Below are 223,685 nucleotides of genomic sequence, written 5' to 3'. Positions count from 1 at the left end.
CCTGGGTCCCTAGCACAGTTAGGTAGCAGTGCTAACCACTGTGCTGCCCAGTTGTAATAAGTTTTCAGAGGTGGTAGTCCCTTCACAAAGATTCCTTTATTTACAAGAACCAAGGACACTATACAGAATGCACTCAGTATGTAGTCTGCATCTGTGCCAGAGGAATTGACTCTCCTGTTTAAGTACAGAGCATAGGGCTCCCTGATCAGACCATCAATTTGACCCACTCTTTTTATTTATCAAAACAGTTACAAATACAAAAATACATTGCACTTTCAAAACCCATCTCGCAATTATAAAGGTAACACCTAACAGTATCAACAACAAACATGTCATTTAAATACAATAGTACAAACAACATATCACAACAAGAAACAGCTGGTACGCATTGCAAGTTATCCACAACCAGCCTTCCAAGGCTAAAGACAACTTGCAACAACAATAAACCAGCAAACTATGATATAAATAGTACCCAAGGCTAATGCCATCCTTTTACTGATAACAATATTCTCCCTTACACTAAGAAAAGGTTCACTGTGGGTTATCTTTGACTTTCCAGGGCATTGCCCTCCTTACTTTCCCCTTCCAAGGATTCTGCTCTTGGGCTGCACTTTCCGAGAATGACCCTTTGGGGATTACATCATAGTACAGTAACAAAACACCTCTATCACAATAAAATGACCATTGTGAGTCATCTGCAACCTTCCAGAATTTAACCATCTGAACTTTCACTTGCCCGATTAGCTTGTTCCCTTCTAATCGAGATTACTCTGCCCAGGGGTTACTTTATCGAAGGGGCTCACCGTCTGGGCTGCAGGCAATCCACAATGATAGATTATAAAACAAAAAATAATATTGACACAAGATAACAAACAACTCTATTATGCCGAAAATAAGCATTATAAATCATCTGCAACTCTCCAGGGCCTCCCAAGTTTTTTCCCTGCCGGGGGGTGGGGGGGTCAACCCTTCGGAGGTACTTTTGTCTGGGGATTACACATTGGGATTTTCAGCTGGGGTAAATGTGGGAAGCCACCGTGGAGTTTATCCGTCCAGATGTCCCTTCTGGATTTTTGGCCGGGAAGGGAGTAGGGGCTCCGGGGTACTGCAGCGATCATGGTATATATTGATACCAATGACATAGGTAGAAAGAGGGATGAGGTCATCCACCAAGAATTCAGGGAGTTAGGCAATAGACTAAGGAGTAAGACCTTTTGAGTTGTAATCTCTGGATTACTCCCAGTGCCACAAGCAAGTGAGAACAGAAATAGGAGAATAGCACTGATGAATACGCGGCTTAAGAGTTGGTGCAGGAGGGAAGGTTTTAGATTCCTGGACCACTGAGATTGTTTTTGGGGAAGGTGGGACTTGTACAAGTGGATCAGTCTACATCTGAACCAGGGAGGGCATAACATCCTTGCTGGTGGATTTGCCAGTGCTGTTGGGAAGATTTTAACAAGTTTGGCAAGGGGAGGGGACCCAGACTGTTAGCAGAATAGGGACACAGTATAACATAGAAAAGCAATGAGATTAGAAGGAATATAACAGTAGTAAGTTTCAAGGAAGTAAGACAAGGTTAAAGGGCCTCTACTTTAATGCCAGGAGTATTAAAGGTAAAACAGATGAGTTAAGAACAAGGATTGACACGTGTAATTTTGATATAATAGCCATCACAGAGACATGGTTGAGTGAGGGGCAGGATTGGCAGCTTAACATCCGGGGATGTAGAATCTTCAAGTGAGACAGAGGAGGGGGTAAAAGAGGAGGAGGCATTGCATTATTAGTTAAGGAGGCAGTTGCTGCAGTAAGGAGAGATGATATCTTGGAGGGGGCATCAAATGAAACTTTGTGGATGTTATTATAGACCGCCACAGATAGTTAGCAGGAAATTGAAGAGCAAATAAATATGCGCAACTCACAAAGGGGTGTAAAAATAATAAATATACTAAGTGATTTTAACTTTCCCAACATTAATTGGGATAGCCATCAAGTTAAAGGCTTAGATGGAATAAAGTTCTTAAAATGTACACAGGAAACCTCGTTAAGTCAATATGTAGAGGATCCACCAAGGGAAGGAGCTGGGCTGGACCTAATTCTGGGGAATGAAGCCAGACAGGTGGTTGATGTGTTGGTGGGGGAGCATTTTGGTAATAGCAACCACAACATGGTTCAATTCAAATTTGTTCTGGACAAAAAAATTGACAAGTAGCAGAAAAAGGTTTCAGATGGGGGGGAAGAGTAGATTTTAATAAAATTAGGCAGGATCCGGCCAAGGTAAATTGGAACAAGTTACTTGTGGGGAAATCTACAGAAGAGCAGTATTCAAAGATTAAATGGAGAGGGTACATAGAACATAGAACACTACAGCACAAACACAGGACCAACATGTTCCCTCTAGAGTAATAGGAAGGTGTAACAAAGCCAGAGAACCATGGCTGACCAGAGACAAAATGAGAAGAAGAAAAAGTACTGATTCATTATGAAAGAAAAGAGAGGCTTTTAACAAGTATAAAGAGAGTAAGTCTTACAGAGGCATCAGTAGAAAGTGCAAGATGGAGCTTAAGAAATTAATTAGGAGAGCAAAGTGGGGATATGAGAAAGCTCTGGCTGGTAAAAGTAGGGAAAGTCCTAAGATATTCTGTAAATATATCAATGGGAAGAGGATAACCAGAAAAAAAGTAGGGCCAACTAGGGACCTAGGGGGAAATCAGTGGGTGGAGGCAGAGGACATGGTAGAACGTAGAACACTCTTAGCAGTGTTGAGGAGCAGAAGGACCTTGGGGTCCGAGTCCATAGGACTCTTAAATCGGCCTCGCAGGTGGAGGATGTGGTCAAGAAGGCGTATGGTGTACTGGCCTTCATTAATCGAGGGATGGAGTTTAGGAGTCAGGAGGTAATGCTGCAACTTTATAAGACCCTTGTCAGACCCCACTTGGAATGCTGTGCTCAGTTCTGGTCGCCTCACTACAGGAAGGATGTGGAAGCTATTGAGAGGGTGCAGAGGAGATTTACAAGGATGTTGCCTGGATTGGGAGGCATGCCTTGTGAAGATGGGTTGAGGGAGCTAGGACTCTTCTCCCTGGAGAGACAAAGATTGAGAGGCGACCTGATAGAGGTTTATAAGATGTTGAGAGGTACAGGGAGGGTGGACTCTGAGGCTTTTTCCCAGGGCTGAAATGGTTGCTACAAGAGGACACAGGTTTAAGGTGCTGGGGAGTAGGTACAGAGGAGATGTCAGGGGTAAGTTTTTCACTCAGAGGGTGGTGAGTGAGTGGAATAGGCTGCCATCAGTGATGGTAGAGGTGAACTCATTGGTATCTTTTAAGAGATTTCTGGACGAGTACATGGGATTTAATGGGATTGAGAGTTATAGATAGGCCTGTTAAGTAGGGATATGATTGGCGCAACTTGTGGGCCGAAGGGCCTGTTTGTGCTGTAGTGTTCTATGTTCTATGCAATATTTCAAACCTGTCTTCACCCATGAGAATGAAGAGGTAGTTATGGAACTTAGGGAGAGACACAATGAGGCTCTAGAGAAAATTATCATAGGGAGTGAAAAGGAATTGGAGGTATTGACAGGCTTAAAAGTGGACAAATCTCCACTTTTAAGTACAGATGAATTGCATCCCAGCTATTATGGGAGGCAAGGGAGGAAATTGCAGGAGATCTGTCTCAAATATTTAATTCTTCCCTAGCCAAAGGGGAGGTCATGATGTGGAGATGCTGGCGTTGGACTTGGGTAAACACCTGACTCACCTGACGAAGGGGCAAAGCCCCAAAATCTAGTGGCGTTTGCTACCAAATAAACCTGTTGGACTTTAACCTGGTGTTGTGAGACTTCTTACTGGGGAGGTGCCAGAGGACTGAAGAACAGCTAATGTGGTCCCACTATTTAAAAAAGGCTGGGGAGACAAGCTGCGGAAATACAGATCGATGAATCTCATGCCTCTGGTTGGGAAACTACTGGAGAAAGTTCTGAAGGAGAGAATCTATCTCCATTTGGAGAGGCAAAGTTTTATCAGGGATAGTCAGCATGGTTTTGTCAGTGGCAGGTCATGCCCAATAAATTTGATTGAATTTTTTGAGTATGTAACCAAGTGGGTAGATGAGGGTACAAAGAACAAAGAAAGTTACAGAGCAGGAACAGGCCCTTCAACCCTCCAAGCCTGCACTGATCATGCTGCCTGACTGAATTAAAACCCCCTATCCTTCCAGGGACAATATCCCCCATTCTATTCATGCATTTGTCAAGACGCACATTAAAAGTCACTCCCATATCTGCTTCCACTCCCTCCCCTGGCAACGACTTCCAGGCACGCACTATTCTCTATAAAAAATCTGCCTCGTACATCTTGTTTAAACCTTTCCCCTCGCACCTTAAACCTCTGCCCCATAGTAATTGACTCTTCCACCCTGGGAAAAAGCTTCTGACTATCCACTCTGTCCATGCCGCTCATAATCTTGTAGACTTCTATCAGGTCTTCCCTCAACCTCTGTCGCTCCAGTGAGAACAAACCAAGTTTCTCCAACCTCTCCTCATAGCTAATGCCCTCCATACCATGCAACATCCTGGTGAGTCTTTTCTGTACCCTCTCCAAAGCTTCCACATCCTTCTGATAGTGTGGTGACCAGAATTGAACACTATGTTCTTCAGTATTCTCTTTACTTCAGTATTCACAGGAAAAGGATCTTGGTGGTTGTGGTGCAGGCTTGCAGTGGACTGAAAAGTTTGAGTATGTGGACATTAAGAAAGAGGATGTGTTGGAGCTTTTGAAAAGCATCAAGCTAGATAAGTTGCTGGGACTGGATGGGATATACCGCAGGTTACTGTGGGAGGCAAGGGAAGAGATTGCAGAGCCTCTGGCGATGATCCTTGCGTCATCAATGGAGATGGAAGAGGTTCCAGAGGATTGGAGGATTGTGATGTGGTTCCTCTATACAAGAAAGGGAGTAGAGATAGCCCAGGAAATTATCCACCGGTGAGTCTAACCTCAGTGGAAAGTTGATGGAGAAGATCCTGAGAGACAGGATGTATGAATATAGTATGATCAAAAATATTCAGCACGGCTTTGTCAGAGGCAGATCGTGCCTTGTGAGCCTGGTTGAGTTTTTTGAAGATGTGACTTCAAGGCATTCGATAAGGTCCCCCATGCAAGGCTTATTGAGAAAGCGAGGGGGCATGGGATCCAAGTGGACATTGCTTTGTGGATCCAGAACTGGCTTGCCCACAGAAGGCAAAGAGTGGTTGTGGTAGGTCTTTTTCTGCATGGAGGTCAGTCACCAGTGGAGTGCCCCAGGGATCTGTTCTGGGACCCTAGCTCTTTGTGATTTTTATAAATGACCTGGATGAGGAAGTGGAGGGATGGGTTGGTAAGTTTGCCAATGACACAAAAGTTGGGGGTGTTGTGGATAGTTTGGAGGGATGTCAGAAGTTGCAATGAGACATAGGTGGGATGCAAGACCAAGCAGAGAAGTGGCAGATGGACTTCAACCCGGATAAGTGTGTGGTGGTTCATTTTGGCAGGTCAAATGGGATGAAGGAATATAATATTAAGGGTAAGACTCTTAGCAGTGTGGAAGATCAGAAGGATCTTGGGGTCCAGGTTCATAGGACTCTCAAATCAGCTTCGCAGGCAGAGGATGTGGTTAAGAAGGTGTATGGTGTACAGGCCTTCATCAATCGAGGAATTGAGTTTAGGAGTCGGGAGATAATGCTGCAGCTGTATAAGACCCCACTTGGAGTACTGTGCTCAGTTCTGGTTGTCTCATTATAGGAAGGATGTGGAAGCCATTAAAAGGGTGCAGAGGAGATGTTGCCTGGGTTGGGTGGCATGCCTTATGAGGATAGGTTGAGAGAGCTTGATCTTTTCTCGTTAGAGAGATGAAGGATGAGGGGTGACCTGACAGAGGTGTATAAGATGTTGAGAGGTATTGATCGAGTGGATTCTCAGAGGCTTTTTCCCAGGGCTGAAATGGCTGCCGCAAGAGGACACAGGTTTAAGGTGCTGGGGTGTAGGTACAGAGGAGGTGTCAAGGGCAAGTTTTTCACTCAGAGGTGGTGGGTGTGTGGAATCGGCTGCCCGCAGTGATGGTGGAGGCGATTTGATAGGGTCTTTTAAGAGACTTTTGGATGAGTACATGGGACTTAATAAGATAGAGGGTTATAGGTAAGCCTAGTAGGTAGGGATATGTTTGGTGCAACTTGTGGGCCAAAGAGCCTGTTTGTGCTGTAGTTTTTCTATGTTCTATGTTCTATATTCTAAGTGCGGCCTAAGGTTCTATAAACATGACTTGCCAATTTTTAAACTCAATGCCCCGGCCGATGAAGGCAAGCACATCATATACCTTCTTGACTACTTCTGGTCCCTCCACTCCACACCACACCAGAATTCTCCATACCAGAACTCTCCACTCACCTGACGAAGGGTCAAACCCCATGTGCACTCCACTTTCAGTGACTTGTGTACCTGTACACAAGTTACCTGTAAGCCTAGTAGGTAGGGACATGTTCAGCGCAACTTGTGGGCCGAAAGACTGTTTGTGCTGTAGTTTTTCTATGTGTCTGTGTTTCTAGTTTTTTGAGGAGGTGAGAAAAATGATTGATGAGGGAAGGGCCGTAGATGTCATCTATGTGGTTTTTAGTAAAGCATTTGATAAAGTCCCTCATGGCAGACTGGTGCAGGAGGTTAGATCTCATGGATTCAAAGGTGAACTAGTTAGATGGCTACAGAACTGGCTTGGCCAAAGAAGACAGAGGGTGGCAGTGGAGGGGTCTTTTTCTGATTGGAGGTCTGTGACTAGTGGTGTTCATGATGTGGAGATGCTGGCGTTGGACTGGGGTAAACACACAAGAAATCTCACAACAACAGGTTAAAGTCCAACAAGTTTATTTGACAGTAAACCCACATGCTTTTGGGGTTTGCCCCTTCGTCAGGTGAGTGGAGAGTTCTGGTCCCTCCACTCCACACTACACCAGAACTCTCCATACCAGAACTTTCCACTCACCTGACGAAGGGGCAAACCCCAAAAGCTTGTGGGTTTACTATCAAATAAACTTGTTGGACTTTAACCTGGTGTTGTGAGACTTAAAAAAGGAAGATAATCAAACAGATGTCATTGTACACATTGGTGAAAATGACATAGGTAGAAAGAGCAGGGGGGTCCTACGAGACCAATTCAGGGAGTTGGGTGCTAGGCTAAAAAGTAGGGCCTCTAGAGTATCAATCTCTGGACTGCTCCCAGTGCCTAGTGCTAGAGAGGCTAGGAACAGGGATATTGTACAATTGAACACATGGCTAAAGGACTGGTGCAGGAGGGAGGATTTCAAATTCATGGATCACTGGGAAGTCTTCAAGAGAGAATGGCACCTGTACAGAAAGGACGGGTTACACCTTAACTGGAAGGGCACAAATATCCTGGCTGGGAGTTTTGCTAGAGTGTTTTGGGATGGTTTAAACTAATGTGGCAGGGGGGTGGGGATCAAAACAGTAAGTCAGTAAGCACAAAGGCTGGGGACGAGCTTGGGGCCAGGGCAAGGCTAGCTAAGAAGAAGAGCATTCTAGAGGAGGATGACCTAAGTGGGCCTGGAGATCTGGAGTACATCTGCTTCAATGCGAGGAGCGTAACTGGTAAGACAGATGAACTTAGGGCCTTAATGCTTACGTGGAATTTGGATGTGATTGCAGTGACAGAGACTTGGTTAAAAGAAGGACAGGACTGGCAGCTGAATATTCCGGGGTATAAGTGAGACAGAGGAGGGGCTAAAAGAGATGGGGGAGTAGCGATATTAGTTAGGGAGCATATTACAGCAGTGCAGAGGGTGGACAATTTAGAGGGGTCATGTAATGAGTCACTGTGGGTGGAGCTCAGAAACAGGAAGGGCACAGTCACTGTGCTGGGGGTATACTACAGGCCTCCCAACAGCCTACGGGAAGTGGAGGAACAAATATGTAAGGAGGTTCTGGATAGGTGCAGAAAAAATAGGGTTGTTGTAGTGGGAGACTTTAATTTCCCTGGTATAGACTGGAAAGTGCTCAGGGCTGGGGGTCTGGTTGGGGAGGAATTTGTAAAATGCATACAGGAAGGTTCTTTGGAACAATATGTAGATAGCCCAACTAGAGAGGGAGCTATACTGAACCTAGTATTGGGTAATGAGCCCGGTCAGGTCATCAAAGTTTCAGTGGGGGAACATGTGGCGAATAGTGACCACAATTCTGTTAACTTTAGGATAGTAATAGAAAAAGATGAGTGTTGTCCTACAGGTAGGGTGCTGAATTGGGGGAAGGCTAACTATAGCCAGATTAGGCAGGAATTGGTGACTGCTAATTGGGAGAGGCTGTTCAAGGGTAAATCCACATCTGGCATGTGGGAGTATTTTAAGGAACAGTTGATAAGACTGCAGGACAGGCATGTGCCTGTAAAAAGGAAGGACAGGAAAGGTAGGATTTGAGAGCTGTGCATAACCAGGGAAATTGAGGATCTAATCAAAAAGAAAAGAGAGGCGTATGTTAGGACCAGGCAAATAAAAACAGACGGAGCACTGGAGGAATACAGAGAAGGTAGGAAAGAACTCAAACGGGGAGTTAGAAGAGCAAAAATGAGTCATGAAATATACTTGGCAGATGGGATTAAGGAGAATCCTAAGGCATTTTATTCATACATTAGGAACAAAAGAGTTGTCAGGAAAAAAACAGACCTCTCAGGGACAAAGGAGGTGAATTATGCTTAGAGCCCAAGGGAGTAGGGGAGATCCTAAATGAATACTTTGCATCGGTATTCACAAAGGAAAGCGATGTGTTGACTGGGAGTGTCTCAGAGGGAAGTGTTGATTTGTTAGAGAAAACCTCCATTACAAGGGAGGAAGTGTTAGGTTTTTGTAGGGAACATTAAAACTGACAAATCCCCAGGGCCTGATGGCATCTATCCTAGACTGCTCAGGGAGACAAGAGGTGAAATTGCTGGGCCTCTAACAGAAATCTTTGTCTCTTCATTGGACACAGGTGAGGTCCCAGGGGATTGGAGGATAGCGAATATGGTACCATTATTTAAGAAGGGTAGCAGGGATAACCTGGGTAGTTATAGGCCGGTGAGCTTGACGTCTGTGGTAGGGAAGTTGTTGGAGAGGATTCTTAGTGATAGGATGTATGCACATGAAGAATGGAATAATCTCATTAGTGACAGACAGCATGGATTTGTAAGAGGGAGGTCGTGCCTCACAAATTTGGTGGAGTTTTTTGAGGAAGTAACAAAAACGGATGTCATCTATTTGGATTTTAATAAGGCGTTTGACAAGGTCCCTCATGGCAGGTTGGTGCAAAAAGTTAAATCACATGGGATACAAGGAGAAGTGTATAGATGGGTAGATAACTGGCTTGGACACAGGAGACAGAGGGTAGCAGTCGAAGGGTCTTTTTCCGGCTGGAGGTCTGTGACCAGTGGTGTTCCGCAGGGCTCTGTACTGGGACCTCTGCTATTTGTGATATATATAAATGATTTGGAAGAAGGTGTAACTGGAGTGATAAGTAAGTTTGCGGATGACACAAAGATTGCTTGACTTGCTGAAAGTGATGAACATTGTCGGACAATACAGCAGGACATAGATAGGCTGGAAAATTGGGCGGAGAAATGGCAGATGGAATTTAATCCAGATAAATGCGAAGTGATGCATTTTGGTAGATCTAATGTAGGGGGGAGTTATACAATAAATGGCAGAACCGTCAAGAGTATAGACACATAAAGGGACCTGGGTGTAAAAGTCCATAGATCCTTGAAGGTGGCAGCACGGGTGGAGAAGGTGGTGAAGGAGGCCTATGGCATGCTTGCCTTTATAGGATGGGGTATAGAGTATAAAAACTGGAGTCTGATGTTACAGCTGTATAGGACATTGGTTAGGCCACATTTGGAGTACTGAGTCCAGTTCTGGTCGCCACACTACCAGAAGGACGTGGAGGCTTTGGAGAGAGTGCAGAAAAGGTTTACCAGGATGTTGCCTGGTATGGAGGGTCTTAGCTATGAGGAGAGATTGGGTAAACTGAGGTTGTTCTCCCTGGAAAGATGGAGAATGAGGGGAGACCTAATAGAGGTGTATAAAATTATGAAGGGTATAGATAGGGTGAACAGTGGGAAGCTTTTTCCCAGGTCGGAGGTGACAATCACAAGGGGTAACAGGCTCAAGGTGAGAGGGGCGAGGTTTAACTCAGATATCAGAGGGGCAATTTTTCACGCAGAGGGTGGTGGGGGCCTGGAATGCGCTGCCAAGTAGGATGGTGGAGGCGGACACGCTGGGATCATTTAAGACTTATCTGAATAGTCACATGAGCAGACTAGGAATGGAGGGATACAAACAAATGGTCTAGTTGGACCAATGAGCGGCGCAGGCTTAGAGGGCTGGAGGGCCTGTTTCCTGTGCTGTACTGTTCTTTGCTCTTACTAGTGGTGTTCCACAGGGCTTTGTATTGGGACTTGCTGTTTGTGATATATATAAATGATTTGAAAGATGATGTAGCTGGTGTGGTCAATAAGTTTGCGGCCGACACAAAGATTGCTGGAGTTGCGGATAGTGATGAACATTGACAGAGAATACAGCAGGATATAGATAGGCTGGAAAATTGGGCGGACAAATGGCAGATGAAATTTAATCCAGATAAATTCAAAGCGATGCATTTTGGGAGATCTAATGCAGGGGGGGAGCTATACAATATATGGGAGAATCATCAGGAGTATAGATAAACAGAGGTATCTGGGTGAGGAAGTCCACAGATCCTTAAAGATGGCAGCATAGGTGGAAAAGTTGGTGAAGAAGGCATATGGCATACTTGCCTTTATTGGACGGGGAATAGAGTATAAAAGTTGGCAGATGATGTTGCAGTTATATCGAACGTTGGCTAGGCCACATTTGGAATACTGCGTCCAGTTCTGGTCGCCACACTATCAGTAGAACGTTGAAGCTTTGGAGACAGTACAGAAAAGGTTTACCAGGATGTTGCCTGGTATGGAGAGGATTAGCTGTGAGGTGAGATTGAGTAAACTAGGGCTGTTCTCCCTGGAAAGACGGAGGTTGAGGGGCAACCTAATAGAAGTTTATAAAATTATGAAGGGCATAGATAGAGTGAACAGTTGGAAGCTTTTTCCCAGGTTTGAAATGACAAACACAAGTTCAAGGTAAGGGGGACAAGGTTCAATACGGATATGCAGGGGACGTATTTTACACAGAGAGTGGTGGGGGCCTGGAATGCGCTGCCAGGTAAGGTGGTTGAGGCAGACACGCTAGGATCATTTAAGACGTATCTAGATAGCCACATGAACAAACAGGGAATAGAGGGATACAAATGGATAGTCTAGTTAAGAACACATGATCAGTGCAGGTGTGGATGGCCAAAGGGCCTGTTCCTGTGCTGTATTGTTCTTTGTTCTTTCTTTGTTTTTTGAAATAAGGGGACCTTTAAAATTAATTAAGGAAAAGTTAGTACTTCCAAAGTCAGAGATCTCAAAGTTGGATTATGTATCTGAGGTGAGAAAGATTAAACAGCTAGATGAATTATGCGAGGTGAATTATGCTCAGTAAATTAGCTAGTCAACATTTAAAGATGGCACAGTCCCGAATGAAGCAAGAAGCAGATAAGAAATCTAAAATTCATATGCTTGCTCGTGGAGGTAAAATATTGGTGTTATTACCAGTAGGAGATGCATTCAAAGCAAGGTTTAGTCCCTGTCAGACTGAGCAGATATTAAGTCAGGTGAATTATCTAGTAAAGATGCCAGAAAGGAAAAAAGTGTATGTCATGTGAATGTGCTGAAATAGTACTATGACAGAGAAAGGGAACTGGAGAAACAGATTTTAGTTAATGCCACTCACAGTGAAGAATCAAATTCAGAAGATGTGGATTTTGATGTACCTCAGAATAAATAGAAGAAATCCTTAAGGAATGGGATAGGGTAGTGAACTATCTGTCTGAGGAACAGAGAACTGAATTGAAAGACTTGCTACAGTGCTAAGAGGATCTATGGAGAAATTGGATGGGAAGGACTAATAATATAGTACACAAGGTTGACATCAGGAATGCTGTTCCGATAAAACAACACCAACACCTACCAACTTAATCCTCTCAAAGTCACGCCAGTTCAGAAGGAAGTAGAAAGATGCTATAAGAAAACATCATAAAGCCGAGTCAAAGCAAATGGAGCTTGCCAAGTGTTAGTTCCCAAATCTGATGGAAACCATCACTGTTTAGAAACTGTTTAGATTATCGTAAGGCCAACACTGTGACTAAATCTGACTCATACCCAATTCCAAGGCTGGAGAGTTCTGTGGAAAAATTAGGATAAGCCACTTACATCACAAAGTTGGACATCCTTTGCTGTTACTGGCAAGTACCTTTGTCAGAGAGAGCAAAAGAAGTTTCTGCTTTTGTAACTCCAAATGGGCTATAGAATATAAAGTGATGAAAAATGCACCAGCCACTTTTCAAAGGCTTATGAACAGAGTTCTTGCAGGATTGACTAATTGTGCTGTCTAAATAGATGCCTTAGTCTTCTTTAGCCATTCGTGGAAAGATCACATGGAGCATCTGGCAGAGCTCTTCGAGATATCATGGAAGGCCAAGTTGGTCATAAACTTGGCAAAAAACAGCATTTGCAAAGATGGAAGTGACATTCTTTGGGCACAACATTGGATACAGATGGATGACATGTAAAGATGAAGGCTATCGAGGAATTTTCTAAGACCATCCTCGAAGAAGAAATTGCTACGATTATTGGGTTGAATAGATTCTAAGGGAAATTTGTACCAAACCTTAGTAGTGTAGTGGCACCATTGACAGATTTGTTAAAAAAGAACACAAAATTTCAGTGGACAGAACAATGCCAGGAGGCATTTGAGAATTTAAAAGCACCGTGAACCACTGCATCCATTTTAGCCATGCCAAATTTTTTGAACCCTTCAAAGTCACCATCAAAGCAAATGTAAGTGTTGGAGTTGTGTTGTTACAGGAGGATGATGGTGGCATTAAAAGGCCAATTGGTTATTTTTCAAAAAGTTAAATACCCAACAGAAAAAAAATTCAAAAATTGAAAAAGAATTATTGAGTTTGGTAATGGACTTGCAACATTTTAATGTTTACGTTGCAAGCAATGCATCAGAGACAATTGTGTATACCAATCACAATCCTTTGACATTTTTGGAAAGATTTTTAAGGACAAGAACACCAGATTATTTAATTGGATCTCATGCAACAAGAATTTAGTTTACAAACTGTACTTGTTGCAGATCATGAAATTATTATATTTTATAGAAATGGTCATGTTCAATGTTATAGATAAATAAATTAGATTAATGAGCTATGGATCTAGTAATATAATGAAGTTCAGGTTGTGAAAGGAAAAAAATTGAAGCTAGATTTTCATGATGATGGTTTATTTCTTTCTTAAGGAGGGAGGTGTCACGAAGCTGGGTATTGTAATTGTAGATTGGGAGATAAGAAGTTAGAATTTGGTGTTTCTAAATTGTAAAATGTTGGGGGGGGTGGTGGTGGAGCATTGCTTGGTTCCATTAGAAGTTGTGCTTTTTTTGAGTTTAGAGATTTAAAATGTAAGTACATAAAGAGCCCAAACTGAAGTATAAGTATTGAAGGTGAAGCAGCAGTTTTTACCAAGAAAACAGGCTTTTGAATGTAACCAATCAGTTTGAATCAAGCACTTAGATACCAAAAACCTATTAAATTTAAATCAGATGGTTTTGACAACCTAGAACCAATCCTATAGTGGAAAATATAGATATGTCATAATCGGTATAAGAAGGGGACAGTGAGACAAAGAGGGAGAGCAACTGCTACCTGCCAGACCAAACAGTTCTCAACTCTCATTTTCTCGAGAGAGAGAGAGAAAATCATTGGCCCTCATAGCTTCATCTATGTCTTAGAGAAAGTACCATCTAGATAGCAAAGGTACCAAAGAAGATAGAAGTTCCAGACAGAAGAATCAGAGAAAGAACAAAATATTTTGGAAGACAAAAGACCTGGTTATAAGTTAGAGGGGGACTAAATTCTATTTTTGTTAATGAGTAGGAATTGTATTTATTTGAACAGCATACCATTGTTTTATTTGGAAATAGTTCATTTGTTGGAAGGGATTTATTTGGTTTGTTAATAGCTGAGTTAATTTGTTCACTGTTAATTAGATACATAAATTGTTATATAGAACGTAGAACAGTACAGCACATTACAGGCCCTTCAGCTCTTGATGTTGTGCTGAGCTATGTCTAAACCCAAGACCAAGCTATCCCACGCCCTATCATTCTGCTGCGCTCCATGTGCCTATCCAATAACTGCTTGAAAGTTCCTAAAGTGTCTGACTCCACTATCACAGCAGGCAGTGCATTCCACACCCCGATCACTCTCTGAGTAAAGAATCTACCTCGGACATTCCTCCTATATCTCCCACCATGAACCTTATAGTTATGCCCCCTCTGTAACAGCTACATCCACCCGAGGAAATAGTCTCTGCACGTCCACTCTACCTATCCCCTTCATCATCTTATAAACTTCTATTAAGTCGCCTCTCATCCTCCTCGGCTCTACACAGAAAAGCCCCAGTTCCCTCAACCTTTCCTCATAAGACCTACCTCTAAACCAGGCAGCATCCTGGTAAATCTCCTCTGCACTCTCTCCAATGCTTCCACATCCTTCTTATAGTGAGGTGACCAGGACTGCACACAATATTCCAAATGTGGTCTCACCAAGGTCGGGTATAGTTGTAGCATAACCCCACGTTTCTTAAACTCAAACCCTCTATTAATAAACACTAACACACTATAAGCCTTCTTCACAGCTCTATCCACTTGAGTGGCAACCTTCAGAGATCTGTGGATATGAACCCAAGATCTCTCTGTCCCTCCACATTCCTCAGAATCCTGCCATTAGACTCTGTAATCTGCATTCAAGTTTGTCTGACCAAAATGAACCGCCTCACACTTATCAGGGTTAAACTCCATCTGCTACTTTTCGGCCCAGCTCTGCATCCTGTCAATGTCTCTTTGCAGCCTACTAGAGCCCTCCACCTCATCCATTACTCCACCAATCTTGGTGTCATCAGCAAATTTACTAACCCACCCTTCAGCCCTCTCTTCCAAGTCATTGATAAAAATCACAAATAGCAGAGGACCCAGCATTGACCTCTGTGGTATACCTCTGGTAACTGGCCTCCAGTCTGAAAATTTCCCCTCCACCCCCATCTCTGTCTTCAATGAGACGGCCAGTTACTTATCCAATCATCCAAATTTCCTTATATCCCACATGTCCTTACTTTCTTCATGATCTACCATGGGGAAACTTATCAAACGCCTTACAAAAATCCATGTACATGACATCAACTGCTCTGCCTTCGTCTACACACTTAGTTAACTCCTCAAAGAACAGAATCAAATTTGAGAGGCAGGACTTACCTCTCACGAAACCATGCTGACTATCCCGGATTAAACTGCATCTTTCCAAATGGTCATAAATCCTATCTCTCAGGGCCCTTTCCATTAATTTACCAACCACCAAAATAAGGCTAACTGGTCTGTAATTACCAGGGTCATTCCTACTTCCTTTCTTGAAGATAGGAACAACATTCACCACTCTCCAGTTCTCTGGCACAATCCCCATGGACAGCGAGGACCCAAGGACCAAAGCTAAAGGCTCCGCAATCTCACCCTTGCCTCCCAAAGTATCCTAGGATATATCCCATCAGGCCCAGGGAACTTATTGAACCTCAGGTTTTTCAAAATTGCTAATACATCTTTCCTCAGAACATCTACTTCCTCCATCCTATCAGCCTGTATCACACACACCCTCAAAAACATGGCCCCTCTCCTTAGTGAACACTGAAGAAAAGTATTCATTTAATGCCTCATCTATATCTTCTGACTCCATGCACAAGTTCCCACTACTATCCTTGACTGGCCCTAACCTCACCCTGGTCATTCTTTTATTTCTCACATAAAAGTAAAAAGCCTTGATGTTTTCCTTTATCCGACCCACCAAGGACTATATATGTTAATTTTAGAGTGAGTGTCAGGGATTTTTTTTATTTAACTACTAGAAGTTGCTGAAGAACAGGTCACACCACTTCATACACACTTTTTACAGTAAAACGTAAGTCAAACTTTGTGATGTAAGTAGCTTGTCCTATCACACAATCTTTTCCACATAATCGTCCAGCCTTGGAATTGGGTATGAATCAGATTTAGTCATAGGATTGATCTTCTGATAATCTACACAGAATTCTTGAATACCATCAGGTTTGGAGACCAATATGATTGGTGAACTCCACTCGCTTTGCCTCAGCTCTATGATGTCATCTTTGTAGCATTGCTTCCACTTCCTTCTGAACCTCTGCTGCTTTGAGAGGATTGAGGTGTGGTCAAACAGGCCATCCAAACTGCCGATTTGTAAAGCACGCTGGGACAATTGGGCAAGAACTAAAACGACAGGCTGCAGTTTAAAAGACAGAGACAAACAGGCTGCAACCCGGACGTGTGAATCCACAGGATATGGGTCATCTCCAGGATCAAAGAGAATTTCTGGTCACACTAGGTTGTTTACCAGACATAAGGCCACCGTGACCCCTTATTTGGGGGGGAGGTATGTGACATATGTGCCTCCAGCACCTACAGACGTGGCCGTTGGGGACATACGCAGAGATTGGTGTGGCAGCACCCAATTGGGCTTTATTGATCAGGGTGATCAACTCCTGATCAATTGATTGGCAATGGCCAAAAGGGGTATGAAACCCAACCGGGTATAAAGGGTGCTGCACAACCAAGAATCTCTCTCTCTCTCTGACCCTATGAACGAGCTACAACAACGGTGAACATTGCCAGTGACCACCAGCACGAGGGGAGCCACCACACTCAAGGAAGGAAGTCCAGAGCCAGAGTACCAGACCAAACCAAAGGACCAGACTACGCAGACGACTACCGAAACCAGCACACAGATAAAGGCCAATATCTGCTTGGGTATTTGCGAGTCACGCAATGTTAAGTCAAGGTCTCGTATTGGACTTGAACTTTAGTATTTTCCTATAAGATAACTTATCGTTGGTTGGGTGGGTGATTATTGATTGTGTGGGTTTAAATAAATATTGGTTGTACTAACAAGACTTCTCCTCGCAGTTCTTTGTCCATTGTATAAGGGTTAAAACAGACTGTGCGGCAAGTAACAGGCACAACAAAGGCAATAGGCGTGTTGTTTTATCAGAACAGCATTCCCTACATCAACCTCATGTACTATATCATTAGTCCGTGAATCATAGAACGCTACAGTGCAGAAAGAGGCCCTTCGGTCCATCGAGTCTGCACCGAACACAATCCCACCCAGGCCCTATCCCCATATATTATGCCCACTAATCCCTCTAACCTACACATCCCTGAACACTAATGGGCAATTTCTTAGCATGGCCAATCAACCTAATCTACGCATCTTTGGACTGTGGGAGGAAACTGGAGTACCCAGAGGAAACCCACGCAGACATGAGGAGAATGTGCAAACTCCACATACACTGACCTGAGCCAGGAATCGAACCCAGGACCCTGGACCTGTGAAGCAGCAGTGCTAACCACTGTGCTACCGTGCCGCCCCATTCTATTTCTATATAGGTCCTCATAGCACTCTTCCTGGGACAGATAGCTCACTACCCTATTCCATTCTTGAAGGACTTCTTCATTATTCACATTTTTTTGAGGCACATCAAAATCCACATCATCTCAATTTGATTCCAAATTCTGAGTGGCAGTAACTAATCCCTGTTACTCCAGTTCACTTTCCTTGTCATAGTACTATTTTAGCATGTTCACATGACATATCTCTATTTTTTTTCTTATCTGGCATCTTTACCAGATAGAACATAGAACATAGAACATTACAGCGCAGAACAGGCCCTTTGGCCCACGATGTTGCGCCGACCAATTAAGAAAAAAGCAATGACCCTCTAACCTAAACCAATCCCTTTCCATCCGTAAACCTATCCACGGACCTCTTAAACGCCCCCAAACTAGGCACATCTACAACTGCAGCAGGGAGGGCATTCCATTCCCCCACCACCCTCTGGGTAAAGAACCTACCTCTGACATCCGTCCGATAACTACCACCCCTTAATTTAAAGCTTTGTCCCCTCTTGCTAGCTTTCTCTATCCGAGGAAAAAGGCTATCACTGTCCACCCTATCTAAACCTCTAATCATCTTGTATGTTTCAATAAGGTCTCCTCTTAGCTGCCTTCTTTCTAACGAAAACAATCTCAAATCCCTCAGTCTCTCCTCATAGGACCTTCCCTCCATACCAGGCAACATCCTGGTAAACCTCCTCTGCACCCTCTCCAATGCCTCCACATCCTTCCTATAATGTGGGGACCAGAACTGTACACAATACTCCAAGTGCACCAGAGTTTTGTACAGTTGCAACATGACGTTGCGGCTCCGAAATTCAATCCCCCTACCAATAAACGCCAAGGCACCGTATGCCTTCCTAACAACCTTATCAACTTGATTTCCAACTTTCAGGGATCTACATAAGAACATAAGAAATAGGAGCAGGAGTAGGCCATCTAGCCCTTCGAGCCTGCCCCGCCATTCAATAAGATCATGGCTGATCTGTCGTGGCTCAGTTCCACTTTCCCGCCCTCTCCCCATAACCCTTAATCCCCTCTCTTATCAAAAACCCATCAACCCGCGTCTTAAAAATATTTAGCGAGGCAGCCTCCACCACTTCAACGGGCAGAGAATTCCAGAGATTCACCACCCTTTGAGTGAAGAAGTTCCTCCTCAACTCCGTTCTAAACCGCCCCCCCTTTATCTTGAGGCTGTGCCCCCTAGTCCCACTGTCTTTTTTGAGCGGGAAGAGTCTCTCCACCTCTATCCTATCCATCCCATTCATCATCTTATATGTCTCAATGAGATCTCCCCTCATTCTTCTAAACTCTAACGAGTACAAGCCTAGTTTATTCAGCCTCTCCTCATAGCTCAACCCCCTCAACTCCGGTATCAGCCTAGTAAACCTCCTCTGCACTCCCTCCAAGGCCAAAATATCTTTGCGCAGGTGCGGTGCCCAAAACTGCACACAGTACTCCAGCTGCGGCCTCACCAATGCCCTATACAGCTGCAGCAAGACCTCCCTACTTTTATATTCAATCCCCTTTGCTATGAAGGCCAGCATCCCATTTGCCTTCCTGACCACATGCTGCACCTGCAAGCTGGGTTTTTGCGACTCATGCACAAGGACCCCGAGGTCCCTCTGCACCGTCGCCTGCTGCAGTTTTTCGCCACGTAAGTAATAGTCCTTCCTACCATTCTTCCTACCAAAGTGGACCACCTCACACTTGCCAACATTAAATTCCATTTGCCATTTCCTGGCCCATTCGCCCAGCCTATCTAGATCCTTCTGCAGACTCTCCACACCCTCCGCACAATTTGCCGTTCCCCCAATCTTGGTGTCATCAGCAAATTTCAACACCCTACACTCGGTTCCCTCCTCCAGATCATCTATATAAATCTATATAAATCTATCTATGCACATATACACCTAGATCCCTCTGTTCGTCAACACTATTCAGAGTCCTACCGTTAGCCCTATACTCTACACATCTGTTATTCCTGCCAAAGTGAATTACCTCACACTTTTCCGCATTAAACTCCATCTGCCACCTCTCGGCCCAGCTCTGCAACTTGTCCAAGTCTCTCTGTAAATTATGATACCCCTCTTCACTATCTACCACTCCTCCGACTTTGGTGTCATCAGCAAATTTACTAATCCATCCTTCTATACCCTCATCCAGATCATTTATAAAAATTACAAACAGCAGTGGCCCCAAAACAGATCCCTGAGGCACACCACTTGTAACCAAACTCCATGACGAATACTTTCCATCAACCACCACCCTCTGTCTTCTATCAGCTAGCCAATTCCTGATCCAATTAACTAAATCACCCTCAATCCCATACATCTGCATTTTCTGCAGAAGCCTTCCATGGTGAACCTTATCAAACACCTTACTAAAGTCCATATATACCACGTCAACTGCCTTACCCCCATCCACGTCTTTGGTCACTTTTTCAAAAAACTCAATAAGGTTAGTAAGGCACGACCTACACTTCACAAAACCGTGCTGACTATCTCCAATCAATTCAATACTCTCTACATAACTATAAATCCTATCCCTAATAATTTTTTCTAATATTTTGCCCACAACAGAAGTAAGACTCACCGGTCTATAATTCCCGGGGAAGTCTCTATTCCCCTTCTTAAACAATGGGACAACATTCGCTATCCTCCAGTCTTCTGGCACTATACCTGTGACCAACGACGACCTGAAGATCAGAGCCAGAGGCTCTGCAATTGCCTCTCTTTCATCCCAGAGAATCCTAGGGTAAATCCCGTCCGGCCCAGGGGACTTATCTATTTTCAAACCCTCAAGAATATCTAGCACATCCTCCTTATCTACTGCAATACTATCCAGTTTACAACCCTGTAACCCAGTGTTCTCCACAACTACATTTACATCTCCCTGCGTGAATACCGAAGAGAAATATTTGTTCAGTGCCTCTCCAATCTCTTCCGGTTCCACACATAACTTCCCACTGCTGTCTTTGACTGGCCCTAATCTTGCCCTAACCAATCTTCCATTCTTAACATATCTAAAGAAAGCCTTAGGATTCTCCTTAATCCTATCGGCCAAAGCCTTCTCATGTCCTCTTTTAGCTCTTCTTAACTCACTCTTTAACTCCCTCCTGGCTAATCTATAGCTTTCCAGTGCACTACCTGAGCCCTCAAGCCTCATCCTGACATAAGCCTCCTTTTTCTTTTTAACCAGCGAATCAACTTTTTTAGTGCACCACGGTTCCCTTGCTCAACCATTTCCTCCTTGCCTGACAGGGACATACTTATCAAGGACTTGCAGTAGCTGCTCCTTGAATAAACTCCACATTTTGGATGTTCCCAGTCCCTGTAGTCTCCTAGTCCAACCTATGCTCCCTAATTCTCTCCTAACAGCCTCATAATTACCCTTCCCCCAGCTATAACTACTGCCCCGAGGTTCATGCCTATCCCTTTCCATCACTAAGGTGAACGTAACCGAATTGTGGTCACTATCACCAAAATGCTCACCAACTTCCAAGTCTAACACCTGGTCTGGCTCATTTCCCAACACCAAATCCAATATAGCCTCACCTCTAGTTGGCCTATCTACATACTGAGTCAAAAAACCTTCCTGCACGCTTTGTGTAAAAACTGACCCCTCTAATGAGCTAGAGCTATAGCAATTCCAATCAATATTAGTAAAGTTAAAGTCTCCCATAACAATTACCCTATTACTTTCGCTCCTGTCCAGGATTGTCTCTGCAATCCTTTCCTCTACCTCTCTAGAACTTTTAGGAGGTCTATAAAAGACTCCCAACAGGGTGACCTCTCCTCTCCTATTTCTAATCTCAGCCCATACTACCTCAACAGACAAGTCCTCATCAAACTTCTTTTCTGTCACTGTGATACAGTCCTTGACTAATAATGCCACTCCTGCCCCCCTTCTACCTCCTTCTCTACTCCAACTGAAGCATTTGAACCCCGGAACCTGCAACAACCATTCCTGTCCCTGCTCTATCCATGTCTCTGAAATGGCCACAACATCAAAGTTCCAGGTACTGATCCACGCTGCAAGTTCATCCACCTTATTGCGAATACTCCTCGCATTAAAGTATACACATTTCAAACCATGCTCTACTCCATCCCCACGATGCCACGCTTTGCAGTCCTCATCTATGACCCCCTCAATTTCATCCCTGCTACTCAGGATCCCACCCCCCCCGAATCAGTTTAAACCCCCCTGCATCCCCCAAGATATTGGTTCCCCTCTGGTTCAGGTGTAGACCATCACTCTTGTAGAACATAGAACATAGAACATAGAACATTACAGCGCAGAACAGGCCCTTCGGCCCACGATGTTGCGCCGACCAGTTACAAAAACAATGACCCACTAGCCTATACCAATCCCTTTTCGTCCATAAACCTATCCAGAGATCTCTTAAACGCCCCCAAACTAGACGCATTTACAACTGCAGCAGGCAGGGCATTCCAATCCCTCACCACCCGCTGGGTAAAGAACCTACCCCTGACATCCGTCCTGTAGCTACCCCCCCTTAATTTAAAGCCATGCCCCCTCGTGCTAGCTTTCTCCATCCGAGGAAAAAGGCTATCACTATCCACCCTATCTAAACCTCTAATCATCTTATATGTTTCAATAAGATCCCCTCTTAGCCGCCTTCTTTCCAACGAAAACAACCCTAAATCCCTCAGTCTCTCCTCATAGGACCTCCCCACCATACCAGGCAACATCCTAGTAAACCTCCTCTGCACCCTCTCCAACACCTCCACATCCTTCTTGTAATGCGGGGACCAGAACTGCACACAGTACTCCAAGTGCGGCCGCACTAGAGTAGTGTACAGTTGCAACATTACACTGCGACTCCTAAATTCAATCCCCCTACCAATAAACGCCAAGACACCGTACGCCTTCTTAACAACCTTATCTACTTGATTCCCAACTTTCAGGGATCTATGTACACACACACCTAGATCCCTCTGTTCATCCACACTATTCAAAGTCCTCCCGTTAGCCCTATACTCGACACATCTGTTGCTCCTACCAAAGTGAATTACCTCACACTTCTCCGCATTAAATTCCATCCGCCACCTCTCGGCCCAGCTCTGCAACCTATCTAAGTCTCCCTGCAGACTATGACACCCTTCCTCACAATCTACCACACCTCCAACTTTGGTGTCATCAGCAAATTTACTAATCCACCCAACTATACCCTCATCCAGATCATTAGAGGTCCCACCTTCCCCAGAATGAGCCCCAATTGTTCAAGAACCTGAACCCTTCCGTCCTGCACCATCTCCTCAGCCACGAGTTCAAACTTTCCCTCTCTCTGTTCTTCTCTAAACTATCCCGTGGCACAGGCAAGAGTCCCAAGATAACCATTCTGTTTGATTTGGCCCTAAGTTTCCACCCCAACTCCATAAATTTCTGTTTAATATCCCCTTCCTTTATCCTCCCTATGTCATGTGTCCCCACATGAACTATGACTTGGGGCTGACTCCCCTCTCCCTTAAGAGTCTTGAACACCCACTCTGAAACATCCCGGACCCCAGCCCCTGGGAGGCAACACACCAGCCCTGAGCCCCTTTCATTACTGCTGACTCTCCTATCTGTCCCCCTAACTATGGAGTCCCCAATCACCAGGCCCAATCTTTTACTTCCCCTACCTACCTGAGCCTTCACAGCAGGCTCACCTCCAGAGCCCTGCTCCCTTTGGCTATCTCCAGTTGATTCTTCCTCAACTGTAGCCTCCAGGACAGAAAACTTATTTTGGAGGGGAACAGCCCTAGGGGATTGTCTCCCCGATTGCTTTTTGCCCCTCTTCCTAGCAGTTACCCAAGACTCATTTTTATGAGTGACTATCTCTTTGTAACTCCTATCAATGTCCGCCTCAACCCCCCGAATTATCCGGAGTTCCTCCAATTCCAGCTCCAGCTCCTTAACACGATCCTCCAGAAGCTGCAAGTGTACACACTTCCTGCAGGTAAAATCAGCAGGAACACTACTGGTGTCCCTCACCTCATACATACCGCAGGAGGTGCAGCTTACTGCCTGAACCGCCATCTCTGAAACAATTTCCAGGAGGGGAGAAAAAAAAACTTCCCACACACTTATTATTAGGTTAGAGGAGGGGGGAGGGTGGGATACTCTACCTGTGTAGAGGATCGGGTATCCTCCTTGTACCAATTTATAGGGTCAGAGGGACAAAAAAAAACTACAACTACCAGTAAGCCTCCTAATGACGACTTCCGGTTTCTAGCTAACTTAAAAAAAAGAAAAAAAAAACCACCGCTGCTCACAACTTTAACTAGAAAGAAAAAGTTAAAAATTTTTTTTAAATTACCTTAATCTCGACCTCCACGCACACCCAAATCGCTGCCTCTCCGTGCTGCTCCACAGGAACAATGAGATAATTCACCTGAGTTAACATTATCTCAATCTGCTAAGGACCACTAAACCTTGATTTGAAGGGATCTCCTACCACAGGTAATAGCACCAATACTTTATTCCCACGGGCAAATGTATGAATTTTAGATTTCTTATTTGCTTCTTGCTTCATTAGCCACCAGTGATGTGACTTTTTGAGTCCCATCTCATTATATGAGAAAGGAAATAAAGAGTAGGAATTAATGAGTGCTTTTCAGTAACTAATGGGGTGCCACAGGGATCGGTGCTGGGACCCCAGCTATTCACGATAAATATTAATGATTTGGATGAGGGAACAAAATGTAATATCTCAAAGTTTGCAGATGATACCAAGTTGGGTGGGAGAATGAACTATGACAAGGATGCAGAGATCCTTCAGAGGGATCTGGACAGGTTGGATGAGTGGGCAAGTCAGTGGCAGGTGCAGTATAATTTGGATAAATGTGAGGTTATTCACTTTGGAAGCAAAAACAAGAAGGCAGATAATGACCTGAATGGCTGTAATTTGGGAGAGGGGAGTGTGCAGTGGGAGCTGGGTATCCTTGTGCACCAGTCACTGAAGTTAAGCATGCAGGTGCAGCAGGCAGAAAAGAAGGCAAATGGAATGTTTGCCTTCATTGTGAGATGTTTCAAGTACAGGAGTTGTTGTGTTGTTGCAATTATACAGGGCCTTGGTGAGGCCACACCTCGTGTATTGTGTGCAGTTTTGATCTCATTTTCTGAGGAAGGATGTTCTCATTTTCAAAGGAGTGCAGCAAAGGACTGATTCCGGGATGACGGGACTGATGTCTGAGAAGAGATAGGACAAAGAGATAGGTTGCAGAGCTGGGCCGAGAGGTGGCGGATGGAATTTAATGCGGAGAAGTGTGAGGTAATTCACTTTGGTAGGAGCAACAGATGTGTCGAGTATAGGGCTAACGAGAGGACTTTGAATAGTGTGGATGAACAGAGGGATCTAGGTGTATGTGTACATAGATCCCTGAAAGTTGGGAATCAAGTAGATAAGGTTGTTAAGAAGGCGTACGGTGTCTTGGCGTTTATTGGTAGGGGGATTGAATTTAGGAGTCGCAGTGTAATGTTGCAACTGTACACTACTCTGGTGCGGCCGCACTTGGAGTACTGTGTGCAGTTCTGGTCCCCACATTACAAGAAGGATGTGGAGGCTTTGGAGAGGGTGCAGAGGAGGTTTACTAGGATGTTGCCTGGTATGGTGTGGAGGTCCTATGAGGAGAGACTGAGGGATTTAGGGTTGTTTTCGTTGGAAAGAAGGCGGCTAAGAGGGGATCTTATTGAAACATATAAGATGATTAGAGGTTTAGATAGGGTGGATAGTGATAGCTTTTTTCCTCGGATGGAGAAAGCTAGCACGAGGGGGCATGGCTTTAAATTAAGGGGGGGTAGCTACAGGACGGATGTCAGGGGTAGGTTCTTTACCCAGCGGGTGGTGAGGGATTGGAATGCCCTGCCTGCTGCAGTTGTAAATGCGCCTAGTTTGGGGGCGTTTAAGAGATCTGTGGATAGGTTTATGGACGAAAAGGGATTGGTATAGGCTAGTGGGTCATTGTTTTTGTAACTGGTCGGCGCAACATCGTGGGCCGAAGGGCCTGTTCTGCGCTGTAATGTTCTATGTTCTATGTTAAAGAACAAAGAACAATGCAGCACAGGAACAGGCCCTTTGGCCCTCCAAGACAGCAATTTGAGGTTGGTCAGGTATGTACTAAACTAAGAAAGCATTCATATACGGATACTCCACACCATATAGGGCTTAATGAGGATTGAGAGAAGGTTGTATGCAGTGTTGACCAGGTAAGCAGAATGGCCTGTTTCTATGCTGTACTATTTAATAAACTGAAAATATGCATAATAACATTTGAGACACTAAATATGTGATTAAAGGAAAATGAAGCATAAAGTTTAATATACTGTTGTGAAATGTTTTTAAAATTATTTAAACCTTTATTGGGACACTTCTTCTGAAAGTGAGATAGTGATTGGCACTTTTTAGCTTAGCTGATGAATATATTCAAGAGATAGATTTTTGTCAAGATTCCAATGGCATCAAGGGATATGGGGAGAAAGCAGATATATGGCATTAAGTTAGTGGCTCAGCCATGATCATATTGAATGGTGCAGCAGGCTTGAATGACGTACTCCTGCTCTTAGATTCTATGTTACTGAGGACATATTTTTCAGTGGCAGGTGAAATCCAGCTGAAGGGAGATATGCATGGTGCACATGCAGGACACGGGTTAACAAAAGAGGTTTGTAGCCTGATAAGAGGTCACAAGTGCTTCTTAGACATGCACATCTGGCAGCTGTAGAGAGTTTAGCCAGGGCCAAAGCTCTCAAGTCATCGGTAGGCAAGTTATCTCCAATGACAGCTTCACAGACAAGTTATTGAGGCACAATCACTCCCTTGTGTCTTCTCTCTTATTCCTATCTCTTCACTATTAGGGACTCAGAGCCTTTGACAGAACATCTCAGCCAGGCCCCATCCCTGTAACCCCCTAGGGACAGCAAGGCAATTTAACATGGCCAATCAACCCAATCTGCACACCTTTTGGACTATGGGAGGAAACCACAGCACCCGGAGGTAATCCACACAGGCACAGGGAGAATGTGTAAACACCTCACAGTCATCCAAAGCCAGAATTGAACACAGGTCCATAGCACTGTGAGGCCGCAGTGCCAACCACTGTGCTGTCCCAAACCAGACAAAGACTTAAAATGACTGAATCAACATCTGTCTATGACCCCGAACAAAGGAACTAACCTTGCAGTATCAAGGAAACCATGTATTATCATCCCTAAGGAGCCACTAACAGCCTTGTGGGTTACCCAGACCAAACTCAAAGAGGGCTAAAAAAAAACATCTGCATTTCAGGATCCAGGCTGGCCAACAGGAGTCTGCTCATCTGCCAAGAGAAAGAGTCTGCAACCTTTCCTTTAGTTCTTAAATGATTGCGACTTCTGACAATTTCGGGGACCCAGCCGAAGGATATGCATCCCTTGTCAAAGACAGTATGGGCCACTGGCTTGTGGAACCAGTAATATTGTGTTGCTGAACTGCTATTTTATCACCTGATGAGTATCCTTACAAAGAGCTCAGGTCCAGGTTAGAAATCTGGCCCCAGCTACACTGCTTCTGATGGAAATTCCATACCATCACTCACAAAACAGGAATGCAGAGATTAATCTATCTCATGATGTAAAGTTAACACTCACTGGAAAAGTGAATTGCCTAGCATTAGTTTTCAGCTCAATGATCTCTGTGAAGGAATGGTTCATTGGACTTTGATTCTTGATTCTGGAACAGATGCGAACCAATATTTATTTTTTCTGTGGTCTCTGCATTCTAAGCCTTTCTCTTCTCTATACCTCTGTTACTTTGTGAATGCAAGGAAGCAAATTTGCAATCCTCCCACGTTTTTAATGTGTTCAAATAAACTAACTCTATGAGTTCATCCTCTCAAAGTTGCTGTGGAGTTATTAATAGAAAGTTTGATCACATCAAAACTGAGGGGTTGGGGAATATGCCATCACCTTATAAAGGGGCAACAAATCAAATCATCTTTCTATTTACTGGTGAATGGTGAGAAAAGAAATTAATGTTGTTTAAATTCCTGTCTGTAATATCAGCCTTTATTCCTTCCCCTTCTTCATTTTCCTCTCCCTCCAACTGAGCAAAACCAGGTTCCCAGTACTCAGCTTGGAAATTGATTAGTTAACTTTAAAAATGCTAGTGTATAGAACTAAATAGAATGTGCAGCATGGAAAGAGTACATTTGGACCAAATGTTCCATACTCCCTTCACCCCTAAAACCATATGGGCAGATCCTTTTACTCTCTAGCCTTCCAAGTATTAAACTTGCTACTCTTTAACAGTAGGGCAAACACTTTTAGGGTAAACATTTCCTAACTTATGCAATTACTTCCCTTCAATATCTAGTTCCTCTCTCATGATATTCATTCACCTTAATTGTCCCTCCACCCCCCTCCCACCTCATGCTTCCATATCACATACTCCCATCCTTAGTCCCTTTCTCCTCATTCCAGTCCCTTCTCATCCTTATCCCTCTTCCACCCTGAACTGAGAACTTGTTTTCCAGCATTAAGATGTGATTTTTGTAACGTGCTACACATAAAGTGCTGAGAATCTGAAAAGGTGGGGGGAATATTAGAATAGGGCCAGGACGAGAAGGATATGACAGGAGTATTTTATCTGCAGAATACGGTCCAAAATTGCCAAGATCAAGGGTATAGGAAGCAGTCCACTGACAAGGGAGTAGTTAAAAAACGGATAGGAAGTTACCAATAAAACAGAGAACGGAAGAGCAGAGAATGACTGCTACAAGCAAGTGGAGGGAAAATAATAGTGGATCAGAATGAATGGAGAGATATGAATAGTGGGGCAGAATTCTTGACAATAAAGGTTCAGAATGGCTGGAGGGGGTTATAATGATGGCTCAGAATGCATGCCAGAGGAGTAATGGGATAAAATGGGTGGAGAGAGAGTATGATTGACCAGAATAGTTGACCTGAACAAGATATAAAGGGCAAGAATCGGCTAAGATAGTGGAAGTGACAGAAATAGGCGGGAACTTTGTAAAAAGTATTATATTTCATTAAAAATAAATTACAATTTTTTAAAACCTTACCCTGAATACTTGCAAAGTCTGAATCAGCAGTACCTAAAGGAAATAAGTCTTACCATACATAGGAGGATGGAAAGTAGAGGAAGAAATTGGCTGGATAAGCTATTTTTTATTGAGACTTTGACAAAATGAAGCAAGGTAATAGTTGTGCAACATAGAAAGTCTTTGGAAACATGCTACCTTTGTTGATTCTGTAATATTGTAAATCAGAAATGAGAAAGAAACAATGTCAGCCAAGCTTCCATTCCTAAGTATAATTCAGTGACTCCTGCTGAAATGTTCATGTGCACAAAAATCAGGAACAGCTTGGTTGTAATATTTTTCCATATTCATCAGCCTCTCGACACCTAGCCTCTCGGCACAGGTATGGAAATACAAGAGGGCTGTCAGTGCCTACAGAATGTCCTAGGGAGTGTCAACATTTTCAGGAGGACAAGTAAAAAATTTAAAGGTCAAAAAAGACATGGTTTTGTCTTAGACGTATTTATATTGGATTATTCTAAGCTAATGTTTATAAGTGAGCAAAGCTTCACAGTTAATCCAGATACCTCTGCATGAATGGCAGATTTAAACCTATGATGACCTTGGTAAATAGCCAACTGACATTCATGGCATTAACTTGCGTATGACCTAGCTGCTTTGCAGCAAGAGACTTCCTTTGCCTGATTGCAATCTGGTTAATTCTGCCGCAAAGAGTACACATGGATATCAGAAGGCTTTGGATGCTCTGAGAACCGTCATTCATAGCCAGAAAATGTCTTTAAGGGAGAATGGGAGAGGCAAATGTGAGAGAAAAGAAAATCAGAAAAAACCAGAGGGAAAAATGAGGCAGCATATTCCCAAGCCCAAGATTCCCAAACCACCAAAGTCCTGTCTGAAACTGGAACAAAGCCCCCAGCTCCAGAAACAGCATATTTGGAGCACCATAGATCCTGGCACTGGCCCCAGTGCCCCAAGAATAATGTGGAATCCAGCCTTTAGGAGCCACAGGCCTTGCAATTATGCAAAATCAAGGACTACAGAAACAGAACTGAGCCCAGTGTTCCAGAACCAAAACTAAACCTAAGACTCTGATCACGACATATGTGCCCATGTTCCAGATCCAACACAGGACCCAATCCATCCAGAGTCTAGCATTCCAGAACTGTCACAGAGTCTGGTACTCCAGACCCAAAGCCAAGACTTGGACTCTGGTCCCAAAACAGGTCCGCAGTCAACAGAGATCTTCACACCCTGACTGTGAAAAAAAGGCCATTGCTCCAGAACCAACAGAGTCCACTGACCTAGAACAGACACAGGGCTGAATGCAGTTGAATAGAACCTTGTGCTCCAGATCCAGCGAAGAACCTAACACTCTGGAAACAGTATAAAAACCTGTCTCCTGACTCAGAATAGAGCCCAGCTCTCCAAAAAGCAGCACCCAGTGTGCTTGGTAGCCAACAAAATGATACAATCTCTCAAAATTGAGGAACAAGGATCAGCAAAAGGCCCTGCTCCAGTGCCAGAACAGGGCCCAGTATTCTGGTAGCAATAAAGACCTAGAACCAGCAGAAAACTATACGCTCCAGAACAGACACTGAATCTAGCACCCTGAAATTGGAATAAAAATTAAGTGCTGGAAAAACATAGTAGGTTTGCCAGTACCTGTGGAAACAGAAGCAGTTAACATTGAGTCAATTACGGTTCAAGTCGGCAACCTTTCGAATCATAGAATCCCTACACTACAGAAGGAGACCATTCAGCCCATTGAGTCTGCGCTGAGAACAATCCCACCCAGGCCCTATCCCCATAACCCCACATATTTACCCTGCTAATCCCCCTGACATTAAGTGTCAGTTTAGTATGGCCAATCCAAGTAGCACGCACACTTTTGGAGGAAACTGGTGCAGCCGGAGGAAACACACGTACTTGCAGAGAAAATATGCAAACTCCACACAGTCATCTGATGCTAGAATTGATACCTGTCAGTGAGACACAGCAGTACTACTTACTGTGCCACTTACTTGTCCTGTTTTTATTTCACATTTCCACTATTCGCAGTATTTTGCTTTCAATTTACTCTGAAATTGGAACAGAGGCCAGTGTTCCAGAAAGAACAGTGCCAGTCCTCCCAGTACAGAAGCTATTTCCTATGGACAAGCCCTCCGTATACACAGGATTTTCTCAGATGAGGAGGATCGTGACAGACACCTCCAGACCCTGAAAGATGCCCTCATAAGAACAGGATATGGTGCTCGACTCATAGATCGGCAGTTCCGATGCGCCACAGCGAAAAACCGCACCAATCTCCTCAGAAGGCAAACACAGGACACAGTGGACAGAGTACCCTTCGTCGTCCAGTACTTCCCCGGAGCGGAGAAGCTACGACATCTTCTCCGGAGTCTTCAACACATCATTGATGAAGACGAACATCTCGCCAGGGCTATCCCCACACCCCCACTTCTTGCTTTCAGACAACCACACAACCTCAAACAGACCATTGTTTGCAGCAAACTACCCAGCCTTCAGGAGAACAGTGACCACAATACCACACAACCCTGTCACAGCAACCTCTGCAAGACATGCCGGATCATCGACACGGATACCATCATCACACGTGAGAATACCATCCACCAGGTACATGGTAAATACTCTTGCAACTCGGCCAACATTGTCTACCTGATACGTTGCAAGAAAGGATGTCCCGAAGCATGGTACATTGGGGAGACCATGCAGACGCTACGACAACGGATGAATGAACATCGCTCGACAGTCACCAGGCAAGACTGTTCCCTTCCTGTTGGCGAACACTTCAGTGGTCACGGGCATTCAGCCTCTGACCTTCGGGTAAGCATTCTCCAAGGCGGCCTTCACGACACACGACAGCGCAGAGTCGCTGAACAGAGACTGATAGCCAAGTTCCGCACACATGAGGACGGTCTCAACAGGGATCTTGGGTTCATGTCGCACTATCTGTAACCCCTGTGACTTGCCTGGGTTTGCAAAACCTCACTTACTGTACTGTCTGGAGACAATACACATCTCTTTAAACTGTGATCAGTGCTCCTTCCACTCACATTATCAGCCACTTCAGGTCTTGAACAGCAGGTTAGGTGTAAGGATTCGCATTTTAATCAGTAATCTCTAAACTGTCTGTGCTTTATATGCTCTGTCTGAGGCCAGAACTCTCCATTCACCTGACGAAGAGGCAGTCCCCTCGAAAGCTTGTGAGTATATTATCAAATAAATAGGTTGGACTAAAACCTGGTGTTGTCAGACTTTTTACTGTGTTTACGCCAGTCCAACGCCGGCATACCCACATCATATGTGGTTTACTTAGACCTTCAGAAGTTTTTCAACAAGGTCTCACACAGCAGAATACTGTGTAAAGTTAAAGCAGGTGGGATTGTGGGTAGTATCTTGAGCAGGATAGAAAACTAATTAGCAGATGGGAAGCAGATAGTTGGCATAAATGTTGTTTTTCCAATTGGCAAGTGGGGATGGGAGGGGGATGAGGGGGCGAGGTGATAGTGGGATACTACAGGGATCTGTGCTATGGTCTCAACATTATATATTAATGAGTTGGAAGAGGGAACTATGTTTATTATGTCCAAATTTGCGGATGATATAAACTTGGGTCGATGGTGTGTTGCCTCTCTGGTGCCAGGGTCAGGGACCTCTCTGAGTGGTTGCAGGACATTCATAAGGGGGAACGGTGAGCAGCCTGAAGTTGTTGTACATATTGGTATCAACAACATAGGTAGGAAAAGGGATGAGGTCCTGAAGAGTGAATATAGAGAATTAAGCAGAAGGCTAAAGTGCAGGACCTCGAAGATAGAAATTTCTGGATTACGACCAGTGCCACGTGCTAGTGAGAGTAGGAAATAGGAACATTAGGCAGATAAATGCATGGCTCCAGTATGATTGGATAAGCTGATTGAGTGTGCATATGAATAGCAGATGCAGTATAAAGTGGATAAATGTGAGGTTACTTCAGTAGCAATAATAGAAAGACAAATTATTATTTGAGTGGGTGGAAATTGAGAGAGGTGGATACTCAGTAAGTCCAAGTGAGGGCAACAGAATGGTGACACTGATTGACAATTGCAGCAAGATTTGCACAGGTGCAGTCACTGCTATCAGAAGGTGGTTTGTGGAGGAGCTGTTGTAAAAGGACATTTAAACACCAAACACTTGGGATGTTTCCCTCCCAACCTCCTCCTCCTCTAAAATAAAGTCACTGGGAGGACCACAAACAGGGAAAAGATGAGTTGAGATTCTTTTATCCTTTTACCTGTTTCAGGGCAATATGGTAGCAAGGACAGTGGTTTGCTCCTCCTGCCAAATGTAGGAAATTAGGGAACAATCTAGTCTCCCTGACAACTTTGTCCAGAGGAAGAGTGTTCAGCTGCAGCTCCTCACAGACCGCATTGTTTTGTTGAGGCAGCAGCTGGATGCACTGTGGAGCATACAGGGTGTAGAGAATGTGATAGACATTAATTATAGGGAGGTTGTCACACCAAGGTTCAGTCAGGTAGAAAGGTGACTGCCAGGAGAGGCAGGCAGGTAGTGCAGGAGTCTCCTGTGGCTATTCGCCTTTCAAACAGGTATACTATTTTGGATACTGTTGAGGGGGATAGCCTGTCAGGGGAAGATACCAGCAGCAGCCAGGCATGTGGTGCCACAGCTGGTTCTGCTGTAGAGCAGGGTTGGGCAGTAGTAATAGGGGACTCGCTAGTTAGAGGCACAGACAAGCGTTTTTGTGGTTGTGATCGAGACTCCAGGATGATGTGTTGCCTTCCGGTGCTAGGGTCAAGGACCTCTCTGAGCGATTGCAGGACATTCATAAGGGGGAGGGTGAGCAGCCTGAAGTTGTTGTACATATTGGTATCAACGACATAGGTAGGAAAAGGGGTGAGGTCATGAAGAGTGAATGTAGAGAGTTAAGCAGAAGACTAAAGTGCAGGACCTCCAAGGTAGAAATTTCTGGACTACTACTAGTGCTATGTGCTAGTGAGAGTAGGAATAGGAACATTAGGCAGATGAATGCATGGCTTGAGAGCTGATGCATGGCAGCAGGGTTTAGATTTGTGGATCATTGGGATCTCTTCTGTGGAAAGGTGACCTGTTCAAAAGGGATGGGTTACACCTGAACTGGAGGGGGACCAGTATCCTGGCAGGGAGATTTGCTACACCCACTTGGGAGGGTTTAAACTAGTTTGGCAGTGGGGTGGGACCCAAAACAGGAGGGAGACAGAAGAAAAGGTTGAGGAGAGCACAGAAGTTAAGGAGAACACATTAAATAGTAAAGGCAATATCAGTAATCCTAGTACTAGACAGACCAGGCAAAACCAAGACAGAGAGCATTTCAATGCAAGAGGCAAAATAAATGAACTCAGGGCAATGGGTGGGTACATGGGAGTGGGATATTATAGCAATTACTGAAATATGGCTAAGGGAAGGACAGGGCTGGCAGCTCAATGTTCCATGGTACTAGATGCTATAGGTAAGAGAGAGGGGAAGTTTTGATTAAGGAAAACATCATAGCAGTACTGAGAGGAGATATATCTAAGCATTCACCCACGAGGTCTATATGGGTAAAACAGAGAACAAAGAAGGGGGAAACCACTTTGATAGGGTTGTACTGTGGCCCCCAAATAGTTGGTGGAAAACTGAGGACCAAATATGTAAGGAGATTACACATAGGTCCAAAAAAAAGTATTAGCTTGGATGGAGAGAAATTTGTTGAGTGTATTCAGAAGGAATTTCTCATTCAGTATATGGATGGCCTGACTAGGGAGGGGGCAAAACTTGACCTCCTCTTGGGAAATAAGGAAGGGCAGGTAACAGAAGTGTTAGTGAGGAATTATTTTTGGACTAGTGATCACAATTCCATTAGTCTTAAGATTGCTATAGAGAATGATAAGTCTGGCCCAAAAGTTAAAATTCTAATTGGGGAAAGCCAATTTTGATGGTATCAGACAGTATCATGCAACAGTTAATTGGGGGAATCTGTGGGAAGCCAAAGGGATGTCTGGTGTGTGTTAACCAAGGTTCGGGCTAAGCACTCTTAGAGTGAAGAGCAAGGCAGGTAGAAGTAGCAAATCCTGAGATAACTCAGGGTATTGAGGCCCTTAGGGACAGTCAGCATGGCTTTGTGAGTGGAAAATCATGTCTCACGTTTTTAATTTAGTTTTTTGAAGGGGTGACCAAGAAGGTAGATGAGGGCAGTGCAGTTGATGTTGATGGACTTTAGCAAGGCCACTACATGGTAGATTGTTGCATAAGGTGGAATCTCACAGGGTCCAGGGTGAGGTGGCCAGATGGATACAAAATTGGCTGGATGACAGAAGACAGAGGGTGGTTGTAGAGGATTGTTTTTCAAACTGGAGACCTGTGACCAGCAGTGTCCCTCAGGGGTTGGTGCTGGATCCATTGTTATTTGTCATTTATATTAATGATTTGAATGAGAATTCAGTAGGCATGGTTAGTAAGTTTGCAGATGACACAAGATTAGTGGTACGTTCTTCACACAGTGAAGAAGATTATCTAGGATTGCAACAGGATCTTGATCAATTGGGCCAGTGGGCTGATGAATGACAGATGGAGTTTAATTTAGATAAATGCGAGATGATGCATTTTGGTAGATCGAATCAGGGCAGGACTTATTCAGTTAATGGTAGGGTGCTCGGTAGAGTTACAGAACAAAGAGATCTAGGAATACATGTTCATAGCTCCCTGAAAGTGGAGTCACAGGTGGACAGTCTGGTGAAGAAAGCATTCAGCATGCTTAGTTTCATTGGTCAGAACACTGAATACAGGAGTTGGGAAGTCTTGTTGAAGTTGCACAAGACATTGGTAAGGCCACACTTAGAATACTCTTTACAGTTCTGATCACCCTATTATAGATAGGATATTATTAAACTTGAAAGAGCGCAGAAAAAAATTACCAGGATGCCACCAGGACTTGATGGTTTGAGTTATAAGGAGAGGCTGGATAGACTGGGACATTTTCGTAAGAACATAAGAAATAGGAGCAGGAGTAGGCCATCTAGCCCCTTGAGCCTACCCCGCCATTCAATAAGATCATGGCTGATCTGAAGTGGATCAGTTCCACTTTCCTGCTTTCTCCCCATAACCCTTAATTCCCCTGTCTATCAAAAACCTATCTACCCGTGACTTAAATATATTTAGCGAGGTAGCCTCCACCACTTCAACAGGCAGAGAATTCCAGAGATTCAACCCCCCCCACTTTGAGTGAAGAAGTTCCTCCTCAACTCCGATCTAAATTGCCCCCCCCCACTTATCAAGGCTGTGCCCTCTAGTTCTGCTATCCTTTCTAAGCAGGAAGAATCTCTCGACCTCTACCCTATCCATCCCCTTCATTATCTTATACGTCTCTATAAGATCGCCCCTCATCCTTCTAAACTCCAACGAGTACAGACCCAGTCTATTTAGTCTCTCTTCATAGTCCAACGCCCTCATCTCCGGTATCAGCCTAGTGAACCTCCTCTGCACTCCCTTCAAGGCCAATATATCCTTCCGCAAGTGCGGTGACCAAAACTGCACAGTACTCCAGCTGTGGCCTCACCAGTACACTGTACATTTGCAGCAAGACCTCCCTGCTTTTATATTCTATCCCCCTCGCTATAAAGGCCAACATTCCATTTGCCTTCTTGATCACCTGCTGCACCTGCAGACTGGGTTTTTGCAACTCATGCACAAGGACCCCCAGGTCCCTCTGCACCATAGCACGCTGCAGCTTTTCGCCTTTTAAATAATAATCCCTCCTACTATTATTTCTGCCAAAGTGGATAACCTCACATTTGCTAACATTATACTCCACCTGCCAGGTCCTTGCCCACTCACTTAGCCTATCCAGATCCCTCTGCAGACTTTCCACACCCTCCACGCAATTTGCTTTTCCACTCATCTTTGTGTCATCAGCAAATTTCATCACCCTACACTCAGCCCCCTCCTCCAGATCATCTGTATAAATGGTAAATAAGTTGAGGCCCCAGCACCGATCCCTGCAGCACTCCACTAGTCACCAACCGCCAACCAGAATAGCACCCATTGATACCAACTCTCTGCTTCCTATTAGACAGCCAATCCTCTATCCACGCTAACATCTTACCCCCAACTCCGTGCACCCTAACCTTCTGTAGCAACCTTTTATGAGGCACCTTATCAAACGCCTTTTGGAAATCTAAAAACACATCCACCGGTTCCCCTCTGTCTACCACATTAGTCACATCCTCATAGAAATCCAATAAATTCGTCAAATATGACTTCCCCTTAACAAATCCGTGCTGTGTCTGCTCGATCAAACCATTCTTTTCTAGGTGCCTCGCTATTTCTTCTTTGATGACGGATTCTAGCATTTTTCCAACTATAGATGTGAAACTAACCAGCCTATAATTCCCTGCCTTTTGTCTGCTACCTTTTTTAAACAGCAGCGTAACATTAGCCGTTTTCCAATCTGGCACTTCCCCGGAATCCAGTGAATTTTGGTAAATAGTTACTAAGGCATCCACTATCACCTCTGCCATTTCTTTCAGAACCCTGGGATGCATTCCAACCGGTCCTGGGGACTTGTCTACGTTCAGTCCTATTAGTCTATCAAGCACTACCTCTCTCGTGACAGTAATCGCATTCAGGCCCTCAACTCCTAACATCCTTCTATCTTTAAGATCCGGCAAACTATTTGTGTCCTCCTCCGTGAAGGCCAAGGCAAAAAACTTATTTAAAGCCTCAGCCATTTCCTCATCTCCCACCGCTAAATCCCCCCCTCATCCTCTAAGGGTCCAACATTCACTCTAGCCAGCCTCCTCTTCTTTATATATTTGTAAAAACTTTTACTGTCCTTTTTTATATTTAGTGCTAGTTTAGCTTCATAGTCTACCTTTCCTTTCTTTATCACCTTCTTAGTCAATCTTTGTTGATTTTTAAATTTTTCCCAATCTTCTAATCGCCCACTACTTTTAGCCACTCTGAACGCATCAGCTTTTAATTTAATACTCTCCTTTATTTCCTTAGATAACCACGGCTGGTTATCCCTTCTCCTACAGTCCTTCTTTACCATCAGAAAATATTTCTGCTGAGTACCAAAAAAGATCTCCATAAAAATCCTCCACTGTTCCTCAGCCGTTCTACCAACCCAATCTGCGCCCCCAATCTACATTCGCCAATTCCGCTCTTATCCTATTGTACTTCCCTCTGTTCAAACAGAGGACACAGGTTCGGGACCCTACTTTCTCATCCTCCATCTGCATTAAAAATTCAACCATACTATGATCACTCGTCCCAAGAGGATCCCTCACAAGAAGATCCCTAATTCTACCTGCCTTGTTACACAACACCAGATCTAAGATAGCTCGCTCCCTCGTAGGTTCCGTCACATACTGTTCAAGGAAACTATCCCAACAGCATTCCAAGAACTCTTCCTCAAGCCCACCACGTCCGACTTGGGTCATCCAATCAATATGCAGATTAAAATGCCCCATAATTATCGCCGTTCCGTTTCTGCACGCATCATTTATTTGCTTGTTTATAGCCCGCCCCACCTCTAAGTTATTATTTGGGGGCCTATCGACCACACCCACCAGCGTATTCCTTCCCTTACTATTCCTTATCTCCACCCACAACGATTCCACGTTTTGCTCTTTGGAGCCTATATCGTCCCTTACTACCGCCCTGATATTATCCTTAATTAACAGTGCCAACTCACCCCCTTTTTCCTCCTGTCTATCCTTCCTAAACACTTGATACCCCTGGACATTCAGCTCCCAGTCCCTGTCACCTTGCAACCACGTTTCCGTAATGGCCACTAGACCATATCCATTTGTGCTGATCTGTGCCATCAGCTCATTCACTTTTTTCCTCTGGAACATAGAAGGCGTAGGATGATCTTATAGAGTTCTATAAAATAATGAGGGCTAATAGATCAGCTAGATAGTCAATATCTTCTCCCGAAGGTAAGAGAGTCTAAAACTAGAGGGCAGAGGTTTAAGGTGAGAGGGGACAGATACCAAAGGATCCAGAGGGGCAATTGTTTCACACAGAGGGTGGTGAGTGCCTGGAACAAATTGCCAGAGATAGTAGTCGAGGTGGGTATAATATTGTCTTTTAAAAAGCGTTTAGATGGCTATAGAGGGATATAGGCCAAACATGGGCAATTGGGACTAGCTTAGGGGTTAAAAAAAGGGTCAGCGTGGACAAGTTGGGCCAAGGGGCCTGTTTCCATGCTGTAAACCTCTATGGCTCTATGACCTTGGAGTCCTCATGCATCGGTCACTGAAAGTAAGTGGTACAACAGGCAGTACAGAAGGTAAATGGTAATATTGGCCTTCAGCCCAAGAGGATTTGAGTTTAGGAATAGTGATGTTTCACTGCAATTGTACAGGGAATTGGTGAGCTCACACCTGGAGTATTGTGTGCAGTTTTGGTGTCCTTATGTGAGGAAGGATGTCCTTGCTATAGAGCGATGCAGCAAAGCAAATGCTGATTCCTGGGATGGCAGGTCTGTCATACAAGGAGAGGCTACGTCGCTTAGGATTATAGTCATTGGAGTTTAGAAGCGTGAGAGGGGATCTCATGGAAACTTATAAAATTCTAACAGATTAGAGCTAACTCTGACATCCATCATTATGAAGTGTTTTGAAAGGTTAGTCATATCATGGATTAACTCCAACTTCCCAGATTGCCTGGATCCACTACAATTCACCTGCCAGCACAACAGATCCGCAGCAGACTCCATCTGCATGGCCTACACTCAATCCTGGAGCACCTGGATAACAAAGAAACTTATGTCAGACTCCTATTTATTGACTAGAGCTTAGCCTTCAACATCATTATTCCGCCCTCATGAGGGTGGCATGGTAGCACAGTGGTTAGCACTGCTGCTTCACAGCTCCAGGGATCTGGATTCGATTCCCAGCTTGGGTCACTGTCTGTGTGGAGTTTGCACATTCTCCTCGTGTCTGCGTCTGCGTGGGTTTCCTCTGGGTGCTCCGTTTTCCTCCCACAGTCCAAAGATGTGTGGGTTAGGTTGATTGGCCATGCTAAAAATTGCCCCTTAGTGTCCTGAGATGCTCAGGTTAGAGGGATTAGCGAGTAAATATATAGTGATATGGGGGTAGGGCCTGGGTGAGATTATGGTCGGTGCAGACTCGATGGGCACTGTAGGAATTCATTGATTCTAAGCAAAAACACTCGGGAGCTTCAAGTTTCTACATGTCCAGATCACCAATAACCTGTCCCGCCCCCTTCACGCTGACTCTATAATTAAGAAAGTCCAGCAATCCCTCTAATTTCTCAGGTGGCTAAGGAAATTTGGCATGTTTGCTATGAGTCTCACCAAATTTTACAGACATACTAGAGAAAGCATTCTTTCTGGTTGTATCGCAACTTGGTATGGCTCCTGCTCTGTCCAAAATCGCACAAAATAACAAAGGTTGTGAACGTAGATCAATCCATCATAGAAACCACCTATTCATTGACTCCATCTCGGAACAGCAGCCAGCATAATCAAGGACTCCACACATCCCAGACATACTTTTTTCGACCATCTTCCATCAGGAAAAAGATACAAAAATCAGAGGACACATACCAGTTGGCAAATAGCTTCTTCCCTGCTACCATCAGACTTTTGAATGGACCTACGTATAATAAGTTGAACTTTCTCCACATCCTAGCTATGCCTGTAATGCTACACTCTGCACCCTCTCCTTCTCCCCTATGTATTCTATGAATGGCATGCTTTGTTTGTATAGCTCGTAAGAAACAATACTTGTCACTGTACACAAATATAGAACATAGAAAAAAAACTACAGCACAAACAGGCCCTTCAGCCCACAAGTTGCACTGATCATATCCCTACTAGGCCTATCTATAACCCTCAATCCTATTAAATCCCATGTACTCATCCAGAAGTCTCTTAAAAGATCCTAATGAATTCACCTCCACCACCACTGACGGCAGCTGATTCCACGCACCCACCACCCTCTAAGCGAAAAACTTACCCCGGCATCTCCTCTGTACCTGCACGCCAGCACCTTAAACCTGTGTCCTCTCATAGCGACCATTTCAGCCCTGGGAAATAGCCTCTAAGAATCGAGGCACACAAGATGATCAGAGGGTTAGATAGGGTAGACAGTGAGAGCCTTTTTCCTCGGATGGTGAAGGCTAACACGAGGGAACATAGCTTTAAATTGAGGGGTAGTAATTATAGGACGGACGTCAGAGGTAGGTTCTTTACACAGAGGGTAGTAAAGGCATGGAATGCCCTGCCTGCAGCAGTTGTGAACTTACCAATTTTAAGGGCGTTCAAATGGTCAGTGGATAGGCATATGGATAACATTGGAATAGTTTAGGTTAGAGGGTCATTAGATTCGTTCCACTGGTCAGCGCAACATCAAGGGCTGAAGGGCCTGTACTGCGCTGTTATGTTCTATGTTCTATGTATCTGATCAATACCTCTCAACATCTTATAAACCTCTATCAGGTCACCTCTCATTCTTCGTCTCTCCAGGGAGAAAAGACCAAGTTCCCTCAACCTATCCTCATAAGGCATGCCACCCAATCCAGGCAACATCCTTGTAAATCTCCTCTGCACTCTTTCAATAGCTTCCACATCTTTCTTGTAATGAGGATATACGTGGCAATAACAAGTCAAATCAAAGACAGGACATATTCAGAAAGAATATTCCTGATGGGTGAGGGTGAAGGAAGAGTCCAGAGCCAGGGGTCATTGTTTGATGATAAAGGGTAACCCTTTTACGACTGACCTGAGAAGCAATCCTCACCCAGAGAGTGGTGAATTGGTGGAATTCACTACCACAGAAAGAAGCTGAGACCAAAATGTTGTGTGATTTTAAGGAGAAATTAGTGATATAGCTCGTGGGGCTAAGGGGATCAATGGATATGGGGAGGGGAAGGGAATCAGGATATTAAATTTGATGGTCAGCCACGATCAAAATGAATGGCAGAGCAGGCTCGAAGTGTGGAATGCCCTACTTCTGCTTCTATTTTCTACGTTTCTCTGAATCCAGATCTGGCACTCTGTGTCCTGGGACATGGGCCCGATGCAGCTCTCTGGACCCAGCACAGGACCCAATGTCCTGGGAATGGACTGAATACAGCCGTGCGGATCCCAAAACAAGGTCAGTAGGCTGGGACAGTAACTGAATCCAGTTCTCTGACCCAGTACTGAACTGTGTCCCAGGACAGGGACTCAATCCAACTCTCAGGACCCAGCACTGAGCCGAGAGTCCTGCAACAGGGACCGAATCCAGCTCTCGGCAGCCAGTGTCCCGGGACAGGGATCGAACCCAGTTACCCAGACCCTGGACACGGACTCGCTCTCTGAAGCCTCTCTGTTCAGACTGAGGGGAGATGAACCGCTCTATTGGACAGTTTCAGCCCCGCCTATTTGTCTGGTATTGTGTTTCGATTGGCCGAGGCGGCATTCTAAGAAGGTTGACTCGGCGACTCTGTTCCATTGTAGCAAAATGGCGGCTGTCATTCAGAATCGTCTCAAATCGTGAGTAAGCGAGTGAGGCATGGAGAGGTTGTCAGGAGCGCGTCAGTCCCTTGCTTCTCTGCTCTCCGCTTCTTGCCGCCGACATGTTGGTGTTCACCCTGAGTTTGTGGTCTGAGTGACCGTGACTCTGGAGAGAAGCTGTCAGCCTGCATGTTCTTCCTGAGCTCACCTTTCACTGTGGGGGCGGCCACCAGCTCTGCAATGGCAGGGGCCGCTTGCTGCCAGTTCTCCCTCTCTGTGCCGCTTGCTGACAACTCAAACTTCAGTGCGGGGGAGGGACTGCTGCTGGAGGGAGCTGGTGGTTGGAGTAGGGGCTTATCTGGTGAGGGGGTGTGTGTCTGAGGGAGGGGCTGCTATTGAAGGGGATGGAGAGGTTGGTGGTGAGGGGAGGGTTTGAGGGAGGGGCTGATGGGCAAGGGGTGAGAAAGGTAGTTGTGTTCAGCAAGCTGGCGAGTGGTAGGCCTGGGGAAGGGGGTGGGCATGAAGGGGGCGGGGGGCTTTTCCGGAGGAGGGACCGGGCTCTAGGTCAGGCTACGATACTACTTCTCAGTAGCTGTGTCTAGGAGTGAGCAGGTATGGTCACTGGCAGACAATTGTTTGCTTTTGTGTACCTGCTGTTTACAGTTCATGTCTGAAAATGAATTATTTGGCTTTTCCTCATATTTAGCTGTGCACATGTGGAAACTTCATTCTTATTTTGAGGTAGAACTGGTTGTTCGTGGGGCAGGATCTTCTCGATGTTGTATTAGCTTTTACAACTCACTTGACTTGTACTTTGAGATTTAATTTGAATAGGGTCCTATCAAAATATTTTGTGAACTTTAGAAGATCGGATTGTGCATGTCTTCATTCATCATCTGTGTAAGCTCAATGTCATCTTTACGTATAATTCTGTATTCAAGTGTTTCAAAGTTGCCTTTCAGGTGGCATTTCTGCTCTTCATCAGTTTCTTTTACATTAGATTTAGTAAAGGGAACAGCAGATTAAAATGTGTGTCTTGTTTCTCCCCAAAGGCTAAACGAAGAGATATCTGAGCAGGGTTATGTTATTGCTGTTCCTGCTTCAGCGCATTCCACGATGATCATTCCTATTAGGAAGAAGTTGGATTTATTTAGCACCACCCATGATTGAATATCATAGTTTATTCTTGGTTGTAATTGTGGAATTTTATTGCTGGTGGAATTTTCTAATATTGGCAATCAACACATACTGCAGTGGTCAACTCTGATGTGTTCAATATTAGTGTTTCACTATTATTCATTCCTCGCTTATTGCTCTGTGCTTTAATAATAGTTTGTTTCCCAGCCATCAATTTCATCTCTTTCCCATCTCTTCACAAACTCACTTCCCTGTCTGATCCTGGGCTGACTGTATGTCCATGCTATCGTTTTCACTCTAACTTTGCCCAATTCTGCTCTTGCCTCAGATTATATGCTACTGAAACCCTCATTCAGGTTTTTGTTACTTCCAGGCTAGACCAAGGCTCTTTGGATTTTTTTTGTTTTTTAAGATTTTATTTTGTTCTTTAAAATTTTATTTTATTACAAATAAGGCTTACATTAACATTGTAATGAAGTTGCTGTGAAATTCCCCTAGTTGACGCACTCTGGCATCCATTCGGGTCAATGCACCGGATTGATCTTATTTGCTGTGTAAACATGAGGTTATCCAAATCTCTGATGTCCATGTGTTACGTGATGTACAGCTATAATGTCCTAGTCACTCCTCGTTGCTTGGTTTGCCGATCTTCATTAGATCCAGTTAAACATGCCTGTATTTTAAATTTCTGATCCTTGTGTTCAGATTCCTATATTCCTACTTGCCTTTCCCTAACTCTCCTAAATTCCAACAATCTTCTTAGATATCTTCAATTTTGGCATTTTAAACACACCTACTCCTACCATCTCTATTTGTTGGCTTTACCTTCAGCTTTCTAGGTCCTAAGCCCTGGATTCCGCCTCTAATTGTTTCTACTTTTTGTGATGTGGAGATGCTGGCGTTGGGCTGGGATGGGCACAGTAAGAAGTCTCACAACACCAGGTTGAAGTCCAACAGGTTAATTTAGTATCACAAGCTTCTGGAGTGCCCTGCCTGCAGCAGTTGTGGACTTGCCAATTTTAAGGGCGTTCAAATGGTCAGTGGATAGGCATTTGGATAACATTGGAATAGTTTAGGTTAGAAGGTCATTAGATTGTTGCACCGACCATTGGAACCATCGAGGGCTGAAGGGCCTGTACTGTCCTGTTATGTTCTATGTTCCTTCCTCTGGTGAGTCTGTTCAAATAGACTCATCTGATGAAGGAACAGCACTCCAAAGCTCATGATACAAATTAAACCTGTTGCATGTTAACATGGTGTTGTGAGACCTCTTACTGTTTCTATTTTTTTTTACTTCTCTCCAACATTAAGAATCTCCTCAAAACTGGCCTCTTTGTTCAGTCTTAATAGTTCCTTATGCGATCTGGTAACAATTACTTTTTGTTTGATTTGTGTGCCCATGAGGCATCTTGGGATGTTTTACTATACCAAAGGCACTGCAGAAATTCAAGTTATTGAGTGCAGCAGTGTAAGTTTTTGAAGTGCTGACTCATCATTTTGAGCAAGTCATCAGCTGCCCTTTGATTTGATGATGGTTTGATTTGATTTGCAAATTTCTGCCATGGGTCTACGTGTGACTGAGGAAGCCATTTTTCAACATGCAGATATTTGGACATGAGGCAGGATATCCCATGTTGTTGTGGATAGTCTGGAGGGATGTCAGAAGTTGCAGCCTAACATAGAATGCAAGACTGGGCGGAGAAGTGGCAGATGGACTTCAACGTGTAGTGGTCCATTTTGGCAGGACCAATGGGATGCAGGAGTACAATATCAAGGGTAGGAGTCTTAGCAGTGTAGAGGAGCAGAAGGATCTTGGGGCCCGGGTCCATAAGACTCTTAAATCAGCCTTGCAGGTGGAGGATGTGGTCAAGAAGGCGTATGGTTTAGGAGTCAGGAGATAATGCTGCAACTTTATAGGACCCTTCTCAGACCCCACTTGGAGTCCTGTTTGCAGTTCTGGTCGCCTCACTACAGGAAGGATGTGAAAGCTATTGAGGGTGCAGAGGAGATTTACAAGGATGTTGCCTGGATTGGGAGGCATACCTTATGAAGATAGGTTGAGGGAGCTAGGGCTGTTCTCCCTGGAGAGAAGAAGGGTTAGAGGTGACCTGATAGAGGTTTATAAAATGTTCAGAGGAATAGATAGGGTGGATTTTCGGAGGCTATTTCCCAGGGCTGAAATGGTCGCTACAAGAGGGCACAGGTTTAAGGTGCTGGGGAGCAAGTGCAGAGGAGATGTTGGGGTAAGTATTTCACTGAGGGTGGTGGTAGAGGCGAACTCACTGGGGTCTTTTGAAAGATTTCTGGACGAGTATATGGGATCTAATGGGATTGGGAGTTACAGATAGTTTTATGGCTTGGTAGGTATAAATGTGATTGGTGCTACTTGTGGGCTGAAGGGCCTGTTTGTGCTGTAGTGTTCTATGTTCTATGTGGTAGTAAATCCAAAGTGCTTCTTTGCTTTCACAGAATCACAGATTACTACAGTGCAGAAGAGGCCCTTCAGTCCATTGAGTCTGCACTGATGCGCGAAGTGCTCTGACCTGCCCACCTAAGCCCACTTGTCAGCATTTGGCCCATAGCCTTGAATGTTATGGTATGGCATGCCAAGTACTCATCCAAGTGCTTTTGAAAGGATGTGAGGCATCCTGCCTCCACCACTTGTCCAGGCAGTGCATTCCAGACTATCACCACCCTTTGACGAAAAAACGTTTTTCTTCAAATCACCCCAAACCTACCTTCTCTGCCATTGGGACTTGGGAGCATGATACATTTTGATGGACAAGTTGTTGTCACTGAGTGATTGGTAGCAAGCTCTTGTTGGTAACTAATGTCAATTCTGAAGCACTTCAAGGTAGAGTATCAAATGGGAAACCTATTGCCTGGATTTACCTGTATGCTGTGGAGTTTCAGCATGTCTTTTGGCCATGATACCTTTCAAGTCCAGAATTAGGTATAGTATTGATAGATTTGGCTTTCACCTATGCAGGGAGCGCTCTGAAGTAGGACTGGGTGAATTCACCACCCTGACAATATTGGAGAGAGGCATTCCAGATCCTGTGGGAGATTCTGATCTGAGACACCCATGGGCCTTTGTACAAGGTGGGAGAAAGGAATCTAATGGAATGGAATTTGAGGAGGCTGGAAGAAGTATTCCAACTCTTGTTGCCATGCAATCAATTAGATGAACGCACTCAACTTCTCCTGTTGTTATTCTCACCTCCCATGACTTGCCTGGTTCCCTGATACTTATGAATCCCAGCCACTTGCTGCAAAACCTGTAAGCCATGTAAAACCACAGGCTGTCATATTTGTTATAATATCTAAAACTGCCTCTTAGAAGTTGGCTGGTTGCCAGCTTTCTCTCTGTCCTGCCTCCGTTGAACAGGGAAAGAAACAGGTTGAAGCTGGGACTCGGATTTTTAAAATTTTCACATCTAGTCTGAACCCAACGTAAAATCCAGTATAACAGTCACATTGTTGGCCAATTATTGGCAAATGTTTTGTTTACTATAATCTATCTCTGGTAACACAATTCCACTGAATTCTTATTTTACAAATTTGCATTATTTTCTTGTCTTAGAATAACTACACCATATTATGCTTAGGCAGATAACTTTTGTAAACTAAATCAATGGGCCAGCCCCTTACATAGAGTCTGTCTTCACCAATAGCTCATGGGAAATAGTAATTGGATTGTCCAACAATTATTAGGAAATACAGCTGGTGTAAACAATTTGCATCTATATTGTAGAATTTAGAAATAAATGATCAGTTTAAGCTTAATTTGTGTTCCTGTACTTGTGTGCTAAAAGAGAGTTAAAAGCTTCATGTTAAACAAAGATGCCTGCATTTTGTTAGTTTCACTTTAAACTTTGCCTGCACTGTAAGGGTTTATGATGTAAAATCAATTACAGGCGCTAAAATAAGTTGAATCTGTTGCTTAGCAATCAGAGGCTCGCACTGGAAGCAGTTGTTTTCAGTTTGAATCAGGTAACCCAAGATGCAAGAAGTTTTCACAAAAACTGCTAGTGTGGGCAGGAGAATGCAAGACCCAGTGCTGAAGAACAGCCAGATTTCAGGAAATGAGTGTTAGAATATGAAAAGAATAAAGAACAGAAATTTGAGAAAGGGTTCTGTTCAATAAAAGTCAGGAGCAGAGAGAGTAGCTCCCAGTTGAAGCAGAGCTGTGAAGTCGGCCAGCAAGGAGCCAGACATCTGAAGTAATTAAGTTGGTGACATCTTAATACAGCCTGTGAAACAGTGGTGTTCTGTTGGTGTGGCTGGGTAGCTGAGTGCTTGTATGGAATCTTGAATGCAGCTTGACTTTGGACATTGGCAAGATTTTAGAGTCCATTATTAAAGATGAGATCACAGAGCACTTGGAAGTGCATGATAAAATAGGACTGAGTCACATCTGTTAAGAGTTTTTTGAGGAGAAACAAGGAATTTAGATAAAGGAGAACCAGTGGATGTGACTTATTTAAATTTCCAGAAGGTGCTGCATGGGAGACTGTTAAATAAGTTAAGAGCCCATGGTGCTAAGGGTAAAATCCTGGCATGGATAGAGGATTGGCTGACTGGTAGAAGGCAGAGCGTGGGGGTAAAGGTGTCTTTTTTGGGATGGCAGCCAGTGACTTGTGGTGTGCCTTGGGTCAGTGTTGGGACACAACTTTTCACAATATACTTTAACGATTTGGAAGAAGGAACTGTTGCTAAGTTAGCAGCTGATACAAAGATCTGTAGAAGGACAGGTAGTATTGAGGAAACAGGAGGCTGCAGAAAGACTTGGACAGGTTAGGAGAGTGGGCAAAGAAGTGGATTACAATGTGGAAAAGTGTGAGGTTACGCACTTTGGAAGGAGGAATGGAGGCATAGACTATATTCTAAATGGGGAAATGCTTAGCAAATCAGAAGCACAAAGGGACTTGGGCGTCCTTGTTCGAGATTCTCTTAAGGTTAATATGCAGGTTCAGTAGGCAGTTAGGAAGGCAAATACAATGTTTGCATTCATGCCAAAAGGCCAGAATACAAGAGCAGGGAGGCTGTATAAGAATCTGGTCAGACCCCATTTGGAGTATTGTGAGCAGTTTTGGGCCCCATATCTAAGGAAGGATGTGCTGGAAAATGTCCAGAGGAGGTTTACAAGAATGATCCCTGAAATTAAGAGCTTGTCATGAGGAATAGTTGAAGACTCTAGGTCTGTACTCATTGGAGTTTAGAAAGATGAGGGGGGATCATATGGAAACTTAGTGCAAGGCCTAGATAGAGTGGACATGGAGAGAATGTTTCCGCTAGTAGGAAAAAATAGAACTAGAATGCACAACCTCAGACTAAAGGGACGATCCTTCAGAACAGATGGGGAGGAGTTCCTAGAGCAAGAGTGATGAATCTGTGCAACTCTTTGCTGCAGAAAGATGTGGAGGCTAGATCATTGAGTGTCTTTAAGACAGAGATGGATAGCTTCTTGATTAATAAGGGGATCAGAGTTGTGGAGAAAAGGCAGGACAATAGAGATGAAAAAATTATCAGCCATGATTGAATAGTGGAGAGTGAATGGCCTAATTCTGCTCCTATGTCTTATGATAATCCAGGGCTAAGAAATACTCGAAGTTTAAATCCTGGGTGTGGATACCTTGGGGAAGGCATCTGAAAGCCTTCTGTGGAAGAAGATTTCAAAGTTTGTTCTTTGAAAGTGGTGATTAGAAATCCTCCTGTGGAAGATGTGAAGCCAGTTGGCTTACAGTGTGACAAACACCTGGGGAGATTTGATGAGAAATTCACTTGTTTTTGGTGAATCTTTCACTTTGTTTCAGGTGCGTTAAATCTGATCACGTTTCACCTATTGGTTTACATGGACTGTGTACTTAATTCATCTAGTACTCTAATGTTTTCAGTAACTTGTTTATTGGGGGAGACAATGGCACAGTAATATGACAGAGACCCAGCATTATCATAGAATCCCGACAGTGCAGGAAGAGACCAATCGGCCCATTGAGCCTGCACTGACGACAAACCAATCCAAGGCCCAATCCCCATAATCCCTCATATTTTACCTACTAAGGGACAATTTACATGGCTAATCAACCTATCTGCACATCTTTAGGGAGGAAACCAGAGCACCCAAAGGAAACTCACATAGACATGGGGAATGTGCAAACTCCACACCATCACTTACCCAAGTCCCTGGTGCTGTGAAGCAGCAGTGTCACTGTGCTGCCCATAATGCTCTGGGGACTCATGTTTGACAAAGTACCTCACAAGAGGTTATTGCAGAAGGTCGAGGGACATGGAGTTGGGGGTAGGGTGTTAGCGTGGATAGAGGATTGGTTGTCAAATAGGAGGCAGAGAGTGGGGGTCAACGGGTGCTATTCGGATTGGCGGATGGTGACTCGTGGAGTGCCCCAAGGGTTGGTGCTGGGGCCTCAGCTTTTTACCATTTATATAGATGATCTGGAGGAGGGAACCGAGTGTAGGGTGTCGAAATTTGCTGATGACGCCAAGATTGGGGGAACGGCAAATTGTGCGGAGGGTGTGGAGAGTCTGCAGAAGGATCTAGATAGGCTGGGCGAATGGGCCAGGAAATGGCAAATGGAATTTAATGTTGGCAAGTGTGAGGTGGTCCACTTTGGTAGGAATAATGGTAGGAAGGACTATTACTTACGTGGCGAAAAACTGCAGCAGGCGACGGTGCAGAGGGACCTAGGGGTCCTTGTGCACGAGTCGCAAAAACCCAGCTTGCAGGTGCAGCAGGTGGTCAGGAAGGCGAATGGGATGCTGGCCTTCATAGCGAGGGGGATTGAATATAAAAGTAGGGAGGTCTTGCTGCGGCTGTATAGGGCATTGGTGAGGCCGCAGCTGGAGTACTGTGTGCAGTTTTGGGCGCCGCACCTGCGCAAAGATATTTTGGCCTTGGAGGGAGTGCAGAGGAGGTTTACTAGGCTGATACTGGAGTTGAGGGGGTTGAGCTATGAGGAGAGGCTGAATAAACTAGGCTTGTACTCGTTAGAGTTTAGAAGAATGAGGGGAGATCTCATTGAGACGTATAAGATGATGAATGGGATGGATAGGATAGAGGTGGAGAGACTCTTCCTGCTCAGAAAGGACAGTAAGACTAGGGGGCACAGCCTCAAGATAAAGGGGGGGCCGTTTAGAACGGAGTTGAGGAGGAACTTCTTCACTCAAAGGGTGGTGAATCTCTGGAATTCTCTGCCCGTTGAAGTGGTGGAGGCTGCCTCGCTAAATATTTTTAAGACGCGGGTTGATGGGTTTTTGATAAGAGAGGGGATTAAGGGTTATGGGGAGAGGGCGGGAAAGTGGAACTGAGCCACGACAGATCAGCCATGATCTTATTGAATGGCGGGGCAGGCTCGAAGGGCTAGATGGCCTACTCCTGCTCCTATTTCTTAAGTTCTTATGTTCTTATGATAGAATTTAAATTCAGTAAAACATCTGGAATTAAAGTCTAATGATGACCATAATTTGATTGTTGTTAAAACTCATCTTGTGCACAAATATCCTTGAGGGAAGGGACATAGAACGTAGAACATTACAGTGCAGTACAAGCCCTTCGGACCTTGATGTTGCATCGACCTCTGAAGTCAATCTAAAATCCATCTAACCTACACTATTCCAATATCACCCATATGTTTATCCAATGACCATTTAAATGCCCTTAATGTTGGCGAGTCCCCTACTGTTGCAGGCAGGGCATTCCACGCCCTTACTACTGAGTAAAGAACCTATTTCTGACGTCTGTCCTAAATCTCTCACCCCTCAATTTAAAGCTATGTTCCCTCATGCTAGCCATCTCCATCTGAGGAAAAAGGCTCTGACTGTCCACCCTATCTAATCCTCTGATCATCTTATATGCCTCTATTAAGTCACCTCTTAACCTTCTTTCTCGAACGAAAACAGCCTCAAGCCCCTCAGCCTTTCCTTATAACACCTTCTCACCATACCAGGCAACATCTTGGTAAATCTCCTCTGCACCCTTTCTAATACTTCCACATCCCTCCTATAATGCGGCCACCAGAACTGTATGCGATACTCCAAGTGCGGCCGCACCAGAGCTTTGTACAAGTGCAACACGACCTCGTGGCTGCGAAACTCAATCTCTCTACCAATAAAAGCTAACACACCGTACGCCTTCTTAACAACCCTATCAACCTATCAAGGAGAGACTGAGGGATTTGGGGTTGTTTTCGCTAGAAAGAAGGCGGCTAAGAGGGGATCTTATTGAAACATATAAGATGATTAGAGGTTTAGATAGGGTGGATAGTGATAGCCTTTTTCCTCGGATGGAGAAAGCTAGCACGAGGGGGCATGGCTTTAAATTAAGGGGGGGGTAGTTATAGGACGGATGTCAGGGGTAGGTTCTTTACCCAGAGGGTGGTGAGGGATTGGAATGCCCTGCCTGCTGCAGTTGTAAATGCGCCTAGTTTGGGGGCATTTAAAAGATCCGTGGATAGGTTTATGGACGAAAAGGGATTGGTTTAGATTAGTGGGTCATTGTTTTTTTTTAACTGGTCGGCGCAACATCGTGGGCCGAAGGGCCTGTTCTGCACTGTAATGTTCTATGTTCTATGTTTTAACCTGGGTGCCAACTTTCAGGATCAATGCATGTGGACACCGAGATCTCTCTGCTCATCCACACTACCAAGTAACTTACCATTAGCCCAGTACTCTGTACTCCTGTTGCTCCTTCCAAACTTCACACTTCTCCACGTTAAACTCCATTTGCCACCTCAGCTCAGCTCTACAGCTTATTTATGTCCCTCTGTACCCTGCAACATCCTTCTGCACTGTCCACAATTCCTCCGACTAGTGTCATCCGCAAATTTACTAACCCATCCTACTACGCCCTCATCCAGGTCATTTATAAAAATGACAAACAGCAGTGTCCCCAAAACAGATCCTTGCAGTACACCACTAGTAACTGAACTCCAGGATGAACATTTTCCATCAACCACCACCACCTATCTCCTTACAGCTAGCCAATTTCTGATTCAAACCACTAAATCACCCTCAACCCCATGCCTCCATAACTTCTGCATTGGTTACCATGGGGAACCTTATCAAATACTTTACTGAAATCCATATACACCACATCAACTGCTTTACCCTCACCCTTGTCTTTGGCCATCTTCTCAAAGAACTCAATAAAGTTTGTGAGGCACGACCTACCTTTCACAAAACTGTGTTGACTATCTCTAATCAAGTTATTCCTTTCTAGATGATTATAAATCCTATCTCTTATTATCCTTTCCAAAACATTGCCCACAACAGAAGTAAGGCCCATTGGCCTATCATTACCAGGGTTGTCTCTACTCCCTTTGTTGAACAAGGGGACAACATTTGCTATCCTCCAGTCTTCTGGCACTATTCCTGTAAACAATGATGACGTAAAGATCAAAGCCAAAGGCTCTGCAATCTCCTCCCAGAGAATCCTAGGATAAATCCCATCCAGCCCAGGGGACTTATCTATTTTCATACTTTCCAGAATTGCTAACACCACCTTCTTATGAACCTCAATCCTGTCTCGTCAAATAGCCTGTATCTCAGTATTCTCCTTGACACGTTCTTTTTCCTGTGTGAATACTGACGAAAAGTTTTCATTTAGCACCTCGTCTATCTCTTCGGGCTCTGCACAACTTCCCACTATTGTCCTTGACTGGCCCTAATCTTACCCTAGTCATTCTTTTCCTGACATACCTATAGGAAACCTGGTGTCCTTACCAGGCCTGGCCAACATGTGACTCCAGACCCACAGCAATATGCTTGACTCTTAAATGGTCTAACAAGCTACTCAGTTGCATTCTGCCACAACAAATAAAACAAAAAGAAATGAAACTGGACAGATCACCTGCCATCAACCTAGGCATTGGAAATGACGAGGGTAAACCCAGCCCTGCTGACTTTGTAAAGTTGTTATTGTGGCATGGGGGGAGGGGTGGGGGGGGGATGGTCACACAGGGAATCATACCTTACTGCTAATATCCCAGACACCACCAACACCATTCCTAGGTATGTCTTGTTCCACTGGCAGGACAGATCCAACAGAGATGGTGGCACGAGGTTGGAATGGAATTGCCTGGGAGTCCTCTGCATCAACTCTGTGGACCCCATGAAATCTCATGCGACCAGGTCAAACATGGGCATGGAAACCTGCTCACTACCACATACTATTGCCTCTTAGCTGATGAATCAGTACTCCTCTGAATACTAAAGAGTCATAGAGGTTTACAGCATGTAAACAGGCCCTTCAGCCCAACTTGTCCATGCCACCCAGTTTTTAGCATTAAGCTAGTCCCAATTGCCTGCATTTGACCCATATGCCTCTCTACCCATTTAACTATGTAAGTACTTTTTAAAAGACAACATTATACCTGCCTGTACTACTGCTTCTGGCAGCCCGTTCCAGATATTCACCGTCCCCTGAGTGAAAAAAGTGCCTTTGTGGACTCTTTTGAGTCTTTCCCCTCTTGCCTTGAGCCTATGCCCCCTAGTTTTAGACTCCCCTACCTTTGGGAAAAGATATTGACGATCTACCTTATCTATACCCCTTATTATTTTATAGAGCTCTATGAGATCACCCTAAACCTCCTATGCTTCAGGAGAAAGGTCCCAGTTTATCCAGCCTCTCCTTATAATTCAAACCGTCAAGTTCTGGTAGCGCTCTAGTAAATCTTTTCTGCACTCTTTCTCGTTTAATAATATCCTTTCTATAATGGGGTGACCAGAACCGTACATAGTATCACAATTGTGGCCTTAACCATGTCATATATAAATTCAACAAAATGTCCCAAGCAACTCCTGAATTCAATGTTCTGACCAATGAAATCAAGTGTGCTGATCTAGGAGCTCAAAACTGAGCCCACAGCACAGCATTGGATGTTATCAGCAACAGCAGAATTGTATTCAACCATAATCTCTAACCTCACAACCTGGCATATTCCTCACTTTACCATTACATCCAAGCCAGGGAATCAACCCTGGTTCAATGAAGAGTAACGCAGGAGGGCATGCCAGGAGCCACATCAGTCATGCCTAAAAATGAGATATCAACCTGGTGAAGTTACAACAGAACTACTTGTGTGCCAAACAGCATAAGCAGCAAAAAATAGACAGAGCTGAGCAATCCCACAACCAACGGATGAGATCTTGGCTCTGCAGTCTTGCCATATCCAGTCGTGGATGGTGATGGACAATTGAACAACTCACTAGAGGAGGTCCCTCCACAAATATCCCCATCCTCAGTGATGGAGGAACCCACAACAAATACAAGGCGGAAACATTTCTAACAATCTCCAGAACTGGTTACTGCAAAGACTAAGGGCCTTTCTCTGACTGCAGATGGTTGGGCCACAGGGAACTTATGCAGTGATGTCCTGGAGTAAAGATGATTGATCTCCAACCACCACATTCCATCTTCCTTTGTGCCATGTTTGGCTCCAACCAGCAGATGCAAACATTGACAAAAGCACTGAACTCCAGAGATCAAGGCAACATGTGGCACAGTGACACTGTGCTTAGCACTGCTGCCTCACAGCTAGGGACTGGGTTCCATTCCTGGCTTGGGTCACTGTCTGTATAGAGTCTACATGTTCTTGCCATGCTTGTGTGGGTTTCTGCCCCCACAGTCCTAAAGACATGCTAATTGGATGCATTGGCCATGCTAAATTTTCCTTCAGTGTACCTGAACAGGTGCCAGAGTGTGATGACTAGGGGATTGTCACAGTAATTTAGTTGGTGTTAATGCAAGCCTACATGTGACACTAATAAATAAACTTTAAGCATGTGAGGCATCAAGGAAACTTGCTGAACTCAAGTCAATGGGAATTGGCAGGAAAAGCAACCCCCCCCCCCCCGCCCCACCACCAATATTCCTTGATCCCTTTAACCCCAAGAGCTGTATCTAATTTCTTCTTGCAGTCAGACAATGTTTTGGCTTAACTACTTTCTGTTGTAGTGAATTCCAGTGAAAAGTCTGACAACACCAGGTTTAAGTCCAACCGATTTATTTGATAGTAAACTCACTAGCTTTTGAGGTTTCCCTGTTCGTCAGGTTCAAACTTAAACCTGGTGTTGTCAGACTTTTTACTGTGTTTACCCCAGTCCAACACCGGCATATTTATGTAGTGAATTCCACACATTCACCACACTCTCTCTGGATGAAGAAACCAGACCATTTGTTTTCTTTACTGCCTGTGTGCTTTTTTCAGTGACTGAGGCACAAGGGTACCAAGGTCTCACTGAGTATCCGTGATGTGGAGATGCTGGTGTTGCACTGGGGTGGACAAGGTGAGAGGTCACACAACACCAGGTTTGTTTGAAATCACAAGCTTTTGGAGCACTGCTCCTTCATCAGATGAAATGGAGCGAGGTATGCAGGCACAGAATAAATAGGTAGAGTGATGATAGCCCAACACTAACAGGCAATCAAGAGTATCAAAGGATAAGTACAGACAGTGTAGCTAGCTGAATAACAAGTCTTTAGCGGCCACTGAAGTGTTCTCCAACTAGGAGGAAACACTCCTGCCTGGTGATTATTGTGTGGCTGGATCATGGAGACACTGACAATGGATGAATGGACACCACGCTCTACCTCTCTCTACCTGAATTAGTTTGCACAGTGTTTAACATAATCTCTCTCTTTGTTTGTAATTATCTCTCTGCCTTACATCATCAGTTCTTGTGTCATCCTTCACTTGTTATACAGCCTGTTGACACTCCAAAGGTTAGGTTGATTGGCCATGTTAAATTGACCCTAGTGTTGGGAGATGTGCAGGGTTGTGAGATTATGGTCGGTACAGAGCCGATGGGCCGAATGGCCTCCTTCTGTACTGTAGGGATTCTATGATTTACACATACTGATTTATACTTAATTGCTTGCGTTTTTCTATTAGCACTCGTGATTACTTGTAAAAACTTGTTATTTAGAGAGCCTACACTCTGCACTTATTCTTTGACACTTGATTACCTGTCAATGTTGGGCTATTATCACTCCACTCACATTCTGTGCCTGCTCACCTTGCTTCACTTCACCTGATGAATGAACAGCCCTCCGAAAGCCTGTGATTTCGAATAAACCTGTTGGTATAACTATAACCTGATGTGTGATGACCTCTCGTCACTGTGTATCCACTCCTCAATTTACACCCATTCAAGTAATAATCTGTCTTCCTATTATTGCTACCAAAGTGGAAAACCTCATTTATTCACATGATACTGCATATGCCCACACACTCAGCCAATCCAAATCATGCTGAAGCATCTCGGCATTCTCCTCGCAGCTCACCCTCCCACCCAATTTTTATCATCTACAAATTTGGAGATAATACATTTTAGTTCCCTCTTCTAAATGATTAATATGAACAAAGAACAAAAAAAATTATAGCACAGGAACAGGTCCTTTGGCGCTCCAAGCCTGCACCGATCATGTTTAAATAAAACCTGTATGCTTCTGGGGACCATATCCCTCTATTCCCATCTCATTCATGTACTTGTCAAGATGCCCCTTAAAAGTCACTACAGTATCTGCTTCCACTAGCAACAAGTTCCAGGCACCCACCACTCTTTTTAAAAAAAAATCTGCCTCGTACATCTCTTTTAAAACTTGCCCCTCGCACCTTAAACCTCTGCCCCCTAGTAATTGAACTTACGCCCCCTAATACTTGACTACATGTAATGTGAACAGTGGGGTTCTAGCACAGATCCCTGTGGTACCCCACTAGTCACTGCCTGCTAATAAGAAAAAAGACCTATTTATGCCAACGTTTCGTTCACATTTGCTAATCAACATTCCATCTCAAGACATTACCAGCAATCCCATGCACTTACTTTACATAGTCTGTTATTTGAGACCTTGTCGAAAGCCTTCTGAAAATTTAAATAAACCACATCCACTGGCTCTCCTACTTATATCCTCAAAGAATTCCAACAGATTCATCAAGCATGATTTCTTCTTTGAAATCTACGTTGATTATACCACTGCTTTTCAAATGCTGAATTGTGAAATCCTTAATAATGGATTCTAGTAACTTGCCCAGTACTGACATTAAGCTCACTGATCTATAGTTTCCTGTTTTCTCTCAATCTCCCTTTTTGAATAGTGAGCTTACATTAGCTACTCTCTAATTTGTAGGAACCAGTCCAGAGTCCAAAGAATATTGGAAAGTAAATACCAATGGATCTACTATTTCCAGGGCTGCTTCCTTAAGCACTTTGGGAATGAAGATTATCAGGCTCTGGGGATTTATCTACCTTCAATCCCATCAATTTCCCAAATCCTTTTCTCTACTGATGTTCTTTCCTTCAGTTCCTCACTCAAATTTGTTTATCTCAGAACTTCTGGTCCATTATTTATGTCCTCCTTTGTGAAGACTGAAGCCAAGTACAAATGTAATTCTTTTGCCATTTCTTTATTCCCGGTTATAAATTCTCCAGTTTTTGACAATGAGGCCTACGTTCATTTTTGTCCACCTTTTTTCTCTTTACATATCTACCTGGACCTCAGTAGTTCAAGAAGTCACACCTTCCCAAGAGCGAATAGGGATGAGCAATGAATGCTGGTCCAGTGATGCTCACATTCCATAAGTGAATAACAAGGAAAATCCTTAAATCTATAGACCTTTACATTCCTTCACCCCATTATACCTTAATGTATAATAGTTAATCTTGTTTAAGGAAGTTTTATTCTTTCATTAAAAGTTAATCGGCAGTCTTGTGACTTTAGTTCATTCACATTTGCAAACAAAAAAGAAACAATGATCCATTGAGCTGGGGTTCCACTCCAAGATCTGACAGCCCAGTAGTGACATCAGCTGGGATCATAACACCATGTCAATCGCTCTTGTGAAATGTTTCCATTTGAATATGTGGTTCTTTGGGCATTGTGTTTGTGTGATGAAAGTTTTAAAAAGTTGTACTTATTAAAACATTTCCAAAAGATGCACTGAAATAACAAAGGGCCAGAATTTGCTGCGAAGTATGGTGAGCTTATTAGCACCCTTTTGTTATCCTATTTCATATGTTCTTAATGCCTATATCATTCAGCAATTTGTTTGTCCTTCAGATCCAGAAACTCACTCTCAACCTCTGAGTTCCAAGAAATTGCTGCATTTGCACTTACTAACTCCCGGCTTTGTGTCTTGTAACTAAGTTGTTTCCAGAGATTTTTAAAATTTAGTTTAATTTTTAATCTTTTTCTTTGTCACTTTTTACTTCTCAATCCAATCTTTCATCCCCCTTTTACGTTTATCTTTCCGTACCTAGCACAGGACAGCTGGCAGAATAGCCCCCTATGTTGTAACAATTCTATGATTCTATGGATTTGACTCTAGTACACTCTCTTCCCTTCCCATTAATCTTCTGTATCTTTCTCAATCTTCATATTGCATTGATAAGGAGATGGAATGTTGGTCCCGTTTGTTTAAGATAGGATGTGAGCAACAGAGTTTTGTCTACTATTTACAGAGTCAAGTTTACAATTTGTGGACTGTGGTGCTGGCCAGGATTTCGTTAGAATGGCCAAGTCTAGAGATTATCAGAAAGGCATGAATTAACATTTCAGCAGTAAATGAGTTGATACAGTGGCAATGTTAGGTGGTGTTACAAATATGGAAATGGGCAGTTTTAGTGTTGATGTGGAAATGGGGTTGAAAGCTCATTAAAGAAAATTGCTGAGATTTAATTCTTCAGTTTGTAGATTATTTGATGTATCTTGCCAATATATTTGATTTTTATTTGAAATTGCCATTTTTATGAAGTAATTGAGAATAGATTTTCCTTTTGTCAATATGAAGAAAATGTAACCATGTTTTTAATATTTTGTGTAAAATAAATCAGTGAGGTTATTTGTAATGAATTGTGTACCCACATTAATTCTTTATTAGGTTGCCCCTAATTTTCATCCTATGAAATATCAGCATTCCTGAAACTTAGTGTGATAGCCTGCATTAAAAAAAACAGTGTTCCTCATGGTATGTCTCATCTGTCTGTGAAGGACCAGTGGGAATTTGCTTATCACAGTGTTTATTCGAAAATCCCTGCCATTATCAATTGTTTCAAGAACAGGGGTACTTTCATTTTGCTGAGGGAGGGAATGAAAGTACTTTTTTTTTGGCTATTAACAAGCTTCCTCCTTAATTGGATATTCACTTTTGGATAAATGAGTTGTACCAATTTATATATTTTCTCTAAACGGTTATGAGTTCCCTTCTATTTTCTATCTCAGTGAATTTTCATTCCCCTTCTTGGTTATGGGTTGATGCTTTGTGCAAAGCAGCCATTATTTCAGCAAGTTGGCAGGTTTAAACCTGTTCCTGTTGACTTCACAAATGAACATTTTGTGGGAGGGTGCAGTCTCCTAGGATAGTGAACAGGTGTACAAACCCTGGCTGTTTTTGTTTCCTGATCCTTAACTCTGGTGCAGTTGTAGGGCAAGCTTGACGGGCCAGCTGGTCTTTTCCTGCCTAAAATTTTCATGTTGTTAAGCTGACTCATAGGTTAGTAAGAGAGAACCTGAGAGCTCATGGTTTGTGACCGTGGCAAACCCTGAGAGAAATTTGGGGAGTTATAGCATTTGGTTTGATTTATTATTGTCACATGTATCAGTATATAGTGAAAAGTATTGTTTCTTGCACACTATACAGTCAAAGCATTCCATACATAGACAAAGAAATGAGTGCAGAATGTAATGTTACAGACATAGCTAGGGTGTTGATAAAGATCAACTTAATATGAGGTAGGTCCATTCAAAAGTCTGATGGCAGCAGGGAAGAAACTGTTGTTGAATCAGTTGGTACGTGTCCTTAGACTTTTGTGTCTTTTTCTGAAGGAAGAAGGTGGAAGAGAGTATGTCAGGGGTGCATGGGGTCCTTGATTATGCTGGCTATTTTCCAGAGGCAACAATAAATATAGAAGAAGCAATAGATGGGAGACTGGTTTACTTGATTTTCTAGCAACTTAGCAGAACTTTTTTTTTCATTTGTCTATGTCAGTGTTGTGGGGTCAGTCTGTCACTCATAGCAGGTATTCTGTACACTTCTTTCAACAAGGACAGAATTGTGATGTATGTGTTTGTTCACTTTTTAAATGCTTAGCTCTGTGGAGCAGGAGATTTTCTTAATGTTTTCCTACTCCAGTTTAAAACACATTCATTCTTGGTGTGGGCATCACTGTTAAGGCTAGCATTTTGTTCTTAAGGTGGTGGTGACCCATTATCCTGAACTACTGAAGTCCACTGTATGGTGTGGTGTAGATAGTTCCACAGTGCTGTGAGGGAGGGAGCTCCAAGATTTTGACTCGGCCACAGTGAAGTCATGGTGGTATGTGCTTTGGAAGAAACTTAGAGGTCATGGTGTTTCCCTGTCCCTAGGCCGTAGGGTCTGTGGGTTTTGGGAGGTGCTTTTGAAGCCTTAGTGAGTTGCTGCCATACATATTTTAGATGGTACGCTATGGCCGTGGAAATCGATGTTTTAAGGTGTTGAATGGGGTGCTAATCAAGCGGACTGTTTTGTCCTGGATGGTGTTGAGCTTCTTGAATGTTATTGGAGCTGCACCAATTCAGAAAAGTGGAGAGTATCTATCACACTCCTGACTTGTGCCTCCCTTGGTGGGAGTCAGGAAATGAGTTGCACACTATCAAATTCCCAGTCTCTGACCTGCTCTTGTTGCCTCAGTATTTTTATTGTTGGTCCAGTTCATTTCTGGTTAATGGTGACACACATTGATGCGTATAATTCAGCCATGGTGCACTGACATTAGGAAAAGGTTAGATTCTCTTGTAGGTGGTAATTTCCTGATGCATGTGTGGCACAACAGTTACTCGCTACTTGTCAGCTCAAGTCTGTTTGGTTTAGTGACTTTGTGCAATGTGGCTTGCCATTGTCATGTGACCTCTGATGTCATCCTTGGTGTAAAAGACTTGAGCAGAAGCCATTTCACTTACCACTTGGAATATCACGTTAGGAGTACTAAGATTCAGTGGATTTTGACAGCTTTGCTTGTAAGCACAACAGATAATGTGATAACCCCAGGACTTCCGTGGGGAATCACTGATTGACCTCCCTGTAGTACTTGCTGAATGGGGATTGGTAAATAACTCACCAGGTGGAGCTCGTATAACGAATCGTGTATAAAGCAAGCTTTTGAGTGGATCCATAATTGTATTGTCCTGGTTGCGACCTGTTTGTGTTCATCATAGCCTTGTGGTTTTGTTTATTTTGTGCAATAAAGTACTGTTCCTTTACAACTGATTCATTTGCTGGAATTCTACTGCCCCGCCCGCCATGGGAATCGGAGCGGATGACAGGCAGACAAATGGAAGTATCGTTGATCTCGGGTGGGATTTTCTGGTCTCGGGTCAAGTGAGGCCATCAAATCCCACCCCTGGAGTTCTTTTGCTGGCAAAGGAGTAAAAGGAATGTTTTGGTAAGACACTGTAATTGTTGCGCTGGTGGCTGTGGACTTGCGAAGCTCGCGCTTAAGTTGTGCTTTAGCAATGCACCCTGTTCATCAGATCCTGGTAAGCCTGTATTGTGCAGCTTTTACAATGCCATTTTTTGGGAAATTGGAGCCATACAACGCAAATGTGGAGGACTGGCTATAATATGCTGAGAGAATGAGGTACTTATTTCAGGCTAACAAAATATAAGGAGTTAGCTGGCAAATGGGTCATCTTAATGACTGTATGTGGGACTTCAGCGCTCAATTTTATGAAAGATCTAACGTAACTGGCAACACAAGTTCCAAGACCTTTAATGAGTTAATGGAAATGATGGCAAATCATTACGACCCTAAATCTTCCGTTATCTTGCAATGATACAGGTTCAATACAACTGCTAGATTTGGGTACCATGGTGGTTCCGTACCACTGCTGCCTCTCAGCTCCAGGGTTCAATTCCCAGCTTGGGTCATTGTCTGTGTGGAATTTGCACATTCTCTCCATTTCTGCATGGGTTTCTTCCGCATGCTCAGGTTTCCTCCCACACTGCAAAAATGTACAGATTAAGTGGATTGATAGGGTAAATGCATTGGGTTGTGGGGATGGGGCCTGGGTGGGATTGTGGTTGGTGCAGACTCAATGGGCTGAATGGCTGGCTTCTGCACGATAGAGATTCTATGAACTCCATTTGCAAGGGAGCCTGTGATGGAATTCCTGACACATTTAAGAAAATCGGTGGAGTTTTGTGAGTATGGCCCAGCATTATCTGAAATGCTGAGACCGTCTAGTATGTGGCATCAATGATCTAGCCACCCAAAGGCTTTTAACAGAGCCAAATCTAGGTTTAAAAAAATCCATAGAACTGGCCTTATCCCATGAAAAGAGCTGCAAGGACCCATAGATAACAACATCCTTAGGCACTGGTAAGCCTCTGACTGCAGGTCCAGGTCCCTAGTTGAATGCACTCATGACCCCCAGGGCAAGGAAAAATGAGCAAACAAGGAAACCAGAAAATACTAGCACCAGACAAGAGGGGGTCCTATAATTTAGGGAGTGGCCAGTGCAACAACACTGTGCATGCAGCTGGGGGAGCCCAGTCCAAGTGAAGTTACCAAAACAAGCAGAACGTGCATCACTCAGATCAAAGGACAAAGCCACCCCAGACAATGTATGAAATAAATCAGGCTGAAGAGGAGGAACTAGCACAACTAAATTATGTCACCGCACCAAAGGTGGCACCAAGCGAATGGACAGCCATTGACCATGGAAGTGGACACAGGTGCAGCAGTATCCATTGTAAGGGAGCATGAATTTAGATGAGTACGAGCAGGGATCTCTTTACTCAAGCTGAGGAATGCAAAGGCAAGATTGACAACTTGCACAGGAGAACCATTGTGTAATTGGCACCACTGTAACCCGAGTCACATGAGCAACAAACAGTCCAGCTCCCATTGATAATGGTACAAGGACCAAGACCCAGTCTTTGGGGAAGGGACTGGTTACCAAAAAATCTGCTTGGATTGGTGGCAAATTTTCAAAATGAGCACTGGTAACTTGTATGAGATAATAGGAAAGTCCCCAGATGTTTTCCAGACTAGCCTTGAAAAGCTAAAAGGGGTCAAAGCAAAAATTCATGTTAGACTGGATGCTCAGTCAAGGTTTGTTAAGGCAAGACCAGCTCCATACATTATGAGCGAAAAGTAGAGACTGATCTGAAGCAATTAGAGCTGGGTATTATTTGATCCGTGCAATTTTTCAAGTGGGCTGCTCTGGTAGTTCAGATATTAAAGCCAGACAACACAATCTGCCTCTGTGGTGACTATAAACTGACAGTGAACAGAGCGTCTCATATGGACAAATATCCAATGCCACGAAGAGAGGACCTGTATGCAAAATTATCCGGAAGTCAGATTTTTCGCAAAGCTAGATATCAGTCACATGTACCTCCAGTTGGAATTAGAAGTGTCATCAAGAAAATATCTCACGGTAAACATACACAAGGGATTGAACAAACATACTCATCTATCTTTTGGGTTATCGTCAGCATGTGCCATGTTCTAAAGAGTAATGGATGGCATATTGCAGGGAATACCCTGAGTAGCAGTTTACCTAGATGATGTTCTAATCATAGGAGTCACCGTCAAGAAACACGGCAAAAATTTACAAGTCGTACAAAGATTTTCAGAAGGTGAGGTCAGACTGAAAAGGGAAAAAATGTGTTTTCCAAGCAGCTAAAGTAATATATCTCAGATACAGACTTGACAATGACGGTCTACGTTCAGTTAAGAAAAACATAAGAGCCATCATAGAGGCTCCAATGTCAAGGAATATGACAGAATTAAAACCATTTCTTGACCTCAATATTTTATGGAACGTTTATTCCAGACTTGGCAACCTTATTGACACCCCAACATACTTTGTTTAAAAAGACATCAGAAGCGGGCATGGAATGAACTGCAGGAGGACACTTCTTTGTGAGGGCTAAGCATCCATTGCAGTTGGATAATGTATTGACTCATTTCAACCCGGAAAGGCCATTAGTATAACATGCAATACCTCTCCCTATGGAATAGGTGCAATACTATTACACCGACGGAGCACTGGGATGTAGCACCTGAATGCATACGCCTCATGGACTTAGCTGATGCGGAAAGAAGATACGCACGTTGAAAAGGAGGGTTTGGCAATGGTCTTCACGGTGAAGAAATTCCATCAATATGTTTATGGTCGACATGTTAAGATTATAACATCACAAACCTCTTGGCCTTTTTTCGGAACACAAAACGATTCCTCCCATAGCGCCAGCCCGAATACAACGATGGGCACTATTATTAAGTGCCTATAAGTACACTCTGGAGCATAGATCAGGGGCACGTGTTGCTGATGCAGACACCCTCAGTCGCCTACCTTTGCTCATGAGTTTACTCTCACCTCCAAAATGGATGAAATCTTAATGGCATTAAACTTAATGGATACCTTACAATTTTGGCAAAACAAGTTAATAATTGGACTTGGAATGATCCCATATTGACAAAATTAAGCCGCATAATAGTAAATGGAGGAATGCGAGAATGTCACATGGCTTCAGGTATTGTGCTGGACAAAGTACCCAGAATTAAGTGTTAGGAGATGGCTTGTGGGGAGCACAGGTAGTTTTGCCACATCCCACCCAAAGGGTTATTCTTCAAGAATTCTGTAATGGCCATCCAGGGATATCAAAAATGATGTGAGAAGCTATGTCTGAGCCTGGCGTAGATGGAGACACAGAAGATAAAAATGCAGAATGTGGCAAGAAAACCAGATACCCTCACTACACCCTGGGGAACACCTATCACTGCTTCAGCCTGGATCAGAAGTTCCAGCTGAAAAATCTCAAAAGGGTCAAGTTGCAGAAATATTCATGGACAGTGTCAATGCATAGTGTTAAGCAAAGAACATACAATATACGTTAACCAAACCTTCTCTGGAGAGTCATGATTGGAGTGTTGGATTTCATTCTTGACTGACAGACTAGTAGTCATGTTTTGTGCTTGAACTGCCTTATCTACGCTTGCATTACATTTTTAGTTCCATTTGTTTGTTGAGTTGAAATGTAAGGCTTTTTGTAACTTAATCACAAGCAACAGCATGAGCTAAATTTGCTTATTCAATGAATTGTAAGAGCCGTTGGAGAAGTGAATGCAGGACAACAATCTACCATTGTGACTAATGGATTACAGTAGGCACCATATAAATCAGATTTGATTTAAAAAAAATAGTGGATATTCTGCTAGAGGAGTATCACTGTCAGTCATGTTGCGAAGTTGAGTAGAGTAATTGTAGATTGAGAAGTAGAATGTTAGAATTTGGTATTTGTAAGATTATAAAATATTGTAAAATGCTAAGAGGTGAAAGTGTTGCATGGTGCCTTTTCTGTGCTCAGAGTTAAAATAAATGCAGGTGCATATGGGGTCCCAGATTGAATAATTTATATCGAAGACCAAGCAACAGGGTTCCCTTGGGATCAGTCTTCCAGGCTTTTGAATTTTTATTGGAATTTGGCCAATCAATTTGAAACACAACAGGCTTTTGAATTTAAACAAACAGTTTAAATCAGGCACTTGGATACCAACAACCTATTGAATTTAAATTTGATGGTTTTGGCAACCTGGGGATATTGATATGCCATCGCAAGTGTGAAGGAAGAAGGCAGTGGGACAATAAGCAGAGAAAGCAACTGCCGTTTGCCAGAGTAACAGCTGCATCCGTGTCTTAAAAAGCCTTATGAATAGCGAAGACACAAATTTCAGACAAAAGAATCAACAGAGAGAGCCCAGAATATTCTGGAAGATGTAAAACCTGGTTGTAATTTACAGTGACTAAAATTCTATTTTTTTTTGCGAATAAGAGGGAATTGTATTTAACTAAACAGCATTCCATTAGAATTGTGTTCTATTCGGTTTGTTGATAGTTTAGTTAACTTGTTCACGGTTAAATAAATTGTTATTTGTTGACTTTAGAGAGAGTGTCAAGTAGTTATTTTGTTTTAACCACTAATCGTTGCTGAAGCGCAGATCGTAATACTTCACGCTTTTATAGATTTTATAACAGTTAGCACTCTGAGTCACACTCTAACTTGAATAAGAAGATTGTTGAAATCCCACTCCAAGACTTGAACACACAAATTGATTTTGACATTTCAGAGGGAGCATGCATTGTTGGAGGTACTGTCCTTTCAATGGGAAGACAGTTTGAGGCTCTTTTGCCCCCTCAGATGGATGTGAAAGATCTTTTGGCACAGATGAGTTATGAGGTGTCCTGGCGGTCATTTATCCTGCAATAAAAATTATTATATATAAAAATAAACAACTGGGGATAGGGCCTGGGTGGCATTATTGAGAGTGCAAACTTAATGGGCCGAATGGTCGTCTCCTGCACCGTAGGGATTCTCTGTCTGTCTGTCTGATCATCATCACTTTGCTGTTTGTGGAAGCTTGATGTGTGTAAATTGGCTGCTGTGTTTTTAACACGATTGGCAATGAAAAGTATTTTTGAAGTGCAAGATGTTTTTGGATACCTTGAGGTAGTGCAACACACTGTATAAATGCAGATTTGTCTTTTTAGTACAATTATTAATTGGAGACAAGTGCAAATTCAACCCCACCATTTAGGTGTTAATTAAATCTGGAACGATGACCATGAAACTCCAGAAGGAGAGCTGACCTTAGTCCACGTGGCCCCAAACCCTCAAAGTAGTTGACTTGTGACTCTCCCTGAATCAACACAGCAAGCTGCTTAGCTTAACAACACCACTGTGAAAAACTATAATTTACATGGACTGCAGTGATTCAAGAAGATAGCTCATCACCTCCTTCCCAATGACAATTAGGGATGAGCAATGGCTGTGCCAGCAACACCTATTTGGTGAATGAAATTTTCAAGTAAATATTGATTTTCTAAACTTTCAATAACTTCATGAGCTTGTCTTGTACCATGTTTTCCTGTCACATTTGTAAGGCTGAACGCTGTATGTGCAAGCATATTAATTGTAATTAAATATGATGGCCAGGTGCATTCAAGCCTGTTTCTCTGACACTATTTAGACTACTAAAGCCCCAGTATGGCAGACAGGAAATGTGTCTGCATTGCAGGCTGTTGTATGTCTCCCATTACATTGGTAAAAACAAACAAATCATCCTTTATCACCTCTAAGGTAAACAACAGATTCTTGGCTTTTGCAAATGAGAATTGCTTAAGCCAAGAGAGATGGAAAATCAGTTAACACTGATAATGCATGTTGATTTCTATTGGGGAGATGTACAGAAAAAGTGATGACAACTCCTGGGAGCTGGAAAAGATGCATAAATTTTTAGATAATACAATTTTTAACAAAAAAGTAAAGTTTTAGTTGCTCTCTAAATTACAACCAGGTTTTGCATCTTCAAGAATATTTTGGGCTTTCTATGTTCTGGGTCAATAACCAGAAAAACAAGTAAAATGGTCACCTATAAAACTAAATTGGCTGTGCTCTAACTAGAGTCCATATAGGACACCAAAAGGGACCTGGAAAGAACAAAGAAAAGCACAGGAACAGGCCCTTCGGCTTTCCAAGCCTGCGTCGACCGTGCTGCCCGACTGAACTAAAACCCCATACCCTTCCAGGGACTATAACCCTCTCTTCCCATCCTATTTGTGTGTTTGTCCAGATGCCCCTTAAAAGTTACTTTTGCATCTGCTTCCACTATTTCACCTGGCAGTGAGTTCCAGGCATCCACCATGTCTGTGTAAGAAGCTTGCCCCGTATATTTCATTTAAACCTTGCCCTTCACGCCTTAAACTTATGCCCCCGAATAATTGTCTGTTCCACCCTGGGGAAAAAAGTTCTGACTATAAGACGTAGGAGCAGAATTAGGCCACTTATACCATCGTGTCAGGTCTGCTATTCATTCACGGCTGACATTTTTCTCATCCCCATTCTCCTGCCTTTTCCCCATAACCCCTGTTCCCCTTATTAATCAAGAAGCTATCTGTCTCTGTCATAAAGACGCTCCATGACCTGGCCTCCACAGCCTTCTGCGGCAAAGAGTTCCACAGATTCACCACTCTGGCTGAAGAAATTCCTCCTCATTTCTGTTTTAAAGGATTGTCCCTTTAGACTGAGGTTGTGCCCTCTGGTTCTAATTTTTCCTTCTAGTGGAAACATCCTCTCCACATCCACTCTATCCAGGCCTCGCAGTATCCTGTAAGTTTCAATAAGATCCCCCCCAATCCTTCTAAACTCCAACAAATATAGACCCATAGTCATCAACTGTTCCTGATACGACAAGCTCTTCATTCCAGGGATCATTCTTGTGAACCTCCTTTAGACCCTTTCCAAGGCCAGCACATCCTCCCTTAGATATGGGGCCCAAAACTGTTTACAACACTCCAGGGCCTTATACAGCTTCAGAACTACATCCCTGCTTTTGTATTCAAGCCCTCTCGACATGAATGCTAACATTGCATTTGCTTTCCTGACTGCCGACTGAATCTGTACATTAACCTTAGAGTTACATGGATGAGATGGGTGTAGAGGGATATGGACCAAATGCAGGCAACTGGGACTAGCTTAGGGCCTCTTTTTTTTAAAAAAAGGCAACATGGACAAGTTGGACCGAAGGGCCTGTTTCCATACTGCATACCTCTATGACTATGATTTTGTCGAAAGCACAGAAAACTTCTGGGAGCCTGCAGTCAACTTTTAATGGCTCATATCACACGATTCCCCTCCCCACGGTCTTGCTTTGAGCCACTTGGATTGTTTTAACATTGCATTTCTAGCCTCACTATTCAATTTGCTGATTTAACACCAACTGATATGAACTCCAACAGATCTCCCTTCTGACCAGCAGCTCGTTACCATCTATTAACTCAAAGCCTGTTTGATTTTTAAAGTATCTGATCGTTTCCTGCCAAACAGTCTAAAAATAGAAACCCCATTCTGCTGCATTATTTGTTTCAAGAATTTTCATATTGCTGTCTTCACCCAGAAATTCATCTGCACTGAACTTTGCCACAGAAGAAGCACCCTCTGAACTTTGACATCTCAGACTTTGGAACACTCTCAAACTAATGTTCATGTGTGGTTGATCATAATTGTAAATCTACATTTTTTTTTCATCTTCCCTTTCTGTATATGTGGTTTGTGTCGTGAATGCTTTCCCAGGGTTGGAAGGTGAATAAACGTGCAAGTTTGTTGCAAGTTATTTTTAAATTTTATCTCTCAAACTGAGGGCTTGTGGAAACATACCACGTTCTACTTGATAATTTTAAAAACAGCTCTGCTAACAGACAGACAGGGAGAAGATCAAAATGTTCAGTTTTTGTCTCTCCTGTCCGTAACAACAGCCTTATCAAACAGCACTTTCTCAGAAATAAGCTGCTGACTTTGCTCAGTTTGGATTCCACCAGGGCTACTCACCGCCTGACCTCATTACAGTTTTGGTTCAAAGATAGACCAAAGAACTGAACTCGAGAGAGATGGGAGTAACTGCCCATGACACCCAGCAATTAACTGAGTGCAGCACATCAAGTAGCCCTAGCTAAACTGAAGTCAGTGGGAAAACCAGCCACTGGTTGTAGTCATAGAGGTTTACAGCATGGAAACAGCTCTTCGGCCCAACTTGTCCATGCCACCCTTTTTGTTTTCAAACCCCTCAGGGCATCTTGTTAGCACTGCTGCTTCACTGCACCAGGGACCTGGGTTCGATTCCCGGTTTGGGTCACCGCCAGTGTGGAGTTTGCACATTCTCCTCGTGTCTGCGTGGGTTTCCTCTGGGTGCTCTGGTTTCCACCCACAGTAAAAAGTCTGACAACACCAGCACCCACAGTCCAAAGATGTGCATGTTAGGTTGATTGGCCATGCTATTATTGACTGTAGATTCATAGGTTAGATGATTAGTGGTAAAATATGTACGGATATGGGGATAGGGCCTGGGTGGGATTGTGGTCGGTGCAGACTCTTTCTGTACTGTAGAGTTTCTATGATTTCTAATCCCAGTTGCCCGCATTTGGCCCATATCCTCGATACCCATTGTACCCATGTAACTATCTAAATGCTTTTTAAAAGACAAAATTGTACTTGCCTCTACTACTACCTCTGATAGCTTGTTCCAGACACTTGTCTCCATCTGTGTGGAAAAAAATTGCCCCTCTGGACATTTTTGTATCTCTCCCCTCTCACCTTAAACCTTAACTCTCTAGTTTTACACTCCTCTCCTTTTGGGAACATGTATTGACTATCTAGCTGATCTGTGCCCCTCATTATTTTATAGACCTCCATAAGATCACCCCCTCAGCCTCCTACGCTGCAGAAGAAAAAGTCCCAGTCTGTCCAGCCTCTCCTTTATAAGTCAATCCATCAAGTCCCGGCAGTATCCTAGCATATCTTTCCTGCTCTTTCTAGTTCAATATCGTTTCTATAAATGGTGACCAGAATTGCACACAGTCTTCCAAGTGTGGCCTTACCAATGTCTTGTACAACTTCAACAAGACATTCCAACTCCTGTATTCAATGTCTGACTGATAAAACCAAGCATGCTGAGTGCCTTCTTCCCCACTCTGTCCACCTGTGACTTCACTTTCAAGGAGCTATGAACATGTACCCCTAGATCTTTTTGTTCTGCAATTCTCCCCAGTGCCCTACCATTAACTGGGTAAGTCCTACCCTGGTTCAGTCTACCGAAATGCGTCACCTCACGTTTATTTAAATTAAACTCCGTCTTCCATTGTGATCAGCTTTGATCACACAGGATTGCAGAGCAGGCTCGAAGGGCTGAGTGGTTTATTCCAGCTCCTGGTTTCTTTGCAAAAAGGTCACAATATAATAGTAAGCAGGACTGGAATTTTCTCCTTCTCAACCAGCTGACTCTAGTTGTAGATGTCCACTGGTGTCTAGTATTCTGTACTTAATTTGAAAATGCAGTTTGCTTTCCTATACAATGCATATTGGAGGCCATTCCACCTGTTGAGCCTGCAACATGGACAATTCCACCGAGGTCCTATCCCCATAACCTTCTAAACTGTTTAAGGGACAATTTAGCATGGCCAAACAACCTAACCTGTGGGAGGAAACTGGAGCACCCAGAGGAAACCCAAGCAGGCACAGAGAGCATGCAAACTCCACACAGTCACCCAGGCAGGAATTGAACCCTGGTCCTTGGCTCTGAGTCTGCTTTGCTAATTATTGTGCCACTGTGTCGCCCTGTACCTTTTGCCTCACCAGACTCTCATACTGTGATGTTCGCAATTAGCTGGCAACTGTTTACAGTGGATAAGACTGAACTACCTGTTTTCTGTTTCTCCAGTTGTATTGCTTGGATTACATGAAGTCTGACGTTCAGCATAATCGTCAGGAATTCTAAACCTCTGTTAGTTTCAATTCAATATCTACTAACCAATATGACTGAAATTTGCCAATAGACAACAGGTTCAGAGGTGGGAGCTCAGGTACCTGAGCTACCCAATAAATCTAATTAGATATTCATTGCATTATTGAGAGGAGCTCAAATCCAATTTGGGCCAAATTTGTACTTGTGTTTGAGGCTGAAGAAATTCCTCCTCATCTCTGTTCTAAAGGATCGTCCCTCTAGCCTGAGGTTGTGCCTTCTGGCAGGAAAAATTAGAACAAGTGGAAACATCCTCTCCACGTCCACTCTTTCCAGGCCTTGAGTGCAAACCCAGAGTCCTCAACTGTTCCTTATATGACAAGTTCTTTATTCCAAGGATCATTCTTGTGAACCTCCTCTGGACCCTTTCCAAGGTTAGCACATCCTTCCTTGAATATGGGGCCCAAAACTGCTCACAATACTCCAAATGAAGTCTAACCAGAGCTTTGTATTGCCTCAGAACCACATTCCTGCTCTTGTATTCTAGCCCTCTTGACATGTTTGTAATTTTTATTAATGATCTGGATGAGGGTATAGCTGGGTGGATTAGTAAATTTGCTGATGACACCAAAGTCGGAGGTGTGGTAGATTGTGAGGAAGGGTGTCATAGTTTGCAGGGAGACTTAGACAGGTTGCAGAGCTGGGCCGAGAGGTGGCGGATGGAGTTTAATGCGGAAAAGTGTGAGGTGATTCACTTTGGTAGGAATAACAGATGTGTTGAGTATAGGGCTAACGGGAGGACTTTGTGGATGAACAGAGGGATCTAGGTGTATGTGTACATAGAACATTCCCAACTTTCAGGGATCTATGTTCTATGAGTGCTAACATTGCATTTGCCTTCCTAACTGTCGACTGAACCTGCACGTTAATCTTAAGAGAATCTTGAACAAGGACGCCAAGTCCCTTTGTCCTTCTGATTTCCTAGGCATATTCCCATTTAGAAAATAGTCTCTGCCTCCATTCCTCCTTCCAAAGTGCAAAACCTCACACTTTTCCACATTGTATTCCATCTGCCACTTCTTTGCATGTCCAAGTCCTTCTGCAGCCCTCCTACTCCCTCAATGCTACCTGTTCCTCTACATATCTTTGTATCATCTCCAAACTTTGTAACAGCGCCTTCAGTTCCTCCTTCCAAATTGTTAATGTACACTGTGAAAAGTTGTGGTCCCAGCACTGACCCCTGGGGCACATCACTAGTCACCAGCTGCCATCCTGAAAAATACCCCTTTACCCCCATGCTCTGCCTTCTACCAGTCAGCCAATCCTGTATTTATGCCAGGATTTTACCCTTAGCACCATGGGCTCTTAACTTATTTAACAGTCTCCTATGCAATATCTTCTGGAAATCTAAATAATTTATGTCCACTGGTTCTCCTTTATCTAAGTTCCTTCTTTCTCCTCAAAGTATTCAAACAGATTTGTCAGACACAACTTCTCCTTGATGAAGCTTTGCTGACTCACTCCTATCTTTACACCTCCAAGTAGTCTATGATTTCATCTTTTAATAATGGACTCTCAAATCTTGCTAATGACCGAAGTCAGGCTGATCTAAGATATTAAGAAAGAGGATGTGTTGGAGCTTTTGAAAAGCATCATATTAGATAAGTTGCCAGGACCAGATGGAATGTATCCCAGGCTACTGTGGGAGGAGATTGCTGAGCCTCTGGCGATGATCTTTGCATCATCAGTGGAGACGGCAGAGGTTCCAGAGGATTGTGGATGTTGTTCCTCTGCTCAAGAAAGGGAGTAGAGATAGCCCTGGAAATTATAGACCAGTGAGTCTAACTTCAGTGGCTGGTAAGTTGATGGAGAAGATCCTGAGATGCAGGATTTATGAACATGGAGAGGTATAATATGATTAAGAATAGTCAGCATAGCTTTGTCAAAGGCAGATCATGCCTTACGTGCCTGATTGAATTTTTTGAATATGTGGCCAAACACATTGATGAAGGAAGAGCAGTAGATGTAGTATATGTGGACTTCAGTAAGGCATTTGATAAGGTGCCCCACGCAAGGCTTATTGAGAAAGTGAGGGGGCATGGGATCCAAGGGGACATTGCTTTGTAGATCCAGAACTGCTTGCCCACAGGAGGCAGAGAGTGCTAATAGATGGGTCATGTTCTGCATGGAGGTCGGTCACCGGTGGAGTGCCTCAGGGATCTGTTCTGAGGCTCTTACTCTTCATGATTTTTATAAATAACCTGAATGAGGAAGTGGAGGGATGGGTTGGTAAGTTTGCTGATGACACAAAGGTTGGAGGTAATGTGGATAGTGTGGAGGGATGTCGGAAGTTGCAGCAAGACATTAATAGGATGCAAGACTGGGTGGAGAAGTGGCAGATGGAGTCCAATTCAGATAAGTGTGAAGTGGTTCATTTTGGCAGGTCAAATAGAATGGCAGAATATAATAATGGTAGGACTCTTGGCAGTGTGGAAGATCAGAAGGATCTTGGGGTCCGAGTTTGTAGGACGCTCAAAGCGGTTGTGCAGGTTGAAGTTGTGGTTAAGAAGGCATATGGTGTACTGGCCTTCATCAATCGAGAAATTGAGTTTAGGAGTCGAGAGATAATGTTGCAGCTATATAGGACCCTGGTCAGACTTCGCTTGGAGTACTGTGCTCAGTTCTGGTCGCCTCATTACAGGAAGGATGTGGAAGCCATAGAAAGGTGCAGAGGAGATTTATAAGGACGTTGCGTAGATTGGGGAGCATGCCTTATGAGGATAGGTTGAGGGAGCTCAGCCTTTTCTCCTTGGAGAGATGAAGAATGAGGGGTGACCTGATAGAGGTGTATTAGGTGTTGAGAGGTATTGATCGAGTGGACAGTCAGAGGCTTTTTCCCAGGGCTGAAATGGTTGCCACAAGAGGACACAGGTTTAAGGTGCTGGGGAGTAGATACAGAGGAGATGTCAGGGGTAAGTTTTTCACTCAGAGGGTAGTGGGTGTGTGGAATGGGCTGCCGGCAACGATGGTGGAGACAGATTTGATAGAGTCTTTAAGAGACTTTTAGATAAGTACGTGGAACTTAGTAAGATAAAGGTAAGCCTAGTAATCACTAAGGGAAGGACATGTTCGGCACAACTTTGTGGGCCGAAGGGCCTGTACTGTGCTGTAGTTTTTCTGTGTTTCTAATTGGCCTATAACTTCCTGTCTGCTGTCTCCCTCCCTCCTTAAACAGCGGTGTTACTTTAGCTACTTGCCAGTCTTCCAGGGATTCCTGAAAGATCACTGTTACTGCCTCCACAATTTCCTCAGCTAACTCTTTTAGAACCCTGGGGTATAGTCCATCCACTCCAGGTGATTTAGCCACCATCAGACCTTGTTTCTCCAGAACCTTCTCCTTAGTGATGACCACTGCCCTCACATATGCTCCCTGATTCTCCTGGAGCTCTGGCATCACACTGGTGCCTTCCACTGAGAAGACTGATGCAAAGTAACTGTTCTGTTCCTCTGCCATGGCTTTGTTTCCTATTATTATTTTTCTAGCCTCATTTTCCAGTGGTCCAATGTCTATCTTTGCCTCTGGCTTACCTTTCTATATATTTGGAAAAAAAACTCTTCCTATCTTCCTCTATATTACTAGCTAGCTTGCACTCATACTTCATCTCTCTCTGCGTGCACGTGCACACACACACGCCCACCCCCCCCACCCCCAACCTCCGCGCGCAATATTTTTTGTTGTCCTCTGCTTGCTTTTAAAGGCTTCCCAATCCTCTGGCTTCCCACTAATTCTTGCCACTTTGTGTGCTTTTTCTTTTGCTTTTATACTTGACTTCCCTCATCAACCATGGATGCTTTGTCCTCTCTTTAGCATGTTTCCACTTCCTTTGGGATGCATTTCTGTTGTGCGTCCTGAATAACCCCCCAAAACTCCTGCTATTGCTGTTCCACTGTCTTCCCTGCTGAGCTCCCTTTTCACTCACCTCTGGCCAGCTCCTCCCTCATGCCTTTCTAGTTACCCTTATTTAATTGTAATACTGTTACATTTGATTCCTTTTTTTCAAACTGCAGGGTAAATTCTATTGGAGTCATAGAGGTTTACAGCATGGAAACAAGCCCTTTGGCCCAAATTTCCATGCCGCTTTTTTTTTAAAACCCCTAAGCTAATCCCAATTACCTGCATTTGGCCCATGTCCCTCTATACTCACGTAACTATCTAAATGCTTTTTAAAAGACAAAATTGTACCTGCCTCTACGACCACTGACAGCTTGTTCCAGACACTCACCACCCTCTGCGTGAAAAAAATTGCCCCTCTGGACATTTTTATATCTCTCCCCTCTCACCTTAAACCTATGCCCTCTAGTTTTTAGACTCCCCTATCTTTGGGAAAAGATGTTGACTATCTAGCTGATCTGTGCCCCTCATTATTTTATAGACCTCTGTAAGATCACCCCTCAGCCTCCTACACCGCAGTAAAAAACATTCCAGTCTATTCAGCCTCTCTTTATAACTTAATCCATTAAGTCCTGGTAGCATTCTAGTAAATCTTTTCTGCGCTCTTTCTAGTTTAATAATACCCTTTCTATAACAGGGTGACCAGAACTGTACACAGTATTCCAAGTGTACAAGACATTGGTAAGGCCACAACTTCAACAAGGCATTCCCACTCCTGTGTTCAATGTTCTGACCGATGAAACCAAACATGCCGAATGCCTTCACTAGTTTGTCCACTTGTGACTCCACTTTCAAGGAGCTATGAACATGTACCCCTAGATCTCTTTGTTCTGTAACTCTCCCCAACGCCCTACCATTAACTGAGTAAGTCCTGCCCTGGTTCAGTCTACCAAAATGCATCATCTCGCATTTATCTAAATTAAACTTCATCTGCCATTCGTCAGCCCACTGACCCAATTGATCAAGATCCCATTGCAATTGGAGATAACTTTCCTCACTCTCCACTGTGCCACCAATCTTAGTGTCATCTGCAAACTTATAACCATGCCTCCTACATTTGCATCCAAATCATTAATATAAATGATTAATGATTTTATTAATTACTCCCTAAGGTTTCCTTCACCTTAAGTTCCCTAATCATTACACATCACCAAATCCAAAATTGCCTGTTCCTAGTAGTCTGTCACAAATTGCTCCAAAAAAAATCTTAGACATTCCACAAATTCCTTTTCTTGGGATCCACTACCCAATGCGTCAAAAATAATTTCAAAGTGAAATGGAATAGTTACAGAAAATTAACTTTTGTCCCTTTTTGAAGGCACATAAAAACCAGATGGAAGTTATTGACCACTGTATTTATCACCTTTCTCAATTATCACTGCCAATTCTGTGAACTATGGACATGTCCTGTACTGTGGTAAGCCAGATTTTTTTTTTATTTTAAATTCAAGTTGTTCAGGAATGAAATTTCTTTCCCTTTTTATAATCTGCTACTGTTTAGATATTTTACACATCTTGAGTTCTTGTGTAGCATTGACTGTAAAGGCATTCGTAGATAAAAGAAACCCTACAGTGCAGAAGGAGGCCATTTAGCCCATCGAGTCTGCACCGATAACAATCCCATCCAGGCCCTATCCCCGTAACTCCACATATTTACCCTGTTGATCCCTCTAGCCTACACATTCTGAGACACTAAGGGGCAATTTAGCACGGCCAATCAACATAACCTACACATCTTTGGCCTGTGGGAGGAAACCAGAGCACCTGGATGAAACCCATGCAGACACTAGGAGAATGTGCAAACTCCACATAGACAGTGACCTAAGTTGGGAATTGAACCCAGCTCCCTGAACCTGTGAGGCAGCAATGTTAACCACTGCCACCATACCCGTTCTGAGACATTTTTCTTTTAAGAGATACTTGATGCAACCACTGGAGGCTTATCAACATCTGTAAGCTAAAGTGGCTGCACCAATGCATAAGCAATGTGTTTACATTGTGGCTTATTTTGTTCCTTACCAATTGCTGGGACTTTTTTGGCACATTGACTTCTTGGCTGAACAAAGTACACAGTTCTGGGAAGCAGATGTCTTAGACCATAAGATATAGGAACAGAATTAAGCTATTTAGCTCTGTCATTTGATCATGGCTGATATGTTTCTCAATCTCATTCTCCTGCCTTTTCACTGTAATGTTTGATCATCTTACCAATCAAGAACCTATCCATCTGTGTCTTAAATGCATCCTTGATTTTCTACTGATTTTCCACCAGACCATTTGACACAATTTTTTGCTGTACCTGATTTAATAATTACGTTAGAAAACTTTTTAGTTTGTAAACTTTTTTTGTTTCTTTTTGTGAGATGTGATTAATTAAGAAATAGATTGGTTTTAACATTTGCATTATCTAATACTGCCAGAGTAAGAATCTTGGTTAGTATATTTGTAGTTTGCCACTGGCAGCGCAAAGAGCTATTGACATGAGAGTTGTTTCGGGCTGTGAATCATACACTGAACATGCTGATATTTGTACAGAAAAACCTACCCAGGAAATCTTCAATGTTTTTGAGACAGCATTTGGCACCATTAATATTCTGAAAAACAACTACACCTGAATTCATCAAATGCCCAGGAGATCCAGTGGACTGGTTGTTTATAGCTGCATTCGCAGAAGGCATTGAAGCCATGCAATATGTGACAGTTTCCCAGTGAAGCCCAGATTCAGTAGGGACATCGTTGCTTTTTGTATTATTACTTGTTCCTGGTTTGAAGTTTAACAGTGCATTTACGAAAGTGGAGGCTTATATATTTAAAACAAATTATTTAAAATCTTAAGTTGTAAAGAAAAATTCTAATTTGTGTCCCCAAGTTCAAACTAGTTCAATAAACATTGAGAGAGAGATGTCTAATATATGCAGCAACTGATTTAATCTATGGTTTTAGTGTGTGTTTTTAGTTGGATTGCAATTTCTGTCAGCACTTCCATTAAGCTATCTTGTGAGCGTGGGTATTTATTTTGTCTTGGAATGCAGTGAACAAGGGACCAGTTTCTGCAACTGATGGAAATGAAACCACACAGACAAGGGCCTTAGATCATATTTCAGGAGTTCAGATTGTTTTTTTTTTCAAACGTTTGTTTGAAGAAATCAAGTAGCCAGAGCAATTTCCATATTTTGTTTTTAGGAGGGGGTATTGTGGGGTCTGCTGGGAAAAGGAGTTTTTAAAGGGTTATGGCTAAAATTGTGAATTTTTTGTCTGATGAATGTCTTCATGTTGGAGACACCCAAATTAAAATATTTTGAAAGAAACAAATGCTTTCCTTTGAAAACTAGAACTTTGTTTTTAAATAATTGAATAGAGCTATTTAGTTTTAAAGTTTATTTATTAGTGTCACAAGTAGCACTCTAATGGAGTTACTGTGAAAATCCCCTAGTTGCCACACTTCGGCACCTGTTCGGGTACATTGAAGGAGAATTTAGCATGACCAGTGCGCCTAACCAGCATATCTCTCTGACTGTGGGAGGAAACCAGAGCACCTGGAGGAAACCCACACAGACACAGGGAGTAACCCCAGCTGGGAATTGAACCCAGGTCTCTGACGCTGAGAGGTAACTGTGCTAACCACTGCCCCTGTACTGCTCATCTGAAGAACATTCTATAAACTATTATACTTCCTTTGCTCACCATGGTTATGTTTTACAAGCATCAGTATTTATGTGGCTCTTCCTACTGTATTTGAACCCGGTACGTCCAGTTCAGGTAATCCATATTGTCCATAAGTCATGGTGCATCCAGTGCTCTGCAGTTGTATTGCCTGCATGCAAATTTTAGGAAGCTGCATGTGATGATGACTGGATGTTTTAATTCACCAGTAAATCTGTTAATGATGAGTTGTCTTCTGAACCTGTCATGGTATGATTTCTAATGTGGATTAGCGAGTTGACTGCTGGATCTGATTTCTGAATCTGTAGACAAATGTTCTAATGAGGTTTGCTGAAGAATAATGGTGAATGTGTAAAATTGACCATTGCCATACTTTCAACAGCTTGATTTTGGTCTTTAGAGTATTAGTTTTGTTCGAATTGGTGAGTAAGCTAGAGTCAGATCCTCATGGTGCTGGGAACAATTAGGGATACTGAGTTAAGAATGTCACACAAGGTGACGCAAACAAAGCACTATTGGTATAAGAAATTTGTTTTTTGATACCATTATGTTATTAATTGGTGATAATGCAGTCCATAACAATGCTTAAATTTGGACAATGTATGACAAAGTTAGTTGCTCTAAATTCTAGAAGTGACTTATAGTGTATTTTATATGTAGCATAGAGTCAGAGATTTACAGTATGGAAACAGACCTTTTGGCCCAACTTGTCCATACTGCCTTTTTTCAAACCTCTAAGCTAGTCCCAATTGCCCACATTTGGCCCATATCCCTCTATACCCATTTACTCATGTAACTGTCTAAATGCTTTTTAAAAGACAAAACTGGACCTGTCTCTACTATTACCTCTGGCAGCTTGGTCCATTCACTCACCACCCTGTGTGAAAAAATTGCCCCTCTGGATCCTTTTTGTATCTCTCCCCTCTCACCTTAAACTTATGCCCTCAAGTTTTAGACTCCCCTGCCTTTGGGAAAAGATATTGACTATCTAGCTGATCTATGCCCCTCATTATTTTATAGACCTCGATAAGGTAACCCTTATCGAGCCCCTTTTCTACTCCAGAGGAAAAAGTTCCAATATATCAAGCTGCTCCTTGTAACTCGAACCATCAAGCCCCAGTAGCATCCCAGTAAATCTTTTCTGCACTCTTTCTAGTTTAATAATATCATAACATAGAAAAACTGTAGCACAAACAGGCCCTTCGGCCCACAAGTTGCACTGATCATATCCCTACCTACTAGGCTTACCTATAACCCTCAGTTCTATGAAGTCCCATGTACTCATCCAGAAGTTTCCTAAAAGACCCTAACGAATTTGCCTCCACCAGCATCGACGGCAGCTGATTCCCCTAACCCACTACCCTCTGAGTGAAAAACTTACCCCTGATATCCCCTCTGTACCGACTCCCCAGCACCTTAAACCTGTGTCCTCTTGTAGTGATCATTCCAGCCCTGGGGAAAAGCCTCTGAGAGTCCACCCAATCTACATCTCTCAACATCTTATACACCTCTATCAGGTCACCTCTCATCCTTTGCCTCTCAAAGGAGAAAAGACCCTCCATCAACCTATCCTCATAAGGCATGCCACCCAATCCAGGTAACATCCTTGTAAATCTCTGCACACTTTCAATAGCTTCCACATCCCTCCTGTAATGAGGCGACCAGAACTGAGCACTACTCCGAGGGGCCTGACTAGGGTCTTATAAAGCTGCAGCATTATCTTCCGATTCCTAAACTCAATTGATGAAGGCCAGGACACCATATGCCTTCTAAACCACATCCTCCACCTGCGAGGCCAATTAGGAGTCCTATGGACCCAGACCCCGAGGTCCTTCTGATCCTCTACACTGAGTCTTACCCTTGATATTAGAACATAGAACATTACAGCACAGTACAGGCCCTTTGGCCCTCGATGTTGCGCCAACCAGTGGAACCAATCTAATGACCCTCTAACCTAAACTACTCCAATGTTATCTATATGCCTATCCACTGACCATTTGAACGCCCTTACAGTTGGCAAGTCCACAACTGCTGCAAGCAGGGCATTCCACACCCTTACTACCCTCTGAGTAAATATTATACTCCTTCATCACATTTGACCTGCCAAAATGGACCACTACATATTTATCTGGGTTGAAGTCCATCTGCCACTTCTCTGCCCAGCCTTGCTATCTATGTCTCGTTGCAACTCCTGACATCCCTCCAAACTATCCACAACACCACCAACCTTCGTGTCCTCGGCAAACTTACCAACCCATCCCTTCACTTCCTCATCCAGGTCATTTATGAAAATCACAAACAGCAAGAATCCCAGAACAGATCCCTGGGGCACTCCACCGGTGACCGACCTCCATGCAGAAAAAGACCCATCCACAACGACTCTCTGCCTTCTGCGGGCAAGCCAGTTCTGGATCCAAAAGGCAACAGCCCCTTGGATCCCATGCCCTCTCACGTTCTCAAGAACTCTTGCATGGGGGACCTTATTGAAAGCCTTGCTGAAGTCCATATAAATCACATCTACCGCTCTTCCTTTGTCAATGTATTTAGTCACATTTTCAAAGAACTCAACCAGGCTCGTAAGGCACAATCTGCCTTTGACAAAATCCTTTGCAATCTGAGATAACCTTCACTGTCCACTATGCCACCAATCTTGGTGTCATCTGCAAACTTATTAGCCATACCTCCAATATTCTCATCCGAATCATTAATATAAATGACACATAATGGTGGGCGCAGCACAGATCCCTGAGGCAACCACTGATCACAGGCCTCCAGTTTGAAAAACAACCCTTTATAACCATCTGTCTTCTGTCATCAAGCCAATTTTGTATCCATTTAGTTACCTCACCCTGGATCCCATGAGATTTTGGGTTATGCAACTTTGTACTATGGTACTTTGTCAGAGACCTTGCTAAAGTCCGTATGACTTTAGACAAAACGAGCTGCACTGCCCTCATCCATCTTCTTGGTTACCCCTTGAAAAAACACAATCAAATTTGTGAGACGTGATTTTCTATTCTCAAAGCCGTGCTGACTGTCTCTAATCAGTCCTTGCATCTCTAAATGCCTGTAGATCCTGTCTCTCAAAATACTTTCCAACAATGTATCCACCACAGATGTGAGGCTCATTGGCCTGTTGTCCCAGGCTTTTCCCTGCAGCCCTTTTTAAACCAAGCCACAACATTTGCCACCCTCCAATCTTACATATTTTATACTTTTTTCTGGCTAGGATTTTGGTAAAGCAAAACAGTAGGCTTCTTACATTTTCTACAACTTTTCATGAGCTAAAGGTACTCAACCATTTTCTCTCCAGGCACATACGTTTTGAGCTGCACTAGCTGCTTGCCCATGGCATTGTTGATGTGTAGTGATATGTACTCTGTTTTAGCAACTAAACATCCAAACTGCCTCCCAATCCCAGAGTTCTGTTGAATCTAATCTCTGCCTTTTCAAGGTTACTGATCAGTGAAGTCATCTAAACAGGAAAATCCTGAAATCAATTCAAAGTAAGTTGTTGAAAAAAAATTCTGGAAGCTGATGGCTGTGTGTGAATGCCTGCTCTTTGGAGAACAGAACAAACTGATAGCCTGAGCACTTCATCTGCTTGCTGTGAAAATGATATTGCCTATGTTTATAACCATGTAAGTTATTGACCAATTTAAAAAAAACTCACCATTAAATCGCTTAGTGTCAATTGTACAGCATTCTTATTCAGCAACATGAGGGTTTGATGGTGATAACAATTCTCTTTTTGTTGCCTGACATTTTGAAATGTTTTGTGATGTAAGCAAAACCCCAACTGTGGCTATGGTAGAATTAATTAGTGTTTTTAACTGATGTGGGGCAAAGAGTGCAAGCAGCTATTTAAAACATATGTTTTGAACTGGAATGTACCTACTTCCTGTTGATGGAGGAAGTAAGTAAAATTGATAAGGCATTGGATAGACTATCTGTACTTCAGTTTGTTCAGATACCAAGGACCAGATGAGATGCATCCAAGGATACTGTGGGAGGTGAGAATGTAAGTTGCAGTGGCACTGGCCATAACTTTTCAGTCTTCCTTAGACTCAGGGATGGTGCCAGAGGATTGGAGAATTGCCAATCTTATACTCTTTTTCAAAAAAGATGCAAGGATAATCCCAGCAACTATAGTTAAAAGCTAGTTAAACTTGGGTGCTGGGGAAGCTTCTAGAAACAATAATTTACAACAAAATTAAAAGTTAGTTGGGAAAAGTGAATTAAGAAAAGCCAGCATAGATTTGTTCAGGCTAAATTGTGTCTAACTGACATGCTGGAGCTTTTAGGAGAGGTAACAGTTTTCACAAGAATATATTTTTTCAAGGTAGAAAATCCTGGAAAAACCCATCAGGTCACCAAAGTTTTCTATTTCCACAGATGCTGCCTGACTTGTTGTGTTTTCCCAGCATTTTCTATTTTTGTTGCAGATTCCAACATCCTCAGTATTTTGCTTTTTTCAAATAAAATGTATTCTTTGATGGAATGTGGATAGTGCTGTGTTAGGGAGGGAGTTCCAGGATTTTGATCCAACAGCAATGAAGGAACACTGATATCTTTTCAAGTCAGGATGGTGAGTGGCTTGGAAATAACTTCCAAGTAGTGGTGTTCCCATGTATCTGCTGTTCTTGTCCTTCAAACTGGGTTTGGAGTGCGCTGTCTAAGGAGGCTTGGTAAGTTCCTGCAGTGCATCTTGTAGTTGGTACACACTGCTATCACTGTGCAGCGGAGGGAGTGAATGTTTGTGAATGCGTTGCCAATCAAGTGGGCTGCTTGGTTGATGTCCAGTTTCTTGAGTGTTGTAGGAGCTATGGTCATCCAGGCAAATGGAGAGTACTCCATCACACTCCTGACATCTGCCTTGGGGATGGTGGATGGGCTTTAGGGAGGCAGGAAGTGAGTTACATTCTGCAGAATCCCCAGCCTTTGACTTGCTTGGTAGCCACAGTATTTATATGGCTGGTCCAGTTCAGTTTCTAGTCAATGATAACCTCAGGATGTTGATCGTGGGTCATTCAACATTGGTAATGCTATTAAATGTCAAGAAGCGATGGTTAGATTCTCTCCTCGTGGATTCATAGAATCCCTAGCGTGCAGAAGGAGGCCATTCAACCCATCGAGTCTGCACCGACAACGATCCCACCCAGGCCCTATCCCTGCCTCGTTACCCTGCTAATCCCTCTAACCTATCATGTCTTGGGACACTAAGGGTTAATTTAGCATGTCCAATCAATCTAGCCTTCACATCTTTGGAGGAAACCGGAGTACTGGGAGGAAACCCACACAAGCACTGGGAGAATGTGCAAACTCCGAACAGACAGTGACCTAAGCTGGGAATCATATCCAGGTCTCTGGAGCTGTGAGGCAGCAGTGCTAGCCGTTGTGCTGCCCTTGTTGGAGATGATCATTGCCTTGCACTTATGTGGTGTGCATGTTACTTCCTATTTGTCAGCCCAAGTCAAGATATAATACTGCATTTAGAAATGGAGTGCTTAGCATTGTGCAATCATCAGCAAACATCCCCACCTCTGACCGTGTGATGGAAGGGTGGTCTTTGAAGCAGCTGAAGATGGTTGGGCCCAGGCAGTATCTGGATGGAATTCCTGCAACAGTATTAGTCACAAAATTAGGATGAAGAGTATTTTCCTTGGAGCAATTGACAGGAAATTTGATAGAAGTATATAAAATCAGGAAGTTTGATGGAAGGATTGAGGACAAGATGTAAAATAATGGGCAAAAGAAGCTAAAGCATTACAAACAAACTTTAATTAGAGGGATAATCCCACAAGTAAATGGCACTTTAGAGAGCCAGTTAGGGGACAATGACAAATGACATTAATAGATGACCATTACCCTCAAGAAAGCAACTAGAAATTGATCATGCACCACCTAGACCAATCATAGATTGATCACTCACCCCTTCAGCCAATTAAGAAATAGCCTTGCCTTATTTAGGCCAATCAGAATTTAACATCATTGATCACACTGTGGGTAGTGGCTTGGAAAGTGTTAAGCATCAGCTTTCACTGAGCAGGCTGCGCAGCAACTTCAGAAGTCTTTTTTGATTCAGTAGAAGGTTAGAGCTGAACTAAAAGGCAAAAGTGCTCACGGATATGAGGGTAACATTCACACGAATTATAAATATTTGCAGTGTAGTTTTCAAATGTTACTGTTCTTTTGTTTCATTTTCAAAAACTAACAGGAAACTTAGGGATGATGATCTGGGACAAAATAATTGGCACTTGGAAAAGCAGGGGTTAATAAGTGAAAGTCAGCTTGGATTTGAAGGCAGATTGTGTCTGGCAATCTGAGTTTAAAGTAAGAGGGTTGATGAGGGTAGTGCCATTGGTTTGTATAAGGACTTGCAGAAAATCATCAAAGTACCAAATGACAGACATTTTTGCAAATTTAACCACTAGAATTGAAGATTAGATGGGCGGGGCATGCAGAGGTATGAAATAAAGGGACAGAAAGCAGAGAGTGATGAATAATTGTTTTCCAGACTGGAGAGAAAGGCACTGCTGTCCTCTTTGGGCTGATATCAGGCCCTTTTTTGAAGTATTTAAATAAATGGGAATAGGGTATACCAGGCATAATTTCAAAGTTTTCACATGACAAAACCAATTTGGTAAATAATGAGGACAATATCAAAGGAGTTTAGGAGGACATGGACAGATGAATTTAACACCAGTTTCAATACATTTAGATAGGGAGACTGAGGAGACGCAATATAACTTTAATGTACAAATAGTATGCATGAACAGAGAGACCAGGGGTGGGAGAGGGGGGTAGTTGAAAAGGGCTTTTTTTTTACAAAAAATGCATATGGGCGCTTGACTAGTTGAAAAGGCCTTTAGGGCTCGTTGATTAAGTTAAAATGAATAGTATACAAAGCAATGAAGATTCTGCTAAAACAACAAACTTCATAAGAGATTGTTTAGGCCAATCTGGAGCACTATGTTCAATTCTGGGCACCACACTTTAGGAAGGATGCCAAAACCTTGAAGATGTAAGAGAGATTTACTAGGATGGCACCAGGTGAAAGTGGTTACAATTAAAGGGGAGAATGAAGAAGCTTGGATTCTCCAGAGAGCAGAGAAACTTTAGAGGAATTTTGACAACAGGTATTCAAATCATGAATGGTAAAGTAAATTATGAAGAACTTTTCCAGGGACATAAGCTTCAGTAAGCAGACCACACAGTTTAAGGTGATTGGCACAAAAAAGTTTTTTAACATGGAATGTGTTACCCTTATCAGGGCAATCACCACATGGACTTATTCTGATCTGGAATGCATTCCTGAGTAGATGGTGGAAAGAGATGCAATAGTAATTTTTCAGCAAGGAAATTAATAAATAACTGAGTGCAGTTTTATGGGGCTTGGTGGGGGGAAAAAAACAGGAGAGTGAGACTAATTAGAGTTAGAGCTAAAATTGATATGATTGGCTGAATAATCTCTTTCATCATTCTGTGATCCTATGGAAGGAAAAACAAATCTGTATAATATTTGGATTCTGCTTTTGGTAACTTGCCAAGTGGCACAGTGGTTATTCCTGCTGCCTCATGGTACCAAGGACCATGAAGTTAAATTCCAGCTTTGGATGACTGTGTAGAGTTTGCACATTCTTCTTGTGACTGCATGGGTTTTCTCTGGGTGTTCTGATTTCCTCCCACACTCCACCTGGAAAACCAAATTGAGTTTATTGGCCATGCTAAATTGCCCCTTAGTGTCCCAAAATTAGGGAGTTAGAGAAATTAGTAGGGTAGGCCATGGGTTATGAGGATTGGACCTAGGTAAGATGCTCTATCAAAGTGTTGGTGCAGACTCGATGGGCTGAATAGTCTCCTGCACTGCAGGAACTCTATTATTCTAAAGCAAGAGTGAATGGTGAGAATGGAAGAATTGCTATTAGAATCCTGAGTTTGGATGAGGTTTCAGAAGATTGTGACATCTTTAGAATATTAGGTGGAGTGAGCAAATAGATGGCAGATGAAGTTTGCTGCAGAGAAGTGCAAGGTGATTCATTTTGGTAAGAAGACCATAGAGAAACAATTTTGAAGAAGTGGTAAAATTCTAAAAGCAGTGCAGGAGAAGAGGGACCTGCTTGTAAATGTTCATAAGTTATTAAGGTGGCAGGACAAGTGGACACAGCAGTTAAGGAAGTCCAGGCTACTGTACACTTTATTAACGGGAATTGAGTAAAAGAGCAAGGAAGTTATGCTAAACTTGTATAAAACGCTAACTAGACCTCAGCTACAGTATTGTGCATAGTTCTGGGTACTACACTTTAGGAAGAATGTGAGTGCATTGGAGAGACTGCAGGAAGAATGTGAATGTGTTGGAGAGAGTGCACAACAGGATTGCAAGAATGGTTCTAGGGATGAGAAACTTTTGTTATAAAAATAGATTGGAGAGATTGGGACTCTTCTTTGAGAGAAGGCAACTAAGAGGAGATTTAATAGAAATGCTCAAAATCATGAGGTGGGACAGAAACTATTCCGGCTCATAAAAGGATCATGAACAAGAGGGCACAGATTTAAAGTGATTTGACAAAAAAGCAAGTGCAATGTTGGAAAAAGAATTTTCCCACAGTGAGTGGTTTGAGTTTGGAATACACTGCCTGGAAACATGGTGGAGACAGGTTCATTTGAAACATTCAAGAGGGCATTGTTTCTATTCAAATCACCATTTCAATGTGCAGGGGTGTGAGGAAAAGACAGGAGAATGGCGCTGTGTGTAATGTTCATTCAGAGAGCTGGTGCAGACATGATGGGCTGAATGGCTCCTGGCTGCAACACAACATTTGTGATTCTATGAAACTAAACTTGAAGTGGCAAGCAGTGAAGATGATACAAATTACCTGTAACATGACATTGTGAGATAACATTTTGGGTCTGCATGGCTGTTCTTTAGTGACAGATGAAATGACCATAGTTTTCTCGAACTTAACTCATAGCTAAAAACCTCCATGCTGGAACAATTCTGGTAAATTTCCGTTGCACACTATCAAGGACCATCTCACGCCCTTTCTAAAGTGTGGCGATCGGAACAGAGCTGGGCAAAGGTTCAATGTAGCTTCCTTGATTATGTACTTCATTCCTTTATTTATGAAGCCCAGATCCCAAAGGTTTTGCTAACTCTCCTGCCACCTTCAAAGACATATTTCTGTTCTTCACACTCTTTAGAATTGTGTGATATTGACTCTCCCGATTTGTCACTCTCCTGCCAAAATGCAGAAGGGATAGGGAGAGGCAATATAGGGGCAATATCGCATGATATTGGATTGGGTGGCATGCTTTATGAGGAGAGGTTGAGGGAGCTCGGTCTTTTCTCCTTGGAGAGACGAAGGATGAGAAGTGACCTGATAGAGGTGTATAAGATGTTGAGAGATATAGATCGGGTGGATTCTGAGGCTTTTTCCCAGGGCTGAAATGGTTGCTGCGAGAGGACACAGGTTTAAGCTGCTGTGGAGTAGGTGCAGATGAGATATCGGGGTGAGTTTTTCACTCAGAGGGTAGTGGGTGAGTGGAATCAGCTGCCATCGGTGGTGGTGGAGGCAAATTTGTTAGGGTTTTTTAAGAGACTTCTGGACTTAATAGGATTGAGGGTTATAGGTAAGCTTAGTAGGTAGGGATTTCATCCGCGCAACTTGTGGGCCAAAGGGCCTGTTTGTGCTGTAGTTTTTCTATGTTCTATATCTTTGAAGGTGGCAGGAGAGTTCAGGCCATGACTAGTGTATTGCATTCTGTTCTGATTGCCACACTTTAGGAAGGATGTGAGACGGTCCTTGATTGGATGCAAAGGAAATTTACCAGAATTGTTTCAGTGTGGGGGCTTTTAGCTACGCGCGTTAAGTTTGGGAAAACTATGGTCATTCTCCTTTGGGACAAAGGAGATTGAGGTGAGGTTTGAGAGAGCTGAACAATATTGTGACAGGTTTAGATAAAGTAGACAAGGCAAAATTATTCCCAGTTACTGTTGGTATGAGGACTAGAGAACACAAAAATAAGGTTTTAGGCAAGAGATGCAGGGATTGGTATTGACCTCGAACTCTGAGGGTGGTGGAGCTTTCAGCGATGATTTCAAAAAGGAAATTGGATTGATACTTCATAATGCGCTAACTATGTGAGGGGTTGTGTGTTTTACACAAAAGGAAAAAGTGGTGATTCAAACAACAGATTTGTTGAAGGAACTCTTGCCTGTACAGAGGACAGACCAAAACTAAAAGCAACACCCTAATGACACAATCAAATTGTGTGATCAGCTCTTAAAGCAATCATAACACACATCAAGAAAATTAACTTACAGGATTATTGACTTTAGCTTTAGCACTACATTGAATTTGTCCTTTTGGAGGGTACACATGCGTGTACGTGTATTTTGAACTTCCTCTAATGATAAACCGCTCCTTGTGTTGTATAGACTGGGAGAGCAGTTCTACAAGGAAGCCATTGAACATTGTCGGAATTATAATGCCCGCCTGTGCGCAGAGCGCAGTGTCCGCCTGCCATTCCTGGATTCTCAGACTGGCGTCGCTCAAAATAATTGCTACATATGGATGGAAAAGAGACACAGAGGTCCAGGTGTGTGTTCGTGTTAACTTGGATGTTTTGATATAGTTGATGCTGAAATTGGCACATAGGTACTTGGAATACAATTGTAGTTTTTAAATTTGGGCAGAAAATTTTAAAAAGTGATGTGCCCTCAAATCATCAATTTTCCTTTGCTGCTAATGTCACTTAATGCCACTGCTGGGGAATGAGAGGTTTGAAGTGAAGTACTGGTGGACTGATTAAGATTCTCTGCTCCATCATCCAACCTGTTCCACAAAATTGGGATACCCTGAATACCACCACTCTCACACTTGATATCCTAACTGAAACCAGGTGATCTCTCAAGTGAAACAAGAAAACAGAAACGAACAAGATTAAGGGAAAAACATCTGGGAAGTTCCCCTCTGACCCATTTAGGCAAGTGAAATGAGTTTAGGAAGTCACTGTAGCCGTGAATTCCTTGTATTAGCCATCTTTAGTACACCCGAACTAGTTTTGGTGTGCTCCACCACTCTTATTTCCCCAGGCTCTGTTTTCATGGAGCCATGATTGATGCATGGCAATCAAATTATAGGGCAATTTACAGCACGGAAAGATGAGACAAAAACAAACAAAAGTACGGCATAGGGACAGGCCCTTCAGCCCTCCAAGCCTGTGCCAATCATTATACCCCAACTAAATTTAAAAAAAACCTTCTGCCCTTACTCGGATCATTTCCCTCTATTCCCTCCCTATTCATGTGCCCATCCCGATGCCTCTTAAGTGTTGCTAATGTGCCTGCTTCTACCATCTCCTCTGGCAATGCATTCCAGGCACCCACCACCCTGTGTGAAAAACTTGCCCTGCACATCTCCCTTGAATGACCTTGTGGTCATTCCCCTTGCTCACAAGTACATGTTTTGGATACTGCTGTGGGGGGATGCCCTATCAGTGGATTATAGCAGCAGCAGTCAAAGCAGAGGCACTACAGCTGACTCTTAAGCAGAGAGTGACAAAGAGCGCCAGAGCAATAGTTATTGGGGACTCTATAGTTAGGGATGCAGACAGATGCTTCTGTGGATGTGTAAGAGACTTCAGGATGATATGTTGCCTCCCTGGTGCCAGGGTCCAGGATGTTTCTGAATGGCAGAATGCATTTTGAAGGGAGCGAGTCAGCAACCTCAGTATGAAGTTGTGGTACATATTGGTACTAATGACATTGACAGAAAGAGTGATGTGGTCCTGCAACAGCAGTTTAAGGAGTTAGGTAGAAAGTTGAAAACAGGACCTCTAGGGTTTTAATCTGAGGATTACTCCCTGTGCCACATACTAGTGTGGGTTAGGGTTAGGAAGATAATGCAGCTAAACAGCCAGTTAGGATGGAGGGTTTCAGATATCTGGACCACTGGGGTCTCTTCTGGGGCAGGTAGGACCTATATAAGGACAGGTTGCACTCAAACTGGAAGGGCATGAACGTTCTGGTGGGAGGTTTGCTAGTGTCACATGGGAGGATTTAAACTAGTTTGGCAAAGGGATGGGAACCAAAGCAAAGGTGAATTAGCTGAAGGGGAACCAGAGAGTAGAGCCGGTAAGACTCAGAAAGAGCAGGCAGGGTTTGGTTGCTAATCAAAGAGGGCCTGGTGGACTGAAGTGCATTTGTTACAATGCAAGAAGTGTGACAGTCAATGTAGATGAACTTAGAGCTTGGATTAGTACGAGGAACTGTGATTAGGGGAAGGACAAGATTGGCAGTTTAACATTCCAAGATACAGTTGTTTCAGGTGGGATGGAGGTGGATGCAAAAGGGATGAGCAAGTAGCATTACTGTAAGAAGAATATCACCAGCTGTACTGCGGGAGGACACCTTAGAGGGCTCGTAGAGTGAGGGTGGAGCTCAGGAATAGAAAGTGTGCAGTCACAATGTTGGGGATTTACTAAAGGCCACCCAATTGCCAGTGAGAGATAGAGGAACAGATATGTAGGCAGATTTTGGCAAGGGTTGTTGTGGCAGGAGATTTTAACATCCCCTGTATTGACTGGGACTCACTTCGTGCTTGGGGCTTGGATCGGGCAGACTTTGTAAGGAGCATCCAGGAGGGCTTCTTGAAACAGTATGTAGATAATGTAACTCAGGAAGGGGCCATACTGGACCTGGTACTGGGGAATGAGCCTGGCCAGGTGGTCAGTGTTTCAGTTGGGGAGCAGTCCCGGAACAGTGACTGCAATTTGGTCAGCTTTAAGATACTGATGGAAAAATAAGTGTAGTCCTCACTTAAGCTGCTAAATTGGGAGAAGGCTAATTCCAACAATATTTGGCAGGAACTGAAGAGTGTAGATTGGGGACAGATGTTTAAGGGCAAATCAACATCTGGCTTTCAAGTACAAGTTGATAAGGATTCAGGATCAGCACATTCCTGTAAGGGTGAAGGATAAGTATGGCAAGTTTTGGGAACCTTGGATAACGAGAGATATTGTGAGCCTAGTCAAAGAGAAAAAGGAAGCATTTGTCGAAGCTGGGAACACATGAAGCAAGTATAGAATACAAGGAAAGTAGAAAGAAACCCAAGCAAGGAGTAAAGAGGGGTAAAAGGGGTCACAAAAAAGCATTGGCCAGCAGGATTAAGAAAAATCCCAAGGCTTTTTATACATAAAGCACAAGAGAGAGAAGCCAGAGAGAGGGTTGGCTCACTCAAGGACAAGGGAGGGAATCTATGCATGGAGCCAGAGCAAATGGGCGAGGTATTAAATGAGTACTTTGCATCAGTATCTGCTAAAGAGAAGGACTTGATGGATGATGAGTCTGGGAAAGAGTGAGTAGATTGTTTGAGTCATGTTGAGATCAAAAAGGAGGTGGTATTAGGGTTCTTGAGAAACATTAAGGTAGACAAGTCCCCAGGGCCTGATGGGATATATCCCAGAATGCTGAGAGAGGCAAAGGAGGAAATTGCTGTAGCCTTGAGAGAAATCTTTGTAGCCTCATTTGAGGAGGTCCTAGAGGATTGGAAAATAGCCAGTGTTGTTCCTTTAAGAAGGGTAGCAAGAATAAACCAGGTAAGTACAGGCAGTGAGCCTTACATCAATGGTAGGGAAATTATTGGAGAGGATTCTTTGAGACAGGATTTATTCCTATTTAGAAATGAGTAAGAGGCAGCATGGTTTCGTGAAGGGGAGGTCGTGTTTCATTGACTTGAGTTTTTCAAGGAAGTGATGAAGGTAATTGAGGGTAGGGCAGTGGATCTTTGTCTACATGGGCTTCAGTAAGGCCTTTGACAAGGTCCCTCATGGCAGACTGGGATCAGAGGTGAGCTGGCAAGGTGGATATAAAACTGGCTCAGACAAAGAAGAGAGAGGGTAGCAGTGGAAGGGTGCATTTCTGAATGGAGGGCTGTGACAAGTGGTGTTCCTCAGGGATCAGTGTGGACCTTTGTTGTTTGTAATATATATAAATGATTTGGAGGAAAATGTAACTAGATTGATTAGTAAGTTTGTGGACGACACAAAGGTTGGTGGATTTGCGAGTAGCGATGAGGACCATCAGAGGAAACAGCAGGATATAGATCGGGTGGAGAGATGGCAGATGGAGTTTAATCCAAACAAATGTGAGGTACTGCATTTTGGAAGGCCTAATACAAATAGGAAATGTACAGTAAATGGCAGAACCCTTCAGAGTATTGATAGGCAAAGGATCTGAGTGTACATTCACAAAGTGGCAAAGCAGGTGGAGAAGGTAGTCAAGATGGCATGCATGCGTTCATCAGCCAGGACATTGAGTCAAAATGGCAAGTCATGTTGCAGCTTTATAGAACCTTGGTTAGGCTGCACTTGGAATGTTGTGATCACTTCACTACCAGAAGGATGTGGAGATGGTACAGAAATTACAGGATGTTGCCTGGTATGGAGGGCATTAGCTATGAAGAGAAGTTGGAGGAACTGGTCTGTTCTCACTGAAACGACAGAGATTGAGGGGCGATCTGATAAAAGTCTGCAAGATTATAAGGGGCATGGACAGAGTGGATAGTCAGAAGCTTTTTCCCAGGATGGAAGAGTCAATTACGAGGGGACACAGGTTTAAGGTGTGAGGGGCAAGGTCTAAAGGAGATGTACGAGGCAATTTTTTAGACAGAGGGTGGTGGGTGCCTGGAACTTGCTGCTGGGAGAGGTAGTGGAAATGGATACAGTAGTAGCTTTTAAGGGGCATCTTGACAAATACATGAATGAGATGGGAAAGGGTAGTTAGGGTTTTAGTTAGGTCCTGCATCATGGTTGGTGCAGGCTTGGAGGGCTGAAGGGCCTGTTCCTGTGCCGTAATTTTTTTTGTTCTTCGGCTCACCAAGTTGTGCTGATACAGATGCCTCTCTAATACTTTTGTGCCTCTATGTGGTCCATAAGTCTCTATTCCCTGCCTATTCATGTATCTGTGCAGATGTGTCTTGGTTGTTGGTGTAGAATCTGCTTCCATCATCTCTTTCGGCAGCACGTTCCAGGCATTCACCACCCTCTGTGTGGAAAAACCTGCCCCTTACGTCTCTTTTAAACATCTCCCTCTTGTTTTCAATCTATGCCCCAAATTTATTGACTCTTCAACCCTGGGAAAAAGACTCTGACTATCCATTGTATCCAAACTTGCCATAGTCTTGTAAACTTCTATCAGGTCCCCCCCCCACCCCAGTCCTCTGACACTCCAATGAAAATAATCTGAGTTTGTTCAACCTTCCTTCATAGTCCATATTCTCCAAACTAGGCAACATCCTGGTAAATCTTTTCTGCACCCTTTCCAAGGCGAAAACATCCTTCAGTTAGTGTGACGACCAGAATTCTACACAATACTCCAAATGTGCCCTAACCAAAGTCTTACACAGCTGCAGCATGATTTTCAATTCTTGTACTCAATACCCTGACCAATGAAGACCAGCATGCCATACTGCTTTCTTGACCACCTTGTCCACCTGGATCTGCACGCCTAGATCCTTCTGCAGTAGCTGTTCCAAACTACATCACCTCACATTTGTCCCAGGTTAAATTCCATCTGCTATCTGGCTTGTATAAACCCTTATAAACTTTAATCAGTTAACTTGATGCATTCTGGGAATCACACTAGCCTGACTGGCTTTTCAGAAATTTCTGCACAGACACAATGGACCTGCCAACGAATGCTGGCAAGCAGACCACCCCCACTGTCTCAGCAAAGGGGAGCATTCTCCTCCCCGGGATTGAAAGAACAAGTCACTGGAGGATACTCTTTTAACTTGGGAAGGTTAGCAAATGGTGTTTACAACCTTTTGAAGTGATTTGATTGACAGGTATGGATTACTTACCCCCTAGCATAGAAACATAGAAAATAAGAACAGGAGGAGGCCAGTCAGTCCTTCAAGGCTGCTCCGCTATTCATTACAATCATGGCTGACCATCCAACTCAATAGCTTAATCCTGCTTTTTCCCCATAACCTTTGGTCCCATTCGCTGCTATATCCAGCTGCCTCTTGAATACATTCAATGTTTTGGCGTCAACTACTACCTGTGGTAATGAAATTCACACACATTTTATAAATCTCGATGAGATCCCCCCTCATTCATCTGAACTCCAGTGAAAACAATCCTAACCTAGTCAATCCCTCCTCATACATCAGTCCTGCCATCCCCAGAATCAGTTTGGTAAACCTTCGCTGCATGCCCTCGAAGGCAAGAAGATCGAAATGGATACAAGATTGGCTTCTTGACAGAAGCTAGAGGGTTATTTTTCAAACTGGAGGCCTGTGACCAGCCATGTGCCTCAGGGATCAGTGTTGGGTCCACTGTTGTTTGTCATTCATATTAATTTGGATCAGAATATAGGAAGCATGGTTAATAAGTTTGCAGACGACACCAAGATTGGTGGTATAATGGATAGTGAAGAAAGTTATCTCCCATTGCAATGGGATCTTGATCACTTGGGCCAGTGGGCTGATTGGCAGATGGAGTTTAATTTAGATAAATGCGAGGTGATGCATTTTGATTGAACCAGGGCAGGACTTAATCAGTTGATAGTAGGGTATTGGGGAGAGTTACAGAACACAGATGTAGGAGTACATGTTCATAGCTCCTTGAAAGTGGAGTCACAGGTGGACAGGATGGTGAAGTAGGCAATTAGCATGCTTGGTTTCATTGGTCAGAACATTGAATATAGGAGTTGGAACGTCTTGTTGAAGTTGGACATTGGTAAGGCCACACTTGGAATACTGTGTGCAGTTCCGGTCGTCCTATTTTAGAAAGGATATTATTAAATTGGAAAGACTGTGGAAAAGATTTACTAGAATGCTATCGGGATTTGATGGATTGAATTGTAAGGAGAGGCTGGATAGACTGGGACTTTTCCTCTGGAGGGTAGGAGGCTGAGGGATGATCTTATAGAGGCCTATAAAATAATGAGGGGCATAGATAAGGTCAATATCTTTTCCCAAAGGTAGGGGAGTCTGAAACTAGAGGGCATAGGTTTAAGGTGAGGGGTACAAAACTGTCCAGAGGGGCAATTTTTTCACACAGAGGGTGATGAGTGTCTGGAACAAGTTGCCAGAGGTAGAGGCGGGTACAAATTTGCCTTTTAAAAAACATTTAGACAGTTACATGGGTAAGATGGGTATAGAGGGATATAGGCCAAATGCAGGCAATTGGGATTAGCTTAGGGGTTTAAAAAAGGACAGCATGGACAAGTTGGGCCAAATGGCCTGTTTCCATGTTGTAAACCTCTCTGACTCTAAGATGCTTCCTCAGAAAAGGAAACCAAAACTGCGCACAAAATGCGAGGTGTGACCTCACAAAGGCCCTGTATAATTGGAACAATGAGAAGTCTCACAACACCAGGTTAAAATCCAACGGGTTTATTTGGCAACACAAGCTTTCAGAGTGCTGCTCCTTCAACAGATGCGTGAGGACTTGTGTTCACAAACAGGGAATATGCAGACACAAACTCAATTTACAAGATAATGATGTAGTCTTCACACAAATGAAACAACACATTCCTACTCCTATACGCGACCTCTCGCAATGAAGGCCAACATACTATTTGCCACCTTTCCCGCCTGCTGCACCTGCATGCTTACATTCATCAACTGGTGCACAAGGACACCCAGGTCCCGCTGCACACTCCCATCTCCCATTCAGGTAGTAATCTGCCACCTTGTTTTTGCTTTCAAAGTGAATATCCAAATTGTACTGCATCTGCCATTGATTTGCCCACTCACCCAATCTGTCCAGATCATTCTGAAAGATCTTTGCATAGTCGTCACAGTTCACCCTCCCACCCAACTTGATATCATCTACAAACTTTGAGATGTTACATTATTTTCGCTCATTCAAGTCATTAATATATATTCTGAATAGCTAGGGTCCCAGTACCAATCCGTGGCACCTCAATAGTTACTAGCTAAAAAATACCCATTAATTCCTACTCTGTTTCCTCTCTGCCAACCAGTTTTCTATCCATGTCAATACACTTCCCCCAAACCCATGCACTTTAATCTTGCACGATAATCTCTTATGCCAGACTTTGTCAAATGCTTTCTGAAAGTCCAAATATACGACATTGACTGACTCCCCCTTGTCAACTAGTTACATCTTCAAATTTGTCAAGCATGATTTCCCTTTCATAAATCCATACTGACTGTCTGTCTGATTCTGCCACTACTTTCTAAATGCTCCGCAATAAAGTCAAACGATAATGGATTTAAGCATTTTCCCAATACCGATGTTAGGCTTACTGGTCTATAATTCCCTGTTTTCTCTCTACCTCCCTTTTTGAATATTGGAGTGATGTTAGCTACCATCCAATCTACAGGGACTATTCCAGAGTCTGTAGAATCCTGGAAGGTGATCACCAATGCATCCACTATTTCTAGGACCACTTCCTTAAGTACTCCGGGATGTAGATCATCAAGCTGTGGGGATTTATTCACCTTCAATCCCATTAATTTTCCCAGCACCTTTTCTCTAAAATATTGATCTCCCTTGGTTCTTCTCCACTAAATCTTGCATACTCCAACATTTCTGGTATCTGATTTGTGTCTTTTGCAAAGATGGAATAAAAGCATGTATTGCTCAGCCATTTCTTTGTCCCCTGTTATACGTTTTCCCCGTTTCTGTCTTCACCAACCTCTTTCTCTTCACATATATCTGTAGAAACTCTCAGTGTCAGTCTTTATGTTCCCTGCAAGCTTATTTTCTCCTTCTTAATCACCCATTGGTCCTTCTTTGCTGAATTCTAAACTGCTGCCAATCCTTTGGCCAAAAGAAATAATAGGTCCATCTGTATTGAATTCATCCACGATCACCGATATTCCCTGATCACATGCATCTCTAATTTTGTGTTTAATGCCATTCCCAACATCACCACTGCAGTTTGTGGGTCTATGTATGATACCCACTTATAGTTTTTGCCCCTTGGGATTTCTCAACTCTACCCATTAAGATTCCACATTATCAGGGATAATTTTTTCTCACTACATTGTGTTAATTTCCAGCAATGCCATTCCACCACCTTTTCCTGATCCCATCTGTGGTCACTCTGCAGCCTTGTCTGTGTAATCCCAATTATATCATACCCGTTTACACCTATTTGCGCAGTTAGTTCATCCACTTTATTGCAAATGCTCCACGTGTTAAGACGCACAGCCTTTTTAACGTCTTGCTGTCAATATTTTTCTCTCTAGCCCTGTTTGAATTTTGACCTTGGTTTCTCTGCCAATCACTTTTCTTATTCCCTTTCTACCTTTTGTTTTTGTCCTTGCCCCCTCCTTCTCTGACTCCTCCTTACATAGATTCCCATCCCCCTTGCATATTAGTTTAAACCCTCACCAACTGCTCTAGCAAACAGTGCTCTTAGGACATCAGGCCTAGTCCTGCCCAGGTATGACCTGTCCAAATTGTACGTGTCCCATCTTCCCTAGAAGCAGTCCCAATGCCCCAGGAATCTGAATCCTGACACCATCTCTTCAGCCATGTATTCATCCGATGTATCCTGTCATTTCCGCTCTGACTAGCACAGGACACTGGCAGTAATCCTGAGATCACTACCTTTTAAGATTTAATTTTTTTTAACTTCATTCCTCGCTTCCTGTATTCTGCTTTTAGGACCTCATTTTTTTTATCTGTCGTTTTTACTGGTATGTACCACAACCACTAGCTGTTCACCCTCCCTCTCCAAAATACCCTGTACCCATTCCAAGACATACTTGATCCTACCATCAGGGAGGCAACATACCGCCTAGAGTCTCATTTGTGGCCACAAACACCTGTTTATTCCCCTTACAATGGAGTCCCCTATAACTCTTGCACTGGCACATTTTTTTACCCCTTCCCTCTGAAATAGAACCAACTGTGGTGCAGCAAATTTGGCTGCTGCTGTCTTTCGCTGAGAGCACAGAGGGATCTAGATGTATGTGTACATAGATCCCTGAAAGTTGGGAATCAAGTAGATAAGGTTGTTAGGAAGGCATACGGTGTCTTGGCGTTTATTGGTAGGGGGATTGAATTTAGGAGCCGCAACGTCATGTTGCAACTGTACAAAACTCTGGTGCATCCGCACTTGGAGTATTGTGTGCAGTTCTGGTCCCCACATTCTAGGAAGGATGTGGAGGCATTGGAGAGGGTGCAGAGGAGGTTTACCAGGATGTTGCCTGGTATGGAGGGAAGGTCCTATGAGGAGAGACTGAGGGATTTGAGGTTGTTTTCGTTAGAAAGAAGGTGGCTAAGAGGGGACCTTATTGAAACATACAAGATGATTAGAGGTTTAGATAGGGTGGACAGTGATAGCCTTTTTCCTCGGATGGAGAAACCTCGGAGGGGGCATAGCTTTAAATTAAGGGGTGGTAGTTATAGGACGGATGTCAGAGGTAGGTTCTTTACCCAGAGGGTGGTGAGGGATTGGAATGCCCTGCCTGCTGCAGTTGTAGATGCGCCTAGTTTGGGGGCGTTTGAGATCCGTGGATAGGTTTATGGATGGAAAGGGATTGGTTTAGGTTAGAGGGTCTTTGCTTTTTTAATTGGTCGGTGCAACATCGTGGGCCGAAGGGCCTGTTCTGTGCTGTTATGTTCTATGTGATTAGTGCAGTAGACGGAGGGGAACCGGTGGATGTGGTGTTTTTAGATTTCCAAAAGGCGTTTGATAAGGTGCCTCATAAAAGGTTGCTACAGAAGGTTAGGGTGCACGGAGTTGGGGGTAAGGTGTTAATGTGGATAGAGGATTGGCTGTCTAATAGGAAACTGAGTTGGTATCAATGGGTGCTATTCTGGTTGGTGCTTGGTGACTAGTAGAGTGCTGCAGGGATCGGTGCTGGGGCCTCAACTGTTTACCATTTATATAGATGATCTGGAGGAGGGGGCTGAGTGTAGGGTGACGAGATTTGCTGATGACACGAAGATGAGTGGAAAAGCAAATTGTGTGGAAAGTCTGCAGAGAGATCTGGATAGGCTGAGCAAGTGGGCGAAGACCTGGCAGATGGAGTATAATGTTAGCAAGTGTGAGGTTATCCGCTTTGGCAGAAATAATAGTAGGAGGGATTATTATTTAAAATGCGAAAAGCTGCAGCATGCTACGGTGCAGAGGGACCTGGGGGTCCTTGTGCACGAGTCGCAAAAACCCAGTCTGCAGGTGCAGCAGGTGATCAAGAAGGTGAATGGAGTGTTGGCCTTTATAGCGAGGGGCGTACAATATAAAAGTAGTGAGGTCTTGCTGCAACTGTACAGGGTACTTGTGAAGCTGCGGCTAGAGTACTGCGTGCAGTTTTGGTCGCCGCACTTGCGGAAGGATATATTGGCCTTGGAGGGAGTGCAGAGGAGGCTCACTAGGCTGATACCGGAGATGAGGGGGTTGGACTATGAAGAGAGACTAAATAGACTGGGTCTGTACTCGGACTTTAGAAGGATGGGGGGGGATCTTGTAGAGACGTATAAGATAATGAAAGGGATGGATAGGGTAGAGGTAGAGAGATTCTTCCCACTTAGAAAGGATAGCAGGACTAGAGGACACAGCCTCAAGATAAAGGGTGGGGGGTGGCAGTTTAGATCGGAGTTGAGGAGGAATTTCTTCACTCAAAGTGGGGTGAATCTCTGGAATTCTCTGCCCATTGAAGTGGTGGAGGCTACCTTGCTAAATATATTTAAGTCATGGGTAGATAGGTTTTTGATACAGGGGAATTAAGGGTTATGGGGAGAAAGCGGGAAAGTGGAACTGATCCAGTTCAGATCCGCCACGATCTTACTGAATGGCGGGGCAGGCTCAAAGGGCTAGGTGGCCTACTCCTGCTCCTATTTCCTATGTTCTTATGTTCTCCCTTGCAGCTCTCCCTCTCCGCTCCTCCCAAAGATGAGTACCACTTCCCCTCAGCACCAAACTTCCACTCAGCTCCAAATTCTGCCTGATTGGTTCTGCCTAAGCAAAGAGCTTTGTTTTGTTTTTTCCCTTCTCACTTGAATGTATCCGGAGTACTTTGCAAACAATACAGTTAGAAAAAGAGGAAGTTAAAACTGGTAAAATATCTAACCTAGCTGCAATGTTTATGAATATTCCGCCTTTGATTGATAGGTGGACCATCAGAGCACTTCATAAGGATTTCACAGCAGCTGTGGACTGAGAAGAAGCAAGGGAATCTCCAGGGTAGTCCTGACAGATCCTTTCTATGAGAGCACTCTAAAAAAGGGTTTTTAACATCTGGACCAATCCCTCTTGTGAAATGGAATGCTGCACTGATTTTTGAAATCTTCCAAGTGTCCGAAGGATGTGGATGTCAAAATGACCAGGGTACTTCAAAGGTTTCAGAGGACAGTGGCAATAATGAATATCTTACTCCAGAATAGTATCTGAGTTCACCATCCTGAAACTGAACAAAATCATTCCCAGGGCAACAAGGACAAATGCAGCCACTAGACACCCATCCTGGAGGAGAGTCCTGAAGTCAAGCCCATTCCCCCAGCAGGAACCCACCCAACCTCCAGGTCCCTGGGTGATTCTCTCTCTGCAGCCTTGCAGTGACAGAGGGGCAGATGACCACACAACTCCTTGCACCCTCCCCACTGAGTACCAGGCGTCATGTCCATGTTTGTTACGATCTGTACCAAAGCCCACCTGGTGGGCTTCCTGCTGGGGCAGGGGCTGGTGGCAGGTGAATCTCGGGAGGCTACTGAATTGGTCTTCTAGCTTGTTGATTAGGATTTTAAAATATTCATCAGATTACCACCTGTTCTGGGTGGAAACCGACTGGTACTGGCAGGACAGGCTGGGTTTGCTGCTTGGCAGAAATCCCGTTTTTTGACCTGATGCGCAATTCAATGGGCCGTCGAGATTCCTGCTAGGGTTATGGGCCCAGTGAATCCTGGCCTATGGCAATCCCTTCCACTATCTCCACTTCACTTCCTTTTAATGACCTGGGTTACGAGCAATCTGGACCAGGTGAGTTATCCACTGTATCCATATGCAGCTTTTCCAGTACAGCCATCTCAACTTTTTCCCCAATCATTATCTCTACCCTCCACTCCTACATGTATGTTGTCAGATTCCACTTCCTTCGTAAACATTGCAAATAATTTATCAAATATTTTAGCCTTGCCCTGTCTCTCTAAGCATATATCCCCCTTTTTGTTGCAAATAAGACCACTTTCCCTATTACTATCTGCTCACAATTTCCATGTCAGGGGAAGGTTTTTGATTCCTTTTCATGTTGACTGCTATTCCATTCACATACTCTCTCATTTCCAGTCTTATTTTCCTCTTGACTTTCCCTCTCAATCTATTCTATTTGACTAGCCTCTTGCTAGTAGAATTCACCTGGCAAGCATAAGTCATCCTTTTAGTTGCATCTTAGTCACAAGGTGCACTGGGTTTTCTCCCCCACCTGCTCTCCTTGTTGGAATGATATTAGCTAGTATCTGGAGGATAATGCCAAGGAGGGTGGTAGAGGCAGGTTATCTCACATCCTTTAAAAAGTACCTGGATCAGCATTTGGCACATCATAACATTTAAGACAATGGGCAAAGTGGACAGGATTAGGTGGGAGTTCAGATGTTTCTCATGTGTTGGTGCAGACTTGATGGCTAGGAAGACCTGTATGATTTTCTAATTTTCTGATCTCTTCCTTAATGATTATCCATTGTTCCCTTACAGATTTTCCTGGTTTTGTTTTTCCCAGGCCAGATTCCTCCTTATCCTACTGAAAATTGCCCTATTCCAATTCAGCTGCTCCAGTTGAGATTGTTCCTTGATCTCCTCATTACAAGTCGAAATATTATGGGGACAATTTTACCACAAAAATTCTAAGGGCCAAACAAGCATGAAAATAAGAGAGTTTCGGGCCCTTCTTTTTGGTGAAGGGGTGGGGAGGAGATTGAATCTTATGGCACTTAGCTCAAAAGAAGAGCCACAATCTGATTCTTGCCAGCAGGTGGATGGGGCGGGGCCTAAGCTCTCTGGCAAGCCAGTTATTGACAACTAGAGGGCATTTATCTCCCTGATCTCCCAGTGCACTGTATCATGAGTATGCAGTGCACTGGGAGATTGTCACATCCCACTCTCCTGATTGCAACTCCCCCAACCAGAGTGCCTGGTGGGCACTATCAGGGTGCCAGGTTGGGACTGCTCATGGGGTACTGGCAAGTCAATCACGTCTGGCCCTTGTTTCTGGGAATCACGCATGAACCTCGTAGGCGAGAATCTCCAATGGTGAGGCCATTAAGGTAAATGAGCCCGGACGATTGCATCCCAGGCTCTCAAATTCATTTTTATATGATTAATTTAAATCAGCAATGCTGATTAAGACAGCAGATTGGGGCCAGGAAGACTGCTGAGGCGAGAAACGGAGGCAGACCCAGTTTTGGGCTCTTGCGAGATCTCACCAGTTTGCCACTTTGATCAGCTAGTAAGATACAGCATAGGAAATAGGCCCTTGGATCCATAGATTTTGGAGGGCCAAAGATCTCCCCCTATGACTTTACCTGCCTCATTCCCAGCGCTACAATGCCTTCCCTGATTTGTACTGCAAAGCCACCTCCTTTTTCCCTTCCCTATCTTTTCTGAACACAAGAATTAAATCAAGTGGTTTAACTAGTTGAGATATAAATTTCATGCAATACTTACATTCTGCTGTATTATGTGCTTCATATTAAGGGCGCAATTCTCTGATCTCTTTCATTCCACCCGCTCTGCCAGTGAGAATGGAGAATTTGGCGCTTAACCAAAACTCCATTCACTGCAGCGGTTCCCAATCATGGACGAGGTCACAGATTTCTGGCATAAATGTCAAGTCCTCACCACTTTTGTTTCTGCTGTTGTTTCCACAACATCATATCCCTATCTTGCTATCTGTATTTGTAGCTCAGCAATCTTTTTCACTACACTTTGTGTGTTTCTTACATTGTAATCCTATCTTTGCATTCCTTATAATCCTTCTTAATCCACTTCTATCTAATATTGAATTACTCCTTTCTCTAATACTGTTCAACACACTCATTTTATGCATCTTTTCTACTGCTATATGCTGGTTCCTGTTTCCCTGGCAATTTTTAGGTTAAACTCTCCTTGCTATACTAATGAACCTCCCCCAGAGGACACCACCTTACCCAGAACTAGTTCCGACACCCCGAGAAGCTGATGCCCTCCCTCCTGCACCTTGCCTCAAACAATATATTGACTCCTACTACTACTCCTCTTCCTTTTTCCCCAATTTTCCTATTTCTACTCTTGCTAGCTTGTGGCACTAGTGTGATCTAGAGATTACCATTTTGAGGTTTTACTTTTTATCCTGCCCCTAGCTCCTGAAAATATGACCATAGGACCTCTGTGTCATTGGTACTGATGTGTACCACGACTTGTGGCTCACTCTCTTACCCTTGCTGAATATTCTGGATCTTCTTCATGACGTCCTTTACCCTGGCACCATTCTAACACATCATGTGAGACACATGATGATGGTTACAGAAATGCGTGTTTACCCCTTCGAATAGGGAATCTGCCAGTGTACTTCTACAGTTTGCTGTTCCCTCCTGTGTAGTTATAGATCATAGATCATAGTAGCCCCTGGCTCCTTGGAGGACGGTCATGCTCGGCCCCGAAAGTGCATGCGAGCTCGAGGCTGCTCAAGTGTGCGGTGGGATCCCGTCTGAGCATTCCCCTGTTCGGACAGAATTTCACATTGGCCCAAAGCCTAGACACACACCCCCCCCCCCCCCGGGCCAGGTGCCCCACAGCATGAGCTGTCTCGTGGAAATGTCCTCCGTGCCTTTTTCCAGCATGCGGAGGCGTTTCCTGTACGGGCTGCTGCACACCTTCCACTACCGCGTCCTTGCCTGTCACCCGGATACACCTTGGCGGGCCTTGTTGCTGCCAGGCGGTGGAGGTCACTGTGCGGAGGGACCTCCCCAATTACATTGTGGATCTGGGTTGGAGGCTGCTACACGCAGCAGTGCCGCACAATCATAGGATTCACTGGTTCACGGGCTTCCAAGACTGCCCTTTCTGTGGCCTCGGAGTCCGTGGACCACATCTACGTTTCACGTTATACAAAGAACAAAGAACAACACAGCACAGGAAACAGGCCCTTCGGCCCAACGAGCCCGCGCCGCCGTCCTACTATCTCAGTGACCTATTCATGATTTTAGTCTACGCCTAACGTGCGAGGATCAGGGAGGTCCAATTTAGGGACAATTTTAGTACCCAATCAATCAGCCTAAAAGCACATCTTTGGGGGATGTGGGAGGAAACCGGAGCACCCGGAGGAAACCCACGCAACCACGGGGAGAACGTGCAAACTCCCACAGACACAGGCCCAAATCCATGTGTCCGCACAGCAACAGAGATAGTCTCTGAGCTGTCATGTTGCCCTCGAGATGGTCCAGTTTAAGCACACTAACGACATGAAGCAATAGGCAACTCCCGAAGCAACATCCAAGAGCAGCCCACTACAACCTGCCGCCTGCATGCCCCATGCTGGACTTAAATGCCTGTGGAGACAAAAAAATTCATTATTAAACAGGCAAAGACTAACATTCCTGAGGCAAAACGTATTCCCAAGCCTACAATGTTCAGTAAGGCCTACTATATCCCCCTATATGTAGCCCGCTCATATGGCTGTCTAAGTGACTCTTAAACAACCCTAGCGTGCCTGCTTCCACCACCTTACTCGGCAGTGCATTCCACACCCCCACTACCCTTTGCGTGAAAAACTGCCCTCTAATATTTGTCTTATACCTAGCCCCCCTCACCCTAAGCCCGTGACCATTGCACACCCTTTTTGATTTTCTCAAACACCTTTTTTATTGATGTTTTGGTTGCACTTCAGTCCCACGCTCCTGATTTACGGACACCTGGTGCAGAGAGGGGAAGGTTGGGATGCTGATTTTCTCGTGAACCTGCTCCTGGGCCTGGCAAGACGCAACATCAATAGGTCCGGGTGGGGGGGGCATCCATCCTGACTGTCTGCACCTCTACCGTGGCTACGTTCGCGGCCAGGTGTCCCTGGAGAGGGAGCATGTGGTGTCCGTGGGTACATTTGACGCATTCCGTGCCTGCTGGGCACCACAGGGGCTGAGGTGCGTTATAGACCCCAACAATCACATTTTGATTTGATGCGTCTTAAGTTTTCTTTGTATTTTTTGTTTTTGTTCGGGCTGTTCCCCTTCCTTTTGGGGAGCTGCCCCTTTTTACTTTGTCCTAATGTAATTTGAGTTTGTTTACTTGGTTTGACCTATAAAAGACCACCCCCCCCAGCTCCTTCGTGCCATGCGCTCATTTGAAGTGTTGTCACTCTCTACTCCCCACTGCCGATTACCTGTGTTTGAGAGTGGCACAAACCCCCAAAGCTCTATTCTTCCTGCCTCTTCCTACGTTTCCTGATGGCCACTCATCTATCATCCTGAATCCTTGCTGCTTTGGAATGGCCAGCACCTGGAACATACAATCCAGGAAACATTCATCCCTCCTTTGTTCCACAGTGATTCTGGCTGTCCTTCAGGCTCAGAAATCCAGGGAATCCAGATCTTGCGTTAAAATCTTGGAGACACTTTGCACGCATGTGGTTTGCAAAGACACATGAAATGTCCTAATATTTTAACACGGAGCAGGATTGCAAGCATTCAATCTCAGATCCCTGAACAGACCCAAGACAAATTTTCTATTCTCTCTCTAATTAACTAGTTGATATTTCATTTAAGTTGATTTTAATTCCTGCCTCCAGACAAGCTCAGCGTTAATTGTCTTACCCTTGCCTTGGATGGAATTTGTAATTTCCTGGTTTGAATTAGTTCAGGGGGAGAAAATAGATAAATACCCCCTAAAACAAAGAACAACACAGCACGGGAAACAGGTCCTTCGGCCCAACAAGCCCGCGCCGCCATTTTAACAATGTGCTTTTCCTCCTCCACCTTTGACCCATGTCTATGCTTATGGTACCCCCATTGGAAACCAGATTAAGGGGAGAATAGTTTAGGGACAATTAGTTATACCAGCCTAAGAGCACATCTTTGGGGTGTGGGAGGAAACTGGAGCACCCGGAGTAATCACTTACTTCCCTGTGATGTCACACTTAGCTTACTTTTCGAATGTAGTTTGTCAGCTCTGTGCACCCTGCAAGCTTTTTCGGCCTTGCTGTGCTCTTGCTCGAGGTGCTGCATTACTGTCGCTTTTTATCCCATTGGTCTTGCTGTGCTCTTTATGCCCAGGGAATTGAGTTGGAAATCTGACCCACTGCTCTGTGTTTTGAGGGGATACAGAATAAAATGTCTTAAGGGAAAATGAGTCAAATAATCAAGAATGTATATTTTAATGAACCACCGTATGCATATAGGTTCTAATCAAAGTGCGACATATCTCCTAGGATTGGCACCAGGACAGTTATATACTTACCCAGCACGCTGCTGGCGAAAGAGGAGACGCCTCCACCCCCCTGAAGATCCAAGGCTGAGGTTGTGTGAAATAAAGCTTGGTGAGTGCTGAAGTCTGTTTCTAATTCCATTGCATTTCTAGTAAATATTAATACATGTAGCTGAATTGCTTTAGGAAGAAGTGCTCTTGCGTTTTCCCAATTGATTGGCAATCTTCACTTAAAATAATTTGTAGACTTGCTGGTTTGAAGTAATTGACTGATTCAACAAAGCATTTTATTTTTTTCAGTTCATAAGTAAACTATTAAGCGATAAAGGATATTGGCAAAACATTGGTTCATATTGTCAAGTAACTGCTTCAAAAATATTACAATGTAAATTGTGCTTGTTTGAATTAGGTAGACAAAGAAGTAGAGCTTATAAGCTCATAAGAATAGGAACAGAATTAGGTCATTTGGTCCATTAAGTCTGCTCCACCATTCGATCATCGCTGATATGCTACCCGTCCCCATTTTTCTGCCTTCAACCCATTACCAATTAAAAATCTGTTTAACTCCTCCTTAAATTTACTCACTGTTGCAGCATCCATCAACCTTTTGGGGTAGTGAATTCCACAGATTCATAACCCTTTGGAGAAGCAGTTTCTCTTCAACTGTTTTAAATTTGCTACCCCTTATCCTATGACTATGGGCTTCTTGTCCTACAATGCCCCAAAAGAGGAAGCATCTGCTCCGTGTCTACTTTATCATCTTATACACCTCAATTTGATCTCTCCCGATTCTTGTAAATTCCAGAGGTATTGGCCAACACTGTTCAATCTCTCTTCATACGACAAACCCCTCATCTCTGGAATCAACCTAGTGAAACTCCTCTGAACTGCCTCCAATGCCACTACATCTTTCCTCAAATAAGGGGACCAAAACTGTGCACAATACTCCAAGTGCGGTCTCACCAAAGCTTTGTATTGTTGTAACAATACTTCTTTTAGTTCTATATTCTATTCCTTTAGCTGTAGATGCCAACATTCCATTTGCTTTCTTTATTATCTGCTTTACCTGCATGCTAGTTTTCTGTGAGTCATGAACACGGACACCCAGATCCCTCTGCACCCAAACACCCCGAAGTCTTTCACCATTTAAATAATAAGTCGCCTTCCCATTTTTCTGACCAAAATGCATGACCTCACACTTATCCATGTTAAACTCCGTCTGCCACATTTTGGCCCACTCTCCTAACCTATCTATATCCATTTGTAGGGTTCTTATTTCTTCATTGCAACTTATTGTCCCACCTATTTTTGTGTCATCTGCAAATTTGGCTATTTGTATCTCTGCATCCAAGTCGTTACTATAGATTGTAAGTACTTGGGCCCAAGGACCGAATCCTGTGGCACCCCACTAGTTACTTTTGCCATCCAGAAAAAAAAACATTTATCCTGACTCTCTGTCTTCTAACCAGCAGTAAAAAGTCTGACAACACCAGGCTTTAGTCCAACCTATTTGTTGTTGGACTAAAACCTGGTGTTGTCAGACTTTTTACTGTGTTTACGCCAGTCCAACGCCGGCATACCCACATCATTCTAACCAGCAGCCAGTGACCTATTCAAGCTGATAAATTACCCTTAATTCCATGTGATCTAAACTTGTGATTTAACCTTTTGTGCAGCATCTTATCAAACCCATTGTTTAGCAATCCAGATGTACTATATCTGCAGGATCCCCATGATCCACTTTGCTTGTTACATCTTTGAAGAGCTCTAGCAAATTAGTTAAACATGATTTGCCCTTCATAAACTTTCCAAATGTCCAGATGTTGCTTCCTTGATAATTGATTCTAACTCTTTCCCAAAAACAGATGTTAAACTAACTGATCTGTAGTTTTCCACATTCTGCTTCCCTCCCTTTTTGAATAAGACATTAGCATTTTTCCAATCCACTGAAACTTTTTGTGTCTAGGGAATTTTGGAATATCATAATCAATGAATCTGCTATCTCTGCCGCCAATTCTTTTAATACCCTAGGATGTAGGCCATCAGAGCCAGGGAAGTTGTCTGCCCTCAATCTCAATAGTTTGCTGAGTACCTTTTCCCTATTGATGCTGCTTGTTCTAAGTTCTACCCTTTCTGTTACTTCTGACTTGCCCATTCCTCTAGGAATGATGCTGGTATCCTCCGCCGTGAAAACTGAGGCAAAGTATTGATTTAGCATCTGTCATTTCAATGTTCCCCACTATTAACACTCCGGTTTATCTTCCAAGGGACCAACATTTACCTTCGCGATTCCCTTCCCTTTTAAAAATACTTAGAAGCTTTTGCTATCCTTTTTGATATTTTGCACTTTTTTTTTCGTAACTTACCTATTTTTATTACTTTTTTGGTATCCCTTAGTTCACGATTGTAAGTTTCCCAATTTTCCAGTCTGCCTTTTGTAATATCATATATCTTAGTTTTTTTTCTTTATATTGTCCTTGCCCACCTTGTTTAGCCATGGTTGTTCCTTACCCCCACCCCTGCCCTCCCCCCCCACCCTACCATCTTTCTTCCTCATTGGGATATATTATAGTTGTGAGGAATTGAGTATTTCCTTATCATCTGCTCATCTGCTGTCCTCCTGCCCACTCTACTTGGGCCAAATCTTTCCTCATGCCAATGTAGCTTCTTTGTTTAACTCCAGAATGCTAGAGTGGGGCTCCACTTTGTCATCCCCAAACTGAATTCAAAATTCAATTACACTATGGTTACTACTCTCCAGAGGATCCTTAAATATGAGGTCATTAATTCAACCCTTCTCATTATGTAGTATCAAATCCAGAGTAGCCTGCTCCCTGTTTGGTTCCACAACATACTATTCCAAGAAACAATCGCCAATATATTCAATGAACTCTGTCTCCAGGCTACCCTTGCCAATTTAATTTTTCCAATCTATGTGCATATTAAAATCATCCATGATTCTTGCCATACCTTTCCTGCAAGCCCTCAGTATTTCCTAGTTTATGCTGTGTTCCACTGTGTTTCTACTGCTTGGAGACTCCTCCCAAGTACTTCTTCCCTTTGCTATTTCTTATTTCTACCCAGACTGATTCCACGTCATGATCTCCCTTATGTCATTTCTCATTACAGCATAGATCCCTTCCTTCACTGGTAAAGCTACACCACCACCTTTTTCCTTTCAGTCGATCTTTCTGAAATGCTGAGTACCCTTGGATATTCAATTCCCAGATATGGTCTCCTTGTAACAATGTTTCAGTAATAGCCACCAAATCATACCCGTTTGTTTCTATTTGCGCCATTAACTTATTAATTTTGTTCTGAATGCTTCGTGCATTTAGATGTAAAGCTTTTAAATTTGTTCAACTGGTAAATTTTGTTACTTTTTTTGGTGCATAAAGACATTCACCTGTTCTGTCCCTCACCTTTACTGTCTGGTAACCATCTGCCACATTGCTAACCTGCACCCTTACCTCCTCCTTTAATTTAGGTTTTCTAAGTTCCTCTACAACTGAAACATCCCCCTATTTAGTTTAAAACCCTATCAACAGTTCTAGTTAGGCAATTTGCTAGGACTCTGGTCCTAGCATGATTCAGATAAGACCATCCCAACCAAACAGGTCCTTTCTTCCCCAGTACTTGTGCCAATGCCCCATGAATTCAAATCTATTTCTGCCACACCAATCTTTAAGCTACGTGTTTACCTGCTTAATCTGACCCTGTGACAATTAGCTCGTGGCTCAGGTAGTAATCCAGAGATTATTACCTTTTTTTGGTTCTGCTTTTTAATTTAGCTCCTAGCTGTTCATACTCCCTTAGCAAAACCTCTGCCCTTGTTTTATTTATGTCATTGGTACCTATGTGGACCACGACAGCTGGATCTTTATCCTCCCACTCCAAGTTCCTCTGCAGCCCAGGTGAGATATCCTGAATCCGAGCACCAGGTAGGCAGCACAACCTTCGGGACTCTCGATCCTGGTCACAGAGAACGGTGTCTATGCCCCAAACAATGCTATCCCCAATTACAACTGCATTTCTTTTCTCTTCCTCCCCCGTTTGAATGGCTCCCTGCACCACCATGCTGCAGTCAGCAGGCTCATTCTTCCTGCAGTCCCTGTCCTGGTCCACGTTAGGAGCAAGATTCTCGAACCTGTAACGAGGGCTGAGGCTTCTGCAACTCTACTTCCTGAATCCCTCTATCTACCTTATTCGCAGCCACACCTTCCTGTCCCTGACTATTGGCTGAATTCAAGTTAGTTCGTCTAAAGGGGTGTGACTGCCTCCTGGAACACAGCGTCCAGGTAACTCTCCTCCTCCCTGATGTGTCGCAGCATCCGAAGATCAGAATCTAGCTAATCAACTCTGAGCCAGAGTTCCTTGAGCAACCTTCGTTTACTACAGATATGGTCACTGGGAATCACAACAGTGTCCACCAGCTCCCACATTGTGCAGGAATAACACATTACCTAACCCTCCGTCCTTATTTAGTTTTGAATTTGTTTTTTCAAAACACTCAATCAGTAAGCCATATCTTCCCACCCTGTTCTCTGGCTCACTCCTGCTCAGTTCCACTCCTAAAATGTTATTTAATTTTGTTTTTAAAGCAATTGTTTGGTTGTTGCTTTTATTTCTTTCAGTCTCCAAATTGAATTGTAGTTCCACAATTTTGACTTTTACTTGTCTGCAACAGGCCTAAAATTCCAATTCCTTATTTTCTTGGAGAAAAATGTGTTTCCTGAGCGTAGAGATGATTCAGGTGAGATTTAATAGAGATGTAGAGTAGATGGAGAAACTGTTTCCAGTGGCAGAATGGCCAGTATCCAGAGGGCACAGTGTGCAAGTGATTGGCAAAAAGCCAATTTTTAGAGTTCTGATCTGCTTGAAAGATGGTTGAATTCAGTATTAAAGTTTCCAAAGAAAATCAGAAAAATCAAAAAAAAAGCAAGACAATGGGAAAAGAGAACAGAAGCAAGAATAATTGGATAGCTCGACCAAAGCTCCAAAGATGTGCGGGTTAGGTTGATTGGCCATGCTAAGAAATTACTCCTTTTGTGTCCAGGGATGTGTAGGTTAGAGGGATTAGTGAGTATAATATCTAGGGATATGAGGGTAGGGCCTGGGTGGGGATTGTGTTCAGTGCACACTCGATGGGCTGAAGGGCCTCTTTCTGCACTGTAGGGTTCTATGATTCAAGTGTTATCATAGGCATGGTTTGAATAGTTCTATTAATAGGGGGTCTGCAAAAATGAGTACTTGGCTTGATTTAAGATATAAAAGCACATTTGAGATCTCCATCTAACTCCTTCAAGAATTATGTGACTAGTTTACCATGAAACTTGAGAGTTATTAATTATCATTGTCTTCAGCCAGTTAAAGGTATTTGACTTAGGAATTTTCAATCTGAAATATGTATTAATGTTTCAAAGAAGAATTCTATTCACTACTGATTGGCACAAAGGTTGCCTTCCACTTTTCCCCATGCCCCCTGACTCTTCCAGAAAAGGTATGAGTAAGCACAATAACACTAGTTAGAGCGCACTCAATATTTTTATAGTTTGTTTTAAGAGATAATGCTATTTTTCATCTGTTATGCAGCTTTATTAAGATATATTAATGATGCTTAATGGCATTGGAACTCCTAATAAGTTAAAACCCAGAACAGCACCAGATTAAAGTCTAACAGGATTATTTAATAGCACAAGCCACTAGCTTTATGAGCACTGCCCCTTCATCAGCTGAATGGAAGCTGTATTCATAAACGGGGCATATAAAGAGACAAACTCAATTTACAAAATAATGGTTGGAATGCGAGTCTTTACAAGTAATCAAGCCTTAAAGGCACAGACAAGTGGAGAGAGAGTTAAGTACAGGTTAAAGAGATGTGTATTGTCTCCAGCCAGGACAGTTAGTGAGATTTTGCGAGCCCAGGCAAGTCGTCGGAGTTACAGATAGTGTGACATGAACTCAAGATCCTGTTTGAGGCTGTCCTCGTGTGTGTGCGGAACTTGGCTATCAGTCTCTGCTCAGCGACTCTGCATTGTCGTGTGTCATGAAGGCAGCCTTGGAGAACGCTTACCCGAAGATCAGAGGCCGAGTGCCTGTGACCGCTGAAGTGCTCCCCAGCAGAAAGAGAGCACACTCGCCTGGCAATTGTTGAGCGGTGTTCATTCTCCCATTGTTGTAGTGTCTGCATAGTCTCCCCAATGTACTATGCCTCGGGACATCCTTTCCTGCAGCGTATCAGGTAGGCGACGTTGGCCGAGTTGCCAGAGTATGTACCGTGTACCTGGTGGATAGTGTTTTCATGTGAAATTATGGCATCCGTGTTGATTGATCGGGCACATCTTGCAGAGGCTGCTGTGACAGGGTTGTGTGGTGTAATGGTCACTGTTCTCCTGAAGGTTGGGTTGTTTGCTGCGGACAGTAGTTTGTTTGAGGTTGTGTGGTTGTTTGACGGCAAGAATTGGGGGTGTGGGGATGGCCTTGGCGAGATGTTTGTCTTCATCAATGATGTGTTGAAGGCCCCGGAGAAGATGTTGTAGCTTCTCCGCTCCGGGGAAGTATTGGATGACAAAGGGTACCCTGTCTGCCGTGTCCCTCGTTGGTTGGTGCAGTTTTTCACTGTGGATTGATGAGTCACGCGCCATATCCTGTACTTTGAGGGTGTCTTTCAACGTCTCGATGTCTGTTGCGATCCTCCTCATCCAAGCAGATGCTGTATATATGGAGGGCTTGTCTGTAGGTGATGGCACCTTTAACATACTTAGGGTTGAAGCTAGAGAAGTGGAGCATCGTGAGCTTACCCATGGGCTTGCGATACAGTGAAGTGCTGAGGTGACCGTCCTTGATGGAGATGTGTGTGTCCAAGAATGCAACCAATTCCAGAGAGTAGTCCATGGTAAGGCTGAGGGTAGGATGGAACTTGTTGATGTCATCATATAGTTGTTTCAGTGATTGTTCACCATGAGTCCAAAGGAAGAAAATGTCATTGATGTATCTAGACAAGCCCTCCGTAAATGCAGGATCTGCTCAGTCGAGGAGGATCACAACAGGTACCTCCAGATGCTGAAAGATGCCCTCATAAGAACAGGATATGGCACTTGACTCATCGATCGACAATTCTGATGCGCCACAGCGAAAAACCGCATTGACCTCCTCAGAAGATAAACACGGGACACGGCAGACAGGGTACCCTTCATCATCCAGTACTTCCCCGGAGCAGAGAAGCTACAACATCTTCTCTGGAGCCTTCAACATGACATTTGATGAAGGCAAACATCTTGCCAAGGCCATCCCCACACCCCCACCTCTTGCCTTCAAAGAACTGCACAACCTCAAACAGACCATTGTCCACAGCAAATTATCCAGCCATTAGGAGAACAGTGACCATTACACCACACAACCCTGCCACAGCAACCTTGGCAAGACATGCCAGATCATCACAGATGCCATCATCTCATGTGAGAACAGAATCTGCCAGGTATATGGTACATACACTTGCAACTCAGCCAACATTGTGTCTACCTGATACGCTGCAGGAAAGGATGTCCAGAGGCATGGTACACTGGGGAGATCATGCAGACACTACAACAACGGATGAATGAACACCATTCAACAATCACCAGGCAAGAGTGTTCTCTTTCTGTTAGGGAACTCTTCAGTGGCCATGGGCATTCAGCCTCTGATCTTCGGGTAAGCATTATCCAAGGTGGCCTTCACGACACCTGGCAACGCAGAGTCGCTGAGCAGAGACTTGATGGCCAAGTTCCGCGCACATGAGGACAGCTTCAACCGGGAGTTTGAGTTCATATCACACTATCTGTAACTCCCACAACTTGCCTGAGCTTGCAAAATCTCACTAACTGTCCTGGCTGGAGACAATACACATCTCTTTAACCTGTGCTTAACCCTCTCTCCAACCACACTGTCTGTACCTTTTAAGACTTGATTACCTGTAAAGACTCACATTCCAGCCATGATTTTGTAAATTGAGTTTGTGTCTTTATATGCCCTGTTTGTGAACAGAACTCCCACTCACCTGATGAAGAGGCAGCAGTCCGAAAGCTAGTGGCTTGTGGTATCAAATACATCTGTTGGACTTTAATCTGGTGTTGTGAGACTTCTTACTGTGTTTACCCCAGTCCAACACTGGCATGTCTACATCATGGAAACAGGTCAGGCAGCATGTTTGGAGAAAGAATCTGAAGCTTGATACTGGTTGGGTTTCAGAGCAGGATGGAGAGGAGTAATGATCAAACAGAAGGACAGGATTCCTCAGATAGCTAGGGGACCTTTTTAAAATTCCTGGGCAGAGTTTGTTTGGGAGGATTGGAAATTGCAAGGGAGAGATGCTGGGATTAGTGGGAAGAGATTGAGATTGGGGAATCATTGATGGGTAGGACCATCTCTGGCAGTGGTCAAGGTGGGAGGCTATGGTTTTCGGGTTTGTCTTCTGGGGCCTGGAAGAAACACTGTACTGCTTTTGACCAAGAAGCAATGCTATAAATAAAATTGACTAATGAACCTGGCCCTTCTTGCCTCTCATCTGCTAGATTTCTCTGGAGCTAGGAAACTCAGCTGTCTGTGGTTAAATATGGAACACTGAAAAACTTAAACACTTAAATTCAAAGTTCATTTAAAAAAAGTTCCAATGATTGACCCACCACCTTGGAAGTTGTTGGTTTACCCAGTGCTGATTTTGCCTTTGTGCAAGTTAGAGATGGCCATGTTCAAGGTGGGTTGGTTCTATTTTCAGATTTTTAACATTGTAATCTTCCAGCCAAAACAAAGCAGTTAGCTTTGTTAACATTACCCCCAGAGGTTAGGGGGTTAACATTACATAAGAGGTTAACATTACCCCAGAGTTAGGATTTTAGGTTACGGACCTCTCACCAGAACTCAAAGTTTAAGATGAGCGAGTTGAGTTGAGGCAGGAAATAGACAGTAAATGGCAGAATCATTAAGAGTATTGATTGGCAGAAGGATCTGAGTGGGCAGGTGGAAGAGTCAATTACTAGCGGGCATAAGTTTAAGATACAAGAGGCAACGTTTAAAGATGTACGAGGCAAGCTTTTTTCTCGCTGAAACATCGGGGATTGAGAGGTGATCTGATAAAAGTCTACAAAATTGAGGGGCATGGTCAGAAGTTGTTTTTTAAAGTTTGAATTGCTAGAGGATATAGGTTTAAGGTGCGAGGATCAAGGTTGAAATGAAATAGTTGTGGGGGGGGGGGGGGGAAGCGTTCAGTTGTATGGAGAGTTCTGGCCTCAAACAGAGCATATAACAGCACAGTTTACAGATTACTGACTAGAATGTGAGTCTTTACAACTAACCTGCTATTCAAGTCTTAAAGATGACGATAATGTGAGTGGAAAGAGCATTATGCATAGACAATACACGTCTCTTTAACCTATGCATAATGCTCTTTCCACTTACATTGTCGGCATCTTTAAGACTTGAATAGGTGAACTCTCCGTTCACCTGACAAAGGGGCAAACCCCGAAAGCTTGAGTTTACTATCAAATAAATTGGTTGAACTTAAACCTGGTGTTGTCAGACTTCTTACTGAATTAAGGATAGCATCAGGGCAGTAGTGAGAGACAATATCGGCTCTAAGGAGCAAAATGTGGAATCAGTGTCGGTGGAGATAAGGAATAGTAAGGGGGAAAAATCACTGGCGGGTGTAGTCTATAGGCCCCCAAATAATAACTTCAAGGTGGAGCGGGCTACAAACAAACAAATAACAGGTGCATGTAAAAATGGAACAACAATAATCATGGGTGATTTTAACTTCCCATATTGATTGGTCAACTCGAGTCAGACACGGTGGACTTGAGGAAGAGTTCTTAGAATGCTGTCGAGATAGTTTCCTCAAACAGTATATTACAGAACCTACGAGGGAACAAGCTTTCTTGGATCTGGTCCTGTGTAATGAGATAGGTAAAATTAATGATCTCCTTGTGAGGGATCCTCTTGGAATGAGTGATCACAATATGGTTGAATTTCTAATACAGATGGAGGGCGAGAAAGTAGGGTCCCAAACCAGTGTCCTGTGCTTGAACAAGGGGGATTACAATAGGATGAAGGCGGAGTTGGCTAATGTAGACTGGGAACACAGACTAATTGGTGGAACAGTGGAGGATTTTTAAAGAGATTTTTCTCAGTACTCAGCAAAAGTATATTCCCATGAAAAAGAAGGAATGTAAGAAAAGGGATAACCAGCCATGGATAACTAAGGGAATAAAGGAGAGTATCAAATTAAAAACCAATGCATGTAGAGTGGCCAAAATTAGTAGGGAACTAGAAGATTTGGAAAGCTTTAAAAAAAAACAAGAAATCAATAAAGAAAGAGATTATGAAAGTAAACTAGCACAAAATATAAAAACTGATAGTAAAAGTTTTTACAAGTATATAAAACGGAAGAGTGCCTAAAGTAAATGTTGGTCCCTTTAGAAGATGAGAAGGGGGATTTAATAACAGGGAAACGAGGAAATGGCCGAAGCCTTCAAGTTTTTTTGTGTCGGTCTTCACAGTGGAGGACACAAATAGCATACCAATACTTGATGGTCGTGGGACTGTAGAGGGTGAGGACCTTTTAAAACAATCACTATTAGTAAAGAGTAGTGCTGGATAGGCTAATGGGACTAAAGGTAGACAAGTCCCCTGGTCCAGATGGAATGCATTCAGGGTACTAAAAGAAACATCAGAAGTAATAGCAAATACATTAGTTGTAATTTATCAAAATTTGCTGGACTCTGGGGAGGTGTCAGCTGATTGGAAAACAGCTAATGTCACGCCACTGTTTAAAAAAGGAGGTAGACAAAAGGCAGGTTAGCTTAACATCCATAGTTGGGAAAATGCTCGAATCTATCATTAAGGAAGAAATAGGACACCTGGAAAAGAATGGTTCAGTCAAGCAGATGCAGCATGGATTCATAAAGGGAAAGCCATGTTTGACTAATTTACTGGAATTTTATGAGGATATAACAAGTGTGGTTGACAGAGGGGAGCCGGTGGATGTGGTGTATTTCGATTTCCAGAAGGCATTTGATGAGGTGCCTCTCAAAAGGTTACTGCATAAGATAAAGGTACACGGAGTTGGGGGTAAAGTGTTAGTGTGGATTGAGGATTGGCTATCTAACAACAGAGTTGAAATAAATGGGTGCTTTTCCAGTTGGCAATGCCTCAGGGATCGGTGCTGGGGCCTCAACTATTTACCATATACATAGACAGTCTGGAGGAGGGGACCAAGTGTAGGATAACAAAGTTTGCGGATGACACAAAGATGAGTGGAAAAGCAAATTGTATGGAGGACACAAAGTCTGCAGAGAGATTTGGATAGGCTGAGTGAGTGGGCGAGGATCTGGCAGATGGAGTATAACGTGGGAGGTTATCCACTTTGGAAGGCGTAATAGTAAAATGGACTATTATTTAAATGGTGAAAAAAGTACAACGTGCTACTGAGCAGAAGGTTCTGGGGATCCTTGTGCATGAATCACAAACTCTGTTTGCAGGTGATCAAGAAGGCAAATGGAATGTTGGCCTTTATTGCGAGAGGGATGGAATATAAAAGCAGGGAGGTCTTGGTGCAACTGTATAAGGTACTGGTGAGGCTGCACCTAGAGTATTGTGTACAATTTTGGTCCCCTTATTTAAGAAAGGATATATTAGCTTTGGAGGGGTACAGAGAAGGTTCACCAGGTTGATTCTGGAGATGAGGGGGTTAGCTTATGAGGAGAGATTGAGTAGACTGGGCCTGTACTTTATTTTTTCACTCGACGCCCCCCCCCCCCCCCCCCAATAAATTGGAACGGTGAGGAATCCCCATACTCTACACATGTAGAGTATTCCCCCCCCCGCCTCCTCTAACCTAAAAAAAAGAGAGTGACTTAGAGTGAGAGCAGGTAAGTTTTTTTTTGTTTCTATAGTAAAGGATGTAATAGGGATGGCAGTGCAGGCAGTGCGATGTTCCTCCTGTGGGATGTTTGAGGTGAGGGACACTGGTAGTGACCCAGCTGATTACACCTGCAGGAAGTGCATCCATTTCCAGCTCCTTGAGGACCGTGTTCGGGACCTGGAGCTGGAACTGGAGGAGCTAAGAATCATTTGGGAAGCAGAGGCAGCTATTGACAAAAGTTACAGGGAGATAGTTACTCCTAAAAGTGATGCATGGCTGACTGCTAGAAGGGGTAAGAAGCAGTCAGAGCAGCGATTTCCCCCGAGGCTGTTTTGGATGCTGTTGGGGAGGAAGACTCAACGGGGGTAAGCCATGGGGTACAGGTCTCGGGAGTAGAGCCTGTCCTTGATGCTCAGGTGGGAAGGGGGAAGAAAAGAACAGGATTCGTGATTGGAGATTCCATAGTTAAGAGCACAGATAGGAGAGTCTGTGGGAATGAGCAAGACTCGCGGTTGGTATGTTGCCTCCCAGGTGCCAGGGCCCGTGATGTCTCTGATCGAGTGTTCGAGATCCTTAAAGGGGAGGGGAACCAGCCCCAAGTCATGGTTTGTGTAGGCACCCATGACATAGGTAGGAAAAGGGATGGGAATGGAAGGCAGAAATTCAGGGAGTTAGGGTGGAAGCTTAGGGCTAAAACAAACAGAGTTGTTGTCTCTGGTTTGTTACCTGTGCCGCAGGATAGCCTGGAGAAGAATAGAGATAGGGAACATTTGAACTCGTGGCCAAAGGGGTGGTGCAGGAGGGAGGGTTTCAGATACTTGGACGATTGGGGCTGATTCTGGGGTAGGTGGGACTTCTACAAAAGGGATGGTCTGCACCTGAACCAGAGGGGTACTAATATCTTGGGGGAGAAAATTTGCCGATGCTATTCGGGAGTTTAAACTGATTCAGAGGGGGGAATGGGAACCTGAATTGTAGCTCCAATGTACAGGAGGATGAGAATAGGGAGGTCATGGATAAGGTTTCTAGGTCGCAGCAGAGTATTGGCAGGCAGGAGTGTGGTTTGAAGTGTGTATACTTTAATGCGAGAAGCATACGCAATAAGGTGGATGAACTTGCAGCCTGGGACTTTGATGTTGTGGCCATTTCAGAGACATGGAAAGAGCAGGGACAGGAATGGTTGTTGCAGGTTCCAGGGTTTAGATGTTTCAGTTAGAGCAGAGAAGAGGGGGAGGCGTGGCATTGTTAGTCAAGGACTGTATTATGGTGGCAGAAAGGACGTTTGATGTGGACCTGTCTATTGAGGTCGTATGGGCTGAGATTAGAAACAAGAAAGGAGAGGTCACCTTGCTGGGAGTTTTTTATAGGCCTCAAAAGTTCCAGAGATGTAGAGGAAAGGATTGCAAAGATGATCCTGGGTAGGTGCAAAAGTAACAAGGTAGTTGTTATGGGGGACTTTAACTTTACAAATATCGATTGGAAAAGCTATAGTTCAAGCACATTAGAGGGGTCAGTTTTTGTCCAATGTGTGCAGGAAAGTTTCCTGACACAGTATGTAGATAGGCCAACAAGAGATGAAGCTACATTGGATTTGGTACTGGTTAATGAACCAGAGCAGGTGTTAGACTTGGAGGTAGGTGAGCACTTTGGTGATAGTGACCACAATTCAGTTACGTTTACTTTGAGTGATGGAAAGGGATAGGCATATACTGAAGGGCAGAAGTTATAGCTGAGGGAAAGGTAATTATGAGGCTATTAGGCAAGATTTAGGATACATAGGTTGAAGTAGGAAACTGCAGGGGCTGGGAACAACTGAAATGTGGAGCTTATTCAAGGAGCAGCTATTGCGAGTCCTTGATAAATATGTACCTGTCAGGCAGGGAGGAAGTGATCGAGCGAGGGAACTGTGGTGTACTAAAGAAGTTGAATGTCTGGTGAAGAGGAAGAAGGAGGCTTATGTAAAAATGAGACATGAAGGCTCAGTTAGGGCACTGGAGAGTTACAACTTAGCCAGGAAGGAGCTAAAGAGAGTGTTAAGAAGAGCTAGATGAGGACATGAGAAGACTTTGGCGGATAGGATCAAGGAGAACCCTAAAGCGTTCTATAGGAATGTCGAGAATAAAAGATTGGTTAGGGCAAGATTCGAGCCAGTCAGAAACAGTAGTGGGAAGTTGTGCGTGGAGCCTGAAGAGATAGGAGAGGCACTAAATGAATATTTTTCGTCAATATTCACGCAGGAAAAAGTCAATGTAGTCGAGGAGAATACTGAGATACAGGCTTTTAGACTAGACGGGATTGAGGTGTTAGCAATTCTTGAGAGTTTGAAAATAGATAAGTCCCCTGGGCCGGGTGGGATTTACCCTAGGATTCTCTGGGAGGCTAGGGAGGAGATTGCAGAGCCTTTGGCTTTGATCTTCATGTCGTCATTGGCTACAGGTATATTGCCAGAAGACTGGAGGAAAGCAAATGTTGTCCCCTTGTTCAAGAAGGGAAGTAGAGACCATCCTGGGAATTAGAGACCAGTGAGCCTTACTTCTGTTGTGGGCAAAGTTTTGGAAAGAGTTATAAGGGATAGGATTTATAATCATCTAGAGAGAAATAAATTGATTAGGGATGGTCAACATGGTTTTGTGAAGGGTAGGTCGTGCCTCACAAACCTTATTGAGTATTTTGAAAAGGTGACCAAAGAGGTGGATAAGGGTAAGACGAGCAACGTGGTGTATATGGATTTTAGCAAAGCGTTTGATAAGGTTCCCCATGGTAGGCTACTGCAGAAAATGCAGATGCGTGGGATTGAGGGTGATTTAGCAGTTTGGATCAGGCATTGGCTAGCTGATAGAAGACAGAGGGTGGTGGCTGATGGGAAATATTCAACCTGGAGTTCAGTTACAAGTGGTGTACCTCAAGGATCTGTTTTATGGCCACTGCTGTTTGTTGTTTTTATAAATGACCTAAATGAGGGTATAGAAGGATGGGTTAGTAAATTTGCTGACGAGGAGTTGTAGACAGTGAGGATGGATGTTACAGTTTGCAGAGAGACATAGATAAGCTGCAGAGCTGGGCCGAGAGGTGGCAAATGGAATTTAATGCGGAAAAGTGTGAGGTGATTCACTTTTTTGGTAAGAGCAACAGGAATACAGAATATAGATCTCGGTGTACATGTGCATAGATCCCTAAAAGTTGGCATCCAGGTTGATAAGGTTGTTAAGAAGGCGTACGGTGTGTTAGCTTTTATTGGTAGAGGGATTGAATTTCGGAGCCATGAGGTCATGTTGCAACTGTGCAAAACTCCAGTGCGGCTGCACTTGGAGTATTGTGTGCAGCCCTGGTCGCCGCATTATAAGAAGGATGTGGAGGCATTGGAAAGGGTGCAGAGGAGGTTTACCAGGATGTTGCCTGGTATGGTGGGAAGGTCTTATGAGGAAAGGCTGAGGGTCTTGAGGTTATTTTCGTTAGAGAGAAGGTTAAGAGGTGACCTAGTTGAGACATACAAGATGATCAGAGGGTTCGATAGGGTGGATAGTGAGAACCTTTTTCCTCAGATGGTGATGGCTAACATGAGGGGACATAGCTTTAAATTAAAGGGTGGTAATTATAGGACAGATGTCAGAGGTAGGTTCTTTACTCAGAGGGTAGTAAGGGCGTGGAATGCCCTGCCTGCAGCAGTTGTGGACTTGCCAACTTTAAGGGCGTTCAAATGGTCAGTGGATAGGCATATGGATAACATTGGAATAGTTTCGGTTAGAGAGTCATTAGATTGGTTCCACTGGTCGGCGCAACATTGAGGGCCGAAGGGCCTGTACTGCACTGTTATGTTCTATGTACTCATTGGAGTTTAGAAGGTTGAGGGGAGATCTTATAGAGACATATAAGATAATGAAGGGGTTAGACAGGCTAGAAGCAATGAGATTATTTCTACCTACAATGGAAACAAGAACTAGAGGGCATAGCCTCAAAATACAGGGGAGTCAATTTAGAACAGGGGAACTTGTCCCAGAGTGTAGTGAACCTTTGGAATTCTCTGCCCAATAAAACAGTAGAGGCTACCTTGTTAAATGTGATTAAGTCACGAATAGATAGATTTTTAACCAATAAGGGAATTAAGGGTTATGGGGAGCAGGTGGATAAGTGAAACTGAACCACTATCAGATCACCATGATCTTATTGAATGGTGGAGCAGGCTTGAGGGGCTAGATGGTCTACTCCTGCTCCTATTTCTTACGTCCTTATGAAAGGAGATGTACGAGGCAAGATTTTTGCAGAGGGTGGTGGATGCTTGGAACTTGCTGCCAGAGGAGGTAGTGGAAGCAGATATGATAGTGACTTTTAAACGGAGCCTGGAAAAATACATGATTAGGATGGGAATAGAGGGATAGAGTTGCCAGAAGGGTAGGGGATTTTAGTTCAGTCAGATGGCATGTTCGATGTCGGCTTGGAGAGTGGAAGGGCCTGATTCTCTGCTGTAATTTTCTTTGTTCTTTGTTCATCTGCACCTAGGAACCAGTAATTTGGTCACCCTTTCATTGTTTGTTTTTCATTAACTGAAATATCATTCTAAGACAAATTGTGTGCACTTTTTATTGTATTTAACTGATATGGGCCAATCTGTGTACTCATGCACTAACTTTTAAACAATTCCTGCAGTTCCTGGATTGCTTCAGCGAGTATTTCATATTACAGTGTGCTGAGGGTTTTCATCTTTATATAGCTAATGTGACAGCAGAGGGGCATCGTCTTGGGAATGTGCAAGCTTCTGGTGAAATTGCCCAGGTTTACAGGCAACCCATAAGAAGCCACTAGTAGCAAATAGGTTATGACAAAAGATAAACTTAGCAGAGCAGACTTGATGGGACTTACGATTGCACTGAAGCTCATCTCCATTCTTTTGCTTCTATGCGACTTGAGTCAGACCAAAAAACTTCACGAAGCAGATTGAGATATTCTGACTAAGTGATGTGTTGAGTATTCCCAAGTTTCCTTGGAACGTTCATAGAAAGTTGTTTTACGTAATCCTTGCTCATTTAGGTCGAACAAGAAACAGTTTGGCTATGGGCATGGCAAATTCTGGAGGAAAAAATCCATTTTTCCATGGATATGGAAATCCATAAAAATAATATTACCAGAATGTCAAGGCCCATATCCTTTACAGAATTCAGTGCCTTCAACAATTCGTTTGCAGATGACACCAAGATTGGTGGCATAATGGACAGTGAAGAAAGTTATCTCCATTTGCAATGGGATCTTGATCAATTGGGCCTGTGGGCTGACGAATGGCAGATGAATTTAATTTAGACAAAGACGAGGTGATTCATTTTGGTATATTGAACTAGGGCAGGACTTACTCAGTTAATGGTAGGGCGTTGAGGAGAGTTACAGAACAGAGAGATCTAGAGGTACATAGCTCCTTGAAAGTGGAGTCACAGGTGGACAGAGTGGTGGAGAAGGCATTTGGCATACTTGGTTTCATTGGTCAAAACATTGAATACAGGAGTTGGGACTTCTTGTTGAAGTTGTACAAGACATTGGTAAGGCCATACTTGGAATACTGTGTGCAGTTCTTGTCACCCTATTATAGAAAGAATATTATTAAACTAGAAAGAGTACAGAAAATATTTACAAGGACACTACCAGGACTTGATGGTTTGAGTTATAAGGAGAGGCTGAACAGACTGGGACTTTTTTCTCTGGAGCGTAAGACACTGAGGGGTGACCTTATAGAGGTGTATAAAATAATGAGGGGCATAAATCAGCTAGATAGTCAATATCTTTTCCCAAAGGTAGGGGAATCTATAACTAGAGGGCACAGGCTTAAGATGAGAAGGGAGAGATACAAAAGCAATTTTTTCACACAGAGGGTGGTGAGTGTCTGGAACAAGATGCCAGAGGTAGTAGTAGAGGCGGGTACAATTTTATCTTTTTTAAAAGCATTTTGGTAGTTACATGGATAAAATGGATATAGAGGGATATGGCCAAATATGGGGAATTGGGATTAGCTTAAGGGTTTCAAAAAAAAAAGGGTGGCATGTACAAGTTGGGCCAAAGGGCTTGCTGTAAACCTCTTTGATTCAATAACTCTGATTTGTTGGTATCATATGGAGTAAATCAAATTGGCTGAAAACTAGTATTTATGATGCTGATGACCTCTGGTGGAAGCTGAAATGGAACATACACTCAGCACTTCTGGCTGAAGACCTATGAATGCTTTAGTCTTTTGCGCTGATTTGCTGGGCTCCTCTTCATTGAGGATGGGGATATTTATGGAACATGTCCTCCTCCAGTGAGAACTTTAATTGTCCACCACCTTTCTCAACTGGATGTAGCAGGACTGCAGAGCTCCGATCTGATCGATGGTTGTTGAATTGTTTAACTCTGTCTATAAATTGCTACCTATGCTGTTTGTCTCAAGTGGTCCCATGTTGTTAATTCACCAGGTTGATGTCTCATTTCTGGGTATGCCGTTTTGTTCCATGCATGCCCTCCACTCTTCTTTGAACCATCATTGATTCCCTGGCTTGGTGCTATTGGAAGAGTTGGGAAGATGCTGGTCCATGTATCTGTACCATCACCTCTGCTGGGTCTATGCTATCCAGAAATGGTGATGGCACTAACTTGAGCGTTATCTGTAAGGTATGACTCTGAGCATAATTATGTCAGGTTGATGGTTGACCAGTCTGTGAGACAGCTCTTCTAATTTTGGCACAAATCCCCAGTAAGGAGGACTTTGCAGAGTTGACATAGCTGTGTTTTCTGTTGTTGTTTCTGGTGCCTAGGTCAAGTGATCTAATCAATTTCATTCCTTTTGTTTTCTTTGTACTGGTTGAATACAGCTGAGTGGTTTGCAAAGCCATTTGGAGGCTATATAAGAGTCAACCATATCGCTGTGGATCTGGAATCACCTGTAGGCTGATCCACGTAAGGACGGCATGTTTTTTTCCCTAAAGGACTTTAGTAATTCAAATGGGTTTTTATGACAATCAACAATGGTTTCATGGTCATCATGATGTTTGGTTGAATTTAAATTTGACCATCTGCCACGGTGAGATTCAAAGCTGAAGCATTATCCTGGGTGTCTGGATTACTAATCCAATGATAGTACCACTGCCACCGCCTTCCCCACATAGAGTCTTGGAGATATGCAGCCCATCCTTTTGAATAAGTGCCTTTTGCCATATAACTTGTTCCAGTGCCTCAAAAACCTGAAACCATCTTTCAAACTACATACTGACCCTCACTGTCATCTTATTTTTAATCTGATAAGAATGCAGCACTGGGAATAATACAGAGATTACTATCTTTGAAGTCCTACGTTTTAATTGCTTTCCTGGCTTTTGAAAATCAGGATGTAGGAACTGGCAAACTTCCTTCCGTGTCATTGGCACCAGCAAGTGTCACAACTGAGCTCATGCCCATGCTCTTGCAAAATATTCTGGATCCTCTCCATGGCATCCTTTACCCTGGCATGAGGAAAGCAACATACAACACGAGGGACTCATGATGGCATTTCCAGAATCATCGTATCCCTACAATGCTCGAGGAGGTTATTCGGTCCATCAAGTCTGCACCCAGGCCCTATTTCTGTAACTCCCTGACACTAGGGTCAATTTAGCTTGGCCAGTCAACCTAACCCACACATCTTTAGACTGTGGGAGGAAACCAGAGCACCCAGAGGAAATCCACGCAGACACTGAGAACGTGCAAACTCCGCACAGACATTGAACCCGGATCCCTGATGCTGAGACAGCAGTGTTAATCACTGTGCCACCCTGCTGCCCCAAACACACACACGTCTGTGTTCCCTTGACAATGGAATGTCCAGTAAAGGCTGAATTTTACACTCTGCTGTTTCCACTCGTACAGTCCTTTAGCCGTTGGTGCCAAATGGGGTGAGACCCCGTTTGGAATATTGTGAGCAGTTTTGGGCTCCATATCTGAGGAGTGATGTGCTGGTCTTGGAGGAGGTCCAGAGGAGGTTTACAAGAATGATCCCTGGAATGAAGAGCTTGTCGTATGAGAATGGTTGAGGACTCTGGCTGTACTCGTTGGAGTTTAGAAGGATGAGGAGAGACCTTATTGAAACTTACAGGATGCTGAGAGGCCTGGATAGAGTGGACTAGTATGAAAAACTAGAACCAGAGGGCACAACCACAGACTAAAGGGGTGATCCTTTAGAACGTAGATGAGGAGAAATTTCTTCAGGCAGAAAGTGGCAAATCTGTGGAATTCTTTGCGTCAGAAGGCTGTGGAGGCCAGGTCATTGAGTGTCTTTAAGGGAGAGATAGATTCTTGATTAATAAGGGGATCAGAGGTTATGGAGATGAGAAAAATATCAGCCATGATTGAATGGCACAGAGACTTAATGGGCTGAGTGGCCTAATTCTGCTCCTTTGTCTTTTGGTCTTTGGGTCTAAGCTCTGGCCTGCAGTAGTCAGAGTATCATCGTTTCCCACATTTCTTTGTGAAGTTGCTTATTTCCTAAAATAAATGAAAGGACACATCCATGTGTGGGAAGCACACATTTGCGCCCTTTGACTTTCATTGCATTCCAAAGCTAGAATGCTTAAGGATATTACGTTTAGTAAAACTCAGGGAATGAGGACAAGTACATAAAACATGACTTTTCAGAATAATTCTCTGCTTCAGTCCACTTGAGCTAAACATTCAATTTTTATTATTTGAAATGAGTGTTTTTATTAATTTTTTTAAAATCATGAATTTCCATACACACCACTTTTTGACATCCATAAGCCTTCCATTAGAATGCCAGTAATGCTTATGTTATGAATGGTTCTCATTTTTATGGTAACTCGAGTGGAAAGGTAAGATTTCCCTTGCCAACCCTCTTAAGACTATCTTACGCAGCTACGCTTTTTATCTTTCCACAAAATCTCTTTAAATTTGCTTAGTTGTACAGATTTTAGTCATTTATACCTTTAGAGAACAGATTACTGTACTATAACCAAGTGGGGTGAAGTGCTTTTGTAATGTCAAAGGGATAAAAATGCAGGATTATTGGGAAAGAGCGCAGGGCCAGGACTAATTGGATAACTCCTTCAAAGGTTCAGTGCAGGCACGATGGGCTGAATGACCACCTCCTGGTGTGGTTCTATAAGGTCAAATATGACCTAGAGTAAGAGACAAAAAAAAAGGTCTGTGGATGGAATTAGCTGCTGAAGCTGGTTTGATTTATTTCTTGCTGGGAAGGAAGTATCCTACTTGTATCCAATATTTTGTTTTGAAGGTTACTTTGTCATTAAAGTCTACATGTATGTGTATTCTAGCTTGCATGTTGCTAGTACATGCTGCTTTTCCCCTTCTGTAGGGGAATTCATGATTACTATTAGGTATATATAATGTTTTAATGGCTTTTGATCAAATATATGGGCTGTCTTTTTATTTCTATTGAATATTTTGGCTCCTTTGTTTTTCTTAATTTTAAAACATCTTTGTTGCTTTCAACAGATTTGTTTAGGTGACAAATTGCTCTGTTACAGCTGAGTTCTAATATTGGAACCCCAAGGAGTGGAAAAGTTTAGGGGCAGCATTTCTGTCTGAGAGTGGAGAGTATCCTGAAATAGATAGGAGTCTTGTCTGCATGAGTATTTTCATTTTTCCATTGCAAGCATTTCAATGTTACAATTTGTGGAGCAAAGTCCTAAAGTGCATGTGACAACGCAAAACAACATAAAATTGTAGCATAATCACTGATTAGGGATTTTGTTCATGGAATAAATTAGATGATGAATGCTATATTAAATTCAATACCAGTCCATTTGCATGAGAGGGTAAATGTTTTTCTTACATTAAAACATAGAACAGTACTGTACAGTACAGGCCCTTTGGCCCTCAATGTTGTGCCGAGCTATGTCCAAACCCAAGATAAAGCTACCCCACTCCCTATCATTCTGGTGTGCTCCATGTGCCTATCCAATAACCGCTTGCAAGTTCCTAAAGTGTCCGACTCCACTATCACAGCAGGCAGTGCATTCCACACCCCAACCACACTCTGCATAAAGAATCTACTTCGGACATACACCATGAACCTTTATGGTTACGCCCCCTAGTAACAGCTGCATCCACCCGAGGAAATAGTCTCTGAACGTCCACTCTATCTATCCCCCTCATCATCTCATAAACTTCTATTAAGTCACCTCTCATCCTCCTCCGCTCTAAAGAGAAAAGCCCCAGCTCTCTCAACCTTTTCTCATAAGATCTACCGTCCAAACCAGGCAGCATCCTGGTAAATCTCCTCTGCACTCTCACCAATGCTTCCACATCGTTTTTATAGCGAGGTGACCTGAACTGCTCACAATATTCCAAATGTGGTCTCACCAAGGTCCTGTATAGTTGCAGCATGACCCCACGGCCCTTAACCTCAAATCCTCCGTTAATAAACACTAACACACTGTAAGCCACCTTCAAGGCTCTATTTGAGTGCCAACCTTCAGAGATCTGTGGATATGAACCCCAAGATCTCTCTGTTCCTGCACATTCCTCAGAACCCTGCCATTGACCCTGTAATCTGCATTCAAGTTTGTCCTACCAAAATGTATCACCTTACACTTATCAGGGTTGAACTCTATCTGCCCAGCTCTGCACCCTGTCAATGTCTCTTTGCAGCCCACAAGAGCCCTCCACCTCATCCACTACTCCACCAATCTTGGTGTCATCAGCAAATTTACTAACCCATTCTTCCAAGTCATTGATAAAAACCACAAATAGCAGAGGACCCAGCACTGACCCCTGTGGTACACTGCTGGTAACTGGCCTCCAGTCTGGAAATTTTCCCTCCACCACCGCCCTCTGTCTTCTATGAGATAGCCAGTTACTTATCCAATCGGCCAAATTTCCTTCTGTCTGGTTGGCGATCGATGACTAAGGTGTGCCTCAAGGATCGGTGTTGGGACCGCAATTGTTTACAATTTACATAGATGATTTGGAGTTGGGGACCAGGTGTGGTGTGTCAAAATTCGCAGATGACACTAAGATGGGTGGAAAAGCTAAGTGTGCAAAGGACACTGAAAGTCTGCAAAGGGATATAGATAATCTACGTGAGTGGGCAAAGGTCTGATAGATGGAGTACAATGTTGGTAAATGTGAGGTCATCCATTTTGGTAGGAATAACAGCAAAATGAACTATTATTTAAATGGTTAAAAAATTGTAGCATGCTGCTGTGCAGTGGGACCTAGGTGTCCTATTCAGGAATCTCAAGGAGTTGCAGGTGCAGCAGGTAATTAAGGCAAATGGAATTTTGTCCCTCATTACTAGAGGGATGGAGTTTAAAAACAGCAAGATTATGTTGCAGCTGTATAAGCTGCTGGTGAGGCCACACCTGGAGTACTGTGTACAGTTTTGCTGTCACTTGAGAGCTGCCACTAGAGGAGATGCAGAGGAGATTCACTAGGTTGATTCCGGAGCTGAGAAGGTTGGCTTATGAGGAGATACTGAGTAGATCAGGGCTATACTCATTGGATTTCAGAAGAATGAAGGGAGATCTTATAGAAACATATAAGATTATGAAGGGAATAGATAAGATAGAAGCAGGGAAGTTGGTACCACTGGCGGGTAAAACTAGAACTAAGGGGCATAGCCTCAAAATAAAGGGAAGCAGATTTAGGACTGAGTTGAGGAAGAACTTCTTCACACAAAAGATTGTGAATCTGTGGAATTCCCTGCCCAATGGAGCAGTTGAGGCTACCTCATTGAATGTTTTTAAGGCAAGGATAGATAAATTTTTGAACAGTGAAAGAATTAACGGTTATGGTAAACGGGCTGGTAAGTAGAGCTGAGTCCACAAAAAGATAAACCATGATCTTATTGAATGGCTGAGCAGTCCTGAGGGACCAGATGGCCTCCTCCTGCTCCTAGTTCTTATGTTCTTATGAGTTTGAAAAATCTATTGCGAGCACACTATCTATATTTAGGTTTGGACTCTTCTTTCTGCAATATCTTCAGACGTCTTCAATGCTAAGTTACAGGCCTTAACCGGGTACTCCGGTTTCCTCCCACAGTCCAAAGATGTGCGGGTTAGGTTGATTGGCCACGCTAAGAAATTGCCCCTTCGTGTCCAGGGATGCGTAGGTTAGAGGGATTAGTGGGTATAATATGTAGGGATATGGGGGTAGGGCCTGGGTGGGATTGTGTTCGGTGCAGGCTCCATGGGCTGAAGGGCCTCTTTCTGCACTGTAGGGTTCTATGATCTTCTATGATTAATAACAACATTTTAGAAAAAGAACATATCAGCATGGACTTATTAGCCCAATTGCCCTCCTTATGGGCCACAATGGCCCAAATCTTCTGGTCTCCGAATCACAAAGACAAAACATACGATGGAAGATGTGCGTCAGGACCCTACGGAAATCTTGACCTGCTAAGCCACTTGCCAATTGCCCAGGATGTTTAAAGTTTCTATGCTATGATTCCCTGATGCTTGGAAGAGATTAATGCGACTTAGTTTGTGGCCCCTTTAAACGACAGTCATTTGTAGGTCATGTGACCAGCTTGGGATTTATTGGAATGGAGAGCATAACCTCAGCCCATGGAAATGTAGGGTATGGGTACAGGCAGGAATGAAAATCTTCTGTGAGCCCTCGAGGGGTATAAACCTGTTGCTGGTGTTGAGTTTGTATACTGATTTGCAGCTGTTGCTGTTTGATAACTTATGTACATAAGAACATAAAAAAATAGGAGCAGGGATAGGCCATCTAGCCCTTCGAGCCTGCCCCTCCGTTCAATAAGATCATGGCTGATCTGAAGTGGATCAGTTCCACTTACCCACCTTCTCCCCATAACCCTTAATTCCCTTAGCCCATACATACATTCTGATGGATAAGGGGCATCAAGAATCATGAGGTAGGCCTGATAACTTGAACACTGGGAGCTCTTTATTGAAGGTCTGCACTCATTCGCAGTCAGGTCTAAGACTGCCCAACAGGGTCCCACACTGGGAGAAACTAATTGTCCAGGGGTCACCTGACCCACAATCCTTTTTTAAAAAAAAGACTCCACACCCCAAACCCCAACATACAATATATACACATGTATCACACCCCACCCACTTAAATCCCAAATTTCTCCAACTGAGAAAAATACAAACAAGGAAGAAAATATATATATATATAATATATATGTCCCTTCACACAGTTCACAAGGTGTGCTTTCATAGAGGTTGTTTCCTCATTTTATGAACTCCTTCCAAAGTTGTCTCCTGGGTTTCTGCTGCTCAGAATGAAGGTCCTTTCTGACAGGCCATAGCTGGCTCGTGCCACTGATGCTGCTTTCGCCTTTGGAGTGATCAACTCCAACTCTGGAAAAACTAGGCTTGGGGAAACCCCACTGGGGCCAATGTGGACTGATGCGGTGCTGTGACCAACTGGTCCAGCTCATCCCTGGTTTGTACCCTGTAGGACAAAAGCCCAGTTGTATGATTCCTGGGAAGAATGAACTCTGCTGTCTGAAAAATTCTCGACTTTGCACTTCCTGCTATTCTGGCCATCTATCCCTCTTGGTTCCGTTCAATCATGTGTCGAGTCTCCTCTGGCCGCAGGAGTTTGAACGTGGATCTCAATTTTTGGTTGGACATCAACAAAGCCAGCGAGCACTAGGTTGTTGTGTGTGGTACACACTCAGAAATTTATCTGTCACCCTAGCAACCCCTCCCCTTGTGATGACTTTAGAAACCATTTCAAGGTCTGAACAAATCATTCCACCAGACCATTTGTTGCTGGGTGATAGTGCTGACCTCTCATTCTGGTTTCATGATGCTCCAGGTACTCGATGAAATCTTGAGCCACAAATTGGGGTCCAATGTCACGAACCGCTTATTCTGGATTGGGCAAATATTTCATTGAGTTTGTCTAGCATTGACAGATTTATGAGCGTTTAGAATGATCAGGAATAGTCAGCACGGCTTTGTCAAGGACAGGTCATGCCTTATGAGCCTAGTTGAGTTCTTTGAAAATGCGACTGAACACACCGAAGGAAGAGCGATGGACGTGGTTTACATGGACTTCAGCAAGGCATTTGATAAGGTCCCCCATGCAAGACTTCTTGAAGGTGAGAGGGCATGGGATCCAAGGGGCTTTGGCCTTGTGGATCCAGAATTGGCTTGCCTGCAGAAGGCAGAGTGTGGTTGTGGATGGGTCTTTTTCTGCATGGAGGTCAGTCGCCGGTGGAGTGCCCCAGAGATCTGTTCTAGGACCCTTGCTGTTTGTCATTTTCATAAATGACCTAGATGAGGAAGTGGAGGGATGGGTTAGTAAGTTCGCCGACGATACGAAGGTTGGTGGTGTTGTGGATAGTCTGGAGGGATGTCAAGTTGCAGCGAGACATAGATAGGATGCAAGACTGGGCGCAGAAGCAGCAGATGGACTTCAATGTGGATAAATGTGTAGTTGTCCATTTTGGCAGGACCAACGGGATGCAGGAGGACAATATCAAGGGTAGGAATCTTAGCTGGGTTGAAGAGCAGAAGGACCTTGGGGTCCGGGTCCGTAAGACTCTTAAGTCGGCCTCGCAGGTGGAGGATGTGGTCAAGAAGGCGTATGGTGTACTGGCCTTCGTTAATCGAGGGATTGAGTTAGGAGTCAGGAGGTAATGCTGCAACTTTATAGGACCCTTGTCAGATCCCACTTGGAGTATTGTGCGCAGTTCTGGTCGCCTCACTACAGGAAGGATGTGGAAGCTATTGAGAGGGTGCGGGGGAGATTTACAAGGATGTTGCCTGGATTGGGAGGCATGCCTTATGAAGATAGGTTGAGGGAGCTAGGTCTCTTCCTGGAGAGATGAAGGTTGAGAGGTGACCTGATAGAGGTTTATAAAATGTTGAGAGGAATAGATAGGGTGGATTCTCGGAGGCTATTTCCCAGGGCTGAAATGGTCACTACGAGAGGACACAGGTTTAAGGAAGCAAGCTGGGAAGCAAATACAGAGGAGATGTTAGGGGTAAGCTTTTCACTGAGAGTGGTGAGGGAGTGGAATTGGCTGCCGTCGGTGGTGGTAGAGGTGAACTCGCTGGGGTCTTTTAAAAGACTTCTGGATGAGTATATGGGATCTAATGGGATTGGGAGTTACAGATCGTTTTATGGCTTGGTAGGCATAGATGTGATCGGCGCAACTTGTGGGCCGAAGGGCCTGTTTGTGCTGTAGTGTTCTATGTTCTATATGTTCTGTGACTCCACTAATATGGACTTCATAGCCTTGACCTCTGGACACTTGGTGGGGGCATCCATTGCCACTAGGAGCATGCCACTGTTCTTCCACTGGTCTAGCAAAGCCAATGAGGATCCACTGACATGGCGATTTGGGGCCATTGCCACAGATGAAGTGGAAACAAGGATGTGTCTTCTGCACAAAAACGCAGGATTCACATGATCCCACTTTTTCTTCAATTTGTGCATCAACATTCTGCCCATTCTTGCTATTTCTTCTATTCAAACCTCCCCTGGGTGCTCTTGGTACATCTTGTGCACTTTCCTCCTAATGATGGGGGAATGATGACTGTCATACCCAATATTAAACATCCATCGAATAGACAGTTCCGATCTTCAAGACATATAGGACTGAGAATCTGAGTGGTTTCTACTACTCGACCGTCTCCTTAGGACAAGGTTCGCTACTTGGCTCATAATCATATCACTCTGTGCCTGGTTAGCAATTACCAAAACCTTATCTTCCTGTGTGAAATAATTATTTTCAGATTCTAGCCAGAAACATCTTTATCTCCAAGCAAAGGCAGCCTTGAAAGAGCATCCAGGTTGCTGTGTTTCTGTGACTGACAGTACCAGATCTCATGAGTAGACTGACAGCACCAATGCCCACCATTGCAATCGAGCTGCTGCCATGGATGGCATCCCAGTGTACAATTCTAAGATGAATGTCAACAGCCTACGGTCCATCAGAGGTATGAAATGCTTACCATATAAAAAGTGGTAAAGCTTCTTGACAACAAAGATGATGCCCAAACCTTTGTCCACCAGAGCAAAAACTCACACTTCCTCGAGTTTTTCAAGGAAGTGATGAAGATGATTGTGGGTAGGGTAGTGGATGTTGTCTACATGGACTTCAGTAAGGCCTTTAACAAGGTCTCTCATGGCAGACTGATGCAGAAGGTGAAGTCACATGGGATCAGAGGTGAGCTGGCAAGGTGGATACAAAACTGGCTTGGTCAAAAAAGTTGAGATTACTATCAAATAAACTGGTTGGACTCTAACCAGGTGTTGTGAGATTTCTTATTCGGTCAAAAAAGAAAGTAGCAATGGAAAGGTGCGTTTCTGAATGGAGGGCTGTGACAAGTGGTGTCCCTCAGGGATCAGTGCTGGGACCTTTTCTGTTTGTAATATATATAAATGATTTGGAGGAAAATGTAACTGGTTTGATTAGTAAGGTTGCAGACGACACTGGTTAGTGGATTTGTGGATAGCGATGAGGACTATCTGAGGATGTTTGCAAACTTACTAATCAAACCAGTTACATCTTCCTCATAAATTATTTCATGAGTTATTTGTGATTAAATAGTAATGCTCTTCTTAATTGTCCCTCTGAACTTGGAGCTCATGTTAGCATCTGGGAAATTTTTACACTGAAAACCTTCTGCACTCATCATTTCAGTAACAAGTCTCACAACACCAGGTTGTTCAACAGGTTTATTTGTTAGCAAACGCCTCTAGTTTTCAAAGGGTTGGGTACCTTTAGAAAAGAAAAAATAGTTATTTTCTTGCCTTTTTAACACATTAAGGGGTTGAACTATGAAGAGAGGCTGAATAGACTGGGTTTGTACTCGGAGTTCAGAAGGATGAGGGGGGATCTTATAGAGACGTATAAGATAGTGAAGGGGATGGATAGGGTAGAGGTAGAGAGATTCTTCCCGCTCAGAAAGGACAGCAGGACTAGAGGGGGGGGGGGGGGGGGCGGGGGGACAGTTTAGGATGGAGTTGAGGAGGAACTTCTTCACTCAAAGGGTGGTGAATCTCTGGAATTCTCTGCCTGTTGAAGTGGTGGAGGCTACCTCGCTAAATATATTTAAGACACGGGTAGATAGGTTTTTGGTAGGCAAGGGAATTAAGGGCTATGGGGAGCAAGCGGGAAAGTGGAACTGAGCCACTTCAGATCAGCCATGATCTTATTGAATGGCGGGGCAGGCTCGAAGGGCTAGATGGCCTACTCCTGCTCCTATTTCCTATTTTCCTATGTTCCTATAAACAGCAAAGGTCCTAGCACTGATCCCTGAGGAATACCACTTGTCACAGCCCTCCATTCAGAAACACACCCTTCCCCTATCTTCTTTGAGCGAGCCAGTTTTGTATCCACCTTGCCAGCTCACCTCTGATCCCATGCAACTTTACCTTCTGCACCAGTCTGCCATGAGGGACCTTGTCAAGGCCTTACTGAAGTCCATATAGACAACATCCACTGCCTTACCCTCATCAAATCTCTTTGTCACTTCCTCAAAAACTCGATCAAGTTAGTGAGACATGACCTCCCCTTCACAAAACCATGTTGCGTCTCACTAATACGTCCACTTATTTCCAAGTGGGAATAAATCCTTGCTGGGCCGAATGGCCTCCTTCTGTACGTATGGATCCTATGAACACTGGATTCCTGTAAATCCACTCACGATTTGGTCTATGGCACTCTGGAACACAGTTGGAGATGATGTGATGCCAAATGGAAGCTGCTTATAGAGGAACGAGCCCCTGTGTGTGAATATCATTAGCAACGGTTGTGAATCCTTCACTACACCTGTATGCAAATGGACCTGTGATAGGTCCATTTTGGAGAATTTCTTTCCCCCTGCCAGGCCACTAAATGTCTTCTCTGAGAGGAAGAGGGTATTGGTCCACACACAGGGCTGGATTTACTGTCACTTTAAAATCCCCCCACAGATTCTCATTGGTCCGTCTGATTTAATATCTGGAACAATTGATGTGGCCCATTCACTGGTTCCAGTGAACAAACTCAATAAAAAATTATTCTAATGGAATGCTGTTTAGCTAAAAACCATTTCCACTTATTAACACAAAATTAGAATTTTTAGTCGCACTCAAAATACAACCAGGTTTTATCTTCCAGATTTTCTGCCGCCTTTGCTGATTTCTTCTATGTGGAATGTCTGGCTTATTTTTGGTAGTTTTTCAATTCAGTTGAGGCTTTGAGTTAAAATTATTACTTGTAGCAGAGACTGTTGTTGCTTGTAACATAAGACTCCAATAAAAAAAAGTCTGCTGTTCTTGTCCTTGAATCTTTCCAGAAATGTCAAAGGATTGTGATCGATATATGCAATCGTTTCTGATGCGTTGTTAGTAATGTAAACATTAAAATGTTGAGGCCATTACCAAACTCAATAACTCCTTTTCAATTGTGGAATATTTTGTCTGATGGATAATGTGGATTTTTTGAAAAATAACTGGCCTTTCAATTCCACAATCATCCGCCTGTAACAACACAGCTCCAACACCTACATCGCTGGTGTTGATGGTGACTTTAAAGGGTTTCAAAAAATTTGGTGTAGCTAAAACAGGTGCAGTAGTTAACACTGTTTTCAAATTCTCAAATACGTTGTTCTGTCCACTGAAATTTTGTTTTATTTAACATCTGTCAACGGTGCCACTACATTACTAAAGTTTGGTATGAATTTTCTGTAGAATCCATTCAATCCCAAATATTGTAGCACTTGCTCCTTCAATGATGGTCTTGGAAACTCCATGATACCCTTCATCTTCAGTTTCATCAGTATCATCCATTCATATCTGATGTTGTGACCTAAGAATGTCACATCTGTCTTCGCAAAATCTGTTTTTGCCAAGTTTATGACCAATTTTGCCTTCCGTAGTGTCTCAGACTCTGCCAAACCCTCCATGTGATTTTTTTTTTCCATGAATGACTAAATGACACTAAGTGTAGACAATTAGTCAGTCCTGCAATAAGTTTGTTCATAAGCCTTTGAAAAGTAGCTGGTGTGTTTTTCATCCCAAAGGGCATTACTGTAAATTGATATTGCCTATCTGGGGTAACAAAGGCAGAAACTTCTTTTTGCTCTCTCTGACAAAGGTACTTGCCAATAATCACAAAGTCCAACTTTGTGATATAAGTAGCTTATCTGACTTTTCCCCCACAATCCTCTAGCCTTGGAATTGGGTATGAATCAGATTTAGTCACAGCGTTGGCCTTCCAGTAATCTACACAGAATCGTTGAGTACCATCAGGTTTGGGAACCAACCTGATTGGCAAACTCCACTCACTTTGACTCAGCTCTATGGTGTCGCCTTGTAGCATTGTTTTCATCTTCTGAACCTGCGCTGGTTTGAGAGGATTGAGCTGATTGGGGTGTTGTTTTATCAGAATAACATTCCCTACGTCAACCTCATAGTATATCATTAGTCCTCCCCATTCTATTTGTACATAGATTTTCATAACACTGTAACAAATCTTTTAATTCCATTTTCTGTTCCTGAGGCAGATAGCTCACTACCTTATTCCATTCCTTAAGGATTTCTTTATTATTCAATTTATTCTGAGGCATATCAAAATCCACATCGTCAGGATTTGACTCCTTACTCTGAGTGGCAGTAACCTGTTTCCCTGGTTCCTTTTCCCTGTCATGGTACTGTTTTGGCATGTTCATGTGACATCACATGACATACCCTATACATTTTTTTCCTGTCTGGCATCTTTACCAGATACTTACCTGACCACTACTCGATCTTATAGGGCCCACTAAACCTTGATTTGAAGGGTGTCCTACCACTGGTAATAGCACCAATACTTTATCCCCATGGGCAAATGTATGAATTTCAAATTTCTTATCTGCTTCTTGTTTCATTAGGTGCTGGGCCACCTTCAAATGTTTTTCACTAATTCACCCATTCTGTTTAATCTTTCCCTCACCTCAGATACATAATCCAATTGTGAGATCTCTGACTTTGGACCTACCATCTTTTCCTTAATTTTAAAAGGTCCTCTTATACATGAATATCAACTCAAATGGAGTAAATGGAGTCTATTCATTTGTTGCATCTCTGATAGCAAATAATATAATATAAATAATAATATAACCTTTATTCCAATCATTTGGGTAATCCTGGCAATAAGTCCTCAACATGGTCTTTAGGGCCTGATGCCACCTTTCCACTGCCCCCTGGGATTCAGGATGGTATTCATTTTGGGGTAAAGTGTCTGATGCTGAAACTATCTATGACCATCTCAAATAATTAGGCAGTAAAATTGGACCCTTGGTCTGACTGTCCCTGGGTAATCCATAATGGGTAAAGAAAGCAAGCAATTGCTCCACAACCCTTTTTGCCTTGATATTCCATTAAGGAATTGCTTAGGGAAACTTGATGGACACATCAATTACGGTTAGCAAATATTGATTCTCACTTTTGGTTTTAGGGAGGGTAAACGAGAAATTTTCTCAGGTATTCCCTGGGGTACTCTGTACTTGTTGAACCTCACTTAACCAATTACATAGACTCCAAAAGACAGTATATAGTTAAAGAACAAAACTGAATTTATTTGCTAATGCAAGCATCAGGAGAGAGACACAGTCAATGGAGGGTTAACTGTCCCCTCTGAGCTAATATTGCTAGGTAAAACTATATTATTCTGAACATTTCAATATCCCACCCAGTCTTGTCGATCAAACTGGAGAGCCTAATCACAATATTCAACATTATTACTTTAGCCAATAACGTTCCACCTGTCAACAGGAATAGGAGCTTATCGATTATTGCCCATGTAGGTTCCTTCCCCTTTACCTAGGAAACCTAACCCAGTTTTACCAGAAACCAAGGCCATTATTAACAGCTGTGATTTTTAATTGCTGAAAGGAGTTACTCTGTTGCTGGGCCTCCTTTATTAGCTTGAGAGATTGCTCCAGCCTCACAACCCATGAACGAATTTACTCCCTTAAGTAGCAGACCTAAAAGGCAGCAAAACTTGCCTTTTGCACATTCAAAAAAAGACAACAGAAGCTGCCTTTCTGTGCGCCATGGTATTAACAGAATTTGGCCTGTCTGCCGCTGTGTTTCCCATCAGGCTGCATTTCAGAACAAAGTTGGCTATATATACACAGTTTACGCTTAAGTCTTGGTTAATTTGTGGATATGTAGTTTTTGTCCAAGCACATTATGGATTTATTTAAGGCACTTTATAATTACCTTAATCTAGTCTATTTATTATTGTAAAACTAAAATAAAGAGCCTCTTATTAAGAATTCTAAACTATCCCCCATTAATCCCTGCTTTTGGCCATTGGCTATAGTCCAGGGTAAGGCCTCTAAATAGAAGTGTCCCAATCCTTATTCCTGCGTTCTGAAGGATGACTGGTCCCTTTGTATCCTTGCTTGCTCAACTTAACTGCCGTCACTGGTACTATCCCTTCTGTGGACTTGGGCAACATTGCATAGGCACACTTAACTACATTAACAAGCACCATCAATGCCAAGATCACCATGAAGGATATTGCAATCTCTTATAGGTTTTATGTTCCCAAGGAGCCCAGCCAGCCTGAGAGCCAACCACCCTAAGGTTGTTCTGGGTCTTTGAGTTTCTCCACCTCTTCCCTGATATGATTAACCAGCTTAATTATGTTTTTTGAGCTATCTGCTATGTACATGCAACACCCTGATCTAATCACTGCACAGGTCCCAACCTCTGCTGCCAAGACTTAATCCAATGTCAGTCTGTGTTGAAGTACCACAGTGCACGTGGCCACCATCTTGTCATTAACCTTAGCAAGGGCAGTTGCTGTATCACTGGCAATGTATTCCAAAGTGGAGCATAGAACAGAATTTCACATCGCTTTAGCTACTCTGTGTTAGGGAAACAGTATGCCAAAGAATCTTTCTGTTTCTGTATTAGCTCATCAATGTCTTGGCAGGGGAGGAATTTAGGAGTGTGATATACGTATGAATTACATATCTAAGGTAACACAACCCCTTCCATTTGACAGAAACCAAAGATGTGCCTTATCCCCACAAATCCAGTATGTTCCATTCAGAGTTGGATAAGTGTTGCCTCCTCTAAAGCAATAAGAAATATGGCAAGATTGTTACTTACAATCTCAGGCATAGCTAGGTGGTTTGATCTACCATGTGGTCACATTCATACATGCCTTTTGGTTTTGATATGATACATATCCCTTTTGGTTTTGGCGTTGGCTGTTTTTAAAACTAAACTAGGAGCTGGTTCCCCAAGGTTATAGATAAGTGTATTTGTGTTTATATGACCTAACTTCCCTGCACAAGACTCACTGTTAAGAAATTCCTTCCTTACCTCTCTACTGATTTCACTCTCCTGCATGTATGGAGATTGTGAACATACCCAACACTTAGCCTGACTAGTCAATCTGGCATATGTGTATGCCATATACAAATAAGTATTAACACATACCTCCAAGGGGAATGCTGAAGGATCTCAGTTGCTGATCCCACCCAAGTCTGTACATTCAATGCTGAAAAGATATAATCAAATACATTCGTTATAGTAATCTCTACAACTTCTATCTTACAATCAAACACAATTGTTGATCAATGTCAGGTAATAATACAGCTTGTTTACAAAACTTGCACAATCAGTGTGCCATATGCGTTCGTGACCTGACTTGTTCCTGTGTTGGGGGATGTTCAGTTCATCTTGATTGTAGCTGTGACAGGTCAGAGATCTTCTGTGCACGTAATCTGTAATAGAATTCCGATGGCCTCGCGACCTTAAATTTAGCAATCAGAATAAATTTGATCTAATCAGAGTCTCTTCACTTCTATTATAATAAATATTCAGTTGCTGGGTCAGGTTCACTATCTTGGGGCTTACCATCAGGGTACAGCCTTAACTGAGTCCAGTGTCTCCAGCATGGACTGCACCTGTCATCAATGAGGGCACATGTCTGCTGTGTAACCGGCCTTTTGGCTAAGATCAAGTGTAGTATTGACATGCTGCACTTGATTGAAGTCATTAGGTTACATTTCAGCTTCACTTGAAGCAATTTTTTAAAGTGGCATCTCGGCCTTTTGGCTGAGATGCAAATTAGATCAAGCCTTTCCACATAAAAAATTACAGTGAATAATGGAGGGGCATGATGTGTGGTTTCTGTATGATGTGGGAACTGGCGGACCCCAGGGTCCTTCCCAGTGACCATGTCTGCAGTAAGTGCAGGTTGCTGGAGGAGCTCCAGCTCAAGGTGGATGAGCTGGCCTCTGAGCTACAGACACTGAGGCTCATCAGGGGGAGAGAGGGTGCCCCTAGACTGGCTAAATCTAAGGGTCAGGGACAAAAGGGGGCTGCTGGGAGGAGGAAGGGGGGTGAGGAGCGGAGGCCTCAGCCTCTTAATCTGCATAACAGGTTTGAGGTTCTTGCTTCCAGTCTGGAAGAGGACGAGGCAGGTGAGGTTGGTGAGCAAACTGCACACGGTACAGTGATGCAGCAGGACATAGGCAAAGAGAAGGGGAAAAGGAACGTAGTAGTGATTGGAGATAGTGGGGTGAAGAGTATTGACACTGTCCTTTGTCACAATGACAAAGTGCACAGAAGGGTGTGTTGTCTGCCTGGTGCTCGGGTACAGGATGTCGCAGCTGGGCTGCAGAGGAACCTGGAGTGGGAGGGTGAGAACCCGGTCGTTGTAGTACATGTGGGTGCCGGCGACGTAGGCAAAGTGCGGACTGAGGATCTGGGGAGGGAGTATGAGAAGCTGGGAATGGAATTAAAAAGTAGAACCGACAAGGTGGTCGTCTCTGGGCTACTGCCTGAACTGAGTGCAGACGGGCGTAGGGTTGACAGGATAAAGGAAGTGAATGGGTGGCTCAGGGATTGGTGTGGGAGGAATGGGTTCGAATTTATGGGGCATTGGCACCAGTATTGGGGTAGGTGGGACTTGTTCGGGCGGGATGGGGTTGGTCTGAATCGTGCTGGGACCAGAGTGTTGGCGAATCGAGTAAAGAGGACTGTAGACAGGGCTTTAAACTAATTGGGGGGGGGAGGGTGCGAGGGTAGGTGACGCTACGAGGTCTAAAGTTAAGGATAGGGTACAGGTAAGGGAAGAGGCCAAGGATGTCCCAATTGGTGGCGTTACGGCAAATAGGGTCCAGGTGAAGGCTGGGATGAAAGCGCTTTATCTGAATGCACGAAGCATTCGGAATAAAGTGGATGAGCTGGTGGCGCAGATTGACACAAATGGATACGATCTGGTGGCCATTACAGAGACGTGGCTGCAAGGTGACAGGGACTGGGAGATGAATGTACAGGGCTATCAAGTGTTTAGGAAGGATAGGCAGGAGGAAAGAGGGGGTGGCGTAGCTCTGCTGATTAAGGATAGTATCAAGGTGGTAGCAAGGGATGATATCGGAGCCAAAGAGCAGAACGTGGAATCGTTGTGGGTGGAGATTAGGAACAGCAAAGGGAGGAAGACGCTGGTGGGTGTCGTCTATAGGCCCCCGAATAATGATCTGGAGGTGGGGCGGGCTGTTAACACGCAAATAAGTGCGGCGTGCAGGAATGGGACGGCAGTAGTTATGGGAGATTTCAATCTGCATATTGATTGGTCGACCCATGTTGGACGAGGTGGGCTCGAGGAGGAGTTCTTGGAATGCTGCCGGGATAATTTCCTTGAACAGTGTGTGTTGGAGCCGACGAGGGAGCGAGCTATCTTGGATCTGGTGCTATGTAATGAGGCGGGTAGAATTAGGGACCTTGCGGTGAAGGATCCTCTTGGAGAGAGTGATCATTGTATGGTGGAGTTTCTGGTGCAGATGGAGGAGGAGAAAGTGGGTTCCCGGACACGCGTCCTTTGTTTGAACAGAGGGGAGTACGGTAGGATGAGAGAAGAATTAGCAAATGTGGACTGGGGGAGTGCGTTGGAAGGTAGGTCTGCTGAGGAGCAGTGGAGGATCTTTAAGGAGATCTTTCTTGGTGCTCAGCAGAAATTTATTCCAATGGTCAAAAAGGACAGTAGGAAGAGAGGTAATAAGCCATGGATAAAGAAGGAGGTGAAGGAAAGTGTTAAATTAAAAGCGGAGGAATTTAGAGTAGCTAAGAGCAGTGGGCGAGAAGAGGATTGGGAAAGGTTTAAATGTCAACAAAGATTGACAAAGAAGTTGATAAAGGAGGGTAGGAGAAGCTATGAGGCTGGGCTAGCGCTTAATATAAAAAAGGATAGCAAGAGTTTTTATAAATATATAAAAAGGAAGAGGCTGGCTAGGGTGAACGTTGGTCCTTTAGAGGATGAGAAAGGGGAGCTAGTGGTAGGGGATGGGGATATGGCTAAGGTCTTGAATAACTTTTTTGTTTCTGTCTTCACGGAGGAGGACGTGAATAATTTGCCGGGTGTTAGCGATGGAAAGGTGGTAGGAATGGAGGGTCTTAATGACATTACTGTTACTAGAGAGGTGGTGCTCGACAGACTGGAGGGGCTGATTGTGGACAAGTCCCCAGGACCGGATGGAATGCATCCGAGGGTTCTGAAAGAAATGGCGGAGGTTATAGTGGATGCCTTGGTGGTTATTTTCCAGACGTCGCTGGATTCCGGGGAAGTGCCGGAAGATTGGAAAACGGCTAATGTTACGCCGTTGTTTAAGAAGGGTGCCAGGCAAAAGGCGGGGAATTATAGGCCGGTTAGTTTAACGTCTGTGGTAGGTAAAATGTTAGAATCCGTCATTAAGGAGGAAATTGCGAGGCATCTTGAAGGGAATTGCTTGATAGGGCGGACGCAACACGGTTTCATTAAAGGGAAGTCGTGTCTGACAAATTTACTGGAGTTCTATGAGGATGTGTCTAGGGCAGTGGATAGAGGAGAGCCGGTGGATGTGGTCTTTCTGGATTTTCAGAAGGCGTTTGACAAGGTACCTCACAAGAGGTTATTGCAGAAGGTCAGGGGACGTGGAGTTGGGGGTAGGGTGTTAGCGTGGATAGAGGATTGGTTGTCAAATAGGAGGCAGAGAGTGGGGGTCAATGGGTGCTATTCGGATTGGCGGTTGGTGACTAGTGGGGTGCCCCAGGGGTCGGTGCTGGGGCCTCAGCTATTTACCATTTATATAGATGATCTGGAGGAGGGAACCGAGTGCAGGGTGTCAAAATTTGCTGATGACACCAAGATTGGGGGAAAGGCAAATTGTGCGGAGGGTGTGGAGAGTCTGCAGAAGGATCTAGATAGGCTGGGCGAATGGGCCAGGAAATGGCAAATGGAATTTAATGTTGGCAAGTGTGAGGTGGTCCACTTTGGTAGGAAGAATGGTAGGAAGGACTATTACTTACGTGGCGAAAAACTGCAGCAGGCGACGGTGCAGAGGGACCTCGGGGTCCTTGTGCATGAGTCGCAAAAACCCAGCTTGCAGGTGCAGCAGGTGGTCAGGAAGGCGAATGGGATGCTGGCCTTCATAGCGAGGGGGATTGAATATAAAAGTAGGGAGGTCTTGCTGCAGCTGTATAGGGCATTGGTGAGGCCGCAGCTGGAGTACTGTGTGCAGTTTTGGGCGCCGCACCTGCGCAAGGATATTTTGGCCCTGGAGGGAGTGCAGAGGAGGTTTACTAGGCTGATACCGGAGTTGAGGGGATTGAGCTATGAGGAGAGGCTGAATAAACTAGGCTTGTACTCGTTAGAGTTTAGAAGAATGAGGGGAGATCTCATTGAGACGTATAAGATGATGAATGGGATGGATAGGATAGAGGTGGAGAGACTCTTCCCGCTCAAAAAAGACAGTAGGACTAGGGGTCACAGCCTCAAGATAAAGGGGAGGCGGTTTAGAACGGAGTTGAGGAGGAACTTCTTCACTCAAAGGGTGGTGAATCTCTGGAATTCTCTGCCCGTTGAAGTGGTGGAGGCTGCCTCGCTAAATATTTTTAAGAAGCGGGTTGATGGGTTCTTGATAAGAGAGGGGATTAAGGGTTATGGGGAGAGGGCGGGAAAGTGGAACTGAGCCACGACAGATCAGCCATGATCTTATTGAATGGCGGGGCAGGCTCGAAGGGCTAGATGGCCTACTCCTGCTCCTATTTCTTATGTTCTTAGAGGTGGAGCTACACCTACTCCAATCAGCTTGGATCATGTAGATCAAGCCCAAGTCAGGAGGTGAGAGTCCTGTCTTGTCAGCTTGGATCAGGAATGTCCTAACTTGTTGGGACTCCGAATTGGCTTTAATTTGACTTGATTGGACTGGAATAAAGTTTTAAAAAAATTTTTTAAAAACATGTCTGCTCTGTAACCACCACATGAAAAGGCACTTCCAAGCAAGTTCCTAGCCCCTTTTTGTCTGTCATGAGTTTCATCTCCTTATCCCCTGGTGAAGGCAATTTAGTCCAATCTCGGTGCTGTTGTTGCGTGATCACCTTTTTGAGAAAATGTAGATTGCCTATTAGATCCCTTTATTCATTCATCCCCTTTGCTATCCCTCAACTCTGAGGGTGACTATGGTATGTGAAACCTCTGCTTTATTCCCAACATAGGAAGACTTCTTTCAAAACCCTCCCTGTGAAAAGAGTTCTCTGATTCGAATCCAGCTGAAGAGGCATTTCCCCACCTGGGAATTATCTCATTTGGTAATATCACAGCTACTGTTGAAGCTGTGGCATTTTTATATGGGAATGCTCCAACCCATTGAGTAAACTGGAGTACAATTAGTAAACAGCATGCTTTCCCTGTACCCATGGTAATGGCTCTGTAACACAAATTGTAAATTTCCCCAGTGTCCTTTGGGTCTGGGCTGACTTCCCATTTTAATCTTGCAGGGATGTTCAGACACCACTAGGGTGCACTGCAAGCACATCTGACAATACTAACATGTCTTCAATAAATCAAACATTCTCTCCCTACTGGTGTGTACTATTCTGCGATAAATCATCAGCGAATGCTGTATTACTTGAGGAACTATTATTTTTCCTTCTCTGCTCCATGTTTCATAAAATCAAAAATCTAACAAAAGGGTCATCTGCAAACGTACTAACCACACCCCCTAAATTTTCATCAAAATCATTAATATAAATGACAATTAACAGGTGGGTCCAGCACCAATCCCTGAGCCACACTGTTGGTCACAAGCCTCCAGTTTGAAAAACAACTCTCTACAATCATCCTTTGGCTTCTGTCATCAGGCCAATTTTGTATCCATTTGGCCACCTCACCCTGGATCCAGTGAGATTTAACCTTGTGCAACAACCTAAAGTCCCTATATCAACATCAATTACATTGCCCTCATCTATATTCTAGGCTACCCCTTGAAAAATCTCAATTAAATTTGTGAGACATGATTTTCCAGTCTCAAAGCCATGCTCACTGTTCCTAATTTGTTCTTGTCTCTAAATGTCTGTGGATCCTCTCTCTCAGAAGGTCTCTACCTTCTACCAAATTACCTACTACAGATGTGAGGCTCACTGGCCTGTGGTTCCCAGGCTTTTCTCTGCTCTCCTTTTTTTAAACAAATTCACATCATTTGCCACCCTCCAATCTTCAGGCGTACGTGGCTGTTGATGATTCAAATATATCTGCTTGAGAACCCGCAATTTTCTCCCTTACCTCCCACAATGTCCTGGAAAACACTTCATCGCTTCAAAGAACTCTAACACATTTGTAAGTCACGATCTCCTATGCACACAGTCTTTTATGCACTTACTTATGGAGTGAGTTATTGTAATGGCATACTTGTTCAGGCTAGTAGCACAGTTTTTAAATACTGACCAGTCCACTGACTCCAAACAGCCCATAGGAGGTCATCCGATTCTTCAGACCAACATTGCACGACTTTCTTTGATGGATTCTCCCACTTCAATTTTTGCTTGTAAGCCGGGAGCAGGAGCACAGCCTTGTGGTCTGATCTGCCAAAATGTGGGCAGGTGGTAGAATGGTAGGCATGTTTAATATTTATGTAGCAGTGGTCTAGGATGTTTGGGCAGCTAGTAGAACAGGAGACATGATGGTGGTAACTTGGTAGTACACTCTTGAGCTTGGCCTGATTGAAGTCCCAGGCCATGATGAACAAGGCTTCGGGATGTTTCAGCTCGAGGCTATTTGTAGTGGTGTATGTGTTGTCCAGCACGATCTTCATGTCTGCATGGGGTGGGATGTAAGTTGCCACCAGGATAACGGAGGTGAACTCCCGCCTGAGGTAGTAGGAGTGGCATTTTAGCGTCAGATATCTTAGGTCCGGGGAGCAGAAAGTTGCCAATGTTGTTAACTAGGCACCACAAGGTGTTGATTAGGAAGCAGACCCCACCTCCCCAAGCCTTGTCTGAGGCTGCTGTATGGTCCATTGAGAAACCCTATGGTTGTAGGGCACTGTCCAGTGAAGCAAAAGTGAACCACATCTCTGAAACAGTGTACAGAGCAGTCCCTCAGTTCTCTTTGGAAAGTGAACCTGACTCTAAGTTTGCATAGCTTGTTTTCCAAAAATTGGACATTTGCAAGCAGTAAGCTGGGGAGGGGAGGTTTTGGGGACCATGTTATTTCACTCTCACTTGCAGGCTGCACTTTTCCACGCAGCCTGGAGTGACTGCTTCTTTTTGAATCTGGGAGACAGCGAGAATGGTTTGCGGTGTTCAGGGTATAGTTCTGTCCAATGAGGTTCTTCGCTTTGGTCAGCGTGCGGATGGAGGATTTGTTGCTTTACTTGCCGTTCCTGAGTTGATAGATGGACCTGCGCTGTTGGGCATTCTGGAGCACTGTCGGGCTGCGTTTTGTCTTTGCTGGCGATTTAATATCCAGGCCGTGCTCTGGCGTGGACGGGTTGAAAACTGCTAAGTGGATGATGTCCCTGGGGTCGCGGTCATGTATGAGTCCGTTTATTGGGATCCACTGGGCCACTGCTAGATTGGGGTCTTCCTTCAGAGGTTGGAGATCTCTAGACTTGCAAATAAATTTAAAAGAGCAGTGTTAGTGATTGTTGGGCTGTAAGAGTTTATTTGTAGGAATGTTGGGTAATTGTAGAAAGGGGGAGTTGAGGGAGTGCTTGAAGCCTGAAGGAGGTCGCAGCTGTCTGGGTCAGAGGGGTTGGGGGCTGGCATGGGGAGAGGGCTACAGCTTCAGAGTTGCAGGTCTGGTTGTTGGGGACCAGCAGAGTGAAGGTCCCAGCTCACGCAGCATTTTCCTGGCCTCTAGGAATCTTCTGAATATAGGCCCAGGTATGCAGGGCATTTTTCTGGTCTATGGAAGCCAGTGTAGAGGAATCCCCAGCAGGGACTACAACAATCAGATCCCTATCTGCTTCAAGAAGACTACCATCATCCTAATACTAAGAAAAACCAAGCAGCATGCTTAATGACTACCGGCCTGTGGCTCTGACATCTATCATTATGAAGTGCTTAGAAAGGCTAGACATGGCACGAATCAATTCCAGCCTCCCAGACTGTCTGGATCCACTACAGTTTGCCTACTGCTGCAACAGATGCCATTTCCCTGGCCCTGCACTCAACCCTGGAATACCTAGATAACAAAAATACCTATTTATTGACTATAGCTCAGCCTTCAACACCGTTATTCCACAAAACTTATCTCCAAACCTGTGGCCTATCCTTGGCACCTCTCTCTGCGACTGGATCATGAACTTCCTAACTCTCAGATCACAATCAGTAAGGATGGGCAACAACACCTCTCCATGATCATCCTCAACACCAGTGCCCCACAGGGCTGTGTTCTCAGCCCCCTACACCTATGTAAGCGTCCTTATACACCTATGACTGTATAGCCAAATTTCCCATCAATTCAATTTTCAAGTTTGCTGACGACACCACCATAGTGGGTTGGATCTCGAACAATGACGAGACAGAGTACAGGAATGAGATGGGGAATCTGGTGAATTGGTGCGGCGACAATAATCTCTCCCTCAGCGTCAACAAACCAAAGGAGATTGTCATTGACTTCAAGAAGCGTAAAGGAGAACATGCCCCTGTCTACAACAATGGGGATGAAATAGAAAGGGTCAAGAGCTTCAAGTTCTTAGGTATCCAGATCACCAACAACCTATCCTGGTCATCCCATGCTGACATTATAGTCAAGGAAGCCCACCGACGCCTTTGCTTTCTCAGAAGACTAAGGAAATTTGGCATGTTAGCTACGACTTTCACCAACTTTTACAGATGCACCAAAGAAAGCATTCTTTCTGCTTGTATATCACAGCTTGGTATGGCTCCTGCTTTGTCCAAGACCGCAAGGAACTACAAAAGATCATGAATGTAGCCTGATCCATCACACAAAGGAGCTCCCCATCGATTGACTTTGTCTACACTTCCTGCTGCCTCAGCAAAGCAGCCAGCATAAATAGGGACCCGCGCACCCTGGACATTCTCTCTTCCACCTTCTGTCGAGAAAAAATACAAAAATCTGAGGCCATGTACCAACCGACTCAAGAACAGCTTCTTCTTTGCTGCTGCCAGACTTTTGAATGGACTTACCTTGCATTAAGTTTATCTTTTTCTACACCCTAGTTGTGACCGTAACACTACGTTCTGTACTCTGTTTCCTTCTCTATGATCTGTATCGTGCGTAACGAACATTAATTTTCACTGTACACTAATACATGTGACAATAATAAATCAAATCAAATGCACAAAGCTGTGCTGACTATTCCTAATCAAGCCCTGTCTTTCCAAATGCCAGTATATCTTATCTTATCCCTCAGAATCCTCTCTAGTAACTTACCCACCATAGATGTTAGGCTTACCAGTCTATAATTCCCAGGTTTTTCTTTGTGGCCCTTCTTAAATAATGGCACAACATTTGCTACCCTCCAGTCTTCTGGTACCTTACCCTTGGCTAACAATGCAAATATCTCATGATGTGGAGATGCCGGCGTTGGACTGGGGTAAACACAGTAAGAAGTCTGACAACACAAGGTTTAAGTCCAACCGATTTATTTGATAGCAAATATCTCGGCCAGAGCTCCTGCAATTTCTTCTCTAGCTCACATAGTATTCTTGGATATACCTGGTCAGGGCCAGGAGATTATCCACCTTCATGCATTTTAATACGGCCATCGCCGCCTCCACTGGAATGTGAACTGTCCCCAATATATCGTCACTAACCTTCCCAGGTTCCCAAGTCGTCTTGTCTTTCTCCACAGAAAGCACAGAGGAGAAATATTCGGAAATTCCATTTGGAATTTCTCACCCTGCAAAAGTGCTGCCTTTCTATCCATGGATCTGCATTCCCAAGAGTACATTGCCAAAATGGCCAAAAAATCTTCAAGTTCACTTTTACTGCATTGATCCCCAACTCTTTCCTCAAAACCCCAAGCTAACAATCTGGCTTTGGCCCTGCGTATGTCCTTTTGGATATCCAACTGTGTGACAATGCTGGCTGTCAGCCCACGAATTGGTATGTGAGCCATCTCAGCTGTATTTACAACATGGGCTTGTGCAAGTGCACAAACTATGGGAGAGACTTATCTGTAATGAGATGCAGACAGAGAGGTGAGGCTATTGGGAATTTGGAGCTGACTGGGAATTCAGTGCAGAGGGGAAAGAGATGCTTTCTGGTTTTTTTTTCCTCCTCGCTTTCTAACTTTTAAATCCTAAGAGTGATCCTGCCGTGCTGCAATAGTAGAGGAGAAAAGGAAAAAGTTCAAGTAAGCATTTAATACTTCTATCTTTTTTTGTGTTTATAGTTTGAAAGGGTTTTATTTGGTCGTAAGGAGAATCAGGAACGAAGGGCCTGAGAGACTTGGATACAATCTGATATCAAGCAATTTCCAAAAGTTAAATTTAAAAGGATAAGCCATGGTATGCTCTTCGTGCTTTATGTGGGAATTTCCAGTGCCTGGGGCCAGCACGTGTGCAAGAAGTGCCTTCAGCTGCAGATCCAGGAAGCCTGAGTTTTGGAACTGGAGAGTCTCCTTGACCCCAGCACCAGGGAAGCAACATAATATGTTGCTTGTGACCACAGAAACACCTATTGATCCCCCTTTGAATTGTATGCCCTGTAACTATTGCATTCTCAGACTTCTTAACCCTCCCCTCTGCAGCAGACCCAACCATGATGCAACAAATTTAGCTGTTGCTGTTTTCCCCCTTCAGCTGTATCCAAAGTGGTAAATCTGTTTTGCAAGGGAATAATCACAGAGATTCTTGCATTGCCTGCCCAGCCCTCTTGCTCTGTTGGTGATCACCCATTTCCTTCCTGTCTTCGGAGTCTGTGGCCACCTCTCTATATCTGCTTTCCACCATACTCTCCATCTCACAAATGCTCCACAGTGTCTGCAGGTGCCACTCTTGCTCCAAAACTTGGGCTTCCATGAGCTGCAGCTGGAGACACTTCCTGCATATATGCTGGCCCCAAGCTTGGAAATGTTCCTGGCCTCCCGGATGGAGCACAAAAAGCATACCATGGCTTGCAGCTCTCGTGCCACAACTTAAATCTTTGGAAGATACTTCAAATCAGATTACATCAAATTCACTTAGGTGCTTCTTTCATGCTCTTCGTTATTGCTCAGTTTAATCTGTACAGATATAAACCATAAAAATGACCTCTGAAGCAATAAGTGATAAAACTACTTAGCCAGCCTTACCCACTACTTACCAATTATCCCTTTCCCTTCTGTCCTCTACTACAGAAAGGATTTAAAAATTAGAAAGCATGGTGAAAAAGTAGAAGCGCTTCTTCCTCTCCTCACTTAATTCCCACAGCTCCAAATTCCTAACAGCCCCGCACTCACTCGGGCTGTGGTCTCACTTCGGGTGAGATCTCTCCCACAGTTCATGCGCAAGCTCACAGACATCTTTAACAGTCTACTGGAAACAGGTGGGACATAGTGAAATGTGTAATTAATTAGCTTACAAGCACAGAATTGGGCACAAGTTTCTGCCATTCTTAACAGTGGGATAAGGTCTGCAAAACCCACTTGCCACCACGCTTAGTCTAAAAAAAAAAGGAAAATTCTCCTCTATAATTCTGAGAGCATTAGTTGGTTCACACTTACTGTGAGCAATTCGGGTCCTCCATGTTATAAATAAAATATATAGCAGCAGTGGGGGTGCAAATAAGGTTTGTGAGGACACTATCAAAACTGAAAGGTTCTCCATATCCGGAAAGATTGAACAGGCTGCGATGGTTTGCATTGAAAAAAGACAATGGGTAACCTGACAGAGGTCTTTGAGATTATGAAAAGATTTGTTAGGATAGATATAAAGATGATGTTCTACTTGCTGGGGAGACCTGAACTGGGTGTTGCAAATCCTAAGATAATCACCATCAAAGTCATTCTAGAATTCAGGTGAAACTCCTTAACCCATGACCACTTCCATTGTGAAGGACAAGGGCAGTAGATACATGGCAGCACCATCACCTGCAAGTTCCCCTCCAAGCCACTCACCATCCTTACTTGGAAGTTTATTGTCATTCCTTCCCAGCCACTGGATCAAAATCCTGGAATTCTCTCTCCGCACCCCCCCGCAATGATGTTATGGGTCAACCTATAGCACATGGACTGCAGCAATTCAAAAAGGCAGCTCAAGGGCAATGAGGAATGGCCAATAAATGCTGGCCTGCCAATGACGCCCATGTCCCATGAATGAATTAAAAAAAAGTATTTAGAATGGAACTCATAAGAGTAGTTGAGGCAACGAACAAGATTAATTTAAGAGAAGCCAGTTAAACACATGAATTGAGAAGGAAAGCTCTGTTTAGTGGAATCACATAGAAATATGAAAGATAGGAGGAGACCATTTGGCCCTTCGAGCCTGCTCCACCATTCGTTATGATTATGGCTGATCATCCAACTCAATAGCTTAATCCTGCTTTCTCCCCATAACTTTTGATCTCATTTGCCTCAAGTGCGATATCCAGCTGCCTCTTGAATACATTCAGTGTTTTGGCATCAGCTACTTCCTGTGGTACTGAATTTCACAGGATCACCTCTCTTTGGGTGAATAAATGCCTCTGCACCTCCGTCCTAAATCGTCTACCCTGAATCCTCAGACTGTGACTCGTGGTTCTCGACTCCCCCATCATCAGGAACATCGTCCCTGCATCTACCCTGTCTAGTTCTGTTAGAATTTTATAAGTTTCTATGAGACGCCCCCCCCCCCCCCCCCCCCAATTCATCTGAACTCCAGCGAAAACAATCCTAGTCAATCTCTCCTCATACATCAGTCCCTCCATCCCCAGAATCAGCCTGGTAAACCTTTGTTTGCACTCCCTTAGGACTAGAACGTCCTCAGAAAAGGAACCAAAACTGCACAGAATACTATAGGTTTGGCCTCACCAACCCCTGAATAATTGCAACAACATATTCCTGCCCCTGTACTCAAACCTGCTTGCTGTGAAGACCAGTATACCATTTGCCTTTGCTGCCTGCCGCACCTGCATGGTTACCTTCAATGACTGGTTCACAAGGGCTGCACGCTCCCCTCTCCCAATTTACAACCATTCAGGTAGTAATCTGCCACCTTGTTTTTGCTTCCAAAGTGAATAACCTTACACTTATCCAAATTATACTGCATTTGCCATTTAGTTGCCCACTCACCCAACCTGTCCAGATCATTCTGAAGGATCTCTTCAACGTCATCACAGTTTACCCTCCCACCCAAATGGTATGATCTGCAAACTTTGAGATGTTACATTTTGTTTCCCCATCCAAATCATTAACATATATTGTGAATATCTGGGGTTCCAGTTCCAATCCCACTAGTTACCGCCTTCCAATTTGAAAAGTACCCATTAATTCCTATTCTTTGTTTCCTCTCTGCCAACCAGTTTTCTATCCATCTCAATACACTTCCCTCAATCCCATGCGAATTATATTGGAGATCATCAAGAATATTGCACGATAATCTCTTATGTGGGACTTCATCAAATGCTTTCTGAAAGTCCAAATACATTAACTGGCTCCTACTTGTCAACTCTACTCGTTACATCTTCAGAGAATTCCAACAGATTTGTCAAGCATGATTTCCCCTTCATAAGTCCATGCTGACTCTGTCTGATCCTGCCACTGCTTTCTAAATGCTCTGCTGTAAAGTCCTTGATAATGGTTTTGAAAATTTTCCCCAGTACCTGTGTTAAGCTTACTGGTCTAGCCTATTTTCTCTCTATCTCCCTTTTTGAATATTGGAGTGACATTAGCTACCCTCCAATCTGCAGGGACTGTTCCCAAATCTACAGAATCCTGGGAGATGACCACCAATACATCCACTATTTCTAGAGCCACTTCCTTAAGTACTCTGGGATGTCGAGTTGGCTGAGGAAGTGTGGGAAGAATCCTGTGTGGAGCACAAACACTGAGGTGGATGAGTGCTATGCTGTTAATACTATGTAATCAGTCAAGTTACAAAGTCAACACTAGCCAAGGTTTCATCCAATTTACATTGGTTAGTCCTTGATAACTAACCCTTGCAAACAACATCCCATTCTTCATATATCCTTGCATATGTTGTCAGCTGCCAAATTCATTCCCACCTGTCCTGGAACTCTGAACCACTTCAATCAGGTTTTATTGTAATATGTATAATTTCCATTTTTGCATAGAAGGTGAGATCTCTTTAAAAAAGGATGGTGTGACAACGGAAGGGAGAACATTGGAAGCTCTGCTCCGTGGGGAGGCACTGGAGAAAAATGAATCAAAAGATGAAGAAGCCCTCAATGAAATTCAGGTCTGTCATTTTATCACTTCAGGGAAGTGGCAGTTGGCAGAGCACAGCTAATCTCTGCAACAAGGGTAACCAATCTTTATATTCACAGGAATTATTATATCAGTCTCTTGTCATCAGACCATTTGCTGTTTACTGAGAGTTGAACTTCTGAATTATAGAATTCCTACAGTACAGAAGGAGGCCCATTCAACCCATTGAGTCTACACCAACTCAGAGTGAGCATCTTACCCAGATGCATGCTCTTAGCTCACTTTCCAAAATCCCCAACACCACCAATTGGGTAAAATTTGTGATGAGCTTTAAACTTCTCTTTTATGACACAAAGTGCCTCTGACTGATATAATTTTGCCTTTCTCAAAATTTTGCCTTTGCACAGAAACTTTTTTTTGGGGGGGGGTTGGAGTGAGGGGGTTGCAAGTGATGATTGCTGCAGACAATGCCAACTCCAGTCTGCTCCATGCATAGTGTCTTGAGGTTCCACAATTGACTTGTTTCTAAGATGCTAGACATTGCAAAAAAGGTTCAATTGTGAAGTCAACCTGCCCTGTCTTGCTCTATATTCCTCTAATAAGGTATCGCATTAACCAGAAAATCTTAGTCATTTTCTACTTAGGAATATAACACTGGATTTGATCTTTAACATTTTTTAAATGAAGTCAACAAACCCTCATGAAATTATTCAAATTGCATTCAGGACTGGACTTGAATTGTTTATTTTATCCCCTATGATTGTATGGCTATGAAATGTGGATAACTTATAGCTATCAAGAAAAAAAGCTCAATAATTTTTGTGTTCATTGAGACATCTCATGGAAGAACAGAATTATGAAGACAAAGTTCCCAAATAAAGTAGAGGCATCTTTGGCTTGGGGCTAGTTACATACCTAAGGATTTGCTGAACCATGAAGTAGCCAGAGTAGGGTGGCCCAAGCTTTGCTTCAAGGATGTTCAAGGAAACATTGATTCTTGCATTTGGGAGACAGTAGCTGATCACAAAAGAAAATAGCAACATCACCAATGAGTCTGCATGCTCCACCATGAATAAGATTGGGTCTCTTTGTCCATCAGCAAAAGTGCACCATATTAAGCTATCCCACCCCCAATGAACGTGATATGCTGCGTGTCTATATTAAAGTCATAAAGTTATGTAAATGGAAGGATGTTGACAACGATCATATCCACTTTGAATCAATTCTTTAAGCACTTTATCTTCTTTGTATGTGTATGTTCTTCTTAATTTCCACCCCAACCTCCACAAGCCAATTGGCCCAGCTGGCTTTGCATTATTATTCAGTGTTGGAAACTTGTATTCTATTCTTCTGGCCTTTGACAAGAGAGCTATTGTATTTGTCTAATTGCACATTAGCAGCTGCTACTTTGATTTTGCGTAGTCAACAATTCTTTACTGTTTTCCCTGCAAGATGTACCAGGAGAAGGAATTACTTATTCCAGGCCTGCAATTAAAAGGGTGGCGCGGTAGCACAGTGGTTAGCATTGCTGCTTCACAGCTCCAGGGACCCGGGTTCGATTCCTGGCTCACGTCACTGTCTGTGTGGAACTTGCACATTCTCCTCGTGTCTGCATGGGTTTCCTTCGGGTGCTCCGGTTTCCTTCCACAGTCCAAAAATGTGCGGGTTAGGTTTATTGTCCATGCTAAAAATTGCCCCTTAGTGTACTGGGATGCTTAGATTAGAGGGATTAGTGGATAAAATATGTAGGGATATGGGGGTAGAGCCTGGGTGGGATTGTGGTTGGTGCAGACTTGATGGGCTGAAGAGCCTCTTTCTGCACTGTAGGTGTCTATGATACTATGAAAACAAATGATTACTGTTTTGGCTCACAAGATTCCCATTCTTTCAATAAACAAACTTCCTTCACATCCTCCTAATCTGTAGGCTTGTAGGTTGCAGGTCAAATTCTGCATAATCCTTGATCTTTAGACATTGATACTTACAATAATTTGTTTGGATCAAATCAGAAAAGAATTGCAGCAGATGCTATGCTCAACATCCAGTGTATGATTGCCAACAACTCCTTTTAGAATTCTGTAATAATGAATGAGGTTAAATTTACTACATCTGCTAGCACAATGTCTACGCACTCCTGTACTGCTTATTTTAGAAGCGTAATTTAATTACTTGTAGTTTCTGCAGAAGTTGGTTCAGTACATTAAGGAATCCTTTTATTTACGACTGGTAATAATAAAGCCTGTTTGCTTGAGGTTTCTTTCTGCAGGATACTTTTATATATAAAATTGAACAAATCATGCATTGAATTAATTTCCAATTAAGACTTTGTCGTTGATGAAAGTCATTTATTTTGTTAAAAATGTAAATACACCAAGGTATCTTAATGAGAGTGTACATTTTAATAGATTCTGCGTAACAGAGCGCCATGTTAAAAAGAAATGGAGGGAAATGGGAAAGATTGAGTGGTTTCCCTATCCCTTTACTTGTAGGCTAATCAAGTCTTCTGCTCAGAACAATGTCTGTGTTCTAGACCGCAACCATCAGCAGCACCACACACCCATCTGCAGATTTTCTCATCAAAAACTAAGTGCCCCTCTGTAACATGACTTATACTGCAAGTGATACAGGATCGATGGTGACATAATGGTAATGTCACTTGACTCATAATCCAGAGGTCACACTCTTAGTCTGGAGACATGGGTTCAAATTCTACCATGGTAGCTGGAGGACTTTGAATTCAATTAATGAATCTGGAATTGAAAGTTAGGTTTCAGTAGTGATGCCCATGAAACTCTCATCAGTTGCCTTAAAAGCCTATCTGATCCATTAATTTCCGGAAAGAAATCTGCCATCCTTACCTGATGTGGATCACGTGACTCCAGATGTACTATGGTTAACTCTTAACTGCCCTCAGAAATGGCCTAACAAGCTATTCAGTTCAAGAGCAATTGGGGACCCACATCCCAAGAACAAATAAAGCAAAAGAACAAAATGGGCATAGTTGCTGAAAACTATTGAGATAATGCTATGGGGTTTGGTGTGGTCCTGCAGCAGGCGACGGTGCAGAGGGACCTCGGGGTCCTTGTGCATGAGTCGCAAAAACCCAGCCTGCAGGTGCAGCAGGTGGTCAGGAAGGCTAACGGGATGCTGGCCTTCATAGCGAGGGGGATTGAATATAAAAGTAGGGAGGTCTTGCTGCAGCTGTATAGGGCATTGGTGAGGCCGCAGCTGGAGTACTGTGTGCAGTTTTGGTCGCCGCACTTACGCAAGGATATTTTGGCCTTGGAGGGAGTGCAGAGGAGGGTTACTAGGCTGATACCGGAGTTGAGGGGGTTGAGCTATGAGGAGAGGCTGAATAAACTAGGCTTGTACTCGTTAGAGTTTAGAAGAATGAGGGGAGATCTCATTGAGACATATAAGATGATGAATGGGATGGATAGGATAGAGGTGGAGAGACTTTTCCCGCTCAGAAAGGACAGTAGGACTAGAGGGCACAGCCTCAAGATAAAGGGGGGGTGGTTTAACGGAGTTGAGGAGGAACTTCTTCACTCAAAGGGTGGTGAATCTCTGGAATTCTCTGCCCGTTGAAGTGGTGGAGGCTGCCTCGCTAAATATTTTTAAGACGCGGGCTGATGGGTTTTTGATAAGCGAGCGGATTAAGGGTTATGGGGAGAGGGTGGGAATGTGGAACTGAGCCATGACAGATCAGCCATGATCTTATTGAATGGCGGGGCAGGCTCGAAGGGCTAGATGGCCTACTCCTGCTCCTGTTTCTTATGTTCTTATGTCCTAATAATTGAACCTTTTATTGCTACAGAGAGTTCTGGACAATGAGGAAAATACAGATGATTTGGAGGAAGGCGATGATGTTCCAAAACGTAAAAATAAACCCAGAAGACGGGTAAGAGCAATCCCTAAAAGAGACAAATTAATACAATTAAATTTGGTCTTCAGCTTTTAAATTCTCCAAATAAGTATTTCTACATTATATTTATTACTTTCCATCTTTGCCCATCATTGGCAAATTTTAGTAAGCTATAATTTCTTGCATAATGTAGAGAGCATCATCTTGATTTGAATGCTAGTGAACAGTTTTATAATTGTGGATTTTGATGCAGAATTGCTTCATACTTGTAGGGTTTTTTTAATTAAACAATTTTGTACTGGAACTTTGAGAGGACTCGGCTGAAATTCCTGAATAGCTTCTTGCAAGTATAGGAAGTTTAGAGTTTATTTATTAGACACAAGTGAGGCTTACATTAACACTGCAATTAAGTTATTGTGAAATTCCCTACTCACCACAGTCCGGCACCTGTTCAGGTCAATGCACCTAACCAGACTGTGGGAGGAAACACACACAGACACAGGGAGAACATGCAAACTCCACTCAGACAGTGACCCAAACTGGAATCGAGTCGTACAGTTGATTCTCTCCAGGGATTTTGCAGAGAAAATGACTTGTTTCAAACTGCTTTCATGTGCTCTCTTCAAAAAGTCCTCTTATTTTTGGCAGCCCTTTCAGTGAGTGCATCTTGTGCAGTTTATGTATGAACTTTGCAGCTTTTACTCTCTAGTATACAAAGTTAGTGAAGCCCAGGATTTGCTGCTACCCTAACTAATAATGACACTGCATGTGTAAACTTACATAGAATTCTAATAAAATATTTCTTCAAGATGGAAAGTAAGAAATGTGAACCACTTTGTTTAGATTGAAACAGATGAAGTTTGCATTTATTAAAAATTATGTTGGGATAAATAAAGACACAGATGCTGTGCAGAACAAGAAGTAGTTTAGTATGCATGTGACTACTTGGAGTTTTGTTTTCCCATTCCTGACGAGTGAACTCCTGAACATAGAACATTACAGCGCAGAACAGGCCCTTTGGCCCACGATGTTGCGCCGACCAGTTAAAAAGCAATGACCCTCTAACCTAAACCAAACCCTTTCCATCCATAAACCTATCCACGGATCTCTTAAACGCTCCCAAACTAGGCGCATTTACAACTGCAGCAGGCAGGGCATTCCAATCCCTCACCACCCTCTGGGTAAAGAACCTACCCCTGACAGCTGTCCTATAACTACCACCCCTTAATTTAAAGCTATGCCCCCTCGTGCTAGCTTTCTCCATCCGAGGAAAAAGGCTATCACTGTCCACCCTATCTAAACCTCTAATCATCTTATATGTTTCAATAAGGTCCCCTCTTAGCCGCCTTCTTTCTAACGAAAACAACCTCAAATCCCTCAGTCTCCCCTCATAGGACCTCCCCTCCATACCAGGCAACATCCTGGTAAACCTCCTCTGCACCCTCTCCAAAGCCTCCACATCCTTCCTATAATGTGGGGACCAAAACTGCACACAATACTCCAAGTGCGGCTGCACCAGTCTTGTACAGTTGCAACATGACGCTGCGGCTCCTAAATTCAATCCCCCTACCAATAAACGCCAAGACACCGTAAGCCTTCCTAACAACCCCATCTACTTGATTCCCAACTTTCAGGGATCTATGTACACATACACCTAGATCCCTCTGTTCATCCACACTATTCAGAGTTCTGCCATTAGTCCTATACTCCACACATCTGTTATTCCTGCCAAAGTGAATTACCTCACACTTTTCCACATTAAACTCCATCCGCCACCTCTCGGCCCAGCTCTGCAACTTGTCCAAGTCCCCCTGTAAACTAAGACACCCTTCCTCACTATTTACCACACCTCCGACTTTGGTGTCATCAGCAAATTTACTAATCCACCCAACTATACCCTCATCCAGATCATTTATAAAAATTACAAACAGCAGTGGCCCCAAAACAGATCCCTGAGGCACACCACTCGTAACTGAACGCCATGACGAATACTTGCCATCAACCACCACCCTCTGTCTCCTATCCGCCAGCCAATTCCTGATCCAATTACCTAAATCACCCTCAATCCCATACATCTGCATTTTCTGCAGAAGCCTTCCATGGTGAACCTTATCAAACGCCTTACTGAAGTCCATATATACCACGTCAACTGCCTTACCCCCATCCACCTCTTTGGTCACTTTCTCAAAAAACTCAATAAGGTTAGTAAGGCACGACCTACCCTCCACAAAGAGGAGGTATATACCCTCCTGAAGAGGAGGTATATTACTGTAATATCAGAGATCAATGTGCTTGCTTGTATCTGCGCTGCATTAGAACAGCCAATCACTGGAAAAATTTTTGACTTCTTTAAAACCTTCTCTTAACTTGTTCTGAACAATACAATTTCACATGTCCTACCTCAATCAACATCATTAAAACATTTTATCTGTTCATTAACAGATTGCTATTTGTGGATGCTTACTACATTACTAGAATGATTATGTTTCAAAAGCACTTTATTAACTGCCTTGGGGTGTTGTGAAATGCAAGCTTGATCATAAATAAGCAAGGATGAAACATTTGTCACGCTTTCTACTGAAGTTGCATTCTCCCCTTACTCACATCTAAATTATGGAGGTGGGGGATGCCATATTACAGTTTTATGCTCCTAGCATTGTATGTCTGTTTATATCTTTACACTCCCTAACTCCTAATTATAAATGTTTAATAATTGCAAACCTTGTCATTCTTGCAACTAATACCTCTTAATATTGTATAATAATTTCAAATAGTTGTTAAAAATTATTACATTTGGCTTTTAGGGAAGTACTATTAATTTTTTTAATTATAATGTTCAGATTGTGGGGAAACCATGCTTTAATATTTTGTGTAACTGAATAAGGAATTAACATTGATACAGCAGATGCTTGAAATCTGAAATAAAAACAGAAAATACTGTAAATATTCAGCAACATTAACTGTTGCTTTCTCCACAGCTACTGCCAGACTGCTGAGTATTTCCAGTATTTTCTGTTTCTGTTACAAGATTAACATTATTCTTTTATCTTATGCTGAAAAACTGTTTTAAAAAACCATTATTATTTTTCTCATTAGTGCTAGGTCGGTGTGACACTGCTAGGCAGAGGGATCTGTGTGTACAAGTACACAAGCCACTAAAAGTGGCAACGCAAGTGGAGTAGGTTGTCAAGAAGGCATATGGCATTCTTGCCTTCATTGGCCAGGGCAATTAGTTTAAAAATTGGCAAGTCATGTTGTAGCTTTATAGAACCTTAGTTAGGCCGCACTTGGAATATAGTGTTCAATTCTGGTTGCCACACTACCAGAAGGATGTGGAAGCTTTGGAGAGGGTACAGAAAAGATTTACCAGGGTGTTGCCTGGTATGGAGGGCATTAGCTATGGGGAGAGATTGGAGAAACGTGGTTTGTTCTCACTGGAATGACAGAGGTTAAGGGACATCCTGATAGACGTCTACAGTATTAAGGAGGGGCATGGACAGAGTGAATAGTCAGAAGCTTTTTCCCAGGGTGGAAGAGTCAATTATTAGAGGGCATAGGTTTAAGGTGCAAGTGTGAAGGTTGAAAGGAGATGTTTGAGGCACGTTTTGTACATAGAGGGTGGTGGGTACCTGGTACTCGTTGCTGGGAGAGGTACTGGAAGCAGATGTGATAATGACTTTTAAGGGGTGCCTTGACAAATGCATGAATAGGATGGGAAGAGAGGGGTATGGTCCCCGGAAGGGTCGGGGGTTTTTAGTTCAGATGGGCAGCGTAGTCAGTGCAGGCTTCGAGGTGTCGAAGAGCTTGTTCCTGTGCTGTAATTTTCTTTGTTCTTTGACGCCAAACTGGTAGGTTAGGTTGTGGATATCTTTGTAAGCTTCCAGCCTGTTGCCGAGTCACATAGCTTTGGTTTCCTAATTTTTTTTAATTAATGCATCTTGGAGATTTTTTAAACTTTGAGAGATATGTTTCTCTGTATTTGTAGTTTGTAGCATACTGATGACAGAAACCAAAAGGAAAGCTCATATTTAAGCTCCTAGGTTTCAGTGTTCTAAAATCTTAATTTGCCACCTCAAATTAATAACCCATCGCTATCCCCAACTGACAGCTGCTGAATCAATCAAATTTTGAAAGTGCAATAATCTATAAATTCCTTAACTGATTCCTTTTGCAATATAGGTGGACAAATGGACAGGTATAATATGATTAAGAATAGTCAGCATGGCTTTGTCAAAGGCAGATCATGCCTTACGGGCCTGATTGAATTTTTTGAAGATGTGACTAAACACATTGATGAAGGAAGTGCAGTAGATATAGCATATATGGACTTCAGCAAGGCATTTGATAAGGTGCCCCACGCAAGGCTTATTGAGAAAGTGAGGGGGCATGGGATCCAAGGGGACGTTGCTCTATGGATCCAGAACTGACTTGCCCACAGAAGGCAAAAAGTGGTTATAGATGGGTCATATTCTGCCTGGAGATCGGTCACCAGTGGAGTGCCCCAGGGATCTGTCTGGGACCCTTACTCTGTGATTTTTTATAAATGACCTGGATGAGGAAGTGGAGGGATGAGTTGGTAAGTTTGCTGATGGCACAAAGGTTGGAGATGCTGTGGATAGTGTGGAGGGATATCAGAAGTTACAGCGAGACATAGATAGGATGCAAGACTGGGCAGAGAAGTGGCAGATGGAGTTCAACCCAAATAAGTGTGAAGTGGTTTTGGCAGGTCAAATAGGATGGCGGAATATAATACTAATGGTAGGACTCCTGGCAATGTGGAAGATCAGAAGGACACTTAAAGCAGCTGCACAGGTTGGAGCTGTTGTTAAGCAGGTGTAAGGTGTACTGGCCTTCATCAATCGAGGAATTGAATTTAGGAGTCGAGAGATAATGTTGCAGCTATATAAAACCCTGGTCAGACCCCACTTGGAGTACTGTGCTCAGTTCTGGTCGCCTCATTACAGGAAGGATGTGGAAGCCATAGAAAGGGTGCAGAGGAGATTTACAAGGATGTTGCCTGGATTGGGGAGCGTGCCTTATGAGGATAGGTTGAGGGAGCCCGGCCTTTTCTCCTTGGAGAGACGAAGGATGAGGAGTGACCTGATAGAGCTGTATAAGATGTTGAGAGGTATTGATCGAGTGAATAGTCGGAGGCTTTTTCCCAGGGCTGAAATGGTTGCCACAAGAAGACACAGGTTTAAGATGCTGGGGCGTAGGTACAGAGAACATGTTAGGGATAGGTTTTTCACCCAGAGAATGGTGGGTGTGTGGAATGGGCTGCCAGTAATGGTGGTGGAGGCAGATTCAATAGGGTCTGTTAAGAGACTTTTAGGTAAGTACATAAACTTAGTAAAATAGAGAGTTATAGGTAAGCCTAGTAATCTCTAAAGTAGGGACATGTTTGGCATAACTTTGTGGGCCAAAGGGCCTATATTGTTTTTCTATGTTTCTATTCTATGTTTCTAAATACATTCCTGGCAGTTTGCTGTCTTAGGGAAATTGATCAGTCCTAAATTTCAGTCATCTAAATTTATATTTTCTTGAAATATACAGACACGTGGTATGGGTAGTAGAAAAAGGATCGATTCCACTGCTCAGGAAGACCACAATAAACCATATGTTTGTGACAGTAAGTAATGCAACACTGTGATTACAAGTAGAAATTGTCTTTTGCTGCTTCCTTTGGAAACTGCTGATCTCACAAGTAGCAAAAGTGTCTCATCTCCCCCTCTGGTCTGCTACCTTTATGTCTGTCTTCTGTGAAATTCATTCTTTTTTCTCTTGTTTCTTCTCTGTTTCAGATAGTTACAAACAAAAGCATAACTCAAAAACATCTGACAAAGGTGCTGTTCAGTCTGAGTAATTGTGCATAGACTGCAGCTGGGATGATTTGCTTCTTGTCTGTTTTTAAATTCCCTTTTTGTGTATATTTATTCATAATATGGTGTATCCATGATTACTTAACTCTACTGAAGTGATTAACATTTTTAGAAAAGGCACTGATTAAAATGTATATTGACATAGTTGATTGTATGTAAGTAATGTGGTACCATATTATCTTCTTTCTCTAGTCTGTTGCAAGCGGTACAAGAACTGTCATGGTCTCAGTTATCATCATGTTCATACTCATTTAGCTGACGAGGAAGGGGATGATGACCGAGACTCAGAGTCTCATTCGCCGCCACTCCTGAGAAATGAAGGTCATAAACGTAAGATGTGCCAGTTGCTGTACTGTGCCAATGACAACAGGCATTATAACATTGTAACAAACCAAATGATCCGGGGAAAATTTCTATGCTCATCATATTAGCAGAATTATAAATATGCTCGTGGATTTCCTCTGGTATTTCTGGCAAAATTGTAACTGATAATTCTGAGCATTAATCTGTTTTTCCTAAAATATGCTGACCAGAGAGAGTCTTCAAGAATGCATTAACACATTAATGTAGGATGGTATGTGCAGAATTAAAGGAGTAAAAGATGGTATTATTAACAGGGATGAATTTTGTACAGAGTAAAATGGGATATTCAAATAGGGGTGAAATGGTTGTCTTTAAAATTAATTTAGAAAATGTTTACTTATTTTCCTGCTGCCATCTATATTTATAACTCATCAAAGCTTGACTTTTGGGCTATTTCATAGAACGTCTACAATACAGAAAGAGCCATTTGGCCCATTGAGTCAGCACCAACTCTCCGACAGAGTATCCCACCTGGCCCTCTCCCTGTCCTAGTCCCATAACCCCACACATACGCCATGGCTAATCCATCTAACCAGCACATCACTGAGGGGGAATTTACCATGGCCAATCCACCACGTTTTTGGACTGTGGGCGGAGACCAGAGGACCCCGAGGAAACCCACAGAGATGCAGGGTTAATGTGCAAAATTGACACATAGTCATCCAAGGCCAGAATCGAATGCGGGCCCCTGGTGCTGTGAGGGTAAGGTGAGCAGTGTATTTACGGGTAATAGCTTTATACTCCCTTCTGGTTTGAAATTTTATGGAAAAAGTCATCTCATTAACTTAGTTCATTAAATATAAATTTTCAGAGTTTGACTTGGAGCCAGTTTAGCGCAGGAATGAAGTGAACTGGAGTGCTAAAGAGAATTTCTCTCTGCTTTGACGACAAATCATTAATGAAGTCTCACAGAAAGATATATGGTTTGACAGTTTTGCAGTGAAAGCAGAGATTGAGCCCAGACGATTTAAGGAGAAATGGATAGGTAAAGGAGAGTCTGGAGAATTGCCTTGGGATGAGCAGACAGCTGAATATTGATCAGGATTTGCTCAAGCATGCAAGGTCATGGACTGAATACTTGCACCAGGGAGAAGAGAGGCAGGGATCAGGAGTGATGATTCTGATTAGCCCGTTACTATAGAAACCACACAGACCTGAATGTGGTGATGTACAGCAGCAGCTAAAAATAATTTGCTCAGATGTGCCCTTTCAGGGAAACATTGTTTTGATTGCATCCTGTGTGTCAGATATTGGCACCATCTACTCAGCAATAATCAAACAAGCAAAGGTGGTTGGCTGTTCGTGCAGATTGAAGAGCGCGGGCTTCATTTTAATGAATTGAAGTTTTTATTGTGTTTCACCTTTATTCTCTATTTTATACACTGCTCAAAGTTGGCTGAGATTCTCCGGTCTCCCAGTCATGTGTTTCTCAGCGGTGGAAGATGACTTGCTGTTTGGTGGGATTTTCTGATTCTGCTGCTGTCAGTGGGATTTCACACTGAAGACACCCCATACCACTGAGAAGCTCACAGGTGGGGGTGTGCTGCTGGCAGGAGCAAAGAATTCTGCTGGCATGAATGGCCAGAGAATTCCGGCCAATGGTTTTATATTTGCTGGCAGGAGCTAAAATATACCCACTAATAAGCTACTTGGTTATGAGAGCTAAGAATTTATCAGCTGATGGTTCCAAATCATGTGTATTAGTCGAAGTCTACATCCAAAAAAAATTCAAATTCTTCATACCGAGAGTCAATTTTTTAAAAGTTCACAGATGAATTAACTTCATCCTCTTACCCTAAACTATTACTTGTCGATCCACACGTGTGCACTTGCTGTGCAAAACCACACAATGCAGCCCATAAGTCAAGAATTGTTGACATTTTCCCATTTTCTTTTTTAATTGTTTAATTTCACTCTTCCGAATAATGTTTTCCCTGTTATTGGTTCTTTTTGCACTTTCTACTGACTTACTCCCTGCCCTTTTATTTTGCTTCTTTTGTGATCAATTTTATTCTACCATTATTCCCTTCAAATCAGCTCAATCTCAAACCATCTTATTTCTTGTCATTAAAACATTGCAACTTTCACTTTTGCCTCAGGGATTTTGAGCAATATAAAGGATATTTGTGCATGTAACTTTCTCCTTTTAGCAGTTAGCACTGTAAAGAAGATGGGGAAGGTTAATGCACACTGTTTATGGATTTACGAAAGTGAAATCATACTTGACAAATCTATTGGAATTTTTTTAAGGCTGTAACTTGTAGAGTTGATTTGGGCTTTCAGAGCCTTTCAACAAGAGATTAGTGTGTAAAATTAAAGAGCATGGGATTGGAGGTGGTGTATTAAGAAGGATAGAAAGCAGATTGGCAAATAGGAAATAGAGTAGGAATAAATGGGTCTTTGCAGTTCCTGACTCCCCAAAGCCTGTCCATCATCTACAAGATGTCAAAATCTAGACTTCTGAGTTTCACTTTAACACAAATTAACACAAGATACTTAACTGACAGATTGTCTTTATTTTACTTGCTAGCTAGGGGTTTTGTTCTCAGCACAGTGGACCTAGACACCATTCCATCGGAAGAAGAAAATCATCCTGGTTCATACAATTCTGTTAGTTGGACACAATCCAATTGAAAGTGTTATAAATGATATACTTTATGTATGTGTCCAAAAGAAGAAAATATTGAACCACCCTGATCTATGAGATAACGATACTTCATGGAATACCCCAATATATCACCCCTAAGCCTGTCGTCTAGTCTCTTAGTCAGACATTATGGGCCCGATTTTTACCAAAAATTCACACCCATTTTCAGGCACGAAATCACAGTAAATTCGGGCATCTGGCCTTTAACGCAATCTGCCCCTGAATCCGAGCAGATCGTGGATTCGGGCGTGGATCTGGTCCACGTGCATTTAAATCAATTTTAATGAATCGTGCGCCCACCTCTCCCATCAAATCCCATTTTACTGTCTTCTGGTCCATTTCGGGTCCGTGCTGTAAGTGACCTGCTGAATAAAAATTCAAAGCCGATTTTTATTTTGCAGGGGATCCTCCGAAGTAGGTTCGGAGCCTGCAATGGCTCTCTGACCCAGATTGTCCTCTGTGTGGAATGCCCTGCCTGCTGCAGTTGTAAATGCGCCTAGTTTGGGGTCGTTTAAGAGATCCGTGGATAGGTTTATGGATGAAAAGGGATTGGTTTAGGTTAGAGGGTCATTGTTTTTTAACTGGTCGGCGCAACATTGTGGGCCGAAGGGCCTGTTCTGCGCTGTTGTGTTCTGTGTGTGTGTGTGTGTGTGTGTGTGTGTGTGTGTGTGTGTGTGTGTGTGTGTGTGTGTGTGTGTGTGTGTGTGTGTGTGTGTGCGCGCGCGTGTGTTGGGGGTGGTGTGGGGGAGTGGTGTCAGCTTATTCTCTGGCTGGAGGGGGAGGAGGGGAGTGAGGTCACATCATTGGTTGTGAGGGGAGGACTGATCGTTGTCTGGTGATGGTGGGGGGGAGGGCTGATTGTTATCTGGTGGTGGGGAGGAGGAGGCAGATCAGATGTTCCTCTAGAGGAGAGGGGGAGTGAGGCCCAGACCATTCTCTGGGGAGGGGGGTGTGGGGTGAGGCCAGATCGTTATGGGGAGTGGAATATGCTGCTAGAGGTGGTGTGAAAGCAGGCACATTAGCAACATACAAGAGGCATCTGGATGGGTACCAGATTTTTGATAGCTATTTTTGATAGCAGTCTCACAAAGCATCTTCACTAGAACAGTCTCACATGGGCATCTTTTAATTGATAAAGGGGGCCTACAAAAGCCATCAGTATTTTATGGCCTTGTCTGTGAAGTTAACTGAATCTCCAAGGGATGTGGTCAACTCATCTTCAGGATATTTCCCAATTATAGCCCTGATAAGTTTGTTTATTGCCAACATAAGCAATATGTATATGTGTTTCATTACCAGTTCAATCACTGAGCTTTTTATCACTATCTACAATTAAAAAGGGGTATCATCATGTTACCATTTATTCTTGTCAGTTCCCACTAAGTCCCCACCATAACTCTTTTGTTAGCTAAGACATATTAATATCTTTCTGACTCTGTTTTGATTAGAAATTGTGAAGGCAGCTTCATTAAAACTCACTGTTGTTGTGAGAGTTCTTTGCATTCTTTCCAAAGCCTCCATGTCCTTCTGGCTGTATGGCAACCAGGACTGCATGCAATACTCAAAATACAGCCTACCCAAGGTTTTGTATAGCTGCAACTCTTGTACTCAGTGCCCTGGCTGATGAAGACTAGCATGCTGTATGCTTTCTTAATCACCTTGGTCATCTATATTGCCACTTTTGAGAACTACGGATCTGCATGCCCAGATCGCTCTGTATGTTAATGTTCCTAAGGGTTCTGCCATTTACATTATAATTTACGTCTAAATTTGATCCTCTATAATGCATCACCTTGCATTTGTCTGGATTAAACTCCATTTGCCATTTCTGTGCCCAAATCTCCAATCTATGTCTTGTTGTATCCTCTGACAATCGCTGACACTATCAGCAACTCCACCAATCTTCATATCATCCCCTAGTTAGACACACCCCGCCCCCACATTTCCTCCAGATCATTTATATATGCTACAAACAACAGAGGGTCCTGCACTGATCCCTGAGGAACACCACTAGCTACAGATATCCATTCTGAAAAACACCTTTCCATCGCTACTCTCTGTCTTCCATAACCAAGAAAGAAGTCTCACAGCACCAGGATAAAGTCCAACAAGTTTATTTGGTAGCACAAGTCACTAGCTTTTGAAGCACCTTCATCAGGTGAGTGGGATTTCAGTTCACAAACATGGCATATAAAGACACAAACTCAATTTACAAAATAATAGTTGCAATGCGAGTCCTTACAGGTAATCAACTCTTAAAGAGTATAGACAATGTGAGTGGAGAGAGGGTTAAGCACAGGTTGAAGAGATGCGTATTGTCTCCAGCCAGGACAGTTAGTGAGATTTTGCAAGCCCAGGCAAGTCATGGGGGTTACAGATAGTGTGACGTGAACCCAAGATCCCGGTTGAGGCTGTCCTCGCGTGTGGAACTTGGCTATCAGTGTCTGCTCAGTGACTCTGCGCTGTTGTGTGTCGTGAAAGCAGCCTTGGAGAACACTTAACCGAAGATCAGAGGCCAAATGCCCATGACCGCTGAAGCGTTCCCCAACAGGAAAATAATATTCTTGCCTGGTGATTGTCGAGCAGTGTTCATTCTCCCATTGTCGTAGCATCTGCATGGTCTCCCCAATGTACCATGCCTCGGGACATCCTTTCCTGCAGCGTAACAGGTAGACAACATTAGCGGAGTTGCAAGTGTATATACCGTGTACCTGGTGGATGATGGCATCCATGTCAATGATTTGGCACATCTTGCAGAGGTTGCTATGGCAGAGTTGTGTGGTCTCATGGTCACTGTTCTCCTGAAGGCTGGGTACTTTGCTACAGACAGTGGTCTGCTTGAGGTTGTGCGGTTGTTTGAAGGCAAGATGTGGAGATGACCTTGGCGAGATGTTCGCCTTCATCAATGACATGTTGAAGGCTCCGGAGAAGATGTTGTAACTTCTCCGCTCCGGAGAATTACTGGACGACAAAGGGTACTTTGTCTGCCATGTCCCATGTTTGTCTTCTGAGGAGGTTAGTGCGGTTTTTTGCTGTGGTGCGTCGGAACCGTCGATCAATGAGTCGGGTCCATAACTTGCTCTTGTGAGGGCAACTTTCAGCATCTGGAGGTGTCTGTTGCGATCCTCTTCATCTGAGCAGATCCTGTGTATGCGGAGGGTTTGTCCGTAGGGGATGGCTTCTTTAACGTGTTTAGAGTGGAAGCTGGAGAAGTGGAGCATCGTGGAGTTATCTGTGGGCTTGCGATACAGTGAAGTGCTAAGGTGACCATCCATGGGTGTGTCCAAGAATGCAGCTGATCCTGGAGAGTAGTACATGGTGAGTCTGATGGGGGGATGGAGCTTGTTGATGTCATCATATGGTTGTTTCAGTGATTGTTCACCATGAGTCCAAAGAAAATGTCATCGATGTATCTAGTGTATAGCATCGGTTGAAGGTCCTGTGCAGTGAAGAAGTCTTGTTCAAACTTGTGCATGAAGATGTTGGCATATTGAAGTGCAAATTTGGTCCCCATGGCTGTTCTGTGTCTGGATGAAGAACTAGTTGTTGAAGGTGAAGACATTGTGGTCCCGTATGAAGTGGATGAGTTGTAAAATTGCATCTGGAAACTGGCATTTGTCGGTGTTGAGTACTGAGGCAGTTGCAGCAATGCCATCGTCATGGGGGATGCTGGTGTAGAGTGCCAAGATATCCATTGTGACGAGGAATGCTCCTGGTTCAACTGTTCTATGTCTGCTGAGTTTCTGTAGGAAGTCCATAGTGTCACAACAAAAGCTGAGGGTTCTTTGTACAATAGATTTCAGGATGCCCTCAATGTAGTCAGAGGGGTTCTCGCACAGGGTCCCTAGCCAGTCCTGTATCTGTCTAGCCAGCCCATCCTGAATCCCATGTGATTTTAGTTTTTATACTATTCTCCATGTGGGACCTTGTCAAATGCCTTACTGAAGTCAATATAAACTACGTCCACTGCCCTCCTCTCATCAATTATCTTTGTCACCTCTTCAAAAAAGTCAGTCAAGTTGGTGAGACATGCGTTTCCCCATATAAAACTATGCTGCCTGTCACTAACTAATAAGTCCACTTTGTTCCAAATGTGCATTTTTCCTGCCCCTCAGTATCTTCCCTGAAATCTCCAACATCACTGACATCAGGCTCACCGGCCTATAATTTCCTGGATCATCCCTGCTCCTTTTCTTAAACAAGGGAACAACATTGGTTATTCTTCATTTCACTGTAACCTCACCTGTGGTCAAAGAGGATGTGGACAAAGAAGACACAGGTTTAAGGTGTTGGGGAGCAAGTACAGAGGAGATGTTAGGGGTAAATTTTTCACTCAGAGGGTGGTGAGTGAGTGGAATTAGCTGCTGTCGGTGGTGGTAGAGGCAAACTCGCTGGGGTCTTTTAAGAAACTTCTGGATGAGTATATGGGATTAATGGGATTGAGAGTTATAGATAGGCCTGGTAGGTATAGATATGATCGGCGCAACTTGTGGGCCGAAGTAGTGCTGTAGTGTTCTATGTTCTGTGATGTGAAGATACATATTAAGGCCCCAGCCATATCTTCCCGTGCCTCCCACAGCAGCTTGGGATAGATCCTATCTGGCCCTGGCGACTTGTATACCTTAATGCAATTTAGGATATTCAACACCCCCTCCTTCGATATGCGTAAGAAGATTTGGGATTCTTCTAGACTCTGTTTGCTAAAGACATTTCATAGTCCCTTTTAGCCCTCCTAATTCTATGTTTAAGTTCCTTCCTACTTTGAGGATACTCCTCAATCATAAAATCTCTACAGTACAGAAGGAGGCCATTTGGTCTATCGAGTCTGTACTGACCACAATCCCACCCAAGCCCCATTCCTGCAACCCCAAGAATTTACCCTGCTAATCCCCCTGACACTAGAGTCAATTTATCACGACCAATCAACCTAACCTGCACATCTTTGGACCCAGAGGAAACCCAAGAGCTTCATCAACTTTTGTAGGCTTCCTTTTTCTTTTTGATTAAGCTTACAATTTCCCTTGTCATCCATGGTTCCCAAATCCTGCCATTTCTATCCTGCATTTTATCAGGGACATGCCTGTCAAAGAACAAAGAAACTTACAGGGCAGGAACACGCCCCTTGGCCCTCCAAACCTGCACCGACCATGCTGCCCAACTGAAATAAACCCTCTATCCTTCAGGGGGCCATATCCCTCTGTTTTCATCCTATTCATGTATTTGTCCAGACGCCTCTTAAAACTCACTATTGTATCTGCTTCCACTACCTCTCCCGGCAGCAAGTTCCAGGCACCCACCACCCTCTGTGTAAAAACTTGCCTCGTACATTTCCTTTAAACCTTACCCCTCGCACCTTAAACCTATGCCCCCTGGTAATTGACTCTTCAACCCTGGGGAAAAACTTCTGTTTATCTACTCTGTCCATGCCCCTCATAATCTTGAAGACTTCCATCAGGTCACCCTTCAACCTCCATCGTTCCAGTGAGAACAAACCAAGTTTCCCCAGCCTCTCATAGCTAATGCTTTCCATGCCAGGCAACAGCTTGGTAAATATTTTCTGTAGCCTCTCCAAAGCCTCCAAATCCTTCTGATAGTGTGGCGACTAGAAATTGAACGCAACATTCCAAGTGTGCCCTAAGATCCTATAAAGCTGCAACATGACTTGCCAATTTTTAAACTCAATGCCCCAGCTAATGAAGGCAAACATAATGTATGCTTTCTTGACTACCTTCTCCACCTGCGTTGCCACTTTGTGACCTGTGTATCTGTACGCCCAGATCCCTCTGCCTATCAATACACTTAAGGGTTCTGCCGTTTACTGTATATATTTTTATTAGACCTTCCAAAATGCATTACCTCACATTTGTCCGGATTAAACTCCATCTGTCATCTCTCTGCCCAAGCCCCCAAGCCTCATTCTGTACTGTAGAGATTTTATGATTGAGGAGTATCCTCAAAGTAGGAAGGAACTTAAACATAGAATTAGGAGGGCTAAAAGGGACTATGTATTCTCACAAAACCATGTTGCCTCTCACTAACACATCCACTTACTTCCAAGTGGGAGTAAATTCTCTGTCAAAAAATCCTCTGATAATTTCCCTACCATTGACGTAAGGCTCACCAGCCTGTAATTACCCAGATTATTCTTGCTACCCATCTTTAACAAAGGAACAGCATTGGCTATTCTCCAATCCTCTGGGACTTCCCCTGTAACAAGTCTCACAACACCAGGTTAAAGTTCAACAGGTTTATTTGGTAGCAAACGCAACTAACTTTGGGGGCTGTGCCCCTTTGTCAGGTGAGTGGGGAGTTCTGATCACAAACCAGGCATATAAAGACACACATTCAGTTTACAGAATACTGATTAGAATGCAAATTCTTACAGTTAATCAAGTCTTAAAGGTGCAGACGATGTGAGGGGGAGATGGCATTAAACATAGGTTAAAGAGATGTGTGTTGTCTCCAGACAGGACAGATAGTGAGATGTTGCAAGCCCAGGCAAGTCATGCGGCTTACAAATAGTGTGACATGATCCAAGATCCCAGTTGAGACTGTCCTCGTGTCTGAAATTTGGCTATCAGTCTCTGCTCAGCGACTCTGCGCTGCCGTGTGTCGTGAAGGCCGTCTTGATTGCTTACCCGAAGATCAGACTCTGAAGTGTTTGCCAACGGAAGAGAACGATCTTGCCTGATTGCGAAGCGGTGTTCATTCATCCATTGTTGTAGCGTCTGCATGGTCTCCCCAATATACCATGCCTCGGGACATCCTTTCCTGCAGCATATCAGGTAGACAACGTTGACTGAGTTGCAAGTGTATATACCGTGTACCTGGTGGATGAGCATCCTGAAACCCATTGTTCAGAGAACCCCCAGCTTTTGTCGTGACGCTACGGACTTCCTACAGAAACTCAGCACGCATAGAGCAATTGAACCAGGAGCACTCCTTGTCACAACAGATGAACATTGAACATAGAACACTACCATACGAACAGGCCCTTTGGCCCATAAGTTGCGCCAATCATATCCCTATCTACCAGGCCTAGCTATAACCATCAATCCCATTAAATCCCAAGTACTCATCCAGAAGTCTCTTAAAAGACCCCAACGAGTTCGCCTCCACCACCACCGACAGCAGCTGATTACACTCACTCACCGCCCTCTGAGTGAAAAACTTACCCCTGACATCTCCTCTGTACTTACTCGCCAGCATCTTTAAACCTGTGTCCTCTTGTAGCAACCATTTCAGCACTGGGAAATAGCCTCTGAGAATCCACCCTACGTATACCTCTCAACATTTTATAAACCTCTATCAGGTCGCCTCTCATCCTTCATCTCTCCAGGGAGAAAAGACCTAGCTCCCTCAACCTATCCTCATAAGGCGTGCCACCCAATCCAAGCAACATCCTTGTAAATCTCCTCCACACCCTTTCAATAGCTTCCACATTCTTCTTGTAGTGAGGTGACCAGAACTGCGCACAGTACTCCAAGTGAGGCCTGACAAGGGTCTTACAGCATTAGTTGCAGCATTACCTCCCAACTCCTAAACTCAATCCCTCGATTAATGCAGGCAAGTATACCATACACCTTCTTGACCACATCCTCCACCTGCCGATTTAAAAGTCCTATGGATCCGGACCCCAAGATCCTCTGCACTGCCAAGAGTCCTACCCTTGATATTGTACTCCTTCATCCCATTGGACCTGCCAAAATGGACCACTACACATTTATCCGCGTTGAAGTCCATCTGCCACTTCTCCGCCCAGTCTTGCATCCTATCTATGTCTCACTGCAACTTCTGACATCCCTCCAGACCGTCCACAACACCACCAACCTTCGTGTCATTGGCAAACTTACCAACCCATCCCCCCACTTCCTCATCCAGGTCATTTATGAAAATGACAAACAGCAGGGGTCCTAGAACAGATCCTGGGGCACTCTACTGGTGACCGACCTCCATGCAGAAAAAGACCCATCCACAACCGCTCTCTGCCTTCTGCAGGCAAGCCAGTTCTGGATCCAATACCAATTCTGTCTCCATACCAGCATCCCCCACGACGATTGCATTGCTGCAACTGCCTCAGTACTCAACGTCGACAACTGCCGGTTTCCAGATGCAATTTTACAACTCATCCGCTTCATCCTGGATCGCAATGTCTTCACCTTCAACAACTAGTTCTTCATTCAGACACATGGAACAGCCATGAGGACCAAATTCACACCTCGATATGCCAACATGTTCATGCACAGGCTCGAACAAGACTTCTTCACCGCACAGGACCTTTAACCGATGCTATACACTAGATACATCAATGTCATTTTTCTACCTTTTGAACAATCACTGAAACAATTGTATGATGATATCAACAAGTTCCAACTCACCATGGACTTCTTTCAGGAATCAGTTACATTCTTGGACAAGCATCTCCATTAAGGACGGTCACCTCAGCACCTCATTGTACCACAAGCCCACGGATAACCTCACGATATTCCACTTCTCCAGCTTCCACCCTAAACACGTTAAAGAAGCCATCCCCTACAGAGAAGCCCTCTGTATACACAGGATCTGCTCAGATGAGGATCGTGACAGACATCTCCATATGCTGAAGCTGTCGTTGTGCTCCATCTTACCACGTTGATCATAGTGTGGTGAGGCACATACTATCTATTATCAGTCTAAAAGCAAACATTTTGCACTAATTTACTCTCTGACTTGCTGCCACTGAATCTTTAATTCTTATCCAACAGTAAGAACAATTTACATTCATACTGCACCCTTTAATGTAAAACATCCCAAGGCATTTTACAGGAACCTTACCAATCAAAATGGAACACCAAGTTACATTGGAAGATATTGGAACTGATGAAGGGACTTAAGTAAGGAAAGTGATGTAGAGAGGCAGTGAGATTTAAGGAGAGAATTCAGGAGCTTATGATCTTAACACCTGAAAGCATGTTGGAACAATAGAAACATATAACATACAAGGACAAATTGGACAGCTGCAGAAATCTTAGGAGATTGCAAGGCCAAGAGAGATTACTGACACTGAGAGGTGTAAAGAGTATTCTGAGGGTTAAGATATACAGGTAATTGAAAAGACAGTGTTTGATTAGGAGTAGTCAGCATGACTTTGTGCTTGGGAGATCGTGCCTTACAAATTCATTAGGGCTGTTTGAAGTGGCCAGGAATGTTGATGAGGATAGGACAGTAGACATAGTCTATATGGACTTCAGTAAAGCCTTTGATAAAGTTCCACATGGTAACCTGCTTTGGAAGGTTAGGTTATATGGAATCCAGGGAGAGCTGGCAATTTGGATGTGCAAGTGGCTTGATGGTAGGAAGCAGAGGATTATGGTGGAAGGACGTTTATTGAACTGGAAGCCTGTGACTTGTGGTGTGCCTCAGGGCTCAGTACTGGGCCTATTGCTGTTTTTTATCTGCTTCAACAATTTTGATGAGAATGTACAAGGCATGAGCAACAAGTTTGTAGATGACACAAAACTAGGTGGTATTGTAGACCATGAGGAAGGTAATCCAAAATTGCAGCAGGATCTTGGTCAGGTGGGGAAGTCGGCCGAGAAATGGCAAATGGAGTTCAATACAGATAGTGCAAGCTGCTGCATTTTGGAAAGTCAAATCAAAGTAGGACTTTCACGATGAACGGTAGGACCATAGGGAGTATTGTGGAACGGAGGGACCTTGGAGTTCAGGTACATGGTTCTTTAAGGTGGAGTCACAGGCAGTGAAGAAAGCCTTTGGCATGCTGGCCTTCATCAGTCAGGGCATTGAGTAGTTACGTTGCAGTTGCACAGAACATAGAACATTACAGCGCAGTACAGGCTCTTCAGCCATCTGTTGCGCTGACCTGTGAAAACCAATCTAAAGCCCGTCTAATCTGTACTATTCCAATATCATCCATATGTTTATCCAGTGACCATTTAAATGCCCTTAATGTTGGCAAATTCACTACTGTTGCAGGCAGGGCATTCCAAGCCCTTACAACTCTCTGAGTAAAGAATCTACCTCTGACATCTGTCCTATATGTATCACCCCTGAATTTAAAGCTATGTGCTAGCCATCTCTATCTGAGGGAAAAGGATCTCACTGTCCACCCTATATAATTCTCTAATCATCTTATATGCCTCTATTAAGTCACCTCTTAACCTTCTTCTCTCTAATGAAAATAACCTCAAATCCCTCAGCCTTTCCTCATAACACCTTCCCACCATACCAGGCAACATCCTGGTAAATCTCCTCTGCAACCTTTCCAATACTTCCACATCCTTCCTATAATGTGGCAACCAGAACTGTATGCAATACTCTAAGTGCGGCCGCACCAGAGTTTTGTACGGCTGCAACATGACCTCATGGCTCCGAAACTCAATCCCTCTACCAATAAAAGCTAACACACTGTAGGCCTTCTTAACAACTGTATCAACCTATGTGCCAACTTTCAGAATCTATGCACACGGACACCAAGATCTCTGCTCATCCACACTACGAAGTATCTTACCGTTAGCCCAGTACCCTGTATTCCTGTTACTCCTTCCAAATTGAATCACTTCACACTTTTCCACATTAAACTCCATTTGCCACCTCTCAGCCCAGCTCTGCAGCTTATCTACGTCCCTCTGCAACATCCTTCTGCACTGTCCACAATTCCATTGATTTTAGTGTGATTTACTAACCCATCCTTCCACGTCCTCATCCAGCTCATTTATAAAAATAACAAACAGCAGTGGCCCCAAAACACATCCTTGCGGTACATCACTAGTAACGGAACTCCAGGATGAACATTTCCCGTCAATCAGTACCCTCTGTCTTCTAACAGCTAGCCAATTTCTGATCCAACTGCTAAATCACCCTCAATCCCATGCCTCTGTATTTTATGCAATATGTCATGATGTGGGTATGCCGGCGTTGGACTGGCGTAAACAAGTAAAAAGTCTGACAACACCAGGTTTTAGTCCAACCTATTTATTTGATAATATACTCACAAGCTTTCGGGTTAGCCCCTTCGTCAGGTGAATGGAGAGTTCTGGCCTCAGACAGAGCATATAAAGCACAGACAGTTTAGAGATTACTGATTAGAATGCGAATCCTTACACCTAACCTGCTGTTCAAGACCTGAAGTGGCTGATAATGTGAGTGGAAGGAGCACTGATCACAGGTTAAAGAGATGTGTATTGTCTCCAGACAGTACAGTAAGTGAGGTTTTGCAAACCCAGGCAAGTCACGGGGGTTACAGATAGTGCGACATGAACCCAAGATCCCTGTTGAGACCGTCCTCATGTGTGCGGAACTTGGCTATCAGTCTCTGTTCAGCGACTCTGCGCTGTCGTGTGTCGTGAAGGCCGCCTTGGAGAATGCTTACCCGAAGGTCAGAGGCTGAATGCCCGTGACCACTGAAGTGTTCGCCAACAGGAAGGGAACAGTCTTGCCTGGTGACTGTCGAGCGATGTTCATTCATCCGTTCTCGTAGCGTCTGCATGGTCTCCCCAATGTACCATGCTTCGGGACATCCTTTCTTGCAACGTATCAGGTAGACAATGTTGGCCGAGTTGCAAGAGTATTTACCATGTACCTGGTGGACGGTATTCTCACGTGTGATGATGGTATCCATGTCGATGATCCGGCATGTCTTGCAGAGGTTGCTGTGGCAGGGTTGTGTGGTATTGTGGTCACTGTTCTCCTGAAGGCTGGGTAGTTTGCTGCGAACAATGGTCTGTTTGAGGTTGTGTGGTTGTCTGAAAGCAAGAAGTGGGGGTGTGGGGATAGCCCTGGCGAGATGTTCGTCTTCATCAATGATATGTTGAAGACTCCGGAGAAGATGTCGTAGCTTCTCCGCTCCGGGGAAGTACTGGACGACGAAGGGTACTCTGTCCACTGTGTCCTGTGTTTGCCTTCTGAGGAGATCGGTGCGGTTTTTCGCTGTGGCGCATCGGAACTGCCAATCTATGAGTCGAGCACCATATCCTGTTCTTATGAGGGCATCTTTCAGGGTCTGGAGGTGTCTGTTTGCAAAACCTCACTTACTGTACTGACTGGAGACAATACACATCTCTTTAAACTGTGATCAGTGCTCCTTCCACTCACATTATCAGCCACTTCAGGTCTTGAACAGCAGGTTAGGTGTAAGGATTCGCATTCTAATCAGTAATCTCTAAACTGTCTGTGCTTTATATGCTCTGTCTGAGGCCAGAACTCTCCATTCACCTGACGAAGGGGCTAACCCGAAAGCTTGTGAGTATATTATCAAATAAATAGGTTGGACTAAAACCTGGTGTTGTCAGACTTTTTACTGTGTTTACGCCAGTCCAACGCCGGCATACCCACATCATGACTACTATCGACACCACAAACTGCCGGATCCAAGTGGAGAGGATCTCCAAGAAGATTGCGCATATCGACACAGACATCAAGTTTTTACAGAGATGCAAGAAAGCAGACAAGATACCAAGAGGACTACAGATCACGAACCCACTCAGGGCAACCTATAACACAGACTACGCTGAGAGACTTTGCCGTCACACCTCTCTCACACTTCTCAACCACCTCATACACCAGCTTTACAGCAAACGCCGCACCCTGGAAACTAAAATGGAATACGTTTTCTCAACTTGTGCTCAGGATGCAGACCAACTGCGAAACTCTGCCAAGCAGATGAGACAAAGAAACTACACCACCTACATGCACACCAAGAACAGGAAACTTGAGAAACTCGGCATCGCCGCCAGCAACAACCAAGCGTCCCCCGGCACCACAGTAGAAAACAGCACTACCGCAGGGAGGTCTATTGTCAACTTGTCGGACTACACACTTCAACCAGATGAAATCGAAGTTCTCAGCCGAGGGCTCAATTTCTGCCCCACCACCGAAATGGACCCCATCAGTCTCGCAGCGGACACAGAGGAGTTCATCAGGCGAATGAGGCTGCAGGAGTTTTTCCACAAACCCCAAGAGGCCAGCAACGAACACAATGAGACAGTCGATGAACCAGAACAGCCGACACAGAGATCCGCAGTGCAACAGCCTAAGAGGAAGGAATCCAATTGGACTCCTCCGGAAGGCCGCTGCCCTCGACCAGACTTGTATGCCCAAACCATCAGGAGGTGCGTTAACACCAGATTCATCAGCCGCACTCACAAGACAGCCCCGAACATCACCCAAGCACAACGCAACGCCATCCACGCTCTCAAGACAAACCGCAACATTATCATCAAACCAGCAGACAAAGGAGGGGCCATCGTCATACTGAACAGAACGGATTACTGTAAAGAAGTGTACCGACAACTAAACAATGAGGAACACTACAGACAATTACCCACAGATCCGACCAAAGAACACACTCGTCAACTCAACAATCTGATCAAGACCTTTGATCCGGACCTTCAGAGCACCCTCCGTGCTCTCATTCCACGTACTCCCCGCATTGGAGATCTCTACTGCCTCCCAAAGATACACAAGGCAAACACACCCGGCCGTCCCATCGTATCGGGCAATGGAACTCTGTGTGAGAACCTCTCCGGCTACGTCGAGGGCATCCTGAAACCTATTGTACAAAGAACCCCCAGCTTTTGTCGCGACACTACGGACTTCCTACTGAAACTCAGCACACACGGAGCAGTTGAACCAGGGACACTCCTCGTCACAATGGATGTCTCGGCGCTCTACACCAACATCCCCCACAACGATGGCATTGCTGCGACTGCCTCAGTACTCAATGCTGACAACTGCCAGTTTCCAGATGCAATTTTACAACTCATCCACTTTATCCTGGACCACAATGTCTTCACCTTCAACAACCAGTTTTTCATCCAGACACATGGAACAGCCATGGGGACCAAATTTGCACCTCAATATGCCAACATCTTCATGCACAGGTTCGAACAAGACTTCTTCACTGCACAGAATCTTCAACCGATGCTGTACACTAGATACATCGATGACATTTTCTTCCTTTGGCCTCATGGTGAACAATCACTGAAACAACTATATGATGATATCAACAAATTCCACCCCACCATCAGACTCACCATGGACTATTCCCCAGAATCAGTTGCATTCTTGGACATACGCATCTCCATTAAGGACGGTCACCTCAGCACCTCACTGTACCGCAAGCCCACAGACAATCTCACAATGCTCCACTTCTCCAGTTTCCACCCTAAACATGTTAAAGAAGCCATTCCCTATGGACAAGCCCTCCGTATACACAGTATTTGCTCAGATGAGGAGGATCGTGACAGACACCTCCAGACCCTGAAAGATGCCCTCATAAGAACAGGATATGGTGCTCGACTCATAGATCGGCAGTTCCGATGCGCCACAGCGAAAAACCGCACCGATCTCCTCAGAAGGCAAACACAGGACACAGTGGACAGAGTACCCTTCGTCGTCCAGTACTTCCCCGGAGCGGAGAAGCTACGACATCTTCTCCGGAGTCTTCAACACATCATTGATGAAGACGAACATCTCGCCAGGGCTATCCCCACACCCCCACTTCTTGCTTTCAGACAACCACACAACCTCAAACAGACCATTGTTCGCAGCAAACTACCCAGCCTTCAGGAGAACAGTGACCACAATACCACACAACCCTGCCACAGCAACCTCTGCAAGACATGCCGGATCATTGACATGGACACCATCATCACACGTGAAAATACCGTCCACCAAGTACATGGTAAATACTCTTGCAACTCGGCCAACATTGTCTACCTGATACGTTGCAAGAAAGGATGTCCCGAAGCATGGTACATTGGGGAGACCATGCAGACGCTACGAGAACGGATGAATGAACATCGCTCGACAGTCACCAGGCAAGACTGTTCCCTTCCTGTTGGCGAACACTTCAGTGGTCACGGGCATTCAGCCTCTGACCTTCGGGTAAGCATTCTCCAAGGCGGCCTTCACGACACACGACAGCGCAGAGTCGCTGAACAGAGACTGATAGCCAAGTTCCGCACACATGAGGACGGTCTCAACAGGGATCTTGGGTTCATGTCGCACTATCTGTAACCCCCGTGACTTGCCTGGGTTTGCAAAACCTCACTTACTGTACTGTCTGGAGACAATACACATCTCTTTAACCTGTGATCAGTGCTCCTTCCACTCACATTATCAGCCACTTCAGGTCTTGAACAGCAGGTTAGGTGTAAGGATTCGCATTCTAATCAGTAATCTCTAAACTGTCTGTGCTTTATATGCTCTGTCTGAGGCCAGAACTCTCCATTCACCTGACGAAGGGGCTAACCCGAAAGCTTGTGAGTATATTATCAAATAAATAGGTTGGACTAAAACCTGGTGTTGTCAGACTTTTTACTGTTTTATGCAATAGCCTACCGTGGGGAACCTTATCAAATGCTTTACTGAAATCCACTTACACTACATCTTTACCCTCATCCACCTCTTTAGTCACCTTCTCAAAGAACTCAAGGTTTGTGAGGCACGACCTACCCAGGAAGGAGCTAAAGAGAAAGTTAAGAAGAGCTAGAAGGGGACCTGAGAAGACTTTGGCAGATAGGATCAAGGAGAACCCTAAAGCTTTCTACAGGTATGTCAAGAATAAAAAATTGGTTAGGGCAAGATTAGGGCCAGTCAGAGACAGCAGTGGGCAGTTGTGCGTGGAGCCTGAAGAGATAGGAGAGGCACTGAATGAGTATTTTTCGTCAGTATTCACGCAGGAAAAAGTCAGTGTAGTCGAGGAGAATACTGCGATACCAGGTTGTAGACTAGACAGGATTGAGGTACATAAGGAGGAGGTGTTAGCAATTCTTGAGAGTATGAAAATAGATAAGCCCCCTGGGCCGGATTGGATATACCCTAGGATTCTGTGGGAGGCTAGGGAGGAGATTGCAGAACCTTTGGCTTTGATCTTCATGTCGTCATTGGCTACTGGTATATTTCCGGAAGACTGGAGGAAAGCAAATGTTGTCCGCTTGTTCAAGAAGGGGAGTAGAGACCATCCTGGGAATTAGAGACCGATGAGCCTTACTTCTGTTGTGGGCAAAGATTTGGAAAGAGTTATAAGGGATAGGATTTATAATCAGATAGAGAGAAATAAATTGATTAGGGATAGTCAACACGGTTTTGTGAAGAGTAGCTCGTGCCTCACAAACCTTATCGAGTTTTTTGAAAAGGTGACCAAAGAGGTGGATAAGGGTAAGGCAGTCGACATGGTGTATATGGATTTTAGCAAAGCATTTGATAAGGTTCCCCATGGTAGGCTACTGCAGAAAATGCAGATGCATGGGACTGAGAGTGATTTAGCAGTTTGGATCAGGCATTGGCTAGCTGATAGAAGACAGAGGGTGGTGGTTGATGGGAAATATTCAACCTGGAGTTCAGTTACAAGTGGTGTACCTCAAGGATCTGTTTTGGGGCCACTGTTGTTTGTCATTTTTATAAATGACTTAGATGAGGGTGTAGAAGGATGGGTTAGTAAGTTTGCTGACGATGCCAAAGTCGGAGGAGTTGTAGACAGTGAGGATGGATGTTACAGTTTGCAGAGGGACATAGATGAGCTGCAGAGCTGGGCCGAGAGTTGGCAAATGGGGGTTAATGCGGAAAGTGTGAGGTGATTCACTTTGGTAAGAGTAACAGGAGTACGGAATATAGGGCTAACGGAAGGACGTTGTGTTGACGAGCAGAGAGATATATAAGATAATGAAATGATAACGTATAGGATAATGAAAGGGGTGGACAAGGTAGAGGTAGAGAGATTCTTCCTGCTCAAAGGACAGCAGGACTAGAGGGCACAGTCTCAAGATAAGGCTGGGGGGGGTGGCGAGTGCAGTTTAGAATGGAGTTGAGGAGGAACTTCTTCACTCAAAGGGTGGTGAATCTCTGGAATTCTCTGCCCGTCGAAGTGGTGGAGGCTACCTCGCTAAATATATTTAAGTCACAGGTAGATAGGTTTTTGACAGACAAGGGAATTAAGGGTTATGGGGAGAAAGCGGGAATGTGGAACTGATCCACATCAGATCAGCCTTGATCTTAATGAATGGCGGGGCAGGCTTGAAGGGCTAGATGGCCTACTCCTGCTCCTATTTCTTATGTTCTTATGATCTCGGGGTACATGTGCATAGCTCCCTGAAAGTTGGAACCCAAGTTGATAAGGTTGTTAAGGTGTACGGTGTGTTAGCTTTTATTGGTAGAGGGATTGAATTTCGGAGCCATGAGGTCATGTTACAACTGTACAAAACTCAGGTGCGGCCGCACTTGGAGTATTGCGTGCAGTTCTGGTCGCCACATTGTAAGAAAGATGTGGAGGCATTGGAAAGGGTGCAGAGGAGGTTTACCAGGATGTTGCCTGGTATGGTGGGAAGGTCTTACAAGGAAAGGCTGAGGGATTTGAGGTTATTTTCATTAGAGAGAAGAAGGTTACGAGGTGACCTAATTGAGGCATACAAGATGATCAGAGGATTAGATAGGGTGGACAGTGAGAGCCTTTTTCCTCGAATGGTGATGGCTAACACGAGGAGACATAGCTTTAAATTAAGGGGTGGTAGTTATAGGACAGATGTCAGAGGTAGGCTCTTTACTCAGAGGGTAGTAAGGGCGTGGAATGCCCTGCCTGCAGCAGTTGTGGACTTGCCAACTTAAAGGGCGTTGAAATGGTCAGTGGATAGGCATATGGATAACATTGGAATAGTTTAGGTTAGAGGGTCATTAGATTGGTTCCACTGGTCGGCGCAACATTGAGGGCCGAAGGGCCTATACTGCGCTGTAATGTTCTATGTTCACAAAACCGTGTTAACTATCCCTAATCAAATTATTCCTTTCTAGATTATTATAAATCCTATCTCTTATAATCCTTTCCAAAACTTTGCCCACAACAGAAGTAAGGCTCACTAGCCTATAATTACCAGGGTTGTCTCTACTCCCCTTCTTGAACAAGGGAACAACATTTGCTATGCTCCAGTATTCTGGCACTATTCCTGTAGACAATGACGACCTAAAGGTCAAAGCCAAAGGCTCTGCAATCTCCTCCCTAGCTTTCAAGAAAATCCTAGGATAAATCCCATCCAGCCCAGGGGACTTTCTATTTTCACATTTCCCAGAATTGCTAACACCACCTTTTTATGAACCTCAATCCCGTCTAGCCTAATAATCTGTACCTCCTCCACAACATTCTTTTTCCTGTGTGAATACTGATGGAAAATATTCATTTAGCGTCTCTCCTATCTCGTCAGACTGCATGCACAACTTCCCACTACTGTCCTTGACTGGCCCTAATCTTACCCTACTCATTCTTTTATTCCTGACATACCTACAGAAACCTTTAGGGTTTTCCTTGATCCTACATGCCAAAGACTTCTCATGTCCCCTCCTGGCTATTCTTGGCTCTGTCTTTAGGTCCTTCCTGGCTAACTTGTAACTCTCAAGCGCTCTAACTGAGCCTTCACGTTCATCTTAACATCAGTCTCCTTCTTCCTCTTCACAAGAGATTCAACTTCTTTAGTAAACCACAGTTCCCTCGCTCGACCACTTCCTCCTTGCCTAACAAGTACATACGTATCAAGGACACACAGTAGCTGTTCTTTGAACAAGCTCCACATTTCAATTGTGCCCATCCCCTGCAGTTTCTTTCCACATCCTATGCATCCTAAATCTTGCCTAATCGCGTCATGATTTCCTTTCCCCCAGCTATAACTCTTGCCCTGCAGTATATACCTATTCCTTTTCATCGCTAAAGTAAATGTAACCAAATTATGGTCAATATCACCAAAGTGCTCACCTACCTCTAACACCTGGCCTGGTTCATTACCCAATACCAAATCCAATGTGGCCTCGCCTCTTGTTGGCCTATCTACGTACAGCGTCAGGAAACCTTCCTGCACACATTGGATAAAAACTGACCCATCTAAAGTACTCAAACTATAGTGTTTCCAGTCGATATTTGTGAAGTTAAAGTCCCCCATAACAACTATCCTGTTATTTTCGCTCCTATTGCAATCCTTTCTTCTACATCTCTGGAACTTTTCGGAGGCCTGTAGAAAACTTCCAACAGGTGACTTCCTCTTTCCTGTTTCTAACCTCAGCCCATACTACCTCAGTGGACGAGTTCTCATCTAACGTCCTTTCTGCCACCGTAATACTGTCCTTGACTAACAATACCACACCTCCCTCTCTACCACCTTCCTTGATCTTACTGAAACATCTAAACCCCGGGACCTGCAACAACCATTCCTGTCCCTGCTCGATCCATGTCTCTGGAATGTCCACAACATCAAAGTTCTGGGTACCGACCCATGCTGCAAGTTCGCCCACCTTATTGGGTGCACTTTCTGCAGGTGTACTCAGCTGGGACACTAATGGTGTCCCTCACCTCAAACATCCCACAGGAGGAACATGGCACTGTCTGCACTGTCATCCCTGCTAACTTCCCTGACTAAGAAACAAAGGAGAAAAAAAAGCTTGCCTGATTTCCCTCTAGTAGTATAAGGTTAAAGGAGGTGGGTGGGTGGGAAGACCTACAGGTGTAGGGTCTCGGGTTTACCAAACCCCAACTTATATATCTGTATGAGGAAAAAAAAATCTGGTAGGTTTTTAAATGGAGAACTTACCTTCCCGACAGCCCCCTGGTTTCCGCTCTCGCTGCTCCTGCTGCAAGACGTTGATGAGACCGCAGCTGGAGTATTGTGTTCAGTTTTGGCCAGCTTGGTATTGCAAAGACATTATTAAACTGGAGAGAGTGCAGAAGAGATTTACAAGAATGTTGCCAGGACTCAGGGGACTGAGTTAAATAGGGAGAGATTGGACAGGCTATTTTCTTTGAAGCATAGGAGACTGAAGGGTGATCTTATAGAGGAGTACAAGCCCATGAGAGGTTTGGATAGGGTGTATGCCCTCAGTCTTTTTCCCAGAGTTGGGGAATTGAGAACTAGAAGGCATGAGTTTAAGTTAAGAGGGGAAAAAGTTTATGGGAACCTGAGAAGCAATGTTTTTACACTGAGGATGGCATTTGAATCAAATAAACTGCCAGAGGAAGTAGTTGAGGTGGGGACATTGACAACATTTAAAAGACATTTGGACAGATACATGGATAGGAAAGTTTGAGGGCTGTGGATCAAATGCAGCCAAATGGGGTTAGCTTAGATGGGCTTTTAGGTTGGCATGGACCAGTTTGGGCCAAAAGACTTGTCTCTGTGCCGTTGATTGTGTGATTCTTGGAGGGAAATGAAAACAAAATGAAAATTTTCAAACCAATGTATTACTGCACCTGGAGCCAATGTAGTTCAACAAATACAAGGAGAGTATTCCTCTGTTCCATGATACTCCCTATGGTCCATTTTGACTTCCCAAAATGCAACAGGCCGCACCTATCTGTATTGAACTCCATTTGCCATTTATTGGCTGACTTCCCCACCTGATCAAGCTCCTGCTGCAATTTTGGATAACCTTCCTCACGGACTACAATACCAACTAGTTTAGTGTCATCTGCAAACTTACTGATCATGCCTTGTACATTCTCATCAAAATTATTGATGTAGGTAACAAACAGCAATGGGCCCAGCGCTGACCCCTGAGGCACACCAGTCGTCAGAAATTGTCTATCAAAGGGAAGATGGTACAAAAATCATGCTGCCAATAATATACCTGTTTTGTTAGAAGCATGAAACTTGCAAAATTCAATTGTCACGGTTTTTTCCTTTTAACTTTCCATGAGCATAGGCTTGAGTTGAGAATAAGGATGAAAGCAGATTTTTGGGGGGGAGTCAGGGTTCCAAATTGTTTCAGTTGTTCTAATTGTAAAATTATAGTTTAATTTGGAGGTTAGTTGTTTGTGAACTTGCATTCTAACTTTGTAACCATGCAGCTCAGAAAGGCTCAGATGGGATGGTCATTTCCAATAACTACTGTGACTTCTGTCTTGGTGGGTCGAATATGAACAAGAAAACAGGCAGGACTGAGGAGCTGGTTTCGTGCTCAGACTGTGAGCGATCTGGTAGGTGTATCCATGGAATTCTATCAAATGAGCTATAAGATGAACTTGATCTCTGATTAGGCCAGTTCTAGCTGCTGTCTGTACATGCTTGATTATGCTGGGATCAAGGAGGTACATAGTGCTACTGCTGCATAGTCAAAACACAACTGATTATTGCCTTGAAGTATTAATATTTGCAGCTTTCTTTAAATTAATGTGCCAATGCAAATATCTATGTAAATAGCTGAAATGAGTTTTGAGTGAATTAGTGACACTAGATTTTCCAGATAATGAACATATATGTTACTCAAAGTAAATTCATATGATGCAAAATTAGAAAATGAGAGTTTGCAGATTAAATGTCAGGCTATTTGAACATTTCCTTAAAAGTAAGGATCATGAAAGTACATTTTTTAAATGTATTGTTCCATAGCCTATTTGCACTCTTTTTTGACAAATCAAGACCAAATTTTGAAATTACCTAGTAATTTGTCTTCACACTAATTCTGTGATTATTGACTGTTAAACAGTTAGTGAAACTTTGGCTCCTCCTGATGTCAACAGTTTTTTTGTTTAATTGGGTAGAGTATAAGATAGAACTCAAGTCTCCTTTGAGCTTTGTATACTATGTAGAGCAAGATAAAGCCAACAATCCTGTTTAACTTAATTTTTAAGCTCTCCTCCCTGTTTCTTCACTATTATGACATCTTCATCAGTGAAAGTCATGTTAATAAAAAAAAATAATATTGCTCCCAAGTAAATTCTAAAAGCAGCAATATTTTTATTTTTTGGATTATACTCTGCCATCTATCCTTTCTATTCAAACAAAACCAAGGCACTTGAATCAATGCACAGAATTTTAGCTACTCTCTGACTCTCACCCTGCTGCCACCACCTTGCTGCCATCTGAATATGCCACTGAGGCTACTAATTGTGCAAGTTCATTGTTGTGGTTGCACATTATCTCAAACCGTTAGAAGTTGGAAAAGAGAAACAAACAAACAAGCCAAAGATATGAAGTCAATTTATTTTTAGTCATTGTTTTTTAACTGGCTGGCGCAACATCGTGGCCGAAGGGCCTGTTCTGCGCTGTAATGTTCTATGTTCTATGTTCTATTTAGGAAAAATACTGGAAAAGCACAGAAGGCTAAAGAGCACCTGAGAGAGAAAGACAAAGCAACATTGTGGATGTAGCCTTGTATTAAAACTATCCTTGAACTTTTACCAATCTTTCTGTTCTTGAATGTCCTAGCATTTAAAAAAAATAGCAGTAGTAGAATGGTAGTTCGTGAAATTAAAACAGGCATAAAAGTCCCAACTGTTTTGAAGTGTGTTTAAATCTTTTTAACCTCAGGATACTGTGGATTTCTACCATGGTTCCCACCAAATATTATTTTCATAAAAAGTCTAATTTGAATCTGAACTATTTATGCATCAAAGCTGACTGGCTTGTTTCAGATATGCTTGTGTTTTTAAAAAAATAATGTGGGTTAACTTCATTTCAGAGAATTATTAGATTTTTCTGGAGTGTACGTTACAATCTTTTGGTTGGATTTTCGCTGACTGTTTATTTAATAACAGGGTCTGAGATTAAGAGCTGAGGATTCTTGTTAGCATAGGACTTGTATGTTTTAGAGGTAGGATTTATGATTCTTTTTCTCTTTTCATTTTGTGTGTGTGTGTGTGTGTGTGTACAATCTGAACCTGTGTGCTGATATGTACATCAACATACATGTTAGCTGATTTGGGACAAGGAATCGTAAAGGATCTGGACTTGGGCAGTGCAGAGGACCTGTTTGGCGCAACATCCGAAAGTGACACCTCCACGTTTCATGGCTTTGACGATGACGATATCGATGAACTGCTATCAAACAAAACTGTTCATTCACCTGCTAGTAATGATGCCGAGATCAAGTGCAGCAGCTAAATACGTAATTGTGGGAAATACCTGCTAGCGCACAAAAAGCAAATTTGGGCAAGATTTAATGAATGACCTTGACAGCAATGAAGTCTTTTGTAGCCAAAAAGCTCCTGCTGAATTTTAGACCTGTTTTAATATGAAACTGGACTGTTGAAAATAAGCAGAGCCAATGCTTTCATTCGTTCATCAGTAAACAAGAGAATCTCTAACTTTGAAGATAATCAGGGTTACTTCTGGCTCGTGATTTGTGTGTTTTTTTTAAACAAAGGAGACATTTGACTGATCTCTTCCTTACTGAGTGAATGGGGACAAAGGGATCTGAGGTACTGCAAGCGCTACTGCTGAGCTTGCCTATACAAATTGCAATGTTTTAAGTCAACTAGTTTTCTCCAGCAGGCAAAGTTGTCTTGACCTACTTTTGTCATGCACATAACATCAATGCTCCTCTCAAGTGGAAATATGGCCTCCAGGCTCTCTTCTACACGTCTTGCACCTACAGTTCTACAATTTGTGAGAATGAAATTCACTCTACATTGAACTGAAGGAAGTGGAGTTTATAAAAAAAAGTTTTAATTTTTTGAAAGAAATGAAAACTGTGCCTGTTGCTTCTAGGACTTGTACTTTTTTTGTCTTTTGTTGCTGAACTGAATTGCTGTTTTGCTGCTAAAAGTGCTGGCTGCATCTGATGAAGAAACCACATCAGTAGGCATATGTTCTGATGGCGATATAGAGTGACAGCAGGAACCTTTTTGTTCCTATTAATTTGAAAGAAGATCATTAATTGCATTGCAAGGTATGTGTGTAAAGTTTTTGTCTTGACCACTTTAAAGCAAAAAAATGTTCTTTAAGAATTGCATGAGTTGCAGTAACGGCTTTTTGCCTTGTTGGTGTAATCCTTAGGGGTTGGGCAGGTGTTGTATCCCCTATTGGCGGGGGGGGGGGGCAGGGAATGCTGGGAAGGTTTGTGTATCCCCTGTGGGCTGGGTGGGTTGGTGTGATCCCCTATGGGCTGGGCGGGTTGGTGTGACCCCAGGTGGGCTGGGCCTGACCCCAAGTGGGCTGGGCCGGTGGGCCGGGCCAGGGGACCTGACCCCAGGTGGGCTGGGCGGTTGGGCAGAGGGAATCTATGCTTGGGAACGGAGGAAATAGGAGAGATGTAAAATGAGAACTTTGCCTCATATTCACCAAAGAGGGAGACTTGATGGATGAGGAGCCTAGGGTAGTGTGTGTGGATGTTCCAGGTCATGTTGGTATCAAAAAGGAGTAGGTGTTGGGCATCTCAAAAAACATTAAAGTGGATAAATCCTCAGGGCCTGATGGGATCTACCTCACAATGTTGACGGATGCAAGTGCGGAAATTGCTGGGGTCTTGACAGAAATCTTTGTATCCTCATTGGCTACAGGTAAAGTTCCAGAGGACTGGGGGATAACCATTGTTTAAGAAGGACAGCAGGGATAATCCAGGAAATTATAGACCAGTGAGTCTTATGTCAGTGGTAGGGAAATTATTGGAAAATATTCTTAGGGACAGGATTTACTAACATTTGGAAACAAATGGACTCATTAGTGATAGACAACATGATTTTGTAAGGGGAAGTCACGCCTCACTAACCTGATTTTCTTTTTCGAGGAACTGACGAAGATGGTAGGTGAAGGAAAGGCACTGGATGTTGTATACGTGAACTTCGGTAAAGCCTTTGACAAGGTACCTCATGGTAGACTGGCACAAAAGGTAAAATCACACAGGATTAGAGAAGAGCTGGCAAGATGAATATGGCTTGGGCATAAAAGACAGCATAGCAGTAGAGGGGTGCTTTTCTGAATGGAAGGATGTGACTAGCGGTCTTTCATAGGGATGAGGTCTGGGACTTTTGTTCATCTATATAAATGATTTGAAGAATATTATGCTCTGATTAGTAAGTTCACAGACAACACAAGAATTGGTGGAGTTGCAGATAGTGAAGAGAACTATCAGAGGTTACATCAAGATATAGACTGATTGGAGACTTGAGCAGAGATGTAGCAGACGGAGTTTAATCCAGACAAATGTGAGGTAGTGCGTTTTGGAAGTTCCAATGCATGTAAGAATTCTACAGTAAATGGTAGAACCTTAAGAGTATTGACAGGCAGAGAGATCTGGGCATACGTGTCCACTGATCACTGAAAGTGGCAATGCAGATGGATAAGATAGACGAGAAGGCATACGACATGTTTGTCTTCATCAGTTGGCGTACTAAGTATAAATATTGGCAGCTCACGCTGCAGCCATTTAGGCCTCATTTGGAATATTGTGCACAATTCTGGTTGCCACAAAACCAGATGGATGTGGAGAGGGTGCAGAAGAGGTTTACTAGGATATTGCCTGGTCTGAAGGGGAGAGTTTAGATAAACTTGATTTGTTCTCACTGAAACAACAGAGACTGAGGGATGACCTGATAGAGGTTTACAAGATAGAGTGGCATGGACAGAGTGGATAGTCAGATGCTCTTTCTTAGGGTGGAAAAGTCAAGTGCAAGGGGACACAGGTTTAAGGTGCATGGGGAAAATGAGGAGATATGTGAGGCAAGTTTTTTTTTTACAAGAGAGCGGTGAATGTCTAGAATGCGTTGCCCAGTGAGGTGGTGGGAACAGATACGATAGCAGCATTTAAGGGGCAACTAGACAAATACATCAATAGGATGGGAATGGAAGTATACAGACTCTATAAATGCGTACGGTTTTAGTTTAGGCAGGTATCACGATTGGCGCAGGCTTGGACAGTGAAAGGTCTGTTCCTGTGCTGTATGTTTCTTTTTTTTTGTGTGATCTCTGTGGTTTGGACAATTTGTTGTGACCTCTGTAAACTGGACAGTGGCTTGTGGCTGGTTGCTGCCGCAACCCCGGTGGGCAGGGCTGGTTGCTGCCGCATTCCACATTTAATTTGCAGCCTTACTGTTCTGTAATTTATAATTGCACCATAATTTGACCTGTAAGATGACTTTCTCCAACAGCCATGCTGCCTTCTAAATAAACAGCACTCTTCTACCATTCCTCACCACAGAATTGCCTGGATGTTGATGATTACCACGCAAGCAATTTCGAAGAAGGACAGAAGGAAACGGATTGTGACCATGTTACAAGTGGGATATTGCCTCCTTGCGCCTCATTAATGTGGCCCAAACTCAGGAAAGCACTGCAAATGTGAACTATAAAGGACAACTTTATTGCAAATTAGATTTTTATATTTATTAGACCAACGACTGAGCTAGTCTATGGATTTTTTTGGCTGGGGGGCATGGTGTGGAAATATTTTGAATATTTCGTGTATTCGGCAATATTGAAATTTAGCAGAAAAAACCCCTGATATTTTGCGTAGATCTTATTTTTCTTGAAATCACATTTTTAATGAAGGATATATCTGATGAACGTTTTACTGATGAACTCTCCAAAACCGAAATCAAATCTGCTCAATTTTGTTGTCAAAGCCATTTGATTCTTAATTGAATTACTATAAGTGGATGTTGTAAGTGTCAGGTGTGCCTTTTGGCTATCCAGAAGTCTAGTCATTACTTTCTATTTATTGATTTAGTTTCTATGTCATTTGCTGTAATCCCACCTCCCAATCCTTTGTGATGAAGTAATGTCACCATCAAGTAGATGGTATTGTTTGTTTTACAATGTTAAGTGTAAAAAAAACTTTATAAACTGGATTAAAATGCTGCTGAGCTTATAAATTTTTATTTGTTAAGAAAAATAAACTGCATATTGGTCCCCCTTTGTCCAATTTACTTGTGCCATTTTTCCTTAATTCTTCACTGATGTTTGTAAGTAGCTTGAATTTGCAATTCATGATGGGTTTAAAATGATTCCTTTGTGCTTCCTAATGTTGTAGACCTGGTTAGCTACATAGTTGCAGTTTGTTGTAACATCGTAAGACAAACTTAATATACAGCATCCTGCCCAGCAGCGAAAGGGTTAATTTTAAGTTAAAGATTACTTTTGTTTTTTTGATTCATTCTTTCTCTCACCCTTCTTTTCCTACCTCTATTCTCTGAATTTTTTTCTTTCTCTCCTTTTCCTTCTGTCCCCTCTCTTGGCACTTTTATTTCCCTCTTTCTCCCATTTATCGCGCTCTCTCTCTCTCTCTGTGACTGTCTGACTCGGGAAATGGTGTATAAACATCTCCTGTGTGTGCATCCCTTAGGTCACCCCACCTGTTTGCAGTTCACAATAAATATGACTGCAACTGTGAAAACCTATCACTGGCAGTGTATTGAGTGCAAATCCTGTAGCCTGTGTGGAAGTTAGTTTTTGTGTTTGTCACCCTATAAACCTAAGAATAAAACAATATTGATTAGCACTGTTTATCTGGTTGCCATGTGGAATCAGGGCTGATGTGTTTATTGTGTGGTAGAAATTGTCATCTGAGACAAAAGATTGTGGGTTTAATTCCCACTCTAGACACTCGAGCCCATAATCCAGGTTGATGACTAAGTGTTACACTGAACATAAGAACATAAGAAATAGGAGCAGGAGTAGGCCATCTAGCCCTTCGAGCCTGCCCCGCCATTCAATAAGATCATGGCTGATCTGTCGTATATCAGGTATCCAAGGTCCTATAGAAGAGCAGGGGAATTCTTCTTGATCTACTGACCAATATTTATCCCTCAACCATTTAAAAAAAAATACAAAATCTGGTCTTTATGATTTTGCTCATGGGAACGTGTTATATGCAAATGAGATGTCACATTTCTTGTACTAAAAATTTTTCATTGATTGTAAAGTGTTTTGATATGTGCATGGTAGGTTCTTTCAGTTGGAACAGTAAGAACAAATTCAGTGAGTTAAAAAGTTAAAAATCTAGGTAGATTGGAATTCAAATTTAGCAGGTATAGAACAGCAAATGAGCAATGGGAAGGCTTCAAGGAAGAGAATTCAGATGCAGACTTAACATTCCAATTAGAGGGAAGGAAAAACATGCAAAATAGAGATCATTAAATTGCTCAAGGAAACAGTGAATAAAAGAGGATTTTCTTTTACAATTATAAAGTTCTTTAACAGCTGAATATAGCAAGTACAGAGGAAAACTAAAAAGGAATTAAGGGCATGGAGAGACTAGAGGATAATATACAAGGGTGCCCTAAAGCCTTTTATAAGCAAGTAGATAGTAACAAGATAACTAAAGGAAGATTGAGGCTGATTATGGACTGACAGAGATCTTAAGACATTGGGCAGGGTTGAGGTACTAAATGAGTACTTTGCATCTGGTTTCATTAAAGAAGGATATGCTACCTATGTCATCCTAAATTAGATAGGAAGCACTTAAAAGGTTCGCAGTTCTCAAAATAGAAAAACCATGAGATTTGGATATGATGGATCGTGGTTTTTAAAGGAGGTACAGGTGGAAATGGAGGCTGATGCCACAATCTTCCAATCCTCTTGGACACAAACCAGCGGCAGAGGATTGAAAGACTCCAAATGTTACTCCAATGTTCAAAAAAAGGGAGAGAAATAAACCAGATGACTATAAATCAATCAGTCTAAAGTCAGGGGCAGGGGAACTATTGGATAATCTGGGACAAAATTAATTGTCACTTAGAAAAGTACAGGCAAATAAATGAAAAGCTGCTTGAATTTGTTAAAGGTAGAGTATTTTCGACAAACTTTGAAGTAATGGAGAGGATTGGTCAAGGTAGTGTTGCATATATAAATTTTTAACGGCTGTTAAAAATGGGATCGTCATAAGATACATCATAACATCATATAAGAGACTTGTTCGCAAAATTGAAGCCCGTGGAATTGAAGGGGACATTACTGTATGGATGGAAAATGAGCCAAGCAGAGACTTGGTGAACATTGTTTTTCAGACTGAGAGATGTTTATAGTGAACTAGGACCACTCACTATTTTTGATGTATATTAATGACTTGGACTTGAAAAGAAAGGGTAATTTCAAAGTTTGTGGATGACACAAAATTCGCAAATGTCATGAACAATGTGGAGAGCACCTTAGGATGACATAGGTTGGGGAGTTGGGCAAACATGTGGCAAATGAAATTTAATGCAAACAATTGTGAAGAGATTAATTTTAGGAAGAGAAATAAGAGTCAATATAAACTAAATGGTATACATTTCAAAATTATGCAGCAGCAGAAAATCCTTGGGTTTTTTTGTATAAGAATTTCGAAGGTGCAGGACTTTGAGGTGGGACAGGCTATAAACAAGCAAATAATTGATGCATGCAGAAACAGAACAGCGATAATTATGGGGGATTTTAATCTGCATATTGATTGGATGACCCAAGTCGGACGCAGTGGGCTTGAGGAAGAGTTCTTGGAATGCTGTTGGGATAGTTTCCTTGAACAGTATGTGACAGAACCTACGAGGGAGCGAGCTATCTTAGATCTGGTGTTGTGTAACAAGGCAGGTAGAATTAGGGATCTTCTTGTGAGGGATCCTCTTGGGACGAGTGATCATAGTATGGTTGAATTTTTGATGCAGATAGAGGATGAGAAAGTAGGGTCCGGAACCTGTGTCCTCTGTTTGAACAGAGGGGAGTACAATAGGATGAGAGCGGAATTGGAGAATGTAGATTGGGGGCACAGATTGGTTGGTAGGACGGCTGAGGAACGGTGGAGGATTTTTAAGGAGATCTTTTTCGGTACTCAGCAGAAATATATTCCAATGGTGGAGAAGGGATATCAGCTGTGGTTATCTAAGGAAATAAAGAAGAGTATTAAATTAAAAGCTGATGTGTTCAGAGTGGCTAAAAATAGTGGGCAATTAGAAGATTGGGAAAGATTTAAAAATAGACAAAGAATGACTAAGAAGGTGATAAAGAAAGGAAGCTAAACTAGCTCTAAATATAAAAAAGGACAGTAAAAGTTTTTACAAATATATAAAGAGGAGGAGCCTGGCTAGAGTGAATGTTGGACCCTTTAGAGGATGAGGGGGGGATTTAGCGGTGGGCGATGAGGAAATGGCTGAGGCTTTAAATAAGTTTTTTGCCTCAGTCTTCATGGAGGAGGACACAAATAGTTTGCGGATATTAAAGATAGAAGGATGGTAGGAGTTGAGGGCCTAAATGCGATTACTGTCACTAGAGAGGTAGTGCTTGATAGACTAACGGGACTGAAGGTGGACAAGTCCCCAGGACCGGATGGAATGCATCCCAGGGTTCTGAAAGAAATGGCAGAGTTGATAGTGGATGCCTTAGTAATTATTTGTCAAAATTCGCTGGACTCTGAGGAAGTACTGGAAGATTGGAAAACGGCTAATGTTATGCCGCCGTTTAAAAAAGGTAGCAGACATAAGGCAGGGAATTATTTATATAGGAATTATAAAGTTTAACGTCTGTAGTTGGAAAAATGCTAGAATCCGTCATCAAAGAAGAAATAGCGAGGCACCTGGAAAAGAATTGTTTGATCGAGCAGATGCAGCACGGATTCGTTAAGGGGAAGTCGTGTTTGACGAATTTATTGGATTTCTATGAGGATGTGACTAGTGCGGCAGACAGAGGGGAACCGGTGGATGTGGTGTTTTTAGATTTCCAAAAGGCGTTTGATAAGGTGCCTCGTAAAAGGTTGCTACAGAAGGTTAGGGTGCACGGAGTTAGGGGTAAGGTGTTAGCGTGGATAGAGAATTGGCTGTCTAATAGGAAGCAGAGAGTTGGTATCAATGGGTGCTAATCTGGTTGGTGACTAGTGGAGTGCCGCAGGGATCGGTGCTGGGGCCTCAACGATTTACCATTTATATAGATGATCTGGAGGAGGGGGCTGAGTGTAAGGTGATGAAATTTGCTGATGACACAAAGATGAGTGGAAAAGCAAATTGTGCAGAGGGTGTAGAAAGTCTGCAGAGGGATCTGGATAGGCTGAGCGAGTGGGCGAGGACCTGGCAGTTGGAGTACAATGTTAGCAAGTGTGAGGTTATCCACTTTGGCAGGAATAATAGTAGGAGGGATTACTATTTAAAGGGCGAAAAGCTGCAGCATGCTACGGTGCAGAGGGACCTGGGGGTCCTTGTGCATGAGTTGCAAAAACCCAGTCTGCGGGTGCAGCAGGTGATCAAGAAGGCGAATGGGATGTTGGCCTTTATAGCGAGGGGAATAGAACATAAAAGCAGGGAGGTCTTGCTGCAACTGTACAGGGCACTGGTGAGGCAGCAGCTGGAGTACTTTGTGCAGTTTTGGTCGCCACACTTGCGGAAGGATATATTGGCCTTGGAGGGAGTGCAGAGGAGGTTCACTAGGCTGATACCGGAGATGAGGGGGTTAGGCAATGAAGAGAGACTAAATAGACTGGGTCTGTACTCGGAGTTTAGAAGGATGTGGGGGGATCTTATAGAGACGTATAAGATAATGAAAGGGAATAGGGTAGAGGTAGGGAGATTCTTCCCGCTCAGAAAGGACATCAATTACTACAAAGGTAGTAAGGTCGTGGAATGCCCTGCCTGCAGCAGTTGTGGACTCGCCAACTTTAAGGGCGTTCAAATGGTCTGTGGATAGGCATATGGATAACATTGGAATAGTTTAGGTTAGAAGGTCATTAGATTGGTTCCACTGGTCGGCGCAACATTGAGGGCCGAAGGGCCTGTAGTGTTCTATGTTCTATGACAGCAGGACTAGAGGGCACAGCCTCAAGATAAGGGGGGGGCAGTTTAGAACGGAGTTGAGGAGGAACTTTTTCACTCAAAGGGTGGTGAATCTCTGGAATTCTCTGCCCGTTGAAGTGGTGGAGGCTACCTCGCTAAATATATTTAAGTCACGGGTAGATAGGTTTTTGGTAGACAAGGGAATTAAGGGTTATGGTGGGAAAGTGGAACTGAGCCACTTCAGATCAGCCATGATCTTATCAAATGGCGGGGCAGGCTCGAAGGGCTAGATGGCCTACTCCTGCTCCTACTGCTTATGTTCTTATGTTGTCCCCATATCCCTTGATGCCCCTGTCAATCAAAATCTGTCCATCTCAGTCTTGAATATATTCAATAATCTAGCCTCCACTGTTGGTTGGAGTAGTGAATTCCAAAGACTATCAACTTTCTCAGAGAAAAATTTCATCGCCATTGCCATCTTAAATGCTAAACCCCTCTTATTTTGAATCTGTGCCTCCAGATTCTCTCACATAGCATTTACGATGTCAGGCCCCCTCCTTCATTCTGGGAATCAACTGAGCAGGAACATAATTCCTTGAAAGTGGTTCTGAACTCCCACAGTACAAGTATAATCTAAGTAAGGAGACCAAAACAGTACACAGTGCTCCAGATGTGATCTCACCAATGCCTTGTACAGTTTTAGTAAAACTTCCCGACTTTTATATTTCAACGCCCTTGCAATAATGGCCAACATACTATTTGCATTCCAAATTGCGTGTTGTACCTGCATGCTAATATGTTGTGATTCATGTGCAAGAACATCAGATCCCTTTGTACCACAACATTCTTCAATCTCTCTCCATTTGAATAATATTCTACTTTTTTGTTCCCACCAAAGAGGACAACCTCACATTTTCTCTCACTATATACTCCCATATACTAAATTTTTGCCTGCTCATTTAGCTTAGCTGAATCCCATTGTAGACTACTTATGTTCTCCTCACTACTTAATTCTCTATCTTTGCACTATCAAAAAAATTCATAGAATCATCAAAGCAGGAGCCTATTTGACCCATTGTGCCTCTGCCAGCTCTCTGTCAGAGCAAATTGACTCGTGCCACTCCACCGTCTTCTCCTTGAAACCCTCTTCCAAATAATAATTCAAATCCATCTCAAATTCCTCGATTAAGTCATAGAATCATAGAGATACACAGCATGGAAACAGGCCCTTTGGCCCAACTTGGCCATGTCTACCAAGTTTCCTAAACTCAACTAGAACCATTTGCCTGCCTTTGGCCTATATCCTTCTAAACCTTTCCCATCCATGTACCTATCCAAATGTCTTTTAAATGTTGTAATTGCATCCACCTCTACCAACTCCTCTGGCAGCTCATTCCATATATGCACCACTGTGTGGAAAATTTGCCCCTCAGGTCCCTTTTAAATCTTTCCCTTACCTTAAACCTATGCCCTCTAATTTGGACTCTCCTTCCCTGGGGAAAAGACCTTTTCTATTCTCCTTATCTATGCCCTTCATGATTTTATAAACTTTGATAGGGTCATCTCTCATCCTCCTATGTTCCAAAGAAGAAAGCCCCAGCCTATCCAGCCTCTTATAATTCAAATTTTCCAGTCCTAGTAACATCCTTGTAAATTTCTCCTTTTCAGTTCTCTCCTTTTCAATAACATCCTTCCTAAGGCAGGGCAACTAGAATTGTCTGCAATACTCCAAACGTGGCCTTACCAATGTCTTGTACAGTTGTTATATAACTTCCCAATTCCTATACTCAATGCTCTGACTGATGAAGGCAAGTGCAAAATGCTTTCTTTATCATCCTGTATACCTGTGATACCACTTTGAAGGAACTATTTACCTGCACCTCAAGGTCTCTCTATTTGACAACGCTCCCAAGGGCCCTACCTTAGTTAATCTTACCAAAATGCAACACCTCACATTTATTTAAATTAAACTCCATCTGTCATTCCTTGGCCCACTGACTCAGTTGATCAAGATTCCATTGCAACCTTCTTCACTGTCCACGACGCCACCAATTTTGGTGTCGACAGCAAACTTGCTAACCATGCCTCCTCTATTCTCATCCAGATCATTTATATAAGTGACAAATAACAGTGGACCCGGTACGGACCACTGGTCACAGGCCTCCAGTCTGAAGGACAACCCCTTACCACCACCCTTTGCCTGACAACGGCAAGTCAATTGTGTATCCAATTGGCTCATTTTCCCACATGTGATCTAACCTTACTAAATCTCCAATAAACTTCCAGATGCCAAATACTTGCTGCATGAATAAAGTTTCTTCTTATGTCACCATTGCTTTTTTGGCCAATTATCTTAAATCTGTGCCTTCTGGTCTTTTTCCCATCAGTGGAAACATTCTCTCCAGATCCCTCATGTTTCTGAATTCTTCCAACAAATTTGGCGACAACACACTTAATCCCTTCATCCAAATATCTGTAAATGGATCAGGCCCCAATATGAATTCCTGTGGCACCTTACTAGTTTGCATTCTGAGTATGGCTCAGTTACCTCAACTATTTGCTTTTAGTCCTCTTTTAGTCCCATCTCCAATGTTTTAGAACATAGAACATAGAACATAGAACATTACAGCGCAGAACAGGCCCTTCGGCCCACGATGTTGCGCCGACCAGTTACAAAAACAATGACCCACTAGCCTATACCAATCCCTTTTCGTCCATAAACCTTTTGTCCTTTTCTTGTGTGGCAACTTTTCATCTGGCATCTTATTGAATACTTTTTTGGAATTTCAAATACTCTGTTCAAATGCTGTTTCCTTTTTATCCACCATGCTTATTATACCCTCAAAGACTTCTAATTAATTTGTCAAACAAAATTTCCGTTTCAATCAAGCAGAGTCAACATGATTTTATTATTGCTTCAAAATGCCCTGTACTACTTCCTCAATGAATTCAAACATTTCCAAATAACAAATGTTAGCCTATACTTTCCTGATTGTCCTCTTTTCATGGGTTGTGGGTGTCATTGACTAGACCAGCATTTATTGTCCATCCCTGATTGCCCTTCAGAATACAATGGTGAGCTGCCTCGAACTGCAGTGAACTTCAGCAATGAAGTACCTACAGCAGTTAGGGTGGGAGTTTCTGGTTTTTAACCCAGTGAAGGAACAATGATATATTACAAAGACAGGATGGTGAGTCTTGGACAGGAACTTCCAGGTGGTGATGTATCTGCTGCTATCGTCCTTCTAGATGGTGGTGGTCGGTGGTGTTGTCTAAGGTGTGTAGGTGAGTTTCTGAAGCACAACTTGTAGATGCAACACACTGCTGCCACTGTGCGTAAATGGTTGTTGGAGTGCATGTTTGTAGATTAGTGTTCCAATTAATTGGGCTGCTTTGTCCTGGCTAGTGTCCTGCTTTTTGTGTACAGGACATACCTGAGCAATTTTTCACACATAGATGCCAGTGTTGTAGCTGTTCTGAAGTAGCTTAGCTAGGGACACAGCAAGAAGTAGGAGCAGGAGTAGGCAATTCATTCCCTTTACCTGCTCCTCCATTTAACACAACCATGGCTGATTTCATCTTGGCCGACGAAAAACTGCAGCAGGCGACGGTGCAGAGGGACCTCGGGGTCCTTGTGCATGAGTCGCAAAAACCCAGCTTGCAGGTGCAGCATGTGGTCAGGAAGGCGAATGGGATGCTGGCCTTCATAGCGAGGGGGATTGAATATAAAAGTAGGGAGGTCTTGCTGCAGCTGTATAGGGCATTGGTGAGGCCGCAGCTGGAGTAGTGTGTGCAGTTTTGGGCGCTGCACCTGCGCAAAGATATTTTGGCCTTGGAGGGAGTGCAGAGGAGGGTTACTAGGCTGATACCGGAGTTGAGGGGGTTGAGCTATGAGGAGAGGCTGAATAAACTAGGCTTGTACTCGTTAGAGTTTAGAAGAATGAGGGGAGATCTCATTGAGACATATAAGATGATGAATGGGATGGATAGGATAGAGGTGGAGAGACTCTTCCCGCTCAAAAAAGACAGTAAGACTAGGGGGCACAGCCTCAAGATAAAGGGGGGGCGGTTTAGAACGGAGTTGAGGAGGAACTTCTTCACTCAAAGGGTGGTGAATCTCTGGAATTCTCTGCCCGTTGAAGTGGTGGAGGCTGCCTCGCTAAATATTTTTAAGACGCGGGTTGATGGGTTTTTGATAAGAGAGGGGATTAAGGGTTATGGGGAGAGGGCGGGAAAGTGGAACTGAGCCACGACAGATCAGCCATGATCTTATTGAATGGCGGGGCAGGCTCGAAGGGCTAGATGGCCTACTCCTGCTCCTATTTCTTATGTTCTTATGTTCTCATGTCCATCTTCCTGCCCATTCCCCATAACCCTTTATCCTGCTACTAATTAAGAATATAGCTATTCTCCTCAAATTTTAGTGTTCTGGTGTCCACTGCATAATGTGAAGTAATTACTCATTTCTATTTTAAATCTACCACTACTTAGCATAAAACTCTGTGTACATTCTAGAATGAGAGGCAATGGAAAACATTTGCTCTACATCCAGCCTGTCAACCCCCTCCAACATCTTATGTACTTCAATTAGATCTCTCGCCTTCTAAACTCAAGCGAGTATAGGCTAAAATTACTCAATCTATAAGGTAAGTCCTTCATCCTTGGAATCAATCTAGTGAATCTTCTCTGAACCACCTCGAGTGCATTTATATCCATCCTCAAGTCAGGGGACCAAAGCAGTGCACAGTACTGCAGGGGTGGTCTCTTAAATGCTCTATACAGTTGCAACAGCACTTCTCTGTTTTTATACTCTATGCCATTAGCAATCAATGCCAAAATTCCATTTGCCTTCCTTATTATGGATGGTACAGTTAGCACTGCTGCCTCACGGTGCCAGATATCTGAGTTCAATTCCGGCTTTAGGCCATTGTCTCTGTGGAGTTTGCACATTGTCCCCATGTCTGCATGGGTTTCCTCCCAGTGCTCTCTGCATTAAATTTCATCTGCCACATTTCAACCCACTCAGCCAATCTGCCAATATCATTTGTAAGTTTTTTATTTCCTCATTACAATTTGCTTTCCCAGCTATTTTTGTGCCATCCGCAAATTTGGCTTTATTCTATTCTAGTATATAATATAAATTGTAACTAGTTGGGGCCAAATCCTGTGGCACACCACAGCTTGCCAACCAGACAAAGACCCATTTATCCCCACTCTGCTTCCTGTTGATTAGCCAATCCTCTATCCAAGCTAATATGTTACCCCCAACTCCATGGGATCTTGTTTTATTCACCTTTTGCATGGCAACTTATCAAATGTCTACTGGAAATCCAGATACGCTACATCTACAGGACCTCACTATCCACCTTGCTTATTCAAAGAACTTCAACAAGATAATAAGCTAGCTAGGAACGTAAAAATTGACTGTACAAGTTTTTATAGATACATGAGAAGAAGTTTGGCAAAAACGATGTTGGCTCCTTACAGTCAGAAATGGGTGAATTCATAACACAAAGAATGGCTGAGGAACTACATTATTCTGTCCTCACAAAGGAAGAGATGAATAATGTACCAGAAGTTCTGAGAGAAGCAAGTTTTAGTGAGGAGCTGAAGAAAATCAGTACTAGTAGCGAAATGGTTTGGAGAAATTGATGGGGTTGAAGGTGGATAAATCTCTAGGTCCTGATTATTTTCATCCCAGAGTGCTTAACAAAGTGGCTCTGGAAATAGTAGATCTATTGCTGGTCATTTTCTAAAATTCTTTGAACTCTGGCTGGAGGGTAGCTAATGTGAGCTAATTCAAAAAGGAAGAGAAAAAACAAGGAACTATAGACCAGTGAGCCTAACATCAATACTGGGGACGTCACTGGAGTCTATTTTCAAGAATTTCGTAACTCAGCATTTGGAAAGCAGTGGTATAATTGGACAAAATCACCATAAATTTAGAAAGGGGAAATCATGCTTGACGAATCAATTGAAATTCTTTGAGGATGTCACTAGTAGAGTTGACCAAGGGGGATTGGTAGATGTGGTTTATTTAGACTTTCAAATGGCTTTTGACAAGGTCTCACATAGCCGACTACTATGTAAAGTTAAAACATATGGGTAGTGTCTTGAACTGGATAGAAAGTTTGTTAGTAGATAGGAAGCAAAAAGTTGTCACATGTTTTTTTTCTGATTGGAAGGCAGTGCTAGTGGGGTCCTGCAGCGATCTAGAACAAAGAACAAAGAATCTGTGCCAGGACCCCAATTGTTCACATTATATATTAATCATTTAGAAGAGAGAACTACGTATTATCTCCAAATTTGCAGATGATACGAACTTGGGTGGGAGGGTGCTGTGTAAGGAGGATGCAGAGATGCTTCAGTGTGACTTGGACAGTCTGAGTGAGTATGCATATGCTTGGCAAATGCAGTATAAGGTGGATAAATGTGAGATTATCCACTTCAGCATAAATAGGAAGGCAGATTATTATTGGAATGGGTATAAACTGAGAGAGGTGGATATCTTGGTCTGTCGCTGAAAGTAAGCGTGCAGGTACAGTAGGCAGTAAAGAAAGCAACAAGTATTTGGCCTTCACAGCAAGAGGATTTGAATTTAGGAATTTTTTACTGTAATTGTACAAAGCACTGGGGAGGCCACACCTCAAGTATTGTGAGCAGTTTTGGTATCCTTCTCTGAGGAAAGATGTCCTTGGGAGTTCAGCAATGGTTTACCAGACTGATTCTGGGATGGCAGGTCTGTCACATGAGGAGAGACTAAGTCAGTCAGGATTTTGTACATTGGAGTTTAAAAGAGTGAGGGGGATCGCACAGGAACTTATAAAATTCTCACTGCATTAGACAGGGTATATTCAAAAAGAATGTTCCCAATGGTGTGGGGTGTCCAGAACTAGGGGTTGTAGTTTGAGGATAAGAGGTAAACCTCTTAGGACTCAGATGAGGAGAACTTTCTTCATCCAGAGAGTGGTGAATCTGTGGAATTCATTACTACAGAAAGTAGTTGAGGCCAAAACATTGTACATTTCAAGAAGAAATTAATCTAGCCCTTAAGCCTAAAAGGATTTGGGGGAAAGGTGGGATCAGGATATTGAATTTGGTGATCAGCCATGATCAAAATGAATGGCAGAGCAGGCTGAAATGACCTACTCCTACTTCTATTTTCTATGTTTCTATAAATCTAGCCTTCAATGGTTCTCCCGACATAGGTAATAACGCTAGCACTTACTCCCCTGCTGCAAAACCACAAAGCTCTGCTCTCCTATCAGCCATTGTTTTCATTCCCTGCTGTGCTGTCTTTAAATGCTTCCTCACAAACCCCATTCAATCTTTCTCTAAAATTCTATTGGTGGTCCAGAATTGGACCTCTTGGAGAGAGTGTAGAAAAGGTTTACCAGGATGTTGCCTGGTATTAGTTATGAGGCGAGATGGAGTAAACTAGGATTGTTCTTCCTGAAAAGATGGAGGTTGAGGGGCAACCTAATAGAAGTTTATAAAATTATGAAGGGCATAGATAGAGTGAACAGTTGGAAGCTTTTTCCCAAGTCGGAAATGACAAACACAAGGGGACACAAGTTCAAGGTAAGGGGGACAAGGTTCAATACAGATATGCGAGGGATGTATTTTACACTGAGGGTGGTGGGGGCCTGGAATGCACTGCCAAGCAAGGTGATTGAGACAGACACGTTGGGATCATTTAAGATTTACCTAGATAGCCACATGAACAGACTGGGAATAGAGGGATACAAAAGGATGGTCTAGTTAGGAATGCATGATCAGTGCAGGCTTGGAGGGCCTATTCCTATGCTGTATTGTTCTCTGTTCTCTCTCTCTGAAACTAGAACTATGGGGCATAGCCTCAAAATAAAGGAGAGCAGATTTAGGACTGAGTTGAGGAGGAACTCCTTCACACGAAGGGTTGTGAATCTGTGGAATTCCCCGCCCAGTGAAGCAGTTGAGGCTTTCTCATTGAATGTTTTTAAGGCAAGGATAGATAAATTTTTGAACAGTTAAGGAATTAACTGTTGTGATTGGGCGGTTAAGTGGAGCTGAGTCCATGAAAAGATCAGCCATGATCTTATTGAATGTCAGAGCAGGCTCGCGGGGTTAGATTGACTACTCCTGCTCCTAGTTTTTATGTTCTGCAAAGTCACTGTTCTTATGACTGTCATCGCTTAATCCTTTTATAGCTTTTGTAGTATCGTTTGCCACCACTTCTAGTAATTTAGCTAATTTTACTATTTTGACTGAGGTAAAGCCAACAGAGGGATAAAGAATAGAGAAGAATTGTTGTGTTTCTGTAAGGGCTCGTTTAGACCGATAAAGGGGATGATGTGTTAGGGAGGGCAAATGATGGATGTAAGGTATTACCTATCCCAGATAACATGACCCTTCCCAATTTAATGGCAACCAGGGATATGCTTTGTGTCCACACACAAAGTATTTAAGGTTCGTAAACTGATACCATTTCCTTCAGTTATGATGTCTGCAGATGTGAGAATCAGTGAATGCTTACTTGTTCCTGCATTCCACCCACTTGACTGCATACTGACCAGACAAATTGGGTCTCCCTAGTTCTGTTGTTTTAGTAAGGAACAATACAGGGGGCTTCTGAGAAAGGTTTTAATTAGGTTGGAACAAATGCTTAAATTTATTCATATTATGCCCAGCTGATTCCCAATGTTCCTTGTTTTCCCTTAGTCTTTCCTTAAGTTGTTCTTATTTTTGGGTGACTTTTTCTGATTCAGCTGTGTCTGATTCATTGAAAGCAATTGGTCTTAAAGGAATAACTCCCTTTGAATGTGTCAGTACATGTACAGCTGGAAGTATTGATACCCTTGGCTCAGGTATATGACACATGCATGAAGATATTTATGTGCAATTCAGACAGTACAGGAATTAATAATGTCACAATAAAATAGAGTCCAATTTCCTCCATCGATGAGGCTGACGATTCCTTTTCCTTGGGACCTGGAGCCCTCTTGTAATGAGATGGGTAGATCTATATTGGTCTTTTCTTCACCTTGATCAAACAAGTCAACAACCAAGTCAACAAGTGGTCAAGAAGAGGTCAACAAGATTTGACAGGGGCTTTCAAATCTTAGGTGAAAACAATTCTCTCTTTTAAACACCTTTGCATAAACAAAGTCGCCAGGTTCTAATCTGTGGCACCTCCCTTCTGCGGAATCAGTCTGAACTTCCTTTACCTGGAAATGGAAACTAGAAATAATTTTGTTAATGCAATACAATATTTTAGCATATTTTCTTCTATTCCATTATTATCCATCTGCTTAACAGTAAGTGGTGCAGAAAAAGGCAAACACTGGGGCTTGTCCTATAATAATTTTGTCTGGTGATAGCCCAGTTGTTCTGTTTGTTGCTAACTGCAATGCTAGGGGTTCAACCCATTTTAGTCCAGTTTCAGCACAAAGTTTTGCCAGCTTGTTCTTCATTCCATTATATCTCTCTACCAGTCCAGCTGACTGGAGAGGATAACTGCAATGAAAATGCTGATTGATTTGCAATTCTCAGCATTTCTTCCATAACTGTCCCAGTAAAATGATATCTATTATCACTTAAAATTGTACAGGTATGCCAAATCGTGGCACTATTTCTTTTAGCAAATATTTAGCAACAGTAGTAGCATCATTCTTTTTACATGGCTCCAATCCATCTAGAAAATACATCTATAATTACTAATACATAAATCCCATGCATGGATTAATTCAATAAAATCCATTTGCAGATTTACAAAGGCTCCTGTTGGGCTTGGGTGGGAGGCAGCCTGTACTTCTTCTGTTTTTCCTGGATTCATGGTCTGACAGGTAACACATCTTTCACTAATCTGTTTTGCAGTTGCCAAAATACCTGGTACATACCATTTTTTAAAAAATATAGTCTGCCATTCCCCCTTTAGTCTGCCACTCCCCTCTCATCAGGCCATCCACATACTGAATGAGAAATTCCTCTTGAATACACTCAACAAATTTCTCTCCATCTAACTCTCTAATACTCTGGCTGTCCCAATCGATGTTGGGGAAAGTTAAAATCCCTTGCTGTTACCACCCTATTTTTCTTGGAGGTAACTGTAATCTTACTTATTTGTTCCTCAATTTCCTGCCGACCATTTGGGGGCCTATAGTACAATCCTAACAAAGTGATTTCCCTCTTTTTATCAGTTCTGTCCATATAGACTCAGTGGCCAAACCCTCAGATATATCCCCTCTTCAAGAAACTCCAAGTTAGTGAGACATGACCTTCTCCATACAAAGCCATGCTGCCTGTCACTAACTAGTCCATTTTGTCCCAAATGTGCATATATCCTGTCACTTAGTACCTTCTCCAAAAGCTTCCCCACCACTAACATCAGGCTCACAGGCTTGCAATTTCCTGGATTATTCCTGTTTTCTTTCTTAAACAAAGGAAACAACATTGGCTGCTCTGGAACCTCGCCTGTGGTCAAAGAGGATGTGAAGATATCTGTTAAAGTCCCAGCTGACACCACGTATCCAGATAGAAACCGTTGTGAATTTAGTCAAACTGTGTACCCCATGGCACTTATTATAATAAGTAATATAATAATCACACAATATCAGAGCAGCGACAGTTTAAAGAGCAGGAACACAGACTGTCAACAGTTTAAAGAACGGGAACACAGATCAGCGATAGTTAGGAGTTTGCTCGGCAATGATGGCAATTACGGCAGTTCATTGCTCCTCTTGCAGAATGTGGGAGGCAAGGGTCACCATTAGTAATCCTGCTTGCTTCACCTTTGGGAGGTGCATTCAGCTCCAGCTCCTTACTGACCACCTTAGGGAATTGGAGCTGGGACTGGATGAACTTCAGATCATTCGAGAGGCACGGGGGGTGATAGATAGCAGTTATCGGGAAGTGGTAACACCTAAAAACAAAGCTAGCTGGGTGACACTCAGGAGAGGGGAGGGAACAGAGCAGTCAGTGCAGGGATCCCGTGTGGTTGTTCCCCTCCAAAATAAGTATACTGTTTTGGATACGGGAGGGGGGGGGGGGGGGGGCGGGGGAGGTGACATTCCAGGGGTAAGCCACGGTGACCAGGTCTCTGACACGGAGTTAGGCTGTGTGGCTCAGAAGGGAAAGAGGGAAAATAGGAGAGCAATAGTAATGGGGACTCAATAGTTAGAGACACAGACAGACGGTTGTATGGACGCGAACAAGACTCCACTCCAGGATGGTATTCTGCCTCCCTGGTGCCAGGATCCTGGATGTCTCTGAGTGGGTAGAAAGCATCCTCAAAAGGAAGGGTAATCAGACAGACATTGGTACAAATGACATAGGCAGAAAGAGCAGGGAGATCCTGCAAGAGCAGTTTAGGGAGTTAGGTAGAAGGCTAATAACCTCTAGGGTAGCAATCTCTGGATTGCTCCCCATGCCACATGCTAACAAGGCTAAGAACAGGGCAATTGTGCAGCTGGACAAGTGGCTAAAGAACTGGTGCAGGAGGGAGGGTTTCAGATTTGTGGATAACTGGGAAGTCTTCCAGGGAGGATGGGATCTGTACAAGAAGGACAGGTTACACCTGAACTGGAGCGGCACCAATATCCTGGCTGGGAGGTTTGCTAGTGTGGTTCAGATGGGTTAAAGCTAATGTGCCAGGGGGGTGGGGATCAGAACAATAGGTCAGCAAGCATAGAGACTGGGGACGAGCATGGGGCCAAGACAAAGTTACCTAAGAGGAAGAGCAATTTGGGGTAGGATGAACTCAGTAGACCTGGAGGTCTGGAGTGCATCTGATTCAATGCAAAGAGCGTAACAGGCAAAACAGATGAACTTAGAGCCTTAATGCATAAGCGGAACTTGATTTTGGTTGCAATGACAGAGACTTGGTTAAAAGAAGGACAGGTCTGGCAGCTGAATATTCTGGAATATAAGTGTTTTAGGTGATTCAGGGGAGGGGCTAGAAGAGGTGGGAGAGTAGCAGTAATATTACAGCGTAACATTACCCCAGTCCAACGCCGGCATCTCCACATAGTGGAATCGGACACTTCAGGGGCTTTCAAACCATCATTGGATAGGCACATGGAGCACACCAGAATGATAGGGAGTGGGGTAGCACAACGTCAAGGGCTGAAGGGCCTGTACTGTGCTGTACTGCTCTATGTTCTAATTGCCATTGAGTATTGCCATCCATTGAGTAAGCTGATAAGCCAAGTGCACAACTGAACGTGTTAAGCATTTTGGGTCAATCCACATTTGTTTCCATAGTTTGTCTCAATTGCCATTGAGTATTTTTTGCCAAGGCATTATTATTGTGGCAAAGCTCTCATCTCCATTTGTTAAGCAGTTTCAGTAAATCCAAAATTGTTGCCAAACCTACGGCCCTTCCTGTTTCTGAGCTCTACCCACAGTGACTCATTACATGATCCTTCCAAATCGTCCACCCTCTGTACCGCTGTAATATTCCCCTCTTCGTCAGGGGAACCTCAAAAGCTTGTGAGTTTACTATCAAATAAATCGGTTGGACTTAAACCTGGTGTTGTCAGACTTCTTACTGCGATTCCGCTATCACAGCAGGCACTCCATACCCCATCTCAGACATACCTCCTGTATCTTCCACCATGAATCTTATAGTTATGCCCCCTAGTCTCTGAATGTCCACTCTATCTATCCCCCCATCATCTTATAAACCTCTATTAAGTCACATGTCATCCTCCTCCGCTCTAAAGAGCCCCAGCTCCCTCAACCTTTCCTCATAAGACCTATCCTCCAAACCAGGCAGCATCCTGGTAAATCTCCTCTGCATTCTCTCCAATGCTTCCACATCCTTCTTATAGTGAGGTGACCACAACTGCACACCATATTCCAGATGTGGTCTCACCAAGGTCCTGTACAGTTGCAGCATAACCCCCCCAGCTCTTAAACTCAAACCCCCCTAATAAATGTTAACACACTATAGGCCTTCTTCATGGCTCTATCCACTTGAGTGGCAACCTTCAGAGATCGGTAGATACAAATCCCAAGATTCCTCCATATTCCTCAGAACCCTGCCGTTGACCCTGTAATCTGCATTCAAATTTGTCCCACCAAAATGAATCACCTTGCACTTATCAGGGTTAAACTCCATCTGCACTTTTCAGCCCAGCTCTGCATCCTATCAATGTCTGTTGCAGCCTTCAGCAGCCCTCTACCTCATTCATTACTCCACCAATTTTGGTGCCATCAGCAAATTTACTAACCCACCCTTCAGCTCTCTCCTCCAATTCATTGATAAAAATCACAAATAGCAGAGACCCAGCACTGACGCCTGTGGTACACCGCTGGTAACTGGTCTCCAGTCTGAAAATTTTCCATCCACCACCACCCTCTGTCTTCTACAAGATAGCCAGTTACTGATCCAATCGGCCAAATTTCCCTCCATTCCACACCTCCTTACCTTGTTCATACCTCCTTACTTTCTTCAAAATTAAAACAAACTATGGAAACAAATGTGGCTTTATTGTTCATCGACATAGGCAGATTGCTGCAATATCAGCTTGTTGGTGAAACAATTTCAATTACTTTGAGAGAAACATGGGGATTTACTAAACATGCTTAAATTGTTGGTGTTGTAAAAATCAGCCTGTTTTAACCCTTATACGGTGGACAAATAACTTTGAGTAGACGTCTTATTAGTACAAACAATATTTATTTAAACCCACACAATCAATAATCACCCACCCAACCAACAATAAGTTAACTTACAGAAAATACTCGAATTCAAGTACAATACAAGACCTTGACTTAATTTTGCGTGACTGACAAGTACCCAAACAGATATTGGCCTTTATCTCTGCACTGGTCTTGGTAGTTGTCTGGGTAGTCTGGTCCTTTGGTCTGGTGTGGCACTCTGGTTCTGATCTTCTTTCTTTCCTTCTTTCTCAGGTGTGGTGGCTCTCCGTCGTTGTAGCTTGTTCGTGTGGTCAGAGAGAGAGAGATTCCTGGTTGTGCAGCACCCTTTATACCCCGTTTGGTTTCACACCCTTTTTTTGGCCATTGCCAATCAATCGATCAGGACTTGATCACCCTGATCGATAAGAGTCCAATCAGGTGCTACCACACCAATCTCTGGGTGTGTCCCTGGCGGCCATGCCTGTATGTGTTGTAGGCACATAGGTCACATTCCTTCCTCCTAAATAAGGATTCACGGTGCCTTTACGTCTGGCTCACAACCCAGTGTGACCAGAAAGTCTCTTTCATCCTGGAGATGGCCCATATCCTGTGTATTCACTCATCAGGTTTGTCTGTCTTTAAACTGCAGCCTGTCGGTTTAGTTTCTTGCCCAGTTGTCCCAGAGTGCTTTACAAAACGCCATTTTAGATGGCCTGTTTAGCTACATTCCCCTCTTTGATCCTGAACGTGAAGCGTGATGGATCACAAACTCAGGAATTCCCCAGTCACTCAGCAGTCAAGCAAGGCCCAGGTATTGACATGTACAGTAATGATACATCCCTACAACATATTCCAGAAGCTACAGACAACAACAGTCTACAATACAAATACAAACAACCACATATTCTAAACCCCATTATTACAATAAGCTAGTTACCCACAAATACAGACAGTCAGATATTCCAAGCACCATTACTATAATAAATTAATTATAAACCAACATTTAAACAAACGTTAGAATAAAGTATTCGCATAACTGAGACACATTTTGGTAGTAGAATTTCTAATGGCTCATTAATATAAATGGTAAAATGGCAGCCTTCCTATGAACATTGTTCTACTGAATTAGAGGAGGCCATGATTCAAGGGCGAACCCTACATTCTGGCTCCTGGTCATCCTCTTTTTCCATCGGCTGAATTGGACTGTGAGGATGATCAGATATACTAGGGTGAACAAAATTAGTACTACAGCCAGGTGTGACATTAAGCGAACAAATGGATGGATTTGGATGTTTGAGCCCCAGTTCCAAAGGTCATCCCACCAAGTGGTGACTTTGATTTCCTTAATCCTCTTTTTTACCTCTTGGGTCTGCTGTACTACTTTGGTGAAGGTTCTGTGGGCTGTAGCCAATTTTGCCCGAATCAGGTTCAATTCCTCCGGCAGGAGGTTTAAGCTTGTATCATATTTCTCATGGTCCTCCCCTAGAGTCTGTCGGAGCTCGTCAGTGGCGTTCACATCTATCCTCTCCCTCTTATGAATGTCTATTAGTTGAATGACGCCCACTCTGGCTGGTATGTCTAGTTTGATGCAGAATGTAGTGTTTGTAATGTTACAATGTGTCGTGCCATACTGATATTGTTTCAGGGAGGTGGTAAGACAGTGTCTCCCTGCTCCTTTGTAAGCTACTCGGGTTATGTCTGTGTCCAGGTTACGAGCTTCTACTGAGCAATTTAGGCTAGTGTTTGTTCTGAAGCCACACAGTGAATGCTCATTTAAATAAACTGGATACAGACATGCAATTATTTCATCAGTTTGCTGACATCTGTCGAGAGTAGTGCCTATGAGTCTCCCTTCTTCTTCCACTGTGTATGGTAAAGTGCCATCGTACCCTATCCAGATATCCTCATGGATAGTTCCTATATTTTCCACTTCAAAGACCCTCAGTGCAACCTGGTCGTTAGTGATTATGGGGAGCACTAATATCATTCCCAGGGCTTTCCCTGGAGTCCCTTTGCAGTCGTTGTTGAACCAGACTTTGGTCAACTCTCGCATCTGGCAACCAGATAACCCAGAGTGTTTCTTACCCGTAAATAGATATTCCATCTGTTCGTCACTAATCCAAGATGGAACCTGTCCACTGTGCACCTGCTCTAGGTTTTCCCTTAGCTGTTCTATCATCCACTGTCCATATGCACTACATAAAGTCCGGTTCTGTTGTCGGTTGTCATCCTCTAACTTTTCCCTGATAATTTGATTGATTGTCTTGGCGTGTCCTTCTAATACAGCTGCCATGTGACTGCTGGCTGTGTTCCCAATCAGTTCCCCTTCAGCATCTTGTTGATTGTCCTCATTGATAGAACTTAACCTGTTGAGTCAAAACCCTAAGTTTATTGTCCAGGTTGGCTAAATCAAGGGCGTTGATAGTTGCTACCCCTGCCCCGTATGCTGTGGCCATGTCATTGACTAACTCCCTCTTAGATCTTTCTTGTCTCTCATCCATTCCTACCTTCTGTCCTAACAGTCTATGAGTTAAGTGGAGGTATAATCTCTTAAGCTGGGGAGAGCACCATTCTGGCAATTGGGTCCCAGCAATATCCACCACCACAGGTACTAATTCGTGGTGGATGTTGTCGTACAAGATTTTCCCTGTGTGTTTTAATATCAATCCATTCTGTGGCCCAGGAGTAGCTTCAGGACAAATTGAGTGGGACGGATCTGGTGTTGGCTTCGGTCCAGTTCTTATTTCATACAATGCAAAGTTCCCCTCTGAGTGTCCCGGGGCACCGCTGTCCTAGCTCTAATCCTTTTTCTGGGCTGTTGGCTAAACATCCAATTTCAGGGCACCCATTATTTGAAAATCCCCACCAATCCCCTTCTATGGTGACACTCAGATAACATTCAGTTGAACTACCATTTGGTTTTTGTACACCAGCCGCTGGTTGTTACACCCAAACATTATACTCTTCTCAGGGTGCAGCCATAACACACCCTCCTCACATTCCCCTGTGTCAGGTGGGGCAAACCATAAATAGCCAGGATACCACAAGTTCATCTTGCTTGAAATGTCCTGTGTGTTTACCCCGATGATGAGTCCGATGAGATAGATCGTAGGTCGCATCTCTGTCGTCCGTCGCTGTCCTGAGGAGATCAATGTAATTTCTGCTATTATCACATCCAATATTTGATGTATGTACATGCATTTAAAGTGTCCATGCCCACCCCCCTTTCATTCCCTTTCCTTGGGCACCTTTTTTTTTACAGTGGTGTGATCCTAATTGTGGAGCACTACAGAGCAATTTTGGTCAGATCGATGAATAGGCAAGTCATAGGATTGTCAGGAAGAGCTTTCACTAGCCAGCAAAGTCAAGGCCAGTTTTAGTCTAGCAGCAGTCACTACCAACTATAGGGATTCGAACAGTCAGTCTGTAAGGACCTGACTAGGTGTCTGTTTCATGGTTTCATTGGAGTTTGAAGGTGGGCCGCATGTACAATTTAGCACAAATAATTCTAAGAGTCGGAAATGTGTCCCTTTAATCTTAGGGGTAAAGAGATGAACCTTATTGTCATTGGGCCACTGGAAACAAATTCTTAGTGTTACTTGGAACACTAAGGAGCGGGGTTAAGAGCAGCTGCATATTGTCCCAGGCTTCCACACTCTTAAGAGTTTGTTTCAATTCCTGTTAAAAGCACGTGGCTCCATTGCCTTGAATATTTATAATTTAGCACAGCGGCCTCAATGATTTGTATGTTTGGTTTAGTGTTGTCTTTACTGAAGAAAGGTGATGAAGAGTTGGTATCAAATCACATGATCAGCCTGGTTAATTGTATTAACAGTATACGACGGCCTGAGAGTGGGTGCTTCCATCAGAGATTCTTGTACCTTGCATTGGTCTGCGTTGTAAGCTGAAGGTCATCATCTGGAGCACCTTAGATCCCTTCATTCAGTATGTTCATTAACCAATGGCCCACCAGAGACTCATCTTCTGGATCATTTGCCTCATGGCGCTTCGTCATTATTTCCTCACCTGGTTTTCATACTTGTGTCTGTTCATTGGACTGCACTGTGGGATCTATGTTTGGATCAGTGTTTAGGGGTCCTTCATCCTTGTGTCTCAGTCTGATTAATCTATGTGTCTGGTCCCTTTTCCATGTGAAGGATGCAGTATCGGGTGTCCCCATTAAAATAACCCGGTGTCGTTTTGGCAGGTCCTCACTGTTGAGTCTGGGGTTATTAGAGCTCATGTTTATGGGAGAATCCATAATGCTGCAAGGGCCGATATCTGGTGAGTCGCGCCAGTCCTCTAGGGTGCACAAGTCTCCCGTTCCATCTGGGTCAATCAGTACCCCTAAGGGCACTTTGGGTGTGGGTGAAGCTCTGGGCTGTAGAGTGGTGGGGGTAAGGGTGTGGTCTGGACCTGAAAGTGGTTGGGAAGGTGTCCGGGAAAATATATTTCTCGGATGAGGCCATTCTGGGTGTCTAGTGTCCTCTTCCCCCATTGCTAATGAGAGATGGTGGAAGTGATTACTCTGAGCCCCGTAAGCTTTCATTTGATTAACGTGAAACCAACCAGTTTTCCTGTTAGCGAGTAGGACTTTATACACTGAGGGGCTTATTTTGTCAATAATGGTGTGTGGACCTGCGTATCTTGGAGACAAGAACGAACTGGGGTTGTAGAGGGAAATCATCACCTGCTGGCCAATTGTATACTCGACCGGATGTATTCTGCGATCAAAATATGCCTTGCTTTGTTTCCTTTTAACTCCTAATCGAACAGCAGCAGCTAACTGGGCTGCTTTAATGTTTTCAGTCAGCTGCTGGACAGCTTCCTCGTGGGTGAGCGCTGTGATAGCAGGCTGAGTTAAATCAAACCCCAGTAAATATTCAGCTCCTCTCATAGGTCGGCCTGTCAATGTGTGGGGAGTGAATCCAGTAGAACTGGAAACGGTGCTGCGAATCATCATGAGGGCAAAGGGAAGCACTGTATCCCATGTTGTGTTGTTTTGCTGCACTGTCTTTATAATGACCCCTTTTAACGTTCAGTTCATGCACTCTACAATTCCACTGGATTGTGGATGGTAGGCGATGTGGAATTTCTGTTTGATGCCAAACATAGCCATAACATTCTGCATCACCCGCCCTGTGAAATGTGTCCCTTGGTTGGACTCTATACTGCGGGGAAGACCCCATTGTGGAAACACCTGCTGGGCTGGTATCATTGCGGTGGCCTTAGCTGTGTTGAATCTAGTGGGGAATGCCTCTACCCATTTGGTGAAAGTGTCTATTATTACCAGGATGTATTTAAATCCCTTTCTATGCGGCGGCAGTGGGCCAATATAATCAATTTGGAGATTCGTCCAAGGGCTTTCTACTGGATGTGTGTGTCCTGGCATACCTATCAGGGTTACTCTGGGCGCAAATAAGTGCGGCGTGCAGGAATGGGACGGCCGTAGTTATGGGGGATTTCAATCTGCATATTGATTGGTCGACCCATGTTGGACGTGGGGGGCTCGAGGAAGAGTTCTTGGAATGCTGCCGGGATAGTTTCCTCGAACAGTGTGTGTTGGAGCCGACGAGGGAGCGAGCTATCTTGGATCTGGTGCTATGTAATGAAGCGGGTAGAATTAGGGACCTTGTGGTGAAGGATCCTCTTGGGGAGAGTGATCATTATATGGTGGAGTTTCTGGTGCAGATGGAGGAGGAGAAAGTGGGTTCCCAGACACGTGTCCTTTGTTTGAATAGAGGGAAATATTTCTTATGTTCTTATGTTCTTAAATTAAACAATTGTCGATATAATGGGCAACATTATCATGCAATTCGGGCCACCAACATAATTCTTTCAACCGCTCAGTTGTTGTTTCTATGCCCTGATGGCCATGTCTGTCGTGGTACTGGTAGATGAGCCAATTTCTGTCCTGGGTAGGGACTACGTATTTGCCTGCCTTTAATATCAAACCATCCTGAATCTGTAGTTTCTCCTTCCATTTCTCATATAGGGCTGGGTAGACGCCTTCTAAAATTTGTTTTAGGGAACTGTCAGTACGCTGCACCTGGACCAGGTTGGCTACATTAGTTTGGCAAATAATCACAGTGTTTACTTGCTCTCCTACAGGTGACATGTGTGTATCTCAATGAAATGAGAAAGTGGTAAAGAGGTTATCTCGATGAGTTCAGCAAGTTGGAAGAAATCCACAATGAGTTCCAAAGTTTCTCTGAATACCTTCGAGCAGTGAATGCCATTTGGCTGATATTCTGCCAATGTGAGTATCTCAATGAAATGAGAAAGTGGTAAAGTGCATATCTCGATGAGTTCAGCAAGTTGGACGAAATCCACAATAGGTTCCAAAGTTTATCTGAATACCTTCGAGCAGTGAATGCCATTTGGCTGATATTCTGCCAATGTGAGTATCTCAATGAAATGAGAAAGTGGTAAAGTGCATATCTCGATGAGTTCAGCAAGTTGGAAGAAATCCACAATGAGTTCCAAAGTTTCTCTGAATACCTTCGAGCAGTGAATGCCATTTGGCTGATATTCTGCCAATGTGAGTATCTCAATGAAATGAGAAAGTGGTAAAGTGCATATCTCGATGAGTTCAGCAAGTTGCAGGAAATCCACAATAGGTTCCAAAGTTTATCTGAATACCTTCGAGCAGTGAATGCCATTTGGCTGATATTCTGCCAATGTGTGTGTCTCAATGAAATGAGAAAGTGGTAAATTGCTTATCTCGAAGAGTTCAGCAAGTTGGAAGAAATCCACAATAGGTACTGAAGTTTCTCTGAATACCTTTGAGCAGTGAATGCCATTTGGCTGATATTCTGCCAATGTGTGTATCTCAATGAAGTGAGAAACTGGTAAAGTGGTTATCACGATGAGTTCAGCAAGTTGGAAGAAATCCACAATAGGTTCCAAAGTTTCTCTGAATACCTTCGAGCAGTGAATGCTATTTGGCTGATATGCTGATATTCTGCAAAGTGCTTATTTCGATGAGTTTAGCATGCGTCAGGAAATCTAGAAACGTTTCCAATGTATGTCTTGTTCACCTTCGTGCAATGATGGCTAGTAGGGTAATATTGTGTCAATATCTGTATCTCAGTCAAATAAACGTTTTGACTACATGTACATACTGTTTTTCTAATCTTCCTCTGATCGCAATTGATGATGTTTCAGTTCTTTCAGATGTTTCAACTCATCTCGATGATTTGAAGAAACTTCAGGAAACCCACATTAGTTCCACAGATTCTCTCAATGCCATCAAGCAATGTTCGGTATTTGACTGATATTTTGCATATATGTCGATCGCAATGCGATGAGCGTTTTGAGGCAATCCACGTTTGGTTGCTACAGTTTCTCTGACAACAATTGAATATGTTTCAGCACTGAACTGATAGTGTGGCAAAGTGCTTATCTCGATGAGTTCAGCAAGATGGAGGAAATGCACAAAGGGTCCAAAGTTTCTCTGAATACCTTCGAGCAGTGAATGACATTTGGCTGATATTCTGCCAATGTGTGTATCTCAATGAAATGAGAATGTGGTAACGTGTTTATCTCGGTGCGTTCAGCAAGTTGGAGGAAATCCACAATAGGTTCCAAACTTTCTCTGAATGCCTTCGAGCAGTGAATGCCATTTGGCTGATATTCTCCCAATGTGTGTATCTCAATGAAATGAGAAAGTGGTAAATTGCTTATCTCGATGACTTCAGCATGTTGGAAGAAATCCACAATCACTTCTAAAGTATCTCTGAATACCTTCGAGCACTGAAGGCCATTTGGCTGATATTCTGCCAATGTGTGCATCTCAATGAAATGAGAAAGCGTTCAAGAGTTTATCTCGATGAGGACAGCAAGTTGGAGGAAATCCACAATCGGTTCCATAGTTTCTCTGAATACCTTCGAACAGTGAATGCCATTTGGCTGATATTCTGCCAATTCTTTCTCAATGAAACGAGGAAGTGGTAAAGAGCTTATCTCGATGAGTTCAGCAAAATGGAGGAAATCCACAATAGGTACTGAAGTTTCTCTGAATACCTTGGAGCAGTGAATGCCATTTGGCTGATATTCTGCCAATGTGTGTATCTCAATGAAATCAGGAAGTGGTAATGTGCTTGTCTCGATGAGTTCCGCAAGTTGGAGGAATATCACAATAGGTCCCAAAGTTTCTCAGAATACCATCGAGCAGTGAATGCCATTTGGCTGATATTCTGCCAATGTGTGTATCTCAATGAAATGAGAAAGTGGTTAAGAGCTTATCTCGATGAGTACAGCAAGTTGGAAGAAATCCACCATATGTTGCAAAGTTTCTCTGAATACCATCGAGCAGTGAATGCCATTTGGCTGATATTCTGCCAATGTGTGTATCTCAATGAAATGAGAAAGTGGTAAAGTGCATATCTCGATGAGTTCAGCATGTTGGAAGAAATCCACAATAGGTCCCAAAGTTTCTCTGAATACCTTGGAGCAGTGAATGGGATTTGGCTGATATTCTGCCCATGTGTGTATCTCAATGAAATGGGAAAGTGGTAAAGTGCTTATCTCGATGAGTTCGGCAAAATGGAGGAAATCTACAAAAGGTTCCATTGTTTCTCTGAATACCATCGAGCAGTGAATGCCATTTGGCTGATATTCTGCCAGTGTGTCTATCTCAATGAAATGAGAAAGTGGTAAGTGCTTATATCGATCAGTTCAGCAAGTTGGAAGAAACCCTCAATCGTTTCCACAGTTTCGCAGAATACCTTGTGGCACTCAATGCCACTTGGCTGATACGCTGTCAATGTGTGTATCTCAATGAAATGAGGATGTGGTAAAGTGCTTATCTCGAGGAGTTGAGCAAAATGGATGAAATCCACAATAGGTTCCAAAGGTTCTCTGAAGATCTTCGATCAGTGAATGCCATTTGCCTGATATTCTGCCAATGTGTCTACCTCAATGAAATGAGAAAGTGGTAAAGTGCTTATCTCGATGAGTTCAGCAAGTTGGAAGAAATCCACATTATGTTGCAATGTTTCTCTGAATACCTTGGAGCAGTGAATGCCATTTGGCTGATATTCTGCCAATATGTGTATCTCAATGAAATGAGAAAGTGGTAAAGTGCATATCTCGATGAGTTCAGCATGTTGGAGGACATTCACAATAGGTCCCAAAGTTTCTCTGAATACCTTGGAGCAGTGAATGCCATTTGGCTGATATTCTGCCAACGTGTGTATCTCAATGAAATGAGAAAGTGGTGAAGTGCTTATCTCGATGAGTTCAGCAAGTTGGAAGAAATCCACTTTAAGTTGCAATGTTTCTCTGAATACTTTGGAGCAGTGAATGCCATTTGGCTGATATTCTGCCAATGTGTGTATTTCAAAGAAATGAGAAAGTGCTAAAGTGCGTATCTCGATGAGTTCAGCAAGTTGGAAGAAATCCACATTATGTTGCAAGGATTCTCTGAATACCTTCGAGCAGTGAATGCCATTTGGCTGATATTCTGCCAATGTGTGTATCTCAATGAAATGAGAAAGTACTAAAGTGCATATCTCGATGAGTTCAGCATGTTGGGGGAAATCCACGATAGGTCCCAAAGTTTCTCTGAATACCTTGGAGCAGTGAATGCCATTTGGCTGATATTCAGCCAAAGTGTGTATCTCAATGAAATGAGAAAGTGGAAACGTGCTCATCTCGATGAGTTCAGCAGAATGGAGGAAATCCACAAATGGTTCCAAAGTTTCTCTGAATACCTTCGAGCAGTAATGCCATTTGGCTGATATTCTGGCAATGTGTGTATCTCAATGAAATGAGAAAGTGGTAAAGTGCTTACCTCGATGAGTTGAGCAAGTTGGAAGAAATCCACGTTATGTTGCAATGTTTCTCTGAATACCTTCGAGCAGT

At 43.4% G+C, this 223,685-nt stretch overlaps 1 protein-coding gene across 2 annotated transcripts; it reads left to right on the top strand.

Annotated features, from left to right (window-relative positions):
• Positions 1-42,154: 42,154 nt before the first annotated feature.
• Positions 42,155-195,416, top strand: LOC145352690 (zinc finger protein DPF3-like). Of its 2 annotated transcripts, none has more exons than XM_080202910.1 (11): positions 42,155-42,223; positions 89,668-89,828; positions 107,609-107,716; positions 155,931-156,052; positions 159,839-159,922; positions 165,440-165,515; positions 165,958-166,095; positions 189,597-189,725; positions 191,444-192,418; positions 193,256-193,357; positions 194,666-195,416. In XM_080202910.1, the coding sequence occupies exons 1-9, from the start codon at positions 42,192-42,194 to the stop codon at positions 191,629-191,631; spliced, it is 1,038 nt and encodes a 345-aa protein (XP_080059036.1). In that variant the 5' UTR covers positions 42,155-42,191; the 3' UTR covers positions 191,632-192,418; positions 193,256-193,357; positions 194,666-195,416. The 2 variants fall into 2 exon arrangements, with proteins under 2 accessions (XP_080059036.1, XP_080059034.1); XM_080202908.1 differs by having other exon boundaries at positions 155,928-156,052.
• Positions 195,417-223,685: the final 28,269 nt, after the last annotated feature.

This window comes from Carcharhinus amblyrhynchos, chromosome 14 (assembly GCF_965287045.1).
Source record: "Carcharhinus amblyrhynchos chromosome 14, sCarAmb.v2.hapA, whole genome shotgun sequence".
Taxonomy (NCBI): Eukaryota; Metazoa; Chordata; class Chondrichthyes; order Carcharhiniformes; family Carcharhinidae; genus Carcharhinus; species Carcharhinus amblyrhynchos.
Note: the sequence above shows the minus strand (reverse complement) of the source record. Positions and strands in the feature narration are given on the sequence as shown.

Bases quoted from the DNA above. Each gene is read 5' to 3' on its own strand.
- LOC145352690 (XM_080202908.1), top strand. From the start codon at position 42,192: ATGGCGGCTGTCATTCAGAATCGTCTCAAATC. The intron at 159,923-165,439 runs GTAAGAGCAATC...TGAAATATACAG, and splicing joins AAAATAAACCCAGAAGACGG to ACACGTGGTATGGGTAGTAG. The intron at 166,096-189,596 runs GTAAGATGTGCC...GTAACCATGCAG, and splicing joins GAGAAATGAAGGTCATAAAC to CTCAGAAAGGCTCAGATGGG.